General features: G+C 42.1%; 5 protein-coding genes, 1 long non-coding RNA gene, 1 other non-coding gene and 1 pseudogene across 9 annotated transcripts; 3 read left to right on the top strand and 5 right to left on the bottom strand.

Annotated features, from left to right (window-relative positions):
- Positions 1 to 65049: 65049 nt before the first annotated feature.
- On the bottom strand, positions 65050 to 160716 carry FUT10 (fucosyltransferase 10). 2 transcript variants are annotated; one of them, XM_023551121.2, is made up of 4 exons: positions 160519 to 160716; positions 155601 to 155895; positions 97091 to 97926; positions 65050 to 80802 (listed from the first exon to the last, which is right to left on the bottom strand). In XM_023551121.2, exons 1-4 carry the CDS (start codon positions 160597 to 160599, stop codon positions 80578 to 80580), a joined length of 1437 nt encoding a protein of 478 aa, XP_023406889.1. In that variant the 5' UTR covers positions 160600 to 160716; the 3' UTR covers positions 65050 to 80577. The 2 variants fall into 2 exon arrangements, with proteins under 2 accessions (XP_023406889.1, XP_064128893.1); XM_064272823.1 differs by lacking the exon at positions 160519 to 160716 and adding an exon at positions 155919 to 156621 and having other exon boundaries at positions 155601 to 155784.
- LOC111751293 (large ribosomal subunit protein uL13-like) lies at positions 100320 to 102006 on the top strand (annotated as a pseudogene).
- An 87-nt stretch (positions 160717 to 160803) lies between the features above and the next one.
- LOC135228257 (uncharacterized) lies at positions 160804 to 172467 on the bottom strand. Its single transcript, XR_010318655.1, has 4 exons — positions 172154 to 172467; positions 170745 to 170884; positions 169809 to 169899; positions 160804 to 160872 (listed from the first exon to the last, which is right to left on the bottom strand). It is a non-coding gene; the product is annotated as an uncharacterized LOC135228257 (long non-coding RNA).
- Positions 172468 to 179344: 6877 nt separating this feature from the next.
- MAK16 (MAK16 homolog) lies at positions 179345 to 191340 on the top strand. Its single transcript, XM_003412544.4, has 10 exons — positions 179345 to 179453; positions 182099 to 182148; positions 182243 to 182352; positions 182459 to 182523; positions 182720 to 182871; positions 183973 to 184027; positions 188246 to 188320; positions 189042 to 189155; positions 189909 to 189974; positions 190151 to 191340. The coding sequence occupies exons 1-10, from the start codon at positions 179439 to 179441 to the stop codon at positions 190343 to 190345; spliced, it is 897 nt and encodes a 298-aa protein (XP_003412592.1). The 5' UTR covers positions 179345 to 179438; the 3' UTR covers positions 190346 to 191340.
- TTI2 (TELO2 interacting protein 2) lies at positions 188768 to 202378 on the bottom strand. The gene is made up of 7 exons (XM_064272821.1): positions 200084 to 202378; positions 198633 to 198819; positions 195569 to 195661; positions 193711 to 193898; positions 193488 to 193631; positions 192164 to 192326; positions 188768 to 191011 (listed from the first exon to the last, which is right to left on the bottom strand). The coding sequence occupies exons 1-7, from the start codon at positions 200719 to 200721 to the stop codon at positions 190907 to 190909; spliced, it is 1518 nt and encodes a 505-aa protein (XP_064128891.1). The 5' UTR covers positions 200722 to 202378; the 3' UTR covers positions 188768 to 190906.
- On the top strand, positions 201656 to 201759 carry LOC111751321 (small nucleolar RNA U13). The gene has a single exon (XR_002786399.1). It is a non-coding gene; the product is annotated as a small nucleolar RNA U13 (small nucleolar RNA).
- Positions 202379 to 222696: 20318 nt separating the features above from the next.
- RNF122 (ring finger protein 122) lies at positions 222697 to 241444 on the bottom strand. Its single transcript, XM_003412543.4, has 6 exons — positions 241015 to 241444; positions 235275 to 235431; positions 225720 to 225765; positions 225343 to 225384; positions 224010 to 224092; positions 222697 to 223738 (listed from the first exon to the last, which is right to left on the bottom strand). Exons 1-6 carry the CDS (start codon positions 241037 to 241039, stop codon positions 223624 to 223626), a joined length of 468 nt encoding a protein of 155 aa, XP_003412591.1. The 5' UTR covers positions 241040 to 241444; the 3' UTR covers positions 222697 to 223623.
- Positions 241445 to 254049: 12605 nt separating this feature from the next.
- DUSP26 (dual specificity phosphatase 26) lies at positions 254050 to 262959 on the bottom strand. Of its 2 annotated transcripts, XM_023551119.2 has the most exons (4): positions 262652 to 262959; positions 260387 to 260683; positions 257449 to 257663; positions 254050 to 256537 (listed from the first exon to the last, which is right to left on the bottom strand). In XM_023551119.2, the coding sequence occupies exons 2-4, from the start codon at positions 260605 to 260607 to the stop codon at positions 256338 to 256340; spliced, it is 636 nt and encodes a 211-aa protein (XP_023406887.1). In that variant the 5' UTR covers positions 260608 to 260683; positions 262652 to 262959; the 3' UTR covers positions 254050 to 256337. The 2 variants fall into 2 exon arrangements, with proteins under 2 accessions (XP_023406887.1, XP_003412590.1); XM_003412542.3 differs by lacking the exon at positions 262652 to 262959 and having other exon boundaries at positions 260387 to 260877.
- Positions 262960 to 288358: the final 25399 nt, after the last annotated feature.

The raw sequence follows: 288358 nt of genomic DNA, 5'->3' as shown, positions 1-288358 counted from the left end.
AAACAGCCTGGCCAGTATGGAATCACTAATAAAAATATATAAATAAAAGAAAAAAGATTCATTTGACTTTGCTTCTTAATTAGTCCTTGGGGGTTCCTCAGGATGACCACTTTCTTTTCTTAGTATTGTAAATCATTTAGTTAATATCCTGTTGTCCACATTCTCTCCCTCATATAAGACTTCTAAAATCTTTTCTTCCTTTTGTTTTTCTTTGCCCTTCTAGCACATCTCCTGTCTTCCACGTTCCCTTAAAGATCACTAAAGGTGGTTTTATGGTCACAAAGTGAAGTCCTTTTGTTATATTTTTTATTATTTTTTAAACATTCAATCAACAAATGTTTAATCAACACTCTTAATTAACAAAACAAAACATGCTTTAGCTCATTTGGTAGAAAATTCATTAAAGGATATTTACCAATTGAATGGATGGCACAAACAATAAATGCTGACCACTAGTCGATAGGTTTGTGATTCAAACTCACCCAGAGGTACCTTGGAAGATGGGCCTGACAATCTGCCTCTGAAAGGTCACAGCCTTGAAAACCCTACGGAGCAGTTCTACTTTGTATACCTGGGGTCACACAGCAGCTAATGACAACAATTTATTAAAAAGAGCTTTTGGATCTCCATAAAGTCTAGGGAAATGAGCTTGGGAGCTAAGCAGCAGCAATGATATGCTAATAGAGAAATGGTGTTGGAATGGTTTTAAGTTATCTAACGACATCTCCTGCTACCCACTATAGGTCCTATTTCAATAACTATCCCGTGGCTGTTGAATTGATTCCGACTCGTAGTGACCCTAAAGAACAGTGTAGAACTGTCCCGTAGGGTTTCTGAGAAGCGGCTGGTGGATTCAAACTGCAAACTTTTGGGTTAGCATTCGAACATTTGACCACTGGTGCCATCGGGGCTCCCTTTCAATGACTAGAAACTTGAATCTTTTTTTATATATCTAGGTCCAACTTTTACCTTAGGAACTTTGCACTGTAGACATATATAGATATATTTTATACACAACATGTTAATATGTCTATCATGCATCTTATATTTATAAAAAAAAATCATGCATCTTATATTTATAGATAATATATTTTATATATAACCTATAACTTGTTTATTTATATACTGTATTCACTTATAACATATATCAATATGTCCATCATGCATCTTATCTTTATAGATAATAAGTGGAGAAGTGCAGCAGTTTGAAGTCGTTAACTATAGGTTTATTTAAGGCCAAAGCCAAGGAAGTTATTCCTTGCTGAGTTAATCAAATAGGCTGGCATAGAACAGGGACCCAGTACTGCTGGACTGGGTAGAGCCAAGCAACCAGGAAAGCCCAAGAGTAACAGTGTGGGCAATAGAAGGTAGAAGGAACCAGGACAGAACATACCTTAGATGTCTTCTAGTAGAGTCTCCAGGCCAACTTCTGTGAAGCCTCTGGAGACACCTTCAAGGTCACCCTCTTTTTATGCCTAAATAATGCAAGAAATTTATCCAAAACCTGGAACGAAGACAAAAAGGTGGGCAGAATGTCATTTCAATATCATATGGGGGCAAAGGACACCCAAAGGTTATCTAGGGGTATGTACTATTTAGTTTATCTCATTGTTTACTATAGGTTAAATTTTTCAGCCTTAATGAAATTATTTGCTAACTTGTAGGTTTCTGTTGGTTAGAAATGCAAATAATTTCTGCCTTACCAAACAGATAACACCAAAGATTTATGCCTTTCTGAACGTCAAACAGGTTTATATCTAAATGAGCAATCTTTAATTTTTGTTTGTTTGTTTGTTAAATTGTACATAAATAGTTTTTCAAATGCTCTCCAAAGAGATCATAATATCATACCGGCTCACTCACTGACGATTGAGTTATTTATTTTTAATAACAAAAGTCCAAGTCCTCCTCACCCAATTCCATTGGACCCAGTTCTTCCACCCCACATATATCTTGAAGCCCATATGGAATGCTTTAAAATTTTCCACAAGCAGATCCCATTTGTCTCCTGTTCACATGATCTGCCAAGTGGACCTTGTTCTCCATTGCATGCTTCTAAGGTTCACCGGTAGCCATTTCAGAACCAGCCTTCCCAAATGACTTTTGATCTCCCGTAATGCATTGCCCCAAGCATAGACGTGGTTCCAACCACTAATTTCCAAAACAGAGAGAATACCAGATTGTAACATACCATATAGTAAGCTTTCACTGAAAGCTGGGAGAAGGCAAAAGGGAATTACAACATTCACGCAGGTGTGGGCGCACACATCCAGAGTTACAGAACCACCTTTCTTTTCTGCTCCCACCTCCTGAGATGCCAGCACTAGGCAAGCAATACCTCCTCGTTGCAGATCTGGGTTCCACTGGCCCCTCCTCCCAACTCAGAGATCCCTCACCAGCCAACCAGTGCGCCTTCCTAAGAGTTCTGAGTTTTATCTCTGTGGAGCTTCTCCTCCAAAAATCCAAAGTTTAGCAGTTCCAACATCCTCCCTTTGTTTCCTTAGCCCTAGAAGTGGTAGCTGCCTCTTTCAGTTGCTACCTCTGTACACTTTTTGTTATCTAGTTAACAACTTTATACTTAATTATCAATCCTTTATATTAAATTCAGTTTGTGCAAGTAACTGGTTTCTGTCTCCTGACTAGGCCCTAACTGATAAAATGGCAGAGTTGAGATTCTAACCCTCTCAAGCTGGCTCCAGAATCTGGGACCCTAAACACTCCCTGGAGTCAGAAAAGGCAAAAACAAAGAGTAAAGCAAGTGTTTTCCTTCACGTGTCATCACAGGCTTGCCTCTCCTCACACATAATCTCAAAGATGCTATTTTACCCTTGAGGAAGACAACCTTTGACTTAACTATGTAGAGCAATTCAGCTTCTCATTGTCTTCTTTCCAGCCTAGGATCTGGACTTTAATTTTGCAAAGCCTATAGGGTGTTTTTCCAAAACAAAAGAGCTGTTGGCCCCCAAAAGTGCAATCAAGCCTCTAGCACCAGGAAACACTGACATGTTGAAAAGAAAGCTGTTGTTTTTCTTAGGTTTCACATATCTCGGGGCCAATTCCTTGAGGGAACTCAAGGTCAAAGTATCTTCTTCTCAAGAGCCTCTTCAAGGGAAACACACTTTTGAAGCTCTAGACCTAAGATAAGTGCCAGAGCCAAAAGTGGAGCAGCAGAAAGCCGAGTCTCCTACCTCACCCAACCAGACCCTCACTCCCAGTCAAGCAAACACCAGTAATTGTGGCATTTTTACCTGGAATATTTACTAAATTCATTAGGGCTTAAGCAAAAATATAAAATTGGTTATTTGAACTCAGTGATGTACCACAAAATCTAAGGGCAGATTCGAATACGGCCGGATTTAGGAAAGGATGAGAACTAGGAAGTAGGAAGGCACCTTGACTCTTTTTCCCTTGAGTATCTGCTCTTACTTTTACCTCTGTGTAATTCTGCTCTCTCAACTCACTAGCTTCTTTTGCTTTTTCAGCCCACCCCCAGTCTTGAATTAACATGAGCCAGCCTGACCCCTTGAAGAGACTAAATATCTCTCTCAGCCCCAATTCAGATACCCATTCTTGTTCACTCAGTTGGTTAGAGGCCAGGTTCATGTTTTACAAACTAGGGAACCAAGATCTGCATTTTGGAAAGCCATGAGCAGAGAAGGTGCAATCATTAATTCAGTTAGATCCCAGCCCCAATAAGGTTCCTACTACACTTAATATAAATATCTCAGTGACTCTCTCTTACTCATTTCTCTGCCAGATATTAATTTTTAGGGAAAAAAATACACTAAACTCATCAACTGTAATTTTTTGAATGTTTAAGGAAAATTCAGTTTCTAACTAATATTGAAGTCCTTGATACAGCCACCTTGGTTCAAAAATTAGGGGAGGACAAAAGAAAAAAGCATAATAGAAGAAGAAAGGTTTATCAAGGCATTATGCACACTATGGGCACAATAAACGTTAACCCAGATTGATTATTATTATAATATGTACATTAGCATAGTCTCTAAAGTAAAATACTCAATATGATTATAATGTTTATAGCATATAATACAGTAGAGAGATTTTGGTGAGGAGAAGGAGGAGACAGTGACAGTGACTGTGTCCTTGCTGAGAAACACTCTAGGGGCTCATGCATCTGCATGTGTTCTTCATGCCAATTCCATTCATTTTTAGCTTACAGCTCTCTGCCCCTGCCCTTCTCCCTGGGGACTAGTACACCCCAGCAGATAGCTGTTCCCTTGGGGCACTGTTTCATCATTGGGTGGTGATTTGGTCTACTCTAGTGAATCTGTCCTCCTTGCCACAAATGCAGCACCACCTCACAGAGGAAATCTGGCTGCCCTTCTCCGTGATCACAGGTACAGGTCAGAGCCATTTGCCTCAGATGCTATTCTATCCAAGCAGCAGCGTTTGAGGTCTCATCTCAGCTTTACCTCATTACTCACTTGGTCCACCCTGGATGAATATCTGAACTTGTTCCCTTCCTCTAGGTCTTTAGAAATGATGATACTGAGGCAAGTTAGACTGGGAGGACCCTCAAGTTCCTAAAGCCCTAGTGATTCATTTTTATTCCAAGTCAGGATTTCTCCAAGCTTATAGTAAAAGAGGCCATGCCCAGACTTATTACTACTAGGATAAAATCAGATAGATAGATAGATAGATGATAGATAGATAGATAGATAGATAGATAGATAGATAGATAGATAGATAGATAGATGATAGATAGATAGATAGATAGATAGATAGATAGATAGATAGATAGATAGATAGATAGATAGATAGATAGATGATAGATAGATAGACAGATAGATAGATAGATGACAGACAGACAGATAGATAGGTGATGGTTGGAGGATGGATGTTGTTGTTCATGGCTGTGGAGTCAGCTCTGACTTCTGGTGGCCCCATGTACAACCGAACAGAACTTTGCCCAGCCATCTTCATGATCATTGGTACACTTGAGTCCACTGTGGCAGTCACTCTGCACTTTGAGTGCTTTCCAACCTTGAGGGCTCATGTTTCAGCACTATATCAGATAAATATACCAGATAATATTCTGTAGGGAGCCACAGGGTTTTCACTGGCTAATTGTCAGAAGTCTATCACCAGGCCTTTCTTCCTAGTCTGTCTTAATTCGAAAGCTCTGCTGAAACCTGTTCACCCTGGGTGACCCTGGTAGTATTTGAAATACTGGTGGCATAGCTTCCATCATCATAGCCACACAAATGCCACAGCAGTATGACAAACTGATAGATGGGTTGATGGATAGATACATTGGCAGATTAATATATTGAAGAGGAAAATTAATAATAGGCATCTTACTTTGATTTTAAGGTTTTTCTTAATTGTATTCATGTGGAACCTGAACATACACCAAGAAGCAGTGGTTCAAACAGAGCAAGGGGATACTGCATGGTTTTAAATCAGGAAAGGTGTGTGTGTGCTGGACAAACAAGCCAAGAAGCTGGACTATTGAAGAAGAATGTGGCGTCAGAATTGAAGGAATAGTCATTAACAACCTGCGTTATGCAGATGACACAACCTTGCTTGCTGAAAGCAAAAAGGACTTGAAATACTTACTGATGAAGATCAAAGACCACAGCCTTCAGTATGAATTACAACTCAACATAAAGAAAACAAAAATCCTTATAACTGGACCAACAAGCAACATCATGATAAACAGAGAAAACATTGAAGTTGACAAGGATTTCATTTTACTTGGATCCACCATCAATGCCCATGAAAGCAGCAGTCAAGTCAAATTACATATTGCATTGGGCAAATCTGCTACAAAAGACCTCTTTAAAGTGTTAAAAAGCAAAGATGCCACTTTGAAGACTAAGATGTGCCTGACCCCAGCTATGGTATTTTCAATCACCTCATATGTGTACGAAAGCTGGATAATGAATAAGGAAGACTGAAGAATTGATGCCTTTGAATTATGGTGTTGGAGAAGAATATTGAATATGCCATGGACTGCCAGAAAGAACAAACAAATCTATCTTGAAAGACATACAGCCAGAATGCTCTTTAGAAGGGAGGATGGCAAGACTTTGCCTCACGTACTTTGGACATGTTATTAAGAGACCAGTCCTTGGAGAAGGACATCATCCTTGGTAAAGTAGAGGGTCAGCAAAAAAGAAGACTCTCGACGAGACACATTGACACAGTGGCTGTCATAACGGGCTCAAACATAGCAAGGGTTATGAGGATGGCACAGAACCAGGCAGTGTTTTGTTCTATTGTACGTAGGATTGCTATGAGTTGGAACCCACTCTACTGCACCTAACCACAACAACAAAATAAGACATTCCTTTGAGAACCCACTGGCTGCTCACACTCCAAAGTGCTCTATTTTACATGACTCCAGGGTCCTTGTTTTACAACATATTGGACCATTCTATTAAAAAGCTTAACTTTGTCTAAATATCAACTAACCTGGGTAAATATGAACAGGTGACAAAAAGGGAATCCTCTTAAACCCTCGAGAGCCAGATTTCCCGTCACACCATTAAAAAGAGAATGATGCTGGCCTTGTCTCTGGCCTTCGTGAGAAAGGTACAGACACAGTCTCAAAACTGTCAGCTAATAAGATACCTCAGTTACATTGGGGAATATCCACGGTTGCAATTTTGACGATTTTTCCGACAGTGTTCTTTCCTGCTTGCCTGTCTTATCATGTTTGCCAATTGCAGGGGAATAAACTCGTGACTTAATAGATCTTTTTAAAATTTCATTTAAAACTCTTCAGTTTGTCTTTCTTATCAAATTCGATGTCATTAGCAAATATATTTTATTAATGTTTTATTATGTCTATACTTACCCAGATTACAGTTTTTACAATACTGCCTAAGAAGCATCCTCATCTTTATTAAGAGGATACAAAATACAAACATGAAAACATTCATCATTTCAAAACATTTTATCACAGAGGATATAATAATCTCAGCTTCCTAGACTGTATGAAAAATTGCCCTTCTGTTCATTTCCTTTGTGACTTAAATGACACAATATGTTACTTTACTCCGAAAAATCATGAATGATAAAGAGCAAAGTGTGCCGATTAGCATACTTTTCTCCACCTATATTGCCCTGTTGGATTCTTTTCTTGAAGAATTGCATAGCCTGAGATGCATTCTTCTGTGAAGGGCTCATAAACAGAGCTATTTCCCAACAACACTGAACCGCCAAAGGGTGAAAATCTGATTATACTTTGATCGCAGAAAATAAGTAATGGTTCCTTTTCTGTAAGCGTATAGAGATAAAATGGTTAAAATGTAATCAGTCGGCTCTGATCTTTCTCGTTTCATGAAGCATTTATGAAGCAAAATGAGAAAGATCGGAGGATAACTGAGATTATGCCAGGAAGTGAGGATAGGATAAGGGCTTAAAGGAGGAAGAAACCCTAGAAAAATATATTATTACGGGGAAGTTAAGAAAACATACCTGAACATACACACCTATGTATACACACACACAAACTAATTTGTTTAAGTCATATACTAGTCAACATTTATGCCTAGAAATATGGTGATAACTAGAACCCAAACAAATATCATGGAATGGTTTTTAAAAAGAGAGAAAACTTGCTTAACACAGAATGAAGGAAAGAATACTTTTGGAAGGAAGAATAATAATAAACTACATTTATATAGTTTTTTTTTTTTTGGTAACTACTTTTTTTTATTGTGTTTTAGGTGAAAGTTTACAGCTCAAGTTAATTTCTCATTCAAAAACTTATACATATGTTATTTTGTGACATTGGTAGCAATCCCCACAATGTGACAGCACAATTCCCCTTTCTATCCCTGGTTCCTTCTGCCCATTCGTCTAGTTCCTGTTCCTCTCTGCCTTCTGGTCCTTCTTTTGGGCAGGAGCTGCCCATTTGGTCTCATATGTTTGATTGAACTAAGAAGAAAGTTCCTCCCCTGTGTTATTTTCTGTTTTATATGCCTATCTAATCTTCGTGTGAAAAATGGGCTTCAGGAATGGTTTTAGTTCTGGGTTAACAGAGTGTCTGGGGGCCATAGTCTCAGGGGTTCCTCCAGTCTCTGGCAGACCAGTAAATCTGGTCTTTTTTCATGAATTTGAATTCTGTTCTACACTCCCCCCCGCCCCCGATCTGTCCAGACTCTGTTGTGATCTCTGTCAGAACGGGTCATAGGTGGTAGCCAGGCGCCATCTTGTTCTTCTGGTCTCTGGCTGGTGGAGTCTCTGGTTTATATAGATTTTATTATTTCAAAAGTATTTTCATATTATCTTATTTATTCTCCAAAAGGGCTTATGAAACAGCAAGTTTGTTTATTCACTTGCCTTGTTAAAGCATAGAGTCCAGGGGCTTGGTATGGTATGCAAAGTATGAGGAGATAAAAAAAAAAAAAGTGGGACAAAGGAAGAAATAAAATAAGGATAGCTAATATGTGACGTGGAATAAAGCTAGTATCACTGCTCTGTTACCAAGGGCAAGGCCAAGTGGGTTCAAGGTCAACTGTAAAACGTGGTGGATCCTAGACTTAAGTCATTTAGTTGGTGTGGGTTTCCTAGTGCCACTGTAATGCAAATACCACAAGTGGGTGGCTTTAAAGAATATAAATTTATTTATTTTCTTATACTTCTGGAGGCTAAAAGTCCAAATCACAGGTCTCAGCTGTGTCATTCCCTCCTTGTTGGTAGCCCTAGGCATTCCTCGGTTCCTTGGTTTACAGATGATCTTCACTTGGCATCAATCTTTTCCAGTTTCTGCTTGCTTGTCTCTGTGTCTATGCGGTGCCTTCTAACTTGGAAGTGATTAGGTTTAGGACACACCCTACAATGATATGGCCTCATTAACATTACAAAGAAAACTCTATCCAAACAGGAGTACCTTGTTTTTACTCAAATAACACATCTGTGTTTGGTTGCTGACCAAGCCCTTCCCTCCTCCTCCTCCCCTTTCCCGTGAAGCACCCTCACAAGCATGGCCATGCTAATCCTCTTCTACATGTTGCAGTAAAAAATGAAAAGACCTTGTTGGGGGGCAGGGGGAAGGGTACAGCTGACAAACACAGAAGGTGTGCATTATTTGTGTAGAAATACAGCACATCTACAGGTATATAGCAATTAGAATTCCAACACATATTTTTATGGGACACAATTCAATCCATGCCAGCCAGTGATCATTCTCTTGAAATAATCAGCAATTACTAATGGGGGGAAGGCCCTAAAAGCATCTTATAAATAAAATAGTCTACAAGTTCTCTTAAAGAAATTTTGAATTTTTTGCCGATGTACTTTTGTACACTCTTTCTACAACTACTTGAATTATGAGTCAGCTCATGAAAGTTACTCTAAGTCAATCCAAGTTATCTAATGGGAGAGTCATGAGAAACTAGATCAGTCTATGGGGCCTTCATCTTTATTCTCATTCTTCTGTGAGTTCTTCCCTAGACCATAGATTTTTTCTGTGCTCTCTCATGGATACAGATAATTTTTATGATGTTCTATGGTGCTTTGGTAGCTTCTTGAAGTAATTAAACAGTAGTGCCCTTGGGATGCTGCTACTAGGCAGTGGTTGAGTAGATAGGATTGAGGATGGGGCTGGTGTTACTGCCAAGTTAACCTGTTAACCAGTTGCCACTGAGTTAACTCAGACTTATGATGAGCCCATGTGTGTTGGAGTAGAACTGTGAGCCACATGTTTTTCAATGGCTGATTTTTTGGAACTGGATTGCCAGACCTTTCTTTTGAGGTGTCTCTAGGTGGACTCAAACCTCCAACCTTTTGTTTAGCAGACGAGCACATTAACTGTTTTCAGGGGCTGATATTGCAAAGGAGAGGTATTAAATAACGGCACATAGATAGAGGGGTTAAAAGCCTGGAATTGGAATGCTTGACATGAAGCTAAGTCTGCCACTTAGTGTATGATCCTGGGCAAGTTACTTTTCCTCTCTGTTATTCCCCTTCATCATCTGTAAGACTGGGATAATAGCAATACCTACCTTACTCGGCAAATACGAGAATTAAAATAGATAAAGCATGAAAGCACTTAGAAGAGGCCTTGGTACATTGTGCCAGAAAAAACATTTTCTATTATTGTTTCACAAGTGCTGGAAGTGATTCTTTCTGACAAGGAGGCTTTATATTGCCTCCTTTGTTGCCTCAACCTGCTAAATTTCAGTATCAACGTGGAGACAGCACAGGCAGAGACACTCTATTCCTGGAGACTAGCAAAGCAGATGGACAGCATTTCTCAGAGAATTTTGGAAGAAAACAAAACCTTCCACAAAAAACAATTGATTTAAAGTCAGCACTTAAAGAGTCCACTTTAAACACATGTGAGAGCCAAACCCAAAAAGAATTGAGGCTGTATGATTTACCGTAACCCATAAAGAGGAGCAAAGAGATCGTTCAAAAAGATGACTTGGCCTGCCCAATATACTCTCTTCACAGGACGAGAGTTTACTCAAGAGACTCAAGCCCACACGCAACCCCATTCCCATTCCCGCTGATGAGAGCCGGCAAGCCTCCAATGCCATAACCACGAGATGGACCTTCCAGAACGAGCCTCAGGGTGCAAACATCCAGGAGCTGGAGAAGGAAGGTGTTTGATGATTCCTTTTCCCAGTTATAACCCCCCTCCCTTCCCTCCTCTTGCCTATAGATCTTCCCAGGAAATCGTCTCTGCCTGAAAGCTAAATGGAAATGATTATACAGTGTTCATTATTATTATTTTAAGAGCTATTTTTATTGTGATTTTGAGGTCTTTGGCATTCTCTTATCTAATCTGCCATCTTTAATTTAGCTGTATATTTAAATATATATTAATAAGGACTTTGAAAAATTCACCTACCACCAGGTGGATTTTTAGTACCCTAATCTTTTTCTCATAAATTCCTTACCATGAATTATTTAACCTCAAGAGTTTTCAGAATCTCAACTCTGAGGATTAGAGAAAGATTTCTGTACTTTAATATGTATTCCTTTCTCAGATGGGGCCCTGGTGGCACAGTGGTTAAGAGCTCAGCTGCTAATCAAGAGGTAGGCAGTTTGAGTCCACCAGCCACTCCTTGGAAACCCTATGGGGCAATTCTACTCTGTCCTATAGGCTCAGTATGAGCCATCGACTCCACAGCAATGGGTTTTTTGGTTTGTTTCTCTCAGATTGGGAGTGGAAGTGGGGGATGGGAGGAGCCTTGAAAGGCAATTATGTTGTAAACATCAAATTATATTATGCATCAATAAAGCTGTTAAAGGTTTTTCAGTGTTATAATTTACTAAAATTTGAGAGGTGAATGATACGACAGAACATTATTTCCAAATGCGAGGATTTATGGAAGCCTCGTGACATGTCCCTCTCCAATGTCAAGGGTTGTTGTCCTATCTCTTTACATGGTTGGGTGCTAAGGCTCCAAGAGGCTCCAAAGTGACATGCCTAAAGCCGGACAGTAAATTGTGAAGCCAGGCCTTGAACCTGGCACTGACTCCTCAGTCTCTAAGCCACTGCTCTTTACACAACGCCAAACTAAGCACCAAACATAGCTCGGACCATCCAAACAGTCTGTTAGGAAGCACTGTGCTGACTCGGGTCCAGAAGTAGCCCGAGGACAATTAAAAAGTTGATCTTTAGGACATATAAAATCATTCCACCCACACACATCTTCCACATGGCTGCTTCTGCATTACTTGTCTCTTTTCTAAACCTCAGGGCTGTAGGTGGTTACCCAAAACCCTCTGCTGTGATGTTTCACCTTTTTCAGCCTCTGTGTCCTGCAAAAAGACTTCCAGGCTTTGTGTCTCATTCTTTCATGATCTTTCTCTTTGCTTTCCAGAACAATAGCTAATTATCTGAGAGACTCATCTACTGCAAAGTCTAAGTAAAAATAGGGTTACTGTTGTCCCAAAGATATTTGCACTTTAAAGGGATTCATAGAACTGGTCTGACAGAGACTGGGGAAACCTCAAGAGTATGGCCCCTGGACACCCTTTTAACTCAGTACTAAAGTCACTCCTGAGGTTCACCCTTTAGTCAAAGATTAGATAGGCTCATAAAACAAAAGGAGACTAAATGGGCACACCAGCCCAGGGGCAAGGACTAGAAGGCAGGAGGGGATGGGAAAGCTGGTAAGGGGGAGCCCAAGGTCAAGAAGGGGAGCGTGTTGCTATATTGTGGGGTTGGCAACCAATGTCACAAAACAATATGTGTATTAATTGTTTAATAAGAAACTAATTTGCTCTGTAAGCCTTCATCTAAAAAAAATAAAGCATGATAAAAAAAAAGTAAGTACACTACCTCAGATAAGTGGGCTTTTTTTCTTAATAGTAAAAGTTTTAGCAACTGGGTAAGTCATTTGGGGAGTTTTTTTGTTTGTTTGTTTGTTTCTCATCTATTATGACCACTATTACTTTTATGGGTAGGATACCCTCATCGGTGTATGAATATCCATCTCCTCTCCAGCCCTGGAAGGCAATCCCCAAACCAAGTCATACCCAACTCCACCAAATGGATTGTCCTCTTTAGCATTTATCTAAGAGCCACATCATGGTGAAGAAATAGTATTTGGTACATAGTGGGTACTTGATAAATACCAGCTGAGTTGAAAAAATACAGTCAAGAAATTATGTCTCTCTCACTCTAATTTGAGTTTCTTCATAAAACACAACAGTATAATGAATGCTTAAAGAATAGAAAGTTCTTCTGGGTTATCCCCACTTCAGTGAGCTATTGAAAGGCACGGTGTGACAGGAAGTTCTAATGTGAGGTTACTAACACATTCCCAATGGTAGATATTCTATGCTCTAGATTACTTGATAGTACCCTTGTTTTTATTCAAAGCATGTAGACAACAGAGATGATGTCTGAACACTCCAGAGCTTGTACCTTTGTTCTGGAGGAATGAAAACCAGATGCTTTACTGATCAGTCAGAGTAAGTATAAAACTGACCCCTCCAAAGGATGTGAGCAAGTCTATCAGACCCTAGGTAAATGGTGTTACAGTCCAGTAGGTTGTCTTCCCCTGATCTTGGTCTAACACAAGAATTGAAGAGCAGGGGCAAAGAGACTGAAGAAATTTTTGTCCATAGCATCCATTTTCATTCATTTTACCAAAAGGGCTTTAAAAACTACGGAAGACTAAGTAAGGTGTGGGATATGTAATTATGCAGGCAGCCAGGCAAATGTGCTAAGGCCTTTACATAACAGCAGTCCAGAAAGATGATTTTACTGAGTCCCAGAAATAAAGGGAACTTGAGAATCATCCCTGTTTTCTTTAGAAAGAATTAGAGTGGCTTTCTCTTAGAGCATCCAGTCCTATACTATTACTTTACGTGTTGTATTCATAGTCAAGCCCTCTGGAAAGCATAATGGTGGAGTTCTAATTTTTCTGGTTTGCAGCCAAGCAAGGTAGACAATGAGCAACCATCCTATCTTCTTATCTACTGTCATCTCCATTTGTCACTCTGGCTGCCTTTTCTTTTGAATTTTTTTTTCTTTCCCTCTCATTTGGAGGCTATAGAGGTTCTAAACTAGGAAATAAAGTTTAATATAACAGACCTGCAGGCAGAAAATATGGGAAGTTATTTTATTTCATGCTGTGATTAGTTAGAGTGCTGTTCATCTATTTCTATAATCCACCAGGCCACAGCTAGGATTCTAAGTTCTGCAGAGTGACATCTGTCCAGGTCTACAAATTCTACTACTTATGGCCTTGTTTCATTATTTCTTATGTGCCTCTCTCTCTCTCTACCTTTCAAAGGCTGGTAGTATAATTAAAAAAAAAAATTGCCATCGAGTCGATTCTGACTCATAGCTACCCTATAGGAGATGAATTATCTGGCCATTTTAATCATTGATGCCCAGCTCTGGCTCAGCTTTTAAAAAGTTATCTTCTTCCTTCTCTTTTGCCAACATCTCCACCTAGACAGCATTTGACAAGTTTCAAAAAAGTAGTTGATAAATTTCATCCTATTTAAAAAATAGAGTAATAAAGAAGAAATAATCATTTTTTGTCCTTAGAGGTTGCTCCTTTGCTGCCTATGGGATCTCATTACTGTCTAGAATTCATTCACTCTCCATTTTCCTAGAAGATTACTTCAAACATCCTTACTTCTCAGGTTCTTGAAAAGTCCTTCACCATCTCACTGCCAACCGATGACGTTACTTCCTACTCCACTCAGAAAAGTGCAGTGCTCAGAAGAGACCTTCTGCAGACTTCCACGCCACATCTCCCGCCTTCCTGTCTGTTACACGTTCCTTCTAAACCCATGCCCTCCACTGAGCACCAGATCCCATCCTGTCTATCGGTTCCTGGGCTTCACTCCATAATTCTCCTTTCTCTCCTACATCATCTACTTTCCACTCTCCACTGAATCATTCCCATCAGCATACTAATAGGTCATTCTTTCTCTGGAAAGAAAAACTAAAATCTTCTCTTGACTCCTCTTTCCCCAGCAAATTACTCCTGATTTCTTTGTTCCCCTTTGTAGCAAATCTCTTTGAGTGATGTATACATTTGGTCTCCCATTTCTCTTCTCTCATTATCTCTTAAATCCACTCTGAACTAGGTCTACCCATCACTGACTCTACTGAGACTGTTCTTATCAAAGTTACCAATGACATCCAAGTTGTTAATTCCAATGGTCAGCCTGCAATCCTCATCTTACTTCACCTATTAGCAGCATTTCACCCAGCTGCTCACTGCTTCTTTCTTAATACATTCTCTTCTCTTGGTTTCCAGGACACTATACTCTCTTTGTTTTTCTTGTATGTCACCAGGGACTTCTCTGTCCCCTTTACTGGGTTTTGGTCTTCTGTATGACCCCATAATGTTGGAGTACCCCAGGGATCAATGCTTTTGTTCTTTTCTCCATTTACCTTCAATAACTTGATTATTTAATTAAGTCTCACGACTTTAAATGCCATCTAAATTTTGATAGTTTTCAAATGTATATGTCAAACCCAGGCCTTCTTCACAGACACCAAACTGTTATATCCAACTGCCTACTCAGCATGTCTACTTGAATGTCTACACTTATATCAAACTCAGCATGACCAAAACTGAACATGATCTTTCCTACACCCCATTATCTGTTCCACCTATAGCCTTCCTCATCTCTACCAGTGGTAACTTCATCCTATCAATTGCTCAGGCCAAAAACCTTGGAGTTATCTTTGATCTCATACTTTCTCTCACTCCATACTTCTAATCTGTGAGTAAATTCTTTGGTTCTAACTGTAATATATACCCAGAACTAACCACTTCTTCACCAACTCCAATCCTATCACTGATACAAATAACTATTACCTCTTGTTCAGACTATTGCAGTAGGCTACTAACAGGACTCCCTGCTTCCATGCTTGCCTTCTCAGTTTATTTGCAATCCAACAATCAGAATATTCTTTTTACTAAGTCAGATCATGTCACTTCTGTGCTAAAAACCTGTGATGACCCATATTTCAGTGGGGTAATCACCATAATCCTTACACAGGCCTTCAAACCATTACCTGATCCTGACTCCTGTTACTTTTCTGACCTCTTCCCCTCTCCTGACTGTGCTCCTTGTTCCTCAAGAATGCCAGGCTTAGGGACTTTGCTCTACCTGTACTATCTGCCCTAATGCTCTTCCTCCAGCTACCTGCTTCTTTAACTCTTTCTCCTCCTGTATGGCTTTGCACAAATCTCACCTTCTCAGTAAGGCTCAACCTAGTCACACTATGTAATGCTGCAAGCTGCTGCCCCAAACTAGCAACACTCCTGATCCCCTTCACCCTACTCTACTTTCTTTTCCATAGCTCTTATCATTTTCTACCAAACTTTAGACTTTATCTATTTATCATGATTACTAGTTATTTCTGTTTCCTTTAGCTAGAATGTAAGTTCCATGAGAACAGGGATCTTTTTTTTTTTATGGATGAATTCCCAGTGCCAAGAACAATGTGTAGCACATAAACCAAGAAACCAAACCCAGTGCCGTCGAGTCGATTCCGACTCATAGCGATAGCAGACAGTAAATATTTAGTGAATGAATGAATGAATGTAGATAAAGGCACTTAATGACATAGTAAATAAACCTTGCTATTATATCATCGGAGTCCCTGGCACAAATGGTTAAGCACTGAACTACTAACCACAAGGCCAGCAGTTTATGCTCACCCAGAGGCTCCTCAGAACTAAGGCCTGGCCATCTGCTTCTGAAACGTCACAGCCTTAAGAATCCTATGGAGCAGTTCTGCTCTGCACATATGGGGTCGCCATTGGTTGGAAGCAACTCAACAGCAATTAACAACAACAGCGTATCGTCATATGGGTCATATGACTTTGTAACATTGTCGTAGCAGCCAACTGATGATGGATGCCGTCCCCAAAACAGCTAAACATAGGGAAGGCTAGTGGCTTATGAGGGGGCCCTGTCTATGAGAACTAGCCTGTAATGGGGAGTGTCCAGTTCAGCTAATTCAGTTGCCTCTCATTTGCAAGTCAGAATACAAGCCTTACAGACAACAAAGATGTGTAGAAGTCAAATAAGAAGCATTCAAAAAGGGGCCCTTAGTAGACGTTTTAATAAAAGCATGAGGCAATAAGTAAGAGGCTAATTCTTGCATAGTAGAATTAGACGGAGGCAGAGAAAAGTGAAGACCAAAGAATGGTAGCCTGAGAGTTCTTTCTTACACTGGAATTGCCTCATGTTGAAATTGCTGAGATTCTTTGCTTATTTCTCCATCCTTATAGTGAATCCCCATCAAATCATGTAACCTAAGTGTGTCTGTTCCTTACAACCTAAAACTGCTTTCACAGAGTAATGACACGTGCTCTATTTAAAATAAAATCAAGAGAGATTTATTGGAAGGACAGGCAAGTCGAGCTGAGGCGGCACTGAATCTCACAAAGCGAAATCCAGCACACTCCGAGGAGTTACAGGCATCCAGGCAGTATTCGTATTGTTAAAGTAGAAACTAACAACATAATATTCTGATTGGGTTATTAATGATTAGTAAAAGTCAAAGGCAGGTTAGCAAAAGTGAGGGTTTTGCAGTGATTGGTGAACACACAACATATGTGGGTTTACATGATTGGTTTAAAGAGTCTTTGTTGATTAATTACTACTTGGTGATTTGTGTGCTTTGTTGATTAATGACTACTCAGTGTTATGTGTGTAATTACAGAGTTACATGCTTGTAAGTACCAAGATGGTCACAAAATGATTACATGATGGAGATTCTGAGAACAAATGGCTCTTTCAAGAACATCTTATAATGAGTTTTGGTAACCTCCCTTCTCCCACCTTTAGGGTTGCCGTGAGATATTCTTTAGCTTGGTTACAAAGAAAACCATTCCCCTATATACAAGATTAAGTCTGTACAAAGGTTTAACTACAGCTAAGGCAGAAGCAGGAGTCACTAAAAGGAAGTCAGGTCCAAAACCTGAACCGACCTTCTCAGATATGCCAGACATCTCTACTTCAAAAGCCCTTAACCTTACATACTGCTAACTCACATGTAAAAGCATCAAGTCCTTGTTGACCTCCTTAAACTTCCCTAGCTCTGTAAAAGGTGTTGAAGCACCTGGACACCCAGAGGTAGGGTGATGGGGTGGTGAAACGTGGACTCTGGAGCCTACTTGAATCTCTACTCCACCACTAACCAATCGTATGAGCTTGGACACGTACTTAATCCCTCTTTCCTTTATTTGTAAAAATGGGACTATACTAGTTTGTAGCTCTAAATTTGTTGTGTGGATTAAAATTAAAAGTTACATTTAAAGTGCGTAGAACAACGTCTGGAACACATTGGTTGCTCAGCATATGTTAGTTACTACTATTATCTAAAGAAATATAATTCCGTAGAAATACAATGAGAGCCACATATGTAATTGAAAATTTTCTAGTGAGCATGTTTTTTTTGAAAAGTAAATAAGAATAGGCAAAATTAATCTTAACAATGTATTTTACTGAACTCAATACATCCAAAACATTATTTCAACATATAATCAATGAAAAAGATTATTAATGAGATAATCCATATTCTTGTTTTTGCAGTGTATTCAAAATCCAGGGTATATTTTACATTTATAGCACACCTCCATTGAGATGAGTCACATATTAAAAGTTCAAGAGGCACATGTGGCTATCCTAGAGGAAACATACGTGGAAATGCCCCCCTTTGCCTTTCTAGAACCTAGATTCTAGGTTATAATGCCTCTTTACAATGCATGCCATTTTCATTCAAGCTAAGGTAGCGGTCTCAAGATTCAACACACCATCACATTATCGGTCTCAAAAAATTAATGGGGAACTTGGGTTTATAAAGTTCTACACCTAATCTCTCCAAGTAGACTAGGTTAATCCATCCTTTTCCTAAGACATCACCCATTTCTTCTTTCATTAGGCACATTGACACTGGCACTCTGCCATCATCCATTCTTCCCAAGCATTTCTCTGCTTCCATTTGATTCATGTTCTAATTCATATATTGATTTGTTCTTTCAGTCTTTTTCTCTTGCTTTTCTCGTCATCATCATTTTCTAGAAATAAGACGTGGAATCAGATGACAGCTGGGTAAGGGAGGGGTCAGGAAGGAGAACTAAAGGAACGATTTTCTATACCAAAATCAAGAACTAGATGAAATATCAGTAGCAGGCTGACATGGAGGATGGAGAAAAGTATGTAAAATTCATCAATTTCTCTCCATCTTCACTGCCACTCAGTTTATCAGGCCTCCACCTCTCTGTGCTGGACTACTGCAATAGCTTCTTGACTAGAGTGTTAGCAACACACAGGTTAGATTTTTCTCTCTCTTTTCCAGCACAGTATCTTCAGTGGCTAGAATAATATTGGCACCAAGTAAGTACAAGTGATAAAGGAAGGAGGGGGGGTGGGGAGTGAGCAAAGGAAGGAGAGAAGGAGGAAAGTTTTCATTTATTTGGCTGTTATGGGTTGAGTATCTAATAGGTACCAGGTACTGTATGGGTGTTGGTGTACATTGGTGAATGAAATAGTGCCTAGGCTCCATGGTGCCCAGCTTTCATGGAGCTCACTATGGAGTGGGTATGGAGAGTGGAGGAACAAAGCTAATACCTGAGTAAACGAATGCAAAAATACTTACAAAATGAGAATACGCTACAAAATGGACTAAAGCTTTCTCTTTAATCCATTCTCCATTTCCTTTATGTTAAAGTTCAAACTCAATATTATAGCCAAAAAGACCATGCTTGATCTTACTCCCTGCTCATGTCTCCTACCTGATTTTAATTTATCTTCCTCTGTCCTCTACTGGTTCTGGCCATTCTAACCAAACTCTTTTTAATTCTGTGTTCTAGCTGAGATAATTACCGCCTTAGAGCCTTCGTTTTTGCCATTCTCTTTGTTTAGAATGCTCTTCAATGACTGTCTCCTTCTTATCCTCTAAGTTGCACTTCAAATATCACAGGTTAAGACAAGGCTTTCTTATTTCCATTCCATTGTTTTCTACATCATTGTTTGTCTTCTTTGTAATATATTCACATTTTGTAAGTATGTAGTTTTGCGTTTGTTCACTCAAGTATTAGCTTAGTCCCTCCACTCCCCCACACCCACTCCATAGTGAGCTCCACGAAAGCTGGACACCACGGAGCCAAGGCGCTGTTTCATTCACCTGTACACCAACACCCATACAGTACCTGCTACATGTTAGATGTTGAAGCCATGATAGCTGAATAAATGGAACAACTCCTTGACATACAAATTACTTCTAGACTAACTTATCTTGTCATTTCCTTTAACTTTCAACCTGAACCACTCTGAAAATGTGGAACATATGCTACAGAAGGGGTGCCTGGACATCCTATTTGCCTGGAGGATGTTGGAAAACCTCCAGAGAGAATGATGGTTCAGCAAGGCAGAGTCTGACTCTGGCATGATGTTACAATAACTGGGGAAAAAATTTCCAGTGGCATCATTCAGTCCCCAAAACAGGGCACCTTGAGGACCAAACAGACATTACTCTGAAAGAATCTTGTTTTTAAAAGGAATCTTGAAATGACCGAGTCCTAGGATGAAAGCCACTACATGGAGATTTTAGCAAGGAGGCAGTGAAGGCTAGGAATATTAACACTCTTTTGGTCAATTACCACATATTTTGTCTTTAAGGGGTATAACAACACAAACAACTAATTTTCAAGTGCATTTGCAATGTCCCTAAACACTTTACATGCATAATCTCATTTAAACCTGATGACAATCCTATAAAGTTGGTATATTAATTATATCCACTTTACAGAAAAAGAAAAACTATGCACAGATTAGTTTGATAATTTGACCATGAACACTAGGCTGTTAAGTTGCAAGGCTAATATCTGAATGCAAATCTGTTGAACCCAGTGTTGGTGCTCTGTGCTTTCAGTCCAGCCGCTTGCAGTCTGTGATGACGGACAGGAAGTAGTAGCTGAAATACAGAAGGTAAGAAGTCTCCTTCAGCGGCAGAACTCATGCTGATCTCAAGTGCAGTGATACGACTGCTTGGGTAGTAGATGTTTGTGGATGTTAAGAACGTATGTTGCTCGCTCCCCAGAATAGGACAAGTTTTCTAGTAGAGAGCAGCAGGATCAGGAGCAGTAATGGCCTGAGAAGCTAGAGAAACACAGTTCAACAGCTAATGGTAGGACCTCTGCCAGAAAGTCTAATCTGTTAGTCCAGCAAGTTCTATGAAAATTCTGCAGCCATTTTCACAATGCCTTCTTTCTGTTCAGTTGTCCCTCTTTCCCCAGCTTAGTGACACTTACATTGAGGGCCAACTGGACAGCTGAGATGTTACCAAAGAAAATCAGAAATTAGCTCCACTACAGTAAAGCATCAGGGATTCCTTAAAACTCATCAAGCCAGGGAAGCAAGAGACTCCATCCTCTGGCCAAATTATTATTTTTATGTTATTTTCCTTCCTTTTTTTGCCATGACGATGATGATGATGACGACAACGATGATGAACATAGTATTTTCTCATGAACATGATTAAATAAAACAAGAAAATTAAAGTAATCTCCCCACAAATACACACAACCCTGTTCTTCCAATGCAACCATGTTAACAGTTGTGAGGAATGTTCTTTTTATAACCATCATTCTTCCCCATAACACTCATGAGAGAGGACAGCTATAATTCTCCTTTTTTTAGTTGGAGGAACAGAGTCCCAAAGAAGGGATGGAATTCTCTCAAGAAGTCTCAGTACAAGCAAGTGGGGAAAAGACTCCAAATCTCAATCTAAGAAGCCCTAAATGGAAACTCAGGCCAAATACAGCTATAGCCTATAGATCATTTTTTATTTACTATTATTTTCGAAAGGAGTCTATGGACGGTGCAAATGATTAAGGGCTCAACTACCAGCTAAAAGGTTGGCAGTTCAAACCCACCCAAAGGTGTCTCAGAAGACAAACCTGGCAATCTGTTTCCAAAAGGTCACAGACTTGGAAGCCTTATGGAGCAGTTCTACTCTGCACACATGGGGTCACCATGAGTCAGAATCGATTCAATGGAAACTAGTAACAACAATTATTTTTGAATAGGACATATATTCACATGGCTGCAAAGAGTGTAAAAAGGTAAACGTTGAGAAGTATTACTGCAGCTTCTGACTGCATCCACCTTGTTCCCCCATAGATAACGACTTTAATTAGTTTTTGACGTATTTTTTCCAGTATTTCTTTATGTAAATACAAACAGTATGAATACGTATTCTTATTTTTCTCCTCCAGATCTATTTTGAACTAAAGCATTATTCATAGTAATCATTGCTGATTCTTGACAAAGCATGAAGATGTCACCTAGACCAAACAAGTTTTCAAATTATCTCTAGTCCTTTTTGTCGTATTATCATTGGGACCACGATGTCGCTTTACAATTTCATGGGTATCAAACAACATATTTTCTGCAGAGTAATAAAATAATAAATACTCCAAACCTGTCATTCTTACTCAAATTTTTATCACTTTTTTTTTTGCATTTTAGACAAGTGAAAAGATCTAAAGTTTATAACTGTTTGAACCCTGTCACTCCTCCCCACAACATCCAAATTTCCAAATAACAGAGTGAAATATCAACCATTTAGGAAGAAATTATTTCCCTATTTAAAAAGAAATATCACATCGTAATATGAGGGCGCAGAGATCTGAACAATACAGTTGTGCAATTTAATGTGAAGATGAGAGAGCTGAGGTCCACATTCTATGCATCTCTGTGATATAACTTGATCTCTCGTTTGGCTCAATACGACCAATTTTGTGGGAAAGAAGTGCTTTGTACTGGTGTCTCAAAACTCGATGTCTACAGCGAGCATAATTTTTTGCTATATCCTCAGTCTTCACAATACTACAGCAATTACAACCCATTGCCACAGAGGCGGTAGATGAGCAGAACTCATGACTAATCCTATTCTAACAGTGTATCTTCTCTAAGTCAGAATAACCACAAAGACACACAGAATGATGACAATCTGTTGACGTTACTCTGCTTAGAGTCATTTTTGTGAATAAATTTCAGACTTAGTAGAAACTAGACATCTCCAGATTCATCTGCTTTGAATCTAATGCTTTTCATCAGAAATATCAATATCACCCCACAATTCCAGAAAAACCCATTTATAAAATTTTAACAAAGGGCAGTGGGTGGCGAGAACATTGCAAAGGGATCTCACATGTACCTCGCACTGTAATAGGGCCTGTCATAAACATAAACATCACGGCAGTTATTAACACAAAAGTCCTGTTACAGGTAGGGAATGTGAGAGTAAGAAGTATTTGCTAAGGAGAAAACACAGAATTAAACTCAGAATGCTCTAGCTCTAAAGCACATGCTCTTGGCAACCATTTAATGTCAAGATTTCCCAACTAGTGATTTGTTTTTGGCCTTTCCTTGTTTTCCCAGGAAGATCCTCTATGTCCTTTTATAAGAGAAGCAAACACACCTTCCCAAAGAGCTCTGAACAAGAAGGGATGCTAATAGAAGCCAGCACGAAACTTGAGGAGGTTGATTATCTCCAGGTCTGACCCCCGCTGTCTCCAGATCTATGACACAGTCTCTTAAAGAACAGTGCACTCTTCTTATGAAGGAAAAATGGTGATCTTTAATATCAAAGATGACACGAAAGGCCTATTGTCAATAAGATACATAGAGTTGTTTTTCTAAAATTGGTCAAGATTTGTGCAGTGTCCCTGTGCAATACCAATTGAGATGCTTCAATAAGCAGATGCAGCTCTGAAAGCCTCACTCATCTATATCAAGAAATTTGGAAGACAGTTACCTGCCCAACTAACAGGAAGGGATCCATATTTGTGTCTATTCCAAAGAAAGGTGATTCAACAGAATGCAGAAATTATCAAACGATATCATTAATATTACATGCAAGTAAAACTATAGAGAAGATCATTTTTTAAAAAATGGTTGCAGCAATACATCAACAGGAAACTGCCAGAAATTCAAGCCAGATTCAGAAGAGAATGTGGAATGAGGGATATCATTGCTGATGTCAGATGGATCTTGGCTGAAAGCAGAGAATACCAGAAAGATGTTTACCTGTGTTTTACTGACTATGCAAAGGCATTTGACTCTGTGGAGCATAACAAATTATGGAGAACATTTTGAAAAACTGGAATTCCAGAACACTTAACTGTGCTTGTGAGGAACCTGTACTTAGACCAAGAGGCAGACATTCAAACAGAACAAGGTATACTGCGTGGTTTAAAATCAGGAAAGGTATGTGTCAGAGTTATATCCTTTCACACACTCAATCTATACGCTAAGGAAATAATCCGAGAAGCTGGACTATATGAAGAAGAACATGACATCAGGGTTGTAGGAAGACTCAATAACAACCTGCAATATGCAGATGACACAACCTTGCTTGCTGAAAGTGAAGACAACTTGAAGTACTTACTCATGAAGATCAAAGATTACAGCCCATGGAAGCAGCAGTCAAGAAATTAAATGATGTGTTGGGCAAATCTGCTGCAAAAGATTTTTTCGAAGTGTTAAAAAAGCAAAGATGTCACCTTGAGGACTAAGGTGCACCTGACCCAAGCCATGGTGTTTTCAATCGCGTCAGATGCATGTGAAAGCTGGGCAGTGAATAAAGAAGACCAAAGAAGAATTGAATTATGGTGTTGGTGAAGAATATTGAATACACCATGGACTGCCAAAAGAACAAACAAATCTGTCTTGCAAGAAGTACAGCCAGAATGATCCTTAGAAGCCATGATGGCAAGACATCGTCCACTTACTTTGGACATGTTATCAGGAGGGATCAAACTGTGGAGAAATATATCATGTTTGGTAAAGCGTCAGTGAAAAAGGTCCTCAAGAGATTGACACAGTGGCTGCAACAATGGGCTTAAGCGTAATAACCATTGTGAGGATGGTGCAGTACCAGTCAGTGTTTCATTCTGTTGTACATTAGGTTCCTATGAGTCAGAATCAACTTGACAGCAACTAACAACAACCTATGGCTGACTGTACACCCTTGCAGGATGTCTGGTCAAAAAGAAGGGTGCACAGAACAACTCGTGTATGAACTATTGAATGGGAAACTAATTTGTTATGTAAACTTTCACCTAAAGCACAATAAAATGTTCAAAATAAAAGAAGGATGCAGTGTATGCCCATGGAAGTTTTTTTTTTTTTTTCCCCTGTACCGTGGTAATATTTGCTACCACTTATTTAAATCCTACTAGTTGCAGGGCTTTACCAAGCATTTTATTAAAGTTATCTTTAATTTAACCCTCAAAACAGCCCCCATGAAGTAGATATTATTATCCCCATTTTATAGTAGAGGAAACTGACACTCAGAGAATTTATGTAACTTGCCCCAAACCATATAGCTAGTAATTGGCAGAAGTGGGGTTTAACCCAGTGTCTTTGTTAACTATATGATACCACTAAATGGTTTTGTGAGGACACAGCCCAGGCACTTTTTAGTAGCACTTTGTATTTGTCCATTCAGATGTCCCACCAAGGTTTACAGCTCTACGCAACTTGAGTTTGGGCATTTTTATTTTACCATAAGATGCGCTTGGAAACGGTCTGCCACGACTTGGAAATAAACATCCAGGGAAACATTTCAAGATGGAGTAGACTAGAAAACATGAGGCTTTGAACAGACCTTCCAATAAACATGGTGACAGTTGCTATGGAGACTATGCCTGGGCAAGAGCAACAAACAGTATAATAGTCAGCAACTGAGAGTTCCTAATCCGGGTAGTAGGTCATTTCTGGCCTCTTGATCATCTCAGAGTCTTTTATTCAAGGCTTACACACCCCAGCTCTATCTTAGACTCCCTTTTGAGTATGAATATAAACATAACAAGCCCACCTATCTATATTAAAACCAACAAGAAACTTATTACATGTACAATAATGGGATGCAGTTATTCCAGGGATGCTGTAAACTGGGGCATTGCTACTGTCCTGGTGGCTCTACAGACAACACCACTCCATTCTATTTTTGCCTGCCTTTTTTTTTGCATAGCCATCCAAGGGCCTTTGTCCACCCTTTCTCCCAAGGGTACTGCCAGATAAGGGATCAGAGGCTGGGTCTCTGCTGACTGGGAACTTACTTATCAGCATTTCCTAAGTTGGAGACTCTGTAATTTTTTACAAGACCAATTCTATAGTTCCAATAGGACTGGGTGTTTCCATTCAAAATGGCCCTTGCTTCTCAGTCTTACCACTCACTACTAAACTCATTGACTCTCCTTACTTTAAAAAAAAAAAATAGGGACCTCTAAACTTCAAAGTGACACAGGGTTCGGTCCTTGAACCTCTCACCTTCACTGTGTATGCTCACTCCCTAAGTAATCTCATCCAGTCCTATGACTTTAATATTATCTCTATGCTGTGACACCTAAATTTATACCTCTAGCCCAAATGTATACTTCCATCCCAGGCTTCTCCAACTCTATTCAACTTCTCCATGCAGAAATAGACATCTAACATTTAAATGTTTGAAGCAAATTATTAAGTCCTCCTATCGTCCTCCACTCAGACCACTCTCCCCCCAGACTCCCCAGCTCCATTCTTCCAGCTGCTCGGTCCAAAATCTTTGGTGTTATTCTTAGCTCTTCTCTTTCTTTCATACAACAAAAACCAAGCCCATTGTCAATGAGTCGATTCTGACTCATAGAGACTCTATAGGACAGAGTAGAACTGCCCCATAGAATTTCCAAAGAGCAGCTGGTGGATTTGAACTGCCAACATTTGGTTAGTAGCCAAGCTCTTAACCATTGTGCCACCAAGGCTCCTTCTTTCATAGAGACACCAGCAAATCCAGTCATATCTACTTTCAAAACATATGAACAATCAAACAACTTCTCACCACTTCTATCACCACCACCGAGCTACCACCATCCATCACTTGAACTGTTGCAATAGCTTTCTGAGTGGTCTCTCAAATTCCACACTTACAATTTGTTATCCAAGGACAGACATCCTTTAAATGTCCAATGTTGTCACTCCTCTGCTCAAAACTCTCACTGGGTTGGCTTCTCATCTCCTTCAGAGTGATCCATATGGTCTTGCCCCCTGGCCACATCTCTTCCTTATCTACTATCATAAATACTTTCGTTCACTGCACACCAACCGCATCGATCTCCTTGATGTCCCCTAAACACATTAAGCCCACCCCTTTTAAGGACATTTTCACTTTCTGTCCCTTTGTCAAGTGTGCTCTTCCCCCAGGCATCACAGGCCATGTTTCTCTGGCTGTCACTTTATTCAGGTCACTGTTTAAATGCAGTCTTATTAGATAGGTTGTCCTTAATCACTCCATCTAATATTGTGTCTGGATCTAATACACACCCACACACAAACACTCCTGAACATGTGTGCACATACGTGCACATACATTCTCCCCTTCTGTAACCTTGTCCTCTTTTATTTTCCTATATCATATTGCTTTGGATCTGACATTTCAAACTTTCATTTATTTGTCATCTTCTCCTCCCTTTAGAATGTAAGCTCCATGAAAAAAAAAGGGACTCTATGTTGTTCATTTCTGTACGAAGAATGCTTCGAGTACATCAGGTACATAGTGAGTGCTCAATAGATATCTAAGAGAATGAATGAGTTAGTAAGTGAGTGAAAGGAAATGGCTCCAAACTCACTTCCATCTATTGCCTTCTCTGTCAAAGGATGGTGGTTATTATTCCAGTTGCTAACAAGGAGGTTTTAGTGAAATCTGCTACTGGATGAATTTCAGACAGGGTCAAGTGTTGGGACATGAAGGGAGGAGGGCTGGAGTCAGGGGTTGACGATTGCCAGAACAACAAGGAACCTCACAGAATTGAAAGAAATTAAATATACATCAGAGTAAAGCATAATACTGTATACATATGCGTGCATGGTCATGTGTTTGTGTGTGTATTTATATATACGTATACAGCATTAAAAAAATTTTTTTTTTTTTTTTACAGCATCTTGGTTAAATTGTGGCAGGCAGGCACAAAGCTGAACTGCCTTATGGGAGATGCTAAGAACACATATCTAGACAGCTGAGATATTTGGTACTGGGCAAGGGGTTTGGTGCACAAGCCACAATGGAAGTTTTTAAGAAAAAATATCACTTTAAATGGTGTGTGTGTGATACAGAAAAGGTGCTAGAAAAGGTCCCGCTAGCTACCATAAACAAAAAAAAAACATTGCCGTCAAGTTGGTTCCAACTCATAGCGACCCTATAGGACAGATTAGAACTGCCCCATAGGGTTTCCAAGGTGAATTAGAACTGCCGCCATTTTTGTTAATAGCCAAGCTCTTAACTACTGTGTCACCAGGGCTCCCTAACTACCATAAAGTGCCTGACAAATAGGCAGAGCTGAAAGTAGTTGATATATAGAAATCTAGGCATGTGAATACATGATTGAAAACCAGGAAAAACTGCCTGAAAGGGCCCATCCACTCTTCTAGAAGACTATGACCCAGTCCTGGGAGAACAGCAATACTAGATATGTTGTTGACAGAGGTGCTTGAGCACCAAAACCGGGGCACATAGTGGATCTGTGTCTCAGAAACAGAGTGAAAATATAGTTTGTCAACTTGAAGAACAAGCTCGGGGCAACCTAGAGCTCATTCGTTTCATAGTGTAGGCACAAGAGTCATAAGTTCTACAATTTTAAGGTCATAATTCATCCTAGAGACCACCTATGGCCATAGCTATAGAAAAAAGAATTGGAAAGGCTGGAAATCCGGCCCTGTCTAATACCATGTTTTTACGCATATAACACGCTCCTTCTATGTTTGTTTTGCCAACTGCGCCCTCCCTCACAGAGGTATTCTTATAAGCATGCTATGCTAATTTCTTACAATGTTATTTGTGTAAAAATACGGTATCTCAGAGTTCCACAGTAACACAGTTAAGCATCTTATATCTTTTTTTTAATTTTACTGGATATAAATTATGTACAAAAACTGACTATTGAGAATACATCAATAATGTATCAAGGTGAATTTGGGTATATGTTGCAGGAAAGACGAATCCAAATAGCAAAAGTATCTTTATTCAGGATGCTGAAAATAGCATCCTGATTACGTTTTCAGTGCCATGTTGAACATTACTGTAGAATATAACCATGTAATTACATACCCTAACCTAGATTACACCTACCATACAAATGTAGTGATACTTTTTAAAAAATTAAAGTAGTTAAACCTCTGTTTAGCATCACCACCTCCCCCCACAAAAAAAATGCATTGCTATTTTTTAAATAACATAAACAGGATAAGTTCAAAAGATAAAATTCCCACCAAAATGGAAGATACTTCTTATTTTATATACATTGTTGAGCCCCTTTCTCAACAACATATCTAGTATTGCTGTCCTCCCATGGCTGATAATTGTTTTTGAAATCTTTTTATCATAGCATTTTCCCCATTTCCTGCCGCCTTCCTTCAGGCAGAGTCAGCTTTCTCTACATTGCCTCACAGAAAGGAGGGCAGAGCAGGAAGTATAAATAGCCTGAAAAGCTCTGTATTCTGTGTTCCCAAAGCCCAAGCTCTTCAGGGAATTTAAAGGAGCCTCTTATAGAAAAAGCCCCAATACTCCCATTCCCATCCCAAATAAGAAAAAGACTTCTCCAAGGCTGAGGGAGTAAAAAGGGGGAAGGGGGGAGGGAGAAGAGAGAGAACGATGAAAGCCAGAAATCAGTGGGTTCCTGGATGAGGAACCATGTATCTCCTCCCCAGAAAAGACTTGTGGAGATGAACAGACCAGAGGAAGAGCTAGAATGGCTATATGGTGCTGGTTTCTCGGGAAAAATTGGACCAATGGTAGATTTCTGTTACCTAGAATACCCCAGAAGAAGCAAAGAGAGCTGCCCATGGAGACAAGGGATGTCTCAGCAACCGCCTGCATAAACCAGTGGTTGAAGACTAGATGGGCATCTGTAAGCCCATGCCTCAGCATTACATGAGATCTCCTGAGGCTTGATAAACCTCAAGGCTGGGGAAAAAATTCAAAATAATTTGAGGTAACATTGCTCACACAGGGCTGAGAAGAGTGTCTGTTCCTGTTAGCCAGACCGGAAAACCTGGGCATTGGGTGGAATATTCAGAATGGACTTGTCTTTGTAGTAGAAAATAATTATCCCTGAATTAAATACTGTTCTGGTCACACCTAAAAAATAAAAAACCTTGAAAGCAAGACATGCAAGAATTGAACTGTTCTCAGAAGGGAGCTCAAGAATATCTATGGGACAGTTCTCAGCCATTAGTACTTCAAATATTTCTTCTGCTCCATATTTTCTTTCTGGCATTTTAACTATGTGTCTTTTGGTGTTGTTCTAGAGTCCCTGGATGCTCTCTTCTGTTTGTTTGTTTTAACTCTTTTTGCATTTTAGTTTGTATTTCAGCTTGTTCTATCTTCAAGCTCACTGATTTCTTTCCTCGACTGAATTGAGTCTACTGTTGAGCCTATCAAACACATTCTTAATTTCTGTTAGTGTGTTCTTTATTTCTAGCATTCCTTTGATTCTATTGTATAGTTTACATGTCTCTGCTTACACTACCCATGTGTTCTTACATGTTGTCCACTTTTTTCATTAGAACCCTTAATATATTAATCATAGTTATTTTAAATCCCTTGTCTGATAATTCCAGTATCTGTGTCATATTTAAGTCTGGTTCTGATGATTGCTTTGTCTCTTCAGACTATTATTTTTCTTGCCTTTTCATGCCTTGTAATTTTTGTTGAAACCTGGTCATGATATGTCAGGTAATAGGAACTGAGGTAGATAGGCCTTAGGTGAAAATTTACATTAATCTGGCTAGGAATTCAACCGTGTTTAATATTTGCTAGCACTATAGTTGCCAAAGCCTTCTGTTTTGGTCACCTCTTGATTTTGAACTTCCTTAAAGCCTCCTCCTCAGAAAGGGTCTGCATCTTGCAGCTCTTTCAACTACAATACACTGTTCTTGTGCTGGATTTATGGTAATGTGATGATGAGGTATGCAATTAAATCTCAGTCTTTTAGTGGGCCTAAATCTCAAGGCTATGACCTTCACAAGTGTTTCTCCAGTAGTATGACTCCCCCCACCCATACTGCAACATTTCCAATCTATTTCCTTATAGCTATGATCTGTGTTTTTCCTCCTTAAGAGAGACAGAGAACCTAAAGGGAGCTGGAATGGGAAGAATTCCCCTCCTTCAGCTGGCATACAGCTTTGCCAGTCTTTTCCCTACAATGGAGTCCTTTGTTATGAAGAAGGCTTTAGGTATGTTTCACAGTGATTATTCTTCCCCTCCCTTCTGCCAGAGGATTGAAGAGATCTTTTTGGATCTTTCCCATGAGAACCTGATAGGGTTCCTGGAGTTAAAGTTTGGGGCCCTTCTAAAACTGTGGCCCCCAGGAGTTTCCCTCTCTCTCATCCTAGCCCATACTCATTCTCCAGCAATTCCTTAAAATTACCATGTAAGGGCTCCTACCAGTTTATGATTTCAGCAGCTCCTCCTACAAGGCTCCTAAGAGCCCTAACATCAAATGAGCATTTGATCTCTTAGCCAGAGTGTCACCTAGATATTAGAGAGGAAGTTGGTGAGGTGACAGAGAATGAGAGAAATTCACACTGGAAATTTCCTGTGGAAGGAAAATTGGTCTGAGAGTCAGGAGATCTGGAGTTAATTTTTTTCTACTACTGAGCAACCCAATGACTGCAGGTCTCTAGACTTCTGGTCTACATCTGTGAAGTGAGGTGGTTGATGAATCCACAGGACTTAGTCCCTTCTAACATTTCAATTTATGATTCCACGTTTTGCCCTCAATTGTTCCCAGTCCCTTAATCAGTACCCAGTAGAAATAAATTAAAATATGTTTCATGAATTCTATTCACTGTTTTGAAATTATACTATCCTTTAGGCAAATGTGGAAAACAAAATTTGGCCAAGACCTGGTCATAAAGGAAGCCAACCAGCTACTTGGCAGGGGAAAATTGAAGTATATGGCTGTCCAAGGCAATGCTTCCTTCTTTATGTCACCATGGTTACTCACAAACAAGTCTGACTATTGAAGGAAATTTTCATAACCCAGTTCTCCTACTTAATTGCCAGTCCCAACTCTGCATATGATGTATACGTCTATCATTAATGCCTTCTAAGTAAATTAAAAATACGAAGGGATAGGAGGAGCTTTCTTCAAAAGATACAATTCTATGACCACTTGATGTACTTCTACATGGGTATGTTGGTTGAGATTTAGTTTGTGTTCTACCTCTGACAAATAGACTCATAGAATGCTTGAGTTTGATGTCCATTGAGATAGCCCTTTTGTGTTGCTGACACATAGAGAAGAAGTCATAATTTCAGCAGCATTTAAATACCCCTAGAGGACTGGCCATATGCCTAATCATAAGCCCCCCAAGTGTTTTAAGAAAGTATTTTGGTAGAGAAGACATAGGGTAAAATCTGGAAAAACAAAAACAAAATCTGAAACAAGAAATAAGAAGAAAACACTGGTGAGAAGACAAACATAAGGATTTGAAAAAGAATAGATAGATGGATAGATATATAGGCAGACAGACAGACAGAGAGATGGATAGATAAATGGATAAAAGTAGGTCTAGGAGTTAGTTCTTTCTCTGTTACAAATGTTTAGTATATGGGAATTTGCTTCTATATACCTTTAGGCAATAGTGAAAATTGCAATATCAATTTAGTTGTATCTCTTAAAGTACATGCCATTTTTATTGGTGATACGTAGAAAAAGAAGGAATTAGGAGATGACAATTAAAAAGAGGAAGGAGGAAAAGCAGATGGCAGTAGACTAGAAATATTTGCAACTAAAAGTTGAGAAAATAAAGAAGATAAAACACATCCCAGTTCTAGAAGCACACTTTGGTGACAATGAGATAGTTATAAAAAAGGACAGATGAAGCCTGGGAAAGGAGGCAGAAGCTATCTTCTCAAGATATAAATTCTTAAAGAATTTAAATAATTTGATTGTAGGACCAAAAACACTCACACACATGCACACACAAACACACACACAGAGCTACCTTTTACCATACACGTTATCTGCCACAAAACAAATTTGCATACAATCTAAGTTAAATTGCTCGTAAGGGAAATCCTGAAAAGCACCCAGAGAACAAGGGATAATAAATGCATATTAATAGAAAAGTTCTTATTTTACTAACTTAACATGTATAAAATATAAGTAATATTCTTATTATTTAAGTTTTTGGTATACATAATGCAGATGCCAGTATTTCTCTGATATCAGAGGTGAATAATGCGTGTTGCTACGATTCTAAACAGATTTCAGTGGTGCTTCTTGACTAAGACCAACTAGGAAGAAAGGCCTGGCGACCTACTTCCAAATTTCAGCTGGTGAAATCCCTACGGATCACAATAGCCTGACCCGAAACTGATCAAGGGGATGGCACAGGACCAGGCAGGGTTTTGTTCAGTTGTGCATGAGGTTGCCATGAGTCAGGAGCCAACTCAACAGCAGCTAACAACAACAACAAAAATATTTGAGGGAAGGAGGGTTTCATTTCTTCTAAGTCAGTGCCACACTGCAGCTGCTTTTCCACAAAACCTCACTCCTTCATTGGTGTCCATGAGTAAATGACCATTTAAAGCTATTGATGATCAACCTCTCCTGGACTGATCAGCAATTCCTGGACTGCTAATTCTCCTACGTGGTGCCACCACCTGCTCATATGCACCAGTCAGTGATGAATGTGAGCAGGACAAAGTTTTCCTTATGGCCCCCCTCCTTTTACTCCCCTAGACTTCACTACACTGCTCAAGGCTGTTGGGATTTTATTAAGTTGAAGGTAACTACGAAGGATGACTATCTCTGGCATGCTCTTAAGCTTCTCGATGTTTTCAAAGTTTGACGGATTTCCTTTCCACAAAGTTGTGGGAAGTCCTGATGTCAGAGAACCAGAGAAAGGCTAGAGAGAGAACTTTTGAACATAGTCAAACAACTGCCTCATAAAAGATGTTGTTGTTGTTAGGTGCCGTCACGTTGGTTCCAACTCATAGCAACCCCATGTACAACAGAACAAAACACTGCCAAATCCTGCGCCATCCTCACATCATTATGCTTGAGCCCATTGTTGTAGCCACGTACCAACCCATCTCATCAAGGGTTTCCCTCTTTTTTACTGACCCTCTACTTTACCAAGCATGATGTCCTTCTCCAGAGATTGGTCCCTCCTGACAACATGTCCAAAGTAAGTGAAACGACGTCTCACCTTCATCATGTCTAAGAAGCATTCTGGCTGTAGTTCTTCCAAGACAAATTTGTTCATTATTCTGGCAGTCCACGGTATATTCAATATTCTTTGCTAACACCATACTTGAAACGCACCAATTCTTCTTTGGTCTTCCAGCTTTCCATTGTCCAGCTTCCCCATGCACGTGAGGTGATTAAAAATACCATGGCTTAAGTCAGGTGCACCTTAGTCCTTAAAGTCCCATCTTTGATTTTTAACACTTTAAAAAGGTCTTTCGCAGCAAAGTTGCCCAATTCAATACATTTGATTCCTTGACTTGATTCCATGGTCATTGATTGCGGATCCAAGTAAAAGGAAATCCTTGAAAGCTTCAATATTTTTTCCATTTATCATGATGTTGCTTGTTGGTCCAGTTGTGAGGATTTTTGCAACTTTTTTTTATGTTGAGGTGTGATCTGTACTGAAGGCTTAGTCTTTGATCTTCATCAGTAAGTACTGCAAGTCCTCTTCACTTTGAGCAAGGTTGTGTCATCTGCATATTGCAGGTCGTTAATGAGTCTTCCCCCAATCCTGTTGCCATGTCCTTCCTCATATAGTCCAGCTTTTTGCATTATTCCTCAGCATACAGATTGAATAAGTCTGTTGAAAGGATACAACCCTGATGCATACTTTTCTTGACTTTAAACCACACTGTATCTCCTTGTTCTATTCGAAAGACTGCCTCTTGGTCTGTGGAGAGGCTCTGCGTGAACTCAAGTGTTTTGGAATTTCTATTCTTTGCACCGTTAAACATAATCTGTTATGATCCCACAGTCGAATGCTTTTGCGTAGTCAATAAAATACAGGTAAACATGTTTCTGGTATTCTCTGCTTTCAGCAAGGATCCATCTGACATCAGCCATGATATTCCTCATCCTCTTCTGAATCCAGCTTGAACTTCTGGCAGTTCCCTGTCAATGTACTACTGCAACTGCCTTTGAACGATCTTCAGCAAAATTTTACTTGTGTGTGATATTAATGATATTGTTCGATAATTTCTGCATTCTGTTGGATCACCTTTCTTTGGAATGGGCACAAATATGGATCTCCTCCAGTCAATTGGCTTGGTGGCTGTCTTCCAAATTTCTTGACATAGCCAAGTGAGCTCCTCCTGTGAAACATCTCAATGATATTCCATCAATTCCTGGAGCCTTGTTTTTCGCCAATGCCTTCAGTGCTGCTTGAACTTCCTCCTTCAGTACCATCAATTTTTGATCATATGCTACCTCCTGAAATGGTTGAACATTGACCAGTTATTTTTGGTACAGTGACTCTGTGTATTCCTTCCATCTTCTTTTGATGCTTTGTGCATCATTTAATATTTTCCGCATAGAATCCTTCGCTATTGCAACTCGAGGCTTGAATTTTTGTTCAGTTCTTTCAGCTTGAGAAATGTCAAGCACGTTCTTCCCTTTTGATTTTCTATCTCCAGGTCTTTGCACATTTCATTATAATATTTTACTTTGTCTTCTCGAGCTGCCCTTTGAAATCTTCTGTTCAGCTCTTTCACTTCATCGTTTCTTCCTTTTGTTTTAGCTACTCGAAGTTCAAGAGCAAGTTTCAGAGTCTCACAAAAGACAGGAATGTATAAGTGTGTCCCCCTGGAAATCTGCCAGTCCATGATACACAGGAGCTATCATGGTGGGAAGCAAAGGGCCATGGGATGGAGCAATAGTCCACCTGACTACTGCACCCTCGCTGAAGCCAACCTCCTCCCCTCTGCACCATCCTCTCACTGGGTCAGTTCTCCTCAGCTGTGATGGGTTAGGGCTACTCATAAATACAGCTGTTTCATATTTCAAATAAAGTTTTTTAAATGTTCTCCAGATAACAAAAAAAAAAAACAAAGACCACCCAAAATGAAGGAAGTTCATAATAGCCTAGAGAGTTCCTTTTCCACCCAGATGGTTACCTCCTCCACAGATCAAAACTTTCATACCTCACTTTAGAGTTCATTTTGTCCAGTTTCTAGGAAATGTCATCTCCCCAGTGCCAAGGATCCACATCTTCTTTCCCATTTCTTTAGGGTGGCCTCTTTTCCATCCCTAACCCCATCCTGACCCCCGACCATTATCCTCCTTTTTCCTTGGGGCCTCCTGCCACAATGGTTGCAAGCATTCTGATGACTCTGCTGAGGCCACACTCTCTCTGTCCAAATGTGGTGCCCAGAACCGATACACTATTGAAGGTCTCAGTTGGGTTCTGACCAACCCAGGGTAAAGTAGGATAGTCCTTCTGACATTCCTTATTCCATGTCCTTTATTTTTGATGGTGCAAACATGATATGCCCATTTTTTTTTTTTAACTGTATTACTTCATATTGATGGCTAAAAATTTTTTTTTTACATCTCCCAACTCTTCAGCTCTTTTCACTCTGCAGCATCTCCTCCCTCTGAATTTCCTTTGCTTTGGGAGAAATGAAATGAGCTATGCCAGGAGCTGGGGCAGACAGGACACACAGCCACACACTGGCATCCTTTTTTGCTCCCTCTGGCTCTGCCTACTTCAGCCTAGACATTTGACTGACACCATCCCAATCTGCAAAGCTTTAAAATGCTGAGCTATCACCTGCCTATTTATTAATGTTTAAAAAGAAATCAATCGATGGCAGCTCATGTTTCTGTCCTTTGCGTCCCTTGCCAGAGGTGAATCCCACTGTTTCTGAGTGAGAGCAGGCTGTGTGCCTGCCCAGCAGGCTCTCCAGCTGAGGCTGAGGTCACAAAGAAGACTCATTCTCTTTTGATTGTCCTGCTCCCCCTAGTGAAAACTAAGCCATATGGAATAGAGGTTAAACCTCGCTGACATCCAAGATCAAAGTTTTTTTTTTTCCTTTATGTTCCAAAATCAAGGGGAACAAATCATCAGAAGAAGCACTGAGAGACAGTTGTTATGAGAGTTTTGACCCCCAATTACTAGCTGTGCAATCTTGGGCACGTTACTCCACTACCCTGTCACTCAGTTTCCCCTCTGCAAATGGAACTACTAACAGCAGCTACTTCCAAGGTAAAAAAAAAAAAAAAAAAGGTACACTGTAAGAATTAAATAAGTCTACGTGCATAAAGCACGTGGGACAGTAACTGGAGAATGCTGTTTTTGTTAGGTGCCATTGAGTCAGTTCTAACTCATAGCAACCCTATGTACAACAGAATGAAACACTGCCCTGTCCTGGGCCATCCTCACAATCATTGTTATACTTGAGCCCATTGTTGCAGCCACTGCATCAATCCATCTCGCCGAGGGTCTTCCTTTCTTTCCCTAACCCTCTACCAAGCACGATGTCCTTGTCCTTCTCCAGTGGTTGGTCCCTTCTGATAACATGTCCAAAGTATATGAGACAAAGTTTCACTATTCCTGCCTCTAAGTAGCATTCTGGCTGTACTTTCTTCCAAGACAGATTTGTTTCTTCTTCTAGCAGTCCATAGCATATTCAATATTCTACAGCAATACCATGATTCAAAGGCATTAATTCTTCAGTTTTCCATATTCCTTGCCCAGCTTTCACATGCATATGAGGCAACTGAAAACATCATGGTATGGGTCAGGAGCACCTTAGTCCTTAAAGTGATATTTTTGCTTTTTAACACTGTAAAGAGATCTTTTGCAGCCTATTTGCCCAATGCAATGCATCTTTTGATTTCTCGGCTGCTGCTTTCACGGGTGTTGATTGTGTATCCAAGTAAAATGAAATCCTTTAACTTCAATATTTTCTCTGCTTTTCACGATGTTGCTTATTGGATTTTTGTTTTATGTTGAGGTCTAATCCATACTGAAGGCTGTGGTCTTTGATCTTCTTTAGCAAGTGTTTCAAGCCCTCTTCCGTTTCAGCAAGCAAGGTTGTCTCTTCTGCATATTGCAGATTGTTAATGAGGCTTCTTCCAATCCTGATGAAGAGTTCTTCCTCATATAGTCCAGCTTCTTGGATTATTTGGTCAGCATACAGATTGAATAAGTATGGTAAAAGGATACAACCCTGACACACACCTTTCCTCATTTTAAACCATGCAGTGTCCCTTTGTTCTGTTCAAATGGCTACCTCTTCTTGGTCTAAGTACCAGTTCCTCATAAGCACAATTGTTGTGAAATTCCCATTCTTCAAAATTTTATCCATAATTTGTTATGATCCACACAGTCCAATGCCTTTGTTTAGCCAGTAAAACACAGGTAAGCATCTTTCTGGTATTCTTCACTTTCAGCCAAGAGTCATCTGACATCAGCAATCATATCCCTTGTTCCACATCCTCTTCTGAATCCGGCTTGAATTTTTTTGGCAGTTCCCTATTGATGTACTGCTGCAACCGCTTCTGAATTGTCTTCAGCAAAATTTTACTTGTGTGTGATACTAAAGATACTATTTGATAATTTCCGCATTCTACTAGGTCACCTTTCCCTGGAATGAGTACAAATATGGGTCTCTTCCAGGGAGCTGGCCAGGCAGCTGTTTTCCGTATTTCTTGGCACAGACAAGTGGGTGCTTCCAGTGCTGCATCCATTGGTTGAAACATTTCAGTTGGTATTCTGTCCATTCCTGGAGCCTTGTTTTTCACCCGTGCCTTCAGTGCAGCTTAGTGGAACATACTTGTTGCTGTAGAGTCAGTTCCAACTCATAGTGACACTATAGGTCAGAGTAGAAGTGGCCCTAAGGGTATCCCAGGAGTGGCTGGTGGATTTGAACTACCAATCTTTTTGGTTAGCAACTGTAGCTCTTAACCACTTTGCCACCAGGGCTCCTAGTGGAGCATAAAAGTTAGAACAAACAAACTCATTGCTGTCAAGTCAATTCCAACTCATAGCAACCCTATAGGACAGGGTACAACTGCCCCATAGGGTTTCTAAGGAAGCACTGGTAGATTCAAACTGCTGACCTTTCAGATAGCAGCCATAGCTCTTAACCACTGCACCACCAAGATCCAAGTGAAGCCTAGTGAGCACAATATAAGTGTTAGCTTCTTAGTTACCCAGTGTTGCTATAAATACTACAAATGGATGGCTTTAACAAACAGAAATTTATTCTTTCACAGTCTAGGAGGCTAGAAGCCAGAATTCAGGATGCCAGCTCCGGGGAAAGACTTTTTGCCTCTATTGGTTCTGAGGGAAGGTCCTTGTCATCAATCTTCCCCTCATCTAGGAGCTTCTCCATGCAGGGACCCCAAGTCCAAAGCATGTGCCCTGTTCCCAGCACTGTTTTCTTGGTGATAGGAGGTCCCTGTCTCTCTGCTCGCTTCTCTCTCCTTTTATCTCTTGTAAGACAAAAGGTGATGCAGGCCACACCGCAGGAAAAATTCTCCTTATATCAGGTCAGGGTTGTGGCCTGAGGAAGGGTGTTGCATCCTACCCTAACCTTCTTTAAGATAAACTAATCTTGCCTCTTCTTTTAGTACCACCTGTTCCTGATCATGTTACCTCCTGAAATGGTTGAACATTGACCAATTTGTTTTGGTATAGTGACTCTACGTATTTCTTCCACCTTCTTTCAATGCTTCCTATGTCATTTAATATTTTCCACATAGAATTCTTCAAATTGCAACTCCAGACTTGAGTATTTTCTCAGTGTAAGAAATGCCAGGCATGTTCTTTCCTTTTGGTATTCTAACTCCAGGTCTTTATAATATTTTACTTTGTCTTCTTGGGCCGCCCTTTGAAACCTTCTGTCCAGCTGTTTTACTTCATCGTTTCTTCCATTTGCTTTAGCTACTTGACTTTCAAGAGCAAGTTTCAGAGTCTCTTCTGACATCCGTTTTGTTTTTTTTTCTTTCTTTCCTGTCTTTTTAATATCCTCTTGCTTTCTGCATGTATAATGTCTTTCACGTCATTCCACAACTCACCTGGTCTTCAGTCATCAGTGTTCGATGCGTCAAATTTATTCTTGAGATGGTCTCCAAATTCAGGTGGGATATATTCAAGGTCATTCTTAGGCTCTAGTGCACTTGTTCTAATTTTCTTCAGCTTCAACTTGAACTTGCATATGAACAATTGATGGTCTGTTCCACAGTCGACCCCTGGCCTTGTTCTGACTGATGACATTAAGCTTTCCCATCTTCTCTTTCCACAGATGTAGTTGATTTGATCCCTGTGTATTACACCTGGCTGTTTACGTTGTTGAAAAAAAGGGATTCGCAAAGAGAAATTTATTCTCTCACAGCCTAGTATGCTAGAAGTTCAAATTCAGGGTGTCAGCTCCAGGGGAAGCCCTTCTCCCTCTGCTGGCTCTGGGGAAATATCCTTGTCATCAATCTTCACCTGGTCTAGGAGCTTCTCTGTGCAGGGACCAAAGGACGCACTGTGCTCCCAGGGCTGCTTTCTTGGTAGTATGAAGTCCCCCACTCTCCGTTTGCTTCCCTTTCCTTTTACTTCTTGTAAAATAAAAGGTGATGCAGGCCACACCCCAGGGAAACTCTGTTTACATTTGGATCAGGGATGTGACCTGAGTAAGAGCATTACATCCCACTCTAATCCTCTTTAACATAATCTAATCTTGCCTCATTAACCACAGGCAGAGATTAGGATTTAGAACATGGAGGAAATCCATCAGATGACAAAATGGTGGACTATCACACAATACTGGGAATCATGACCTACCCAAGTTGACAGATATTTTTGAGGGACACAATTCAATCCATGACAACATTCAAATCATGACAGCTTCTGACTTCCCTTTTCTAACAAGTAGCCATTTCTCTTGCCTTGGCAGTTCATATTTCACCATAAAACAGGCAGTGTGTTTCATTGTCCCCTGCTCCATGCTTCCCCTTCTAGCTTCACGAGCTTCTCAAGGCCCTATACTGCAATATCCTAACTCAAGTCAAGTCAGCTTCTTTGCCACTAGCCCATCTGTTATTCAGAACCTTTCTCCAAACCTAGCAGTCCATGAAATAAAAGTGTCCTGATGACTGCGGGTTAGGGATTAGCCCTTCCTTTTTGCTAGTAGTAAGGGCTTTCTAAGGACAGGATCTGTTGAAGAGCAGCACAGATGGTGGTCATATTGGGCACTGAGAAAATATTGGCAAGAGTGAGAAGTGTGGCAAGTGCCATCTAAGAAGCAACTATTGGTCTCTTCCCACCAGGTACAAAGGAGAATGAAGAAAACCTAAGACTCAGTGAAGCAATCCGTCCAAAGGACTAATGGTCCACATGAACCACAGTCTCCTCTAACCTGAGACCAGAAAAACTAGATGGTGCCCAGCTACACTACTAACCACTCTGACTGGGATCATAGTAGAAGATCCCGGATAGAATGGGTAAAAAATGTAGAACAAAATTCAAATTCAAAAAAAGACCAGACTTACTGGTCTGAAAGAGGCTGGAGGAACTCCCAAGACTATTGCCCTAAGACAACCTTCTAGACACTCCTGGAGGTCACTTTTCAGCCAAATAACAGACTGGGCTATAAAATAAACTACAGCATCCATGAAGTATGTACTTCTTAGAACAATCTAGTGTAAGAGACCAAAAAGGCAAGGAGGGACAGGGAAACCAGATGAACGGAAATGAGGAATCTCGAGAGGAAAAGGGGAGAGTGCTGACTCATTGCCGGGATTGCAACCAATGTCACAAAACAATTTGTGAAAGAATCATTGATTGGAAAACTAATTTACTGTGTAAACTTTCACCTAAAACACAATAAAATGTTAAAAAAAAAAAAAAGAATGAGATGTGTGGTATTTCACAGGCAGTTCCATCAGTCATCAAAGTAAATTACAGAATTCTTTGACGGCCTTAGAAAAATAGCATTACACAAGCACATCACATTTCTGACTGTATCAAATTTCCTCCAGATGCTTCAATGATAATAGGCTGCAGCTATAGTTGTAAAATGGCAGAGCTAGAAGTACCTTCAGGATGACTTATTCCATACCCCTCTTTTTGTACATAAATAAACTTAGAAGTGAAGTGACTTTTCCATGTTCACAAAGATAAGGAATGAGAGAGTCAAGTCTAGAATGCTGGACCCCAACTTGCAGTCCATTATTCTTTCTACGCTATCACGAAACATTATCATCTTGCTGAAACTTATGGTTAGATATCTGTACTGCAATTTCATGCATCAATTAGCCAAAATTTTTCTCTCATCTCATAATTTCAACCTTTATGTTATAATTATGTTATAATTAAAGAAGAGAATACTCATAAAGAGTACCTCTATGTGTAAAACCAAGGACAAAATGCTTCTAATAGCTAGCACAGAAGTTAATCTTGCCCAACAAATGCTTTCACTATACCTCCATCCTTGAATTACCCAGAAAGAATTTGTGCCCTTGTTCATCTAATTTTCCAACTAAATATCATCAGTTACCTTGAGGCAGGTCATTTCCTGCTGATAAACAGTCCTTGACATTGCTATAAGCAGTTGGTTTTTACCACCAGGTCATTAATCCCTAAAAATGCCCTATACCCAAAATTTTAATTGCTTAAACAAATGGTTTCCACGGGTGATTAAACATCAGAGTAAGAATTTACAGCACATGCTAATAGCAAAAGTAGCTCTTTGTGACGCAGCTCCCACACTTCTCCCCTCAATCCCAGGGAACACTGAGTGAGAGGCGGAGAGCACAAACAGTGACGGTCCATGAAGAAGAGGCCTGAAGATGGGTTGGGCTGTGTTCTCATTCATCCTCAGATGCCATTCTGCAAGCAGGTGAAACTACAAGTTGAGGGCTTATAGGAGCAAAAGTTTCATTGCTGAGAATTTAGGTAAAGTCTGAGTTATGATTAAACAAATATTTCTGCCAAGAAGACTTAGATAGGGGGGTACTTAAACAGAATTGGGGGCACCCAGTTCCCAGAGAAATAGTCTTGTAGAAGGCATGTTATGCCTACCCACTATTTTGGTCCGCCTTTCCATACCAGCCACATTGTTTGCCTGCCCAACTTCCTTGGTTTTTCTAGAGATTGTAACCTCCATCCCCTCACTTATACCCCATAGTCCCCATTCACATAGTTACCACAGGAGCAGCCCTTCTACACTATCTGACTCTCACCTGTGGTTACAGTTGTTTGGCCTAGCTTTGGCCTTTGATCTGAAGTAAGCCAATCAGAACTCCTTCCTACAATTTTTGGACTTGAGAGTGCTCTGAAACTCAGAGTACTCTGTGATAAGCTTCCTGCCTTGTCTACAGGAGAAATGGAGGCATCCAATCTGAAGAAAGTGAAAAATTGAAGATAAACTAAAAAAACAAAAAAGATAAACTGAGAGGAACAAATGAAAAATGAAGACAGAGATGGTTGTGATACACCTTAATGTTTGTTTCTGTTATTCCTGGGGCCATCTGAACTCCTGATCTTGGATTCCACGAGACACCCTGGTATCTGAAAATTAAGTTCTTTTTATCATTAAAGTTAGTTAAAGCTATGGGCTGGGAACTCAGCTGGGGCTTTAAACCAAAGCGCCCAACAGAAGATCACCATGAAGCTTGGGCTTCTTGTAGCATGGCTTCTGGGTTTCAAGGGGAAGTGTCCCCTGAGCAAACTTGCAAGGCTTTTAGCCTCGGATGTTATGTAGTGCCACTTTTGCCACATTTTATTGGTCAGTAACAAATCACAGGGCCAGCACAGGTTCAAAGGGAAAGGGCTAAACAAGGACATGAACATAGGTAGGCTTGGCTCATTGGAGGACCATCCTTACAGACTAGTCACCACAATCTGGCTTCTGGCCTCTAATGATTCACATCCCTCACATTTGCAAAATACACTCACTCCTCCCAAGACCCCTAACTCTCATCCCATTACGGCATCAGACTTGGGCTTAAAGCTCAGAGTCTCATCGTCTAAATCTGCTCTAGGTACAGATGAGGCTCCTCAAGTGCAGTTCATCGGGTACCAAGTCTCCAGTTGTACCAACTCTTTTCTAGTTAGCTATTACTGTCTAATAAGCCACTCCAAAATTTAGTGGCTTAATACAAACATTTCATTTTTCAAGTGAGAAATTCAGAAAAGATACAGCTGGACAGTTTGTGGGTGATCCACATTACATCATCTAGAACAGCTGGGCCTGGAAGATCACTCCCAAGATGGTTTCTTCACTCACATGCCTGGTGCCTTGGTGTTACCTATTCTCGTGCAGTCTCAGTCTCATCCTCTGTCCACATAGCACCTCACCCTCCAAGGTCTCTACACATAATGTGGTCTTCTCACAGGAATTGTTCTCAGATTATTTGGGTTTATTACTTGGTCACTGGCTTTTCCCAAAGATGTTCTTAGATACCCCAGAACATTACTTCTGCCACATTATATTGGTCAAGCAAGTCACCAAGACTAGCCCAGATTCAAAGGGAAGGAAATATACTTCATTTCTCAAAAGAAGAATGGCATGCATGTGCACAGAGGAAAGAGACTGATGGTGGCCATCTTGGAGACAAGCTACCAAATATTCATTATTGCCAACCAAAAACATAGAGCTCTCCTAGGAAAATAACTCTTCTTTGAATTGTTGTATTGGCAAAGAATATTGAATATACCATGGACTGCCAGAACGAACAAATCAGTCTTGGAGGAAGTATAGCCAGAATGCTCCTTCAAAGCAAGGATGGCAAAACTTCGTCTCACTTCAGACATGTTATTCGGAAGACCAATCACTGCAAAAGGACATCATGTTTGGTAAAGTAGAGGGTCAGAGTAAGCAAGGGAAACCCACCTTAGATGGATTGACACAGTGGCTGCAACAATGGGCTCGAACATGCCAAAGACTGTGAGGATGGCACAGGACTGCAATATTTTGTTTTGTTGTATATAAGGAGGCCATGAGTCAGGGGTGACTCGATGGCAACTAAAAACAACAACCTCTCTGCCAGATCTCCACTAAATGTCTCTTCCTAAAGGTGGCTTTCCTTGATCTCCCTACACCAAGTTAGATGCCCCTTGTAAATGGCTATATAATAAACACATGTAACACAGCAATGGAAACCCTGGTGGCATAGTGGTTAATAGCTACGGCTGTTAACCAAAGGCTCAGCAGTTCAAATCCCCCAGGCACACCGTGGAAACCCTATGGGGCAATTCTATTCTGTCCTATAGGATCTCTATGAGTTGGAATCGACTCAACGGCAGTGAGTTTTTTTTTAACACAGCAATTGCTATTCCCCTTCACTAAAATTACTTGCTTAACTATATGTTTCTTTGACTAGTTACTGCTGAGAGCATCTCTCTTGCCCACCACTTCATTGCCAACACCCAGCATAGTACACAACACATGATGGACCCTCAATAAATAAACCTGGCCAATAATGGAGGCTAACCGCCTCCAGCAAGCCTTGCCAGAGCTATCCTTTGGCTTCAAGGATTAGGAATGCATCCTTGGTCTTTGTCTTCCCCTTTTATTTTTTCCCCTTTAATTTTTTTTCCAAGCATACAAGAGCACCTATTTTCATGTTAATAATACCAGCAGGACTTGTCCAAAGCCAATTTTTTTCTGCTGCAGCTCCTGTAGGCTAGAGGAGTGATTATCATGCACAAGACAGAAGGGGCGGGGGCACTAGCTACTTCTGAAAATGAATCTACCAGGATGCACCAGCCAGGAGCTTAATAGGGAGCATGATCTCCAATTTGCTGAGTGTAGCTCAACAAGGAGCCCTGAGCTGGGCTTGTGACATGCCATTTCTCAAAGGATTTCAGCTGCTGCTGCTGCTACAGGGAAGAATCGATGACTCTGATAAGAGATTTGAACACAGTCCTCTTAGAAAACAGAAGGGGCTGGGGTCGCTGGGCTAATGAGGATTGCAGTCATGTGTATGTGTATGCTATGTGTAATAATGCATGCATACGGTATACATAGTATAAAAGGGTAGAATATTTGAGGATAAAGCAAAAACCAAAAGGACAAAGGCAACGGGCAATCTAATCCACTTAATGGGTCAAGGAGCTCGGAGCTGAGCTGCAAATGCATCATTTGATAACAGTAATGAAAAAGACAGCAATCTATATCTACAAATAGCATTACGGCAGATTTGGTTTAGAGGCCAAACTAAGTTGATATGAAATTTATGAGACTGGCTGTCTCTTAGATAGGCTTGATGGGGACCGTGAGTCCAATTCTTTCCTCTTTCAGGGCTCACTCTGAATTAGGTCTTGTTTCCAAGGTGGGCCTTCCTGATGTGTGGGGCTTTGTTTTATTTAAATGGCCATGAAGCCTCTTGCCATCTGAGCTTATCTTAATGCAGAGGATGTAAATTTTACAAGTGGGTGAGGACTATTTAATGGTCATTTTGGCATTTCATTTCCCTGTCCAATCTCTATGGGTCCCTTCTAGAGGAGATGCGCACACACACACAGTTAAAAGCTGCAGGTGGCTTGAGCTGGAATTTGCAGTAAGGTGCGTGTCTGAATCATCACTTACCAGCTGGTCCTCGAAAATATCTGAAATGTGTGTCTTGATAATTTGGACAGTGTGCTTCGTGTCTGCAAATCCCATTACAATATTTCTACACAAAATGCTATTGGAAAGGTGCTTCGTTTTCGACCAAAGCTCTAATACTTTCTGCTTGGTAATCACACTACATTGCATTGCAAAACGTGCAGAACGCATTAAGCGTTTTCCTTCTTATGATGGCTCCATCAATATCAGGTGGCACTCACAAAGGGGTAATGAAGTCTGCTTTCAGCAAAGCAATGTTCCTACAATTATGTGCTGATTGACCTTCACTTTGTGCTGTGCCTGCAAAGAAAGGGGACCCTGATATATTGTACAGAGCAGAGCATGTGCAAGTCAGATGCCTTGGAGGAGGCAATGAGCTGGTCCTTGCGGCCCATTATGGGAGGTTTCACTCTAGACTTGCTCCTGATTCAAGACTATATTACTACAGTTCAGATCAAAAGTTCGGGGAGGGATTTTGGGAGAACAGCAAAAAAAGAAAAAGAAAAAATTCATCCTAGTATACAGATCCTTCCCTCTTTTCCTCTTTTGGGAGGGACCTTGTAATAAGGGAAGCCACTTGATTGACTTATCCCACAAATCTAACCCAGGTATGTGCTTCCTTTGTGAAGGAAATATGAATTCTGTATAAGACGCAACTGCACAGTGTGCAAATAATTCTCGCCCCTGTTTAACATTTCCTAATGTTTTTTGTAGGTTCATTCTGCTTAGGTTAGGGCAGGTAACTGCCGGAACAAATAGACGCAGAAATATATAATGATTCAAATACAACAGACAGGTATTTCTTGCTTACCTAATAGCCCAGGGCAATTTCAAGCCTTAGGGTTGAGAGGTAGGGGGAGCGAGTGATACTCTGCCCTACGTGTAAGGCTCAAAGACTGACTGGCTGGCTTTGTCAACAACGTGTGACTCCATGGTCTTCTTCGAGGTTTCCATCCCAGGCAGCTGGAAGGGGAAAGGAGCATAGAAAAATCTGTGTGGAGGTTGTATGAATATGACCACATTGCTCCTGCTCACACATTTCTCTGGCTAGAAATTAGACCCAGCTAGCTGTAAGGAAAGTGTGTCAACTCACTGGGTACCCAGGAAGAAGAGAACATGAATTATGGTGAGCAGCTAGCAGTCTCTTCTCTACCCTTCCCTCCTTGTTCCTTGGGTTGACTTCCCAGTTTGGCCGTGTCTACCTCAGTGTTGTAAGAGTACATGGTCTCCTTAGACACTTTTAGGGTACAAAGATTACCTATATAAAAAATATTCTCCAATGTACACCCAAAACTCACCTCCTAAATTCAAGACTGCGATTTCCAAAACCTACTGTACATCGGCTCGGCAGTTCGAATCCACCAGGCTCTCCTTGGAAACTCTATGGGGCAGTTCTACTCTGTCCTATAGGGTCACTATGAGTCGGAATCGACTCGATGGCATTGGGTTTTTTTTTTTTTTTTTTTTTGGTACTGTACATCTATCTGATTATCCAATTAAAAAAAAAAACTGTTGCCATCAAGTCAATTCCGACTCATAGGGACTCTATAGGGACCCAATAGACACCTCAAATTTATCACATATTAAAGGAAATTTATCTAACCTCATTGTAAAATGGAGATATTAATAGTACCTACTCATAGGTTTCTGGTGAAGATTAAATGTGTCAATTCATATAGAATACATATAAAAGCACCTGGCACATTTAAAAAAAAAAAAAAAACCCCATTGCCATTGAGTTGATTCCGACTCATAGCGACTCTATAGGACAGAGTAGATCTGTCCCCGTAGGGTTTCCAAGAAGCAGCTGGTGGATTTGAACTGCTGAGTTTTTGGTTAGCAGCCACATTCCTGACCACTGCACAGCCAGGCCTGGCACATCATAGTAGATGCTTAATAAACTTTGGCTATTATTATTATCCTTCTCTTCTTCTTCTCCCACAAATCTCTTTCCCTTCCCCGTGCTTCATAGCATTATCACCTATTTCATAGACAAGCCGAAAGTCATATTTGACTATTCTTCTTGCCAGTTCTTACCCTACCCAGTCTCTTTCAGACAACACTCAAAGCTGCTGCCTGATCTTCATTCTCACTGTCACATTCTGGCTCAGACACGCATGACTTCTCAACGGAATGATTGCAAAATGCTGCTAAAAGGCCATGCTTTCTCTGGTCTCTTCCTCCTTTAAGGCCCCCTCAACAGTATTGCCTGAGTAATATCTTTAAAATATGCTAAAATATGTTCTCAAACACGTTCAACAGTTTCCTGTTGTCTATGAGTATAAACTCCACAATCCTTAAAGCTGGAAGAGTAGGTCAAGGCTGACGATGAAGGTCTTGAATCCTACCCAAGCTCCCACTACCATCACAGACTACTCACACTTCTCAGTCTCTATGGTGTTAATTTTTGTCCTTGTACCCAGAAAGCCCACTCTTTTTTCCTTCTCTCAAATCCATCTCATCAGCAGAGCACTCTACTTCCAATCATAATTCATCTGGTCTGCCTCTATTTTCCTCTAGCATTTTATCCTTACCTCTATTGTCCTAGAGTTAATTGAGACTCTCTCCTCTCTTTGACTATGAGTTCTTGAGTGCTCTCAGAGTTAGTCATCACCACCATTATGCTACATTAAGGTGTTTTTTTTTTTTTTTCTTTTCTCAGATCACTACGGTATAAATATGGAATTACTTTATTTTTACCCCAGGAACTACCTTCAACTGGTCTGTGCTGAGTTCCTCTTTCCCACTGAGCATATTCACAGACTCGATACACTTCCAGTACCTGTTGGGTGTCAGAAAGTCTTATGATCTGGACCTAAGACACTTGCTCCTTTTTCTAGCCTTAAGTTCCTCAAGTGTTGGGAAGGAGACGAGCTAAGGGAGGGAGAGGTCTCCTTATGTGGTAGAGGCTCTTCATGGAGTATCTAGCTCAGGTCTAGTTTTATCTACTGCTGGTGGCTTCCAAGTAAGGGGTATGAATGATATTCTTGGAAAAGTATTGGGTTTAGCATAGCACCCTCCATAACTGAGGACCTCTTTTTAAGGGTACCACCATCTGTACATACCTCAGCTACATCTCCAGGTTGAGCACTGTGTTGCTCGGCACAGTAGCTGCCTAGGTAGATACACAGCTGCTGCTTCTCAGTTAAGCCTGGTGCTCTTCACACGGAGTCACAGGCACTGTTGGAGTCCTCTTCTGTGCCCTCTAAGGCCTATGAAAGCCTGGCATGAGGTGGAAGTTAGTCCCATCTTTTCCCCCAAACACTTTATACCACCATCCATTCAAGTTCAGAAATCTTTAAATCTGAACTCTCTTGGTTCAATTATCTTTCCAAACTTCAGGGCACCCATGAGAGTCTAAGAATAAAAAGGACAATGTAGGCTCTGCCCTAGGCTTCCAATATGCTTCTCTAATAACTTTTACGATACTCTACTCAGGAATGGAAGGTTGATGGGTCAGCATGAATCCAGTCAAGAACTGAGATGCCAGTCTCACACCTGGAAATTATCTTCAGTATTTGCAAGAGGTTCCCTTAGAACCTCCCGTGGCCTCAGACATGGGAGGCAATAGCCCCTCACTTGGAACGCTGAGCTGCTCACACAGTCAAGAGTGCCCTACCGTGCCTTCCACCTCTCCTAACAGGTGGTGGAGTGATGGGTGGAGGTAGGGCCGGTAGTCCTCTGGCCCCTCCCAAATAAGCCCTGGGGAGGAATGGTGGCCTTATTTACTGAAGACCCTCTTTGGAAGGCGCTGTATAGAGTGCCTTTTTTCTTCAGCTTTGGGCCGTGGCTACAATTCTGGGACAAGGAAAAACCCATTTAACACACTAATGCCTTCAGTGTAGATGCACACTTCGGTTGACCTTACCACTGTTCTTATTTTTTTCCACACATGTGTCTTCCTGAAAACACTGGAAACTCTTCTTCACCTTGTATCTCTATTCCTTAGCACGGCACTGAACACTTTGTAAGTGCTCAATAAACGTTTGATTTTTTTTCTTAATGCCCCCAAAAAAGGTAAAGCCACAGGATCGTGAGATGCCCAACTAGGTCTAGGAAGATGAAGTCACTCCTCTACGGGCACACAGTTAGTTGGGATTCCATTTCACGTAGAAATTCATACAATTAATGGTGCAGCGGAATACTAAGTGAGCCAAGCTTGTGTGATGACTGGCCTTTGGAGAAAAGAAAGTGGGTAATGGAAAACACTGCACGAATTCTAAAAACTAATTTTTGCAGATGAAGCACATTTTTTAGTCCCTGACTTGGTAGGGTTTGCCAGTCTGTGCCATGACTAATCCCACTGGCCAGCCTAGACTTTTTGTTCTCCGGGCGGCATGACAGATTTGTTGGTACAATTTGGCCTTAATTCATTTTAGGCCGATCCTGGAAACCAGAGGCTCTGTCATGTCTTCATTGCAATATTAACTCCACTTTACTGCCTTCCTTCCTTCTACTAACAATCTGAGGCCACTCAATAGGGCAATCTTAACTGCCTGCTGAAGGTGACAGCCAGAAGTATAAATAATTCTTCTCATTTAACCTTTTTAGTCTTTGCTGGGAAAAGTGGAGCTTTTGCTCTCTTATCTCACAAGTGGATCCAGAGCTGATAAGCTCATTCAAGACAGCATAATAAACGTTTTTTAGGGAAACCCAATTTCCAGGACAGGCTGCCCAGGAAAGGGCAACTCGTTCAGTGCCATCCTGTGAACTCAGTTATTTCAGGGCCGATACACGATTTCCTCTGGGTCCCAGTTGCTTCCACACTGAACTCCATCTATGAAAGAGTGGTGTGGTTGGAACCTGCAATGTCATCCAGTGGTGTTTTTCTTCTGCTTTGTCTGCAAATGCGAAAAAAGTAGCTCACTTATTCAGAATTCTCAGAATAGGGCTAGAAAGGAAGATAGGTGGAAAGCAGCTGTGCCCAGACTTCTCCATGCATGGGCGGTTCCATTGGAGGACTCTAGAAAATACGTGGTGGACAGGGGTGTCTGGGCACAGATCCTCTGTCAGCGGGAGTACATGAGTCAACAGCCTTTTGGCAAAGGCACCTGTCTATATAGTTGACCTTCATGAATTAAGGAAAGCCTGATCTAAAACCTACTCTGAGTCTAAAGCCTTCCTTGGCAAAGAACTAGAAGCCACAATGCTTTGTTTCCTGGTGAGTCCTGTCCCCAGCCATGAACCAATCACCATGGCTAGGGTGACCTGACACTGATTGGCCAGACTGTGTCATGTATCCACACTCAAATCTGTGAAGAGAAAAGGAGAATCCAGGTAATGGTAGAGGGGGCATCTACAAAGACATGAGTAGCAAGGGAGAAGGCATTCTCCCAAGGAAGGAAAGCTGGGCAGACATCTATTCACTTTTTAAGCAGTTAAAGCAATTGCTAACCAAAAGGTCAGCATTTCAAAACTACCAGTGGCTCCATGGGAGAAATATACGGCAGTCTGCTTCTGTGGAGATTTACAGCCCCGGAGACCTTATGGGTCGCTATGACTCAGAGTCAACACAACAGCAACGGGGTTTTTTTGTTTTTTTTTAATGCTCTTTTTAATTTATATTTCACACTTAAAAATTAAAACCTTTATTTTTCATTCATTTACATATTATGTAAGATAATTTTGATACTACCTGTAGCATTTGGGTATTTTAGAGTCCCTGGGTGGTGCAAAGAGTTAACACTCTCAGCTACCAACAAAAAGTTGGCAGTTCCAGCTCACCCAGAGGCTACTCAGAAGAAAGGCTTCACGATCTACTTCTAAAAGATCAGCCCTTGAAAGCCCTAGGGAGTGCAGTTCTACTCTGACACACGTGGGGTCACCATGAGTCAGAATCGACTCAGTGGCAAGTGGTGGCAGTAGTGGTTAGGTAGTTTACGGAGTGCCTAACCAATCTATTGGACAGACTATTAAAGCACCACGTTTTCCCAAGGATTGTTAGGCACCTTATAAAATACCCGGGAATTGCCCACATGGCCTGGCTTCTATGCTTTTCCAGTAACGTACCGCAGGTCAAACTGCTGCCTCAAGTGTCCTGCCTTTCCCAGTCAATTTCCTTCCTTCGTCACGTGGAAATTTTTAGAAATCAACAAGTACTTGAGAACAGAAAAGAAGACGATGATGTATCGCCATTGATTGGTCCTACTTATCTCTGGGACAATTTGAAATATAGTAGAACACAGAGTGCCTAATAACTGATTCTTTTCAATTATGTTTTCAAAAAGCAAATACAGTAGCAGAATATTCTTAGACGAAACCTAATTCTCGTAAGGTCTATTAAAGGAGAGGCTGTTGTCTTTATGTCAGAGCTGGAAACAGGGAATTTTATTTTTCTTAATACTTCCCCTTATACTCATTCTCAGACTACTGGGCCCATAACCATTATTTCTGTGACGCAATCTCTTGATATTGCAAAGGGAAAGCCAGGGTGATTACCCACATCCATCATGGAAGCAACTTGGATTCCCCAGGGCTACAAGCAACACCAGAGAGAATGAGGAGATGGCTGCCCTCCTTTTCATTTCACTCTTAAGTCAATGTGGGCGGCCAAGAATTATGAGTTTTCAAAATGAAGTGATCCTGTAAAACTTAATATGTTTCTAGCCTCCCATCAATATACCACTAAGCTTTGGGTATGTCTTGTAAATGAATCTTTCCTCTTCAAAGAACATTTCAGTTGCTTTCCATCCAAGGATTCACTTAAGCAAAAGCATAACCTAAAGGAGAATAAAAGAATAACAATCGCCTTTACCTTCCAAATTTCCTCAGCCAATAGCTATGTAACACTAACGGGAAGAGATGACAAGATGCTGGGGTTCTGGGATCAGCCAAAAGGAGCACTAAATCCTTACAGACAGAGAGGTCGCTTTAAGTAAGGAAAAAATGTGAGAATGGAAAAGGAACTGTAATTCTTTAAATGCCTGTTTCATCCCAAGCACTCTTCTAGATACAAGGCTGACAAAGATGGATATAAAAAACCTTTCCATCCTGCAAAGAAATCACAATCTAGTAGGGAAGAGAGACAGGCACGTTAACGAGAAAAGCGTCTCATTCGTAGAAAACCCATTAAATCTTTGCTGGCCTGACGATTTACATATAATAAAATTCAAATCCCCACACCGTACCACACCTGGGTTAAATTCTGGCTCTACCACCAACAAATCTGTCATAGAAGAAGTACAATCGGAACATTCCTTAGAAGCAAGGATGGCAAGACTGTGTCTTACATACTTTGGACATGCTGTCAGGAGGGATCAGTCCCTGGAGAAGGACACCACCCTTGGCAGAGTACAGGGTCAGCAGAAAAGAGGAAGACCCTCAACAAGGTGGATTGACACAGTGGCTTCAACAATGAGCTCAAGCATAACAACAATTGTAAGGATGGCTCAGGACCGGGCAGTGTACCTAACAACAACAACCACTAACAAGCTGTGTGGTTTTCGACAGTTTATTCAGTGTCTCCGTGCATTGTGAACTACTTTGCCCAGTGTCTGGGGCGTAAGTGTAGTAGTGGTTAATATTAAAATAGCTGCAAACAATGGGCTCAACCATACTAACAGTCATGCGGATGGCGAAGGACCAGGCAATGTTTTTTCCTGTTATACGTAAGGTCACCATGAGTGGGAGTCAACTTGATGACAACTAACAACAACAGTTAATATTATTATTGTTGCTGCCTACCTCTCCCCTCATCTCCGCCATGCTCCAACTCCCTGCTTTCCTTAAAACCTATATTCCAGTCATACCAAGACAGGGGCTGCTTCCCAGACACATGTTGACAACTCGCATCTCTCAGTCTGTGATTCTTGTTTTATTTTGTCCACCTAGAGTTGGCTTGAGACCCTGGTGGCTCAATGGTTAAGAGCTATGGCTGCTCACCAAAAGGTTGGCAGTTGAAATCCACGAGCCGCTCCTTCAAAACCCTATGGGGCAATTCTACTCTTTCCTGTAGGGTCACTATGAGTAAGAATTGACTCAACAGCAACAGGTTTGGTTTTGTTTGGGTTTTTAGAGTTGGCTTCCCAACCAGTTTGAACCCTTTAGGAGGACATCCTATGGCTTTTCACGTTTATAATCCCAACACCAAGCACATTTCCTGGAACAGTATAGATGCTCAGCAAATATTTGTTCAATCGAATTAACTACGTGCTATACTGGAGCCCTGGTGTCACAGTGGGAAAGAGCTCAGCTGATAACCAAAAGGTCAGCAGTGTGAATCCACCAGCTACTCCTCGGAAACCGTACGAGGCAGTACTACTCTGTCCTATAGGGTCACTATGAGTTGGAATTGATGGCAACAGGTTTGATTTGTTTGTTGTTGTTCTGTGTACTAAGTAGTGTGAATAAAATAATTTACTATCAAATGAAGAGTGAGGAAGTCTTCACTGGTAGTGAATTATGGAAGGATTCCCATAGGAGTAGACAGTTTAACTTGGAAGCTTTGAAGGATGAATTCATCAAGGGGCCAAAGTTTGGTGTGCGTAAGTGTTGTAGTTGGCTCAAGAAAAATACAAGCGTGGTCCCAAACACAGGACATTGCAGAGAGGGAGTGCTCTATGAGCAATGAACTGAATGAAGGAAAGAACAGAGACACACATTTGTTCTCTAATCAACCACTTTCTTCACGCTAAGAAAAAACACAGCTTGGATAATTTGGCTTCATTTTAGCTTCTCCCCTACATCAATAATATTATTTTTGTAAACCCATGAGCAACGAGGAAGGAAGGGGCCTTAGCCATTTCTCAGACTCTAATAGATAGGCCAAAAAATAACTGTTTCCATACAGCCATTTAGCTGACCCAACAACTCTCACTACCATTAATTAGTTGCCATCAGGTCAACCCCAACTTATGGTGACCCCATGTGTGTCAGACTAGAATTGTCCCCTATAGGGTTTCCAGTGGCTGATTTTTTGGAAGTCGATGGCCAGGTCTTTCTTCTGGGGTGCCTCTGGGAGGACTTGAACCTCCAACCTTTCAGTTAGCACTTCAGTCTTTGCACCACCCAGGATCTACCTCACTACCATTAAAGCCCATTGCCATTGAGTCAATTCTGAACCATGGTGACTCTATGGAGCGTTACACACAGTAGAACTGCCCCATAGGGTTTTCTCGGCTGTAATGTTTATGGAAGCAGATTACCTAGACTTTCTTCGGTGGCACCATCGAGTGGATTTGAACTGCCAATCTTGAGGTAAGTAGTTGAGCATGAACCATTTACACCACCCAGGGGCTCCCTCTTCCCCCCCACCATTTTCTAAAGTCTCATGTGCCACAGGCCATTACTTCTCAAAATCAACAGTGACATCTTCCCTAGCCATCAAAAACCTGCACATATGTCTTCTGCTGTGCCTTCAAGTCTGAGTTTGTACAGAAGCGAGCTTTGGCAACCTGATGTCTAGGGGGAAGAGAATTTTGCCCAGACATCTGTAAAATGTCCACAAAACAGAGATCAGTTACTTTCTATTTATCAGTGGGCAACAAGATATGCAGAACAAGATCAAATCCTAGCTTTCAACTCTACAAAGGCAAATCACTCAGCTTCCCTTTAGGTCTGCCACTAGAAGTATGGTCAGGAGGTTGGGCCAGAAGACTCAAAGGCCTGAAGGAAGTGAGGAAGGAGCCCAAGCAGAGGCATCAGGAGGTCCCTAGTGTGTTGGAGGAACAGCAAGAAGAACAGGGCTAAGGGAAGGGGCTGAGGGTGAAGGTGGCTAGAGATGGCGTGAGCAGAGAGATCTAGAGCTAGTTGGGGGAGTGGAGAATGAGACCAGGGAGGGTACTGAAGGCCATGGTAGAGTCTCCAAATGAACAAGACAAACACAATCCCTCCTTTATAGAGAAATTGTCTACCGTGAAAAAGAATAATGACAAGCATGAGAAGTGCTATGAAATGAAGATGTAAGTATTAGAGAATCATATAATGGACGGCTTTAATATATTCTAAGGGATTCGGGATGTCACTCTGAGAACTGAGCTATGCCTGACCCAAGCTATGATATTTTCAATGTGTGTGAAAGCTGGACAATGAATAAGGAAGACTGAAGAACTGATGCCTTTGAATTATGGTGTTGGTAAAGAATATTGAATATACCATGGACTACCAGAAAAATGAATGAGTCTGTCTTAGAGGAAGTACAGCCAGAGTGTTCCTTGTAAGCAAGGATGGCAAGATTCGTCTCATGTACTTCGAACATGTTATCAGGAGGGACTAGTCCCTGGAGAAGTATATCGTGCCTGGTAAGGTAGAGGGTCAGTGAAAGAGAGGAAGACCCTCAAAGAGACAGACAGACGCAGTGGCTACAACAATGGGCTCAAACGTAGATAACAACTATTGTGAGGATGGCCCAGGACCAGGCAGTATTTCATTCTTTTGTACATAGGATCGCTTTGAGTTGGAATCACTCAACAGCACCTAACAACAACAAGGGGTTCAGGGAAGGTTTCCCTGGGTCTTTCAAGAAAGTACCAGTGTGACAACAGAAGAGTTAGGGCAGTGGGTACAGCATTCCAAGCAGAGAAGGCAGAATAAGCAAAGGCCCCAAATCAAGAGGAGAATGGAGCACATGGGGGTAGGAAGCCCTGTGCTGAGCACTGAGAGAAAGGAAGAGAGCGGTACTGGGGTGTGAGTCAAGAAAGCAAAATGGGGCTGGATCTTAAAAGCCCTGTAAAGCGTGGCATGGATTTTGGTTATACCCCAAGAGCAAGGAGAATATATTTCAAGCACTTTAAACAATGGAGTGACGTAATCAGACTGGAATTAAAAAAAATCACATTAACAAATAATTTAGCATGGATACTAAAACATAGAGGTAAAAGGGAGGTGGCAAGAGGTAACACCAGAGAAGGCAGCTGGGCCAGGTGGTGTGAGAAAAAATCCAGAGAGGTTCTTCTCCCCAGAATTTAAAAAAAAAAGGGGGGGGTAGGCAACTCAGCATGCACTAAGGGGAAACAGCAGACACCTCGAACCCCCCTTTCTCACGAACTTCATTCTCTAAATCATTTTTTCCACCTCATTCTTAGCCTCACAGTAACTGCCAACATGTGGTTCACTTCTACTAATGCTTCTCACACCTAAAATGTGCACAAGAATCCCCTGGCAGTCTTATTAAAGTGCAGAATTATATTTAGCATAGCAGTCCCTGGCTGTCACAAACCGTTAAGCGATCAACTACTAACCAAAAGGTCGGCAGTTCAAACCCACCCAGAGGTGCCTCAGAAGACAGTCTTGCTGATCTACTGCCGAAAGGTCACAGCCTTGAAAACCTGCTCTGCACAATGGAGGTCACCATGAGTCAGGATCGACTCAGGGGCAACTGGTGGGGGCAGGGGGCAGGGCCTGAGATTCTGCATTTCTACCATGCTCCCAAGTAATGTCCACGATGCTAGTTCATGGACCACACTTGGAATACAGGGCCATACACAATGCTAGAGCGAATCAGGAAAGTATTCTTGGCTTTCTGCCCATACACATAATAACAGAGGAAAAAATACAAAACAAACAGAACCAGCAGACTATGTTTCTGTCACTATGCTGCCTGTTTTCAGGGAACCTCCAAAGAGATTTTGGAGACGTCCAATGTGTAACTTAATTGGAAGCAATTCAACTCAAACCACGCTCCACTGGGACGTTCAAGTCTGGAGTCCTTCTGACTGTGACCCTACACCACAGTGACACCTGCTGGTCAATTGATGGATTACATCTTTAAAGCATATTTCCATTAGGAGGCTTTGAGAATAATTGAGTGAACTGTTTTACACTTCTGGAAAATTTGCCTAAAAATGCATCTTCTGGTTGTGAGAAGTACTTTTAAAAGTTACATGTCTACAATACCTTGATAAGAATTGGGCTCTGAGCAGTGGTGTACTGATAAATGTCTAATAACCAGCTCTCTGGGGAAAACAATTTATGGGTAAACACACAAACATATACACCTTTATCACAAAGTTGACTGATATAAAGAATTGTAGCACATTATTTAAAAACAATTATGAGATATGCCACACATTTTATGGTAAATTCTATGTAGAAATTGATTCTTGCAGTACGCTTTTGTTCCTTTTGGCTTTCATTTTTGTACTGGTTACTAACCTATGATTGCAAAGTATTCGTGACTTGGCAACATCAGATGATGAATAAATGTTTGATTAGAATGCAGCTTAGCAAAAAAGCCACTCATGTCATTGATGAACGTGTGTAGGTCTGACATGAATGTGGGCTTATATTTTTGTTTACGTTCATGAATAAGACAACAGTGAAGCTATAGACATATGCTGGCACTTTGGTCATTCGTTAGTGACATGGGTGACTCCTTTGCTGAATGGGGTAATAGTTTTGAATACTATAAGATTATTTCCTCAATTTTTTTTTGTTATTCATAAAGCAACAGGTACAGACACAATACAATTTTAAGCGTAATCTGCCTTTTTAACATTGTCTTAAGTCTAAGCAGTCAACAAAACAATAACCCAGTCCCAGTTTGTAGCATTTTCTAATTTCTGTTGGGTAAGTACCAGCTAATCATGGCCAGTTTCAAACTTCACTAAACATGAAGTTGGGAGATAGGTGCAGTGGGGCGCCATTCATTACCTCCTGTTTCTACTGTACAGACCCAGTAGGCACAAATAATCTCGAGAGTACAGGTAATGGTCAAACACAGTAAAATAACCAGGAAGTAATAAATTTTGGGTACTTTTTACCTTTTTTTTTTTAAATGTAATTTAGTTAAGGAGCCCTAGTGGCACAGTGGTTATGCACTGGGCTGTTAACCAAAAGGTCAGTGATTCAAACCCATCAGCCACTTGTAAGTTCATATAACTTAATTTTTTTAATTGGCTGTGCTTAACCATAAAAAAAAAAAAAATTTTTTTTAAACAAAAAAAAAAAAACCATAGGCTTGCAAAATTCCTAAAACCTTGACAATTGGCCTTCATGAGTTGATACGAGCCAACTCCAACACAACACTGGATCTGAGAGATGGGGAAGGTTGAGAATAACACAGAGAGGATTTCAGGAGCCTAGGGGTCTGTTCTAGGGATTTAGTCCTAAATAGGTCTAGGCAGGGCCCTGGTGGCACAGGGGTTAAGCTGCTCACCGAAATGTTGGTGGTTTGAACCCACCAGCTGCTCCGTGGGAGGAAGATGTGGCAGTCTGTTTCCGTAAAGATTATAGCATTGGAAACCTCATGGGGCATTTCCACTCTGTCCTATGGGTTCGATATGAGTCTGAATCAATTTAACGGCAATGGGGGTAGGCCTAGGCCAGCTCTTGATCAATTTGACCAAAAAATGGTAGATGGAATTGTCACATCACAGTGGAATATAAGAGATCTGTTTCTGATGGAAGAACAGGTAAGAAGTAAAACAAGTTGACCTACCTGAGAGTTAATATCAGTGGGTACTCCGAATCAAAGGAACAAAGTAGGAAGCTTGGGACAATGACAAGATTGCCACAAGGGGAAGGAGCGGTGGGAAGGAGCAACTCCGGATGCTAGCACTTTCTCCAGAACATCCTATATCACTGACCCAAAGGAGAAAATGGCTGTGTTTGTTTAATTAGGACTGGTCATTTTAAAACCAGAAAATCCATAGATCATAGGACTGAGAAGTGATTTTAGAGATTATCTAGTCCAGTCCCCACATTTCATGAGTAACCATAGAAATTAATTGAAACTTCTGCTTCCAGGAAGATGGAATAGACCTACATTTCTCTATCCCTCCTAAACAGTACAACCAAAAGCCCTTGAAATTATTTATAAAACAAACATAAGAAGACTCTGAAAGATGGAGAGAAGAAGGTAGACTATCTAGGGAACTAGGGACACAAGGAACAACAAGGTGGTGAGTTTCTTAGGTTTTCTTTTTGCCTTATATATATCAGACTTGGAGCTGAAGAAGAAGACAACCAGGAAATGCCAACTGGTGCAGACAGGAAAAAAAAGACAAAATTTTGCTCTATCTAGATGAAGGACCAGGAAAGGGTAGCCTAGTAAGAAAGAAAACTTTTACACAATAACCACTCCACTCTTGTCAGAAAAAACAACTCATCCCCACTCATGCCAGAAAAGAAGGAGTGGGAAGCCTAGACTTCCAACCTCCCAAGGTTGCAATGAGGGGCGCCAACATCCCTGCTAGAGTGTTCTCGGAGAAGATCAAATAGGAAGCAGAAACTTGTGTAGTGATTGGTGAGAAACAAGACCCACCTTCCCACGGTGTCAGTGGAGACCACATGGAGAGCCTGGGCTTCTACCCCATGCAGCAAAAATGAGACTCCCGTCCCCTCTTCCTGCTGTGGTTGTACCAAAGAAGGCCTGGGGAAGAGTCATGACATTCACCATTGGCCAGCAGTAATGAAGCCAGCCCAATTGCAGTGTCAGCGGAGACCACATGGAAAGCTGGAAATCCCAGCCCTGCCCATCAATAACAAGGAGCTCTCCATCAGATATCAGCAGAGGTTGAGTGAGATACCTGGATTTCTACCTCCACCTGCCAGTACTGAAGCACCTCCCCCTCTCCCCCAGCTGAAGAATGGTTAGAGAAAGTCAGCTAAAACAGATGGTTTACACAAGATCTGGAGTCCCATAACACCAAAATGTGCAGGCTTCAATGCAAATACAAAGATAACATGGATGTTAGAATTATCTGACAGATTTTGAAGTAGCCATGATAAAAATATTTCAACAAGCAATATGAACATACTTGAAATAAAAAAAGAAAAAAGAAATCATTTGCAAAAAGATGCAAAGTATCAGCAAACAATTAGAAGATATAAAGAAAAACCAAACAGACATTTTAGAACTGAAAAATACAGTAACCAAGATAAAAAGCTCAGTGGATAGGCTGAACATAAAATAAGAATGAAAGAGAGGAAAGAATCGGTGAGTGGAATATAGAACAACAGAAACAAATTAGACTGTGAAGAAAAAACGAAGAGAATCTCAGAGACCTGCAGGACTATAACAAAAGAGCTAGTACGTGTGTCCTTAAAGTCCTGGAAGGAGAGGAGAAAGGAGGAAAAGATATCCCAAGAAATAATGACTGAAATCTTCACTAGTTTTGCAAGAAAAATAAACCTACAGATTGAAGAAACTGAAAGAAACCCACACAGGATAAACTCAAAGGAAAGAACTCCAAAAAGAAAGAAAATGATAAAAGAAAGATAACTGGAAAATCAGGAAAGAAGAACACTGCAAGCAAAGTTTCGTTCTGTTGAATATAGGGTTGGTATGAATCGGAACTGACTCAATGGCACCTAACAACAACAACAAATTAAAATATGCTGCCTCATCCATCATAGAATACTCAAACCACAATAGGTATTAGTAATTGCCAAGTATATAATCCCTTCATTTTGCTTATGAAGAAACCAAAGAAGTAAAATAGGAGAGAGACAGACCCCAATTTGATTTCTGTTTCACCAATCCTCCCTTGCTCTTAGAAGCAATTGACTAGATATTTCAGGTCAATGACTTTTTTCTTTGTGTGGAAAAGAATATACTTACACAGTTATTTCTCACAAAGAACTTTCTGATGTTGGATTTGTCCTAGAAAAAACAAAGGGGCACCAAAATAGGAACTGAAGGAAAATTCCTCAACATTATAAAGGGCATCTATACAAAGCCAACAGCCAACATCACTCTAAATGGAGACAGCCTGAAAGCATTTCCCTTGAGAACGGGAACCAGAAAGGGATGCCCTTTATCACCGCTCTTATTCAACATTGTGCTAGAAGTCCTAGCCAGAGCAATTAGGCTAGACAAAGAAATAAAGGGCATCCGGATTGGCAAGGAGGAAGTAAAATTATCTCTATTTGCAGATGACATGATCTTATACACAGAAAACCCTAAGGAATCCTCCAGAAAACTACTGAAACTAATAGAAGAGTTTGGCAGAGTCTCAGGTTATAAGATAAACATACAAAAATCACTTGGATTCCTCTACATCAACAAAAAGAACATGGAAGAGGAAATAACCAAATCAATACCATTCACAGTAGCCCCCAAGAAGATAAAATACTTAGGAATAACTCTTACCAAAGATGTAAAAGACCTATACAAAGAAAACTACAAAGCACTACTACAAGAAATTAAAAAGGACATACTTAAGTGGAAAAACATACCTTGCTCATGGATAGGAAGACTTAACATAGTAAAAATGTCTATTCTACCAAAAGCCATCTATACATACAATGCACCTCCGATCCAAATTCCAATGACATTTTTTAATGTGATAGAGAAACAAATCACCAACTTCATATGGAAGGGAAAGAAGCCTCGGATAAGCAAAGCATTACTGAAAAAGAAGAAGAAAATGGAAGGCCTCACTCTACCTGATTTCAGAACATATTATACAGCCACAGTAGTCAAAACAGCCTGGTACTGGTACAACAACAGGCACATAGACCAATGGAACAGAATTGAGAACCCACATATAAATCCATCCACATATGAGCAGCTGATATTTGACAAAGGCCCAGTGTCAGTTAACTGGGGAAAAGATAGTCTTTTTAACAAATGGTGCTGGCATAACTAGATATCCATTTGCCAAAAAAATGAAACAGGACCCAAACCTCACACCATGCACAAAAACTAACTCCAAGTGGATCAAAGACCTAAACATAAAGACTAAAACGATAAAGGTCATGGAAGAAAAAATAGGGACAACCTTAGGAGCCCTAATACAAGGCATAAACAGAATACAAAATATTACCGAAAATGACGAAGAGAAACCAGATAACTGGGAGCTCCTAAAAATCAAACACCTATGCTCATCTAAAGACTTCACCAAAAGAGTAGAAAGACCACCTACAGACTGGGAAAGAATTTTCAGCTATGACATCTCCGACCAGCGCCTGATCTCTAAAATCTATATGATTCTGTCAAAACTCAACCACAAAAAGACAAACAACCCAATCAAGAAGTGGGCAAAGGATATGAACACACACTTCACTAAAGAAGATATTCAGGCAGCTAACAGATACATGAGAAAATGCTCTCGATCATTAGCCATTAGAGAAATGCAAATTAAAACTACGATGAGATTCCATCTCGCTCCAACAAGGCTGGCATTAATCCAAAAAACACAAAATAATAAATATTGGAGAGGCTGCGGAGAGATTGGAACTCTTATACACTGCTGGTGGGAATGTAAAATGGTACAACCACTTTGGAAATCTATCTGGTGTTATCTTAAACAGTTAGAAATAGAACTACCATACAACCCAGAAATCCCACTCCTCGGAATATACCCTAGAGAAATAAAAGCCTTCACACAAACAGATATATGCACACCCATGTTTATTGCAGCTCTGTTTACAATAGCAAAAAGCTGGAAGCAACCAAGGCGTCCATCAACGGATGAATGGCTAAATAAATTGTGGTATATTCACACAATGGAATACTACGCATCGATAAAGAACAGTGACGAATCTGTGAAACATTTCATAACATGGAGGAACCTGGAAGACATTATGCTGAGCGAAATTAGTCAGAGGCAAAAGGACAAATATTGTATAAGACCACTACTATAAGATCTTGAGAAATAGTAAAAACTGAGAAGAACACATACTTTTGTGGTTACGAGGGCGGGAGGGAGGGAGGGAGAAGGTTTTTTACTGATTAATTAGTAGACAAGAACTGCTTTAGGTGAAGGGAAGGACAATACCAAATACATGGAAGGTCAGCTCAACTGGACTGGACCAAAAGCAAAGAAGTTTCCGGGATAAACTGAATGCTTCAAAGGTCAGCGGAGCAAGGGTGCGGGTTTGGGGACTATGGCTTAAGGGGACTTCTAAGTCAATTGGCAAAATAATTCTATTATGAAAACATTCTGCATCCCACTTTGAAATGTGGCATCTGGGGTCTTAAATGCTAACAAGCTGCCATCTAAGATGCATCAATTGGTCTCAACCCACCTGGATCAAAGGAGAATGAAGAACGCCAAGGTCACACGATAACTAAGAGCCCAAGAGACAGAAAGGGCCACATGAACTAGAGACTTTCATCATCCTGAGACCAGAAGAACTAGATGGTGCCCGGCTACAACCGATGACTGCCCTGGCAGGCAGCACAAGAGAGAACCCCTGAGGGAGCAGGAGATCAGTGGGATGCAGACCCCGAATTCTCACAAAAAGACCTTACTTAATGGTCTGACTGAGACTAGAGGAATCCCGGCGGTCATGGTCCCCAAACCTTCTGTTGGCCCAGGACAGGAACCATTCCCGAAGACAACTCAGGAGCCATGAAAGGGACTGGACAGTGGGTAGGAGAGAGACGCTGATGAAGAGCGAGCTAATGATATCAGGTGGACACTTGAGACTGTGTTGGCATCTCCTGTCTCGAGGGGGAATGGGAGGATAGAGAGAGTTGGAAGCTGGCAAAATTGTCACGAAAGGAGAGACTGGAAGGGCTGACTCATTAGGGGGAGAGCAAGTGGGAGAACGGAGCAAGGTGTATATAAACTTACATGTGACAGTCTGACTTGATTTGTAAACGTTCACTTGAAGCTCAATAAAAGTTTATTAAAAAAAACAAAGCGGGGGTGGGGGGATGATCATTCTAGAAGAGAAAGTGTCCAAATCCAAAATTTGGAGCAGAAATCTTTTCGCATTCATCATCTTGAAAGTGAGGATGAAGTTTACTGAAAAGATCTGGCCTTATTTTAAGAAGTACATGTGTTCTTCATTCATATTGCAGGCATTTGGCTGCTAACAGAAAGGTCTGCAGCTGGAAGCCACCAGCTTCTCCATGGGAGAAAGATGTGGCAGCTTGCTTCTGTAAAGACTGAACTCACAGCGACCTTATAGGACAGAGTAGAACTGCCTCATAGGGTTTCCAAGGAGTGGCTGGTGGATTTGAACTACCAACCTTTTGGTAAGCATCTGTAGCTTGCCGTAGCTCTTAACCACTGTGCCACCAGGGCAGACGACAGTCTTGGGAACCCCCTAGGGTCAGCTCTACTCTGTCCTATTGGGTTGCTATGAGTCAGAATCAACTTGATGGCAATAGGGTTTAGGCCCTCTAGGAGTCCCCGGGGGGATGCAAATGGTTAAGTGCTAGACTACTAACCAAAAGGTTGGAGGTTCAAACTCACTCAAAGGTGCCTAAGGAGAAGGGCCTGGCTAGCTGCTTCTGAAAGGTCACAGCCCTGAAAACTCTAAGGAGCACAGTTCTATTCTGCACACATGGAGTTGCCGTAAGTCAGGATCTACTCGACAGCAACTGGCTTAGTTTTTGATTTAGGCTCTCCAAGATTTCCCTTCCTTATTACTCTTTTACCTGTGCAAATCTTCACCCCACTGTACTGAGAATTTACAAGAGTCTTTTCAGGCTTGCAGAATAGATAGGTTCCCTTTGCCAGCTAGTTCTTTTGCCCTGCTAATACCACGGCAATAAATGAATAAATGGAGTCAAATGAAAATTTGTAGATCTTGATTTCCATGGTTTTAAAAGAGGGTAAGAAGGCCAGAGCTGCTTAAATCTTTCACCCATGAGAACCTGCTGTGCTAAAAGATTTGAATTCACTGCTGGCTACTTTGGTTGCTTGGCCCTTGAGACCCTACAGAACCTCTGTCTGAAGTCTCACTGTGAGTAACCACACAAGGATGATTGATAAATACACAAGGATTTAAAGGAGCAGACCAGGGTGAGCAGGTCTGACACTTGATCTTTTGAGTGACACCCATGGTGACAGTTCACAGTGTGCCCTCTAAAAGCTCTCTGTGGCCCTTGCTTCTGCAACCCCCACCTTATTGGCAGGCACCAAAAGCTTCAAATTACAGCAGCTAATTGGATGAAAATGGAAATGCATCCTTCTAACGGAGTGAGAGGTTAATGCCCTGATCTTTTTCCTTCACTTGCGGAGACAAAACAAAAAACACAGATGAAGGTTGTGGTGCAGAAAAGCAAATTAGCTCTGCTTCAGACCCACAGAGTGGATGCTCCGGCTAAAATTTAAGATGTCTTAGAGACTACAGAACTCGTATAGACACGTATCAAAAGGACAGAAAGCAATCCAAGGCAGCAGTTGCCAAATTATCCAACAGGCAACCTGAAAAATCCTTTGCTCAGTAAAAGTTAGCAGTAAAATTTACCATGGCACGTGGACAAGTTACTTTGTACCTAAAGGTAATTTCATTTATAGCTTAATTTTATCACTTTTTTATAACTGTGACACCCTATATGGGCTCAAGGAATAAATAGAGCCGAATAAGAAGAAGCGTCAAAATAAAGATTAAATGTGAAATTGTCTAATGCAATTAGGACTCGTGATATAGCCAACAGGGCATAGTTTTCATGAGCGTTCTGTTGCTCCCATGGATTCCTTATGGGCTAATATAGTTTGTATTAAAAACAATTTTGCATTTGATTCAGGAGAGAAGACTCCTCTGACATCAACCTATTTTCTCTAAAGCGATGCAATTAAAAATGTATATGGAGTAATTTCATCTTTTTATTAAATTACCCGGAAGAAAGCAATGTTACCATCCGGTGATTGAGACATTAAAAACCAAACGAGCTTGAAAGTGAGATAAATTGAATTTACACCATTTAAAAGATAGGTCTGAGATCAAGGCCCTGGGTGTTTTTCTTCTAACAATTAATCACCACGTGTGGTGTGTTTTAATGAGTGGGATTATTTTATATTCCATATTCGGAGGATAAAATTTGGGAGTGGCTTCAAGAGACAGCATCGTGATGGTGGGCGGAGAGTGGGGAATGAAAATAGGAGCATAAGAGTAATGAGGCCATTACAAAATTTGGTATTTATTACATTTTTAAATAATAGCCTACTGAGTAGCACAGGGGAGAGGAAAAAGAAGTTTCTGTGAGAGATACTCCAATTGCCTAATTATGCACTAAATTTCCTTTTTGGAGTACTTACCTGACTGCTTTGGATAAACTTCTACATCAATGGATGCTCAACATCTCTGCTGGGCATTGCTTCACACTGTCAGCAAACTAACCATCTCTATTAAGCACCGACTAGAAGCAGTGCCTTGGATTACATACTCCACGAATGGCCAATGTGAAATAGACATGATGGCAAATGACATGACAACCCAAATTTCCATTAATTTCCTTTGAAATAATTCTATTTTTTAAAAGTATATTACAAAATGATCGTGGACTCCAATCTGAATCTGAACTCTGCCACTCACTTGCTGTGCAAATTTGGATACAGTACTTGACCCTCAGCATTTGTTTTCCCTTCTGCAAAAATCAGAATAATAATATTTTTGCTTTTCAAAGTTGTTTTGAGGATCGAATCACATTGTAAAAATGTTTGGAGCATAGTGGGTATATACTAAACTACAGAGAATGCAAAGAAACCCCTAGGACAAGATAATCTAGTAGATAAAATACAACTGGGGGATATCCTAAAGTATTATATAAACATACATAATATAAACATAGGGAAAACCCACATGGACATTATAGTTATTCAAAGCAAGAAAAGGGTCATCGTGGGGTAGGTTCATCAGAGAAAATTGCCTAGAGAATTTAAACCCTGAAGGGAGTGTGATCTGAAATTGTAGTAGACTATTAGTGTTTCCAAAGATCCCTGGATGGAGCAAGTAGCTGGCAATCGGCTGCTAACGTAAAAGTTGGTGATTGATTCGAACCCATGCACCAGCGCTGCCCAAGAAAGCCCTTGTGATCTGCTTCTGTAAAGAGCACAGTCATGAAAACCCTATGGTGCAGTTCTACTCTGTAACACATGGGGTCACCATGAGTCAGAATCAACTCAACCGCAACGGGTTTCGTTTGGCTATTAGCATTTCCAAGGCATATATACCTTGAAAAGGACTTCAGAGAGTCTTACACAACCCGCTAACATTTAGCAATACAACCCGTTCTTTGATAAACATTTATTAAGAGCCTCTGAGTTCCAGGTGTTTCTTCTCCAGGGTCTGTTACCAGCTGGACAGCAACAAGAAACTCCCATTCAAGGCTTTTCCACCCCCTGAGGAAAACAAACAGCCCCACCTTGATCTCTGCAATCAGCACTCTGTCCTGACAATTTGCTTCCCTTTTGGAAAGTGCTAAAGAAAAAAAGCATACATTGTTGGTTGCATTTTCTCTGATACTTTATTTTTCTCCCTTTTTAATATATCATTGGCTCCGCAAATATTGCTGTGTTCCTATATGTCTATATGGCCTCTACCACAATAAAACTTGGCAAATTAATTAATCAGTTTTGGCTTTTAATGCATAATGCAATGAATTCATGTCTAGCACATGAAAGCATAGCCTCTGCCTGTTGCTAAGTTTAAATGGGAAGAAAAATTAATTCAAAAGTATTTATAAATATTCAAACACATTTTCATATGCTCATGAGCAGGTTTTTAATTAAGTCAGACATGCCACCAGGGCGCCACTTAATATGATACCTCAGTGAGGTTCATTTTTTTAAGTGTTTTGAGTCATAAGTGTATTAATGGTAATGTGCGGTGGACAAGATAGATGAGGGAGGTTATAGAGCGAGATAAGAAGAAAACTAAGGCTAAAATGTAGGGTATAGCAATATGTAAGGGGTAGACAGAGGAAAACTAGAAAAATGGTTAGCAAAATGGTGTATAAACATAAAACAGAATCATATCATTTTAAAGCTCTTTGGGAGCTTAGGTGTTATCTAGTTTGCACTTCACTTTACATATGAGGAAATTGGAGTTAATCTGAGGTAAAATGATTTGCTCAATGTCAGAAAGGTATTGAGCAGCAAAAACAAAACTAGACACAAACCAGGTCTCCCAGCTCCCAGGCCTGAGATGGCTCTGTCTTGGGCTGTTCCATCAGTTGGTTGAATTATGAAAGGACATCCCACAGGGCAAAAAAAATCCCCACTGGGGGTCCCACTGGAGTGCAGTCATATTATTTTTCTCTTACTGCTCATCCTCAGGAGGGACCAGTCCCTGGAAAAGGACATCATGCTTGGTAAAGTAGAGGGTCAGTGAAAAAGAGAAAGACCCTCAACGAGATGGACTGACCCAGTGGCTGCAACAATAAGCTCAAACATAGCAACGATTGTGGGGATGGCAAAGGACCAGGCAGTGTTTCATCCTGTTGTGCACAGGGTTGCTACAAATCAGAACCAACTCTACAGCACCCATCCACAACGGTGTTCATCCAATGGCCATGTGACCTACCAGCCCCTAAAAGGCCTGAGAGGCAAATCCACCTTACAGAGGCACAGAGGTGCTCTAGCTGCCACTATGAGATTTTAGAATTAGAAAGGGGAAAAAAAATTAGATTTAGATCCACACCACTAGGACACTTTCTCTGTGACACAAATATGTGCCTACGAAAAAGCAAAAACCAAACCCACTGGCATCGAGTCAATTCTGACTCATAGTCACCCTACAGGACAGAATAGAACTGCCCCATAAGGTTTCCTAGGAGCGGCTGGTGGATTCGAACTACCGACGTTTTGGTTAGCAGTTGTAGCTCTTAACCATTACGCCACCAGGGTTTCCATACCTACAAAAAAAAAAAAAATTTTTTTTTTTTTAAGCACGGCTTTATTTTTCCCTGTGGTGCTACATCTCTGTGCACTGCACGGGCACCTTCTGACAAACCAAATAAATGAACTTGTTAAGCCAGTGGAAATAAAGAAAGAGGAAGTGTGGAGAGGGTATTTAAGAACTTATAAAATCAAGCACTGCATTTTAATTTATTTCCTTTTATTAAAAAAAAAATGAGGTTGGACAACATGACGAACATAATGAATGTCACTGAATCGGACATGTAAAAGATGTTGAAGTGGCAAACGTTGTGTTGCGTGTATATTTACCACAATAAAAAAAGAAACGAGCTCACATAAATGTACTTCCACTCATAATGAGAACAGAGATGAAAAGTTGACTTCATCCAGCGAATATCTAACAGATGGAACCAAAAACATCTAGGGGAGAGGAAATACAGGCAAATATGGTTGTCATGGTTTCTTTGAGATACAGTAAACAAAGGGACCCAAATGGACAATGAAATCCCCCATTGGGAAAAGCCACATGCAGTTCCTTTCTTTCTTAGATAATTACCAAGCTCAATTTGAAAGTCTGGAGTCAGTGGGAAATGAGAGAGCAGCCATACTGTCACTCACCCCTGGCTATTCTCAAATTAGATCTACCAGGGGGAACATCCTATTCTCCTATATAGACATTAGACAATAAATGACTACCTTGGATTAATCAATTATCCCAGTGGGCAGTGCCCTGAGGAAATATATGACCCAAGTAAACATGAAGGAACCTGTGAACAGCCTGTGGCCAAGTCCTCTGTTTAATTTGGGAAGCAGCAAACACATAGGAGGAAAACAACATTTTAAGATTTGTGAATTCTGGTGGATACGTTCAGGTTACCAGCCTCTAGTGTCACTTCCCAGTCATGCCCAAATTAATCTATACTCAACTTCACGTTATTCCAGGTAACATGTGACGAGCACAATAGATAGATATCTGCATTGTCAAATGTTTACCTCATAGTTTTAAGGAGGTGAGGGGCAGGTTGTGTTGGAAAAGGAGGGAGTGGGGTTCAGAGGCGTCCCTTCACAGCAGCTTCTGTGAGAGGAAAGCTGAAAGCCCCGTGAAGACTCTGCCTCTATGATGTCAAGCAGGCAAATGTTGGAAACATCCAAATTGCCTGGCTGGGTTCGCGTGTTTTGTCTGGAGGTTCTGATCAAGTTGACACAGACTAAAAGGCTTTTCTAAGGTCATCCCAGATGCTGCCAGAGCTGAGATCAGATGGTTTAAACCCCTGAGGTCCACAGCAGTCCCCCTCCCCAGTACTGCCCAAGCAGATTCTTTCTATTCCACACAAGATTAAGGGTTGTTTTCTGTGACCTTCATGAATGAACCTCCAGTTTGCTAAAGGATTGGGAAATGTTAGCAGAGGTCCTGTGAAGACGTGGGGAATGTGGCTGTGTCTATGAAACACTGGTTCTGGGGTGATGGGTGGGTAAGCTCCTTGGCACCTGAGCCAACTGCAGACAGAGGGAGGAAGGGTGGCTTTACCTTGGCTCAGTTGCATGTCCTCAGGAGCCAAGAACTCACTGAGCAATTTGTAGGTTGCTGAAATTTATCTCTCTCATGAGTCTGTCCCCAAAGCCCAAAGCTTGCAACATCTTATTTCCTGTTTGGGGATTTCCTGAAACCGAAACGAAGTCTTTGGCCTCTGTAAAGAAACCCATAGAAAGCCTTTTTCTCCGGAACTACGACCGCGTGCATCAGTCTCACCATGTAATTCTGCCACATCAACTGGATGCAATTTTAAAATTTCCCCAGAAAGTCCATTTTTCCCACTCATTTCTTCATTGTCCATACTCCTCTGTTCCTTGTCATTATGTCATTTTCACCTGATTTTTTGAAAATCTAAAAGCCTCTTATTAAAATAAAACAAAAAAGTTTACCTGGGGCATTATTTTACTTTCAATAGGGCGGAATATGAATTTTGGAGAGTCATATTGTTATGGATTGAACTGTGTCCACCCAAAAAATATATATATTGAAGTTCTAACCCCTGGTACCTGTGAACCACGACCTTGTTTGGAGAGAGAGTCTTTGAAGGTGTTATCAGTTAACATGAGGTCATGCTGGTGTAGAGTCCAAATCCAGCTAAGTGGTGTCCTACAAAGGAGGAGAGGAGACACAGAGCCAGACAAAGGAAAGACAGCCACATAAAGATGAATCTACAAGCCAGGAAATGTCTGGGGCTAACAGAAGCTGGAAGAGCCAAGAAAGGACCTTCCCCTAGAGCCTTTGGAGGGAGCATGACCCTGCCAATATGTTGACTTGGACTAACAACCTGACTGGGAGACAATACATTTCTGTTCTTCTAAGTCACCCAGTTTGTAGTATTTTGTTGTGGCAGCCCTAGGAAATTAATACATGTTATCTTCTATAATTTCAAAAATAAGAGGAAATTTTGGACAACAAATTAGAGAATCACAGAGTTGATTAACGGTATCTTTGTTTCTTGCATACCGGACTTGTTGTTAGGTGCCATCCAGTCAGTTCCGACTCATAGTGACCCTATGTACCACAGAAGGAGACTCTGCCCAGTCCTGCACCATGCTCATAATTGTTATGCTTAAGCCCACTGTAGCAGCCACTGTGTCAATCTATCTCATTGTGAGTCTTCTTCTTTTTCGCTGACCCTCTACTTTACCAAGCATGATGCCCTTCTCTAGGGACTGATCCTTCCTGATAACATGTCCAAACTATGTAAGACATAGTCTCACCATCCTTGCATCTAAGGAGCATTCTGGTTTACTTCTTCCAAGACGGATTTGTTCGTCCTTTTGGCAGTCCGTGGTATATTCAATATTCTTCACCAACATCATAGTACAAAGGCATCAATTCTTCTTTGGTTTTCCTTATTCATTGTTATGATGTGACTGAAAATACCATGGCTTCGGTCAGGTGCACTGAGTCTTCCAGCTGATATCTTTGCTTTTCAACACTTTAAAGAGGTCTTTTGCAGCAGATTTGCCCAATGCAATGTACCTTTTGATTTCCTGACTGCTGCTTCCATGGGTGTTGACTGCGTATCCACGTAAAATGAAATCCTTGACAACTTCATCAAGGAGCAGCTGGTGGGTTTGAACTGCCAACCTTTTGGCTAGCAGCCAACCTCTTAACCACTATGCCACCAGAGCTCCATTGGACTTGTAGGGGAATTGAAATGGGCAAAATGAGTATAGCATAGTGTTATATATGGAAATCCTGGCTCCTACACCCCTATATGGGTAACCCAGTGGCACAGTGGGTTAAACGCTTGGCTGGTAATGGAAAGTTCAGCAGTTCGAACCCACCAACTGCTCCATGGGAGAAAGACGTAGCAGCCTGCTTATGGGGCAGTTCTACTCTGTCCTATAGTGTTGCTATGAGGTTTTTTTGGTTATGCCTGTAAATAATGATCCTGCTTGGAAACAGCGTGTTCTTTGCTTGTTAATTATATCATAACCTGAGTAGGGTGGGTTCTAATCATTTCTGAGCTATAAAAAAAGCAGAATGGACACAGAGACACACACAGGTGGGGGGGGAGAGTGCGGACACCACAGGAGGTTTATCTACAAGCCAAGGAACACTAAGGAACCAAGGAATGCCCGGGGGGCTAACACACAAGAGAAATGACATCATAGGCTATTTTTCTTTGAATTTCAAAGCTGGTTTTCCATAACTGTAATCTTGGTTTACCATACTGTCACTTCCAAGATCCCAATATCATTTTTTCTGAGATATTGTTGTTCACAGAAATGCATGCTCATTACTTCACAGTCCTTTGTGAGCTTTGCCCTGCCAGTGTTCATGATGGGGAAGTAGAAGTCTTAGTGTATACAGCATTACACAAGCACCCTGCAAACAAATCAGCTGAGAAACCGCCAAATCTAAGACTTCCCACTCAAGGGAGTTATCTTTTATAGCTAATACAGCTGCCATGGGCTTTCTCAATTGTTTATTTAATACGTTCAAACCAAATTATAATTCCAGTGTCACATGAGAGTTCACGTAGAAGAAACAGAGTGACCTATAAGCTATGACACCAGCTCCCTTCCATTCATAAAGAATTTCATATATATTTTAGAGGTTATCAGGATAGAACTAGATTTTTCCATATCAGTGGGAAAATGAAAGGATATATTTATTTTTTCAGCAGTGCTGCAACTAATCTCACTAACTTCCAGCTCTCCCCATGGGAGAGAGTGGGATATGGCACAAAGAAAACACACATACAATCTTGGGTTTTAAATTTGGATCTGCCATTTATGAGGTTTTTTATGACACTGTATAAGTTATATATACAATTGATGTGTCCTGTTTCACCATTTTGGGTAATAAAATAAAGTCACATCTCTTTTAATATGAGCTTCCATCTTGCTCATATTAAACAAGGTTTTTATCTAATTCTTATAATAAATTCAAGAACTTTAGGGGACTATCACTCTAAAGAGTTGTTGAATTGTCTTACAGAGAGAAAACTGGGGTGGGGGGGCTAATTTGTACACTGGTAGGCCCCATTCTCTGCCATCATTACTACTCTTGCTACCACATATATTTCTCTCCTTATTTAACTCTTTAGTTTTGTTTTTCTTCTCCCTCCTCTTTTTTGTTTTTTTCCTTCCTTTCCTTCTTCTCCTCATTGTCTCAATTTCCAACATGCATCACACACACACACTCTTTAGTTTTGTTTTTCTTCCCCCTCCTCCTTTTCATCTTTCCCCTTCCTTTCCTTCTTCTCCTCATTGTCTCAATTTTCAGCATTCATCATACACACACACACAGCTCACTACATAAACTAACCAACCTCTAGACCCTGGGGCAGAGAAGAGTCACCACTCCAGTCTCCTCCCATATAGTGAGTTTCCACTCAGGGGCCACTGGAATCTTCTTTGACACCTCAGTTAGGGTCTCTTCGGTCTATCACAGTTGTCCTAATAATATTTAACCTTAACAGAGAAGGGATCCATTAATCTAATCTTGAGGAAACAATCGGATAAATCTGTTGTTGTTGATGTTAGGTGCCATCAAATGGGTTCCGATTCACAGCGACCCCACGTACGACAGAAAGAAACACTGCCCGGTCCTTCGCCATCCTCTTGATTGTTGTTAAACTTGAGCCCATTGTTCCAGCCACTATGTCAATCCAGTTCATTGAGAGGCTTCCTCTTTTTCACTGACCCTCTACTTTACCAAGCATTATGTCCTTCTCTGGGGACTGGTCCCTCATAATAACATGTCCAAAGTATGTAGATTATGGCATATTCTACAAGAAAATGGTCTTGGCTCTTCAAAAATAGTGTCATAAAAGACCAGAAACAAAGGAAAACAAAACGATTCTAGATTAAAAGAGATTAAAGATATAAAAAAAAATAATGCTATTGAAAATGAAAAAAAAAACAGCTATTATAATCTTTACTGGTGCAACATTATTGGGACCATGTATAAGTGGACTGTGTGCCAAATAATATTATTCTATTAGTGTTTAATTTCTTGGGTGTGATAATAATGGTTTTGTGATTATTTAGAAGAATGTTCTTGCACAGAAGATGGAAGAAGGAAGTATCATGATATCCGCGACTTACTTTAACTCGGCTAAAAACAGCAAAAGACAAAGCAAATGTGGCAAAATATTACTAATTGGTGAATCTAGCTGAAGAACACACAGGTGTTAATTGCATTATTCCATTTGCTGTTGTTGTTCTGAACTTTGAAATTCAATATTTTTAGGGAAAACAGATTCTGTAGAGTGAGGAGGAAGGTTTTTTAAGTCTCACTTATCTTTCTCCCAAGAGGGTCAATGGCACATATCCTATTCAAATTTCCACTTCCTCCTATGACTGGAAGGAGCCCTGGTGGCGACAGCTCTGATTACATTTATCAGTTCCCAATGCTTAAATAATATTTTTTACCTCCCATTGAAACTTTCATTTTCACTTATGGAATGCTTCAATTTAAAAAAATTTTTTTAATATAAATTCATTAACCCAATATATATATACCCGCCAAACCAAATCCCCCGCCGTCGAGTTGGCTCCGACTCATAGCGACCCTACAGGGCAGGGTAGAACTGCCCCATACAGTTTCCAAGGAGAGCCTGGTGGATTCAAACTGCTGACCTTTTGGTTAGCACCCGTTGCATATAACCACTACGCCACCAGGGTTTTTATATATACATATATATATTTTTTTAAATTAAAAAAAATTTTCTCTCCAGTATATAACACTAGCTCTTCCTTCTTTAGAATTATTTTTAAAAAATAAACAAACAAATACGCCCTGACACATCATCATCTCTGTTTCATTCAAGGTCAAAAGTAACTTTTGTTAATATCGTCACCAATCTCATCAGGGAAGTCTTTAAGTATTGGGAAGCTGTCAAGCTCAAAGAGTTGGATATTCGTTTTCCAAAATTCTACTTTTCACCTGAGAGCTGAAATGTGATCCTTGGCAACAAATTCTATCAGCTATTTCTCTTAAAGTGACAGTGTCACTTTGTTCATTTTCAAGAAAATGACTGATAAAAACCCAAATCTGAATATCAGGCCAGTTTGCCAGACATTCTTTCAAGTAACTGGTGTTCCATGGAAAAAACAGCTAAATCAGCTCACAACTCAAAAAATCATACAAGTTCTATACATACTGAGTTCTTTCTATCATTTGTAATATACAAAGTGTGACTCTGAAGGAATGTTCACTTTGGCTTATGTCTTTTATTTCTGAGTATGCACAAAATATAGTATGCTACTATTACTACTACTACTAATGGCTTCAACTGATAAAGCCAGTAACTAGGATCTAGTCCTTAACAACAACAGATAAACCAGTCGGTGTTCAGGCTCTGAAATATCCTACTTTCTATGGGATCGAGAGGTCACAGTGCCTCCGCTTTCAGACTGAAGAAGTGAAGACTACTGATTGGCATTCCAAAACCAAAAAACTCTTTGCTGTCGAGTCGAGGGGTAGGACAGAGCAGAACTGCTCCAAAGGGTTTCCAAGGATCAGCTGGTGGATTCGAATTGACAACCTTTTAGTTAGCAGCCACAGCTCTCAACCACTGCGCCACCAGGGCTCCTGACTGGCATTAGTAGTCATTTTTTCCAACATTTCTGGAAAGGTTTCCATCCACCTTGTCATATCACTTTGCCAATGAGTCCTTGAGAATAATCAAAAAGGTAAAGTGTACTGAAGCACTAAACAGAACGTTGCATTGCAAAGTCCTTCTGTCATTCCTCACAGCAGTCCTGTGAGGTAAGTTGCTCACTTACTCTCATTTGACAAGAGAGACAGTCAGGTAAGGAAGAAGGTGTGGCATGATGGGATCAGCATACAGAGACCTGTACTAAGGGGCCTTAGATGGAACTCAAAAAGCAGAGCTCTCATTTTACAGGTAATAATCAGGCTACAGGGGAGACTCACCTCCCATTCCATAACAGCAATCGTCAGAGACACAAGAACTTCATCTTACAACTGAAAACTCTATTACAAAGAAGAAATATTGCTGACTATTAAAAAAAAGTCTCAAATCTGTGAGTTCTCAAAGACTCCCAAAGCACCCCGATTTACTCTTTGAAACACACTGTATTTTTAATCCCACAAAATTCTGTCTTCCCCATCCCTCATCACATTTTTAGGCCACATTAAACGATGAGTGATTTCATTGCAGTGAAGTTGGTCAGAGTTCCATATTTCAGAGTAGTTCAGGGAGCATTCTATCTACAGACTCTTGATGAAGAACAAAGATAGAACACTGAAATGTTGAGGTTTAAGATAAACAGGCAGCATATAAGCACCTGACTGCTTTAAGGCATTCACAGAGGAACATCTGGCCAGAGGGTGAGATAATCTCCAAGGCTCTCTTCTAAGGGCACACACACAAAAAAAACTCATTTAGTACACAATTTTAAATTTGGCCTTTAACAAACAATCCCTCTTTCCAACCCTTTCTCCTTTGATACCATCAGATAAAATCGTAGAGAGAAAAATTAATTCCCTGCACTCCAATACTACACGATAAGTAGGCTCCTTCCTCCACAGAAGAGCCTGCTACCCTCGAATAACACTCCAAAAAACAAACAAACAAACCCACTGCCATCGAGTCAAATTCTGACTCACAGCAACCCTACAGGACAGAGTAGAACTGCCCTATAAGGTTTCCAAGGCTGTAAGTGTTTATGGAAGTAGATTACCACATTTTCTCCCAAGAAGCTGCTGACCTTTTGGTTAGCAGGGGAATGCCTACCCACTGCGCCACCAGGACTACTTTGACTAACACACAAAACCAAAAACAAAACCCATTGCTGCGTCAAGTTGCATCCTACTCATCTCGACCCTACAGGACGGTACAGAACTGCTCCATAGGCTTCCCAAGACTGTAATCTCTACAGACTGCAACATCTTTCTGCCAAGGAGAAGTTGATAGGTTTGAACTGCCAACGTTTTGGTTAGCAGCCAGGCGCTTAACCACTGCACCACCAGGGCTCCCTGAATAACACACAGTGACTCTAAAATAGTTTGTTACTATCTTAGTTAAAACACTTACAAAATTAAACTACTTAAAATTTGATATACAAATTAAAAACTGTTACACAGGAAATGTAATAATATAGCTCAACTATACGAAGTAACATGATTGGAGGAAGATTCATTAATAACCTGCAATATGCAGATGACACAATCTTGCTTGCTGAAAGCAAAAAAGACTTGAAGCACTTACTGATGAAATCAAAGACTACAGCCTTCAGTATGGATTACACCTCAACATAAAGAAAACAAAAAATCCACACAACTGGACCTATAAGCAATATCATGATAAACGAAGAAAAGGTTGAAGTCATCGAGGATTTCATTTTACTTGCATTGGGCAACTCTGCTACAGAAGGCCTCTTTAAAGTGTTAAAAAGCAAAGACGTGACTTTGAGGACTGGGGTGCGCCTGACCCAAGCCATGATATTTTCAATCACCTCATACGCATATGCATGGGAAAGCTAGACAATGGAGTAAGGAAGACCAGAGAAGAATTGACACCTTTGAATTATGATGTTGGCAAAGAATACTGAATATACGGTGGACTACCATGAACAAATCTGTCTTGGAGGAAGTACAGCCAGAATGCTCATTAGAAGCAAGGATGGCGAGACTTAGTCTTACATACTTTGGACATGTTATCGGGAGGGATCAGGCCCTGGAGAAAGACATCATGCTTGGTAAAGTAGAGGGTCAGTGAAAAAGAGCAAGACTCTCAACAAGATGGACTGATACAGTGGCTGCAATGATGGACTCAAGCATAGCAACAATTGTGAGGATGGTGCAGGACCTGACAGTGTTTCGTTCTGTTATATGTGGGGCTACTATGAGTTGGAACCAACTGAACATCACCTAGCAACAACACAGCAAAGGACATCAACACCAGGCCAATCACTTCTTTTTAGATACAAAAACTTAGGCCAGGGAGGTTAAGCAAATGCTCCAAGATCATGTTTAACTAGTGGCAGAGCAGGGATTAGAAATAATCTCATTATAGAAACACCTTCTCCCACTGAACATGACTCTCCTGCTTCTAAAGGAAATGTCCTGTTCTCAGTTCTCATCCCTCCCATGCTGGGTGGCAGGGCCAGAGGGAGAACTACACAGGGAAAGGCGAGGATTGTTCACCGCCAGGCACACACAGGGTACCGGCTGTGATAACAGGACCTGGTGCCATGGGAGCTCTCCTAAGTTTTCCCCTATGCCACGCCAGACTCTTCCCACCAGCCTCTCCCCATCCTCTGGATGGCCTAGGTGCTTATGCCTTTCCATAATAAAGAATACCGAAGACACTCTGTTTCCAGGATGAAAAAGTTTTGGAAATAGATAGTGGTGATGGTTGTACAACACTGCTAGTGTGATTAATGCCACTGAATTGTACACTTAACAATGGATCTGATGTCACTTTATGTTATATGTACTTTTCCACAATAAAAAATAAAACAGAACACCGAAGCCATGCCACATCTGGGTGGCAACAGTGTTCGGTAACATCTAGAAGACTCCTCACTCTCACATGGGAAGAAAATGTGAGCCAATGTTTCTCCTTGTCTTCCATGGAGCTCACAGTAGATGCTCCAGACAGGAGAGCTAGGCCTTCTCTGGGACAGGATCAGAAACGACAGGGAATGGTCACAGTCCGAACGTCTGCGGCTGCCTCCCACTGTGGGCTGTACATCATCCTAAGGAATACAAATCGGCTTCAACCCAACGGGAGTTCCTGGAGGCATTCGGTTCCACTCTCACACTGAACAAAATGTACAGGCTATCTTGCCCGAATAGTAAAATTCTTGTTTTTTTCTACTCAACAGTATAAGGGATCATCGGGACCATCTCACCCATCAAAACACACAAGGAAGAATCGTGTCTTTATAAGACATTCTGCTTTGGAGGTGGGGGGCGGGGGCAGAGGGAAAGATAAAAATAACCAAAGGCTAGAGAGATGGGTGAGGGAAAGGAGAAGAAGTTAGAGACATGCATCTGTTCTTTTGACTTGAAGAACAGAGACTGGATAAACTACACAGCTTTGGTTACTCATGAAACATCCCTGGAAGCCAACAGATGGAATCTCTCATTGCCAAGTTCTAATGCATTTCATGTTCACACTCAGCATCAGGTCACAGGGCTTGCCAAGGACCAGTAAACGGTGACAGTGCCAATCACTAGTCCACAGCAGAGCCTCTGCCTCCCAGCAGCAAGGAAAGCACTCTATAGTAAGAGAATATCCACAAAAGCCAGCAGGTACGTGAATCTAGACACAAAAACTAAAGGGGACCAATGTCTGTAAGAAATATTTACTTTTTTAGTATAAAAAATATAAAGATGACCCCTAAGGATCATTCGTATTTATTACCTGATACGGCTCATTATGAGTACTACAGCAGCTAACTCTTATCCTAAAGGATAGTTAAAACGATAACTATTATATTCAATATTATATTCAAGTATTTAGGCAACCTAGAAAATGAACCTCTAGAAGGCTTTAGTCTATGTCATTCTGATACTTTCTGAAATTAGTCTTTGAATACAAGGGCCCAAAACTCTTGAGCTGAAAAGTTCTGGTTCCTATCCACCAGCCACCTTAGTGCCTGGGCTTCTTTCTTGGATTGCTGGAAGCTTGGTACCCACATCTCTCGCAAAGAGCTCCAACGTGGAGCCAGAGGTGAGAAAGCAAACACTGTAGGCTCCGGGCAACTCAGGTGGGTAACTTCTGCCTTCCACCTTTTGGGTGGTAAGCCCTGCGGTGAGAGAAGGAAAATAAGAATTAAGAACATATGATAAGGAAGCACAATTCCTGGGTCCCCGCCTCACAATAACACAGCCTAGCACACTCATTTCCTAAAGCAAGTATCTTCACTGCATAGAATTTCAGTAGTTATAATGTTGAATACCTGAAGGTGAAAACCAAAAAACCAAACCCACTGCCATCGAGTTGATTCTGACTCACAGAAAGTAAGCATATACCATTTATTGAGAATATTCTATGTAGTAGAAACTCTGGAAGGCACTTAGATTGTCTCATTTAATTCTTGTGGCAAGCATATTAAACAGGTACTACTATTCCATTTTAGGAGGTGGGAACTAAGGTTCAAAGAAGTTAAGTAAATTATGATGTCTATACCCGTTCTCTCTAGATTCAAAAGCTTTTCCTCCCTCTTGTTATTTGTTTATTGATTCACTTATTGATCACTTATTTATTTCCCTTTCCCCTATATCCCACTGCCAATACCCTCCTCCCCACAGGCAAACATCTTTTTTTTTTTTCCATTGAGGCATTTTACTTGACGTACGTATTACATTCCTAGAAAAAAAATGCTGGGATTTTCCCTCCTGCGTGTTTTCGTCTTGCTTCTTTGTGGTTCATGACGCCAGCTGAGGTCATCAGTACAATGAAACCAAACTGACCAGATGGGAGTAGATTATTCTGCCACTTTTCTTGATCTTTGAGTTGCACATCAAATCTGGGGCTGATCACACTTGTTTAACCTGCCTGTGAGGTTCACAACAATTTTCCTAGCTCTGTGATCATCAATGATTTCAAATTCCCCAATGCAGCCCTCCTTCTCCGTCACAGTCAGAAACCCAGCAATGACTTTGGAGCACAGCCTGATAAGAATCTTGCGTCTGCCTCTCCCCTCGGCATTATCAACGCTCTAAGAGCGCCGGCCTAGACGTCATATGCACCATTATGGTGGCACGGAACGATGGCAGAAAGAGCTTAATTTCTTTAATACAGTTCTTTGTATTTAAAAGCCTTTTTGCAAAATGTATTCTGCTTTTCTGTGTATGTATTTTTGATTTATTTATATGTTATTATATATATATGTCTCATTCTATTTGTTACTTTTTTCACCAAGCCTTGTTTTTACATCTATCCATGTTGTCATATGAACATCTAATCCCTTGGTTCTAATGTATTTCCACTCAGCTGTGCCTACACTACGATGTTTCTGTCAAACCTCATTCTTTCACGATGATTTTACAAGGACCACTACTTCTACTAGCCTGGTCCAAACTCTATCCTGACTTATTTCAATAATCTCCTAATTGGTCTACCTGCTTCCACCCTTGATCTACTTCAGGCTATACTCAACAGCCAGAGTGATCCATTAAAAGGTAAGTCAGATCCAGTCACTACTCTGGTCAATGTCCCCCAGTGGCTTCCCTTCTGCTTTTGAAAGAGGGCACAAGAGTAATAATGTCAGTAGCCAAAGCCTTGCGAGCGGGGCAGGAAAATAAAATGTCCTTCTGTGGGGAATATGTCCAGGAAAACATATCTCAGGTATTCCCTAAGGAAACCTAGCCAGATCACCCTACAACAAAGCTTGCAGTCAACAAGCCCCACTCATGCTCAGAGCTTCCAATTAAAACACCTGAATATGAGTAGGTAACCAAGTATGATGATTTATTTTATGTGTCAACTTGTCTAGGCTATGATTCTCAGTGGTTTAACAGGCACTGGGTTGGTTGCTGATCCATAATGTAATGCAATGTAATCGCCTTCTGTGATGTGATCTGATGGGATCTAACAATCAGCTGAAAGGGGAGTATACTTGTGGGTGTGGTCTACCTCCAGAATATAAATGGATGTTCTGGCAGTGCTTCATTTCTGTTTGGACCCGGCAATCTTTTCATCACCTGACCTGTGGATCTTGGGATGTAAGCCTGCAGAAATCTCCAGCCACGCTGTCTGACCTGTGGATTTTGGACCTGCCATCCCCACAACTGCATGAGCCAATCCCCTGAAATCTCAATCTCTCTCTCTCAGAAACAGCAAAGCAGATGGAAGAGTAGTAAGTAGCTTTTTTTTTCCCCCTAGAAAATCTAAACTAAGACACAAAGATTAAATAACAACTGAGGAAAGTTGCCAACATCAAGTATGGAGGAAATAGAAGCAAGGCAAAGAGAAGAAATTTTAGAAAACTTCAAAGAAAAAAAAAATTGCACAGTATCCTCAAAAAGATAAAAGAAAATATTTTATCAATGAAAAAAATAGATGCCATAAAAGAAATACTCCGAGAAGAAAATGAAATCTTAGAAACTAAATATATAATAGAAATCAAACAACCAATAGAAGGGCTGAAGTAGAAGAAAAAGATAAAGAAATGGAAAAAGTATTTGAATATTGGATCCCCTGGACTTGTTCTTTAACATTAGAGGACCAGTCCTAGAGGCCCAATATACAAGTATTAAGACTTCCAGGAAAGAAAGGGGGAAGAGAAGAAATATTGAAGAAAGTAAACTTAGATCTTCCAATTTTGCAAACCTTTCCCAAACCTGAAAGATCTAAGTTTCAAACAGAAAGAACCCACTGAGGGCCCAGCAAGATGAACGCGAACAGTCCCTTGCCAAGGTACATTATGATGAAAATTCAGAACACAGGAAGAAAGAAGAGATTCTACAAGCTCTCTGAGAGCCAAAGTCACATTCTGAGAATAAGAAATTAGAATGGCTTTGGATTTCTTAAAGGAGCCCTAATGGCACAGTGGTTAAGCACTCAGCTGCTAACTAAAAGGTCGAGGGTTTGAACTCACAAGGTGCTCCTCAGGAGAAAGATGTGGCAGTCTGTTTCTATAAAGATTTACAGCCTTGGAAATCTGTGGAGCAGCTGCGCTTTGGCCTACAGGATCGCTATAAGTCAGAATCGACTCAACGGCAACGGGTTTTGGATTTCTTGACAGCAATAGTGGAAGTTAAAAGGCAATGCTAAGATTCACTGATGAATGATAACGTTAGTGGGTAAAACATTTAAGGAGAAACAAGATATCTGCAGAGCCTCAAAGTAACTCTCCCAAAATATTTGTTAATTATTGTGGTGATTTTAACGTCTGTCTACACATTATTTGATATTCCTCCCTCTATTTTTTTTTTTTTTTTTTTAGGAGGTGAAGTTTCATTCCCTTCCCCTTGGGTGTGGGCTGGACTTAGTGACTCGCTTAGTAACTAGTAACTGCACAGTGGAAAAACCTGGCAGATACCACCTTAAAAAGGTGATCAGAGTTAACATCACTAGTAATATGTCATGTTGATACCACACATTCCCTGATATGATACAAGAAGAGTACATCATCTCTGAGGTACGATTCCCAAAAATCTACAACCCAAATTTTAACATGAGAAAACATCAGACAAACCCCTATGGTGGGACAATCTATAAAATACTGATCAGCACTCTTCAAAAGTATCGAGGTCATTAAAAACAAGAAAATCGCGAACTCCTCACAGATAGAAGAAAACTAAGGAAACATGATGACTAATTACAACCTGCTGTCCTGAACCAGATCCTGGGACAGACAAAGGATATTAGTCAAAATATTGGTGAAATATTAATAAAGTCTGCAGTTTATAAACTCTAGTTTATAACAGCATACCAATATTAATTTTTTGTTTGGATAAATTTAGCATGGCTGCGTAAAATATACTAGAACTCTCTGTATTATCTTTGCAACTCTTTTGTAAATCTAAAATTATTTCAAAATTAAGAGTTTTTTAAAAAGGCAATCATGAACTTTCAAAATTCTGAATAAAAGTGTTGTCTAATTGTTGTCTAACACATAGCTAAACTGTTGCTTAAATATTAGAGCAATGAAGACATTTTCAGACATTCTCCCATGCACCACTTCTTAGAAAGCTACTGGAGAGTATAATCAACCAAAACAAAGGAGTAAACTATGAATAATGGAGACAAAGAATACAAGAAACAGAGGCTCTAACACAAGAGGGCAAGGAAAAAGAGAAAAATAAAGGTAAATTCCCAGGGAGGTCCCAGGCTGATGCTCTGCACTAAGCGTAGAGGGCTCTGTGCAAATTGTAGCAGGTCAGAAGGCTCCAGGAAAGGTTTCATCAAGATGAAATGAAATGGCTGCCTAGACTGGGATTCTTTCCCAAGACAACAGTGAGCACAGAGAACCAGAATGCAACTCCGAATTGTAGACCACTAAGAAACGCTATGCCTTAAAATCTATGAAGCCTAAATACAAAGTTCAAAGGACCAGAGGTAGGTCTCAAAATTGGGATTACTTACCCAGAGTTCACTGTTGGGTGGAAATTGTATTCGGAGCAAGAACAGAAAAGATACAAGCAAGGAGGGACAAAGGTGATTACCACAAAACAACTTTTGGGAGGTTATCACTTAGTTTTATCAGCTTGTAGGTACAAAATACAAGGCTATATCCCACTGAAGAATCAGAAGCAGATATCTAAGAATGGACTACAGTAGGGAAGTTTTGGTTCAATTTAAAGAATAATATAACTGTCAAAACTAACAAAAAAATAGAGTACTTATAAAAAATAATGATATCTCTAGCACTGGAAACGTTCTGGCACAAATTAGCAGACAATTTGTTCATGATAGTTGAATCACCAGCTCAGCTGGTAGTTGTACGAGCCACATATCCTTTAACGGTCCTTCCAACCCTAGCCTTGAATGACTGTTTATATGAGAAAGTCAGTAATAAGACTTTATCCTTTGCCTTCTCACTCAAGAGAAGAATCCATTCAAGAGTACAGGTAAAGTTACATCTGAAGGTGACATCACAAAGGAAAGAATCTTATGAAATGGGCCCTTTTCCCACTCCTGTGCTCTTCCAGAAATCTCTCATAGCATGATCTTAAGGAAGTGCGGCTGATGAAATAGTTATGACATTTTTAGAAGGAGCTAAGTTTCAGAATCCCAAATTGCCTTTCCAGCTGAGGTCTTGGGCAGAAAAACAAGTTGTTTCTAATGTGTGAGTAAGAAAAGTTTCTACTTCCACTTAGGATGTAGAAAACTAGAACAGGGCTCTACTCTAATAATGAGAAAACGTCAGACACCTACAGATGCATAAATTTTCTGGAGCCTATCAGGAAAGTGAGATCACACAGCAATCAAGTAACTAAACACCAAAGAGTGACAAGCCACTCCAAGGAGAGATGAGATATATAACCTGTTTCATCTTTGGCAGAGAATGGCAGAAAGAGGTGGCCACCAAAGAAGTTAGTAACAAGAAATCAGTTACAATTTTAACAAATTTATAAAGATGAAGTACTGACTAGCACGCCAGTTTGAAAGAGTTGGGAGTCCCACACACAAAAGAGGAATTTAAACTCACTCAAAAGCTTTTTTCCATGGATCTCCAACAGGCGCTCAGGAAAAAATGAATGGGAGCAGGATAGGAGTCCAGAAAGAGCCCCCCCTCGCTAGCAGGGGGTGATTAGTTGCTACAGAGGGACATGCAAGAACCCCATCCCATGTCACCAGATATTTCCTTCATAAAAAGAAAAAGCCTTAACCACTGGGGAAGGGGAAGTAAACCCTCCCACCCGTAGGTCTCAGGTGAAAACCCACTGCTTCTAAAGAAGGAGTAGAAGCAAAACCCATCTGTCTCTGTGAGAGAGGGAAGCTGGAAACTGTCTTGGGCCTAGGATTCTACAATACCAAGCAGAGGCTGCCTGCTATTGGGGAAGAGCACAAACCCCTCCCCCATCCAAATCCAACCACAGATACAAGGCAGAGTTTGACTGCCATAGGGAAGAGTGGCAAAAACAACTCCGCCCCTGAGGCCCAGGAATGCAAGGCCTAGCTAACGCTAAAGCTGGATCAAGAGAGCAAAGTACCCACCCTGCGCCCACTATGAGCCTAGTGATAGAAGTTTACTGCTGGAAGAGGATCAAGAGCATGGATCTGTGGCACAGCCATGCAGAAACTGCTAAAAGCTGAAAGAAGAGCAGGGATACTAAGAAAAACTCTTTATCATGCCACTCTAAGCACAGGTAACGGCACAGGTAACAGCTAAACCAGTGAAATAACCTGAAGTCTATGGGGCACTAACGGTAATAATAAAAAAATATTATTACCATTATCAACCACAAAACCCAGATACAGCTCAACTTCTAACTAGACTAACTTATCCTCCCACACTAAGAGCCTGACAGAAGAGACATGGCCATGTTCAAGTGTAAGTGCTATTTACCTCAGTCTTTACTGTTCTTCTGTACATGATGTCTAGCAATCAATCAATAATAATGAGAGACAAAAATTAAAAAAAAAAAAACCCGCTGATTGTCAAGAGATAAATCAATCAACAGAACCAGACTCAGAGATGACTCAGATAGTGGATCCATTGGGCAGAACTTTGATATAACTACCATTAATATGCTAAAGAACATAATGGGAAAGGTAGATAACATGCACGGACAGAGGGGGAATTTCAGCAAAGAGATGTAATAAAACAAGGGTCAAATGGAAATGCTAGGATTCAGCAACTGATGAGATGCTAAATTAGGTGACATCTAAGCTACTTCCAACTTTGACATTCAATGATTCCAAGACCACCATTTCAAGCAGGCGAGAGGAAAAAAACAAAATAGGTAAATGGATGGCTTCCATGTAGAAAACATGAGGTAATTGATAATCTCCCATTTGAAATTGTTCCCTGACATCTTCAATTTAAAATGTAAAAAGCAATGAGAAATTTCTACAGGCACCTCTGGTTAGAAAGGAAATTCTATTAACCTAAAGACAGACTTGTTCAGTTTATATACAAATGGGAACTCATCTCCAAATCGTCTTGTCTACTAGAATCATGGCATACTGAATCTTTTTCCTAGAAATCATCCCCATTTCCGTACCTTATTTATAATTCTGACTTCAAAAGATCATCCAAACGATTTGCAACATCTTGTCTAATCTCAAAGGAGAAAACTTCTGAATCAAGCTATGTCTACTGGATGACTTTTGACTTTTAATAGCTGACATCTGTGATACAGAAAGCATAAGGTCTTACACTGAGTATATATTAGATAACAGTCTTTCAAATAAACGAAATATAAACCAGCTCATCTTATACTGACAAGTGTCCATTTGATGACTTACGGTTATTACTTCTAACAGTGGTTTAGTACCAAAGGGTACATGGCTCCAGAAAGCTTTCAAATGAGGACAGTGCACTTACATTCATCTTTTGTTTCTAGACTTCATCATCTTAGCCTGGTAGTTAATGGAAACACTGTAATATCTGTAGTCCTGAGCACTGTGGCAGTAGTACTAACAACTGATTGCCAGCAATTAGGACAGCCCCTTGGAAGATTCATGCAGAAGAGTCTGAATTTACCAGAAGTATGCTGATCTCCCATTTTAGAGAACCTTTCCTTCATAGTCCACATCAAAGTTTATCTCTATGATTATTAATGATGTCTATCTAAACTGTTAAAAAAAAATTTTTTTTTTCTTCTATCTAAACTGTAATCCCAATGTCAGGGACCATACCTTTTATTCATTACCACTGTCTAACATAATAGAAACAGAGTGCACCCACAATAAATATTTTTTAAAGAAATTTGTTCAATAAATGAAATGAGTGGAGACTTGCAGAAAAAAAATGGCTGACTAAACATAACACACACTTTTAATTTCATTCCCTCTTGAACCCCAGTAAGATGACAGGAAATTTTTTATATATATATAACGGCATAGATTTACAAAAACCAAATGGTGGAGACAATAGCAACAAAATTTGAGAAGCTGCTAAGTTAATGGCAAATGACTTGGTTAAACTGAGAAAACTGAATTCTTAGAGGGAAAAGCAGAAAAGCAACTCAGTTTACACTACGGAATCCTCAAGATATTTAGGAATTTTGTGACATCATGTCTCTGGAGGTGGATGTAAAGATGGGGCTAAAAACAGAAGAAGTGGTTGTCATTCTGGTCAGAAGCACTTAGAGCCCCTAGATAGTCATTCTGTACAGCCAGGTAACTGACATGCTCTCACCCCAGCAAAAATTGAGGTGTGTCCTCCAGAGAGAATGAAACAATGGGTCTCTGGACTAAAGGCATAAATGAAGGTAAGAATGCTATACTCTAGCAGATACCTTTTATGTACCTGAACCTCTCAGCCTAACCTATCTCTTGTCCCAGCCATGCATGAGCTCTAACCAATGCCATACCTCAACTCCTCCTATGTGGCTCTCATTACCTGCCCTGTGAGTTAACTGCTGACATCATTATGGAGCTCTACTCAGCACTCACACCACACATGTGCAACCCGAGAGTGAGGGGGGGGAAATTTTGATCAGAGGGACATTGAAGCCACTGGATAAATTCTTCCCCCCTTTTAACTCTGAAGGAATGGTTCTGATATTCAGTACATGCTTCTCAGTGGTGAGGTCCCAAGGATTAAGCAATCAGTTCCACTTAGAAGTACTCAGCTCAACGATACACCCTCACATTGGCTCTTCTTCCTTCACTGCCTCACTCAGCTGTTCTCACTCCTCTGCTCTATGATTACACCCCCTAAAAAAATAATAATACATATGCCTCTGCTTCCATTTCTGTCTTCAGGGAGCCCTGGTGGCGCAGTGGTTAAGAGTTCGGCTGCTAACCAAAAGGCTGGCAGTTCGAATCCACCAACCATTCCTTGGAAATCCTTGGGGCAGTTCTACTCTGTCCTATAGAATCGCTATGAGTCAGAATCAACTCAACAGCAATGGGTTTTTCAGGTTTTAAGCTAAGAGAGTCGGTACCAGAAGTATATGCAGAAAGCATTACTCACCTGATGGCAATAAAGGCTCTGGGAGGAAATAGCTTACAGGTACTGGAAAGAACTGGGAAGGAATATGTAGAAGTTTTTCTTGAGGGATTTGGACAAAGGCAGGAGGAACAGAAGGCTAAATAGGAAAGATTTTATTGGAGGAACTCATTTATGATATGGAATTCAACATTCTGCCAAGAACACCTGAAGCTTGTTGTTGAATGACTCCTTGAAACTTAGATGTGATGACAGCGGACAGTAAAAGAGATAGAGATAGCAGAGCTTCTTTGGCATAATATTAAGAAAAGAGGACAGAAGGATCAGGGAGTTGGGAACATTACAGTGGATTTACCACGTAAGATCAGAGAACTAACCACCTGATTATGTTCCCTGAGAGGGCCAAGAGGACACTCCTTCACTAAATCAATATGGAAAACACTGGTGAGGGAAGGACTGGCATTTTTTAGATCAATTGGGACTATCTTCTGTAGGCTGGATAAGATGGCCCTACGGAACTAGGGTCCCTAGTATCAACAGGGATTCCAGAATGGGTGAAGGCCAGATATCAGCAGATAACCATCGGAGGCAAGGAGGAAGTAATTACCATAATACCAACTCTCAAGGATCATGGCATTTACAAAAGTGAGATAGATGGTCAGGGTGACTAGAGTGTTGCTAATACAAGGTCCCTCACTCTATTTCAAAATCTAAGTCAGTTCACAGACCAGCGCCCATTGATTCAAAAACAGACTGGGTCCCTTTAGGAACGACCCAACAATGCCCCTGCAAGAGACCTGTGGCCATTTGCCATGGTAACTGTTCATTAGGGACAGAACACAGAATATTCAGATTTTCAAAGTCTGCTGGATATGGAGTCTGAGTTGACATCATTACCAGATGACTCAAAATTCTATCATGGTCCTCTGGTTGGAATATGGGCTTATGGCAGCCAGGTGATAAATAAATATTTTACCTATGTCCACCTCAAAGCAGCTTCAGTGGGTCTGCAAATCCGCCTTGTATTTATCTCCTTGGTTCCGACTGAATACCTGGAATATTTGTACTCAGCAGCTGGCAGAAACCTCACATGGATTCCCTGAACTGTGATGTAAGGAACATTATGGTAAAAAAAGGATTACGTAGAAGCCCTTAAAACTGCCAACTCAGCCAAGAGAGTAAATTAGAAGCAGTGACATATCCTGAGAAAAACTGCAGAGATTGGCATCACCATCGGACTCCGGGCTTGTGGTCCCCACTATCGTTGTTGTTAGTTGCTGTCTAGTCCATTCAGATTCATGGCAACCCCATGTGTTACTGAGTAAAACTGTTCCATAGCTCTTTCTTAGCTGCAATTTTAATGGAAGCAGATTACCAGGCCTTTCCTTCTATGGTACTGCTGAGTGAATTGGAACTCCCAACCTTTAGGCTAGCAGTTGAGCCCAAACTGTTTGTGCCAGCTAGGGACCTTGGTCCCCATCATATATTCCAGTATAGTCCCCACTTAACTCACCATTCCAATCCCCTAACAAAAACAAGATAAATCATGGCAGACGATGAAGGATTACCATTGTCTCAACCTTACAGCAGACACATCGCAGCTGCCTTACTGAATGTGGTATCTACATAGGAGCATATTAACACTGCTCCCATCAACATCTCACACTAACGCCCACCGAGAAACATCCACTGAAAGGAGGCCTGCAACAAGCAGGTGGATAGTATGGCTTGTCTTTGGATGTCAGTCAGTCTCTCTCCTCTACCACCCCAATAAAGAGAGTAAACATCATGGCAATTATAGCAGCTACGCATAGGCCCACAAGTACTGGCTCCCACTTATCAAGACAGAACTCATTAACTACCACTGGTGAACACGTCACCTACTAGCAGCAATGATCAATGTTGAGCCTTTGATATCGTTATATTATGATTAAATTCCTGGAGGAGGCCATCTAGCCACTTGATGACACATTGAATATATTAGCCTCTTTCCCCTAAAAGAGTGAGCAATTTGTCCTTACTGAAATTGACATTTACTTAGATACAGGTTTGACTTCCTCGTCACTCATCCAGAGCTTACAGAAGACCTGGTTTAGCACCATGGTACCTCACACAACACTGACTCGGACCTAGGAACCCATTCACTGTATGGTGAGAGAGGTATGGCAAAGGAACTAGTCCCTGGGTCTAGGACTGTATTAGACACCTTTTATGTATTGTTTCAGATCTCTCAGCATAAGTTACCTCTTGTTCTAGCTCTACAAGGGCTCTGACAGACTTCACATAGACACAACCTGATAGAGTATCGCCTGTTTACACTGACGCTTTTCACCTCTTGCCCTAGGGCTTCCCTACTGAAGCTGCTTTAAGACTCCACCGGAAACTGACAAGCACACATGCACATCCTACAAGTGCGGGGAAGTTAACACCTTATGGGACACACCTTTGACCAGCAGAAGACAGGAAACAGTAGGGTAAATTTTTCCCCCTTTCTTCTTACTAAGAAAATGACATCGAAAAATTTATGTAGCTTTTTGGGAGTGCAATGCCTTAGATAAAGCAATGGTCAGCACATAATACATCCTCGTGTTTTCTTTTCCTCTCCTTCTCTGCTTCACTCACCTTGTCCCTCACTCACCTTGTTCACTAACTCTTGCTCCCTGGGATTGTACTCTCCAATAAAATAATAGTACATGACCTTCTGCTCAAGTTCTGATTTTGGAGGGAATTCTGGCTAATACATACCCTGAAAATGGAGATTACATGCAAATTTCAACACCGAATGCTAAAAGACTCATGTTTTTTTTCTTCCACTCAACAACCAGAAGTTTTGCAACCAAGCTAGCCTCTTCCATGTGGAAGACTAAATGAAAAAAAAAAAAAAAACCCCACTGCCATCGAGTCAATTCCGACTCATAGCGATCCTATAGGTCAGAGTAGAACTGCCCCCATAGAGTTTTCAAGGGGTGCCTGGTGGATTCTAACTGCCGACCTGGTTAGCAGCCATATAGCACTTAAGCACTATGCCACCAGGGTTTCCATGTGGGAGACTAGAAGAGGAAAACGATAAATAGATAAATTCATCTAAAAAGCATGGCAATACTAAATACTTCTATATATTAAAACAAAGCTTGAAAATATTTGAAGTACCGATAGAACTGAAACAAGAAATAGACAAAACTACAATTATAGTTGGAGGTTTCAACACTCCTCTCAATAAATGTTCTTTGACTGACTAAAATCAATTCCTGGGGTAGCCTCTTCAGCAGTAAAAAACACATTTCCCTACATAATTAAAGTACATAATATAAAGAATAAGCCTACTCAGATTCACTAGGTGTGGCAGACAGACTCAATGTGGCCTCCATAATCCCCGCCTCCTGGTATTCAAGCCCTTGTGATATCCTTTCCCTTTGAATGTGGGTGTTATTCAGGACTTGCTTGGAAGTAAAAGAATAGGGCAAAGGTAAGAAGAAATACGTGATTACAGGTACATGATTATGTTATGTAAGATGGTAGCATCCAAACTGCTGAAGTCTTGCTCACTTCCTTGCAAGCTCTAAGCAGCCATGGTGAGGAAGCCTACATGGCAAAGAACTATGGGTGGTGTGATCATTAAGGTTGTGTGTCAACTTGGCTGGCCCATGATTCTCAGTGGTTTGTCAGTTATGATGTAGTTTGGCAGTCCCATAATGATGCAATCACTTCCACGATGAGATCTGACATACTGTGATCACCTCCGTGATGGGATCTGCTGTGTAAGTAGTCAATCAGTTCACAGGGAGTTTCCGTGGGGGTGTGGCTCACATCCAATATAGGTGGACTTTCTGGTATGGCTTGCGGGCTTTTGCTTTTTCTGGATCCTGCAGCTGGCTCCTGTTCATCTGACCTCTGGTTCTTGGGACTTGAAATGGCAGTTTACTTACCATCTTGCCTGCCGATCTTGAGATTCGTTGGTCTCTGTAGCCCGTGAGCCAGAGGCCTGCTGTCTGACCTGCCAATCTTGGGGTTCCCCAGTCCCTGCAGCTACGTGAGTCAGGGACATCTCCAGTCTGACCCACAGACTTAAGACTCCTCAGCTTTTACAACCGTGTGAGCCATTTCCTTGATAATAAATCCCGATACATATATATATATTCATACTTTCCCCTGGCTTTGCTTCTCTAGAGAACCCAGCCTAAGACAGGTACTTCTATGAGCTGAGAGCAGCTTCCAGCCTGCAGGCCAGCAAAAAACTAAAGCACTCAGTTCTACAATTGCAAGGAACTGAATTCTGCCAACAAACTTGAGTTTGGAAGCAAACTTTTCCCCAGTTGAGCATCTAGATGAGAACCCAGCCCTGGATGACACGTTGATTGCAGCCTTGCAGAGGACTTATCTAAGCCATGCCCAGGCTCTTGACCTACAGAAACTATGAGATAATCAGTGTATGTTGTTTTAAGGCACTGACTTTGTGGGAATATTGTTACACAGCAATAGATAACTAATACACTAGTCTATATGTTTATGAGAGAGAGAGGAGGGGAGAAGCAGACCAGAGAGGGAAGAAATGCAGGTGACATTCTAATGGTATTTTTGAAACCCAAATATAATAAATTAAACTACTTTCAGTTGTAAGATAAAAAATAATCAGAGTTAGAGGAAGTCAAATTATTTCAGCCTTTCCCTAGCTGAAAGAAAGTGAAAGAAACCAAAGCATAAGTAGCTTACTTTAAGGCATACCATACATAAGCACCTATGAACACAACATGAGGATTGGAAGAAGACTCATTAACAACCCGAAATATGCACATGACACATCTTGCTTGCTGAAAGTGAAGAGGGCTTGAAGCACTTACTGATGAAGATCAAAGACTAAAGCCTTCAGTATGGATTTCACCTCAACATAAAGAAAACAAAAATCCTTACAATTGGACCAATAAGTGACATCACGATAAACAGAGAAAAGATTGAAGTTGTCAAGGATTTCATTTTACTTGGATCCACAATCAATGCCCATGGAAGCAGGAGTCAAGAAATCAAATGACATATTGCATTGGGAAAATCTGCTGCAAAGATCTCATTAAAGTGTCAAAAAGCAAAGCTGTCACTTTGATGGCTAAGGTACACCTAACCAAGCCATGGTATTTTCAATTGCCTCGTATGCATGCAAAAGCTATACAATGAATAAGGAAGACTGAAGAATAACTGATGCATTTGAATTATGGTGGTGGTGAAGAATATTGAATATACCATGAACTGCCAGAAGAATAAACGAATCTGTCTTGCAAAAAGTACAGCCAAGATGCTCTTTAGAAGCAAGGACGGCGAAACTTTGTCTCATGGACTTTGGACATGTTATAAGGAGCGACCAATCCCTGGATAAAGACATCCATGCTTGGTAAATTAGAGGGTTAGTGAAAAAGAGGAAGATTCTCAATTAGATGGATCAACACAATGGCTGCAACAATGGGCTCAAACAGCAATGACTGTGAGGACAGCGTATGATTGAGCAACATTTCATTCTGTTATACAAAAGGCTGCTACGAGTTGGAACTGACTCAAGGGCACCTAAAAACAACAACATAATTAAGCTGTAAGAAAACTTGTAAGATAAATGCAAAAGAAAACCACTTCTCTCTAAATATCCTTTAATTTACTCTCATGGTATGTTTTGTTCTGTTGTTCAATAGTGTACACATTAGCATTTTAGAATTTTAACTAGTTCATTGAAATGCAAAAATGTCTCCTAACAATCCTCACTGTGTTTTATTTTTTGCTATAATGAAGCCCTATATATTAGTTAATAAAGGAAGTCACTGGAAATCATAATGTATTTTCTGGTAAGAAGGATGTAATATTTATTGTCTCTGTTCCTGACCAAGACCAGATAAGAGTTTAAACTTCCTTAAACTGTTAGAATTAGGAAAATGTTTCAAATATTTTAAATTTGACTGTATGTGTATATATTTCAAAATAATTCCACACACTGATTAGGTTTATGCTTAATCTGAAGTTAATATGCTAGCAAAACAAACATTTAAATATGTAATAAAAATTGTTCACCTTCTGAGAATTTAGATAGAACACTGTGCGTATAAGACAAGCAGACAAGGGGTTGGTGGGTGATAGGCAAGTGATACGTATGGGCCGCTTCATTTTAAAAAACCTTCAAGGGAAGTTGAAACTAATCATTTTCTTTTAATAAATCTCCCATTAAAAAATTCATAAAAGTAAACAAATAAACACATATTAAGAGCATCTGGAAATGTGAAGATATTACTAAGAACTTTAATTACAATAATTTAAGAAAAAGAAGTCTTTTAAGGATTAATAAGTAAGCAGAAGATTAAGCATGTAGATAAAGAGCAAGAATAAGAGAGGAAAAGAAAGACAGACAGACAGACATTGACTGGTTGTATACGTGAAATAAAAATAAGTTTCAAAACAGCAGCCTGTGGGGAATAAGAGTAAGGGGTCCGGCAGCAGTCATCAAACTCCTTTGCCATAGTATTGTGATAAAACCGGGCCTAAAATCAATGACATCTGGAGCCCTGGTGGCACAGTAGTTTAAAGGCTCTGCTGCTAACCAAAAGGTCAGCAGTTCGAAGTCACCAGCTGCTCGTTGGAAACCCTATGGGGCAGTTCTATTCTCTCCCATACAGTTGCTATGAGTCGGAATCGACTTAACAATGGGTTTGGTATTACGTGCTGCCTTGACATCTGGTAACTTCATGTGAACTTCAAATGACCTAACCACAAGTTCCCCTTCCCACACTGCTCCTGCAGATAAGGTCCCCTAGCCAAACAGCCCTCTTCGCCAAAATAACCAGGTGTAGCTCCTGCTTATCCCTGAGTAGCAGGTTTCAGTCCCCCGGCAGCTTGCAGAATTATTCAGAAAAGCCAATCACGTCCTCCCACAGGAACCAGGGGGCACCCCACCCTCTAGATACTACAAAGCCTCCCTTCCAAAGCCCTTGGTTGTTCACTCCGATCCTAAATGCAACCCTCACATGGCCCTGTGTGGTATGTAGTACCCTCCTCCCCTGGGCTGTATGTGACTAATGAACGGCTGTCGATCCCATCTGTCCAGTGATAGGTGGTGAGTGTCTGGCCATCCCCATAATCCTAGGACAGAAATCCCTCCCTCACCAAGTGGGTAAAGAAAGGTGATTAAAACAGTATTGATGGAGTGGTTAAAGGACTGGCTATGTGGATGAGATTCAGAACTTTTCAAGGTTTTTTTTTTCCCCCCTTCTTCCCTCATCCTCCAGCCTACTTATGTCACTGCCCTGCACCCATTGCATGGTTGCTCTCTGGAAGAAGCAATAAACAGAGAATTCAATGCCTTAAGGAAGAAGCTCATGACTGGTAAACTTGAAGACAGCCCTCGAAATAGCCTTCATGCAGACCTTGGTCTCTCTCTAACACCAATGAAGAGCAGGGATAAAATGGCGGCAACAGAAGGAAGTGCAAGCACCCATGCAGAATGGCAGATCATCAAGACCACCAGCACCTCTTTGCCAAACCTTGATTTGCTTACCATTTCCTGAAGCCTAAGATTATCCCACACCTTGTTGCACACCATACACTCAAATGCATCGATGTAATTGTCCTGGTTGATATCCTGTACTCCCCATTTCCGTTCCCTGAGAGCCGTGAGAAGTCGCTGGTTAGAGATCTCACCATTCAGCTTCCATTCTATGTAGGCCTCATACAGTCTGTCATCATCATCTAGTTGTCTGATATAACTTGCCAGATCTCTGGGGTGAGAAAACTCTGATACAAGAATAGCACTTCTGTTACTTGGAAGCCAGTCTGTGATGCTGGGAGATCCATAATACACAGGGACCACTCCTAGCTTCAATGGTCTCCAGAACTTCTCTGTGATGTAGTCATCACAAACCGCATTCTCAAAAGCCAGGATAAACTTATACTGTGCAATGATCCTATAAAAGCCATCGGTGTCCATGGAGGCTGGAGTTTTCAGTGGCTGGGGGAGATCTTTGTTTCGTAAACACTCACCATAGGAATCAATCTCGATGTAAGTCATCAGCTCCCGAACATAGCTGTCTCTGTCTGATGGTGGATCACAGTCTGACTGTATATACACCAGTGGAGCAAGCCTCTGTCGGAGGTTGTTTTTGGACTGCAAAGGAACCAGGTATCGCAGTGATTTCAAGACTTCTACGCCCTCCAAGAACTGGGTCGTTAGTGGCAAATGGGAATGCCTGCTGAACGTAGCTGTGTGGTTAAACAAGGTGATGACCGGCTTGTGAAAGAGCTTATAATTGTTTTTTGGAGACTCTTCATGAAAAAGGGCCCAGTCGTGATGGGATTTTCGAGGCAGGGGTAAGCTATCTATGTTAAAGTCAGTACCTAGGAAAAGAAAAAACAAAAAAATATATTAGGACATCCAGAAGAATTTTGGCATCTCAGTTTGAGTCCACTTGGTGAGATTAGAATACGGAGAAGTTTCGGACTATAAAGAAGAGGTGCATTACAGTGTCCCAGCTAAAGCCTAGCTGTCAATGGTAAGTTTTCACCCCAGAACCTGCTCAGAGAACGTATAGCTAAGTAGAGTGACTATTTTTCTCATTTTATGAAAAAGAAAATGAGAGCAGTGTCTGGCTAGGCTCTGAAAAAAAATTTTATTCCACTGCCTCTTCCAGTTGGCTTTTCTTCCTGGAGGTGTTGTCTAAGAGAAGACAGGAGAAATAAAGAGATAAACACCTCTGAAGAAAGAAAAGAGCATGGGAAAGGAAGCCAAAAAAGGAAAAAGCAACCAGGCTGCCAGGTTGATTAACTGGGGGAAAAAAAAGTGAAATCATGAAAAAGTACCAGAAGAAATAAACAGGATAGATTTTTTTTTAACCCAAAATGACTGATTTCCACAAACAGCAGTTAATCAATCTTAGTCAAAATGGTAGACCAGAGAGCTGGTAATAGCACTATGCTATAGACCTTGACAGGATGGACAGGAATTAACAAACACATCAAGAAATACAGAAGGTGTCACATGATTGTAATTATGAGGGATTTTTAGCCTACAGGGGGTTAACTGGGAGACCTTTGAGACACGATAATGTGCAGACAGAAACGATGGATGTGGTGAGCAATCGTTTCCTGTTCGTGAAGGTAGAGATCCAATTAGGAAGAACTTACTTCTATAACCGAGAAAAAAGAATTACAACAATATCACAGTACATAATGCAGAATTTCTAAAGTGGTCCTGACATTGATGATTTTGTGGCTCTTTATTTGAATTTTTTTTTAATAATGTAATGAAATTGGGGGAAAAAAATCTATCTATCTTCCAGCATGCATTGAAAAAAGAGCATCAAAAAAAAAAAAAACAAGAACAAAAGAAAGAAAACATGGTTCCAACTAAAGAAAACATACTCTCTAGTAAAGTTCATAAAAATTATTTAATGCCAGTACACATTCCGTCAAGTCAACATAAACTCTTTGGTACCAACAGAACACCAACGAGAAATCAATTAATCAAGGGAGGTTTTTAAACAATTAAAGATCAGATAATACCATACTGGAGAGCATACACTGTGCACTGAGAAATTGCTGAAGTGTCTCCCTCTGTCTTAATAACAGGCTGTCATTCTCAATATCAGCAATGAGTGACTAACATAAAAATGCATATATACTTGTTTACCCTGGTGGCGCGGTGGTTAAGTGCTACGGCTGCTAACCAAGAGGTCGGCAGTTCGAATCCGCCAGGTGCTCCTTGGAAACTCTATGGTGCTGTTCCACTCTGTCCTACAGGGTCCCTATGAGTCGGAATCGACTCGACAGCAGTGGGTTTACTTGGCATTTGCTATTTTGACCTCTAGCATCAAAAAAACACTCACCTACTTACCTGAAATTTAACGACATATATGGTTGGGTGGTTGCCAAAGGTTAATAATCATTAAGATAGAGAAACATAAGGACGTGAAAGAGAAGAGAATTTGAGAAGAAAGGCAATCCATTGCATTGAAGTAGTCGCTCCTCAAAAAACGGTCTAGGCTGGCCAGGCGAATAATGATAGGAATTGAAATCTAAGAAATATAAAGTTTCTGCCTAAGGTATAACAGAAAATCAAGGCCATTTACCAGCAAGAGCAAGTACTAGAGATCAGAGTTGTACAACTAGAGACTGAAGGAAATTACATTAAAACAAATTAGGTCCAAAATCAACTGGGGAGATCAGACACAGGGGTCTTGAGTGGGTGACTCAAACACCAGTGGCAGTGGACTGCTAATTGTTACATGGCACATGGGTGATTCTTAATCTGGCTTACCCTGAGTGTGCCACAGCAAAGATCCAAAATACAAGCAGGAAAGCAGAAAGACAACAAAGCCTGTCTGTGGTACCTTAGAGAATGGAGAAGAATTGAGTTTCATCTCTTCCTGTCTACATCAGTGAAGCGTAGAAGGGATTAAAATGATTTCATCTCGACTCTTCTGTGGCCACTGTCTAGGTCCATTTGGGTAGTGTTGGTAATGGAGAACGAAACTTGAAACCAGTGCCAGTTATAATGAGCATTTCACTCATTATAACTAGGAGATGAGGGCTTATAGGCTCATTATACCTCCTACAGCTGCAACCTCTGCCAAGTTGCAACTGGAACCTTGATGTTGGAAGGCAAGGGAGAAGCGCAGGAGGGTCCTAACACATGCAACCGAAGTAGCAAAAAAAGTCTACAGAATCTAAGCAAGAAACATTTATATTCATGTATTAAAAAGCAACACACTTGAGTGTGAGGATCTGATACATTCACTTGAATTTTGTTTCATTTGCTGGGGTAAGGTTATCTTTAATAATTGGGGGATGCTTTTTTTAATAGAGAGGAAGGTGAAAGGAGTCTATTTCTCCAGAAACATTTCCCATTATTTGCCACTTAAAACACCATGTCCACTTTTTCCCCCGTAGGCTGCCAAAGATGGCTAAGGGGCAGGTCCTGAAGCTCAATGGTGAGGCCATCTCCTGAGCCACCTGGCAGCCATCTGGCCAAGCAAGGACTCTGGGAGGGAAGGCAGTGATCGTGTACTGTGAGGGCATCAACACTTCCAGCAACTTTTACAGAAACCAAGTTGAAGTACCTGGCCTCCCCCCTCAAGTGCATGAACACCAACTCACCCCATGGGCTCCTACCACTTCCAGGTGCCGAGTCACGTCTTTTGGCTGACCATGTGATGCATGCTGCCCCAAAAGGCGAAATGTGACCAGACCACCCTGGGTCACCTCAAGGAGTTCATTGGAATCCCCTCTTGGATAAGAAAAAGCAGATGGCGGTTCCTGCTGCCCTCAAGGTTATGAATCTGAAGCCCACTTGCAAGTTTATCTGCCTGGGGTGCCTGGCTGGGAAGGTTCCCCGGAGAAGAGGAAGAAAAAGGCCAAGATCATTACAAGAAGTAGCTCAAACAGCTGTGGAAACAGGCCATGAAGAATGCGGAGAAGGCAATCAACAAATACACGAGGTCCTCAAGACCCATGGACTCCTTGGTCCAGGTCCAATAAAGACTGTTAGTTCCTCAACGGCCTGGCCGGCCTTTTCTCTACTGCCATCCTGAGACGTAGGGGGCGTAAGGGGGGCATTCTCTGTCTAGCCTCCACAGGCAGCCTGGGGCTTGGGAGGCTGGGGGTACACAAAAAGGGCCTCAGTCCGGTTCTGAGTTCATGACCCCTGCTCCTCTTTCAGAAAGACCTGGCTTTAAAGGGTTTACGACCGCTAACCACCGCACAGGAATATCACCTACTTGCTGCTCGTGTGAGAAGTTTACAGAAACGGATTGTAGTAATAGCTGGTTTCAATAATTGTACAACAGTGAGCTAGAGAGCCAATTGCAAGGAACCTTAAATTATAAATGGGGCATTTGTTAAAAACACTCCCCATGGTTATACATTATACCCCGCAAGTGCAAGAATGTTACAACATGTTGTGCATACAGTGTGATCCTGGTGTTGTACAAAGGGTATTCACAAATGTGAAGACTAGGAAGGCATGCAACCAAGGGCACAAAATACAGGTACTTCCCTGTATTTGGTGATCAGAAACAAATAAGTTATACATAAAGAAAAGGAGGAAAAAAAGCATTTTCTAGTTGCTTCTCTGAGTCACACACCCAAGATCACATTAAAATAGGTTTCTGTTAGCTTCTTCCCAACTAAAACCCCCTGATTCTCTGGGGAAGATTAAAAAATATGTCATTTTGCCTGGTAAGCTTCTCTCCTAAGCCTAGAGCTTCAAAAAGCACTCAAGAATACTGAAATTAGAACCGTGACAGACTGAAAGCACTTCTCTGGGGATATCATGGCCTAGAAGATGAGTGTCAACACTGAGCAATTTTTAAAAAGGAACTGGATGTGGCTCAGGAAACAACCAAGTTATTTAGCTCTCATTGACTCTGGGGCATTGCCAATTATGACAAGAATTGGAATTGGGGTCTTTAAAGAAATGAAAATCAATTAACCTATGATAAATCCATAAAAAATGCGATTACCTTGCATGTGACGGGTGTGCTAATTTTATACGGTCCTCTTCACTAGCTTTTACATTTCATTTAACCCACCCAGTGCCGTAGAACATTTCACTTAGAAGGGTAAAAACTATACATCCAAACTTCCATGTCTCTGGGATTTTGTGTTTACTGAATACGGACAAATTCATTTGTTCTTTCAATAACAGCTGACAAAAAGCTCTTATGCACTAAAGTGCATTGTAAAGGAAATTATAACTTGGAATACAAATGAAATATACTTAATTCTGGCAAATGATACCAGATTGCTGACTGTGGAGGCCAAATCTGAAATTCCAGACAAGCAGAAAGCGATGACACCTTATGGTTTGTAATTAGCTTGGTCCTTCTGCAGTGGCATATATTCTTCTTTTATTACTTCCACACAAACTGGTGAAAAGAGAAGCCAGCATGTATTATTCACCCCGCCTTACTACCAAAGTTTGAATCACTTACCTAGAGCTAAAAGCCCCAGGTGACTGAAGGAGACTAGAACTTTCAGATTTGCTTACAGACCAGAGAGACGGCTGGCCCCGCCACGATGCTGATTCTGTTGAGTGACTTACTCTTGGAGCTCTCAAGTACACCCACAAAAATACTGCCCAGCTTTAGGACAGTAACATTGTGAAAACCAAGTCTGCTCAGGAAAATGGCATGTCTTAATTTGGAAGAGACAAGTGCTTCCATAAAATATTCTCCAAAGGTTAGTTTCTGCTTTTGAAAAGAACCTCTACCATAGAACAGATGAAGTGGCGCCATAAAATACAAAAAAAAACTCAAGAGAGATAACTAAAATTTTTCAGGAAAAAAATAATTTAGGCCAAAGGGCTGCCTTGTATTTTACCATTTAGCATTTGCATATATAGTTTGGAAACCCTGGTGACAGTTCTTAAGGGTTCGGCTGCTAACCAAAAGGTCAGCAGTTCGAATCTACCAGGCACTCCTTGGAAACCCTATGTGGCAGTTCTATTCTGTCCTATAGGGTCGCTATGAGTCAGAATCGACTCAGCAGCAATGGGTTTTTTTTTTTAATATATAGTTCATTGCTATTTTTAAAGCTTTTTCACGTGAATTTTCTCAAATTATCCACACAACCCCAATAGGTTATGTATTTGCTCCAAGACTCTGAGGGTTAATTTAAAAAAAAAGAATAGTGCTGGTACTCAGAAAGGCTCTTATTACCTCAGGCTAAATTCTGACCACAGGCACTATACCCATGTTCCACTGAAGATATGCTGGCTTTAGCCTATTCAGAAGGACCTGTTCTCATACTAACTTCTGGATCCATATTCTTCCCTCTTCTCCCATCATCTCTCTTCCTGAGTCCTTTCGAAAAAAAAAAAAAAAAACTTAAATCATTTTCCCTCGTGTAGCTCTCTCTCTCAATTATACACGCTCAGTTAGGTATCTGTCTATTCTTCTACCCCTGGGCATAGAAATTTCTCAAGCTCCCCTATTGAGCCTGTGCTGTGGGCCCATCAATAACTTCACAGTCCTCTTCCTCCTGTCAGGCCTGCCCCTAACATGTGCAGAGCCTGAGGCAAGGGTTCACATAAAGTCCCATATGCCATATGCCTAAATATTTGAAAAATTATAAATCATTTTAAGGAGCTGTTAAATGTTTTGTCCTTCTACCTTAACATATATAAACCAAAAAAAAAAAAAAAAACCTTTGCCACTAAGTTGATTCTGACTCATGGCAACCCCGTATGTTACAGGGTAAACTGTTCCATAGGGTTTTCTTGGCTGTAATCTTTATGGAAGCAGATCACCAAGCCTTTCTTCCGCAGAGCCTCTGGGTGAGTTCGAACTGCCAACCTTTAAGTTAGTAGACGAGCCAAACCCTCCGCAGCACCCAGAGGCCTTCATGATAAATATATATATATATATATATATATACACACACACACGTGTGTGTGTGTGTGTGTGTGTGTGTGTGTGTGTGTGTAAAGCAATATTTAGCACCAAACGATTGCATCAGATGGCACATATTCAAAACCAGCATCATTTTTTTCCGAAGATTATGATTCTCTTTGGGGCCTGGCATGGAGACAGGATAGGATTTCTCTCTTTGCTGGGTCAACCTCACCTGCTCCCTCAAGCCTTCTCTTCCATTCACTCGGGATCACCATGGACAGAACACGCATTTTCTCTGCCTCTTTGGAGTGTGGGTGGAGTCCACGCATGTTAAACTGTCCCAGGCTCTTGCCACTCCCCCACCTCCACTGTCCAGGTACCTCCTGAAGCACCTGAGTGTTCTGTCTCTGAGGTTTCTCCTCAGCCCGAAGAGTCCCTGCCAGATAGCATCATCCTTTCAAGTTTTTCAAAGGAACCTGAGGCTGGAAGGCCAGGGTGAAATTCATAATTCTCAGATCTCTCAGTTCCAATCAGAATGTGGTGATGTCTTCCCCCCCTTCCTTCCATCCCTGGCCCCATCTCACGCTGCGAGGGACCCCGGAAGTGGGTTCTCTGGGACAGAAAATTCTGGGGTCCTGTTGCCTGAAGTGTGGTATATTGTTGTTGTTGTTAGGTGCCATCAAGTTGGTTCCAACTCACAAAGACCCTATAGGGAAGAGCAGAACTGCCCCATAGGGTTTCCAAGGAGTGCTAGTGGATTTGAACTGCTGATCTTTTGGTTAGCAACCAAGCTCTTAACCACTGTACCACCAGGGCTCTGTGTGGTATATTAGGGGGAGGCATAAGCTCTCTTGGCATGGGTGGACTCCTTGCCCTAAGTGAAGGGGATGGCTGGAGGAAGGCCAGGTCACAGCCCTCTTGCCTGAGACTAAGGGTCCCACTGTCCAAATTTAAGTTCCAATCATCTTCCCAAGCATGGTTACTTGACAGCTAAAATTCAAGCTCTGAAGTGATCAGAAGCCTGATGTACACTCTGTAATTCCTCAAACCAAGAAGACAAATTGAGAATTAAAATCTCTGAGCAACTACAACCAGTATGGCTAGACAGGGAGAAGGCAGGAGGGATAATCACTTCCCTTTAATACATTCTCCCAAAGTGACACCTTTTCAGCGATTTATTCAAAAGCAATATGCTGACATGACGCTGTTCCACCCCACTCAGGTTTTAAGTAAACCTAGTTACAGGTAGATCCTGAATTTCTATTTCATCCTGACCATTCCCCTGAGCTTCAACCAGATAGCTAATAGCCTGCTAGAAGTCTCCACCTGGACATCCCATAAACACCATAACCAAACCCAAGTCGATTCTGGCTCATAGCAACTCTCCAGGACAGAGTAGAGCTGCCCTATAGGGTTTCCATGGCTGCAATCTTTATGAAACAGACTGCCACATTTTTGCCCCATGGAGCAGCTGGTGGGTTCAATCCACTGACCTTTTGGTTAGCAGCCGAGGGCTTAACCACTCTCCACCAGGGCTCCTTGGATATCCCATGTTATGTGCTGCCACATCAGTTACAACTCATAGCTACCCTACAGGACAGAGTAGAACTGCCCCATAGGGTTTCCAAGGAGCAGCTGGTAGATTTGAACTGCCGACCTTTTGGTTAGCACCCAAGCTCTTAACCACTACATCACATGGACAACTACAAATTATCATGCCCCAACTAAACTAGTCTTCTTCCAAAATCCAATCCTTTTCCTGTCTTCTTTTTCTCAGTTGATAATACGACCAAAGTTGTTTTGAACCACTTAGAGTAAGTTAGGTGCTCTACCTTTGAGTATAACTCTTCCCGGTTTTATTTTTCTTAATAGATCTCAGCTGCACAGAATAAGGGTAATCATAATCCTTGGTATGACATACTCACTGCAATGAACCAGGTATAAACTTATAGAAACTCTTGTCACGTACCTCTTTCAACTCCAACACATGACTCCAGAATGTATACTGGAGTCACTGCTCAAAGCACAGAGCTCTGGATAGTTCCTACCCCTTCACATGTTAGACTAACAATAAATGCAGTTAAATAAAGCCACTTCTTATGGTCACCTTTTTCCTGGAATGACTTTAAATATACCAATTCTGAATTCCAACGAGGAACAAAACCTCATGCACATGAAAGATTTTGTTCCTCCATCCCTTTTTTCAAAGAATTTCCACCAAAATGAATCAATGGGCCAATGTTTTATATAAAGTGATCATCAGAGCAGAGAATTTAAAGCAGAAAATTCCTTTCTAGTGGAGACTAATGTATTCCAGATACAACAACGTCCCCGGCAGACTACACTTTCCTTTGGGATTTCAAACACTAAACTTAGCATTATAAATGTCTTCTGCCTAAGACTACAGTACTTTTAGCTAAACTTGGGTTCATTAAAGACCACAGAGTGACCTTAGCTCTTTTTCCTAAAAGAAGGTTGTGTTAGTCACTGGTTTGTTTATTTCTCAGCTCCATTCCCAGCCTTCTATGCTGAGCTCTGAATTCTAAGGGCCAAGACCCTGCACATTTTATTTCCAGGGTCCCTTGACAATGGACTTGCCACTAGGATCTAAGAACAGGAGCACTGTAGGAGACTGGGAGGTACGAGAGAATAAACTGCCTTCCTGAAGGTTTCTCGTGTAACACAGAAAGTAGCAGCAGCATGGTGACAGTACTGACTGCAGGGGTGAGCGCAGTGGTAGTTGTAGCAGCGACAGCAGTAATAGTGACACTGGCAGTGTTGACATTGGTGACAGCCACAGCAGCAGTAGCAATGACCTGGGAATCCTGGCTCGTGGGTGCCCGTTCAAACAGTTCACCTCTGACCACAGAGCCTCAAAGACACAGCAGTTCTGCACTCTGGATGAAGCTATTTCCCCTTTTGCTTCTCCATTCTAGAGGTGGCAGTGGGTTCCTGCAGTTCCTGACTTTGCATAGCCTTCTGTTCCCTTCTTTTGCTCCACTAGCCCTTCCCCACCTTTATAACCAGTTTTTGTAATAAACTCCCTCTGTTTGAAATACCTAGAATAATTCCTGTTTTCCTATCTGTAATGGCTAATTTGATACATCGACTTGGCTAGGTTATGATTCCCTGTTGTTTAGCCAAACACTAGTCTGGGTGCTGTCACGGAGTACTACTTAAAAACTGAATCTGTAGCCATCGAGTCAACTTCAACTCATACGACCCTATAGGACAGGGCAGCACTGCCCCATAGGGTTTCCAAGGAGTGGCTGGTGGATTTGAACTGCCGACCTTTTGGTTAGCAGCCTGAGCTCTTAACCATGCGTCACCAGGGCTCTGAAGTACTACTTACATGTGACTAAATTAGTTGGCCTTGGCTAGAGCAGATTATCTTCCATAATATAATCTAATATAACGTAATTACTTTACAAAAACCAAAAACCAAATCTACTGCCGTTGAGTCGATTCCAACTCATAGCGACCCTATAGGGCAGAGCAGAACTGCCCAATAGAGTTTCCAAGGAGTGCCTGGTGGATTCAAACTGCTGACCTCTTGGTTAGCAGCCATAGCACTTAACCACTACTCCACCAGGGTTTCCAATTACTTCACAGGTAATGTAATACAATGTAATCATCTTCCATAATGCAACCAAATGTAATTAATCAATCAATCAGTTGAGGTCATACCAGTTTAGGGTGGATCCAAAATCTAACCACTTCTGAGTTATAAAAAGACCAGAATAGACACAGAGACACACACACAACAGAGAAGATATACAACATATAAGGACCCATTTACTAGCAAAAGGACACCAAGGACTGCCAAAAGACCCCAGAAACTAGAAGAGAGATGCACAGAAGCAATCAACATAGCCAAGACCCTGATTTTAGCTTCCAGAAAAAAAGAGCTGTGAGAAAATACATTTCTGTTTGTTAAAGCCACGTAGTTGTGGTATTTCTGTTACAGCAGCACTAGGTGACTGAGACACTATCAGGTTCCGAGTAATACAGTTGCCAATTTCAAAAGCATTACCTAGGAACTTCATCAGTGGTGTTGGCAAAGAATATTGAATATATCATGGACTGCCAAAGGAACAAACATATCAGTCTTAAAAGAAACATAACCAGAATGTTCCCTAGAAGCAAGGATGGCAAGACTTCAACTCACTTACTTTGGACATATCCTCAGGAAAGACCAATCACTAGAAAAGGACATCATGTTCAGTAAAGTACAGAGCCAATGAAAATGAGGTAAACCTTCAGTGGGATGGATTGACACAATAGCCATAACAATGGACTCACTTACCAACGATCACGAAGATGGCGCAGGGCAGGGAGGCCGCCATGAGTTGGAGCCAACTTGAGGGCACTAACAACAACCATCTGATTGCAACTTATTATTCCAAGTTTCATGACAAGTTTTCTCTTGCTCTCTTGCTCCTTGGTTTTTCATAAATACTGCTTCTTCACAATTCTACCCCTTGTTACCACCAGCCCAGGCTTTTGTTTTCCTCTCAGAGAATCATCTTTCTACTTATTTCTGTCTTAGTCCATCTGGTCATCATGTGGCGCCAGAATAACACAAGACTCCTAATTAAGAAGGGAAAATGTAAAACCAAACAATGAGACTCCCTTTTAGAAAACAGCAGGCAAATTACCTGAAACTAAAAAGGCATTTCTCATTCAAATGCTGTGTTATAAATCCCTCCTCTGAGTTGCTACATAAAATACACCAAATATTGATGACCCAGGTAGCTACAAAGACTAATCAGGAAGAGGTGAAGGTCTCAAGTAAAATTGTATTTGACCACATTCAAAGTTTTATCACAAATTACATACAAATCCTCTCCACTGTGCTCCTTAACATTCAATTTAAAAAAAAAAAAAAAAAACTCTTGTTGCTAAAATATTTTACTACAAAGGCTTTTACGTTACTCATCTGAAATAAAAACCTTACGGCCAAAAGATGGCAAAGCTCGTGACACAAGTTTTAGATAACTGGCAAAACATGACTATTGTAGGAAAGAGCAATGGTTCCTAAATTACGCCGATTGTTCATCACCTCAGATGCAACCAAACTCACATGACCTCACTGAGCTTTTCTCCTCATTTCCTGCCTTGGATTTAATTGATTGTTTCACAAAGCTTTGAGCAGCTCCTAGTGTTGGAAGTAACTATGCTACCTCCCTGCTACAGCTATCTACAATAAACTTTAATCAAATTAAAGTATGCCTGACAGTTTCTTCATCTAAGCTCAAAATAAAAATTCAGTTCCTTCCACTGTAATAATTAGAAAAAGTGAGAATGAGGTGTTGTAAAGACAAAAGGCAAAATGACCTGAAAACAGAGCAGGAGTCATAGTCGGCAGAGGAGCTGAAGGCACTGCTGCCAGGAGGGGAGACAGGAGCTGAGATGTCATCAAAAGGTTGGCGAAGCCACCTCAGAGCATCCTATAATCTCCTGAACTGCAATATGAAACTCATGGCAAGGCTACAAGACCCTGTATTAGGGCTCGTGTATATCTCTCAAGGCATGTGAAGAATTTATTCTTAGTCATTAAAAGCCGCATTAGAGATAGTGAGAGAGGTAGGTAGGTAGATAGACAGACATACAGACAGACAGATAGATACTGTCAAATCAACTCCAACTCACAGTGACCTTAGGTACAACAGAGTGAAGTGCTGCCCCATCCCGCATCACCTTCGTGATCACTAGCATATTCAAGTCCATCCTGGAAGCTATTGTACCAATCCAGCTTACTAAGGGTATCCCTTGCCCTTATTGGCCCTCTACATGATGTCCTCCTCTAGAACTGATCCCTCCTGATAACACGCCCAAAGCAAGCAAGTCAATGTTCTGTTGTGATCCATAAGGTATACAAAAGTCACATTAAAAGTCTCAGATTTCACGTTCCAGCTACTCTCTATTGGAGCTAAAATACCTGGCAACAGGAGACACCACCACTAACTCAGGAAAGCATAAAACCAAAAACAAAACAAACCTAGTGCCGTCGAGTTGATTCCAACTCATAGTGACCCTATAGGACAGAGTAGAACTGCCCACACAGAGTTTCCAAGGAGCGCCTGGTGGATTCAAACTGCCGACCCTTTGGTTAGCAGTCATAGCACTTAACCACTACGCCACCAGGGAAGCAGAGCTATTCCTAAAATGCAAGTTTTTACTAAGGTTTACTATGAGTCGGAATCGACTCAACGGCAGTGGGTTTGGGTTTTTTTGGTACTGTTCATAGGGAGCCCTGGTGGCGTAGTGGTTAAGTGCTATGGCTGCTAATCAAAAGGTTAGCTGTTCAAATCCACCAGGCGCTCCTTGGAAGCCCTACGGGGCAGTTCTACTCTGTCCTATGGGGTCACTATGAGTCAGAATCGACTTGACGGCAATGGATTGTTTTTGGTTTTACTATTCATAAGGTTGCTTTGAGTCAGAATCAGCTTGACGACAAAGGGTTTGTTTTTTTTTTACTATTTGGAAAACATTAAGCTGGGAAAGAATTAAGCTGGGGCCTCAGTGATGAACAAAACAAGCCCCAAAGAATCTTATGTTTATTATCGTAAATGCTGAACAATTAGCTGAAATTCAAAGTAGAATAACATAAATGCAAATAGCCATGGCAGGAGGGAAAAAAAAAAAAAAGGAGTAATTATTTCTGACCAGCCAAAGAGTTTGAGGCTGAATTACTGATAAGGACATACAAAGCAAGCAATTAAAAAAAAAGGAAATAAGATCCTATTATTAGCTGAGGGCAAACAAAAAGGCTGAGGAGGAAAAGTAATTAGTGTACTATCTGGCTCATCTATGGACGTCATTTGTATAGTCATAATAACGTAAATGGTGAATACTGAGTATCCATGATGCTAACGTAACTATAAATGGATAGCAGGGACACAGGAGGGGTGAGTGTGTGTGTTGAGCTTGAGAGAGTAAAAGTGAATCATCATCTTCCAAGATAATGTCTAACACTGGAAAAATCACGACGTAGAAATATCAGCATGTTATTTAGAGATGTGGCAAAAGAGTCATACAAAAGTCTTGAAAGTGGTCACGACTCCAGAAGAGAATTATTTGCTCTTTAAACCTAGAGTATGTACAACTCTGATAAAAATAAGAAATAAAACAAACAAAAAAGATTATATCAGAAGAGCAAGTCTGCCTTCCCTCCCTCTATGCTCCAGTCTCCCAGTCCTCTCCCCCCTTCTACTGTCAGTTTACCATATGTCCTACATTTTTTAAAAACGGATACATGGATGGATGGACGGAAGGATGGACAGATGGACGGACGGACAGATGGACGGATGGATCAGAGAGTGAGAAAGAACAAATTTCATTGGTTATATGAATTATGGAAACCCTGGTGGCGTAGTGGTTAAGTGCTATGGCGGCTAACCAAAGGGTCGGCAATTCGAATCCACCAGGCACTCCTTGGAAACTCTATGGGGCAGTTCTACTCTGTCCTATAGGGTTGCTGTGAGTCGGAATCGACTCGACGGCATGGGTTTTTTTTTTTTTTTTCTGGAATAGGAATTACAAATTTCTAATAATGTACCATTATTCTAGTCACTAACTATTACCAATTAAACTATGTCATAGCAGCTTTCTGATCACTTAGAATTTTTATTTTTATACTTATTGAAGGAGCTCTTTTACATTTACTTAGACAGATTTTTACCATTTGTCAGTCTTGTGAATACTTACAAAAGAAAATATGTTACTGGTAAAAAAAAAAATCTAAAATTTCACAACTCTTCTGAATCACTTTTCGACTCAGAGTCTCCAATGTCTGTGTTTTCCTACAGAATATTGTGCTCCGTGCCATTAAGATGGTTAGCAACACAACACTGCTTAAAAGGGTGCTCCACTACAGTCTCTGGGATTTTCTTCCAAACTCCTGAGGCTCACTCCCAAGTTTTCATATTGATGTTTTCTTGACATTACCAGAAGGTTTCAGAGAACATTTTCAGACATCATATTCTTTCCTCAAATGGTTCTTAAATGGCTTGTTAATGGAAACCTCAAAAGGTTGCAGTTTTCCCATCATGCCAGATGGAAGAACAACTTAGCTCATACCCACGCAGGCACTGGCAACTCCATTATTGCTGCCACCTGGCTGACAATGACTAAAGGGATGCTATCAACAGAATGGGCCTGATGGCACACAACAACATCAACTGTAAGGAGTCCCTGGGTGGTGAAAACGATTAAAGCTCTCAGCTACTAACCAAAAGGTTGGAGGTTCAATCCACCAAAGGCACCTCAGAAAAATCACTGGTGATCTACTTCCAAAAAATCAGCCACTGAAAACCCTATGGACAATGCTTAGGGATCATCGAGCTTCTGTTAAGGGCAGGGCTTCGAACCAGTTCAAACCAGTCTGGTCACATCCGATAAAGCAAAACCCGGAACAAACACAAATTTTTACCATTTGGGAGCTCTAGAACACTTATCGGAAAGGGAAAAATTACAGGTAAAGCCCTGGGATGGGAGACTCGGAAGAGGTATAGTGAGCCCTTTTAGGAGCCCGAAGACTGAGAATGGATTATTGGCAGGACTGTGGAGAGCAACACATACTCAAAGCGGCACAGTCAGCCACCATCTTTGAGTGGGACACCACTGTTCCTGACACTTTTCAAAATCCAGCAGGCAAGAGATTTGGTTGCTATGCAACACATATGTTTCCCTTGTTTTCTAAGAAGGAGATCAGGTTTCTAGCAGGGCTTCAACCCGGTTCCAGTTATTCCTGTTCCTGTTCACTCAAATATTAAAAATTCAGGAGTGTTCCGATTTTGTTTCCATGGCCATATCTGAACCAGGAAAAACCAATTTGAAGCCCTGGTTAAGGGTGATGGTGTAATTTGGGGGCACATAAGGGTAATGGTTAAATAACATAATAAACATAATGTCGCGGAACTGTGCACACGACGATTGTCAAAATCAAATACTTTGTTACGTATACATCAACCACAATTTAAAAACAGAGAAAGAAGCAACCATATGGAGCACAGTCCTACTCTGACACACATGGGGTTGTCATGAGTTGGAATTTACTCAATGGCAACTAGTTTTATCAATTGTAAAACATGTACTGATTTCAGAGATGTTAAAACTTGAAAAAAATGCTTTTTAGAATTAAGAAAATATTGTGCATTTTTGTTTTTATTTTTCCACACAAATGGAGACACACTATAAACACTGTTGTGAACCTGGCATTTTCCATTTAACCATGGAGATACTTCCATCTCAGTGCAAACAGAGCTGCCCTATTCTTTTTCATGATCACATGGTATCTTAGTTATCTAATGCTGCTACAAGAGAAATACCACAGGTGGGTGCTTTAACGAACAGAAACTTATTTTCTCACAGTTTGGGAGGCTAAAAGTCCAAATTCAGGGTGCTGGCTCTAGGGGAAGGCTTTCTCTCTCTGTCAGTTCTGGAGGAAGGTCCTTGTCTCTTTTCAACTTCTGTTCCTTGGCTTCTTGGTGATCTTCATGTGGCGTGGCATCTGTCTTCCTCCATCTTTGCTTCCTTGCTTGCCAGCTTAATTGCTCTTTTATATCTCGAAAGAGATTGACTTAAAACATACACTAAACTAATACTGCCTCATTAATATCACAAAGAAACCCTCCATTTCCCAAATGAGATTATAACCACGGGTATAGCACGATTTACAACACATATTTTGGGGGTACATAATTCATTCCACAGTACATGGCATTATTCCATTGTGTATATCTTAAGGTAACTGGATTCACTTCAGTAGTCTCCCAATTTTCCCACTTTGTGGGGTAAAATTCAAACTATGAAAGTAGGTCAAGGAACAGCTATTTTTAAGTTAGGTGCTGTTGGGAGACAGCTCCAGCAAGGAAAGACCCTCACTGCGCGTACTGGCAGACAATCTGAAGAACTACCACATAGTCCTTTCCAGATTCATGAGTTTATTCAGGGAAACTTACTGACACAGGCAAGCAGCTGCTCTCCAGTGGTGGCCGGCTAGAGTAAAAATCCCCACATAGACTGTTATCATGACAAGGACCCTAACAAGCAAGATGCTTTGCAGTGTGGATCAATGTATCCTTGTCCTCTAAAGCCACAGCACATGTGAAGAGACAGCCAACAAGTGACCAGGTGCAGGGTGGCAGAAGTACAAGACATGAGGGTGCTCAGGAAAGGGGTCACTGTACAACATTTGGGGGCTGTTGGATGTGCTTGGATTTTGTGAGGGCACTGAGCTGTCAGCTGCTACAGCTGCTCTATGACAATGTGAAGAAAACTCAGGCTGTCTAGCCCAGACTTCTGGCCATTCTAATAAATGTCGTTAGCTGCTGCGGAGCCGGCCCCAACTCATGGCGACCCCGTGCATAACGGAACGAAACGCTGCCTGATCCTTCAACACGCAAACCACCACTAACAGATGGGTGGCTGCTACGCTGAGGCATCAGCTGACCAGGAATCAATCTCACAAACCCAAGGTCCTACATGGAAGGCAAGAATTCTACCACTGAACCGCCAATGACCACATTTGCTAAGCCACTTTTGGTCAGGTTTCTGATACTTACAGCCTGACACATTTGACTGACGATGGCATTCGTCTGTGCCCTGATGCTGGGGAAGTCTGCAAGTTCAGGGTCCTAGATGAGACCTTCCTTGCTTTTTCTGAAACAGGCTAAATTGCTACGGCAAATGAGACTCTAGGAGGTGAATACTTTTCAAGGATGGGTTTCCAGAGATGCCCAGGTCCTCGTGTTGTTTCAGATATCTGAAGCCCTTTTCAGTTATCTCCTGGCTTTTTGTATAGACTGGAACTACAGCACTGACTTTACTCAACTGCCAACTATGTGTGCACCTGTCCAGCTCCCCACTAGACAGCAAGCCCCTCAAGGACCCATGTCTTGTTAATCTTTGTTCCCAGAATACAACATAGAGCCTAGAACATAGAGGGTACCCAAAAATATGGGGAGAATGACTGCATACAGTTATAGATCTTCTTTTACCAAGCTGGAGCCCTGGTAGTGACTCGTTAAGCGTTTGGCTGCTAACCTAACCAAAAAGTCGGCAGTTCGAATCCACCAGGCGCTCCTTGGAAACCCTACTGGGCAGTTCTACTCTGTCCTATAGGGTCGCTATGAGTTGGAATCGACTCGGCAATGGGTTTACAAAAGTCAGGCCTTAGGTTATTCTGGCAATAAGAGGTAGAGAGAGAGCAAGAAGTAAAAGGAAAAGTTGTGTGCTAACAGCAAGTTATCTGCTGGGGGACAGAGCCCAAACGTGGAACCACTGGGAATTCTAAAGAAATCTGAAAATTAAGTCAAAGCATTGAAATATGGGACAGCCTCCAGAAAAGTGCCATCTGAAAATTGTATCAGTCCCATCACAAGCAAATAGGGATTGCAAGGCATGTTCCTAGCTGTTTGGTGTCATGCCAATGAGTTCAATGGCTTTCTATGAACCTAAAAGGATATATTAAGTTAGGGAGAAACAGGTGGAATGAATTCATAGGAAAAGCACTGCATCGCCTTAGAAACTTTTTCTCCTGCCTCATTTACTCTGACAAGTATAAACCAAAACCAAACCTACTGTCGAAGAGTCGATTCCAACTCACAGCAACCTTACAGGACAGCGTAAAACTGCCCCATAGGGCTTTCAAAGCTGTAATCTTTATGGAAGCAGTTTGCCACATCTTTTTCTCACAGAACAGTTAGCAGGTTCGAACCGCCAACCTTTTGGTTAGCAGCCAGACACTTAACCACTACACCACCACGGCTCCTTTCTGACAAGCATAGCAGTTCTGTTTTGATTACTTATGATATTACTTCCTGGTAGACTAGTAAATGATACTACTGCCTCACAAAAACTAATGAAGTCTTTGCAACACTTTGGCATCCAGTTATTAATTCTTTGCACACAGGCAAAAAAAAAAATTGATGGAGTTAACGATTTCAGAAAGAATTAGTGAGTTAGAAGAATCGAAAATGAAATATTAAAGAAATGCTAAAGAATTAGACTTTTAATCTGAGTTTTGGCATGGCAGATCTTATAGCTGGAGGTAATTTTTGGATATTCCCCGCTGACCACACTTTAAGTAATGTTTATTATATGCAGGGACACATTAACCAGTAAGCAAGGTACACACGGGCTTACTTGTGCTGACTCACTGATCTGTAATGCATGATTTCACACGATGAGTCCAATTCTGAGCTCATGTGAAATCCATAAAATTAAAATTGGTAAATAAATCAACAAGCCAAGTGTCTTAATTGTTTCTAAGAAATCTTATACAAATCAAATGCAGATTCCCAATTTTCTCTTTGAGCTTGCAAAATTTAATTACCCATTTTTATTTTGTTTCAAGCTTTTTGCGTGTTAAAAACAAATTCAGACTTGGAGTTGAAATTGGCACTATTTGGAAACCTTGGTGGAGTAGTGGTTAACTGCTATGGCTGCTAAGCACGGGGTCGGCAGTTTGAATCCTCCAGGCGCTCCTTGGAAACTCTATGGGGCAGTTCTACTCTGTCCTATAGGGTTGTTATGAGTCGGAATCGACTCGACAGCACTGGGTTTGGTTTTTGGGGTACCAAATTAAAATAAATCTTGGTACATATCATTGGCAGAGTAACTCAATTCTCACCTATCTAGAAAAACAATAGGTGGGCAAAGAGATATATAAAAGTTATGTTCCCGAAACATAACAACAAATCAGAAATAACCTCAGTAACCACTGAAATAGAATCAATGTACCTTTTAAAAATAACTAAGTAAATTGATATATTCTAACATGAAAAAGGAGCCCCTGTGGTGCAGTGGTTAAGAGCTTGGCTGCTAACCAAAAGGTCAGCAGTTCAAAGCCACTAGCCAACTGATCCTTAGAAATCCTATGGGGAAGTTCCCTTCTGTCCCATAGGGTCAAAAAGTCTTTAAAACATATTCTGAAGTTAAAAAAAAAAAAAATCAAGTGGAAAATATATTTATGGTGTGATTTGGTTTAAGAAAAAAAGACAAAATCACAAGCTGTAATCAATTATACATAAAAATTCTAGAAGGATATTCATTAATCTGACTAGGTCAGGGCTTGAGAAAGTGAAGATGAAATTTTTGTTTTTTGCTTGGTAGATTTCTTTATCGTTTAAAATTTTACCTTAGTGATACATTTGTATAATATGTAAGAGCTCACAGATACTCTCCCAAACTGCCATACCTTCCCCAGTGCTACTTAAGAAAGAGGGTCCTTGGAATCCAGCTGGCTTATATGGGTATCGTATTTCAGAATTTATGTGGAAAATTATCTGGCACAATAAAACTGCCAGAGACTTCACCCCAAAAGGCAGAGTACAAGTTACTTAACCGTCAACAGGTGAATGCGTTCTGCTAACATCTTGGTAACGAATTATTTCAAAGGTAGATGAGAGATTAGCACATGTCCTAATAGCAATCATGTTAAACAGGGCCTTATAATTCAGCTGAGAAGTTGGCTGAATTTCAAAAATTAAACTGATGTAAAAAATAATCAAGCTGGAATCCATCAAACCAAACACCTTGGAATAATAATAATTATTAACTTAGTTCGTTAATCTTAGTGCTTTCAAATATAGGCTTCATAATCTTTGATTACTTTTAAAAACATTAAATGTTGGCAATGTTAGAGCTCTTAAGATAGGATTCTGGAAGGCAGAAAAGTAATAAAACAGAATATGTCTTTAATAAAACAGGAAACCAAAATATAAAGAACATAAAGAAACTCAGCTGAAATCAGGTAAGTGACAAGCCCTCACTCAGCAAGTCCTTCAGGAGGAAACGGCTTCTGGAAGGATCCTCCCAAAGTTGGGTCCCTTGTATCTGAGGGTCTCAAAGCCAAGAAACATAAAATGCTCATTTTTCTTGCCCTTTCCCTATTGCTCAGAAGCTCATACCCCTGGTGCCCTAACAGTACCTATCAGACGAGGCTAGGGTAACCAAGTCCCTGGGGTGCTCAGCTGCTAACTGAAAAGCCTGGAGGTTCGAGTCCACCCAGAGGTGCCTGGGAAGAAATGTCTGGTAATCTGCTTCCGAAAGGTCACAGCTTTGAAAGCCCTATGGTGCAGTTCTGCTCTGACACGTGAGGTCACCATGAGTGGGAATCGACTCAGCCACAACTGGTTTTAGAGGGACCAACTCATCCAATTTGCCTGGGACTTGTCCAGTTTTAGCACTGAAAATCCCAATACGAGGAAACTCCTGCGTTCCGGGCAACAAGAGGACAGTGTGATAGGCTACACTCCTACAAGGAAAACAAATGCCCACGTCCTTCAGTAGCCTCAGTGTGGGCAGAAGAGGTAAGCAATTACGCTCACTCAAATCTTCTCCCTTGTCGTATACGTTATAGGCTGAAAATCGAGCTTAATCTCTTCTTAGTTGGAAAACAAAGGAAGCTCTAAAACGTTATGCTGTACGAAAGAAGCCAGACACAAAAGTAGGCAGTGTACAAGTCAACTTATATCAAGTCCCTGAACGGGCAAAACTAACCTGTAGTGACAGAGATCAGATCAGTAGTTGTCTGGGGCAGAGGATGGGAGTAGTGCAAGACTGACTATAAAGGGGCACAAGAGAACTTTCTGGAGTGAGAGAAACGCTCTGTATCTTGACAGGGATGGTGATTAATCAAAGCCATTTGCCAAAACTCCTCAAACTGCAGACTTAAAAATGTATGCATTTATTATATGTAATATTTACCTTTAAAGAGTTGATTTTACAAGGAGTCGTGAGATCTTCCATCGCCAAAAAGATTCAGGACAGACTGCAGCAATATCTTTGAGCGAAGCCATAGAAGGGATTACTGAGTTAGTCAGGGCCTTGGGGCAGATCAAAGAACTATACTCACTTTCAACTCTACGTTTCTAAGATTCTAAGGGGGCAACACATTACCCCAGTCCCTTATCTAAAAGAAATTCAGTGTTGACTTAGGATTTGTACAATCCTCAGGAAATTGTACAGATTCCTTCTCTGGAAATATCTAAAGAAAAGCATAACTAATGTCCTACCATCTTGTGTTGTTTTGTTATAACTGTCATCTCATCAGAAGCCTAGAAGACCAGGGACACAACAGACAGGGAGGTGGGGTAATTTCAGTGCCTCTGAAAAATGCAACGGAGCAGCCCAACATAAACAGCTTCCAGTATGGAGATAACCCCAGCTGGGAGAACCTAATCTAATACAAACGTGTGGCGTGGCTTTGGTTCAGGAGGTGGTCTCCGTTCTGATCTTGATGCCCTATTTACTTACTTCAAGGAAATGTCTGAGAGTTGGCTAGACATTAGGGAATGGAGACGGATCGAAATACCCAGGGGGAACAAGAAAACTCAAACATACAGCCTTCGGTGAATCACTAAGTGACCTTTTCCATAAGGAAACAGATCTTGAATATTTGATTTTTAGTGTTATCTTGCTCTGATCCAAGGAAATTTTTTGGTTCCCTGCCCCTTCTGTGATTCTAACGTGGCCCAGGGGATTGACACACATGGCAAACAGTTGGTATCTGAGGCAGGAACTGAAGCAACAAAGCCCTGGGAGAGGAGGGCAGCACCAGGAGGGGTGGGCAGCAGGCTGCCTACTGGTGGTGGCTGTTCAAGAGGAAAGCAGCCCAACCTTTCATCAGTCCAGAGGGACGCATCCATGAACTTGCATAGAGAAATTCTCAGCTGAAAAGCCAGAAGACTCCCACCTGATACATATCTGGCAAGGGATAAGACTCATGAGCCTTTGGGTATATGCAAGCGTGCATATTCCATGTGCCAAATGTCTGCTGATTCCTGTTAGCCAGCAAAGCAACGGTTTGCACTGCACCAATACAGCCAAACACCTTCTTGGGATTATTTCCTGGTTGGGAAATGGAAAGTTATTGGGTTGACTCTCCCATTAGATGGTATGTAATGGAGTCTAATACACAGCTGAGCTCCTGGCCCAAAGAAAGAGCAGAGCCGATTCTTTCCTCTGCAACCCGAGAGTGGAGCTGGCACACAGGGTTCCCAATACAAGGCCGTCCACCCAGGCCAGAGCCTCAAACGAGAGGCCTGTTACTGATGGCCACCCCAAGAGCCAGCTCACTCAGGTTTCCTACCAGATCATTAAGTCCCCCCATCTAATAACAAACAGCGGTTAGCAGCTGGGTGCTATGGTCCGGGCCATTACGATGCCAAACCTTGAAAATAAATCCTCCCCCAGTAACCTGGAACTAGTGCTCCGGAAAAATAATGGCACCACAGAGATATCTTTGAGCTTGCATAAAAGGAATCAGAGGATTAGAACTGGTGAATGACGTTATGAGAAAAACAGCACATTCACCGATCCAAGGTACATAAGAAAATGAAGACAGAATAACACTAAACCAGGATGAAGGGGGGAGACAGGGAAGCACTCAAGTCGTTCTAATCTTCAGCACAGCTGGGACCAGGCCAAAATGAACCATGGAGTAATATTTTTTATTTTCTATTCATCTATTCCCTAGCAGATATGCTGAAGAGGGTGTGCTGGCTTCAACTTTACAATGGCTCTGTCTCAAAAGGATACATCACATAGTACTGTTAGTAAGAAAAACGAAAACATGATTTTTTTTAAATCTTCATTTTTGGATTTAAAACAGCGGTATGCCGAACTAAGGGGGAGTGATCTGGAATGCTCTGAAGACCAACTCTAAAGAAAGCGCTCATGAGTTTCACTGGTCAGCGCTAGAAAGCTCTGAAACCCATAAACTCTTAATGGTACCTGCCAAGGCATTTGTTATTAGTAGCTCGGAACAGGCATTTAACGACCTCCAAGTTCTCATTTACAGGCTTTACCTTGGACATCAGCAGTCACATCTCCTGTGGATCAAGCAGTAACAGAAACCACTTTGACAGAGTTAACATAGGAGCATTGATTCAAGGACAATACACTGTCTTTAAAACCCATCCTTACTGAATACACATTTTCTCCGTCTTTAGTCTAAAGAACTGGGGCCATAAAATGCTCATTATTAATAAAACTGACAGCCTTTGAAATCAACATTATTACCAAAGTACTTTTTTGCATAAGGCCTCAAAATGTCCTCAAAGACATTAAATACAGAGCCAAAGGAAACGAAAGCGAAGCACTGGGAATTATCCAGTGGTGAAAACTAAAAAAGCCTTCAAATGCTGACACTTGGCAATGACTATCCAACTTGAACTGCAATTTGGTCCATTCAGTTCATTCCTCAACTGCAGAGCCATGAGAGAAGGCAAGAATCTGAAAATATGGTCTCAGGGGACATCTAGCTCAAATGGCCTAACATTGTTCATAAAGAAAATGTTCTACATCCTACTTTGGTGAGTAGCATCTGGGGTCTTAAAAGCTTGTGAGTGGCCATCTAAGATCCTCCACTGGTCCTGCCCCATCTGGAGCAAGAGAGAATGAAGAAAACCAAAGACACAAGGGAAACATTAGTCCAAAGGACTAACAGACCACAACTACCACAGCCTCCACCAGACTAAGTCTAGCACAACTAGATGGTGCCCAGCTACCACCACCGACTGCTCTGACAGGGACGAAAATAGAGGGTCCTGGACACAGCTGGAAAAAAAAATGTAGAGCAAAATTCAAACTCACAAAAAAGAACCAGACTTACTAGTTTGACAGAGAATAAAGAAACCCTGAGAGTATGGCACCTGGACACCCTTTTAACTCAATACTGAGGTCACTCCTGAGATTCACCTTTCAGCCAAAGATTAGACAGGCCCACAAAACAGACAATAATACATGAAGTTCAACCATGTATACAAGACTAAATAGGCTCACCAGCCCAGGGGCAAGAACAAGAAGGCAGGAGGCGACAGGAAAGCTGGATGAATGGAAACAGGGAACCAAGGTGAAGAAGCGAAGAGTGTTGACAGGTCACAGGGTTGGCAACCAATGTCACAAAACAATATGTTTAATGAGAAACTAAAGCACACTTTAAAAAATAATTTAAAAATGATAATTTAAAGAGATAATTGTGATGACTACGATGTGTCACGAGAGTATTTATGACCAAAAAGAAAAAAAAATTTGAAAATATAGGCCCTATCATTCACAGGGTAGTATAAACAGTTAACACGCATGCTGCTAACCAACAGGATGGCAGTTCAAGTCTGCCCAGAGACAACTTGGAAAAAAGGACTGCTGATCTACTTCCCTGAAATCAGCCAGTAAAAACCCTATGGAGCACAGTTCTACTATGACACACATGGGGTCGCCATGAGTGGGAATCGACTTGACGATAGCTGGGTGGTTAGCACGCACAGGGCAATGGCTGCAGTAACATGGCACGGGTGCTGCTCAGGCCTGGGCTATGGTTTCTGCTCTGAGTCTAAACAGATGCTCTGACCTGAAGCCTGACAAGCTAACCCCTGGAAGTACTTTTATTCAAGTGAACACCTCTCTTATATCACTTACCATATCACTGTTTTCCCATCTTAAGAGGCCCTGGGCCCCGGGACCTTGGCTCATGTGTAGGTGATGAAAAGGTACAAAATGAAAAACATTTCACTTCCTTGATATAAAAGACCGCTATAGTATTGTGTGTTTGTTTGTTTGTTGGAAAAAAAAAAAATGCTAGCCATTCATATACTGAAAAATTACCAGATGTCTTTCTTATCTTCCTCTACCATCTCCGCCCTGCTCGTCTAAATAAATCAGTAAGAATTTAAGTGAATAACGTGTCAATGATGCTATATAAAGGTCCTAGTGCACTCTGCCAGAATAGCCCATCAAAATAAAGGACATTCTAATACAAGTGTATTTATACCATAGGTTTATCTCACCTTCTAAAATGAGCTAAACAGTTGTTGTTAGTTGTTGTTGTTAGGTGCCCTTGAGTCGCTTCTGACTCAAAGCGACCCTACGTGCTGTGTCAATCCATCTCATTGAAGGTCTTCCTCTTTTTCACTAATCCTCTACTTTGCCAGGCATAATGTCCTTCTCCACCTGTACTTTTTTGACTACACGAAGGCATTCGACTGTGTGGATCATAACAAATTATTGTTAACATTGTATAGAATGGGAGCTAAATAGAGAGACTTGATATAAAGATTAACTCACTTCCCATTTATTATTTAGTAATCACCTTTCCCTCAAAGAACAAATTTGCCTTGGAAGAAGTACAACCAGGAATGCTCCTTAGAAGCAAGGAGGGTGAGACTGCGTCTTACATACTTCGGACACGTTGTCAGGAGGGACCAGTCCCTGAAGAAGGACATCACGCTTGGTAGAGGGTCAGCCAAAAAGAGGAAAAGACCATCAATGGGAAGGATGGACACAGTGGCTACAACAATGGGTTCAAGCATAGCAATAACTGTGAGGATGGCACAGGACCAGGCAGTGTTTTGCTCTGTTGTACTGACTCGACAGCACCTAACAACAACTTTCCCTTCAAAGAGCGTAAACTTTTCCTTCAAAGTCCATAAACATCTGTAGTTATTAACCAAAACCTAACATCTCCTTTTTAATTTAGCTATTCCCTTCCTTCTTTCATTCCCAAACCATATGTTATTGTGTTTCTTTCTTTTTATTTATTTAAAAATTAAAAAATCACCAAAAATTGCCTTGGGCATCTAAACCTCAGGCGGGGTGAGTAAAGCACAGAACTTGGTGCCTGCCTTGCCACATTAAGCACCTTAGATCTCCCAGTACAACAAGTCTACCATCTCCCCTTCCCCCTCCCCCAAGTTGTTGTTTGGGTGGTGCGCCAAATCACAGTAATGGGGGAGGAAAAAAAAGATACAAACCTATGAAGACAAAGAACTAGAGAAAAGGCTGAACCCAACAAGAGACTTAAGTGCATCTTTGAGGGATGCAAAGTAGAGTGTGGCCGCCGGTGGACCCAGCAGAGGGAGCTGCGTTGGAAAAGGAGGAGCCAGTGGAGCCCAGGGAATGCCTGAACCCACGAGACCGGGAAGTGAGAGGGTCTGCAGAGGGCAGGGATAAAAGGATTTGGATTAATGAAAAATCTATTTCTGGAGCAGTACAATGCCAGGTCCTCTCCCTCTTACATGGAGCTTGTGACAAACATACTCCCAGCCAGGAGACTGGAAATTTATTCTCTCAACATTTTTGAAATGGGAGTCTCCAGACTTGCTAGCATCAGTTACAATAAAGGGCAGGGTGAGATCCAGAGCTATTACCGGGGTTGGAGGGGCGGTGGGAGAGGAGGAGATTAAGGGAAACCAGGGGCGTTAAAGCCCTAGTACCTATCCCATGGATAGGAAGCCCTGGTGGCTCAGCTGCTAATCGAAAGGTCTATGGTTCAAGGTTCAGGAGGAAGATGTGGCAGTCTGCTCCTGCAAAGATTACAGCCTTGGAAATCCTATGGGGCAGTTCTACTCTGTCCTACAGGGTTGCCATGAACTGCAATAGACTTGACACCAATGGGTTTTCTGATTTTCACCTGTTTCACCAGCTGTCAGAATGCTGATATCCAAATACTGAAGGGTCTCTTCTATTGAAAAACTGAGCTGCCCGAGAGCAACGACTTACATTTACTTTACTAATATTTAGGGGTCACCCCAGGAGAAGAGCAGGTTCAATCAGCCTGCTACCAAAGCCCCAGCTCGAAAAGCATCTCGTTCTCAAAGTTTCCAATCAGCTTCTTAATGCTTTACCCTAAAATAAACACAATCAAAGATTAGATAATGTAAGACAAGCCTTCAACACAAACTAGTGAGAATTAGACAAAAACCGAACCTAAAAAAATAGGGAATACAGAAAATAGAAGAAAAAAATGTTTTATAATTTATGTCATCAATAAGATGTTACATTACTGCATCCACAAAACAAAAACAGTCAAAGAAAAAACTGAAATTAAAAACAGTATAACAAAAATTCTAAGTGTAAGAGAAGAGTTGGGAAAAAAAAAAAAAACAAAGAAAGAAATCTCCTAGAAAGCAGAATAAAATGACAAGACGAGAAAAAAAAAAGTTATAATGTAGAGAATGAATCCAGAAGACCCAGTAGTAATTTTAGAAATACGAGATCAGAGAAGACATGACTAAGAAAACAGTACGAGATAAATTTTCGGAGCTGAATGGCACAGGTCTCCAGATTGAAAAGGTTTACTAAGTGTTGAGCTCAATGATAGAAAAAGGCCCAGACTCAAGGCATGTTATCACTGATTTTCAGAAAACTGGTCATCTACATAGGCATGGGAGACAAGACAACCCAGATACAAAGAGTAATCACCTGATATAAAGATTAACCCAACTCCAGATACCAGCATTATATAGTAAGTATGTACAGCACCTTTCCTTCAAAAAAGCGTAAAGCTGTAGAGTTATGGACCAAAACCAACAATCTAATGTCCCTTAATTAAATGGGCCTGGGTGGCATACTGGTCACAAAGTTCACTCACAAAGGAAAAGGAATTCAGAATGACATCAGATTTCTAGGAGACAATGGAGCAAAGCCTTCAAAATTCAAAGGGAAGATGGTGTTCAGCCTCGAAACCCAAACTTTCCTTACCTCTTTTAGGAAACAATTAGAAGGTGGGCTTCAGTAACTCAAGGGAGTAAAACAAGAAAGCAGAAAATACGGGACCTAGGAAATAGGGAATTGATCACAACGCAGTAAAAACAAAAACCTTAGAAAATCTTCAAGAAGACAGTGAAGTCCCAGGCTGGGTGCCGTCGGGCAGGGTTAGAGAGCAACAAGGCCCATTCAAAACAGGAGGGTGGGGGCTGCAGGACAAAACCACAATGAGATACCATTTAACTCCCACTAGGATGGCTATAAGTCAGAATCAACTCGATGGCAGTGGGTTAGGATGGCTAAGGTAAAGAAAAACAGAAAATAACAAATGTTAGCAGAATGTGGGGAAACTGAAACCCTAATCCACTACTGATGGGAATGCAAAATGGTACAGCCGTTGTGCAAAACAGTGTGGTGGTTCCTCAAAAAACTAAAACTACCATATGACCCAGTAATTCCTCTCCTAGGTATATACCAAAAGACTTGAAAAAAGAAACTCAGAGATTTGTACAACAATGTTCATTGCAGCACTATGCACAAATAGCCAAAAGGTGGGAAAAAACCCGCAATGCCCATCATCAGATGAATGGATAAACAAAACATGGTACATGTATCCAGTGGAATACTACTCAGCCAGTAGGAGAAATGAAGTCTTGATACACGCTAAAATATGGATGGAGCTTGAAGACATTATGCTGACCGAAATAAGTCAATCACAAAAGGACAATTACTACATAGAGACCAAAGTTTATTAGTGTTTACCAGGGGCAGGAGGGAGAGGAAAGAGTAGGTGTAGTTATTGCTTATGGGGTACTGAGTTTCGGTTTGCAGTGATGGAAAAATGACATTGATTAAGGGTAGAGTTGCACAGCCAATTATTGTAAGCGCTGTCAATAAGATGCACACCTACAAAAGGATGAATTGGCAAAAGTTGTGTGATAAATATATTTACAATGACAAAAAAAAAATAAAAAGAGTAGCTACTGAGGCTGCTTAAGCTGTTTATGGACAACCAAATACCTAATGGGATTTGGTTCCTTGGTTTGGAGGTTTAGGGTCATGGTTTCATGGGACGTTCCAGTTAACTGGCCTAATAATGTGTTTAGTGCTTCTGTTCTACCCCCCAGTTCATTTCAGAGTGCCTGGGATATTAAACGCTTGCAAGCGGCCATCCAAGCCGCAATAATTGGCCTCTATTTGCCTGGGGCAACAGAGGAAGGAGAGTCAGGAAATGGAATGTGTGGCTAATTGCCTCCATGAGCAACTGCCTCCGTTGCCATGAGAACAGAACTGGATGGTGCCTGGCTACCATTACTCAACACTTTGATCAAAGATTCCATAGTAGAATCCTGATCAAAAGGGGGGAAATGCAGAACGAAATTTCAAAATCTCATGGACTCCAGACTTTCTGGAACCATGGAGACTGGAGGAACTGCCAAAACTATTGCCCTGAGATAATTTTTAAATTTTAAACCAAAAATATTCCCTAAAGTCATCTTAAACAGATCAATAGCTTAACTGGTTAAAAAAAAAAAGTCCATCTTGAGCATTATGCTTTTATGAGAACTTTTTATCTATGTGGGATCAAAATGACAATGGCAACGTGAAAGATTAGATAGGAACCATAGGGAGGTAGTGAGTTTATGTTAATGGGGGAGAAACTACTCAGAAAAGGAGGGTGAAAATGGTTGTATAACTCAAAGAACTTAATCCATGTCACTGAATTACACATATAATTAGTTTATGTTTTGCTGTGTATATTCTCAACAACAACTAGATAAATAAAACTAATAAGCTGGTTGCCACTGAGTTAATTCCAACTCTGGGTGACCCCATGTGTGCAGAGCTGAACTGGTCCATAGGGTTTTCAAGGCTGTTACCTTTCGGAAGTCAATCACCAGGTCTTTCCTCCAAGGTGCCTCTGGGTGGGTTTGAGCCACTAACCTCTCAGTTTGTAGCTGAGAGCTTAATCATTTTAGCTACCCAACCAAAAACCAAACCTAACTCGCTGCTGTCAAGTTGATTCTGACTCACAGCAACCCTATAGGACAGAGCAGAACTGTCCCATAGGGTGTCCAAGGAATAGCTGGTGGATTTGAACTGCCAACCTTTTGGTTAGCAGTCATCGCTCTTAGGAGACTCCTAAAATTAATGATTTTGTCGTCGAGTTGATTCCAACTCATAGTAACCCTACAGGACGGAGTAGAACTGCCCCACGGGGTTTCCTAGGCTGTAATCTTGATGGGAGCAGATCACCAGGTCTTTTCTCCCACAGAGTAGCTGGTGGGCTCAGACCACCAACCTTTTGGTTAGCAGCCAGCTCTTAACCATTGAGCCACTATCGATCCTAAATTAATGATAAGTAATTAATAAAAACTAAGTAATTTCTAAAAGACAGTTACTAATGCTAAGTAAATGAAATATACAAAAAAAAAGTAATCACTGGGTCTATGTTGAGCAATATTTTCATAGTTATGCTGGTGAAATGGCATGAAGCTTAGGATTTGCTTAAACTAATTCGGAGGGAAGCAGGTATTCAGGGATAATCCAACAAGAGAAAATTGATGATTGTTGAAGCTGGGAGAAGAGTATATGTGAGTTCCTTATACCATTCTCTCTGCTCTTGTTGGCATATGACAAATGCCATTATAAAAAGTTTAAATTATAGCAATCCTATTGTAAGCAATGACTGCTGATGTAATAAAGTCTGACTATACTACACAGATTGGGGAACAGAAATACATGTGTAGGAGGTATTCATTACAAACTAGATAATCAATTGTCTCCAGGAGTACAAGTATGCATATGTTATTTAGAAATGTGAACATAAATTCCAGAAGAAATTATAGTAAGAGGAGTATGAAGGAAAAGGAAAGGTAACTTTTTTTTTTTTTAATCAAACACCTTTCGATACTATTTTATTTCTTTAAACCAAGTTTAGGTATCGCTTCAATAAAATCAAATTAACAAAGTTCTTCATCCTCTTAAGATACTTTTGTTATGGTGGCATATAGTTTCAATGATACTTTCCTTTTATTTATGTAATAAAATGAAAATAATTAAGCAGTGATCTCAAAACATAAAAAAAAGCATAATTCAAAAAGGTTAGAATTCAGCAGCCTGCTTAGTTAGGAGGTTTTACTGTACACACTGCCCTCTAGTGTCGGCTCATGGGAAGCCATCTCCTTGGATTTTCTGTCCTTGCCATGTCCCGGCCTGTTTCTGGGACCCTGAATTCAGACTGGCACTATTAGTTCTATAGTACAGCTTTGTATGGACTCAAAAGGTTTTGATGGGAGGGCCTTGGAACCTGATGGCCATTAAAGAGGAAATGTGTTCTGAGTTCTACAACGGCTGCTTATTCATTTGAGGAAAACAGCCCATCTGTTCGCTGTTCCCCCAGCGCCTTGACGAATATGCATACAGAATCCAACACAGTGCTGGACAGAAGTGTGGCTCGTGGCGGATGCTCAAAGAATAGGAAGTGATTTCAGACCTCATTTTGCTATGTGTAGGCAATCTGAAGTATTTTTTTAAGTGATAATTGCTATCTTTAATAACCAAATTATGTAATGACTATGGACAAGGTTGGAAGCCCTGGTGGTACAGTGGTTAAGAGTTCAACTTGTAACCAAAAGGTCGGCAGTTCGAATCCACCAGGCGCTCCTTGGAAACCCTACGGGGCAGTTCTACTCTGTCCTATAGGGTCGCTATGAATCGGAATCGACTCCACAGCCGTGGGTTTGCTTGGTTTTACAGACAAGGTAACACAGATGATATCCAAATCTGTACTGGAGGAGAAAATGGAGAAATTAAATGAAAGGTCTACCTTGATGCATTCCATTCTCTCATGAAGGAAAAATAAAAAACTCACTTTTCACTGTACTCATTTCTTTGTAATGAGAAGAATGTACTTTCTACCTATATCACTTCCTCGCATTATTTACTATTTGATAGAATCATATTTCTCCCTGCCAAAACTTTGACCACACTTTCCGTTTTCAGCTTTCTTCCCTCTGCTATGAGATAACAGAGGGGGAGAGCTCTCTGTGCCCCTTGACTTAAACAGCTTCGGAGTCCAGAGTTGTTGCCCCTTCACACTGAGGCCAGAGACTCCACCTCACACCTGCTTTGCTAATCCCAGAAATGGGCTTGGATGGAGGTGTCACGTTAAGAGTCAATAACTAGAATAGGGGTGGATTTGTTTTCTAATGAAAAGTAGCTCTCTTCAACGGTTCCGCAAGAATGTTCCTTCCTGGTAGTTACACGCACTTCCAGAAATTCCCTAACTAGCTCTAAAGTAATTTTAATTTTGGCTCAGGATCTGGGAGCAGATGTCTGGTTACCAGCATTAGTATTCACCTGATTCACACATCAACCAAGACAACTTTCCAATACGGTCTTATCCTCCTTGATAAAAGGATGGGTACAAATTCTCAGTTATAAAAAGACAGGTTTTTGTTTTTGTTTTTTACCGTTCTATTTTTGACACGATCACACCATACAGAATTTGGCCATTTCAGGGTAGGAGTCTTCGTTGGCAAGCAGAGATTATAGATTTTCAGCCTAAAATGCATTTTTTTACAGTTATGGTAGACCTAAATTTCCCAAGAGCTGGAAAGGCTATGAAGAGGGGAAATAGTTTCTAGTATAAATTTTGTATCTGCTAAGATGATACATAATTGAAAAGGGTATATTTCACTTTAGGCACAGCAAATAAAAACAGCTATTACCATAATGTTTCAGAAGTCACCAGGGCTTGGGGAGAGAACAGCAATTTTTGAGCCAAGGGAGTTGGGGCTGAAAACTCAGTTCAGCCATATGACTATGATTTAGAGCCAGGGCTTCCAGCCTGCTCATTTCTGTTTGAACCCCTGCTGAGAATTTGCATTTCTAACAAGTTCTACGTAAGAATCATCTGGGAATTTTATTAAACTGTAGAGTCTGACTCAGTATACCTGGGGTGGAAATGCACATTCTCAGCAGGGGTTCCTACCAAACCTGTCTGAATCCCAGCTTAGAGCATATTATTTTAATTCTTTTTTAGCCATAGCACTCTCATTTTTCAAATGAGGAAAATATTTACTTTATCGGACTGTTCAGTGCCTGTAACACAGACCAAAAAAAAAAATACCCCACTGCCATCGAGTTGATTCTGACTCATAGCAACCCTATAGGACAGGGTAGAACTGCCCCCATAGGATTTCCAAGGAGCGGCTGGTGGATTTGAACGGCTGACCTTTTGGTTAGCAGCCAAGCTCTTAACCACTGTGCCACCAAAGCTCTGTAACACAGATGGTGCTTAGTAAATGTTGGTTCCTTATGCCCTCTTCTTCCACGTGTCCCACGGCCCACCCTATTAGTGCTGTATCCTGTGTGAGGGCTATAAAAAAAAAAAATAACTACCACTATATGCCTGCCCTGAGCATCTGAGCTTCAAACCAATGCTACTGCCAGAAATCTGTTCTCCCCTTACTTCACTACCCTTGTCTCCATCATTATGGCTTTCAAACATACTGGGGCAGGGCTCTTTCCAACGCCAGGAAGGCTAGTTTGCTGGTCCACAAACTGCTGGCACCGCTCACATCGGAGATCTCTTTCCAGACTCTTCCCCCTAACTTCAGCTAAAAGTTCCTCACTCTGACTCAACTGTTCTTCTAGATAATTGATCATTTTGCTCCTCAGTTTCCATTTGGACATTTCTTCTCCTCTTCCCCATTCCTAAGAAACAGCCTGGCCAACTGGATTCACCAACTCCTAAGCCAGAGGCCTCTACTTTGGCAGCTCTCTGCTGCCCCCTCTTGTCACCAAGTGGAACAGGTACTGCTTTGGCCTCAACAATTTCATTTCAGGCCTAGAGAGCCCTCGACATTTTTTCCTCCCCTAAATTTTATTTATTTTGTCGTTGCTGTTTGAGAATATACACAGCAAAACATACGCCAGTTCAACAGTTTCTACATGTACCATTTGGTGACACTGATTACATTCTTCAAGTTGTGCAACCCTTTTCACCTTCCTTTTCTGAGTTGTTCCTCCCCCATTAACATACACTCACTGTCTTCTGCGGTTCCTGTCTAATCTTTCAAGCTGCTGTTCTCAATTGATCCCATATATATAGTTCTTAAAAGAGCATAATGCTCAAAGCAGACATTGTTAACTAGTTAAGCTACACTATTGTTTCATTTTAAGATGACTTCAGGGGATATTTTCGGTCTAAGGTTTAAATTATCTCAGGGTTATAGTTTTAGGGGTTCATCCACCCCCATGGCTCCAGAAAGTCTGGAGTCCCTGAGAACTTGAAACTCAGTTCTGCATTTCTCCCCTTTTGATCAGGGTTCTTCTATGGAATCTTTGATGAAAAGGTTCAGTAATGGTAGCCAGGCAAATGAGGCAGTTGTTCATGGGGGCAATTAACCACACATGCCTTATCCTCGTCTGTTCCTGACTCTTTCGTCCTCTGTTGCTTCAGGTGAATACAGACCAAGTGTCAGCCTTCGATGGCCGCTTGCAAGCTTTTAGACCCCAGGCACTACACGCAAACTAGGAGGTAGAACAGAAGCACTAAACACGTTATTAGGCCAGTTAACCCAGATCTCCTGAAACCACGACCCTAAACCTCCAAACCAGGGAACCAAATCCCATGAGATGTTTGGTTGTACACAAGCAGCCTTAGCAGATACTCTTTTTTTTTTTTTCTGTCATTGTTGTAAATGTGTCTATCACACAACTTTCGCCAGTTTCACTTTTTACAGGTGTACAACTTATCGAAACAAATTACAATAATCAGCTGTGCAACCCTACACTTAATGCAATTTTTCCATCACCATTAACCCTCCCCTTCCCCGCCATCCCTGGTAAGCACTAATAAACTTTGATCTCTATACACTTGGCTTTTCTTGTCTTTTTATATAAGTGAGGTCATACAATATTTGTCCTTTTGTAATTGGCTTATTTCACTCAGCATTACGTCTTCAAGCTCCACCCATGCTGCAGCATGTATCAAGACTTCATTTCTCCTATGAGCAGAGTACTATCTCAGCATTTCTTGAGAGTGAACTGTGTGCCAGGCACAGTGCTAGGTGCTGGAGATACAACAGTGAGCAAAGTTCGAAAATGACTCTGCTGTCATGGAGCTACCAGTAGAGTGGAAAAAGAAGACATCAATCAAAATCACAGAAGCAAAAGCAATGCTACAATTCTAACATGTGTTATGAAATGCTACGAAGGCCTATAAAGGGGGTTTAATTTTGTCAGAGTCCCAATACAGCTTCGTTGAGGGAGCTTCAGGGGCTGAGGTCTGAAGGATGAATGCAACAAACATAGTGAAGAGGGAGGAAGAACATTCTGGGGGAAGAGCGTCATGTGTTATAAAGGCTCTGTGGTAAGAGGGTAGGAGGCCTGATGGCGCAAAGGTTAAGCGCTCAGATGCTAACCTAAAGTTTGGTGGTTCAAACCCACCCAGCTGCCCCACGGGAGGAAAGACCTAGTGGTCTGCTTCCACAAAGGTTATAGCCTAGGAATCCCTATAGGGCAGTTCTACTCTGTCACATGGAGTTGCTATGAGTCGCAACTGACTTGATGGCACCTAACAACCACCACAGCATGGGATGAGAAAGCACGGTAACTAGGAGGGGGTGAAAGAAAGTCAGCGTAGCAAGAGACAAGAGGAGAGGGGGAGCGGCTGTGGGAAAAGGGGTTGCCCGTGGCTGAGTGGGCGCAGGTGGGTGAGTCAGAGGCTACTCAGTCGTCCAGCTAAGAGGTTATGGCAGTTTAAAAGATAATACGGTAGAAATTTCGATAGGTGAACAGATTTAAAGACAGCATTTAGAAAATATTTTTAGTGCTTAGGAAATAAAATCAAAGAAATTTTATGATGGTTTAGATACCACCCAGGGTACGGGAGAGGAAGGCACAAGGATGGTGAAGCCTAGGTTCCTGGCTTGCTTAACAAGAAGGATGGTGCGGCCATTACCTGAGTATCAAGGTGCCTAGAGACCCATAAAGGGAGACGCCGAGCAGACAAATGGGTCTTCAGATACGGGGCTTGGAAGAAAGGTCTAGGGCGAAGACGAGTGTGTGCCTTATTTATCTGCACATGGCCTACAGCCGAAGCTTTGGTCACAGAGGGGTCTGCCTAGGGCAGTAGCTCTCAACACACAACTTGGGAGTACGAGCCCCTATGGGGCTTTTTTGGAATTTTTCCGGGGTGGGGAGGTGGAGGTGGGTGTCTAACGGTGATCCAGGGCAGCTATTGCCATGCAGGAGGGAGCGACCAGAGATGCTAGACATCTAGCACAACTGGCGGAGTAGAAATGCCCCAGGCCCCACGTGCTATGCAAGTTAAAAACCTGCTTTTAATTATGTGAGCCAGGACTCTAAGTTCATTTTACATACAAACACCCAGGCTTGTGTTTGTTGCCAAATTTCAATTTAACTGAATTTTCCAGGAATGGAAGAGCCACGCAGATTAAGGGAAGAGTGGGCTGTTGTTTAGAATTCACCAAGAGCTGCTCAGCATTTCAGAGAATCACATCACTGCTCATGGTAACTGTGTGCCAGTACAACATGCCCCTATCAGTCTACAGAGTAAGACGCTACATAAATAGCCCCCACGCTCACAACCGATGATTATACATGGAGGTACAAGCATTCGGCACTTCACCATGACCTTCATATGCCAAAGCACATACATACTGAAATATGTATTATAGATTGCTTTCCTTCATCTTACAGATATATGTATGTATATATATATATTCTTTTTTTTTAATTACAAATTGTTATAAGAAGTGAACATTTAGGTTGACAGCACTGTGAACCACCGCCCCAGGGAGACAGTACACAGTGAGAAACAGAAGGCCTCAGAATGAGTCTTGACAAATTCCAACATTTGACAGCCAGCTAGAGAGAGGCTACCTTGCAAGGGCAGGCATGCAAGGAAAAAACCCAGAGATGCTGGGTTGGAGAAGCAAAGAAAGGGGATATTTCAGGAAGGAAGCATGGTTAACAACTCGAATGTTGCTGAGAAGTCAAATAGGATGAGGGCTGAAAATTGCCCTCATCTCATTAATCAATATGGAGGACTTAGCAACAGGGTTGTCACTGATAATTTATGAAGAGCTGTTTCAGCAGGTTGATGGGGCCAGAGCCAGAATGGAGAGCTGAGAAGTGAATGAGGAGTGGGGGAGGGAGAAGACGGAGCTGGCTATGACATGCTTCCAGGAGAACTGAGTACAACATACAGGGAGGAAGGATGGAAGGCAATGAGAAGGTGAGTAGTGTTTAAGGGAAAGGTTTGTCTACATGTGTTTGCTTATATGATCTTTGTCTCTCCAGTGGAAACTGATGACCTGGGCTCCCTCCACTAGGGGGAGTTTAGGTTGGTTGAAATTGGCAAGAGAAGAAGAGGAAGATGTTAGAATCATGGGTGGTGCCTGGAGCTGGAGCATGGGTCCCCCCTCACAGTATGCAAGATTTTAGAGAATCCATGATATTAAGCTTGTTGAATTAAGTACCCAACCCTGTGAGCCCTGAATTAACGCCTCACATTCTAGCTTCCTATCAGCAGCTGAGCAGGTGAGGGAGTAGCAGGGAGCTGCCCTGCACTTACCCTGTTGTCTAAAACATAGAGAAAGTTGTTAAAAAAGAAAAAAACACTACATAAAAATTCATTGAGCCATACACTTAAGATTAGTAAAATTTATGTATGCTAAACTACAATAAAATTTAAGAAAAAAAAAAAAAACCTGGACACCCTTTTAACTCAGTGCTGATGCCACCCCCAAAGTTCACCCTTCAGCCAAAGGTTAGACAGCTCTATAAAACAAACAACAACACGTGTAAGGAACGTGCTTCTTAGTTCAATCCTGTACACAAGACCCAAAGGGCAACACCTGCCCAAAAGCAATGACAAGAAGACAGGAAGGGACAGGAAAAATGATCGGACGGAGACGAGGAACTGGGGTGTGGAAGGGGAGAATGCTGACACATCAAGGGGATTGTAACCAATGTCAAGAAACGATTTGTATGTAAATTGTTGAATGAGAAACTAATTTTCTCTGTAAACGTTCACCTAAAGCACAACAAAATAAAAAATAAAGAAAAAAAAACACTATAAGCATTCCCCAGTTTTCAATACAATGTGTCTCTGGAGATCACTTCTTAAAGAAGACTGCAAATATAAGGTCAATTCTTTACCATATATGAAGTATCATAAATGAAGTACTACCTGTGTCTGTGGATGGTATTGAATGAATTACAAAATACAATGCAGTGAAAATCAGACTCTCTTTATCCCATTTTGGTGCTAAATATTTTTTTAAAGTATCAACCACCAGCTATGAGGCTTACAATGTTCTTGTCTAAACAGCTTGAGCGAGCTTGGGAAAGAAAGCATAGCAAAAATGCAAAGAAGCTGTAGGGAGGGGCGATGGATTCAGTTGCCCGGTTGTAAAATTTGCTCACATAGTAAAACTCAGCTGCTGCAGAGGAATGGAAGTGTGTTTCCTGTATAACTAATCCAGTCTTTCTCCGAAGTCCCATCCACTGGGCATAATGGAAAAACAACAGATTTAGTTCAATATAATTGAAAACCTTAAAATAGTACTCTTAGGTAATCATTTTACTCCAGCTAAAAAGGCTCTGTCTTTCAGATTTTCAAACTGTATCCTCCTCCCCAGCTCTTCTCTATGACCGTGTCTGGCAGTGGAAAAGAGGGTCCTGAAACTGTGTGGGGCCCGATGACTCCTCTGGCCTCAGGGTGGACAGCCTGCTGCACGTGCAGCTGAAGTCGGCACCAGTGTAACTTCTGCTCTGGCCTCCAGGGGCTCTGCCATACTCAGTGACACTCCATGGATGACTGCACATCCCTCAGAAGGCCCCCTGAGGAGGATAACCATATCATTGATGGCACAAACTGAGACAGTCCTAAGAGTGACAGAGGGCACTAATGGGAGAGGATGCAGGGACTGAAGGTGAACACAGGGACTGTCCTGGGCACACTGAGGGACATAGCTACCTCCATCGGAGTCTCTGCCACGCACTCTACCCAGGCCTTTGCTGTGGTCACCTTGCCCCTTCCCTTCAGCATACATCCAACAGGACAATGCAGAGGCTGGGAGGGCAGACTAGAAGCCCCCTGCCTGGCCATGCCAATCTGCCCAGTTAACTATGCTGGGCTCCACATTTTAGCTCAGAACCTACCAGTCTTTAGTGTTTCCTCAACTTATCAAGATATTTCTAAGGCCCTCTCTTCAAAATTTGACCCCAAGGCAGGATCTGGGGTTGATGAAGGCAAATATAATAGCGCTGGCCCCTACCTTCCTCCTCTTCTCTCTCTCGGTTCTTCTTCCCACCAACACTTGGAACTACGAAGCACGGGGTTTTCTCCCCTTCCTTCTACCATGGAGTGACAAGACTTGTGACCACGCTGTCTCAGGTGGAAGGAGTATCTTCTCAGCAGGAGAAATCAATCAGCTGAGTACTCTAGTCTCAGTTCTTGCTATGTTAAAGGGGGAACTAAAGAAAGTCAGAAAATATCCTAAAGAGAACAGTCTGAGTTTCAAGACTATTATTTTACTGGAAATATCCTATTATGAAGGTCAAAGTTGAATATTAACTCCTAGTTTCACTCTTCTGTAAAAATCTTATTCTCTCCCAAAAAGATAGAGGCTTTGAACCAATAAGGCAGAAGGTAACCTACTCAAAAGGAAAAACAAATCTTATTTCCTCCCTAAATCATCCTTATTACAGTTTAGCTTTTAAATATATTATAATCCTATTATCATTGCTCTTTAATTTACAGTCGCTCATCTGGGCATAAACAGGATGTTAACTCTCAGTATACAATGTATTGAACATCTACCACACTCCAGGCAAAATACTGTGTACTTTATATGAATTGTCTTTAAACCTCACAAAAACACTAAAAATTGGGGTTAACAGTGCTGGAAAATCGCACTGATTAACAGAAGCGTTGCAGAGTCAATTATTGTAATTGCTGCCAGTAAGGTATACACCTATAAATGTTGAATTGGCAAAAGTTGTGTGATAGGTATATTTACAACAATGGCAAAAAAAAAAGTAGCTGCTGATCAGAGACTACATCAGCCTGAGACCAGAAGAACTAGATGGTGCCCGGCTACAACCAATGACTGCCCTGACAGTGAACATAACAGAGAAGCCCTGATGGAGCATGAGAGCAGTAGGATGCAGACCTCAAATTCTCGTAAAAAGACCAGAATTACTGGTCTGACTGAGACGAGAAGGACTCCAGAGGTCATGGTCCCCAGACCTTCTGTTAGCCCAAGACTAGAACCATTCCCAAAGCCAACTCTTCAGACAGGGGTTAAACTGGACAATAAGATAGAAAATGATACTGGAGAGGAGTGAGCTTCTTGGCTTAAGTAGACACATGAGACTACGTGGGCAGCTCCTGTCTGGAGAAGAGATGAGAGGGCAGAGGGGGACAGGAGCTGGCTGAATGGACACAGGGAATACAGGGTGACGAGAAGGAGTGCACTGTCTCGTTAGGGGGAAAGCAGCTAGGAGTACACAGAAATATGTAGATAAGTTTTTGCATGAGAGACTGACTTGATTTGTAAACTTTCACTTAAAGCACAATAAAAATAAAATAAAATAAATTATGTTAAAAAAAAGTAGCTGCTGAGGCTGCTTATGTACAACCAAACACCTCATGAGACTTGGTTCCTTGGTTTGTTGGTTTAGGGGCATGGTTTCATGGAACATCCTAGTTAACCGGCCAATAATGTGTTTCGTGTTTCTGTTTTACCTCCTTGTTCGTTGTGTAGTGCCTGGGGTCTTAAAAGCTTGCAAGGGGCCATCCAATACATGACGCTTGGTCTCTATCACATCTATTCACCTGAAGCAACGAAGGAAGAAAGAGAGTCAGGAATAGGAGATGTCTGTTTGCTGAAGTGCCAAGAGGTGGCTGCCCCTGCACTGTGGCTTGTGCGGTTCCTGTCACTGGAAATCATTTTCCCAGCAGCTGCCCACAGAGACCCAACACCACAACCCAAAGTGCAGGTGGCAAACTCTGACCAGTAAGACAAGAAGGAGACAGGAAGGGGTCAGCAGAAAAAAAAATCTTTTCTACCGTCTTCCTCCCAGTTCCAAGGCATATATTTCCATATGGCCTCTCCAGAGACTTCCCATAGCTGTGTTGTTTTGTTTTGGTGAAATTACAGCATCTTGTATTTGGTTTTCTTCCTTCTCAGTATTGCTTCCTTTTTCTCTCACTCTTGCTTCCCTGGGACTGTATCCCCAATAAAGGCCGAGCTCTAGGGAACCCAGGCTAAGACAAAGAGTGAACTGAAGTATATCACTCACATACCAGACAGTAAGGATATTCAATTAAAAAAAAAAAAAAAAAAAAAACAGGATTGCTTGCTTTCAAAACACTCTAACAACACTGGATGATTTCCTCCTAGCTTCACTGACTAAACGCCAATAGTTTCCTCAATAAACTAACAAGGCTGAAGGAATTTATATTTCCATTTTAGATATTAAAAGTTTTGGCAGTGAATTATATGAAACTGCCTGCCATTTGCACACTTAGATTTGAATGGCTGCTCCTCACATGCATCTCAAATACATGGTTACCAATGGTTTGGATGACAAATTGAGATGCCCGTACTCAGGAAAGTAAAATATGAAGATATCAATAGCCTTAAGGATTAAATATTTACGAGGCTGCGGAGGCAAAATATTTAGTGATCAATAATTTACTGACATACTTTTTTCACCTGTCAGGGAAGAAATGAATAGCTGCGTTTAGTCTTTTATGCGTCACAGTTGTGATAAGCTGATAACTAAAGTTGAACAAAGTGCCTGAGAGGCCAAGTGAGTTACATGAACATACACAGTTCATTTTTCACTCTGGACACCTGCATCTCTGAAAATAGATACCACTAAGCCATTAGCAAGACAATGGACTCTATCTTTAAATCATATCTATCTCAAATCTATCCATTTCTTTCTCTCCCACTGCCTCCAACCCTGACTCAGGGCACCATCATTTCCACTTTAACAGAACCTGCGTCTTGCTTCTATTTTCACACTCCAATCCATTCTCCATGGAGAAGCCAGAGGGATCTTTTAAGAACATAAATCACAACAAAACAAAAAGATCATATTGCTCCCTACTTAAAGCTTGCTGATATTTTCCTATGGCACTTAGAATATGTCCAAATTCCTTACCCTGTATTATGAAGCCCATTATAACACGGCCCCAGTCTCCCATTCAAACCTCATCTCACCCTACCTCCTGCTCTCTGTGTCCCTGACCTTCTTTCAGACCTTCCAACACATCAACTCCTTCCCACTTTAGGGCACTTGCCTCAGCTGCTCCCTGTGCCTGGAATGCGCTTCCTGTATCTTCACAGGGCTGTCCCCCCCCTCATTATTGAAATTTCAGTTCCCTGATCACTCTGTGTGAAGAAATCTATAAACTTATCCCTACCTGATAGCATCTTATCTACATATTTCCATAAGCTCCGTGGGACACAGACTGGTTTGTTTACCACTATAGTCCCAGGAGGAGCCCTGGTGATGCAGTGGTTAAGAGCTCAGCTGCTAACCAAAAATCCAGCTGTTGGAATCTACTAGCTGCTACTTGGAAACCCTATGGAGGGCAGTTCTACTCTGTCCTACACGGTCACTATGAGTCGGAATAGACTCGACTGCAACATGTGGGTTGGTTTTAGTTAATAATCCCAGGACCAAGCACCAGGCTACACATATCATAAATGTTTGTTAGATGTCAGGTGTATATATCCAAATGAAGAAGGTTAGTAACGGATACATGAAGTATTCTCAAACTCTCTCAAATCACAGATATTATAGCATACAATTTTCCCCAAAACAAGGAGTTTGCGGACTATACCACACAGATCCAAACCCTCAGTTTGTTCCATGTTCTGCTTTTTAATCTATTTAAATTGCTATCTTCAGCCCAGTAGTGATTGCTTTCTTCAAACACTTCACTTTGTCTTCATTTCCAGTTGACTTCCTTCAGAGGGGTTATTTTTTCACTAATAACCAAAACTTATCATTTCAAAAGAGTCCCAGCATATAGAACAAGCCAGTGGAGAGACGGATACTGGCTGATCTTGTCCAGTAGGCACGGGCCTCTCCCTAGCACGCCTGTCCCTCAAAGCCCAGGAGGCTCAAATCTGTGCCCTAGGACAATCTAAACGCCACGGATCAAACTGTGAATTTCAAAAGGTAAAAGCAAACGGTCTGCTTTGGGGTCTGCAAAGGGGACAGTCCTGTGAAGATACTGAAGATATCCTTCAGTTTAGAGCTTTTTTTTAAAAAAACATATTTTAATATTTAAGAACAAAAATGAGGTGCGGGAATGGAAGTTGCCTGGTTTTCTGTAGCGTGCCTGTGAGAGATATATATCTGTCCCTAAAATGTGGCTGTCTGCTCTGAAGCATGGAGCTGCCAGCTTGTCTCTGAGGGTTACTGGGTGTCAGAATCTGCCTGCGACTGGGTCGGTGCCAGCATGTCCATCGGCCCCAACTGCTGAAACAGCGGTAATGAAATCTGCGACTGCCAACTGCCACCTGACGCAGCCAGAAGGAAAGTGGCTCCAGTCACTTCTGTGCTTCCTCTCAGAGTTTTACGGTTAACCTGAGAAATGCTTTCAGGTTGTCAGCCACTTTTGCTCTTCTCTTGCTCTTTTTATTATCACATCCTATACAAGAAGAGAAAGGGTTAAAAAAAAAAAAAAAGGAAGGGGGGTTTGGGGGCTAGGTCTAAAGCAAGAGAATTTCTAGTCCTGACTCAACCACTCTGAACACCAAACATTATGAGGCTCACTAAAGTCTTTGCCCTTATAACAAACTAACTCTAACAAATCTCAGTTGCTTTATTTTTTAGCTGGGAAGATTGAAAATCGAGTAATATTTGTAAAATAGTATTTCACAAATGTTGCCTTGACCCAGATTTGAGGCTCTGGCTAGAGGCTGGTCCGTGTAATTCACTCTACGACCCTTCCCCCTATCGGGCTCTCACGTCCAAGCCATCACTCACTGTCCTAATAGCCCCATGGCCAGATACCAATGACTAAGGACAGCTCTTGTGCCCCAGAGCCTACAGAATTACTTAAGCCCTCGAAACCTAGCTAACCCCACACTGCTTGCCATACATAAGCCGTATCCTACAATTCCAGCTTTTGTTACCCTGTCTCCTGGTGCAAGCCCCCCGTGTGCCCCATATCACGTTGAGCTGTGAACACCAGGGACCATGAGTATAACAAATCTTTAAACGTTTCCAGCCACCTTCTCTTGATTTGCCTTCAACCTTAGCATACTTCAAACATGACTCTCAGATCCAGTTAAAACAATATGGAAATGTAATATTTTCGAGGAAGAAAATGAGTATCTTATGGCTGTAAGAAATATTAATGTCTTTGCATAATTAGCAATCTCCCCAAAAGGGATCTTGATAAATCCAAAAAGCCTAGGAATTGGCTCGTTTATTAACAACTGTCCTCAGTGTCTTTGTGCTCAGCTATCCACTGAGACAAAATGTCTTTTTTAAGAAAATTATCATTGTTGTTAGTTGACATCAAGTCAATTCTGACTCAGGTTCACCCCACGTGTGCAGAGGAGAACTGCTCCATAGGGTTTTCATGGTTGTGGCCTTTCAGAAGCAAAGCACCAGGCCTTTCTTCCAAGGCATCTCCGGGTGGGTCTGAACCACCAACATGTCAACTGGTAGTCGAGCACTTAACCATTGGCAACATGCAGGGACATAATTAAATGATTATTTATATGAAAGTATAACCTGCACATGCCTTTAAATGTGGAACTGTACTAAAAAGTTTAATGACACAGGTCGTGCCCCCTCCCCCATTTCCACACGCCAGAGGTCACCACTTCCAATTCTTTCAGGTGTTTCTTCTGCATTTACTTCAAAAATATCTAAATAACCTGCTCACCATGCTATTTCTTGGTTTTTCTCATTTTAGATAGTATCTATTTTCTTGATGTTATAGAAGATGTGGGTTTAACTCTCCTATATCACCCTATATCACCCTTTCCCCATACGTTTTTGTCCCCCTCATCCATTTTTGATTATGTCTATATTCAGCATTTTCATTATTACAACTACAATATTGTTTATTGCTGAGCCAGGCCAACGCATTATGGTTACACTTCCTCTCTTGAAAATTTGTTTTGTTTTCAAATCTCTGACTAACTCTTCCCACACCTTCCAAAAAAGCTCTGCAAAATAGTTCTCAAGTTGACAGATACCTCAACTCTGCCCCAGAGATTCTGAATGAGTAATTCTGGCATGAGGCCCAGGGAGTCAGAATTTTTTTTTTAAATCTATGATCTTAAGATGAAGTAGGTTTGGGAACCACTTATCTAGAGCAAAACAGCTGACCTCATTAACTCTTAAGTTGTAGAATCCTAACTGACAGAGAATTAGGGTTCAGCTCTTCACCATTCCAACATTATTTGCAGGAACTTCCTGGAGATGGAAATGAATTTGACACAAATTGGAGGAATTACATGGTTAAGAAACTCCTCACGACTTCCATTAAAAGGGCCAAAGTTTTGGCTGAGGTTTTATTTTTTCACTTTCTCACTAAGTATCATGACACCTGAGCGGATACTGTTTGCATCTGCTTCTTGTTCCACATGTACAGAGAGATCAGATGCCTCTATTCTCAGGACAGCCATTTCCTCCTGTTATTAACCTTGGCTGCCAGCTCTTATCTGGTTCAAGTGATAATCACAACCAACTGATATGATGAAGGCCACAACACAACTGTCCCCAGGATGGCCACAACGCCTTTCTGCAGCACACTGCCGGGTGTGTGGCATCCAGGCTTTGGGTGGCAGGCAGCTGCGTGCATTTTCTTTCTCCTTTTTACAAGACCTCGAGAGTCGGTTGCACATCCTCGGCTCCGTTCTTTGTCAGACAAATCATGAATAAACATAGGTTTGGAGTTGAAGATGGCAGATTGACTGTCCACTAAAATGACAGTGAAGAGTTTTTTGTTTTTTGTTTTTTTTTTAAGGGCATAGCTCCCCAAGCACAAAGAGAATAAAACAGCAATCAGTATGGGAAGCATACTGATGGGATAACTGACTTAGCCAACTCAAGAGACATAAATCCAAAGCCCACAGTGGGGAAGGCCAAGGGGAAGTTTAATTTACTCACCAAAACAAAAACCAAACCCTTTGCCGTCGAGTCAGTTCTGACTCATAGCCCCCATAAGACAGAGCAGAGCTGCCCCACAGGGTTTCCAAGGAGCAGCTGGTGGATTCAAACCGCCAACCTTTTGGTTAGCAGCCAAGCTCTTAGCCACTGAGCCACCAGGGCTCCTTTCATAGAATATGTAATATTTTATGACAGCATTGGTACATAGACAATATCATATATTTAAACATTTTACTTGACCTAAAAGTTCATTTTTCTCCTGATTTTAAAAGAAAACATTTTTGTAGGCCGGTAGAATTATTGCAGACTGGTGGCACTGTGCCTACTATGCCTAAAAGACCCAGTGTTCCTGGAAAAATCAAGATAAAAATACCAACTTCTGCTTTTCTCCCTAACTCTATGTCAGAATCAGGTCCAGTTCACTTATTCATTCATTCATCCCATGATATTCACTGAAAAGTGCTAAATGCCAGGCGTTGTTCTAAGTCCTGGGCCTACAGCAGTGAACCAAGTCCCCGGTCTTCCCATATTTAGATACCAGTGTGGGGAGACAACTGATAAACTAGTCAACGAATGACTAAGAGAATTTCAGGTGATGATAACTGCTATGAAAAAAATAATAATAAAGTAAGATTGACAGATTGAATTTGGCCCCAGAAAGGTAAGCTGAAGTCTTAACCCCACTACCTGTGAACGTGACCTTGTTTGGAAACAGGGTCTTTGAGGATGTTATCTGTTAACGTGAGGTCATCCTGGCGTAGGGTGGGTCCCAATTCAATAGGAGTGGTGTCTTAATAAAAAAGAGATACAGGCACACACAGACGGAAGACACCCATGTGAAGATAGGGGCGGAGATTAGCGTGATGCACCTAGAAAGCAAGGAACACCAAGCATCGCTGGCCGTCACCAGAAACTGGGAGAGAGGCTTGGAACAGATGCTCCCTCAGAGCGTTCTGGAGCTGTCAACACACCAGATACCCTGACTTCAGATTCCTAGCCTCCAGAACTGTGAGACAATAAATTTCTGTCCTGATAAGCCCTCGCTTTGTTACAGCAGCTCTAGAAAGCAAATACAGCAGTTAAGGGTTTGTGCCGTCAGAGAATGGTGTGGGTTTTTAGTTTAGAAAGATGAAGAAAGAAGCCTGAGAAAACGTCGCCTGGGCAAGAGCTCTGGCTGGTGTGAGGAACAAGCCAGGGGACAACGGCAAGCGTGATGGCTCTGAGGCTGGAATAAGCGTTCCACGTTCGAGGGGCAAGGGAGGATGACAGACAGATGTACCTGAAGGACAGCGTTTGGGCAAACAAGGCAGAGTTCTGTAGGCCGCAGTAATGACTTGGAATTTTAACACGATGGGAAGTCACTGGAGGAATCTGAGCAGAGTTTTGGGACTGGATTTACCTTCTATAAACAGTCTGTAAAGAATTATACAAACAATGATTTGTTTCAGTAACAATGAAATGTCCCTTTTTATTAAAAGGAGATTGATTACAGCAAAGGAATATAGATGTGTGTGTGTGTGTGTGTGTGTGTGTGTGTGTGTGTGTGTATAAAAGCAAAATGTTTGGAGCCCTGGTGGCGCAGTGGTTAAATTCTTGGCTGCTAACCAAAAGGTGGGCAGTTCAAATCCATCAGCCGCTTGGAAACCCTATGGGGCAGTTCTGCTCTGTCCTATAGGGTCACTATGAATCAGAATTGACTTGACAGCAATGGGAGTTTTTATATATGTGCATATATATTATAATATTATATATAAAATCTATCATACTGTTATGATCTTCCTTTTCATGTTCAACTTTTGTTACTGCTTAAACATTCCAATTACATCCATTTCTTTCCCGCCTCCCAAGTAAGTCTGAACAAATCGGACACGCTGTTAACAATTACCTTAACACGTTACCAGCTGCCGTTGAGTCAATTCTGACTGACTCATGGCAACCCTGCATGTGTCAGAGTAGCACTGTGCTCCATAGGGTTTTCAATGGTGGATTCGGATATAGATCACCAGGCCTTTCTTCCGAGGTGTCTCTGGGTGGATTTAAATTGCCAACCTTTCAGTTAACAGCCAACTCTTTAAGTGTTTACACCACCCAGGGTGTCTTCGTTATCTAGTGCTGCTGTAACAGAAATACCACAAGTGGATGGCTTTAACAAAGAGAAATTTATTTCTTCATAGTAAAGTAAGCTAAAAGTCCAAATTCATGGCATCACCTCCAGGGGAAGGCTTTCTCTCTCTGTCAGCCTTCTCATCAATCTCATCAACCTTCCCCTGGACTAGGAACTTCGCCACACAGGGACTCCAGGTCCAAAGGATGCGCTCTGCTCCTGGCACTGCTTTCTTGGTGGTATGAGGTACCCCCCTCCCTGCTCCCTTCCCTTTCAACTCTTGTAAGATAAAAGGTGGTGCAGGCATACCCAGGGAAACTCCCTTTACATTGGAACAGGGATGTGACCTTAGTAAGGGTGTTACAATCCCACCCTAATCCTCTTTAAAATAAAATTACAGTCACAGAATGGAGGACAACCACACAATACTGGGAATCATGGCCCAACCAAATTGATACACATACTTTTGGGGGGACATAATTCAATCCATGACACAAGGACTCCATTGAATGCATGGGGCCTGTGATAACATCAGCCTCTGGAGAGAAAAACAAGCAAGGATGAGCACACAATGGTGGAGACCAGCAGAAATCTCTCCCCGAGAATGGTTCTTAGGGAAGTCACTCATGAAGTGACACAACGCACAAAGGATGGCAGTATAAGCAAGTCTACCAATGTAGCTAGGAATCAACTGTGATATAATCGTGTCAAATTGAACTTGTTTGTTTTCTCTGCTTCTCCTGCACTGGGCAAGGGGCCTGGCAAATGATGACTCCACAGGGACAGGGAATTAATGGATGTTGGAATGGAACTGATAAGGCAGACAGCAAGATACCAATGTGACTGTGACGCGGAAACCCCCACTGCCCCCACTGGCAGAACTTACAGAGGGAATGGAGGGGAACCTACTCTCCCATTCTCGGTTCCTTAACAAGGAAACTTTAGAAAGGGGTGAGAGAGAAGAGTGCGAGAAAAGGTTTCTCTGGAGGGCACTGTGGGGCTGCTGAATTCCCTATTTCAAGGGTCCGACTTAGAGAACTTTAAATACGTTCCTGACAATTTAGAGACAATGAGGACTAGCACCTACCTCATGCCTGAGGAAGCCAAGGAGGGTTGTGGGCCGGGGTCCGACTCCCGCCACCCACCTCACCAGGAACATTTAGATGGTGAAGGAAGGGGGCCCTACCTGTAAGCTAGCCAGAGCTTCCCGCAGACAAATACGAGCACGTGGGTCCTGCTAAGAGAGTCCCAGGAGGGACAAAGAGGCCCTCGTGGAAAGAAGCCGGGTACGTTCTCCAGGGTGCCAGGAGCTGAGAAAGCTGCCCGACATGACTAACCAGAACAGAGATGCGTTCTCCAGGGTGCCAGGAGCTGAGAAAGCTGCCCCACATGACTAACCAGAACAGAGATGCGGCTTCCGGGGAAGGAAAACAACAGAAGGAGTCCAGCAGGGAAACACCAAAGACCATGAAAATGCCCAGAAGAGAAAAAATACACTTGTCTTCTAGGCCCACCCAAAGCCACCAGCTTTAACCATCTGTCCGGTCCAGAAGACATGAGGTCACTGGGCCAAGTAAGAAATGTCTTGTCTCCTTAATTCTCCTCATTGTGACTGTGGCTGGGCCAGAAAAGCATCTACTGAGGGAGGGAGAAGGGAAGCAAGGGGAGTGAATAAGGCAGCAAGACCCCAAAGCCCCTTCTCCACAGCAGCCTTCCAGTGTCAAACAGGTCCACGCTGGGGAATGTAAAAAGATAAAACAATAGACGTGTTCAGAGTTAATTTGAAACTGTGTTTGGAACTTAAATTGGCCATAGCTGATGTCCAGATTCTTTTTCCCTTCCCTAAAAAAAAAATTTTTTTTTTTAGGAGTGAGCCCCAAAGCACAGCATCTGGAAGATCCAGAGTCTTCCATTAGTGGATAATTCAGCCCCTAAATAAGGTGTGTCTGGTATCATTTGTTCTAAACGTATTTATTTCATTACAGCTCTTCAAGAACTAAAAAAAACGAAACAAACCCGCTGCTGTAGAGTTGATTCCAGCTCATAGCGACCCTGTAGGACAGAGGAGAACTGCCCCATAGGGTTTCCAAGGAGCAGCTGATGGATTCGAACTGCCGACCTTTTGATTAGCAGCCGTAGCACTTAACAACTTTGCCAGCAGGGCTCCCTTCAAGAACTAATAATCCCTAAAAAAACAAACAAAAAAAAAAACACTGCTGTGGAGTTGATTTAATACCGACTCATGGTGACCCATGTGTTCCAGAGTAGAACTGCTCCATAGAGTTTTCTTGGCCGTAATCTTTAACGAAGCAGATTGCCAGGCGTTTCTTTTGCAGCACCGCTGAGTGGGTACAAACCGCCAACTTTTCAGTGAGTCATCGAGCGCAAACCATTTCTGTCACTCAGAGACTTCACAGAACGTGTATATAACATGTAGAGACCATTTATCACTCAGAAGACCTTTTCAACCAGAACACCCAATATGCCAGGTCACAGAATAAAAAAAAAAATTTTTTTTTTTTTTTCAGTCACAGAGTTTAGTTAAATGTTGACTTCTGTTGCTTTGCTCATAATAACTTCTGTGGCTGAGTCTCTCTATACACTCTCCTCGTGTCCAGATTTTCTTTAAAAAAAAAAAAAAACCTCCTCACAGACAAAACAATATGTGCATTAACTGTTTAAGGAGAAGTTAGTTTGTTCTGTAAACCTTCATCTAAAGTACAATTTAAAAAAAAAAAACCTTTTTCACAACTCAAGTCCTTCAAGAAGCCTTCCTGAACGATGCTACCCAAGTCTGATTATTCTTTTACCTAAGTCCTCTCCAAGGTTAAAAATATAATTTAGACTATTTCCATTAGAAGAGAGTTCTAGTTCCTACCACCCACATAAGCAACCTAGGATATGCCCCTTAACTGTGCCTTAGTTTCCTCTTCGTTAAAACAGATACAGTAAGTCCTACCTGTGAGGCTGCTTGGAAACCCTGGTGGCGTAGTGGTTAAGTGCTATGGCTGCTAACCAAAGGGTTGGCAGTTCAAATCCGCCAGGCGCTCTTTGGAAACTCTACGGGGCAGTTCTACTCTGTCCTACAGGGTCGTTATGAGTCGGAATCGACTGGACAGCAGTGGGCTTGGCTTTCGGTTTGGGATCCTCACTCTCGCCAAGGGCACTAACCCCTGCTTTGCCAAGGACACTCTTCAAAAGAACTGTTTGAAAACACAGACTTATGTTGTGAAGTTGCTATGGTGACAGTTTCTACAGCCGTTTCGTAAGTTTCTAACTTCAGTAACTCTATGGAGCATTGGTTTAAAGAAGAAAAAAAAACTGATTTATTCACTTGTGACTGCTAGTTTCTGGTTCAGGGAATTGTTAACGTAGCTACATCCTTGCAGTTCTCAAACGGCTCAACCGAGACACCATTCATTAAAATCACTTGGGAAAGTTTCTATTACCTCCAGAAACGTGTATATATGAAGTTTATATTAAGCAAACGAATCATTTCTAGGAAGAAGAAAAAGAAAATGGGCTACAAAAGTATCAGACAAATCCGAAACTGTTCTGGTTTACAAAAGCTTCATGGTCCCATAATCTTTCACTTCTGGTGTTCCCTTAATTAGGCCAGCTTTTGATTCCTCAATCAGTCTTTCTGCCTTTTCTTTCAATCCTGCGGCACCAGAGCCACCCTTGCAGTTTTAAGTGACCTACTTAATTAGAATGTGAAACCCTCAGACAGAAAAGTACATTGTCTTCTTTCTACTTTGCTCAACAGACCTTAGTAATGAGCTGAATTTCTAATTCAGTTTGTTGAAAACCAGAAACCCTTAGTGGCATAGTCGTTAAGTGAGAGCCAAAAGGTCGGCAGTTCAAATCTACTAGGCGCTCCTTGGAAACTCTGTGGGGCGGTTCTACTTTGTCCTATAGGGTCCCTACGAGTCAGAATCAGCTCGACGGCAGTGGGTTTGTTTGTTTGTTTGTTTGTTTGTTTGTTTGTTTGTTTGTTTGTTTGTTTGTTTGTTTGTTTTTCTGGTATACACCTTAAGCCACTCAGACACCAAATGCTGCTGTTCTTAGCTTCCGTCGAGTCAGACGCTGATTCGTGATGACCCCATGAGCAAGGGATAGGACCGTTGAGTTCCACAGGGTTTCACTGGCTGGTTTTGGGAAATGGATCAGCAGGACTTTCTTCCCAGAGCATCTTAGTCTAGAAGCTCCCTGAAGCCTGTTCAGCATCATAGCTACATGAAAGCCTTCACTGACAAACTGGTGGTGGCTGAGCACAAGATGCACTGGCCAGGAATTGAACCAGGGTCTTCCACGTGGAAGGCGGGAACCACCTGAACTGAACCACTGAACCACTATTGCCCTTAAAAACCAAATATTCAGATTTAATTAAACTCATGAGTGGACATTCAAATACGGCATAGTCCAAAGAGCACTGGATCAGGTGTCAGGAAATATTTCTTTTTCCGAACTGTGCTGCTGACCTCTGCGTAATCTTGGCACCTCTCTTGACCTGTCTGAGCCTCAGTCTTCTCATCTGTACAAAGAGGAGATTAGACTCTGAGGTCTTTTACCTCTCTCAGTCTCTATGAATATTTTCTGAGCACCTACTATGTACAAGGCACTGTGCTCAGTAGGGGGTGAGGAGGGAAAAAGACGAATTGATGTTGCCCTGACATCAAAAAATTTTATACTGTACTAGGGGAGAGACGACCATATAGCACAAGGCTCACTCAATTCCATAGTTACCTTATTTATCTTCTTTATTCCTCAGGATTGGCATTGTGCCTGGCATATAGTAGAGGCTCAATTAAATGACATAAAAGAGATAGAAAATGCCCTATGGGCATTTAGAGAAGAGAGGTTACATCTGATTGAGGGGATCAGGACTGATTATTCGAGCTGGTTTTTAAAAGGCCATTCAACTTTCAGTGGCTCCCCAACACTATCTTTTAATTTGATACAAAACCTTAAGCCAGTGTTCAAGGTTCTTCATGTTCTGGTCCTAATATATCCTTCAATCCTTATCAAGGATTGGATTTACACAGATCAATGCTATAGCCAAACAATAAAAAAAAAAAATCCTTACTATATCTCAGATATTACCCATAATTTTCTACCTCCATGTCCTATTTGTGCTGTTCCTCATACGGAGATGTCTTCCAATCCCAATATATTCCGATTCCATCATCCTTTAAGGCTCACTTCAAATTTCTCCTCCTTTATGAGGGAGGTTTTATGAAGCCTTTCCCGACTCCTCCAAACACGTGTGCTTTCTTCCTTCTTTAAACTCCCATAAGATTGTTTTACATTTTCTTATAGTATATATGACGTTGGAGTCCCTGGGTGGTACAAACAGCTAATAGGCTTGGCTGCTAACTGAAAGGTTGGAGGTTTGAGTCCACCTAGAGGTGCCTGGGAAGAAAGGCCTGGCCATTTACTTCTAGGAAATTAGCCATTGAAAACCCTGTGGAGCACAGTTCTACTCTGACACACATGGGGTCACCGTGAATCAGAATTAACTCACCAGCAACTGGTTATATATGACATTTAGCCCTGGATGATAGTTGGGTAATATCTTAGTCTCAGGATAATAATCTTTGATGTCAGAATGTATATGATTCACCCACATTGCCAAACAAATGGTAGTTACTTGTAGATTCTTTCGACAGGACACATATAAAAAAGGATATTCTAGGACACAAATTGCGTAACAATGACGCTGACTTAGGAACACTTGTGGCTTATGCCTGAAACGATGACTATTCCAGTTTCACTTCTGAACGTAAAGTTCAGGTGGTAGGGTCACAGAGGTTAAGCTTGGAAGGCGAGTTGGAGTCCGATCACAGAGAGCCTTGGAATAACATGAGGTAATAAAAATGGCATACACCCGTTCTCAGTGGGAGTCACCGATAGTCTCAGAAGCTGGAGAGCAACCAGATCTGAGGTATGGTTTATGAAGGTCAAACCAGAAGCATTCTGGTTGCCATATCAGTTTCCTAGGAATCTGGTTGGAAGTGAATCCATCCCTGAGAAAGATTCTAAGTGTGCTGACAAAAAGAAGTATCTGAGCCTGTAGAGTAGTAAGTCCTAGAAAATTCACCCAGCTAAATATCGCCCTATAGACTTCCTGGCCAATGGACACTTGAGTCCCTATCTCAATAAAAAAAAATAGGTCCACAGCAAGCCAGTCATTACTAAATTTTTCAAAAGAGAAGATTCTACATGTTTCCAGACAAGAGGAAGGGGGGTGGGAAAGCACGCTTCACACAAAGGATGGGGAATCAGAACGGCTTTGTTTTCCTCAGCAGGAACCCAAGAAGTCAGAAGATGGGGGGAAATGCCTCTAAACATCTCAAAGAAAACAATGTCTAATGTAAAATTCTATACGAAGCCAAAGTATCAATCAAGTTTCACACATGCAAAGTCTCTAAACTCGTACCTTCCATGAGCCTTTCCCAGGAAATACCAAAGTAAAGACAGAAATCAAGAAAGAGGAAAACAAGGTATGAAAAAAAAAACACCACTAGTGGACTATAATCCCTTATCCAAAACCCTAGAGCTAGATGTGTTTCAGACTTCAGAACTTTTTGGATTTTAAAAAGGCATTATGATACATACAGTACCATATATTACATTATATCTTCAGTAGGATCCAAAATCAAATGACATTCACAATAAGTGCTTGGTGCCTTTCAGGTTGTCATTCTCCTTTCAAGACAAATGAGCTTCCCGTCTGGCCCTGTACAAACAGCCTCTCCTCCTCAAACCTATCCTGATTCACTTTCAAGGGCAGAGCTGACAACCAAGTCCATGAGGACATCACAGCCCTCAGGGGCAACTCAGCCAGGGTCTGCACTTCATTAGGTCTGGATTTATAGGTACCTGGGATTTCTCTGGCTCCTTACCTATACCAGGGCACTAGTGCTCACTGTTCTGTAGCCCAAACCAACTAACGGGGCACATTTACTAATTCATTTCCTGCTGGGCCCACTTTATTCAATTTATTATTAGGTAGAATACTGAGAAGGACCCAGCTCTATATCCCAGTTTCCACTCTGCCTCTCCAAAGCCACCACTAGACAGAGATACACATACACACATACAAATATATATGTGTGTAAATACATACCAAGGAGCCTTGGTGGAGCAATGGTTAAGCATTCAGCTGCTAACCAAAAGGTCAACAGTCCGAACCCACCAGCTGCTCCTCTGGAAAAAGATGTAGCAGTCTGCTTCGGTAAAGATTACAGCCTTGGAAACTGTCTTAGGCTGGGTTCTCTAAGAGAACCAAAACCAGTAAAATATGTCAGTATATATAACAAAACAAAAAACCCAGTGCTGTTGAGTCAATTCCGACTCATAGCAACCCTATAGGACAGAGTAGAACTGCCCCACAGGGTTTCCAAGGAGCATCTGGTGGATTCGAACTGCCGACCCTTTGGTTAGTAGCCGTAGCACTTAACCACTATGCCACCAGTATATCAGTATATAGAGAGAGATTTAAATCAAGGAAATGGCTCACATGGTTGTAGAGGCTAGAATATCCCAAGTTCATGGGTCAAGATAGAGGCTTCTCTTGATTCACATAACCGCAGGGGCTGGCAAGCCCAAAATCAGCAGGGCAGAGAGCAGGGCTCTTGCTCCCAGGCTGCAAACATCAATAAATCCCAAGATCGGCAGGCAAGACCGAAGGTAAGCTGCCAGATCAAGTCCCAAATACCTGAGATCAGATGAACAGGAGCCAACTGCAAGATCCAGATTGAGCAAAAGCCCACAGCCTTGCCAGAATGTCCACTTACATTCGATGCAAGCCACAGGCCCAAGGAAAATCCCTTTCCAACGACTGGCTCCTCACAGCAGATCCCATCATGGAGGTGATCCCATTATATCAAATCTCATCATGGAAGTGACCACACCATCATAAAACTGCCAAACCACTGAGAATCATGGCCCAACCAAGTAGACACACAACCTTAACCATCACAGAAACCTGAGGGAGCAGTTCTACTCTGTCCTACAGGATCACTGAGAGTCGGAATTGACTTGATGGCACGGGATTTTGGGTTTTGTTTATATACATATACATATATATATATATATATATATATACACAAACGCATATACAGATAGTCCCTGCCTTCAGACAGGGTACCATTTGGACCACTCCTCTGTCGTAAGTCAGTTCTGACATAAGTTGATTTGACTCATAGTGACCCTATAGGGCAGAGTAGAACTGTCCCATAGGGTTTCCAAGGAGCAGCTGGTGGATTCGAACTCCCAGCATTTTGGTTAGCATCCAAACGCTTAACCATTGTGCCACTAGGGCCCGCAATTACAAACAATAAGATGTACAAAAAAAAAGACAGTCATAAGTGCAGCCCGTTGTAACTAGAGTATGTTGTAAGTCGGGGGCTACCTGTTTGTGTGTGTATATACATATATGGATATGTGTGTGTGTATACCACATATGTTATTGTTAGGTGCTGTGAAGTCAATTCTGACTCATAACAGCCCCATGTGACAGAGCAGAACTGTCCATTAGGGTTTTCTAGATGGTAACCGTTACATGAACAGATCACCAGGTCTTTCTTGCACAGGACTGCTGCACTGAGTGGGTTCAAAGTGCCAATGTTTCAGTTAGCAGCTGAGCACTTAACCATTGTGCCTTCAGGGCTCTTTCATACATATCTATTCTTACACACATACATATTCATATCCAACCCTAAAGCAGACTTCCTCTCATTGACTTCCTAGCGTAACTGATTAACCTTGCCTATATTTGGTCTCATTTGCTAATCTATATTTCCACCCCCACCACTCATCACCTAGGAGCCCCGTATTTCTAACTTTGCTGCTGGCGTCCTGCTAACTCCACCTACCCCTGGGTATGGTTGCCCTTCAATCCCAGTGTGATATATAATCACCCTCAAGAAGGGATAAATGCCAATTTGCTCCAGAAAGCTGATGCTAAAAAATCTTTTTTATTTTAATTTCTGGTTAATCTGACACTAATGAAATGCAGAACGTTGTGCTTTGCTTACGTCCAACTAAACATCTGCTGTGGGAATCAAAATCTCCTGGCTATTATCACAAGTGACGTTCAGAATTGATGTCAACAGCATAATCAAGACCCAACTCACTATGTATCCAATGCAGTGAGCACAGCACCTAACTGGGAAAAGGTGAGAAAAAAATCTCTCTTCTCTCCATAAACACCAAGAGGCCCAGCCCACCACCTCTGTGTTCATCAGGTTCATTTATTTGATGTACTTACCAAATGCTCATGCCTTCTATGGAGCAAATATAAAGGAAATCAGACCTGGCAGAGTGTTCTCAAGGGGAGCTCCACCAACTCTTCCTTGGGAGGTGTTATGGGTTGATTTGTGTCCTCCAAAAAGATACATTCAAGCCCTAACCTCCAGTACTTGTGACTGTGACCTTACCTGGAAATAGCGTGTCTGCAGATATTAGTGAAGGTGGCATGAATTCATACTGGATGAAGTAGGGTGGGCCCTAGTCCAGCATGACTGGTGTCCTTCCAAGATAAGGAGAAGAGACATGGAGACAGACACAGAAGAAAGACGGTCACGTGAAGACAGGGGCAGAGACTGGAGTGACGCATCTGTAAGCCACGACACACCTGGGGCTACCAGAAACTGGAAGAGACGAGGAAGGATCTTTCCCAAGAGCAGCCCTGCTGACACCCTGAATTCTGACTTCTAGCCTCCAGAACTGTGAGAGGATAGATTTCTGTTGTTTAAACTACCCAGTGAGTGGTACTTTGTCACAGCAGCCCTGGGAAATGAACACAGGAGGAAAGCAGGAACTCAGCTTTGGAGTAAGATGACAGCAAGCAAAGGGAGGAAGGCCAAAGCCTTACTCACCATAGAAAAGGAACGCCTTGGTCATGTGGTGATGCAGGTACGTCCGGTTGATGGTGAAGAAGCAAGCATCTGCCCCACACTGGCCTAGCCTTCCCGTTTCCCCCGTCAGTGGGGACCACCAGAGCATAATGGGGTAGCTGTCAGTGTCAGATGTTTTTTTCCCATTCGGGGTCCATGCTTCTCTCTTAAGGAATGAGTACAGATATTTAGGCACTCCCTCCACTTTTGGGTGTCCATTTTGCAAATTGGAATTCTTAAACTTCCTCCTTTCAAATTGTCCCAGCTCAACAACTACCTAAAAGAGAAGACAAATATTACCAGAGTAAGAATACTTCATTTCCTTTTCCACATCTTCCGTTCATCTTGATGATTTCGCTTCCACATTGGTCTCCTATTGTTGCTGTAACAAATTACCAAAAACTTAGTGGCTTCAAACAAGATACATTTAGTCTCCCACAGTTCTGTAAGTTAGAAGTGCAACACAGGTCTCACTGAGATAAAACCAAGGCATCAACAGGGCTACGTTCTTTCCGAAAGCTCTAGGGGACAATTCAGTTCCTTGCCGTTTCCAGCTTCTAGAGCCCACCTGCATTCCTTGGTCCCCTCCCTCCATCTTCAAAGAATACAACTTCGCATCCCTCTGACCCTTCTCCATCATCAGATCCCTCTGTGACCACGGCCGCAAAAGATTTTGGCTTTAAGGACTCATTTGATTCAGCTAAGCTACCTCGATAATTCAGGATACTCTCCCCATCTCAAGATCCATAACCTTAATCTCATCTGCAAAGTCCCTTTTGCCAATAAAGGAACATATTCCAGAGATAAGGACATGGGTATTTTGGGGAGGGTCATTAATCTTGCCTCCCAAATCCTCCAAGCATCTACCAACAAGGATGCTTAATAATTCTGCCAAACACTTAAAAGAGATGTATTTCTTCTCCATTTCATTAAAAAAACCCAGTGCCATCGAGTTGATTCCGACTCATAGCGACCCTATAGGACAGAGTAGAACTGCCCCATAGAGTTTCCAAGGAGCACCTGGTGGATTCGAACTGCCGACCCTTTGGTTAGCAGCCATAGCACTTAACCACTATGCCACCAGGGTTTCCTCTCCATTTCATAGGCACATATAATATTCAGAAATAGTTTTATCTTTTAAGGAAACCCATGATGAACAGGGTTATGACCAGACTATTACTAGAGATTGGAGCCCTGGTGGCACACTGGTTAAGAGCTCGGCTGCTAACCAAAAGGTTGGCAGTTTGAATCCACCAGCCATTCCTTGGAAACCCTATGGGGCAGTTCTACTCTGTCCAATGGGGTCACTATGAGTTGCAGTCGACTCAACGGCAACTTTTTTTTTTCCCCTAGCGATTACACTCTGGAGAAACCAAAACCAAATTAAACCCATTGCCATCGAGTCGATTCCAACTTACAGCGACTCTAGGGAACATGAGTTATAAATCAACAACTGGTATCTTTTTAGAACAATTAAAGGAGTCATAACGTGGGTATGCATTATGCTTCTAATTCCATAGAATAGAGACAGTAAAGTATTATCTAACTCAAAAATTCCTTAGAGTCTATATGGCCAACATCATAGAACATGTGTACTGGGCTCTCACTTAAAACCACATTTTTTTATTTGTTTAGGATACTCAAAATCTGGGTCACTGGACAGCGAGGCGGACAGTAGCAGTCATCTGAAGGGTGGGGTGTGCGTAGAAAGAGAGTGCTGCCTTTATGTCAAACTGTAAGATAATATGTTGACAGGACATAATAAAAATATTAAGGAAAGCAGTGTAAAGAGGGGGCTGGTCTGTTTAATGTGTAACTGAAACTTCAGTAGTCACACTATAAGACAAACAAAGCAGCTAAAGAAATGCACATTTTAATGTATAAACTCCTCTATTGGTCAACCACAGGGACAGTCCCTGGGGTGGCCCTCTGGCCCCCTTCCAACAGCCAAGAGTGTTGCCTCATTTACGTGCTTGCACCCCTAGAAAAAGGCCACTGACCGAGGATGAGGTCCACGGCGTCTGAGCTCCCTGGGAAGGGTATATAGCTTTCACTGGACTCTCAGAGTGGTCCCAGACCCAAAGAATATTAAGAACCACTAAGTGAAAGTCACATAGTACTTGAAAAGGAATAAGGAATTATATCCACTTTTTAAAATCACGTACAATATCATCTGTGATATCAAATTCAGCATTAAAACAGCAAAGTAATCTCTGAAAACTGAGGTCTAGCCCTTGACAACAGCTTTCTCGGCATTTTTATGATAGATATTCCCTAGCAGCTTGAAGGAATGGGTTGACTGGTAGCCACAAACTATCTTTTCATCTCACCTTCCTCTCCAATGTACAACCAACAACTTGAAAGAAAGGCTTCTGGGGAGCCATGGAATATAACTTCCAAGGTAAATGTCTGCTCTACATTTCTAATCAATGTCTACTTTGCAAGGTACCTGTCCACCTCCAAATAACAGACATGTTTCTGCCAAGCAGTTTTATAAAAAAATATTTTGCCACAGATATTGCTACCAGGTGGTAAGAAATATGGGGGATCAAGGAACATACTGAACAAAAGCAGAAGGATGAAATCAGCCAAAGCCAAAATCTGGAAATTTAAAAGGACAAAGGACCCAGTTCTTCAACAAATCCATGACATGGAATAAAGGGCGGGCAAAAAAAAAAAAATTGAGACTCACCAAATAATTACGACACGTAGGCTTCTTTCAATCCAGATTCAAACCAACCAATTATAAAATGGCCCTTTTGGGAAAACTGAGGAAAATTTAACTTGGCCTCGGAATGAGATGATATGGGGTAATTGTTGTTCATTTTGTTGGGCGTTACAATAATATTATGGTTATATTAAATCTTTAAAGCTCCTATCTGGTGGCGCTGTGATTAAGCATTTGGCTGCTAACCAAAAGGTTGGCGGTTCGAATCTACCAGCCGTCCCATGGAAACACTATGGGGCAGTTCTACTCTGTCCTATAGGGTCGCTATAGGGTTTTTTATCTGGTATAAAATCACACTAAAGTATATCCAGGTGAAATGACACGATGTCCGGGATTCGTTTTAAAATATTCCATGTGTATTCATGAATTATCTGTGCAATTAAAAGTAAGCAAAATTCAAACGTAAATAAAGATAAGTGTATCCCTCAAAAACTTAACAAACAGTATATACAAAATATAGTTAAATATAAGCAGGATAAAACCAGGTCTAAGCTGAAGAATTTTCCTCCAGAGAACTACAATGGTTAGCTTAATTGGGGGTAAGCACAGTTTCATATTTTGATTGTAATTACTAAATTATTTCTATTACAGAATCCATAACAGGGTTTTTAAATTTATCCTTCTTTTACCTAACTCATGGGGCAAATTATTTCATCTGCCCAGCCTACAAACCAGTAAAAAAAGGAAAAGTCATGTATGCATAGGCATCTTTTTTTTTTTTTTTTTCATTTTTAGTGTTAAAAAAATAGAATTGCCGCACCTCTGAACAACGAATCAGTCAACGTACCAGCTAGGATTAGCAAATAGCCCAAAACACAACCTCGGTGGCCAAACTGAAAGTGAGATCCAAGGAAGGTTTAACTCCAGTCATCAGGCCACCTCTCTCATGCCCTGGAAGCCTGGAAATTACACAAATACCCAAAACGTGGCAATTCATTCTCACATCAAAAGCAAAGCCCAGAGCTTAGATACACGCATTCTTCATGACTGGACAAAGTGCCAAGGTGAGCGTCTAATAGGATCAAAGGCCTCTCATAACTTCGCATAGAAACAAACAGAAAACTCCAGTCGCCCCTGCACAAGTGGGGCTTGGATACCTCCGAGATGGAGGAGAGTCAAGGTGTTTCCTCTGACCAGGATCCCAATCTGGCAGCAGAAGAAGCGAAAGGCCAGATTGTCTGCCAACCTGCTTTTATAAGCACGACTTCCTTCAATCCTAATCAAGGAGAAGGGATATCCTATAGGGTAAAAAAGCCCAGACAACACCTTAGTGTCCACAGACCTTACAGCTGAACTACTCACATCCACAAATAATCTTTAAAAGTCCTTTTGATTTTGAGATGGGCAGCTAGTCCTTCGAAAAAAAAAAAAAAAAACACCGTTGCTGTTGAGTTGATTCTGACTCACAGTGACCCTATAGGACAGGGCAGAACTGGCCCATACAGTTTCCAAGGAGTGGCTGGTGGATTCCAACTGCCAACCTTTTGATTAGCAGCCAAGCTCTTAACCACTATGCCACCAGGGCCTGGCTTGTATTTCAATGGGTACAAAATATACCTGAATTTATATCTATATTTTTGCTTTCACTGTGTAATTTTTACCTGATTTGAAATAAGCAAAAGAAATCCAGAATAAGCCGGAAGACTAAAGAATTGTTCATCTCCTTAATCCTAACATAGTCTTTGGTCTGGTAGCATACGCCAAGAATGACAAATTCATTAACGTGTATGTTTGTTCTCTGCACTTACCACAAGATACAGACTAATCTTGTTCTCAGAAAAGTTCTTGCTTTTTCAAGAATGCCACCTTTCTGATGTGACAACTTAGGAGACTTTGAGGAAGCCACCCAACTTCAACCCAAGACAGACAGACTGAAGGAATTGTACTTTTCTGTTCCTCTGGGATTCTAGGATCCTCTAGAATTCCTCTGAGATTCTACACGAGTGACAAACTGAGCCCCTATCTCACTGACTGGTTGCTGATTTATCTCACTAAACCTGTCTTATATGTTTAAAAAAAGAAAAGTACTTTCTCTGCCTTAGACAGTTAGAAAACCCAAGCTTCTGAGAGGTGAGGTAAAAAGCAAAGTACATGAAGTTGAGAGAACAGGGCGGGTGTGGGGAGGTGGCAAAGACCCAGGAATCAACACCACGCAACCTAAATGCTTGGTACCTGGAGTGTGACAAGGAGAAAAATCGTGGCTGTGATGCACAGGCAAGATGCCAAAAGCGTCCTCCTCCGAATGTACGCCATGCTGCCCTGCCCCGGATGACTGACAGAGGGCAAGCCTGGCTACCAGGTGTTCTGGCGTCGGCCCGTATCCTGAGACAACTTCACGTGGAGGAACCATCTGAGTGCCGATTTCCTCCACTGCCATTCCTGCTGGGACCTGGTCTCCATGAAGGATTGAATTCCGAGGTTCTGAGTGGGCCTGGCTGGGCATCTAGAGGGAACAGCATGCGGTCTTCTTTTAAGCTATCATCAGAGCAGCTTGAGGTTCTTGACGGCAGGAGGCATCAACACATTCTGTAACAAAGGAATAATCTTTTAGCCAGATTGCAGATTTAATAAATGTAGTCTTGCAGGATTATCATATAGAAACCCAAAACTTAAAAACTAAAAGATCATGTAATCCTAATGCCTTGCTCACAGATAAGGAAACCATGCTGAGACGTGAAATGACTTGCTCAAAGCCACACAGCACATTAGAGGAGAGTGCCAGGTATACAACCGGGTCCTGAGTCTACCAGTTGTTTCTACTTAATTTCCTCTGCCATCAGAATGCTGCATTCCATAAGCCGCTGTTTTACATGTAGTCACGTCTTTAGTCTTTGTTTTCAAAAGAGGGGAGATATAAGAGTGGAAATTACCAGGACTATCCACCCACTCCCATAATAATTGGAAGGCAAAGAAAAGGGGGGCTGGAGGGCTCAGGCCCTGATCAAAAATGGATAAAAATCAAATGGTCCCAACCCCCTACCTGAAAGAAAACCACTTCAGCCACAATGTAAGGAATTCTGATCACTGATTTGTGTGTTCAGTCTTTCATGACAAGTGTATTAAAACAGTGTTTGTTGAACAGTGAGTCTCTGGAAGTTTCGAAATAAGATTTTCATCTGAAATGGGTGTGATGTTTTTGAAAACATTTTAAAAAATGAACTAAGTGTCCCCATACCAAAATCAAATGAAACCAGTTGCCTTGAAGTCAGTTCTGACTCATGGCAACCCATGAACCATGTGTTTCGGAGTGGAACTGTGCGCCATACTTTTCATGGCTGTGACCTTCAGATGCAGATAGCCAGGCCTTTCTTCCAAGGCAACTCTGGATGCGTTCGAACCTCCAACCTTCCAGTTAGTAGCCCATCACTTAACTATTTGTGCCACCTAGGGAGTAGTGTCTCCACAGAGTGCCTTTTATCCCTAAGGTGAAATGTCTTGTGCAAGTGGCACCATGGAATTCCGGGTGGGGCAAGAATCAGGATTCCAGAGGGAGGACACTGTTGCTGTACAGTACTCCAAAGACCTGATCCTAAATCTCTGTGTAGCTCTGGGATATACAATTAAAGATATAGTTAGAAATATAAAATTAAAATTAGAAATAACAAAAATGATGTGGAAGGCTGGTAAAAAAAAAAAAAAAAAATCTTCACCAGTCAAGATCTATCTTGATGTACTTCTAAGTCCATGATATTGTTTTTCCTCAGTGGCAAAATGACTCTTGATCTCAGAAACCACCAAAAGTACATTTTTCTTCTTTCATCCAAGGAATTCTCACAATCTACCACAGTTAAAAGAATAAGCTCCAAAGCCAGTTGGCTGGGATTCGAATCTCAACTTCCCAGCTGGCTGAACTTACCCTCTCCAGAATTCAACTTCCAAAATGTACATAATAATAGCGCCCATATAAAGAGTGATTGCGAAAATTATATGAGGTAAGCCAAACCCTTATTTCAGGGCCTGACACATAATAAATGTTCAGGAAACTTTTGCTATTCTTAATTTTATTATTATTGTAATTCTTATTATCCCTTTAAGTGGAAAATAGTCATATTCATTTTAAAAAAATATACTGCTTTCCAATTAATATCAAAAAACCAAACCCACTGCTGTCGAGTCGATTTCCGACTCACAGCGACCCTATAGGACAGAGTAGAACTGCCCCGTTGAGTTTCCAAGGAGCGCCTGGTGGATTCGAACTGCCGACCCTTTGGTTAGCAGCCGCAGCACTTAACCACTATGCCGCCAGGGTTTCCTTCCAATTAACAGGAATTTCAAAAGCAAAAATAGTCACTTTGCCAAAGAAAGAAGGCTACTAATATTTATTGAGTGGCCTCTGGCATAGTGGTTAAGTGCTACGGCTGCTAACTAAAGGGTCAGCAGTTCGAATCTGCCAGGCGCTCCTTGGAAACTCTATGGGGCAGTTCTACTCTGTCCTATAGGGTCACTATGAGTTGGAATCGACTCGACAGCACTGGGTTACTGGTCTCATGAGCAAGGCCTTCTCTAAATACTTAGCGTGCATGAGCTCACAACTACATGAGGGAGCAATTACAATCCTCACTTTTATGGGTGAGGCACCTCACTGAGAGATACCTCAGAAGAAAGGCCTGGCAATCTGCTTCCAAAAGGTCACAGCCATGAAAACCAAGATTACAATCCTGATAAGTACAACAACCAGAAACTCATCTGGCTCTGAAATTCATTCATCCCTTTATTTTATTTTATTTCATTTTTACTAAAACTATAAAGTCCTCACTGGATAGTACTAACACTCACAGGATGTTTGCCTGAGCCACAGAACAAACCTGTAGATAACAGCTCTCTGTCCTCTCTGTCAGCTGGTATACCAGAGAAAAAAGCAAAAACCTACTAAAAAAAAAAAAAAAAAAACCCGTTGCTGTCAAGTCAATTCCGGCTTGTAGCAACTCTGTAGGGCAGAGTAGAACTGCCCCATAGTTTCCAAGGAGCGCCTAGTGGATTCCAACTGCCAACCTTTTGGTAACCTCTATACCACCAGGGTTTCCAAAAACCTACTAAGAACCTTTAAAAATCTGTTCTACTCTGTTGATGCTACTAATTATTAACTACATAAAATGTAGAGCCAGCACTCAGGGTTCCAATCATGGCTCCGGCACTTATACATGATATAAATTTGGACAAGCTGCTAAATCTTTCTAGGCTGCAATTTCTTCATAGGAAATAATTGTTAACTATCAGTAGTTCTTCTCTACCCAGCATAACAGAAAGATTCATCAAATGATCGTTTTATGTGCAAACGCAATTTATTCTACCATTATCTTATAGGGTCGCTAGGAGTTGGAATCGACTCCATGGCAACAGGTTTTGGTTTTTTTTATATATAATTAATGTGGAGCCCTGGTGTTGCAGTGGTTAAGAGCTTGGCTGCTAACCAAAAGGTCAGTAGTTTGAATCCATCAGCTACTCCTTGGAAACCCTATGCAAGCAGTTCTACTTGACGGCAAGGTGTTAGTGGGTTTGTATTAATGTAGCCCAGATTAGGAAATGCAATAAAACTACCACCTGAAATATGTATAAAACTATAACTTTCAAAAGATATATATACACACACATAATACATACATAACATAAACACACTGGCATATATGTACACATACATACCTACATATATCAGTCTACTCAATCTTATTCATGTATTCATAATCATTTTGCAAAAGTAGGTATTATTATCCCCAATGCCCACATATAAGAAAACTGAGCCTCAGTAAGTTTAAGTGATTTGCCCAGATTGCATTACTTCAAGGTTAAAAGCAAGTCTAGAAATCAGGTCACCTGACTCCAAGCTCAGTATAAAGCAATGAGAGGGGGAAACAGCGACAGGTTATCAAGAGTACAAAGATTCAGGAATTAAGGAAGATAAAAGATGGAGAGAAATCTGGGGACACAGATTTGGGGTTTTGACAGCTACCATAGAGCTCGGGCCTGTCCTGGGGCCTTCTTAAGACCTTCACATGGCTGTATGAACTATAACAGAAGAATTTAAGGTTGCAAATTACAAAGCTTCCAAAGAGTCTCCACTTAGGTTATATCCCCAAACCCAGGGAGGTAATGAGATCTCCAGGACCAAAGTGTGGTTAAACGCCCACCACTAAAGGACAGAGATGAGCCAGGCAAATGTTATGTTGATTTACAGCATGCACCAATCAATCAACCAGGCCCCGGGCACACTTACAACAGTAACAGTCAATCTAACCTATGGTATTAACTACCCAGGACCTTGTCACCAAGTCAGCCGTCCCCCCAACTGGTAGGACAGATGGGCTTGCAGAGGGCACTTTGAAGGCCAACAACCCCCAATTCGGCGGGACTCCACGAGGAAAACACCATTTTGTTTCATCATTGCTGCAGAGTGTATCTCAGAGTCCTCAGAACACTCCTTTCTGGGACGGAACAATTTGCTTGTTCAGACAACCACAGCAGACATTGGACGTGAACTCTCACTAACCACCCTCTTGATCCTAGGAGCTGGGCTTCTGAAATGCATTGTACAGATGCATTAAACAGTTGGGTCCACCACTCGGTTGGCCATCTGCTGCCCAGAGGAAGATACGGACCTGAGAATGGCTACCTCACACTTCTGCAATGCCTAATCCATCCAAACGAATACCATCTTCATCCTACCTACTGTACTTCAAATCTCTCCACTTATTTTGAATGCACATACTGCATTCAAAATGATACCTAATGATCCTAAATCCTTGATTTATACTGAATATCTTAAAGTGAATTCACAGTCTGAGAGGCTAGCTTCAAATTTCGGCCTTGCAGGGTCAGTCTATGGTGTAGGCTAAGTCTCTCAGAAATGGCACCAAGGTATGATTTCTGCCCTATAACCTCTTTAACTGGGAAAGGAGTGAACAACGAGGTGATTCACAGAGCTTTCCAACCCTGACAATATGTGGGTCCCCTTTTTTTTCCTCAGACTGGCGGCAGAAGAAGGCGAGGAGCTCTGGGAAGGCACTTCTGCTCTGGGAAGTCTCTCCTTAGTAACAAGGGGTCAAGTGGGTTAATAAGCCACTACCTTAGCTAAGGAAACCCTCGTGGTGTAGTGGTTAAAAGCTATGGCTGCAAACCAAAATGTCAGCAGTTCGAATCCACGAGGCGCTCCTTGGAAACCCTATGGACTGGGAATTAACTCTACGGTAAGGGTTTTGGCATCTTAACTGAGGAGCCCTGGTGGCTCAGGGGTTAAGAAAGGCCCACAGTTCAAACCCACCAGCTGCTCCACAGGAAAAAGATGTGGCAGTCTGCTTCTATAAAGATTACAACGTTGGAAACCCTTTGGGGAAGTTCTACTTGTACTGTTGGGTCACTATAAGCAGGAATCCACTCAACGGCAATGGGTTTGTTTTTGGTTATCTTAACTGAGCTAAAGGTTACATCTGGGAGAGTTTTTAGAAGAATGTGTCTAATTAAATATAAATTATCCACACTAAGATGTAATGTTTTCATTTTATAACATACCAATCTCCAGAACACCCCTAGGGGCTGGCTGTCCTGGGAAACACTGAGGACCTTTGGACAACTCTTCAGGCACTTTTCACTGCCCCTGTTCAACTTCAGTGGGCCTCATCAACACTCCTCATTAACTGCTTTTTCCAAAAGTCCCTTCACTGGTGCTCCTACCCATTCTGAGTCCCTTGCATTCTTCTGCTCAGCTGTAAAGAGATGTTTCTAGAATGTATATTGGATTATATTTCCCCTCTAATTAAAATCCTTCAGTATCTCCCCAAAGATTTCAAGATAAAGATCAAACTCCTTAGCTTAGTAAAGAAGACTCTATGGACTCCATCTGCTTTTCCAGTTTCCCCTTCTGCCCCTCCCCCACATAGACCCTAGGCTCCTGCTACTCCTAGAATGCTGTATCAGCCCGTTCAATCACCTACCCACCCCACCCCGACTTAACACGGGCTATTGTCCCTGCCTGGAACATTCATACTTCTCTTGCTGTCCTAGCCATTGCCCAAGATGTTTCTCCAGGCTATACCCTCTGCCGTGGAGTCAGTGCTGACTCATGGCAACCCCGTGTGTGTCAGGGCAGAACTGTACTCCATAGGGTTTTTAATGACTGGTTTTTCAGAAGCAGACTGCCAGGTTTTTCTTCTGAGGTGCCCTTGGGCAGATGCAAACCTTTCAGTTAGCAGCCAATTGCTTAACTGTTTGCACCATCCAGGGACTCCCTGGAAAGCCTTACCCCTCTCCAACCCCAACTCAATTTTACATGACCATATCATCCTGTGCTTGTTTTTAGCATAATAGTGGAAGGAGTGCAGGACACTTGGGAATTTTAAGCTTTCTAAAGCTGGTTCATTGGAGCTATAAGATTAAACAACAATTGCCCATTAAAAAGTTGACATATCTGGGGTCTTAAATGCTAACAAGCGGCCATCTAAGATGCATCAATTGATCTCAACCCACCTGGATCAAAGGAGAATGAAAGACACCAAGGTCACAAGGTAATTATGAGCCCAAGAGACAGACAGGGCCACATAAAGTAGAGACTACATCATCCTGAGACCAGAAGAAATAGATGGTGCCCGGCCACAACCAATGACTACCCTGACAGGGAGCACACAGAGAACTCCTGAGGGAGCGGGAGAACAGCGGGATGCAGACCCTAAATTCTCATAAAAAGACCAGACTTAATGGTCTGATTAAGACTAGAAGAATCCCGGCGGTCATGGTCCCCAAACCTTCTGTTGGCCCAGGACAGGAACCATTTCCAAAGCCAACTCAGCAGACATGGATTGGACCGGACAATGGCTTGGAGAGAGATGCTGACGAGGAGTGAGCTACTTGCATCAGGTGGACACTTGAGACTATGTTGGCATCTCCTGTCTGGAGGGGAGATGGGAGGGTAGAGAGGGTTAGAAACTGGCAAAACCGTCACGAAAGGAGAGACTGGAAGGAGGGAGCGGGCTGACTCATTAGTAGGAGAATAAGTGGGAGTATGTAGTAAGGTGTATATAAGCTTATATGTGAGAGACTGACTTGATTTGTAAACTTTCACTTAAAGCACAATAAAAATTATTTAAAAAAAAAGTTGACATATTTTGTTAGTGGCTGTGACTGTCCCTTAGGCACTTGATAAACATGATGTGATGATTCCATTTTTACTCAATTTTCTTTATTAATATTTGTGTTAATGTTCCTCCCTCTTTTAATTTTTAATGGACTTGGTATTTTGCTGAGAGTTTATTTCTATGTAAAGGGTGCTTTGGTTTGCAGATCTCTATTTGGGAAGGTCATCATCTTCAGCCAAACATACATTTCAGAAGAGACCAACAGAGAACAGTGAGGGAGAGAGGAGACACTGGCAGGCCATGTGAGTCAAGACTGGAGATTTATGGGGGGACAGAAGTGCTAGCCAGAGGACCTACACGTTCCCATTACAGAAGCGAAGATAATGCTATTATTGTTTGTTTGTTTTGGCTGTGGCTGTTTTAGGTAAAATCACATAACATAAAATTAGATGCCATTCTTAAACTCCAGACACATACTGAAGTATGCAAATAATGCAGCATTAATAAGATGACAAAATAAGTAATCCGAGAAGCTGGATTATGTGAAGAATTGGAGAAAGACGCATTAACAACCCGCGAGATGCAGATGACACAACCTTGCTTGCTGAAAGTGAAGAGGACTTGAAGCACTTACTGATGAAGATCAAAGACCACAACCTTCAGTATGGATCACACCTCAACATAAAGAAAACAAAAATCCTCACAACTGGACAAATAAGCAACATCAGGATAAACGGAGAAATTGCTGAAGTTGTCAGGAATTTCATTTTACTTGGATTCACAATCAACGGTCATGGAAGCAGCAGTCAAGAAATCAAACGACATATTGCATTGGGCAATTCTGCTGCAAAAGACCTCCTTAAAGTGTTAAAAGCAAAGATGTCACCTTGAAGACTAATGTGCACCTAACCAAGCCACGGTATTTTCAATCACTTCATATGCATGCAAAAGCTGGACAATGAATAAGGAAGGCTGACGAACTGATGCCTTGGAATTATGGTGCTGGTGAAGAATACTGAATATACCATGGACTGCCAGAAGAACAAACAAATCCATCTCGGAAAAAGTACAGCCAGAATGCTCCTTAGAATTGAAAATGGCAAGACTTTGTCTCATACTGTGGACATGTTATCAGGAGAGACCAATCCCTGGAGAAGGACATCATGTTTGGTGTGATGGTTAAGGATGTGTGTCAACTTGGCTGGGCCATGATTCTCAGTGGTTTGGCAGTTACTAATGCAGTTTGGTAGTTCTATGATGTGATCACTTCCATGATGAGATTTGATATAATGTGATCACTTCCATGATGGGATCTGCTGTGGGTAGCCAATCAGTTGAAAGGGATTTTCCATGGGCATGTGGCCTGTATCGAATATAAGTGGACATTCTGGCAAGGCTTGTGGGCTTTTTGCTCACTCTGGATCCCGCAGCTGACTCCTGTTCGGCTGACCTCCAGTACTTGGGACTTGAGCTAGTGGCTTACCTGCAGTCCTGCCTGTCGATCTTGGGATTCATCTATCTTCCCAGCCTGTGAGCAAGAGCCCTGCTCTCTGGCCTGCCAATCTTGGGTTCAACAGTCCCTGCAGCTATGAGAATCAGGAGAAGCCTCTATCCTGACCCACGGACTTGGGATGTTCCAGCCTCTACAACCTCGTGAGCCATTTCCTTGATATAAATCTCTCTATACACATATATTTATACACTTCATTGATTTTGCTTCTCTAGAGAACCCAGTCTGAGACACTTGGTAAGGTAGAGGGTGAGCAAAAAAGAGCAAGACCCTCGATGAGATGGATTGACACAGTTGCTGCAACAATGGGCTCAAACATAGCAACAACAATGAGGATGGCGCAGGACCAGGCAGTGTTTTGTTCTGTTCTACACGGGATTGCTATGAGTCAGAACCAACTCAACGGCACCTAACAACAACAATGGCAAATGACATAAATGTATACTTATTGTTGTGTGCCTTTGAGTTTATTCTAACTCATAGCAGGTCTATTTAATGTGGAAACTAAATAAAAACATACCCAGATCAAAAAAGCAAGAGTGATATAAAGCCTTAATCACTACACGAGTAAGTCTGCATTAGAAGCATTCAGAAAGAATAGATTTTAAAAGGGATAAGGAGGGACAAGACTGTGAAGATTATGTCTCATACCAAGAACTGATATGGTAAAGACAGCTCAAGGGCAGGGGCTGCATATTTTTCACGTTTGCTTTTCCTTGTTTGGTCTTCTAAACAGCCATTCTTTCCCCAAGAAGGGCTTACAGGGTGCTTTGTGACAATTTTACTACCAGACAGAAGATCTGAACTAAAATCCTTCATCTACTTTTATCATCTCTGTAATCGCAAATGAGGAAGCAGCTGACAGTGGCAAAATGTGGCTAACATCTCACCTCCCTAAAGGGCTGTAACAGGTGATCTTCTGAGATTTCACCCCAAAATAAAACTCTCTGATCCCACGAACAGTGTCCAGGAGCAAAAACTCTGCATGGAAGAAAAGATTAAGCAAATAAAGAGATAATAAAAGCAACTGGAGCCATCCTAGACTAAGCTTTCTGGGGATATAAAACAGAAATGATGTTTGGACATAACAAGTTTCGGATTAAATACTCTTCCTTCATTCTCTTTTCTAATAATTCAACATGACCAAAAACAAACCCAGTGCCGAGGAGTCGATACCGACTCATAGCAACCCTATAGGACAGAGTAGAACTGCCCCATAGAGTTTCCAGGGAGCACCTGGCAGATTCGAACGGCCGACCCTTTTGGTTCGCAGCCGTAGCACTAAACCACTACCCCACCAGGGTTTCCTAATTCAACATTCATAAATTAGCTTTTGAAAACTCAAATTTTATTCACGAAGAGAAAAAGGTAGATGAAAAACATGAATATAAACTTTAAACATTTTTTTAAACCTATTCTCAGGAACACTTATAATGTTTACTGTAGCATGCTGGTAACTGAATTTATTGCATGTCTTGCTAAAATCAGTTCTTTCCATTCCAAATTTAGAAAGCATTTAGGTATGTGTGGGGAATGTCTGCATAGAGATACAACATTGTTTCCCCAAATCATGTTCTTTCTTTTTATTTCCTAAATATAATCCTAGTTTCAATTGTTTTTCAAAATTTTTCATTTGTACGATATGACCCGAATATTTGCTACTTTTTTTTTTCTTATTGAAGAATAAAAGATGAGCAATAAGAGCCCGACGGTTCAGACTGTGTATTTAATTCACTGTTAAACACTGCCATCTAGCAGGAAGCAAGCCAGTGAAGAGTTACCAGAAGCAGGGAACGTCAAAACGAGAGCAGATCTAAAAGAGTCACCTGATGCCACAAAACTGCCTCTGGACTTGAGGCAGGGGAAGGACAAACTTCTAAAATGGAGACTTGGGCAGCTCTTCCATTTAATGTGCTAATGTCTGGACTGTTTATTTCCAGTTAAAATGCAGGTTTTCAGGCTCCTCCTAAAATTAAAAAAAAAAAAAAACAACCTGAATCTACCATCTGAGACCCTGGTGGACCCCGGAGAAACACTGCCGTAGTCGTAGCCTGACGCCTCTAGCAAGCCCGAGACTGGCCCTAAGTCCCTAGGGTGCTTTGTCTTGAGAGAAGGGAGGCTGCACAAGGGGGATGCAGTTCTGAAGACCGAGCTGCCTGACTCAAAACTCCACCCCGTCACAGCGCATGTGTCATTGCCCCCAATGAAATTCATAATCCAAGTCACGTCACGCCTAACATTCTATCCAACTATTTCACCGAACTGTGGCAGTGAGGAGGGGGCGGCCTAACGAAGCTCTAGGGTTAAGAAAAACAGTAATTTTGCCTTACATTTGCTGTATATACAAGAATCATTAGAAGATCCCCGAGAAAATGCCTTAAAAGTCACAGCGATGTTGTTTTTATCTTACACACAGTGAGTTCTACTCTGAGGGTACTAAAACAAGGCAAACCCTTTGTCGTGGAGTGGATTCCGACTCCTAGCGATCCTATAGGACAGAGTAGACATGCCCCACAGGGTTTCCAAGGAGCGGCTGGTGGATCCGAACTGCCAACCTTTTGGTTAGCAGCCGAACTCTTAATCACTGCGGCAACAAGCCTCCCTGGAGGTACTAACTGGGTACTAAACGACCCAAGAAGCGGTTTTCATATTGATAACCAATGCCTGCTGTCCCTGAGGCTCTTGGGGGCGTTTTTTTTCCAGGACATACACAACGCTCTCCACAGCTGGAAAGGCAGAACTGCTCGGACTTCAAAACATCATTTTAGCAACAAGTAAGTCTCAGGGAAAACATGGGGAAAAGAAGTGATTCACGATGCACAAAGGCAGAGGTTAGGGTCCTGGAAGCGGCGAGACTTGGGGGCAGATCGTGCAATGGGAAGGGCGGGGAGAACCGGGGCTCCCCGGGGCCGCGCGCCGCCCCCCAGGGCTCCAGCGGACGCTCCTGCGCGCCACCGGCCTCCCACCTGGGATTTTTCAGCAGCCTGACAGCTTGAAATTTCAGGGTGCCTATGTTCCCCCAACACCCTTGGATTCTTTTGCAGCACACAACGCTGTGCGTCTCGTACACACACGCCCTCGCTGCGCAGGGGACGTTTCCTTCGGCTGTGATTCCGCCGGCGGCTTCCGAGCTTCCATGGACACCAGGAATGTCTCTTCTTGTTCCTCGGCATCAAGACCCGGCCCCCACCAAGCTATGACCCGAGCCAGAAAAGACCCAGCGATTCACACTCACCTCGCCTCGGGGAAGGGGGCTCACCGTGCTGGTTGTAACCCGGCCGTTTCCCACTTTCGGTTTGCGCCCCGGGCCGAGCTCGGGGGAAGACCTGGAATGGCAAGATGGAAATGGCGACAACGGTGAGCTCGGGCGGCTTTGTACGCGTCCAGGCCGAGGAATCCTCGATCCAGGTTTTCAATAGTGTCCCGTTTGAACGACAGGGGGACCCCCGTTCAGGCGAGGACCAGCCAGGCCCTCCCCACAGTCTTCCACTAGGACTGGAGCGCACCCGGAGGCGCGTGTTGGGCTCTCCTGCATCACTCTTCAGGAAAATTGAGAACTCTTTAAGTCAAGCCCAAGGAGCCCTGGTGGCGCAATGGTTAAAGCGCTTGGTTGTTAACGGAAAGGTCGAGGTTCGAACCCAGCAGCTGCTCTACAGAAGAAAGACGCAGGCAGTCTGCTTCCATAAAGATTACTGGCCTCTGGGGCAGTTCTACTGTGTCCGGTAGGGTCTCTATGAGTCGGAATGGCCTGGACTGCAGGGGGGGTTGATTTTTGGTTTCAACTAAAGCCGGAGCCTGGGCCCCCTTAAATCATCCTCCTCATAGTGTTTGTTGGGTAAACCAAGCAGGATTATCATTTAGGTCGATTTTACTGGTAAAAGAAAACTGACTTCAAGCAATTCACTGCCATATTCAGATGACCCAATTAAAATCCTTTGGCTCTAGTCTAGGACAGTGGTGTCACTCTTGGACCGCACAGGGTGACACGTCTGAGGAGGTGACACCAAATGACTGTCTCTAAAAATTTTATGCCGTGTTTCAGCTGAAATTTTTTATTAAAATATCCCTGTAGTTGGTTTTAACAATAAACCCCTAGCGACCCTGCCCTAGCTAGCAGCGCCCCCACCTCATTCATTTGCCCCCAAGGGGCTGGAGAGGGAGTGCGCACCGCCACGTACACGCTCAGCTGCTCCAGGGCTCCCACTGCCGCTGCCGGTGCGCAAAGGTCCAGCCGCCTTCCGCGATTCAGGCGGCCTTCCCCCGGCCCAGCGGCTCAGTGCCCACAGAACTGCCACGTTCCCAATTGCGCGCGCACCGCGCACCAAACTTGCAGCACTTTCTCCCAGCCCCACCCGTTGTCACCCTCCCTCCACTAGCCAGGCCAGGTTGCCATAACAACGGGTAGGACTGCTCCAGCACTGGCAAAGCCAGCCCAGTGAGGAAGGCACGCAGCTCCTCGCCTGCGGGCGCCCTCCTGGTCGCAGGGCAGGCTCCCTCCGAAGTGGCTTCCGGGAGGGGAACACTGTATGCTTGGACCTGAGTTTCTTTCATGTGCTTCTAGGAAAAGGCAGCAAGTTTGAGCAACCGTGTGGAGAGTACTGATAGGTCCCCTAGCAGAAGCATTTTTCGTTTTGCCAGAGGTTTTCCTTAAATTTCCAAAAGATGGCTTTACATTGAGATTGCAGGGCTCTCTTGTCGGGAAGTTTGGTTTAAAACACTTAGCAGCGTCCTCAGAGCAGACATAGAATCACTGGATATTCTTCACCCAGGAGTGACTAACCAAACAGCACTGCATTGAATTAGAATTTACAAGTAACGTTAGTACAAAAAAAATTACTAAGGATTCTGTATGGTCTGGTGCGGGAGGAGGTTTTGGTACGGGAGGAGGTTTTGGTACGGAAGGAGGTTTTGGGGGGCAGAGGGTGGGAAGGAGGTGAGGATGTGACACAATGAGTTATTGCGCTGGGTGACATCAAGCCTAGTGACACCACTGGTCTAGGAGGTGACAGACCTGGGGAGGTAATTCAAGACCTAGGGAGGAAAGGGACTATGTTGAGATGAGCGACGTTCCTAGGATACGCTATCCTGTCCCTGAGAGTGGCAGCTGCTACCCTAGGAACCTCAGTGCCCTTATCTAGTCCTGGCCTTCAGACCTCCACTGCAGAGTGCCTCAAGTTCCTTCTCTGTAAAAACAGGTTGGTAATAGTAAAACCAATACCAGACTAAACCTGCTGCGGTCCACTCGATTCTGACTCATAGCGAACCTATAGGACAGAGTAGAACCGCCCCATAGGGTTTCCAAAGAGTGCCTGGTGGATTCCAACTGTGGACCTTTGGGTTAGCAGCCTTAGCACTTAACCACTATGCCACCAGAGTTTCCCAGTAATAATAATAAAAACTCCTTAAAAAACACCAAATACAAAGGAAAAGATTGAAAATGTGGATGTCATTAAAAGAATTTCTGTTCATCAAAAGGCACCATTAAAAGGATGAAAAAGCAATCCACATTGTACACCAATGCTCATTGCAGCATTATCCACAATAGCCAAAAGGTGGAAACAGCCTAAATGTCCATCGACAGATGAATGGATAAATAAAATGTGCTATATACATACAACAGAATATTACTCAGCTATACAGAGATATACAGAGAAGTCCTGACACACGCTATGACGTGATGAATCTTGAAAACATTATGCTGAGTGAAATAAGTCACTCACAAAAAGAAAAATATTCTATGATCTCAATTATATAAAATATCTAGAAGAGGCAAGTGCATAGAGACCAGAGTTTTATTAGCGGTTACCAACAGTGGGCAAGAAGGAGAGGGAAAAGGAAGACACGATGCTTAGGGAACACTAAGTTTCTGTTAAGCGTGTTAGAAAAATTTGGGAACGGTTAATGGTGATGGTTCAACAACACAATGAACGTAATGTCACAGAACTGTACATGTGAAAATTGTAGAAATGCAAATATTCTGTTACCTATATACTTATCAAAACGAACAAAAAAAGTAACAACAACAAAAGCAGCTGTCTCAGTCATCTGGTGCTGCCATAACAGACATACCACAAGTGGATGCCTTTAACAAAGAGAAAATTATGTTCTCACAGTCTAGTAGGTTACAAGTCCAAATTCAGGGGGTCAGCTCTTGGGGAAGGCTTTCTCTGTCGGCTCTGGAGGAAGGTCCTTGTCCTCAATCATCCCCTGGTTGAGGAGCTTCTCAGGCGCAGGGACCCCGTGTCCAAAGGACGCGCTGTGCTCCTGGTGCTGCTTTCTTGCTGGTATGAGGTCCCCAACTCTCTGCTTGCTTCCCTTTCCTTTTCATCTCTTGAGAGATAAAAGGTGATGCAGGCCACACCCCAGGGAAACTCCCTCTACATTGGATCATGGATCTGACCAAGGTAAGGGTGGTGTTACAATCCCACCCTAATCCTTTTAACATAAAAATACAATCACAAAATGGAGGACAACCACAGAATACTGGAAATCATGGCCTAACCAAGTTGATATACGCATTTTGGGGGGGACATAATTCAATCATGACAGCAACTCCATAGTGGAAGAAGATACTTGCCATAGATTTATCTAACAAAGAATTCATATCTAGAATATATAAAGAACTCCTACAACTCAACAAGAGAAAGATAAACAACACAATTTTAAAAAGAAGAGAGCAGGGCAAAAGACCTATACAGCGCTTTTCCAAAGAGGAATTCAAATAGTCAGAAAGTATGTGAAAAGGTGCTTAACTTCTTTAGTCATCAGGAAAATGCAGATTATCACAACAATAATATACTACTACCAAACCAAAAAAATTAATTAAAAAAAAAAAAAAACCAAGCCCCTGTTGCCATGAAGTCAATTCCAACTCATAGAGACCCTATAGGACAGAGTAGAACTGCCCCATAGGGTTTCCAAGGAGCAGCTGGTGGATGTGAACTGCTGAATTCTTGGTTAGTATCCTGAGCTCTTAACCATTGTGCCACCAAAACAAACAAACCAAACTCGTTCCAACTCATAGCAACTCTATAGAACAGAATACTGCTCCATACGGTTTCCAAGAAGCAGCTGGTGGATTCGAACCGCCAACCTTCTGGTTAGCAGCTGAACGCTTAACCACTGCACCACCAAGGCTCCATGATCCTATACTACTACACATCCACCAAAATGGTTACAAATTTAAAAACTAATACTACCAAAGTGAAGGCAAAGCTGTGGAGCACCTGGAAAGCTTATGCACTGTTGGTGGGCATGTCATTATTACAGCCATTTTGGAAAACTGCCTATCAGTTGACATTGAGAGTCAAGATACAGAACATTTCCATCATCACGAGGATCCCTCGTGTTGCCCTTTTACAGCTATATCCACTTCCCTCCCAACCCCTCTTTAACCCTGGCAACCATTCATCTGTTCTCCATTTCTATAATTTTGTGATTTCAAGGATGTTATATAAATGGAATCATACAGTATATAACCTTTTGACATTGACTTTTTTCACTCACCCTAATTCTCTGGTGATTTATCAAGAGTTTGCTCATTTTTATTGCTAGGTAGTATTCCCTGATAAGGATGTACCACTGTTTGTTTAACCATTCATCTGCTGAAAACATCTGGATTGTTTCCAGTTTTTTTTTAATATAACAACTTTGCTGAGCTATAAATCTCATACTGCACAATTCACCACATAAAGTGTATAAATGTAATGGTCTTTACACTTTAAAACCTTTTCAACACCCTAACAAGAAACCCCATAACCGTTAGCAGCAGCCACTCCCCATTTGCCCTTAGCCTTGCCTCCACCCAAACTCTAGGCAACCACTAATCTACTTCATGTCTCTCTCTCTCTCTCTCTCACTCGCTCGCTCGCTCTCTCGCCTATTCTGCCCAATTTCATGTAAATGAAATATGTGGTCTTTTGTGACCGGCTTCTATCATGTACCATAATGCTTTCAAGGTTTATCTATGTTGTACCACATATCAATGCTTTACTTATTTTTATTGTGTAAATATACTACATTTTATTTGTACATTCATCAGTTGATAGACATTTGGGTTTTTACACTTTTTTGGCTCTTATGAATAATGCTGCTATAAACATTTGTGTACAAATTTTTGTTTGAACACATATTTTCATTTCTCTTGGGTACAATTTTGGAATTGTATGAGTGACCAGTGCAATTGTTGAGTCGTACAGGGTTGCCATGAGTCGGAATCGACTCGACGGCAGTGGGTGGGTATGGTAGCTCTACGGTTAACCACTTGACAAAGTACCAGACTGTTTAACACAGTGGCTGCAGCATTTTACATTCCCACCAGCTGTGTTATGAGGGTTCCAATTTCTCCATATTCTCACCAACAGTTGTTATTATCTGACTTTTTGATTCTAGCCATCCTAGTGGGTATGAAGTAATACCTCATCGTGGTTTTGATTTATTTGCACTTCCCCTTTTTAAAGCAATTCACTTAGTGGGAGTTTGCAGGTGGTGGGTGTTGCCCAGCCTTTGATTTCTTCCACATGGTTTTTAACTGGGTTTTACTGTCATAAAAGGGTATGTGTACGCATGGTAATGTGACTTCCCTGTACTCTAAACCAGTCTTTTATAGGTGAGAAATCTAACGAAAACAGTAACAACTACTTTTTATGAAACTATTTAAACTATGCATTTAGATAGCTGCCATTCAGTCAGCTCCAACTCATACCAACCTTATGAACAACAAAATGAAACATTACCTACTCCTGCATCATCCTCACAACTGATTAAATCCTTCCTTGTGGCTATTGTGCCAATCCATTTCATGAAGGGTCTCCCTCACCCTCGCTGGCCCTCTGCTTCACCAAACACAATGCGCTCCTCCAATGATTGACCCCTCCTGATAACCTGTCCAAAGCAAGCAAGTTGGTCAATGTTCAGTTGTGATCCATTAGGTTTTCACTGATTAATTATCAGAAGTAGATCACCAGGCATGTCTTCCAAGTCTGTCTTACTCTGAAAACTCTGCCGAACCCTGTGCACCATGGGTGACCCTGATGGTATTTGAAATACAGATGGCATAGCTTCCAGCATCACAGCCACACACAAGCCACAATATGGCAAACCAACGAATGGATGGTATAAATGTACATTTGATATACTGCTAATTGTCCCATATCCCCATTTTTTCAAACGGAGTAACAGGTTGATAAAGGTTAACTGACTTGCCCCATGATTTTAGTAAATGACAATCGGTTTTTATAACCTACGTTTAGCTCAAAAAATGAATGCTAAAGCACTGCTTTCTAACAGGGTAGTTCTCATTTGTGGTTTTCATTTACATGCAGCAAATTTTAAATATTTATTATACAATGAATTATTTCATAATGTGCTATGCATTCAAATAAAGGATTCATTCTTATTCTGAGATTGTGACTTTCTTACTCTTTTAGTATTAAAAATGTTCTTTTATAAAATGGTATGAGTTATTAAGGGTTTTCTTTTTCCCCTAGCAAAAATGAAAAGCAGAAAAGGGCTGTTAGTCCTCCAAGTTTGTTTTTTGAAGTATTATCTGGTCCATCAATTTCAAAGCTTGGGACCCACTGCAGGACAAACGTGAGTGTCCAGCTGGAGTAAGTGAGACAGGTATTAGTGAGGGAGGGCAAGTCTTAGGTTAAAAGTAGGGCTTCAAACTGTTTAATTCCCATTCGAATCCCTGCTGAGAATTTGCATTTCCACCTCCCAGATATATTGAATCAGAATCTGTATTTCAGATCACCTGGGGCTCTTATTGAAACATCCCCAGGCAATTCTTATGTAAAACCCACTGCCATGGAGTCCATTCCGACTCACAGTGACCCGTTTCTTAGGAGGCTGGTGGGTTCCAACTGCAGACCTTTTGGTTAGCAGCCACAGTTCTTAACCACTACACCACCAGGGTTTCCAATTTTTATGTATCCTATTAAAAATGTAGATTTTGATTCAGTATATCTGGGGTGGAAAGGCAAATTCTCAGCAGGAGTTCCAACCAGAATTAACCGGTTTGAAGCCCTGGTTAGAAAGGTCGATCCTAGCTCACGAGTGAGCGCTGCACGGACTTGGAGAAGGAGTATGAACAACACGCCCTGAACCGCCCGGCGCTGAGGTACAGCCTCAGCTTCCTTGCTCTCCGTCGGTCACTCTGCGGGTAGGCGCCGGTCCGCACCTTTCCCGAGGGCAGAACCGGGCAGACGGGCCGGAGGGGGTCAGGCAGCCACTACTCCGAGGCGGTCTCAAGCTGCACGTCGGGGAAGGGTGCGCCAGCGCCGGGTTCGGGACTCTGCCCACTGCTTGCGTTCGTCCTCCGTGGCCCGTACCCGGGTTTACTTTCCGGGACGGGGGCCGGGCCGCGGAGGCGCGCACAGGTGTTCGACCGTCAGGGGGCGCTGTGCACCGCCGAGAGTCTCGGAGTCTCTCGCGATAGCCGAGACTAGAGTTTCCGGACGTGAAGCCCCGGAAGAAGCGTGGTTACTGCCCGGACCTGGCTACGCTGAGACGCCGACAGCATGCAGTCGGACGATGTGAGTCTCCTTCCGTTCTTTGGTCACTCGGGGTTTACGTAGTAGTAGGGTACTTCGCCCCTTTTAGGAGACGCGAGGTTTCCAGACCCCCGATTTTCGACCGTGGGGCTCTCACGTGTCCACAGGGGACCCCAGCCAGCTGCCCAGGGCGTGGAGGCTGCCACCCGAATCCACAGGGTCGGCGTATCCAGTCCTAAATGCCTAGCAAAGAAAGACTGTGCATGCTGTGGTCCCACGAGGCTTGGGGGGGCGAAGGGCCGGGGGTGTTCGGCGGAGCGTTTAAGACCTCAAATTTAAGGCTCTCGACAGCCTCACGCATAGTTACTTTTCAGTCTGTTTTTCCTGTGTTATGTTTTTTTGTTCTGTTTTACATTTGTCCCACTCTGCCCAAATCTTAATTTTGGGAGCCTCCTCAATTCATTCATTTAGTTGTTGAAGAAATGTTTAGTAAGTGCTTACAGTGTGCTAGGCAATCACTGGAGATTGCCAGTGGCAAGCCCCTGCCTTCCTGGAGCACTCTGGTGGGGGAGACAGATAATAAACAAGTGAACAGATAAAATTATTGCACTGGGTAGTGAGTACTATGAAAGAAAGACCATGGGTGATGAAGTAGAGCATAAGTGGGAGAAACCACTTCAGATAGGGCTGGTCAAGGAAGGTTTCTCTGAAGAAGTGACATTTGAGCTGAGACCTAAAAGATGAGACTGAACCAGCCACTAAGGAGGCAGTGGAACAATGAAGTACCTTGATCTGAAGGTCTGAGAGAAGGAATGGAAAGGACACCGAAGTGACCAGGTTACAGGATCAAGAGGAAGATGGATAATGAAATTGGACATGTTCCTCAGAGCAAGATCATGTATTTAGGAAGCGTTTTTTAGGTTTCTGATAGGGAATACAATCTGATTTACGTAGTGAAAAATTAGGTGCTTTGTGAGACTTCTGGAAGAGAGCAAGACTGAAAGACTGTGGTATGGTGGAAGGTAGCTTTGTCTAAGGCAGTAATAGTGGGGATGATGAAAAATGGATGAATTTGCCGTGTTTTTTCGGTATAACCAACAAGACTTGATGAAATAAGTGAAGCAGAAAAGGGAGAAATCAAGGGATTTGGGATTTGAACAAATAATTAAGTGGTGGTTTTATTTACTGAGATGGTGAAGACTGAAGAAGGAACAGGGTATTCTTTTTGAGGCGTGTGGACTTGAGAGCTCCATTTGGACATGCTAAGGTTTAAGAGATCCAAGTGGAGATGTCAAATAGGCAGCTGGGTGTATATACAAGCCTGATGATGCTCAGGAGAGAAATCTACCCAAGAGATGACAATTTGGGAGTCATCAGCTTAGAGATGATATTTAAAGCCACATGCCTGAATAAGTCCCTTAGGAAGAGTCTAGAGAGAAAAGATGCCCGGCTCAAACCCTGAGACATTCCAGCATTTAGAATTCAAGCAAGAGAAGAAGCCAGCAAAGGAGAATGGGAAGGAGCAGCCAGTGGGCAGGACAAAAAAAAAACAGAAGCTACAGGGTGGTCAACCTTCTCAAATTCTGTGAAGATGCTGAATAAAATTAGTACTGAAAAATCATCCTTCCGATTTAGCAATATGGAGACAAAAGTGACTATTATAAGCAGTTTCAGTTAGTGTAATGGTGAACTGCTCCATAGGGTTTTCAATCAGAAGCAGATAGCTAAGTCTGACTTCCAAAGCACCTGTGGGTGGGTTTGTGCCACCCAGGGACCATCTCCTCAGCATACATGATTCTAACTATCTGGCTTCAACTTTCCCAGTTTCATTTCCTCTTACCTATTCCCTACCATCTCCAGCAAACACATCCTGTAAGATTCCTAAAATGTGTTCTACTCTTTTAATCTGTGTTTTTCCCTTTAGCTGCTTTAAAGCCTTTCCTAGTTCTTCAAAGCAGCTCACTCAAAAACCCTCCTGTTCTTATATACCTCTATGGTAGCATTTTTGGATGGTAGCATTTAGACTATGATTCTTTGTTTGCATATCTCTTTTCCTAAGTAGGCAGATAAACCTCCTTGAGGACTACACCTTTCTCCATCAGCAAATACTTGAGTGCCTACTGTGTCAGGACTCGAAGATGCCAGTGCTTACATAAATCAAGTACACAATAAATGCTGAATGAATAAAAAGCACATTGGTCAGTGGAGGACAGCAATAGGTGATTTTCCTTGCCCTAAATAAAATCAAATTATGGTATGTATATCCAGAAATCTAATACCTTGCAGCCTTTAAAAAATGGATAATGTACATATCAAATAAAAAAGTTACCAAATACATACAATACAATACAGTGAAATTATTGTTAAAAATATACATGTAGGGATACTGTTGCTGGTGGAATAGACATAGGTGTAGACAAAATGGGAAAATAACTGACAAGCTTTTATCTCTGGGTAATGAGGTTATGATTATTGTTAATTTGTATTTTTAATTTTCTGCAAGAATTTGTCACTTGTGTAAAGAAAACAAGTCAGACTAGTTTACAGAGTTTCTTTCTTCCACTTATTCCTCTAAAGCCCCTTTATTCAGTAAAGTGGGGCACTGCCCTGGGGCATTGTTCTCTTGGGTCAGTATGCCACCTGTTGGATCAGAACAATTGAAATGGGTTCTTACTTTGTCTTTGCAGGTTATCTGGGATACACTAGGAAACAAACAATTTTGTTCCTTCAAAATAAGGTGAGTCTGGATTTACAACTCAGAGCTTCCTTTAGTTGTCCTCTTGGTAACTAACCCATTTTATATAATCTTTGCTTCTTTCCTCCCATTCCAGAACCAAGACTCAGAGCTTCTGCAGAAATGAGTACAGCCTGACTGGACTGTGTAATCGGTCATCCTGCCCCCTGGCAAACAGTCAGTATGCCACAATCAAAGAAGAGAAAGGTAACTCCCCAGCTTTAACTGCCATGAGAATTACTCACCAGCTTTTGAAAGGTTGTGCTTTCATCTCTGCGTTCGTGATATTAAAGGCATTTACTTTCTCCCGCAGGACAGTGCTACTTGTATATGAAGGTCATAGAACGCGCAGCTTTTCCCCGGCGTCTCTGGGAACGGGTAAGACTTAGGACATAAAATTACAGTGGCCTTAGATCAAGGGCAAAAATTCCACATGCTGTTTTCTCTCCCTTAATCATATTCAGATTAACTTCCGGAGCCGTCCTCATCAGGCTCCTGGTCAGGTGTCGCTGCCAGTGAAGACCTGGCGGATCATTTACTCTTGCCCTTCCAACTTCCTTTTTGTGTCTGATAGGTCAGACTCAGTAAAAACTATGAGAAAGCACTGGAGCAAATAGATGAAAATCTCATTTACTGGCCTCGTTTTATTCGACACAAATGCAAGCAGAGATTCACCAAGATCACCCAGTACCTAATTCGAATTCGAAAACTCACCCTAAAGCGACAGTAAGTATTCAGATGGTTTGTGTTATTCCATGATTATTCAGTCTGTCTGCCCAAGAAGTATGTTATGAAGCTGATTTGTGAAACCTCAATAATGCTTTCTGTTAAAATCACCTTTGTATAATATTTTATGACGTGCTAAGAAAAAGGAGGAGGCAGTGGTAATTCAGTGGTAGAATATTCTCCTTCCACGTGAGAGACCGGTTTAGATTCCCAGCCAGTGCACCTCATGTGGGGCCACCACTCATCTGTCATTGGAGGTTTGCGTGTTGCTTTGATGCTAAACAAGGTTCAGCGGAGTTTCCAGACTTAAGTCGGACTAGGAAAAAAGGCCTGGTGACCTACTTCTGAAAAATCAGCCACTGAAAACCCTGTGGGTTACAGCAGCCCGAACCACAACTGATCATGGGGATGGCACAGGACTGGGCAGCATCCTGTTCCGTCGTGCCTGGGTTGCCATACGTTGGGGGCTGATTCAACATCAGCTAACAAGAAGAAACTTCACCTCAGATGAAAATAGCACCCTCTGGTTTTGCAGGATTTTTAAAATAATATAGTACAACTCAATTATATCCTCCCTGCCTGAAAATCAGCTTCAGAAATTTTGTTTATAACCCCTGAGGAAATCTAAATATTAGGGATGTAAAAATTATTTAAAAAGATGTGAATAAACAGTAATCTAAGAACCGTACTCTGGGTTCATTGAAAACAAATTTTAAAAAGTAATATAAAATCTACAGAATTAGTTAAGTACCTTTTTGAGAGTTAGGCCCTAACACTTTTTCATTGTGTCCTTCAGAGAATGCTAAGATTTCAGTCTTCTAGAGAAAACTTCTTTTTCTTAGTTCACTGAAGCATTAATCTCAGGATAGTAAATGAACTCAGAAGTCTCAGAATGCCTAAATAAAACAAAAAAAGAGCTACATTAAAATATATGTAAGATGTCAGGCTTTGAGTATTACGAGAAAATTTTAAATAGTATAATCTTGCCATGTTGAGGTGAACCCTACAAAACAATTCTAATCCTTTTTTCTTCTCATCTTTTAAAAGGAACACATAGCACATGTACTTGGATTTTCTGATAATGTATTTTATTTCCCATAGGAGGAAACTTGTTCCTTTGAGTAAGAAGGTGGAGCGGAGGGAAAAAAGAAGAGAGGTAACTTAATTCTGATATCCACAGCTTCCGTATTTTCATGGGGGAGAGTCCTGCCAGCAGGTCTCTGGATAAAGATTAAGTCACCGTTGTCTGTAGACTGTTCGGGCCCTGGCACAAGGCCAGGCAGTGTTTCCTTCTGTTACACATAAGGTTACCATGAGTCTGAGCAGACTTGACAGCAGCAGTAGAGGTTAATGGTATTAATTGCATAAGACATCCGATTTTCCATATAAGAGTCTAACTTTTGGTGCAAGTTAAAATATGGGTGCTTTGGGAATATATGCGGTGGGAGAACAGAAAGGAAATCTTGAGAGATCCAGTACCCCTCATCTGAAATTCTTGAGGTCAAGTGTTTCACAATTCAGAATTTTGCTGTTGCCTCTCTTGTATGTTACATATTACCCCCTGCAGGATCTGTGCACTCTAATCCAACACACTAGTATTCCTGCAGTGAAATATAAGAATGTTCACACTAGATGGGATTTTTAAAAGTCTTTACATAGGCTTGCGTCATTTCCAATCATATTTTGCCACTAAATTGAGTTTTTTGGATTTTAAAATTGCTGGTAAGGATATGAAGATTCTACTTTCATCTGGAAATTTTTATTCTTGAAGTCAACTGGGAAGTTTTTATTACTAGAAATGAATAGTGAAGGTAATTGTGTTATTCACGGAAATTTTTTTCTGCTCAGGAATCTCTGGTCTTTGTCCCAGACAGCACTTTGCCTATTGGACAATTACACCTGGGTATCTCACTGATGTTGGAGCCCTGGTGGTCCAGCAGTTAAGCGCTCAGCTGCTAACCCAAAGGTCGGCAGTTCAAACCTACCAGCTACTTCATGGGGAGAAAGATGTGGCGGTCTGCTTCTGTAAAGATTACAGCCTTGGAAACCCTATGGAGCAGTTCTGCTGTGTCCTGTAGGGTCGCTAATGAGTCAGGGTCGCTAATGAGTCGGCGTCGACTCAACGGCAACGAATTTTATTTCACAGGTAGTTGATTCAAGTTGAGTGAATTTTCTCATGCTTCAAGCCAACTGGTAAGTCTTGAAAAAAAAAAAAAATTTTTTTTTTTTTTTTTTTCAAGACTTACCAGTTGGCTCTTCCTGTTAAGTTCAGATTTTCATTCTTGATATTTGCTTTGCTTACCTCCCTTCTAGCATCAGACATTTGCCTGATCATTTGTCATATCCTATCAAGAATTAAAAAAAAAAAAAAATTTTTTTTTTTTTTTTTATCAAAAATTAGAGTTAGTAACTTGATGCTTTTGTTCCCATTAATCAATTAGAGTTCTTTATCTCAAATCCGTTATATCAGTGGTCTCCAAACTTTTTTGGTCACCCACCCTATCGATAAAGTTTTTTAATATGTACTCCCCAGTATGAATACTACCTGTGTAACTGTTACTATGTATGTACAGAGCTCGGTGGCGTGTGGTTAAGAGCTCAGCTGCTAACCAAAAGGTCAGTAGTTCGAATCTACCAGCCGCTCCTTGGAAACCTTGTGGGGCAGTTCTCCTCCGCCCTATAGGGTTGCTATGAGTCAGAACCAACTTGACGGCACCTAACATATATGTTGATGTGTACATTATAATCTTTTGTGATGCAGTGAAACAAAGATCTGGTTCTTAGCCAAGTATAAATTGTCTCGAAGGACCATCGTAACTGATTAAAAAAAAAAACCTGTTGCTGTCGAGTCAATTCCGACTCATAGTGGCCTTACAGGACAGAGTAGTACTGCCCCATAGAGTTTACAAGGAACACCTGGTGGATTTGAACTGCCAACCTTTTGGTTAGCAGCCATAGCACTTAACCAGGGTTTTCATCGTAACTGATAGGTTTCTCAAAGATACGTAGGGAAGTACATTGTTGATTGTTTGTATTAAGTACTTGCTCTACATTTTTTCATTCTCCCCTGCCAGTAATGCAGAGATTTTGGTTCAAATCCAGCCAGTGAGTTTTCACCTTCCTTCATTGTCGAACAGGTTTCTTGCACACCTCCCAGAAGAAATGAAGTTGTTCTGTTTTTAGCAAATGCATCTGAAGCCCTCTGAAAAATCTAGATTTGGAAGATTTTCAGATGGGCTGGAATGTTCTGTTTCCAAATTTTTAAAGTGTGTAATTGTAGTTTTTATAGGAGACACGTGTTGTTTTCAGGAACAGGGCCACATAGCTGTTATCACATCCAAACATCTTTACAAAATGTTCTGTCCGTAGAACAAGTTCTTTAGAAAGAAGTTTCTTCAAACTCACTGTTAAAACATTGCCTTTCTGTTAAAGGAATAGAGTGTTATTTCTTAAAACTTGTTAGGTTAGATACTATGTACAGGCATTTGCCATCGCAGCAAAGGATGGTCAATATGGAACATTTTTCTTTTTGTTAAAAATCCATGACTCACCTTTAAGTTGTACAACTTTAAGGACTACGCCATTTGAAAGAATGGAGATTTGAGTCCACCCAGCGCCACCTCAGGGAAAGGCCCTGGCGGTCTACTTCCAAAAGGTCAGCTGTTGAAAACCCTGTGAAGTACAGTTCTGCTGACACACGTGGGGTCGCCATGAGTCGAGATTGACTCGACGGTGACTAGTTTTGGCATTGGATAACCAGCACACCTTTATGACTTTTACCAATTTTATTGCAAACTATTCAATATCTGTATATCCATTTAACTAAGCAAATATGAACAGCTAAATGTTGAAATACTCTGAATAAGGGAGCGAGGCCACCACTTCCACACTGTGCAACAGAATGTCCTTCACTCAGGATGTCTTACTGTATCTGACACAACTATCTGGTTTATGGAGAGAACCAGCGCACCAGAAGTCTTCATGATAAATATTGTAACATTCAAAAAAAATTATATGCAGAAGTTTGGAATATTTTCTTCTTACACCTCAGTGAATCACCCTGAGGTGTGAGCACCTCACTTTAGCAGTGGTATCACTAGGGGGGTACGGACCGCACCGGTGACTGTCAGGGTGACACCAACATGACTGTCTATAAAATTTTTTACAGTGTTTCAGAACTATTTTTTATAAAAAATTTTTTTTATAACATGTATCAATATACCTACAAGGCTAAAACTCTATGTGCATATACTTTTCGAACCTTCTAGTACATTCCAGTCAGAGCTGTCATTATTACCCAGTGACAAAGATGCTTTGAATCACATGGTCTCGTCTGCCACAAACATGTTGTTGTTTTCATTGCTGACAGTGTTTTTATAGTTGCTGCTTTCGTCAGATTTTCTGGGGCTGTAGGTGCAGTACTGTAGTAATTAGCATGTAAACCTGTATTAGTAACTTTTTTGAGAATGAAGTAGTAATCAAAGGAGAAGGAGAAAAACCAAAGTTTCCGCTCAGTTACTAACAACGTAGCTGATAATGCTGTAGTTCAGTGTAGAAAAGGTTTATAAAACAATGTTGTTCGTATTCATATAATCTAAGAAATACTACATGTAAGCAATCTGTAGCTGTATTTATCACATTATTCTATGATTGAAATTGATAGTAAACATTAGGAGTCTATACAGTCTGGTGTGGGAGGGGTGACATCAACCTTAGTGACGCCACTGCACTTAGATACCGACCCACTTGCCTCCAAATCTTTCCGCCTTGTGATTTACCCCACACGGTTTAATTATTCTAACGTAGCTTCTCTGTGCAGTGCTTAAAACCCTCTATGGCTTTCTCTGTCCAGTTAACACACAATCTTAGGCTCGAACAGTAGGCTGAGGTCGGATTTTTATCTTTTGGCTGGGGGTGGCTAGGTTGGTGCCAGGCTATCTTTTTCTATGAGAGACCCTTAGAGGAAGAGATTTTTTTCTTCCTATTTATCACAGGGAGTGTAACACGGTTTTAGAAAATATAAATGGGTAAAGGTCTCTCTTCCCTTTTCTCAGCTTTTACTAAGTCTGGCTTCTGGGTTGCTCATTTTTTCAAGACACTTAAATGTATGTAGACCTACATGCTTTGTAGATCTATCAAAAGTTTTGTTAGAATTTAACTTAGAATGCAATTTACAAAACCCCAGGAATTTTAAGTTGAAAGGTTCCCAAGAAGGTTTGAGAGGGAAGAAAAAAGCTATCTCGTTGGAGTGACAAAAGCCCTCATAATAGCAAGAGGGAAAAAAAGGTTACATCTTTCTTACGCAAACTTGGTAGTCTCTTCTCTTTTCACTTCTACAGGCTGAAAAATGAGGTTTTTCTCTTTTATCTTACAGGAAAAGGCATTAATAGCTGCTCAGCTGGACAATGCCATCGAAAAGGAATTACTGGAGAGACTGAAACAAGATACGGTGAGAAAGTTAGGTGCTTTGGGGTACAAATTTTATTTTTTAGGTATTAGTATCATGCTAGGAAATATTTGGAAATTATTTTCTTTTAAAAAAGATGTTGGAAAGGTCTCCACTCTGATTTTATCCCTGGAATAAAATGAATTATCATTTAGGCCTCAGCTTCCTCATGTTAGTTCACTGATACAGGCATATAAAGTGCTTTGGTTACCCTTGATACACCCTCCGTTCAGCGTAAGAGACCTTGACCTTTCTGCCGTTCTTCCCAACCTCTGCTCCTAGATGCATCAATTCCAGAGCTCTGTATAAAAGCTGTGGTTTTCCCCTTCCTACATATAACCCTAGTCTGTTTAAAAATTAGTGTCACTTATGGACACAACATGAATAAAACTTATTTTTTCTTTATTATTCCCCCTTCATCAGTAAAATTACCTTTGTCCCAATTCGTGGGTTTTATAAAAAAAAAAAATTTTTTTTTTTTTTTAAGTGATTTGGTTCCATTCTCATAGTAGTTACCTATTTGATACTAATCAGTGATAATTTAAATGTCAAAACGGGCCTTTTAAGACACTGACAACTCTAGGCTTAAAAATAATACTGAAATGTTACTCTCCAGATTAAGTATTTTCAGCTTCAACACTGGGGGTAAAAAAATAAGTCAGACAGTGGAACCTCAAGTGTAATACCCAAATTTAGTTAAAGCCCATCTGTGTCTGTTATCCAGTATGGCGACATCTACAACTTCCCCATTCACGCCTTCGACAAGGCCCTGGAACAGCAGGAGGCAGAGAGTGACCCTTCAGATGCTGAGGAAAAAGACGAAGATGATGATGAAGAGGTAAGCCTTGTCCAGTTGTGTCTAGCAGAAACCTATGTAGGACTAGGTCTGGGTTATGTGATTGAGGGACAGACTAGCAGCTTCATTCCCCTAAGCAAATACAATCACCTGGTCATTTTGTTCTGTCAGGAGACTAATTTTGGTTCATCAGTGGCTGCTTTCTTCTCGAGGCTCAGCTAACAGACTATTTATGCATTGACAACTTCAATCTTACTTATTGGCTTCTAAAGCTATTCCTGCCAGGTAACAAAAATCCCATCAGCTGAGAAGTGTACCACTAGGGAGCCTGCTGAAATTTACACAGGGTTTAATCTTACTAGTAAATAGGAGACGTATTTGAATGGGCAGTATTTTTAGGAAAAAGGCTAATTTAGCAAGTACATCTTTAATCATATGGGACACTCAGGCTATTACCTACTGATAAAGCATTTTTATGGTATTTGAACTCCTAGTTTTAGTTGAATGTACCCAGAATTATTTGTAAAGCCCTTCCTACGTACCGATTTTAGTCAATTCAAATGAGGACATTTTACCTCCAGTGATTGAAATCAAACATGAGAATTATTTGATATCTCTATAGAAATTTCTTAATTCAGAAGTATTAGATTTTGGAATAGGTAGATACTGGTTGCAGAGTAAGTAGACTCTGATTCTAATTGTCTGTCATGTACTTATTTATCAAAGAAGAAAACTAGATGTGTAAACTGAGTTTTCATTATGTATTTTGAACCTAACAGTTATGTTCTACTTTAGGATGTGGGAAAAAGAGAATTTGTGGAAGATGATGAGGGAGATGAGAGTGACATAAGTGACTTCGAGGTGAGCTTTATGTGTCAAAGATCCTTTGGCCTTCAGCAAAAAACAGGGAAGGTTTCTCAACATGCAGAGAAGCAAATAAATTCTCCGATTTGTTCTAAACTGTGAGAACAACGAAGGGAGTTTGGGGGAACTAACCTAGCCTCTTCCCTCCTCTATTTTTTCTGTCCCCACACTAGGATATGGATAAACTGGATGCCAGCAGTGATGAAGATCAGGACGATAAATCTTCCAGTGAGGAAGAGGAGAAGGCACTTAATGCTAAACACAAAGGCAAAACCCCCTTGAAAGGACCTTTGCAGAGAAAACGTGCCTACGTGGAGATAGAATATGAACAGGAGACAGAGCTCACGGCCAAAGCCCAGACCACGTGATTTCTCTTCATTTATAAACAGGACTGGATATTTTTTAACTTCCTTCTTTTTTGTATCTTAAACACATACACACCTCAAGTCTTTGCTCTTTTGTGTTGTTTTTAACACAGTATTTGTATTCTCAATATTTGTCACTTTTGTGGGGCAAGAAATCTGGGAAGGAAGTGGAGGAAAGTCTTAAATTGTAAACAGTGTATTTTTGTAGTACTTTTGGCATATGTGTTATAGTAACAGCTTGAATCCAAGAAGCTTAACAGATGAGTTCTTGAGGCTGGAATGAGATTGTGGGTGTAAACATTTCTAAATTTGAAATGTAACCCACCCTTGTTTCCTTTGCGTGTCTCCCTCCCTCTGCAACAAACTTTCATTTAGAAATTGCAGGCCCTAAATCTTTCCTCCTCTTTCTTTCCCCACTCCATGGGGGAAAAAGGAAATTTTTAAAAAAGGAAGCTATAACTTAACAATGTTTGGTGTAAAAATACCTTTTTCCATAAATAGCACCATTCATACAATCTGAAATAGAAAGGAAATCCTTTCATCTTTGGGTAAATAACACAAATCTTAAGTTCCATGGTAGTGACCGCCTTCAGAAGCCTGCTGCACTTTTCTGATACAGTTCAACACCTTGCCATCTTCACAGCTTTGGGGAATCTTGGCCAGGAGACTCTGAAACATGAAGCCAAACAGGCTTTGTTTTGTTTTTTAATTATTTATTTTTCCCCCTTCTACCTTGGTTTTTCATTTTTGGTACCATACTCAAGAAGGAAAGAATGGATGACACTGGGGCCAGTTCACAGAATACTAGTCAGGAGGTGCTACTTTAGGACCTGCACTGGCACGCTTAGAAATGTCCTGCTGGCTCATGCAGAAGCAGCTTAATATGAGCCAAGAGCAAAGTAAGTTGGATCTAGGGCTTGAAACTGCCTGAGATTAAAGAGCTGACATGAAGTAAGTTTAATAAACTAATAAAACAATATACTACTGTATTCTAAAAATTTTTAGGATATGAATTTCTTTTCATTCTGCCTTTAGAACTTGCAATGAAAGATTTCTAAATGGGGTAAGAAGTGAGGCAACAGCTTATTAAATATAAGCTAGTGTATGCTATGGAGCCCTGGTGGCACAGTGGTTAAGAGCTACGGGTGCTAACCAGAAGGGTCGGCAGTTCAAGTCCACCACCAGCTCCTTGGAAAGCCTATGGGCAGTTCTGCTCTGTCCTATACGGTTGCTTTGAGTCAGAATCGACTCGATGGCAATAGGTTTGTTTTTTTAGAATGTATGCTATGGCTTTGAGAAGTTAACTCTTGTGTAATATGGGAACAAAGGAAGAATTTCCGTATAGATAAATAGGTAAGAGTATGGAAAAGCATCTGCCTAAGAGATGGTTGCTCCCAGAAAAACTGGAAACATTTCTGATACTGGGACTACAGTTCAATGTTACTGAATTACTCTATCAGTATTATTACTCCTTGGTGGCTTAAGGCCCATTATTTCATTTTCTTATATTCAGAAGACTAGAACAGAACTTAAATTTTATAAACTTAAATCATGATGCTTCTGCCCATTCTCTTGTCCTAGCCCCAGAAACATCTGGTGATTCTCTTGGCTGTTTAAACTGTTTCGAATAGCTTTAAAGAAAGAATAAGGGATTGGTTAAACTCTGCTGAAGGCTAAGGGCTCAGAGGTGGAGACCTCAAACCCTCCATGTCCATTTCCAGATGTGGTCAGGCATGTAAATAATAAATTATAATCAATCATAGGAATTACCTAAGGGTAATGAGTCCCAGCTGAAACAGAGTTGAGGCCTCTCTCCCTTACCTTCACCCGTCCTTCTGAGCAGTGGTCCAAGAGAATAAGGCAGTCTGTGGCCTCCTGTAACAAGGCAGTCTTCACAGGCTCAGGTGTCAGACTTGAGTCCCTTGCTACATCACAGATCAGTTTCAGGAGAGCCTTCAATAAGACCACAACTCTGCAGGAAACCCTGGAATCAAGAAGAAAAACTGTAAATCATCTAAATCATAAGATATTAAAACTGGAAGGGTCTTCACAGACCTGTGCAGTGCAAAGCTCTCATGTAGTAACTGGAGTTGAAGTCAAAGTTAAATGACTTAAAGACCACAGAACTGGGGGCAGAGCTAAGGACCAGACTTCAGCTTTCTTATCCTCAAGCCCGTGCTCTTTCTACACCATGCTGTGCACACGCATGCACGCACACACACGCACGCACACTGGTTGCCCAAGCGAACTATCCAGAAGCTTGGTTATATCTGCTGTGAGGAAACAGCCCCTTCCCTAAGGGCTGGAAAGGAGGAACCACGTTCTCCCCTTACCAAGGACCTGTACTTTTGGCCAGAGAAGAGGTAGCCCATGATCCATTAGTTTTTATGCCATCTTAGGCCTGGAAGTTAAGTTACAAAATGAGGGAAATAAGCTTGGCTTCTAGGACTTAAGTATCAACTTGAATTTTCTCTCATTTCAGATGTGCTAGCTTATTCATCACCTAAGCCAGGTCTATTCTACTTATTAATTCTTCCAAAAGTTTTCAACCCTTATCTTCATCAAATATTCAGTAGTTTCTTATGGCTTTTACATCCTTCAGCCCTCCATCTCTTACCATTCAATATCTGTTCTAGATAAACTTTCCTGCTCTATTCTTCACTCCATGTACCCACCTCCTCCACACATACTAAAGCCAGTGCTGTTCAGTCAATTCCAACTCACAGCAGCCCTGCAGTACAGAGCTGAACTGCCCTATAGTGTTTCCAAGGCTGTAATATTTACAGAGAAAGAATTTTTTTCTTTTTATGAAACATCGAACAGTACCTGGATGGGTACTCTTAGAACACCAAGCTAAGCCATTCTTAGGATACACTTGAGTTTAAAGAGAAGTGATTTAATACTGTCAGAATCTGGAACTGATGCCTGCTGAAAGGATCAAAACTATGAGCACTCGAACTACAGATTTATCTTTTCAATGCCAGTTTCTCAGTTCAAAATCCTATAGGTGTGTGAAAATGAGAGGTTTTCAAATACACAGCTTGTCCTTAATTCTTTGTACTGCATGTACATCTGGGCACCTTTTGAACAGAAAATCAGCTGAGTTTTGCCCTTTTTAGCACACCTGCCTACTTGGCTGCTATACCTGGGCCAAGTATGCTGGATAAGAAGTTTTAGGGTCTCCAATATCTTCAATCTCGCCTCCTCCTCTGGTCCGTCATAAACCTCCAGATAACTGATGATGACTCGCTCCAGCCTCTTCAAGTGGCGGACAGTTAGGATCCCCAATCTAATGATGAAAGAAAAAACTGTGATGCCCAAGAACTGAAGTCGGGGAGCGTGTCCAGACGAGCAGCCCAGGGCCTCACCTCTTCACGAAGGCTGGTAGGTTTCTTGCATAGGTCCTGCGTAAGAGAAGGCGGTGCTCTGGCTCCATGTGGGTCAGGATCAGTTGCAGGACCTCTTCGCACTGCGTGGTGGGCCGAGCCGCATCTCCCTTCCACTGCATGGCTTTCTCCAGGATGGGGAATAAATCCAGCAGACACAGAAGTACAGCCTGGGAGCGAGGGAGGGGAAGGAACCCTGTGGTTTACGCACTTTCCATTTACTACCCTCACTGATTTTTCTAGGAACTTCATTAATCAGCTGTCCCTGGGGATCTGTGTCAGGATTCTAAAAGATACTAAAAAGAATACATTAAATATTCATTACTTTATATTTTACAAACTCTTTATCTACATATGGCAGTCTCAAATAAGTTAATACCTTCCCCTCAGCACTATTCTGTGCTCAACTGTAAAATGGGAAGATGTGACATGGGCACATGGCAGACCCCAGAGTACCAGAGCTGAGATTTTAACCTAGATTTTAGGAATCTAAAGTTAGTGATATTTACATGAACTTAACAGTAAAACTGTTCCTAAACAGAATCTAAGATGGTCCTAATTTGTGTCAAATTTGACCACTTTATCTGAAGTTTCAGTGTAGGCTCTACAGGGCATTTGGTTTTTCTCTTAGTTGTTTTAAATCTCTTTTCTCCACCATCTCAAGAGCCCCAAATTTTTTGGCTATTACTACCTGCATTCTCAATGCCCAAAAGAATATTTCCCAAAAAAGGGGTGGGGGGGAGTAATAATAAACAGTTGTTTCCACCTCTAATTTTACTTAAATTGTTTCTTCTGTCCTTAGAATGTTCTTCCCTTTAAGAAACTCATCCTTCCTAATCAAGTATCACCTCCTTCCTGAAGCTTCCTAAACGCCCCCCCCCCCGCCCCCCCGGCCAACAGCACCAAACCTGGTTAGGTCACTACTGCTGGAAACCCCTGCACTTTACTCAAACCTCTTTTATTATACTTACCACTCTCTACTGTAGATATATGTATACATATTTATATAAATGTCTCTCCAAAGGATTTTTACAAGCCAGAAACAATGGAACCATTGGGATCTATAATGGTTCCTGACATACCCGTAACCAAAAAACCAAACCCATTGCCATCAAGTTGATTCCGACTCACAGCAACCCTATAGGACTGAGTAGAACTGCCCCACAGGGCTTCCAAGGAGCAGCTGGTGGATTCAAACTACCGACCTTTTGGTTAGCAGCCACAGCTCTTAGCCACTGTGCCACCAGGGCTCCACCTGACATATCAAAGAAAAACCCATTACCATGGAGTCGATTTCAACTCACAGCAACCCTACAGAACAGAGAACTGCCCCACAGAGTTTCCAAGGAGCACCTAGTGGATTCAAACTGCCTTTTGGTTAGCAGCCATAGCTCTTAACCACTATGCCACCAGGGTTCCCACCTGATGTACAGTAGGTGCTTAATTAATGTCTGTTGGATAAATAAATAAATGACATTCTAAAATATCCAACCCACAAGTAGTTTCCAGTGTATGTGTTAATATAAAGCAACACAAAAGAAATAACAATAAAAATAGAGCTTTTTCAGACAAAGCTGCCCCCAAGTGATAAATAATTGACCTAAATGAGCAAAAGAACTGGTTTTTCTGTGGTGACTCAGAAACGTGGATGCCTGCTTGGTGTTGAAGTATTTTCACTAGTCATTTGCTACCTACGTATTTTCACCTTGGCAACAGCTTTTATTATCCTTACTTTCCAAGGGAGGAAAACGTCTCCCAACTATTCCTACTCACGTAATGCTATCTTCTACTCAAATTTAAAGAACCCAGACTCACAGCTATGAACAAATCTTACAGTTACCTGAATGAGGTGGTGCTCCGGTATGTACAGGTGGTTGAAAATGGCATGGTATAGGACCTGGGCCCTGTTGTACTGGAGCAAATCAGCAGCTGGCTGCAATTGGACAAATTACCCAATTAAAAAAAAAAAAACAGTTTCCCAAGATTGGCAAAATGTTTGCAATTTTAAAAAAGTTGGATGATGGGTACATGGAGGTTAATCATACCACTCTCTGTACTTTCATGTGTATTTCAAAAGCTCCATAATACAAAGTCTTAAAAAAAAGTTTCCTTGACTCTTCCACATTTGGGTATAATCCCTTTCAGGTTTTTATGTTTTTGTTCCCTGAAACAGTCAACTGTTAATTATTCAAGGTCTGGTTATATACTTTGATAATGACCTATGCCTTCCCATTTCTTCTGTAATTATCCTGGTAGTTATTACGTCACCTACGGCATATAACTGCTAGGTTGGCAGGGGGAAAGTATAAGGAGAGCAAATATGAACAAGTTAATTTGGCTACTTAGCAACTTCAACAGAAAACAAGTTAATAAAAGATACCCAACTTAACAACAAAAAGACAACCCAATGATTAAATGAGCAAAGGGCTTGAAAAGATACTTCACCCAAGAGGACATTCAAATGACCACCAAACACATGAAAAGATCCTCAGCGTCATTAGCCATCAGACAGATGCAAATCAAAACCATAGGGAAATACCATTTCACTCCCACTAGGATGGCTAAGATACGGAAAAAAATAACAAATGTTGGCAAGGATGTGGGGGGATTTGAATCCTTACACATTGCTAGTGAGAATGCAAAATGATACAGCCACTGTGGAAAACAGTGTAGCAGTTCCTCAAAAAACTAAAAACAGGACTACCGTATTTTAAAAAAAAAAAACTTGTCATTGAGTCGATTTTGACCCATAGCGACCCTCCAGAACAGGTAATACTGCCTCATAGGGTTGCCAACGTGTGGCTGGTGAGTCGAACTGTCGACCTTTTGGTTTGCAGCCAAGCTCTTAACCACTGTACCACCAGGGCTCCAGAACTACCATGTGACCCAGCAATCCCCCTCCTAGGTACACACCCAACAGACTTGAGAGCAGAGGCTCAAACATAGACTTGTATACCAACATTCATTGCAGCACTATTCACAAAAACCAAAAGGTGGAAACAACCTACATGCCCATCAACAGATGAATGGAACTACCAAAGCCTCTACCAGACTGAGTCCAACACAACTAGATGGTGCCCAGCCACCACCACCAAGGATCCTGGACAGAGCTGGAGAAAAATACAGAACAAAATTCAAAATCATTAAAAAAAAAAAAAAAAAAGACCAGACTTACTGGTCTGACAGAAACTGGAGAAACCCCAAGAATATGGCCCCCGGAAACCCTTTTAACTCAGTACTGAAGTTACTCCAGAGGTTCAGCCTTCAGCCAAAGATTAGACAGGCCTACAAAAGAAATACCACCACACTTAGGTCAACCATGTATCCAAGGCTAAATGAGCACAGCAGCCCAGGGGCAAGGCCAAGAAGGTAGGAGGGGACAGGAAAGCTGGATGAATGGAAATGGGGAACTCGAGGTTAAGGAGAGAGTGCTGACACATCGTGGGGCTGGCAACCAATGTCAACAAAACAGTATGTGTATTAATTGTTTAATGAGAAACTGATTAGATCTGTAAATTTTCACCTAAAGCACAATTGGGAAAAAAAAAAAAAGAGATAAATGGATAAACAAAATGTGGTACACACACACAATGGAATAGTACTCAGCCAGCAGGAGAAATGAAGTCTTCATACGTGCTACAATATGGATGGAGCTTGAAGACATCATGAGGAATAAAATAAACCAATCACAAAAGGACAAATACTGTATGATCTCGCTTATACAAAAAGACAAGTAAAGGCAAATGTATGAAAACCGAAGTTTACTAGTGCTTACCAGGGGCTGGAAGAGAGGGAGAAAGACGGGGTTATTGCTTACGGAGTACTGAGTCGCAGTTTACAGAGATGGAAAAATCTCATTAAGGGTAGGGCTGTACAGCCAGTGACTATAACTGCTGTCAGTAAGTTGTACACCTATAAAAAGTGAACTGGCAAAAGTTGTGTGGTAGAGATATTTACAACACTGACCAAAAAAAAAAACAGTAGGTGCTGAGACTGCTTATGTACAACCAAACACCTTGTGAGATTTGGTTCCTTGGTTTGGAGGTTTTAGGGTCATGGTTTCACGGGATAGCCCAGCTAATTGCCCTAATATCATGTTTAGTGTTTGTTCTACCTCCTAGTTCCTTGCATAGAGCTTGGGGTCTTAAAAGCTTGCCAACAGTCATCCAAGGCGTAACAATTGGTGTCTATTCACCTGGAGCAACAAAGGAAGGAGAGTCAGGAATAGGAGGAGGAAATGGAATGTGTGGCTAATTGTCTCCATGAAAACTGCCTCCTTTGCCGTGAGACCAGAAGAACTGGATGGTGCCCAGCTACCATTACTGAACATTGTGATCAAAGATACCATAGAAGAATCCTGATCAAAAGGGAGAAAACGCAAAACCGAACTTCAAATTCACATGGACTCCAGACTTTCTAGAGCCATGGAGGCTGGATGAACCCTTGATACTACTGCCCTGAGATAATCTTTAACCCTTAAACCGAAAATATTCCCTGAAGTCTTCTTAAAACCAAACGACAGTTTAGCTTAACTAGTAAAGAACGTCTGCCTTGAGCATCGTGCTCTTTTAAACAGTATCTATATGGGATCAAAATGACAACAGCAATTTGAGAGATTAGAGAGGAAGCTTAGGAGGCAGTAACAACTCAGAAAAGGAGGGTGAGAATGGCTGCACAACTTGAAGAATGTAATCAATGTCACTGAATTGTACATATGGAAACTTGATTTGGTGTATACTTTGCTGTGTATGTTCTCAACAACCACCACCAAATAAATAAATTACAAAAATAAATACAGACATAGATGGGCGACAATAAAACAGTGCTACCATGAATGAGGAACAGCCACGGATGACCTAGTTTGCCTCAGCAACACAGGTGACAAGGGAGCAGAGGTTTCTTACCACATTAAGCACAGTATGATGGAGGCAGCGGATGCCCAGGATTTTGTTCTCAGTTTGATAGTCATCTGAGATGAGCAATGACGGGGGAAGTATCCTTTCCAGGTGTTGGCTCAGCCATGGCCGAGTCACCTGTTGCAGAGTCCATGAGAAAACATGTTTGGTGGCAGGGTTATTTTTCCAGGATTCCCTAAATGGAGACATGAAACCACATTAGTGATGTGGCGTTAGCCAGCAATGGAAATTAAGCAGTTCAAGCTAAACAGAGTATTTTCTTGACCTTGAAAACACACATCCCACACAAAAAAAACTCTTTATAACATACAAGATATGGATCCAAATAACTTACATAACTTACACTGAATACATTTAACAATCATCCAGGGCTGTGAGTCTAAAGCTTATCCAATGAGAAGTAGCCATTTATAACCACAGCTTTCTGAAGGACCTGTGGGGATGGTGGTGGTGGTTACAGAGAACATGTGTGTATTGAGAACAGAGAGAGAAATTAATGATCTCTTATATTATTTACTGTTGTAAGGGGAAAAAATCAATCAACATTTTAACAAAACTTATAGTTTATAAAGTGAGTTTACACACGTTACACAATTAATCCTAAAACACCTGTGTAATATAAGTAATCCTATTTTTATATTACAAATAATGAAGCTGAGATCCAGAGAGGCTCTCTGACCTGGTCCTACACAGAAGTAGTTAAAAAAAAGCACAGACTCAAAACCAAGCTTTTTAACTCCAAGTTCCTGGTAAAATGACAGTTATGAACACATTCTTTTCTCATCACTCCAGCACTACAAATACTTACAAAGTAGCAAATGGAAACTCACAGAAGGTACTTTAGCTACCAGTAATCTCAAGGGTTTTTATTTCTTCATCCTAAGCATTGCTTTCCTATCTAATAACTATACCTATCTAACAGCTAGCAATGAGTTCCAAGATCCCTAAGTTTAAATCCTCTCCAAACCCCCATCCCTACCTAACTTAAGAAACTTTAACAGCAAGCAAGTGGGACAGAATTTGAAATGTATCCAGAACAGTTGTCATCAGGACCGGAAAGAGCACTGAAAAATGGACAACTGGAAGACCTGGGTTTTAATCTCAAATTTGGCACTATCTAGTTATGTCATTTATAGCAAACAACAACCTTTATTGCAACACCCTTATTTTACAGATGGGGTCAATGAGTGATGCAAAGAGTTAATGCACTCTGCCACTAACTAAAAGGTTGGAGGTTAGAGTCCACCCAGAGATGTTAGAAAGGCTTGGTCATCTACTTCGAAAAAATCAGCCACTGAAAATCCTATGAAGCACAGTTCTACTCAGACACCCATAAGTCAAAATCCACTCCATGGCTAGTTTTGATTTTACTGATGAAGAAAACTCCAACATTCGAAAACATTAAGCTGAAGCCCAGAAGTTTGGGCAGGAGTACTCACTTATTCAAATCAGGTTTGAGAAGTCCCATTATCACAGTAAATCTCCCTTTCTCCTCTTCATTTTCTCCGCGAAGGAATCCTGCCACAGAACCACAGTCAGAAACCTGAAGCAGTAAGGAGAGCGCCTCTCCAGCAATGTCCTGAGATCTTGGGCTGGTCCATGGTTGCTCCAAGCTGTGTGTGATGGCAAAAACATAGATGGGTCCTGCCAAGTGACGTAGGCCTCTCTGCCACGCAGGGCAGACCAGGGACTTCTTGGCAGTTTCAACCTGCCGGAGTAGCTTGAGAAATACTAATCCAACTTCTACGGCTTTCTCAGCCACCCCAGAGTGACCAGCACCTCTAACCCCCTCTTCCGCGGGTGGGGCAGCATAGGTCCCCAGGGCTTTTGCCACCTCCCCCAGCATCTCGTGGATTGCTGTGCCACTTTCCTCAAATAATCTGCCACATTCTGTAGCTTCTATGAGAGCACTGAGGTCCTGAAAAATTGCATCTCTGCCGTTACCCCGTCGGGCCTCCTGGCGGGTAAGACGGTGCAATATCTGGGAGAAGGCCTGTCGGAGAGCGGCGGAAGATGGCCCTCCAGCCAAGGAAGAGCTCTCCGGGGGCGAGTTCTCCAGAGCGCTGTCAAGCTCCATTCTTCAGACTGGGGAGGAGGTAGAGGGGGTCGAGGACGGAGACAGGGAGGGACCTACTAAGGAGGGAAGGCAGAATCACCCGGAGTCTGGAGTTCTCTCAAAAAACAGACTAAAATCTAATAAAATAAAACTCCAAGATGTCCTGGAGGAGGGAGGGGGAGTCCAGTCAGGATAAGAATAATGTGGATGAGGGGTGCAGTATTTAAGCGCTAGGCTGATAACCCAAAGGTAGGCGGTTCGAACCCACCGGCTGCTCCACGGAAGAAGAGCTGGCAGTCCAGAAAAATTTAAGCTTGGAAACCCTATGGGGTATTTCAACTGTCCTGTGGGGTCAGGAATCGGAATCGGCTCCACCGCAACGGGTCTGGTTTCGGATTTGGAAAGCCAGGGACATGGCAAAGTAAAAAGGGTCTCCCTGGTAGTAACAGAGCCTCAGACTCCCCAGAGTGAGTGGGTAAATTACTCTGGCCTTTTTGAAAACGCAAAGGAAAACAAACAAAAAACAAAACGAAAGAGGTTAAGGAATAAACTCCAGACGCACTACAACAAACCCGCCTGCAACTCTTCCCAGGTTCCTGACCAAGCTACATGCTGCCGCAAAGCACAAAGTTTGACTTCCGCCAATACTGTCGCAATGCACTGCCGGTTCACGACTTGTGGTCGTAAAGCAAGAGAAACCCAGGTTCAGAGAAGGGAAGAAAGGCGGAGCTCTGGTGGATATATTTGCATAGACAATCTTTCGCGAGCTAATTTTATTTCTGTTTTCGTTTATTAACTTGGAAACAAACAAACAAAAAACTCAGCATATCAGTGTAGTTTTTTAAATGTACAGGATTTCCTATGCCACTACTGCATCTATCTGCACTACGTTTGTCACCCTTTCTTTAAAGACAGTAGCACATCCTCGGGACTCCGCAACCAAAAATGTCGCCTGATCCTTTTTCGGTTCATAAGCGTGATGATTGGGTTTTCATACGTCTGTGTGATATGTGCCTCCCCCAAACCTTGTTACGACGTCGGCACATTACCCGTCTGACGTGAACTGGGAGGATCTTTTTAAAATTTTATGTTATAGAAACATGGCTTTTTTTGCTTCCTGTTTTGATGTTATTTTTTAGTGTCTGGGGAGGGTTGAGTAAATCGTGTTTGTTTTGACGTCCTTGTTGAGTTTTGTGATGGTGACGGAGTGCTTAAGAGTTCGGTTAGTAGTCAAAATGTTGGCAGTTCGAATTCCCTAGCAGCTGCTTGGAAGCCTTATGGGGCAGGTCTGCTCTGTTCTACAAGCTTGCTATGAGTCGGAGTCTGCTGGACTGCAGACGCGTTTTGTCTAGTTTTGGGATTCTGTTTCATTCTTACCGAGTTCCACAAAGTGCGTTGTTAGTTGCAGTAGAGTTGGTTCCCGCTCATGGCGATCCCAAGTGTCATAGCGGACTTGTTCTGTATAGGGTTTTAAAGGCTATGATCACTCCGGAGCAAATCACCAGGCGTATCTTCCGACGCACCTCTGGGCCCCTAGGTGGATTCGAACCTCACCTCCTTTAGTAGTCCAGCGCTTAACTATTTAGCCTTTTAAAAATCTAACACTAGTGTTAGGGGGTGAGTTATAAACTACTCTGCAGTGGCCTCCATGATCCCCCCGGGCGCCGGGAGAAGTGGGTCTCCAGGACCGCCCAGTCCGGCTCCGGTCCCGCCCAGCGGTGAGAGCGCCAGGTGCTCCCGGGAAGCCGCTCGCAGTACTGGGACTGGGCGGCAGGCGGCGGCGCCTGGGATAAGCCCGGAGCTTGGGGGCGCCTAGATCTTTCAGGCTCGGCGGGGTTCCGGGAACTAGCAGTCTTCGGTGGGGTGGTTCCAAGGCGGGGAGCCACGGCCCCGTGAGATCCCTCTGTCCTAACCAGTCTCGCACCGCGTGGGCATTGCTTGTCCCTGAGGATAGAATTTGTGTTCAATTCACTTTCATTTCCCCAGGGGCCGGTCACAGAGAACTGCACTGTGTGCACGTTCGGTGGTTTATTCAGCCAGCCCTCTGCGGATGGACGTGTGGGATCAACACGCATTTATTGCAGGACTAAATTGTGCCAGGCACTGCAGATAAAGGCACGGTCTCTGGCGAACCTTGGGAGTTCGTCCGTGACGTTCCTATAACTTCCACGAGGAAGGAAACTTTGTATTTGCCAAGGCGTGAACGCAAGTGCAGGCACCTGGGCCTCAGACACCTCGGGGAAGAGGGGGATCCCTCCCGCCTCCAGGGAAGCAGGTGCTAAGTGCAGTGGAAGCTGCCCCCCAAGAGTCCAGAGACAACACTGCGGGGTCTTCCAATCGTGGAGTGGGGTAGGGGTGGGTATGCGTGTGTGAGGTGGTGGGTGGGTGGGAGTGTCAACAGTCCATTGTCCTCCCGAGAAGGTGGCTCTGCTTTAGGGGACATAAAGTACCTGCCTCCCGCCTTGGAGTGGGAACGCCCTTCTTGGTACACTGTTTGCAAATAGACTAGCCGAGATTTCTTTCCTTCCTGCTTCTCTCCATTTCTTTCTTTTTCGCAGTACGTGACCTTGGGCAAAAGTTAGGTAACTCTCTGTGCCTTAATTTCTTTATTGGTAAGGTGTGAGTAAAAATAGTCCCTACCTGTTACGGTTGTTATGAAAATAAAGGAGTTAATTATGTGTAAACAATGGCCCATGGTCAGGTCTGTATAGGTGTCCTTGTTAAACCACAGCTCGCATATTACATTTCCTCGTTCTGGGGGGAATTCTGTGGTCAGGACCCTCCTCTGCCTCTTTCATTTGGTCGTCCCTTCTCTGACCAATTGGTGGCACTCATGATTTTCTGAGCAATTTCAACTACTGAAAAACCTTTCCCTCTCAAAGAAAAAAAAAAAAAAAAAAGAGACTCTCCTATATACAGGCCCTCATTTGGATATGGGAGCAAGATCCCAAACAGCAAACAGTTATTGTATCCCTCCTGTGTGCTAGAATCCCTTCAAGCTCCACACACGCCCTGTGCACAGTGGATCCAAGCTCTTACTTGGTTATGAGGAAAGTACTTGTATTGTAGAGGCCTCCCCCTCACACACTGAGTTTCCTGAGGCCGGAGACCGTGCCTTTATCCCCAGTGCCTGGCACAATTTAGTCATGCAATAAAAGCTTGTTGAACCCACATGTCCGTCGCAGAGGACTGGCTGAGTGAACCACGGTCTGTGCACACAATGCAGTTCTGTGCAGCTATACAAAGGAATGAGGAACTACCTCTGTGGACCTCCATGGGACTCCAGGATCCATTGTTAAGAGAAGAACAGGGAGGCAGATGCTATGTATATGTTGCCTTTGTGTGAGAAAGACAGGAGAAATGGGAATAATGATGCATGCATTTGCTTACATGTTAAAAAAGAAGCAATGGAAATATAAATTTAAAGCTAATAAAAATGGCTACATCTTGGAAGGAACAGAGTGAAGGAAATATGGATGAAAACTGGACTTCCCTGCATATACTGCTATTTGTAGTTTTGACTTTGGAATCATGTAAACGTTTTACATAGTTATTAAAAAAAAAAGCCATTAAAAAATACTCATTAACCTAAGAATATATCAAGTTACTGGCATAACCACATGGAAAAACAAGAAACTGACTTTAAACCCGACTCGTTGCTGTGAAATGGATTCCGACCCATAAAGACACTATAGGAGAGTAGAACTGCCCCTTAAGGGTTCCAGGGCTGTAATGTTACAGAGGAAACCCTGGTGGCTTAATGGTTAAGAGCTATGTCTACTAACCAAAAGGTCAGCAGTTCAAATGCACCAGGTGCTCTTTGAAAACTCTGTGGGGCAGTTCTACTCTGCCCTATGTGGTCAACTACGAGTCAGAGCCAGCTTGATGGCAATGGGTGTGGGTAATCTTATGGAAGCAGACTGCCACATCTTTCTCCAGCAGAGCTGGCAAACTTTGAGTTAGTAGCTGAGCGCTTTAACCACTGCACCACCAGGGCTCCTTATACTGACTTTAAAGCTCATTATTTCGACTGTATATCCTTAGTGTGATATATCCTAAAGACAAAAAAGAATGACAAAATAATCAAACTGCATTAAGTAATTATTGCTAGTAATAATGTCAGTATGATATGGTTACTGTTCTGTATGTTATATATATTTTACATATATGTGTGTAAATGAAATAGCAAATAAGTAATCCTCTAAGTATTGTCGGAAACCAAGGTTTCTAGTTAAAGATAAAAGAAGTACAAGTATTAAATCAATGAAATAAGTTCTAAATTCTGTAACCGGAAATTTGAATTGGCAAAGTCAGTATGAATCCATGATGAATTTTCCTCTTTCTACAAAATACATATATTCCTTGCTTTGGCCATTGAAAAGGCCAAGAAACAATGACAGACCAATGGCTATGAGAACCCCAGTGTTCAGATTCATCATCTTAACTGCCCTTTTCCGCTCAGAGGGACCAGGACTCTTTGAGAAATGGCTGAGTTCAGACCTGGGACAGGATTGCACAAGATAAACAAGGTAGCTATCAGATTCTACTGAGGTCATATAAAATGAACCCATGAACCAAGCTGAAGGGGCACCCTTTGGCTAAAGACGGAACAATTTGAACATCAAAATGAATAATGACTGCAATGGATTGAAACATGTCAAATGTGTACAAATCCATTAATTCATAAGATAATAATTAAAAAAAAAAATCCCTCACTGTTCACCTTTGGATCACCTAAGGAGTCAACTCTTCTATTTTGAAAATTGGTAAATAAGGGGGAAATAACCAAACGTACACCCTGCAGTATTTCAGGGTACCACAATAGTTAGTGAAGGTAATAAATGCAACAGGTCATTTATTAGTCATGCAACTAATGACTCATAAATGACTGGTAGAACGAGAAAGCCACCATTCACAATTCCTAATGAAGTGCTGGGACAAGGCAACGATCATCCACAGCTGTTAAGACCCTGAGGTGAAAGGTTGATGGAAAGTTTCATGTCTGAATCAGGCTGACAAGACCTGAGCCCAGTGCTTTATCATAACATCACTGAAAGCGAAAACAACCAGGTACTATGAACCTCCTGCTACAATGCAATAGGAAGTACAGGATATTAAAAAAAAATCAGGATATACCACCTATAAAATATTCCTACACAAAAAAATTGAGGCAAAATCTAATCAAGCTTCTAGATCCAACTAACAAAAGACAAGAAAAAAGGAGGGTCAAGGAACGACTTAAAAGACATCAAAATAGAATTATCAGTCAAGCTCAGGATGTGGGACATTCTACAAACTATCCGGTTTCTTCATTAATTAACAAGCTTGAACGAAATGTGATAGGGGAGGAGCTGATATAGATTAAAAGCCTGAAAAGACATATGAAAAAAGAAAATGTTGGATCTTGGTTTGAATAAACATATCATAAAAAGATATTTTTTGGATAGCCAGGGAAATTTGAACATAAGTTGGTTTTTGGATAAAGTTTCATATAATTTATCATCTAGGCACAACGTATTGAAAGTTAAAGGGGGCACAATTAATAATTATTCTAGTAAATTGAGTCTGTCCCAGGTAACTTGGTAACCCTGGTATTAGGCAATTTTGTAGAATTATTGTTAATTTTTTAAATTGATAAAGTTATTATCTTTGTTTTTAAATGATTTGTTAGAAAAGTCATTCTTAAATTTTTTAGTCTCAAGACCCTTCATACTCTTAAATTATTGAGTCATGCCAAGTAGGATGGCTAGAATGAAAAAAAAAACATGGAAAGTAACGAGCTTTGGTGAAGATCTGGAGAAACTGGAAACTTCATACATTTCTGGTGGAAATATAAAATGATGCAGCTGCTGTGAAAAACAGTTTCTCAAAAAGTTAAACACAAAGTTACTATAAGACCCAGAAATTCCACTCCTAGGATATACCCAAAGAGGACTGAAAACGTAAGTTCTTGCAAAAACTTGTACACCAATGTTCCTAGCAGAATTATTCATAGTTGCCAAAACAACTCAAATGGCCATCACTGAGGAAAAGATAAACAAAATGTGGTATATCCATACAATAGAATATTATTTGGCCATAAAAAGAATTGAAATACTAATATAGGTTACAACACAGATAAACTTTGAAAGCATTATGCTAAGTGAAAGAAGCCAGTCACCGAAGGCCACGTCTGGTATGATGCTAGTTATTAGAATGTCCATAATAGACAAATCCAGACATAAAATAGGTCAGTGGTTGCAAGGGCACAGAGAGAGGGGGGAACTGAGAGTGACTGCTAACTAGTATGGACTTACTTTTGGGGTTAATGAGAAAGTTCTGGATTTAGACAGCAGTCGTAGTTGTACCTTATGAATATACCAAAACTGGCTGAATTGTACATTACAAAATGTTGTATTTTTGGTTGGTGTTGTTAGGTGCTATTGAGTTGGTTCCCATTCACAGCGACCTTATGTACATAGGGTGCTCACAATTGTTCCTATTTGAGCCCACTGTTGTAACCACTCTATCAATCCATCTTATTGAGGGTCTTTCTCTTTTTACTGACCCTCTACCAAGCATGATGTCCTTCTCCAGGGACTGGTCCCTCCTGATAATATGTTCAAAGTACATGAGATGAAGTCTCACCATCCTTGCTTCCAAGGGGCATTCTGATTATATTTCTTCCAAAACAGATTTATTTGTTCTTCCAGCAGTCCGTGGTATATTCAATATTCTCCACCGACGCCATAATTCAAGTGCATCAATTCTTCAGTCTTCCTTATTCATTGTCCAGCTTTCACGTTGCATAGGAGGTGATTGAAAATACCTTGGCTTGGGTCAGGCGCACCTTAGTTCTCAAAGTGACGTCTTTGCTTTTGAACACTTAAAGAGGTCTTCTGCAGCAGATTTCCTGATACAATGAGTCTTTTGATTTCTTGACTGCTGCTCCCCTATGTTGTTGTTGTCGTTATTTAGGTGCCGTCGAGTCAGTTCCAACTCACAGCAACCCTATGTACAAAAGGACAAAACACTGTCTGGTCCTGCGCCATCCTCACAATTGTTATGCTTGAGCCCACTGTCGCAGCCACCGTGTCAATCCATCTCCTTGAGGGTCTTCCTCGTTTTCTATTACCCTCCACTTTACCAAGCATGTTGTCCTTCTCCAGGGTTTAGTCCCTTCAGATAACGTGTCCTTGATTCTAAGGAGAATTCTGGCTGTACTTCTTCCAAGACAGATTTGTTTATTCTTCTGGCAGCCCATGGTTGTTCAATATTCTTTACCAACACCATAATTCAAAGGCATCAGTTTTTCTTTGGTCTTCTTTATTCATTGCCCAGCTTTTGCATGCATATGGAGCGACTGAAAACTCCATGGCTTGGGTCAGGTGCACCTTAGTCCTTAAAGTGACTTTTCCTTTGCTTCCATATATGAGATTGTGTTTATGTGTTTTTGTAAAATTATAAATGAACGTGGTTAGATATAGAGATTACATTTTAAAATATTTTCTTCTTCAAGGAGAAATGGAAGAATGTAGTAAATTCCAGGGGTTTGGTGGCTAAACATTAAGCAATGCCTCTCACTTCTCCACGGATCATATGATTAACTGTTTGGGATGAAAACCTCTCCAGAAGTGAGAGAAAACAAAAATGACGTGTACTAAGAGTAACAACTGTTATGTTTACAGCATGGCAGCATTCCAGCTCTGTCTTTTAAGGTTCAGATGGTCCAAACATGGTTAATAATAGGATTTTGCAGCAGACTGTAAGATAATTACTGCTTGCAACAGAGCTACTTTTCTGATTACAGACCAAATGGAAAAATAATAGTGTGATATTTATAGCCTTTGAATGCCTGTAGAGAACGAGGTAACAATTATATCCTCTACAAAAATTTTAATATTGATTATGAAGGCTAGTTTGGGCTAAGAAACCAAAAAGCCAAACCTGTTGCTGTAAAGTCAATTCCAACTCATAGCGACCCTATAGGACGGAGTAGAGCTGCCCCATGTTTCCAAGGAGCTGGTGGATTCGAACTGCCGACCTTTTGGTTAGCAGCCGAGCTCTTAACCACTACGCCACCAGGGGCTAAAGAGTATAGTAATAGTTTTGAAAGCTTACATGCTTATAAAATTTGTAGTACAAGTTCAAGTACCAAATGACGTTTTAATGAACATGAAATCCTTTGGAATAGTGAAGGAGGGCTATAAACAGAATAACCTAGAAATAGCCAATAAAATAACCAAAGTCATACTGTGCTGAAAATTTGGCTAAACAAGTCTGCCTTCACCGTATGTAAGTCCAGATCCTCCCCAGGATGCCTTCCTCACCTTTTGAAATTGTAGGATTTTTTAGCTTCATTTTCACGTCTGTGCTGTCAGTTTGATACTTCTACACATATTTTTACTAAGATATTATATGATCTAAGAACATCTTACCCAAGGCTGTGGGTCCTGCTCACACCTTGGCTCTTGAAGATCTCATCCCAATGGTATTATCCTTTCCCTCCTGCGTCTCATTTTCTGCTCTCTACTTCATTCCTGCTGAAACCGAAACACCAAACCTGTTTCCGTCAAGTCAATTCTAACTCATGGCAACCTCATGTGTTACCAAGTAGAACTGCTCCATTGGGTTTTCATGGCTGTAATCTTTACCAAAGCAGATCACCAGGTTTTTCTTCCAAGGTATTGCTAGGTAGGTTTAAACTGCCAACCTTTAGGTTAGTAGCCAATGGCAAAGTGCTTGTGCCACCCAGGGACCTTATCGTTACTATTAGCACTCCAAAAATGCTCACTGTATTTCATCTTTTTTTTTTAATTGTGTTTTAGGTGAAAGTTTATAGCTCAAGTTAATTTCTCATACAAAAATTTATACACATATTGTTATGTGACATTAGTTGCAATCCCTAAAATGTGATGCGCACACTCTCCCTTTCCACCCCGGGTTTCTTGCACCCATTCAACCAGTTCCTGTCCCTTCCTGCCTTCTCATCCTGCCTCTGAACAGGAGCCACCCATTTGGTCTCATGTATCTGCTTAAACTAAGAAGCACACTCCTCATGAGTATTATTTTTTGTTCTATAGTCCAGTCTAATCTTAGTCTGAAGAATGGGCTTCAGGAATGCTTTCTTTTAGCTCTGGGTTAACAGAACGTCCAGGGACCATAGTTTCAGGGGTTCCCCCAGTCTCTGTCAGACCATTAAGTCTGGTCTTTTATTTCATCTTGAAAATGTTCTCCCTGCTTACGTATTCCTGTCCAGCAACTGCCCTATTTCTTTGCTCTGTAAAATGTCTTAAAATAACACAACACAAAACAAACCCGCACATACTGTCTCCAATTCCTCATCTATTATTCACTTAAAATATTTTCTGTCTTATGAAAGGTTTGCACTTGCTCGATATGTCTCCTAAGTCTTTTTAAAATTTGTCATAGCCCCCCTCCCTTTTTAAAATGCCACTTATTTGTTGAAGAAACAGGGCAAGTTGTCCTGTAAAGGGTCTGAAATTTTGGATTTGTTGGATCGTTTCCTCATGGTGTCATTGAATAGTTCCTCTCTCTCTCCCATTTCCTGCAAAGAGGTAGTTAGATTTAAAGGCAGGGTTAAATTCAGGGTCAGTTTTGGGGGGTAGTCTGCGGACTTCTTACTGTGTCACAGGAGGCACGTGATGTCTCGTTGTCCCACTTGTACTGCTGATAAAAAAAATAGATCTACAGGACTGTTATAAAGGTCCTCATCAATCTCCCCCCTAGTGGTTTTAGCAGCCATTGGTGATCATTACTTAATTCCATTACTTCGTTCCCCCCCCAAAAAAACCTGTTGAATCAACTCTGACTCATAGTGACCCTACAGGATTTCCAAGGAGCAACTGGTGGATTCGAACTGTCAACCTTTTGGTTGGCAGCTGAGCTCTTAACCACTGCACCACCAGGGCCCCAATACTTCATTAGGGTTACAAAAAGACAATTGTCGAATTCTATTTTTGTTTTTTGCATTTATTACCTGGAATTCTCCTTTAAAACTTTCCCTCAACAAATAGTTATTTGACCACCTTGAAATATAGTTTGTGCAGCAAAAGCAGAATTAATGCTTGATTCTTCCTCTTTATTACTGGTTTTCAGAATAATGAGTCAGTGCCCTACGATCTCCAATGGACTTCTTGACATTTTGCTATTAACTTTCATGAGATGTTACAGAATTTTACAGATTTGATGAGTTTTATTAACTGTCCAGCCTTCACATGCATATGATGTGATTGAAAATACCATGGCTTGGGTCAGGCGTACCTTAGTCTTCAGGGTGACATCTTTGCTCTTCAACACTTTGAAGAGGTCCTTTGCAGCAGATTTGCCCAATGCAGTGCATCTTTTGATGTCTTGACTGCTGCTTCCATGGCTGTTGATTGTGGCTCCAGGTAAAACGAAATCCTTGACAACTTCAATTTTTTCTCTGTTTATCATGATGTTGCTCATTGGTCAAGGTGTAAGGATTTTCGTTTCCTTTATGTTGAGGTGCAATCCATACTGAAGGCTGTGGTCTTTGATCTTCATTAGTAAGTGTTTCAAGTCCTTTTCACTTTCAGCAAGTAAGGTTGTGTCATCTGCATAACGCAGGTTGTTAATGAGGCTTCCTCCAATCCTGATGCCCCATTCTTCTTCATATAGTCCAGCTTCTTGTATTGTTTGTTCAGCGTACGGATTGAATAGGTATGGTGAAAGAATACAACCCTGACGCACACCTTTCCCGACTTTAAACCAATCAGTATCCCGTTGTTCTGTCCAAACAACTGCCTCTTGATCTATGTAAAGGTTCCGCATGAGCACAATTAAGTGTTCTGGAATTCCCATTTTTAGCAAGGTTATCCATAATTCGTTATGATCTACACAGTTGAATGCCTTAAGCTGGACAGCAAATAAGAAAGACTGAAGAAGAATTGACACCTTTGAATTGTGGTGTTGGTGAAGAATATTGAATATACCATGAGCTGCCAAAAGAACGAACAAATCTGTCTTAGAAGAAGTACAGCCAGAATGCTCCTTAGAAGCAAGGATGGTGAGACTGCGTCTTACATACTTTGGACATGTTGTCAGGAAGGATCAGTCCTTGGAGAAGGACATCATGCTTGGCAGAGTACAGGGTCAGCGGAAAAGAGGGAGACCCTCAACGAGGTGGATTGACATAGTGGCTGCAACAGTGAGCTCGAGCATAACAACGATTGTAAGGATGGCTCAGGACCGGGCAGTGTTTCGTTCTGTTGTGCATGGTGTCGCTATGAGTCAGAACCGACTCAACGGCACCTAACAACAAGAACAATTTCATTGTTGCTTGTTCTTTGACATGCTCAAATTGTCCCATCTTTTGCCAATAGGAGTCTTTCCATTTTGGCTCCTGTGTCCTGTTTACATAACCCTATAGTCTTACATCACTTCCTTGCTTTCTGGTGTGGCAAGATTGAATCAAACATTTCTCGAAAGAGCCCTGGTTCCTTCTAAAAGGAAATGCTATTTAAAGGCTACCATCTGAACACTAGATTGCCATTTCTCCCGAACTTTTATTGGATTTAGGCTTCTAGGCCTCAATGGACACACCTAGGAAATATGTGCTCTTTAGAAAGAGAAAATAAGTCATAATTCACACTGATATTTCCAACTCAAATTTAAGATTACAGGCTTATATCTCTTTAATATGAGACTATTATCTCTCTTCTCTTTCACTGTAAATATTAGTTCCTAAGAATATTAACATTAACCTAAGTATTGATTTGCTTTGTGCTAGTAGTATTAAAATGGCAATAAGGTTATTACTAAACATAAGACTATTAAACACAATTTAAGATTTCTTTTTGACTTTAGGATGTACTTGGAAGATAAATTACAATCAAATACTAGATTTCAAGTCACATGAAATAAGTGTTTCCTATACTTGACCAACTGGATGTATGTTTAGATGTACTTTTTGTTGTTGTGTTGTTTCTTTTCAGTTTTTTAGGGACAGCTTCTTTTTTCTTATCACTTTTCAGCCCACTTAATTCTGTGTCCATCTCTCCAATTAGCCAATACTGCTCCAGCTCAGGCCACAATAGCCTCTTCATTGCCCTATTCAGGGATTTTATGTCCCTCATATGTGATCCTTCAGCAACATTTCAGCCTTCTCTCTTTAAAACCTTCTCTTATTTGTTAGGATCCTGCCCCTCCTGGTTCTCCTTCTACCCTTCTGTCTACTCCTTATCCTTTCTCAGCTCCTTTGCTTTGAAAGGTTGTAGCTACCAAGGGCTTTGTCTTGGATCCACTTCTCATCTTTCAAACTTCCCTCCTGAGATGATCTCTTGCTTCCTAGGGCCTTCAATATCATCTAGATAGTCAACCCCCGACTGTGGACCTCAGCCCACACCCATCACTGAGCTGCACAATCAGACATTCAAATTCCTACCTGGTAGCTCCTACTGGGAGCGCTAGTGGCACAGTGGTTAAGAGCTATGGCTGCTACCTAAAAGGTCAGCAGGTCAAATCTACCAGCTGCTCCTTGGAAACCCAATAAGGCAGTCCTACTCTGTTCTGTAAAAGTCACTATGAATCAGAATCAACCGGACGGCAACAGTTTTTTTGTTTGTTTCTTCTTTTTTTTTTTTTTTTTAATCTCCTATTGTGTGCTTCATGGGTAAACTTAATAGTTATAAACTAAAATTTGAATCTTCTCCCTCCAAAACTTTTTCTCCTATATCTTCTCATTCTTATTGAATAATCCTTCCATCCACCTAGATATTTAAGCCAGAAGCCTGGGTTATTCTTTCTAATTTCTTATCTCCCTCCTCATATGCAATCTACTAGCAGATCCTATTGATTTTAGTATCAAAATATATCTTAATTCATACATTTGTCTTTACTGCTACTACCACCATCTCAGTCCAAATCACCACCACCTTCCCTGAAACACTCAAGTAGTCCTCTAATTGTCTTCTTGCTTTCATTCTTGTCCCCCATTCCACCACCATTAAAAACTTAGCTTAAAAACTTCTTTGCTTAAATCTTATCATCATAAATTCAAACTTATTACTATAGCTACAGGGCCCTATGTGGTCTCATCCTGTGTTCCTTCAACCTTACTTTATACCACTCTACCCCCTTCTCACTAAGCTCCAATCATGTTAGCCTTCTTTAGTTTCTCCAACAATCCAAGTTCTATTCTGCCTTGAAGTTCTCAAGTATGCTCTTCCTTCTGTCTGCACTTGACTTTCCCCAACTTTTGTCATCCTAACAGCTCAATGCCCCTTGCTCAGAAATGCTTTCTCTGTCCTGCATTTAATTTAGGCAGAGCCTTATCATGGTTGGTATAGATACGCATGTGTATATATCTGGTATCTATCTCTCCCATTAGACTGTAAACATCTTGGGAGTAGGGATCATTGTGTTGTGTTCACCCATGAGCACCCAGAGCCTGTCCATGGTAGACATTCAATAAATGCATGCTGGGTATTGAATAAATTTTATGAAATATAAATATTTTCGAATAAGTATATAAGTATTCAGGCATAAGTATAATGATACACCTCAGACTGCATTGCAAACAGCACATTAAATGAATATTGGCTATGCCTGATTATTACTCAGTTTTAGCTGAAGTAAAGCAAATCCTGAACGTAGTACCTATGACATAGTATTTGCTCAGTAAAGAACAGCTGTATTTACTAGGATGATTGGGGGAAATATACAAGCTATCTTATTTTTTTTTTTTACAGACTTTCTGCTTATACCCCTTGCTCAGTTGCATAGCACCCTGACTTTAGATACGAAAATAATTCATATTTGAATACAACTTTAAGTCTTTCATATGCATTTTTTATGTACTTTTCTTAACCGTACCCTGAGGCAGTTACTATTATCTCCATTTTACAGTAGAAAAAAATGAAGCTTAGAGAATTCAGGAACCAGGCCAGTGTCTCTCAGCTAATTGGAGGAAGAGCTGGGCTCAAATCCCACTCTCTGGGTTCCAATTCTAGTTTCACCTAATCAATCCACCACACAAATTAATCTCCTAACGAGGGAAAGTACCCATGATTTCCTAAAACACAGCCACATTTTATTGATGAGAATTGCCAGTGAACTTCTTGTTTCTCAAATGCTGAGCCCTCCCCCTTAAAAAAAAAAAACTATAAACAAAAATCATTCATTCAAAAGTGTTCTTTCTTCATGTCATGCATTTCTCTTTGTAAACATGACTTCTAAAAAATTACTTTTAATTGTCTTGTTAATACAGGCATGTCTCGCTTGTAGAAAAATATTCTTTTATGAGGAATTTTAGTGTTTCAAAAAATTATAAATTAAGAAATGAAAAAAAATCTTTAAATCCTATTCTAAATAATTTTGGGGTCTTAAAAGGAACCAACATAGAATTCTTTTAAATAATGACGTCTACCTGGCATGCTTATGGCAATTATTCAATTCAATGTACACATAAAGCAAGGACACTTGTAATGCACTGCCTGGCAGCAAAGCCTCCATTTTTCAATCTGGATATGTAAATTTTTAATCTTACAAATCTCTAATGCAGTTGCTGGATTACTATCTTTGCTGTATCTTCAGCATATAATAAAAGAGGCGTCTGCTTCTTTGCAGAATAATTAAGTTGAAGATGTTGCATTCGAACTATGAGGAAATGCAGATTTCTCCCTGGTTGTAATTCTTTTCAGAAAGGTGGCTTAGAGTGGTGCTTAAAAGATAATTCCAGCTTGCTAAATTTAGGGTATGGAAAAAGTCCAAAACAAGAATATTCCATGGGTAATTGTGCAAGAAATCTTAGCATGTGCAGCAAGGCAGTTAGTTTGTGCCACAGTCTTCATGAATCTCTCTCTGTCTCTTTCTGCCTTTCTCTGTCTTTCTCTTTTCTTTTTTCTCTTGCTCTCCCTCTCTTTTTGGCTTGACAAACAACATGTAATTTAGCAAGGTTGAAGGTTAACTACAGCAATGAATAACTCTTTACCACCAGCACCATGCATTAATTATAAAACAAGTTTCCATCTGAGTTATTTCTAAAACCACCCTCCTGTCAGAGCTACTCTGGGAAATTTATCAGTAATTTACCAGGACAGGCTTATCTTCTTCATCCTCAAGGCCGATTTCTAGTCATTCTCAGTTCATTGAGAAAAGAGCAACTAGTTGTAAAAGTTAATATGAGGAAACATACTGGCGGCTGAAACTTGCTTTGAAATGCCTTGAAAAAAGATACATTTGTTATGGATACCCAATGGATACAGAGGATATATAGATAGGTGATTAAGCAAATGTTGCAAAAAGCTCATTGTAGAAGCCAGGTGGTGAGTTCACGGGTGTTCACCCTACAACTCTTTCACTTGGAAAGGATGAAGGTGGCAGGTCCCAAGGTTAGTGGGGACCCACACTTTGGCTCCCAGTTAGCATCCCTGGGGTGGGAGGGTGCCAGACCTCCTTGCAGTCAGCTGTGTGGAGCCTGGGCTGGCTGGGCCCCAGAAATATCAGCAAGCTTCCCACACCACAAACCTGGTACCAAAGATGGTAGATTCCAGGCCTTTGAGGCTCAGAAAACAGACACCTGTTGCTGTCCAGTAGGTGGTTAATTAGAGTATTCAGGCATCCCCGCGCTTTGATGGTTCGCTTTATGCTACTTCGCTTTTACAAAAGATCTATGTTAGTACCTGTTTTCCATAATGGACAGAAATTCAAAGAGGATTGTCCCTTTTACAAAAAAAGACGAAAAGCAGAAATAGCATTCAGCGTTAGCAAGCTATTAAAGAGGCGGCCTGCACCCTGAGCAGCGAGAGTGGCATCGCCAAGCTCCTTCCCAGGGAACTACACTCAGCATCTCAGCATCAAGCCACCATAGCTTTGAACTGGGTCTGTGAGCATCTGCGTTTTGGCTGGATTTAGTCTGTGCATCCGTTAGCAAGATGTGTCCTAACATATCAGAAAAGCCTGAGAGCTCGTAAGGGTGTAAAGTTTAACAGAAAATTGGAAGTATTTAAGCATTTCCATCCTGGCGAATGAAATAAAGGCATTGTGCATGTGTTGAACTTGGTATGATTTGGTAGGTTATTTTTTGGGCCTGGGAACTCTCAAAAATGTTTCCCATATAAATTAATGGTAATTGCTTCTTACTTTAGGCAATATTGGCTTACCAAATGTTTCATATGAACTTCTACTTTCTGATAGCTGGGAAAACCTATACAGAGGATGGAAGGGTTTTGATCTGTGTAGCACTCTAAGACCTGTGTATATCCAGGGAGGAAAGATAGCATTCCAGACTGGGTATAGATTTTCTATTACCTGAGAAGGTTGGTGGCTCAGGGTCAAAGGCATTTTAAAGGGAAGAAAACTATTTCTAGAATGTCTGGGTTTGTGACTGAGATTCATTCTCACAACCGAATATTGAAGACTTCCCACCCCTAAGTTGCTTGCCTCTTGGTCTTTTTTTTCCCTCCAGATTTAAAATACTCCAATTTCTTCCTCATAGGGTTTTTTACAGTTTACCAGTTTTTCTGCAGACATACAATCTGCATAAAATAATCCAATGGAGATTTTGACGATGCCGAGTAAGGCAGAGAAGGCCAGTTCCTGGCTCATTATAGTCAGCTATTGCATTTTTTTATTTGTTTTGATTTTTTATGACTTATGCCCAATTTGATATCCCTTGTGTTTTCCACAAAATTTCTCTCACATTTAAGCAAATCTACTTTTTCCTTTATTCAGGTTTAGGTTTATTGACCTCCCTCACAATGCATCATTTCTTCAACGTATTCCTGTTTTCGAGAATATCAACCACCTTGATGCAGTGGTTACGAGATCGGCCGTTAACCAAAAACTCAGCAGTTCGAATCCACCAGTGACTCCTTGGAAGCCCTATAGGGCAGTTCTACTCTGCCCTGTAGTGTTGCTATAAGTCGGAATTGACTTGATGGCAATGGGTTCTTGAGACTCTGGCCATATCTAAAATTAAATGCCTAGAAACTTAAAGCTGGCTCCTGTGGGATCTTACCCCCTCATTTGGGTGTAAATCCTTTGTAATTTGTGTATCATTTGAACCATTCATGAGAGTTAAGTCCCATCAGGAGGGTTCTGCAATGGCTTCGGTGGCATCAACAGTATTAGCGAATAGGCTGGGATGAAGAATAATGGGGTAAAGGAAGGAAGTGGGGAGAAGGAATGGGAGAGAAGAAAACTGGATTAAGAAAATGTGCTGCTGTATAGCATAGTTCTTTCTTACACTATTGCACCAGTGGAGTGGTGATGAAGGCTGAAGAGTTCTCAGGAGCCATCAGAAACATTTTCTTGTGCCTTTTGGTGCTGCTAAAAGGAGCCCTGGTGGCATGTGGTTAAGCACTCAGCTACTAACCAAAACTTGGTGGTTCAAATCCACCAGCTGCTCCACAGGAGAAAGATGTGGCAGTCCACTTCCATAAAGATTAAACCACTGAGGCAACCTGGCCTCCCATGCCACAGCTAGAAGAGCAGATGTTGTGTTGTTAATGCCCCCAGGTGCATTCAGATCTTGCACCTGTGCCCTCTAACTTTGCTCTGTCAATGTCACAGTGGGGTGCAGAATTAATATTGAGTATGCAAAATGGATCGGAAGTGTTGGGAACAATTGTCTTGGGCCATTTCATGAGCATGGAGCAACTGGGTGGTGGCTGTCCATTGCTTGGTGAAACGGCAATATCAACAGCCATCCCAAGGGCAAGTTCTGGGTGCTGTGCACAGGAGAAGCATTTGCTGAGTAGGTCGGTGTGGTGGCGGGTCACAGATGTGGAGAGAGATGCCCATGCATCCAGAGAGGCCAGGTCCTGGGAGTGTGATGCCCTCCTACACCCACGATCGAGTGAGGGAAGCTATCCACACAGTAAGGGCTCTTAGTGGGCAGCCCTGAGTGCAGCTGGGGCACCTGACAACCCTAGTGAAGTCATCAGCACCTGTCTTGCTGGAGTGCCTTGTCCAACTCATCCTGTTCTTGCCAGCTCCTTCCCCCTCACACCGCCTTGGCTGCTGGCTTCTGAGTAGCTCCTGCTCCTTAAAGACCCCATCCCTGGGTGCCGCTGCCAACCCTAGGGGGCCTGCTTTTTTCTTCACTGGGGATGCTGCTGCTGCTTCCTCCAGCACTGTCAGCTTGCTTTAGTGGAGAATAAATGTATTCCCTAAAAAATAAAGAACCTACCCTCAAGCTGTGCCAGGGCCTCATGGTGGACGCATTGCTGGGATGAGGTGGGGTAAACGTGTCATCTGTGAGGCTGACTTCTCCATCACCCTCATCACCTCCCCTGCCTCTTAAGGAAAATCCATCAGTGTTGGCATAATTCTGATGAAATGTTGGCCCTAAAATGTCTGTGGTCACACACTTGAATATCAATGTCCTGAGGTCTAAATGACAGGGTAGAAATGCCTTGTACTCTTTTCAGTGTCGCCGGGTTAAACTGTGCTAGGGAGTACAGAGAAGGGAACACTTAGCATTTTTAGCCTGTCAGAGATGGATCTGCCACCGCTGAGCACAAAGTTAAACAATCACTTGTCCCAAGTTCATTGTCACCAGTGTGGCCTTGCTACTCAATTTAATGTCTCTGGGGCACTTCTATGCGTGCCAGGCACTAAAAGATGAGGACACCTCTCGCACTGGGAAACCAAGTATTTTGGGTGAGCAAGTCTCTGCAACAGAGGACTTAGCTCAACTGGCATGGTGGTGAGAGCAAGGGTGCCGCAGGAAGATGATACCTAAGTCGTGTGTTGAAAAAGAGTAACATGGGCACACGCACTGAAGTATTAAACAGCATGTTGGGTACTGGAGAGTACAAACAACTTGGTATGAAGCTGATGTGGGGATAAGCTGGGGGGCGGGGGTGAGTAGTGAGATTAGTCCTGCACGGCACCAGGAACATGGGATTGGATATAGTAAGAATCCTGACATTTCCTTACCAGTACCAGTTACCATCCAGTTGGTTCTGACTCATGGCAGCCCCATGTGTGTCATAGTAGAACTGTGTTCCATAGGATTTCCAGTGGCTGATATTTAGGAAGTAGATGGCCAGGCCTCACTGCTGAGGCACCACCAGGTGGGCTCAAACTGCCAACCTTTTGGTTAGTAGCTGAGTGCATTAATCATTTGCACAACCCAGGGACTTGTGAAATTTCTTTAGATAGGGCTTTTTAAGAAAAAAAAAATCTGGGGAACTATTAGAAAGCTGAGCCAACTGTTTTCTCCTCTGTACACAAAATATGGGCAGCTGCAGTGTGTTTAGCACTGTTCTCATCAGTGAAGGAAAAAAATGTGTACCGAACCGAAGGAAGCTAGTGATAACCATTCATCACCAGGATCCCAGCTTCTGTGATGACACCTTGCCAACAAACACCCATTTGGTCCATCGAAAGACCCACCACCATGTTCTTTCACGAAATACATTCTGCTTTCCTTTCTCTACAGCCTCCTCTGAGTTATGGATCAGGAAAAGAATCTTAAGAAAAGCTAAATGGCTTACCAATAATTACACAGATGATAAGCATCAGGACTAAGGCCCAAATTCAGATCGTGGGGATCTTAAATTCAGGGCTGATTAGCCCTGGTGATGCAGTGGTTAAGTGCTCAGCTGCTAACCAAAAGGTCGGTGGTTCAAACCCACCAGCCACTCCATGGGAGAAAGATGTGGCAGTCTGCTTCTGTAAAGATTTACAGCCTTAGAAACCCTATGGGACCATTCTACTTCTGTCCTACAGGGTCACTACGAGTTGGAATCAACTCAGTGGCAATGGGTTTGGTCTGGGTTTGGTTAAATTCAGGGCTGGCTTCTCGGCCCCACATAGCTTCAGAAGCAGATTGAGCTCCATGATGAGACTCAAGATAGTAGTGCCTGCCAGCTACCAGCTACCAGCTACCAGCTCCTGGCTAAGGAGTCATGGAGTGCAAAAGCCCCAGGTAATGGTCCAATGATTTGTGTACATATCATTATCTAGGACTATGGATTTATATTTTAACTCCACAGTGGATTACTTTTAAAGAAATCTTATGTGGAATCCCATTTATGAAATTATGAGATGGATAACTGAAGAGAGGATAAGAAACTCAGAACTCCTACCAGGCAGAAATCAAAAATCACTAAATTTGATATTTTGGAACAATGGATACCTTGAGGAATTGGGCCCTTCTGTTTGCCCTTCTCTCCCATCAATTCTTCCATCCCCACTCATAGTTCACCCCTCCCCCAGGGCTTTCTCATTCTCACTAGGCCTCATACCTCCCAGTTTTGCAATGTTTTTCCTCTATGCTAAGTAAGACCTTACCTCTGCTTTTTCATTCTACCACTCTTTTGTCTCTCTGGGTAACACCTTGGGTGCCCCTGACCATATCACTCACACACATGTGAATCTTTTGTTGAAGTCATATTCACAGAATCAGAGGGTCCCATGTGATCAAATTGCAGACAAGAAGGACAAACTGACAGCCAGTAATGTGGGGCTTGTAGAACAATGCCACTCATGGAAAAAAAACCAAGCCATTTACTATACCTCAGACAATCAACAGCATTGGGTTCCTACTGATCCTATATAAAAAAAAAAAATCCTACCCATTTAATTCCTTCAATCACAAAGTGACTGACTGTAGACAGCCATGACTGATGCCATGTTTTGACATGGCTTCCGATTCTGGGCCTGTGTGATAGCCTCAACAGCAAACTAGGGCATGTGCTCTAGAGATGAAGGGGAAACTTCAGCACAGTACCAGAAAACCCTTGGTGTTGAGTGGATTCCCACTTATAGCAACTCTGTAGGATAGGGTACAATTGTCTCATGAGGTTTCCAAGGCTGTAATCCAGGAGGAGGCCCAGTGGCAATGTGGTTAAGCAATCAGCTGATAACTAACCAAAAGGTCAGCAGTTCAAACCCACCGGCCACTTTGTGGGAGAAAAACTTGGTGACCTGCTCCTGTCAAAAGTACAGCCTTGGAAGCCCTATGAAGCAGTTCTACTCTGTTGTTGTATTGAAACGGACTCATGGTGACCCTATAGGACAGAAATAAATCCACACATCTATGGTCAATAGATTTTTGACAAGTGTGCTAAGTCCATTTGATGGGAAAAGAAGAGTCTCTTCAATAAATGGTGCTGGGAAAATTGGATGTCCACATGCCAAAAAATGAAGACAGGATACATGCTTCACACTATACACAAAAACAAATTCAAAATGGATGAAGGACAAGCAGGGGCCATGCTGTCAATCCTAGCTTCCAACAATGGATTATCTAATATAATAACAAAAGCACGAACAGAAAAAACAAAATAAATGGGAATTCACCAAATTTTGTATGCCGTCGAGTCGACTCTGACTCTTAGCGACCCTGTAGGACAGAGTAGAACTGCCCCACAGGGTTTCCTAGGCTGCAATCTTTACGAGAGCAGATCACCAGGTCTTTTCTCCCACAGAGCGGCTGGTGGGTTCAAACCGCCGATCTTTCAGTTAGCAGCTGAGCACTTACAACCATCGTGCCACCAGGGCTCCTGACTGTCAGCTAGTAGGTAAGAAAAAAGTGTAATAAGGGAAGAGACCAAGCTGCCATGGTGGCAACCTGGACATTTTTAGTGGTGGTAAGGGCACCAACAATTGCTTGAATTACAAGTACAATTCTATTAATTTCATGTCTTAGTCAAACCAAGTGTGTGGTTGAAAACATCAACTTTCTTTAAAAAAAAGAAATGAACCTGGCTTAGTCAGGCCTAATGTACCTCGGTATCAGTCTTAACCTATTTTATACAGGCGCTGATCGGATATCAATTTTTCTTCTTAAGGATTAGGAGCGTTTCCGTTTATGTACACTTGTTTTGGGTGGGCAGTGAGAAGAAGCAGACAGAATTTTTTTCCCCTCTACTGACAGAAAAGACCCAACAGGCAGAGGCCACAACCACAGGCACAAGGAGGTTAGAGAAACTTGTTATTAAATTTAATTTTCTTTAAATACATACCCTTTTCCCATCCTCACCCACTCTGGGGAGGAACAGAAGACCCCCCCAACCCCCCACCCCGACCCCCTTTTTATTCTGGGGATTCCATGTATAAGGCCTGAGATGGTGAGGATGACATATAAAAATACTATTTACAAAGGAGAAGGAGGTTTCTGTTCTTTACCTTAACTTTCAGACACCCTCATTCCCAGGCCCCTTTTGCTTCTTTAGGGGAAAAAACCCTGGGAATCAATCTGAGTGTAAAACAAGCCCCTGCTTCTGAGGGGCACTCAAACCCCACTATGTAATAGGAAGCTCTGAGAGTAACTAAGGAAAAGAGAGACTGGATAGCACCTCAGATGCTAACTGGGGGGAGGGTTTGCCCCCTATTACCCTGTAGTCAGCCAGCCATGCGGCTGGCCAGCCAGCCTTTGTTTCAACAGGTCCCATGTAAACATTGACTTTTTCCTTTCCTATGTCCCTGCACTTCCCTGCTTCACCCAGAGGCTCCCTCACCTCCACTGGAGGCATCTGGCTCCTTGATCTTTCCCTTCCTTCCCGCCTAACCTCCCTTTGCAAAGAGAAGAGGAGGGGAAGTTACAGGTGGGCAGAGCCCAGGTCATCCGTTTTTCTAAATAAGGCTGGCTTGTCCTCCTAAGGAGAACCTAGAAGTGGAGTGCTCCAAGTTCTTGGCCAGAGAGGGGCATATTTCTTTTCCCAGAGCAGGGACAAGGTAGGTAGATAGTCCGGTACCAGGATGCAGTGGTCTTGACAGGTGATGCCATCAGTACTGAGTAGCAGGGAAGGTGGCTTCAGGAGGCAGAAAGGTGGGGCAAGTTGGCACTGGTGTCACCCTGTGGCAAAGACCAGCCCTACACCATCTTCCCCTTCAGGGTGAGCATGATTATCACCATCCAACTGTCTTGTTCACTGTAGCTGTGCAAAGGGACCAGGCATCCAAAAGGCAAGAGGTCTCCGCCAGGTCTTGGTGTAGAGGCAGCATTCACACTAGCTCATCCAATAGGATCCCAATGCTCTGAGTGGCCTCTGAGGGACCAGCAATGGGCTTGTTACACATAGGGCAGACACAGCGTACTTCTAGCCACTTCACCAGACACCTGTGGGCAAAAAAGACCTATTATTCTCTAAGATGATACATCTCACCACGCTCTACCTATCTCTCATCCTTAGAGCCCAGCTGCTTCTCTATGCCTTCCTCAATCTAACCCCTCTGCTTGCTTGGTGTGCCCAGACCAGACAGGATCTCGGGCTTCACTGGCAAAGGGGTAGTTGGGAGCTGGTAAGGACTGAGAGATACTTAGAAGGTGCTCTCTGCTTATATCTCTTTCAAGAGGCTCCCCTCAACACACATCCTCAATGGATACTCACTTCCGGTGAAAGGCATGTTGGCATGGGAGCATACCTAGCTCGTCCTTCCCCTTGAAGTCTTCCAGACAGACTGCACAGGTCTGCTGTGGAGAGAAAGGCGGAAGTGTAAGAGATCAGAGGAAGAACCTCACTCATCCGTCCTGAATATCCATGATCTTAATCCTGTTTGAGAAAATTAAGCTGTATATAGCCCACCCAGTCTCTTCTTTCAGCCAGAGAAGCCTTAGTCATATTTTATAAAACTATACTGATAATATGGTAGCCACTAGTCACATATGGCTGTTTACATTTAAATGAACCCAAATAAGATGAAATTAAAAATGTATTTGAGGAGCCACACTAGCTACGTTTCAAGTGCTCAACAGCCACATGTGGCTAGTGGCTACCATATTGGATGGAGCAGATATAGAACATTTCCGTCATCACAGAAAGTTCCATTGGAAAGTGCTGATCTAGAAGAATGGGTTTTAATCCTTAGCAGCCTAGTACATTTGGTGAGAGGGCACTTAGCAATAACTGGAGGTAAGGTTGGGGGTGTGGATAACATAAGTGGTCAGTTACATTCTTTAAATCCAGCCTTATTTCCCTATATGTTAATCCCTTAATTTTACCTTAACACTGTTCTAGAAGAAGATTTACTTGAAACATCTGAACTTTTGAGATGTAATAGCGGACATCAAAAGAGGAATGGAATGAGGCCACGTCTAGGCAGTCTCACGATTAGCGATACCTATGATCTTCCCCTCTCCCAGACAACCACAAGCAGAGTCTGTATAGCATAGGTGTGTCTGTGGTTATGGAAGGATGCCTTGGGGAATGAGTTAAGTAGCCTCAAAGGCATGGCTGGGAACAGAATAGGAAATGACCTGTTCCTTAAAGAGTCAGAGTTGAGGGGATCTAAGGAATGAGGGCTGTGCAGGGGAATGGGAGAGAAGTAGGGAAAAACATAGGAACGCCTACCGAGTCAGAGTCGCAGTCTGTTCAGACAGGATATGAGGCCTTTATTTTCTTTAGTGAAGAATCAGGACATGGGGTCTGAAACCCGTGTCTTCCATGGGAGTGGCGTAATCATCCCCCCTTAACAATTATGCCTGCCTTTCTATACTTATACAAGCCCATTTAGGATCTCTTTGTTTTCTGCCTGTGTCATTTCCAGAGAGAATGAATTCCATATATTGATCACCTGCTGGGATGAGTCCCTTTTATTTAGCCAAAGGAGATAGGAAGGCAGGGACTGAAAAGATTCCTGAAAGCACCCAGGCCGAGAGCTGGAGTAAGGTGCCATTTGCCTTACCTGCTGGGGACCTCCCGCATGCTGCCTTAGGACACTCACCCCATATAATTGTAACTTCTTGACATCACCTTTAAGCACCACCTGGGAAGCCAAAGGAGAAAAGAGGAGGTATGAAGTCAGAAGAAACCAACCACAGGAGGCCTCAAAGGGCTAGGGTAGAACCAACCAGTGAAGGGGCTCTTGGCCCCTCAAAGGGAAGCCTTCTCCCACCCTGTGAAGGGGAAGTTTTGGGGCACTGCCTGGGGCAAACCAGACTCAAAGACAGGAAGTGGAGGAGTTTGCCTAAGGGAAGGCCAGAGGGGAAGCCCAGGGGTATCCCAGGCCAGAAGAGATTGAACTTGCTCTCCTCCCCTCCCCCATCAAGGCAAGCAGTAGACACAGAAAGCTAGGAAAAGTGAAAGCTTTAGGTATTTTACCTCCTTATATCCATATCGCTCGCTCTGTGCCTGGTTCCGGAGTTTGCTGAGGGAGAGGGAAAAAAGCAAGAGAGCACGTTACTACACCGTTGCATAAACCCAGTGATGATATCAAAGTAGGAGAGGCTGGCTGGCTGCTTGGGCATTCTTTGGGGGTTGGGGTTGTCCCATAGACACCATGCAGCAGGATTGAACTTAGCAGGTCACTCAGTTGATTAATGACTAAAAATTTCTCCAGGGTCAATAGTCTCACACTTTCCTGCCTGGTTGCACAGACAGGAGGCATCTCCAGCAGAGCACCCCACATAATTCATTCACTCTCCCTGCCCTTTCCCAACAGATGAATTCCTTCAGGCATCCAAACTATATAGATAAAAATGTGCTTACTGAGGGTACAGAAGGAGTTGTTGTTACTGTGTACCAAGTTGATTATGACTCGTAGTGGACCCTAGAGGACAGAATAGAACTGCCCCATTGGGTTTCTTAGGCTATCATCTTTACAGGGGCAGATCACCAGGTCTTTTCCCCCATGGATTAGCTGGTGGGTTCGAACAGCCGACCTTTTGGTTAGCAGTTGAGCATTTAACCCTTGCACCACCAGGGCTCCATACAGAAGGAGTTAAATGTTCTTAAAAGGAATATTTCCATTAAGCCAGGGTAGCAGGACAAATAGTCTCTGTTGACCCTGGAGAATTTTCCACCCACAGAGTATAAGTGATCTGGAACCAAGGGACACTTTTCCCTTCATGCTGCGAGATAAAACACACATGGTCCCTTCTTTGTTTTCCTCATTTCCTTTTAGGCTGGTGGCCCGCATAAAGCTTTAACTCTCAATAACCAAAATACAGCATGTGGTTATTAACAGCAAGACCGGAACCGTTACTGAGTACTTGCTTGCTATGTATCAATCTCTGTACTACCACATTCATATTTTCATTGAATCCAAATGATCTTAAGAGGGAGCTGATTTCTTTTTTTTTTTTCCTAAATTCTATTTATTTTGCTGTTGTTGAGAATATTCACAGCAAAACATACACCAATTCAACAGTTTCTACATGTATCATTTAGTGACACTGATTACATTCTTCAAGTTGTGCAACCATTCTCATCTTCGTTTTCTGAGTTGTTGCTCCCATGTTAACATAAACTCACTGCCCTCTAAGGTTCCTACCTAACTTTCAAGTTGCTGTTGTCAGTTTGATCCCATACATATAGTTCTTAAAAGAGCATAATGCCCAAAGCTGACATTGTTTACTAGTTAAAGTAAACTATTGTTTCATTTTTGAATTGAAGTTGTCAATTGAATTGATAGAAGTTGTCAAAGATTTCATTTTACTTGGATCCACAATCAACAGCCATGGAAACAGCAGTCAAGAAATCAAAAGACGCATTGCATTGGGTAAATCTGCTGCAAAGGACCTCTTTAAAGTGTTGAAAAGCAAAGATGTCACCTTGAAGACTAAGTTGCGCCTGACCCGAGCCATGGTATTTTCAATCGCATCATATGCATGTGAAAGCTGGACAGTGAATAAGGAAGACTGAAGAAGAGTTGACGCCTTTGAATTGTGGTGCTGGTGAAGAATATTGAATATACCATGGACTGCCAAAAGAATGAACAAGTCTGTCTTGAAAGTACAGCCAGAATGCTCCTTACAGGCAAGGATGGCGAGACTGCGTCTTACATACTTTGGACATGTTGTCAGGAGGGATCAGACCCTGGAGAAGGACATCATGCTTGGCAGAGTACAGGGTCAGCAGAAAAGAGGAAGACCCTCAACGAGGTGGACTGACACAGTGGCTGCAACAATGAGCTCAAGCATAACAACGATTGTAAGGATGGCGCGAGACTGGGCAGTGTTTCGTTCTGTTGTGCTTAGGGTTGCTATGAGTCAGAACCAACTCGAGCGCAACTAACAACAACAACAACATTGTTTCATTTTAAGAAGACTTCAGGGGATATTTTGGGTTTAAGGTTTAAAGATCAACTCAGGGCAATAGTTTTGGGGTTCATCCAGCCTCCACGGCTCCAGAAAATCTGGAGTTCATGAGCATTTTAAATTCTACATTTTCCCCTTCTTGATCAGGATTCTTCTGTGGAATCTTCGAAAATGTTCAATAATGGCAGCCAGGCACCATCCAGTTCTTCTTCTGGTCTAATGGCAAAGCAGGCAGTTGTTCCTGGAGGCAATTAGCCACAGATTCCATTTCCTCCTCCTATTCCTGACTCTCCTTCTTCTGTTATTCTAGGTGAATGAAAACCAATAGTCGAGCCTTGGATGGCTGCTTGCAAGCTTTCAAGAACCCAGGCACTATGCAATGAAACTAAGATATAGAAGAAAACCACTAAACACATTATTAGGCCAATTAATTGGGATATTCCATGAAACCATGACCCTAAACCTCCAAACCAAGTAATGAAATCCCATAAGCTGTTTGTTTATACATAAGCAGCCTTAGCAGTTACTCTATTTTTTTTCTTTTTTGTTCATTGTGGTAAATATATCACACAGCTTTTGCCAATTCAACTTTTTACAGGTGTATAACTTATCGTCAGCAATTACAATACTTGGCTATACAATCCTACACTTAATCGTTATGATCTTTCCATCATCATTAACCTGCCATTTTCCCCTCCTTCCCATCCCTGGTAACCACTAATGAACTTTGGTCTCTGTACATTTGCCTTTTCGTATCTAAGTAAGGTCATACGATATTTGTCCTTTTGTGACTGGGCTATTTTGCTCAGCATAATGTCTTCAAGCTCCATCCACACTGTAGGGTATATCAAGGCTTCATTCCTCCTACTAGCTGAGTACCGTATTTTGTACCACATTTTATTTGTCCATTCACTCATCTGTTGATGGGCATTTCAGTTGTGTGCGTGTATCCCGTTTTCATTTTTCTGCATGTGGAAATCCAGTTTTCCTAGCACCACTTATTGAAAAGACTCTTCTTGCCCCATTGAATGGGATTAGTATCCCTACCAAAAATCTGTTGATCATAGACATGTGGGTTTAATTCTGGACTCTCAGTTCTATACCATTGGTCTATGTGTCTGCTGTTATTCCAGTTCCTGGCTGTTTTGATCACTGTAGCTGTATAGTATGTTTTAAAACCAGAAGTGTGAATCCTCCTACTTTGTTCTTCTCTTTCAACACTGTTTCAGCTATTTGGGGCCTCTTGCTGTTCCATATAAAGTTGAGGACTAGTTTTTCTATTTCTATAAAGAAGGCTGTAGGAATTTTGATTGGGATTGCATTGAATCTATAGATCGCTTTGGGTAGTATTGACACCTTAACAATATTACGTCTTCCAATCCATGAACATGAAACATCTTTCCATTTATTTAAGTCTTCTTTAATCTCTTCCAGCAGTATTTTATAGTTTTCATTGTATAAGTCCTTCACATCTCTGGTTAGTTTTAATCCTGTGAGTCAGAATCAACTCCATGGCAACAGGTATTTACTCTCTTAGCTGCTATTGTAAATGGAAACGGTTCCCTAATTTCCTTCTCAGGTTTCTCATTGCTGGTGTATAACAATGCAACTGATATTTGTTTATAGACCCTGTACTCTGTAAGTTTGTTAAATTCCTCTATTAGCTCTGGAAGTTTTCTTGTGGACTCTTTGGAATTTTCTATATATAGGATTGTATTATCTGCAAATAGAGATAATTTTACTTCTTTTCCAGTCTGGATGCTTTTTATTTCTTTTTCTTATTGCTTGAGCTAGCACTTCTAATACAATATTGAATAGACATGGTGACAGCACTCTTGTCTTGTTCCCAATTTCAAGGTGGAAGCTGTCAGCCTTTCTCCATTAAGTATAATATTGGCTATTGGCTTTTCATATATGCCCTGGACCATATTGAGGGATTTCCCTTCTATTCCAATCTTCTTTAGGGTTTTCATCAAGAAATGATGTTGGATTTTATCAAATACTTTTTCTGCATAGAGATGATCACGTGGTTCTTTTCCTTTGTTCTATCAACGTGGTTTATTGCATTGATTGATTGTCCAATGTCAAACCATCCCTGCATTCCTGAAATAAAAACACCTGGTCATGGTGTATGACTCTTTTAATATGTTGTTGGGTCCAGTTCTACAGTATTTTGTTGAGGAGTTTTGCATCTACATTCATAAGAGATACCGGCCTGTAGTTTTCTTTTCTTGTCGTCTTTGGTTTTTAACAGAAGAGGAAAATGAAGCCCAGAAGTATCTTGCCCAAACTTCACAGAGCTAGTTGGCAACAGAGTCCAGATTTAACTCGGTCTATCTGATGACAGATCCTATGTTCCTGACCACACAATATGGCCTGCTCCACCAATTTGTTTATAGCCTTCCTTAAGAATATAATCTGGTCTTGGGAAATACTCCCCACTTTTTATCAAGTCTACAGCTCTGAGTAGCTTCCTATGCAAATAGTCAGGACCACAATTATACATTGAGTTTTTGCTATTTTATTTCCAGTGGGGGAAACTTTCAATCTAAAATTGGCAGGTAGCTTATATGACCTCCTATACATGGGCTATAATAGGTCCCCAGTGGCACAAACTTTTGGGCTCAACTACTAACTGAAAGGAAATGCTGGTGGCGTAGTGCTTAAGAGCTACGGCTGCTAACCAAAGGGTTGGCAGTTCGAATCTATCAGGCGCTCCTTGGAAACTCTATGGGGCAGTTCTACTCTGTCCTATGGGGTTGCTATGAGTCGGAATTGACTCAACAGCACTGGGTTTGGTTTTCAGTAACTGAAAGGTTGGCAATTTGAACCCATCCAGCAGTGCTGTGGAAGAAAGTCCTGGCAATCTGCTTCCATAAAAAGATTACATTCAAGAAAACCTTACGAAGCAGTTCTACTGGGTTTAACACATGGGGTCCCCATGAACTGGAATTGACCAATGACAACTGTTTTTTTTAATGTACATGGGCTATAATAGGGAGCCAGATGGTGTTCTATCTTCCACTTATTTCTACCATAGGCTGGAGTTACTAGAAGAAATCAGCAGAAACTCACCAAGTTAGAACAGGGGCTGGCAACTATGGCTCGAGGGCCAAATCCAGCTCACTGCTTATTTTTGTAAGGCCCACTAGATTAGATGGATTTTTATTGTTAAATGGTTGGAAAAAAAAAAAGAATAGCATTTCATAATGTGTGAAAATTGTATGAAATTCATACTTGAGTGTCCATAAAAATTTAATGGAATACAACCATGCTCTTTCATCTGTGTATTGTCTATGGCTGCTTTTGTACCCTAACAGTAGAGTTGAAGAGTTGTGATAGAGGCTGTATTTCTTGTAAAGTCTACAATATTTATGATCTGGCAAAAGACTGCTGAGCTGAGTTAGAGAAAAAGGACTTCAAATCATGGAAAGCCCCAAGCAAGGCGGGTGAGATAAGATGCTCCATAGACAGAACCAAAGACGCCGAAACTGCTACCAGAGCCAAGTGGTGGAAGAGGCAGAAGGTGGGAGCAGATCCCATGCCCAAAGCACAGTCCAGGAAGCGATCAGGCTGCCAGTCAGCTCAGTTGTCCCTGATAGGAAGTCAGGAGACCTGGCAAGGTCCTACGTTCCTGGAGTCTCTCAAGAACTCCAGTCCAAGTGGACTCCTGCCATGGTGTTGGGGGCTGGGCACCATAGTTGGCTCTCTTGGTGGAGGCATTGTGTGATGTGCTGCACACTCATGCCCGCCCCCAACCCTTGCTCTCCTCTAGGTCCTTCCCACCCATTCAACGGTTGGGCTGAAGACCTAATTAGTGCTCCCACTGTCCTACATCCCTAACTTTGCCGAGAACTTTTTGGTCCAGAAAAGGTGTATATACACATGTATTTTATCTCACCATTGTTCCAAACTCCAAATGAGAAGGCAGGGCAGAATGCATCCAATGCCTAAATGAGCAACTATCATCTACCTGACACTGAGTTAGGCTGGGGACGGAAGAGAGTGTTCTTGTTGTCAGAAAGCTCACAACCACCTTCTGAAGGAGAAAGACACTATTGCTCTATTATGAGGTATGTACAGAGCCCATAAAGAAGTGGTGAACTAGAGAATGTCCCACATCTTTTTTGAGCCTCAATTGCCTCATCTACAACATGGCTATAATTAGGTAGTATGCTGTGTCTTTCTGCTTGCTGTAACCACTGCCTAGGTCTCAATTTTCCCCTGCCCCCTTCATTCCTCTTATCTGCTGGGCTCCCCCTTTAGTGGTCTTACCCAAGAATACCCCAGAAGCCTTGATTCTCACAGCTCAGGTCTCAGAACAGGGAAGGATTCAGAGCTGTATCTCCAGCCTGCATACAGATTCCCAGCTCAGGGAGGTAGAGATTGTGAAGAAAACAGGGCCAAAAAGGTAGCAAGGGAAACAGAGCCAAAAGCAAAGACCAGGGGCCCTCCAGCTGGGGAGGCAGTGCCAACAGCTTGGGACAGGTGGCCTTCTCAGCTGTTGGATGAGCAAAGCAACTAAAAATACCCAATTTCAATGAGACCATTTCCAGCCACTGCCAGTGGGCTCTGCCTTGTCTCTTTTCCCTTCTGAAGCACACAATGCTGCAGGTCCTGAAAATAATCGTTCCCTTCCTGCCAATTCCTACTTCACTGTCCCCTCCATCCTGTGTAGGGCAGAGGTCCACTCTGAGAAAAGGGGAAAGAATGGGGCCGGGGGAGCTGGGAGCGGAGACTTGCCTTGGCTGATGAGCTCACCAGGTCGGAGGCTGTGGTCATGGGCCAATTTTGGCTGGGGAGGAAACTGAGAAGCAGGGAGAGGAAGTGGCTTCTGTGCTTGTGTATCTTTCTATATATAGTCACACACAGGCTGTCATATACCAGCGGGTCTCTGGAACCCTGCAACTCCAGAGTCAACTGGCTGGAGAGCACCGAGGGCAGGGTGATGAGGAGATTACTGCAGAAGAGAGAGGTGGTGCCGGACACTGCCTCGCTGGGGATAGTTTTGAGTATCATGTGGTTACCGGTCTGTTCTTTTACTCCAGCCAAAGAGAAATATTAAATTAGCAATGCACAGATCCCCAACCTGCTCTTCTTCTGAACCCCAATGTCCAGTTGTAAGGGGTGGCCACAAATGCCACAGTTGCTCTCTTCACCTCCCATTCAAAGAGTAAGAATCATGGAAGGCAAAGACATGGAAGGTGCCTGAAAGATGGAGTGTTACCAGGTCAGCCCACCTCTAAGTCTTCCTCGCTCTATTGGATCTGGTGCATGTTTTTAGCTGTCTGAGCATGAACTTCCAGATCTATAAAGTGGGCAAATACCTAAATTGGACAGTTGTTTTGAGAATTAAATGAGCTAACTGTTTTGCGAAATGTTGACCACCACGCCTGGTATGCAGAAGGCGTTTGATACAAAGTAGATAAAAACCTAAGGTCACACCTCTTAGCAGCAGAATTATGAAATGAACCCCAGTTACTTGCTTCCTGGACCAGAGCCATTTCCTCTCAGTTTTGCTCTCATGGCCACCTTTGTAGCTTGGCATGCATGTGCCTGTGTGTGAGGAGCAGGGAGAGAGCAAACAGAGCTGGTTTTTACAGATTCCTCCCAGCCTCGTCACAAACACCTCTCTGCTGTGTCTCCATCTTCAGTCTCTGGGCAACTGCAAGAATTGCTTGACTGAGGGGAGGGGGGAGGTGGAGGGCCAGGAAGACAGAAGAATTTGAGAAAGAAAACTCAGGTCTGGGGAAGGGGGATGGGGTAGTGGGGGAGAGATTAAACCAGAAATTGATCCTCGCCTCCACTAAATAAATTCGTTACCATCAAGTCGATTCCGACTCATAGCGACCCTAGAGGACAGAGTAGAACTGCCCCATAGGGTTTCCAAGGAACGCCTGGTGGATTCAAACTGCCAACCTTTTGGTTAGCAGCCAAGCTCTTAACCACTGCGCCACCAGGGCCCCATCTACTAAATAGTTAGATGCAAATTTCAGACTCAGCTGTGCAAGAGGGAAAAAAAACCACAATCTTCTGCATAGACACTTAAGTGGAAAATTCCAGTCCTACAGACCATTTGAAAAGTTCTGAGGGCGAAGAGGTCAAAGATAGTTGACTTAGGCTTCCTGGTTGGTGACTATTCATGGAGAGCATGCCCCTCAACTGGATAAGAAAGCTCTGCGCTGTGATCCCTCCCAGACCTCACTATGCATCTCTTCATTTGTATCCTTTCTGGTCACAATAGAGCTGTAGCCGTAAGTATGATGCACTCTCGGTTAAGTCTGTGAGTCATTCTGTAAGCGAATTATTGAACCCACTGGGGCAGTGAGGGCCAGCAGAGGCTGCTGTCTGCCTATCTGGCAGTTTGAAAGAAGGTGTCCTTCTAACCTGTGAGCTCTGACCCAGCCCTGGGAGGCTAGGATCGGGGAGAGTGTGCCATGTTAGTGGCTGGTGGGAGGATGGAGAAGTGGAAAGGTGAGAACCAGATCCATATCCACATTTTGAAAATTGGATTCATGCTGATCTTTACTACGCAATTAGCAGTGAAAATAGGTTTGCCTGCTGTGCCTCTTGCTTAGTCCAGGACTACTAGCATATTCCAATGGTCGAGGATGTTTAATACTCGATGGATATACAGGAACAAAAAAACTCACTGCTGTCTCATTTCCAACTCATAGCCACTCTGTAGGACAGGGGAGAACTGCCCCGTGGGGTTTCCAAGGCTGTAAATCTTTCCAGAAGCAGACTGCCACATCCGTGCTGCTTCTTGCACAGAGCAGCTGGTGGGTTTAAACCACCAACCTTTTGGTTAGCAGCCAAATGTTTCAACCACTGTGCCACCAGGGCTCCTCTTGAGGGACAGGACAGTCTCATACCATGAAGAATTGCCAACACCAAAAGCACTCGCCAGTAGGAAACACTATTTTGATTTTTACCCGAACTACCAGTTGTACCCAAAATCTTCTGTAGAAAGCAGCCATCGGTTCCCATGTCCTTCAACAGGAGGTGAAGAAACAGTCCCTGGAGCTTGGCTAGCTCTGCCAACCTCATATCCTTTCCTGGATCTCTAAGCAGTTAAGATTAAGTGACGTTTTAATTTTTTTTTCACTACGAAAAATAGCTTACAAGGCAGGATCCACAAGTGGCTCTCCAGACATCAGTTTGCTAATATTACCATCGGGAGGGTTGACAACAGGATTTCCCAGGAGGGCAATGGAAGATGCCACTGGTGTAGCTGATATCCACCTGTCTGTCCCTGGCCACCCAGGGGGTATGAGCAGGAAGGAGTAAAAGGCAGTTAAGTGACCACCAACTGTGTTACAACGAGCCTCTGGCAGACAGTAGTTCTAGGCAACCTTAGAATAACTGGCCAAGAGGCAGGATGCAGCCAAACACATGGTGAACTTATATGCTCTGGGACAACTTGACAGGCTGATGTAAATAGAAACACCAGGCCTCAGGGGCCCAGAGAAGGGCAGGTTAAGCCATGTCCTCAAAGCAGCAGCCCCAGTAGTAACTAAGAGAGGAACTCCACGGTGGACACCTCGTTCAACTGACCCTACCCCTGGCTTCTTCCTTCTTGGCTCCCCCACCCCAGATCGGCTAGCGATCCACCCACCTGATAAAATAGCAGCAGAAGATGAGGCTGAGCATGAAGACAAAGATGCCTGTGCCAAAGATGACCATGTAGATGTTGAGAGGAAGGTCTTGGAAGCTGATGGGTGGCATCGAGCAGGACTTGTTGGTGCTAACCAGTCCCAGGCCGCAGAAACACCCTGCAAAAGGGGGAGGAAAAAAATCATATTAGTTGGAAATTTAGCACTGGGGCTGATGTTACTCTTGGTTAACAAGGATGGAAAGATAAGTGGTAGAATCTCTGTCCCTATGTCTCTGATTCAATGGCTCTGGATTTATATCTAGCTATGTGATCTTGGGCAAGTCATCTAACCAATCTGTGAAATGGGCTAGTACACAATGCACTTAGAACAGCACCTCCATCCAGGGGACTGTGGATTCAGGGCAGAAAATGGAAAACTCAGTTCCAGAGAAGATGATACACAGCAGCAAAATGAAGAGGCCTAGTTGAGAAAAAACCTGTATTTGATTTCCAACTTCGTCTCTCCCTAGCTAGCTATGTGACCTTTAAGAGGTTACCTCTCTAAGCTTTGCTTTGTCATATGAAAATGAGGAAAATACGTAAAGAAAACAAAAATCAATGGTGTAAGAAATAATATGCTTTGTAAACTGAAAGGTCATTTGTCATTACGGCAGCTGCTCCAGAAAATAGGTGGTAGGCGCTGAGATTAGAACAGTGTTCCAGAAAGTGGCGGAGGAGGTGTTCCAGCTTACCTTTCTGGTCACTTTACCCCATTCTACTTGAAGCTTCAACATACAGTTCCACAGCAGCAGTGGCCTCCCCTGGGAGCTTGTTAGAAATACAGAATCTCAGGCCCACCCCACACTAACTGAATCAGAATCTATATTCTAACAAGATGCCCACGTGATTCCTATGCACATTCAGTATGAGAAGCGCTGGCTACCCAATGGATAATTCCGTTTCTTACATGACTCAGGGATAAATACTGATTGGTCTGCCATGCCTGGTGGTCACCTCCCCCTTGCCCATGTTTGGTGTTGAGGTGAGGTAACTATGTGACCAGGTTCTGGCCAAGTAAACAGGTGAGAAGTTTTGCTGGAGAAGAAAAGACTCTGGAAAAGGAAAGGATTTCTCACTCCTAAGACAAATGGGTGTTGTCATGTCTTCCTGAAACGCCTGGAATGGGGGCAGCCAACTTGTGGCTGTAAAGAGAGCAGCCAACCTCAAGCCTCCAGCTGAGAATGGCAGAAAAGAAAGGGGAAAGGAACTTGGGAGTCCTTGATTATGTCAGCCGAGTTGCCAAATTAACCAACCCTGGAGCCACTCTATCTTGGGACTTCTGGCTCCAAGCGTTAGTAACGTCTATGTAATGTTTAACCATAAAGAAAAGCACACACACACACACAAAACAATAAGCCGGTCGAGTGTGTTTTGTGTTTTTTCTGCTTGCAAAAATAACGTAGAGATTTAAAAGATAAGCATAAAATTCTTGAGTTTGAGAAAGCGGTGAGACGATAAAACTAGAATTCGCCATGTGCCTGCCACATTTCAAGCACGTTCCCATAATTCTAATTTAATTCTTTTAATGCCACAGTAAAATGTTACTTTCCCCACAAATGGGAAAAAAAGACTCATTAAATAACTTGTCCTCCTGCAAACTGCTAAGAAGGTCTGGCTCCAGAGGCCTCTCAGTACTTGGGCCCTCAACATAGCTTTTGGATATTTTCTAGACATCTGCATTAGTAGCCAGGACTCATTAATATACCCATTAATAAAACCATGTGATAGTTACCAGTGTTACCATAACTCAGGAGAAGGCTGGCTTGAAATACTGGGAGCAAACACTGCACATCTTGTCTTCATTCTGTATACTTGAGTTGGTGACCATGTAATGAGGCCTCCTTCAAACTTCTGTTAGATTTCATGTCTAATTCTATTCCATGTCCCTGTTCCAAACACATTACTCACCACAGTCTCCTACCTAATTGATGTCATCCCTGTTTCTAGTCTCACAGTTCTCTAATTAAGCCCACATGCCTGACACATCCTCCCACTAAGTTTTTATTATGTAGTTCTGAAACTCATAAATAACTTCGTGTCCTCTTAACCAGTCTCTCAACTTCATCTCAGTTCTCCACCACTACCCTCCGCGGTCCAATCTACTATTTCTTGGCCAACCTTGTCCTCACCTGTTTCCACACCTTTGTTGATGAGGCCTCCCCTTCCAGAAGTCCACCAGTCCTAGTCTTCCATACTCCAGTGACCCCTCTCTTCCTTGAATTCTATAGTGTTCACCGTTCTGAAACTTGGTTACTCAGTAATTACCTTACATTGCCCAACTGTTTCTAGCATCAATTTGATTAAACTCAAACATGCTGTAAACATTGGTTATATGACAAACACTGTAGTAGACATTGAAGATAAAAGGACAGAAGAATGATTGGGTGATCTGACAATCTAGGGAGGAAGACAGACACAAAGAATTTCACTACACAAAGCGGGGTAGCACAGAAGACGTGTGTCTATAATCCTGAAAATAAAAACAGAGGCACTGAGTATATACGATTCTTGTAACAAGCTGGAACCCCCCTAGGTCTGAGGACAGCAACTTGGACCTCTGTTGTATATTCTCCAGATCCTAGCCTAGCGTTTTGGCACTGTATTTGCAATAACTTGTTAATAGATAATTTAAAAAACGTAAGCATGACAAAAAGCTCGAGTTCTCACAACTGCTCATATAATATCGTACCTTCTTTATGGGTTACTATTTCCTTATAAAGTCTTTCCCTAAGCTTCCCATTGTTTTCATTCTATTTCTGCCTCATTTCCTCAGAACAACCTGGTACCCTTGGCAAAAACTCCCACTTCAAAATGAGAAGGCTGATGACTGGGAAAATTGCCCTCTGCTAATGGATCACCAGTCAACCAACAAGTATTGTTGAGGGCTTGCTTGCTTTATGCACTGGCCTAGACACTGTGGGGAACAACACGTGAAAGAACTAGTTCTTGTCCCGAAGGATTTTTTGATGAAGTTGAAAACATTAAAAAAAATAACTGGGTAGTAAACATTGAGTGCCCAGTGAGAAGCCTCTTGCTGCTTATGCTCCAGCAGGGATGAGAAAGAAAGTAGCTCACACCTCCTCTACTCAAACATTTGCCTTCTACATAAGCCAAAGGATCGAATTTCCATGAACCAGCATAGTGGATAGCTGGAGAGGGACAACCTTCAGTCCACTCCAGAGTAGGGCCTCGGGTTCTCCCTTCCAGGGAGCTATCATCAATGCCAATGAGTTCTTCCTCCCCAGGAGGCTCGTATCCCCACCGCCTGCCTCAGCAATATGTGATGCTATATGAAGAGGCTCTAATCCCCTAAGCGCCTTGGCCTCTCCATACACCATTTTATGAGCTGGACTTAGGGTCCCAAAGATCCTCAGCTGGGTTTCTGTTCTGGGAACATGCAGAGCAGTGGCAGCGCCTGCTGCAGAGGGTACGGGTATGTATGTATGCTCCGCAGATACTTTGGCCCTGGCAGTCCTCTGCTCAGTCCATCTCTATCTCATCTTATCCAGTCTGCTATTTTTTTTTTTTATAGGCTTCCCCTGGGGCTCCAGGGAGTCCAGGTGGTGCAAACGATCAATGTGCTCAGCTACTAACTAAAAGGTTGGAAGTTTGAGTTCGCCCAAAGTTTGAGTCCACCCAAAGTTTGAGTCCACCCAAAGTTTGAGCCCACCCAAAGTCTGAGCCCACCCAAAGTCTGAGTCCACCCAAAGTTTGAGTCCACCCAAAGTTTGAGTTCACCCAAAGTTTGAGTTCACCCAAAGTTTGAGTTCACCTTGGAAGAAAGGCCTGGCAATCAACTTTTTAAAAAAGATCATCCATCGAAAACTCTGTGGAGCACAGTTCTACTCTGACACACATGGGGTCACCATGATTCAGAGTCTGCTCAATGGCAACTGGTTTCTGGGGCTCCAGGAGTGAGCTGGCCAGCTTGGGACTGCCATGATAGAGAGGTGGGTAGGAAGAGCTTCATAGCCAAGAGGATGGGGACCCTTTGCTTGTACAACTTACTAAAAAGAAAGAAACAAAAGAGTTTTTCCTCTAACACTTATAAGAAGTACAGTGAGTACCAGCTTCAGGAAAAGAGGGGCTCCTGATATTTTCCACAAAGGGGTGAAGGGGATTGCTTCCTCTCTGGAGTGGAAGAACAAGATCTCTGTCACTTTAAGAAATGAAAAGAAAGCAGCAAGTCTCTGGGTGGGTCTAAAAACCTCACTCCTGTGAGGGTGATGCCCATAAAAAGTGAGGGCGGTGTAACCCACGGTGTGGGTTCTTCGCCTAGGCCTCTGTTTCATTGTCTCCGCCGACCTATGAAAGCTTGGACACCAGAGTGTCTCATCCCAGCGCGGAGGCTGGGAGCGGGAATGACGTCAAGAAGAGGGCTAGCCAAGAAAAGACCAGTGATCTGGGAACTGCTACTCCTACCCCGCCAACGGGAATTTTTCCCAGATGCCGGGATGCACCAGTCCTTCCTCAACCCCCGCCCTCCGGCCCCCTCTCCCATAACACGCCCCCTCTCCCATAACACCCGCCTATCACACACAGCTTGGTTCATTTTCAGGAAATTAGATCCGACCAGCCAAAAGGAAGAGGGGGATGGGGGACACTCGTACACATGCTGCCCAAACGCTGCCTTAAAACAAAAGCCTCTTGAAATATAATTAATCCAAGATCTGGCAGGAGTCTGCTCTCATGAATGGATTTTTTTTTTCCCCTCGTTAGTCAGTCAGCCATACTCAGAGATAAGGCCAGCTGCTTTATTCTTATTGTAATTATTTTTTTCCTTCCCCAGAAACTCTCTAAGCTTCAGAACAATCCGGTCAAGACCCTAGCACCATTGGAAGGTGTTGGGTTTCGGGGTTTTGAACTGACTCGCTCAGAAAGATCCTCCTCTCAGGTTAACCTGACTCAGGAATCAGAGCCAGAGCCCAATCCGTGTCACCTGAACCGCCAAAAAGCCTCGGATGAGATGAACTCAGTGGCAGCAGCATCCCCCAGGCGAGGTGTCAGGAGGTGCGGCCACCACCAAAGCTCGGGGGCAGGCACCGCCGTCTGGCCTGGGAGCTGCGGAGCACAGCTCGCACCAGGCCGGGACGCCAGCCCCGCACCTCCAGGATGGTGGGGCACCGAGACAGCTGCAAGGTTTAATCAATTCAATAAAGCCACACTCTTTAATCAGGCGTCTTCCAGAGGCACAAAAGCCACCCTAGCAGCCAGTGGGAAGCCAACAAAGACAGAGAGGAAGCCGCCCCGCGCCCCGTCCCGCACGCTGCATTGTATACATATTTAAAATAGCCTGCAAAGTTTCAGGCAGGGGAACTTGAGCTCCCTCTAGGAGATCCCAGTCCGAGCGCGGATGCCATTCTCCTCCGACCACCGCAAACAAAGAACGGAATTGGAGCGCACAAAGGCTGGGGAAGGGGAGAGCAGAGCGAAGCAGCCACACAAAGGCCGCGAACCCCTCGGCTCCCACGGCCCCGGCCCGCCACCTGCTCAGAAACGCCACGAGCCTCCCCAGCCCTGGAGTCAGAGCCGGAGTTTCTCCAGTGCCGCGCTGCGCCCAGCGGAGTCGGGCGCGGGGACGCCGGCTGGCGCGTCGCATTTGGTGGGAAACTTAGCTGGAGAGGGCGAAGGAGCCCTCCGTTCCATCTTCAACCTGGGGCCCCCTCCGTGTCTCGGGTCCGCTCCCCGCCCGGGGACTCACCGTTACACCACTGGAATGGGTGCATCAATGAGCTTCTCGGCTGGCTTCCTGGGGCGAAGGAACCGAGGCGGCGGGCAAGGCAGGCGGGGGACACTGGAGGGGTCGCTGCGGCCCGCGGCAACCGCCTGTCTCGGGAAGTGCAACTCCCTTCCAAGTGAGGGGTTTTGCAAGACAGGTTTTCAGAGTAACAAAGAGGAAAGAGATGGAAACAAACAGAAAGTCGCCCGGAGCGCAGCACCTCGGAGGAAACGCGCGCGCGGCCCCGAGGCCGGGGGGATGGCGAGAGGGCCGGGCCGGGGCAGGGTGGGGGCGCCCGGCGGCTGGAGCTCTCGGCCCACACAGGGAACGAGCCTTAGCTGGAGGGCCCACCACACTAGGGTGAGGAGGCAGGGACTCCGAAACTGACACCCGGGTGTTGGCACCCCCGCCTTTGACTCCCCAGCCGAGAAACCCCGCCCCTGCCGTCACCCGCCCTCCTGCCAATGGGAGCCTTCCTCCTGCCCCCCGGCCCTTATTTGAAGCCCCGTCCCCTTTCGGGGGGAGGGGGGCCTTCGCAGGGTGGGCGCCTGCCCCCTCCACCTTCCCCGACCTGGGAAAACTCGAGTCCGCAGAGTCCCGCGCCGCGCCCAGCCTGCCTGGAGGGAGGACGCGGGGCCGGTCTCCTCCACCTCGGACCTGGAGGAAAAGGAGCGATTAGTGCCACGTTGTTTTCCGCCACTAAATCGGTTACTGTTGAGGATTTCCAGAGCTCTTGGAGAAGCCAGTTCTGGGGAGTGGTTACCCTTCTGTTCCGCGGGCCAAAAACCTGGGCCAGGTGGCGGCCAGCACGTTCCTGTGCTCACAGCAAAAGCCGGAGCTGAAGCCAAAGGGCAAAGCACAAGAATTACAAAGTGAAATCGTGGCGGCGGGGGAGGGGCTTGAAGGGTCATCTCACTTTTGATGAGATTTTCATCTCATTTTTGACCAGCGCCACATTTTACAAAGTAGGAACTAAGGCCTGAAGCGTGAGGTAGATGACTTGTTCGGGTTCCACGCCTCTGGAGTAGCAGAATCAAAACCAGAACCGACAATGTCAATACCTGGAGGGCAGGTATCCTTAGCATCTAGCACGCGCTGTTGAGTAAATAGCAGTTGAAAGAACGAAGGAATCTCTTCATGACGTTACATGATTTCCTTCCGTCTTTTTGTTTTTGGCTTTCTGTCTTTCCTTCAGAAAGTATTCACTGTGCGCCTACTGTGTGCACTGTCCAGCGCGCTGGAGACTCATCAACGTCGCCGGTTTGCAAGGTGATTTACAGCCCGTGAGGAGACAGACAAGAAACAAGCAAACAAGAAAGTCTCGATCTTCCTGTTAAACATCTCTCTCCCCATTAAACATAATACGTTGAATGAAAGTGACAGATACTTCAACTCACAGAAATTTGATTATGCATATGAAGTGCTTTGTCATTTAAAAACACTGGCTTTAAGGTATCAAAGGACTTGTCCAAGATGGCCTAGCAGTCTGAAACAAATAGTTTAGCACTTAATTACTTAATTGACTTAAAACAGTTGTTTTTCTTCATCAGCTTGCCTGAAGGGGCATCACTTACTGACCCAGTTCTTTTTATCTCTTGATTGGACAATTGCAAAAGCTCCCTAGCCAGTGGTAACAAATAATCAAAACTCACGGGAATTTGGACAGAAAGTTTATTCTGAGCACTTATCCTATATGTATAAAAAAATCCAAACCCATTGCCATGGAGTTGATTCCGACTCATAGCGACCATATAGGGCAGAGTACAACTTCCCCATAGAGCTTCCAAGGAGCCCCTGATGGATTCCAACCGTCAATCTTTTGGTTAGTAGCTGTAGCTCTTAGCCACTACGCCACCTGGGTTTCCTCTACAGGGAGACTATTTTGCTTCCAGAAAAAGCAAATGGCTGAAGAAGCTAGGTACAATGGGACTTATAAAGAGAAGAGGAAGAGAGAGAAATACAGAAGACCAGCCTTTGGCGGATCTTTGCATGATTAATTGAACCCTGCCTTCCCACCTGTATTGAGATCAACTGATATCAGGTTACTCCTGGCCTGACTGCTAATCACTTGGTCCTCCACCTACCTGCAGCTAAAAGACTTTTGGAAATTTAAATTAGGAGCTAATGGCTTGTTGACTATCCTTTCGAGCAGGATAAGACAAATTTACCTTGCCGTGGAGCAGTTTCTGGCAGGCTTTTTATATTTGGTTTGTTGGATAAGAAAAACCAAAACCTTGCAGTCAAAGTAAGATGTCTGTTATTAATTTTCCTCTTCAGCATGGCCTCTTTGACTCTGCTATCTGCTCAGACTTCAGAACCCATAAAACCACTTCTGTGTTAGAGATGTCGCATAAGCAGATTCTCAGGCCTGGAGCCCAGCGATACTGATTCATTAAAGACTAGATCCCAGAAATCTTCGTTTTCATATGTCTTGCCCTTCTCCTCAAATTCTCATGCAGTTAGGCTGAGAGAAATAATGCTCTAACCTTAAACTGAAATCCATCCTCTGTGCTGACCCCACCCAGAGTTATCTTTCTAAAAGATGAAACTGATCATTTATTTCCCTTGCTTAATAACTTTTATTGGTCTCTTGGTGTTTATAAGACAAAATCCAAACTCTCAAGGGTGGCCTCTAAAGCGTTTCAGTCTGGCCCCTGCCGGTCTTCCCCGCACACTAGTCATCAACCATGAACCATTTCTTTGTTGTTGTGCCCCAAACATGGTATATTCTTTCTTGACTGTGACTTTGAACATGCCATTGCTTCTATCTGGAATGTGCTTTTTCCTTCTGTGCCTGACATTTTGTACGTATGACTCAGCTAAGAAGTTGAGAAGATAGCCTTTTCTGTGGCTTACCATTGTCACTCTTCCCCACTCTGTATGTCTTTTAACACTTTGCATGTAGAGTGTAGTATAAGATTATAAAGATAATTATTTGATTTCTTGGGTTTGATCCCATCACGAGCCTTCTCAGGCTTGGATCCCTTTTGTGGTCTCAGTGTCTGGTTTAATAAGTGTGGAACGAACATATATATATGTATACGTGGAAACCCTGGTGGTGTAGTGGTTAAGTGCTACGGCTGCTAACCGTCAGCAGCTCAAATCTGCCAGGCGCTCCTTGGAAACTCTATGGGGCAGTTCTACTCTGTCCTATAGGGTCGCTGTGAGTCGGAATCAACTCGATGGCACTGGGTTTGGTTTTTGGTTTTTATGTATACGTGTATAAAAGAATAAACCAAGCCCATTGTGGTTAAGTTGGTTTCAACTCATAGTCATACCAAGCTGATAGGACAGAGTAGAACTGCCCCACAGGGTTTCCAAGGAGTGGCTGGTGGATTCAAACTGCCAACCTTTTGGTTAACAGCTGAGCTCTTAACCACTGTACCAACAGGGCTCCTATAAATGAATAAAACCATATAATTTAAGGCATGTTCTAGGTACAGTGTAAACCAAAACCTGTGGCTATCGAGTCAATTCCAACTCTTAACAACCCTATAGGACAGAGTAGAACTGCCCCATAGAGTTTCCAAGGAGTGCCTGGTGGATTCAAACTGCCAACCTTTTGATTAGCAACTCTAGCTTTTAACCACCATACCACCAGGGTTTCCAGGTACAATGTAGAGATTTTAAAACACTAAGTTTGTTTGCCCTCAAACTAAATTAAAAAATAAACACTAGATAATCTTCTAAAACTAAAAACAAAAAATTCAATGGTGATTAGCCAGATTTTTTCTATTCGTTGACTCAAAGGAAAGGTGTGATGAGTTAGCATAATCTCATTAAGGAGCTCAAGGTCAGTGCCTCTAAGGCAAATCCTTGAGAGAGAAAGTCTTTGAAGGGAAAATTGACAGGAAGGAAGGATTAATTACCTTTCTTCCCCCACCCTTAGATGAATAAGAGTCATCCCATGGGAAGATACTTTAAAGACAGCAACAGTGAAAGTTCTCACGGAGACCGAGTGGTCAGTCAGGACAGTGAACACTTCAACTCATACCAACATGGACCATTACTGCAGTCACCAGCAGGGTGTCCTATAACAATGTATTTTGTATTTTAAGGCTGACATTTTAAGACATTCAGTAAGGTGTCCTTTTTTGTCAATAGAGGACTCCAATTTAGAAAAAAAAAAAAAAAGTGATATAGATAGAACCTTTGATACTATCTCTTCCCAACCTCCCACCTTTATCCCTCTGGCCATAGGTCAAAGCCGCAGATGATGGCTCAGATTGAGAGATTAGGGTGAAGGAAGGGCTTTGATTTGGGGCATTCTTGAAAAGGTTGGTCCAGTCCCAGTATTTTCTTGGACTAAAGGGAGCTATCAAAGACAAGTTGATTTCTCACAAGGCCTCAATCCAATATAGACATGTTGCCCCCTTCCCGCAACCAGATGATAGTTCATACCCCCAACTTCTTGTGAGTCAGGAAAAAAAAAAATCTAGTTATTTTACTGAGTAAGAAGCCAAAATAGTAAAGAAGTTAATGAGTTACATATTCAAAGCCATTTGAGAAGTCTAAAGTAGAATTAAGTTTCTAAATCCACCAAGAGAAAAAAGGAAAAGTAATACTGAGACTGTAGAAAACAACTTCTAAAGGGGCATGGGATTCTCCTCATTCTCCCTGCTTCACCCCCACATCTTCTTGTAAGCCCCATGAGCTCCCCTCATTTTAAGGTCTTCCAAGAACTAGAGGAACCTATTGGGAGAGACAGCCAATTCCACGCAGTAGAACGGAAACAGAAGCTTTTACTACTTCATCTCACCTTTTGTCAGGAAATTTTCTCTTCCACGAGCATCCAAATCAAGCCCTAAAATATGGAAGAGAGTGCTAACCATGGTTGGTTGGAAAAAGTGATAAGTAACCTCAAGTAAACTTGTTATACTCAAAAATCAGGAACAATTTCACCATAGTTCTCCAAGCTTTTTCGTTTTTTAAGAGAAGAATGTCCACGAGAGGAACAAGTAATTTTTTAAAGAGATTGAGAGTTACTCATTGTTGCTTTGTGTAAATGAGGACCTTTACTCTTTAATTCTTAAAAGTTCTGGGCTTCCTCTAGTACTAGCAGGATTCTCTTAAGGGATTGATGCGGCTCTTGGCCAAAAGTGTTCAAAATCTACCCAGCAATGCCCCAAGTCCTGTCTGTGATTCTCCAAGAAAGTGAAGCAACAATTTCCTCCCCCTTCCCCCAGATTCTAACCCGCATGGGAAGTTCAGTAGGCTGCGTCAGCTCTGGAATGATGCCAGGGGCTTTCTCCTAAGCAACTCTGAAGCATCCAATGATGCTTTTCCTAAGTATCAGGAGAGGCTAGGAGGGAACAGAAGCTGTTGGGGCCAGGCTAACCTGGTTTCCTAGGAATTCTAGAGAGTCCTGTGATGTCTTTGGATTTCTGGAATGACTCCAATACTCTAGGCCAGAGCTAGACCAGATCTGAACCATCTCATGTGTGAGAGCGGAAATCAGAGAGTAAAGGGAAAGAGGAATGAGGACCAGCTTTTCTTGAATACTCACTGCGTGCAAAGCCTTGTGCTCAGTGCTTCACGTACTTTCATGGATTCCTCACCACAACACACAAGTTATTATTATTTTCTATTTTCCTATATGGTAAAATTGAAACTGAGCAAATTGTTTGCTGAGCCAATAATCCAAGAAGCTGGACAATATGAGGAAGAACGTAGGGTCAGGATTGGAGGAAGGCTCAGTAACAACCTGCTGTGATATGCAGATGTTACAACCTTGTTTGCTTTAAGTGAAGAGGACTTAGAGCACTTACTGATGAAGACCAAAGACTACAGCCTTCAGTATGGATTGTACCTCATCATAAAGAAAACAAAAATCCTCACAATCAGCAGCATCATGATAAATGGAGAAAAGATTGAAGTTGACATGAATTTCATTTTAGTTGGATCCATAGTCAATACCCATGGAAGCAGCAGTCAAGAAATCGAAGTATTGCATTGGGGAAATTTGCCGCAAAAGACCTCTTTGAAGTGTTAAAAACCAAACATGTCACCTGAGGACTAAGGTATGTCTGACCCAAGCCATGTGTCTTAGGCTGGATTCTCTAGAGAAGGGAAACCAGGAAAGCGTATAAATATATATACATAGAGAGAGAGATTTCTTTCAAGGAAATGGCTCATGTGGTTGTAGAGGCTGGGATGTCCCAAGTCTGTGGGTCAGGATAGAGGCGGGTTCACATAGATGCAGGGGCTGGCGAACCCAAGCTTGGCAGGTCAGAGAGCAGGGCTCTTGCTCACAGGCTGCAAAGATCGATGAAGACCAAGATCAGCAGGCAAGACAGCAAGCAAGCTGCTAGCTCAAATCCCAAGAACCAGATGAACAGGAGCCAGCTGCAGGATCCACCATGAGCAAAAAGCCCCAAGCCTTGCCAGACTATCCACTTATATTCAATGCAGGACACAAACCCAAGGGCACTCCCTTTCAACTGATTGGCTACTCATAGCAGATTCTATCATGGAGGTGATCACATAATATCAAATCTCATCGTGGAAGTGGTCACAACATCATATGACTGCCAAACCACTGAGAATCATGGCCTAGCCAAGCTGACACACAACCTTAACAATCACACCATGGTATTTTCAATTACCTCATATGCATGCGAAAACTGAGCAATGAGTAAGGAGGACCAAAGAAGAATTGATGCCTTTGAATCATGGTGTTGGCAAAAAATATTGAATATACCATGAATGGACAGAAGAACGAACAAATCTGTGTTGGAAGAAGTCCAGCCAGAATGCTCCTTAGAAATGAGGATGGTGAGACTTCATCTCATGTACTTTGGACATGTTATCAGGAGGGACCAGTCCCTGGAGAAGGACATCATGCTAGGTATGGTAAAAGGTCAAAGAGAGAGAGAAAGAGAGGAAGACCCTCAATGAGATGGATTGACACAGTGGCTGCAAAAATGAGCTCAAGAATAACAATGATTGTGAGAATGGTGTAGGACTGGGCAGTGTTTCATTCTGTTGTAGGTAGAGTCACTGAGTCAGAACCCACTCGGCAGCACCTAACAACAGCAAAAACAAAGTTGTAACTGTTACTGCCCTAGTAAACCCCATAATCGTCAGTATGGTCCCTGAGTTCTGTGTGGCCATTGCAATGAATTATCGAACCCAGTAGAGAGTGCTATGGGAGGGAAGGTTGGTGTCAGAACTGGTAAAGATGGCAGAGAGGAGGCTTGTCTGGCTTCCACATCATGATAGTTAGCCTTGTGCTTTTGATCTTGGTTCTCCCTTGGAGGGTTGGAGGAGGTCAGACATTGCTCTCACGTCTATTTATTTATTTATTTATACAAACTCTTACGTGTGAGAGCCGACATCCCAACCAAACTTGATCTCTCTCCACAATCTATGCTCTTTCCCCAGAACTAGAATAGTGGTTAAGAGTAAAGGCTCTGGAATTTAGTATGGTATCTTACTATGCAGAGCCTTGGTTTACTCACCTGGAACATTAGGGCCAGTAGTAGAATCTACCACAGAGCATTGTATGAACGCCAAAATCTTTGAAAAGTGCTTGGCATGTGCCTAGCATATAAAATGGGAGTCAGGCCCATAATAAATATTAGCAATTAGTATTATCCTTGAACTTTATCATGAGACATCATGGTTCAGAAGAAGCACTGAAGTAGGAGTTAGTATATGTAAGTGTATTAATGAAGGTATAGGGTAAGCTACCGTGATGAATTTAAAAAATGTCCACATATTATTTGATATTTCTCCTTTCAAGAGGTAGAGCCTAGTTCCCATCCCCTCGGTGACTCTTCTAACAAATAAAATAAACTGGAAATGGCAGTGCTAAGTGTTGGAGATTGGCTTTTAAAAAGGCCCTGTGGTTTTCTTCTTGGCCACTCTGCCTGGGATCATGTGCTCTGGAGGAAGCCAACAGCCATGTCACAAAGACGCTCGCCTGTGAAGAAGCCACATGGTAAGGAACTGAGGCCGTTGACAACAACCACGTGAGTGAGCTTGGTAGTGAATATTCTAGCCCTAATCAAGCCTTCAGATGACTGCAGCCCCTGCCAACACCCTTACTGCCACCTCCCTAGAGATCCTGAGACAGAAACCCCTAGTTAAATTGCTCCTGAATTCTTGACCCACAGAAACTATGAGAGAGTAAACGTTTGTAGTTTTAAGCCACTCAGTTATGAGGTAATTTGTTATAGCAATAGATAAATAATATAGCCACTGTAACAAAGAGAATGATATACAGAGGCTCAAACAATCTAGTTTATCTCTCTCATAAACATTACAAAGGAAGCAGGAGATTCAAGGGTTCTGCTTCTTGAAATTTTCTGGAGACACAGGTTCCTTTCTCTTTCTGCTTGGCTATGTCTTAAGATGTGTGCCTTGTTCATATGGTAGAAGCTGACTGACCAGTTCCACGTCTTACATTTCAACCCAAAGAACGGGTATGAAAGAGAGGAGTAACAAAATGTTTTTCTTTTAAGAATTAGAGAATTCCTTTTGTTCACTGTCCATTGGTTAGAAGTTAGTCACATGGTCACACTCATCTGCAAAGGATGTTGGGAAATGTAGTCTGTCTTTGGGCAGCCATGTGTCTGGCTAAAGTTCAGGCAGTTCTCTTACAAAAAGGAAGAAGAGAATTGAACCTATCAGATGCTTAGCAACCTCTTTCCATCAGAGTCCTGTTTTTGGCATTCTCTCTGTGAGTTCCAGACATTCACCTCTTTAACTCTCAGTTTTCTCATTTATAAAGTGGAGAGCTTGGACAAGATTGGCGATCTATAACTTTTTTTAGTAGTAGAATCTTTTTTTTTGGTAAATTTTTAAAAAAGGAAACTTCATGTATAAAAGAAATAAAAATAGAGGGGCGTACTCGAATCCCAGTGGGGACCGTCTCCCTGTCCACCCTCCACATCACTGGCTTCCTTGAAAGTGATCTGAAACACTAGGGTTCCGGGAAGCACAGTCAGAAAATTGCTAAATGAGTTCTCTTGGACTCCTTCCAGTTCTGGTATTTTTGCGATTGTGGCCATTGAGCTCTGTCTGTGTCCTGAGCCGGGCTGGATCACAGCCTCATCTGGCTTGGTAGTTGGGAGGTTTTGTGCCTGGCAAGTACTGGCAAAGGAAAATGGCAGAGTGTTGTGGTCTGCCTCTGGTTTCCAACGGGGACTTAAGGAGCCTTGAGGAGCAGACTCTGTCTCCCTCCCCAGGTTAACATTTTTACTAGCCCTCTGGCCTTCCTCTCACCAGCCTGCCACTGGCCTCAGCTGGGATTAGGATCACAGGCTCTGTCAGGGTTGTGGACGGAGAATATGGATTTGCTCAGCCCTTTTTTTTTTGAACCCAGTTTGTGAATGAACTCCACGGACAAGAAGAAAAAACAAAAAACCAAACAAACCTGTTGCTGGCGAGTAGACTCTGACTCATAGTGACGAGAGGGGAGAATTAATCTCAGGATCTCTCAGGAATTCATATTACCTCAGGGAAAGTTACCTGAAAAAAAAGTGGGGGAGGGAAGGGGCAATGCATGGAAGACTGGTGCTGGGGTAGGGATGGTCATGGCGGGGGGTCATTCAGAAGCTGGCTTGTGGCTTTGGTAAACACATTCCGCTCCCTGCTTCCTAAGGCCAGGGCTTGGCCTCTTTCCACTTGCTTCCAAGGTTCCTTCCTGAGAGACTGGCTGCGCCAACTACCCTCTCCCAGGCCTGCTCTGGATGCAGAACAGGAATTTGGTTGGACTTAAGAGTCTGCCAAACCAAGGGAACAATTCTAGGCTTCTTTGAAGGCCAGTGACCACTGCCCACAAGCTAAGAACATTCCAAAATTGGCTGGGGGAGGGGTGAGGATTGGGGGAAGATGAGGGACAATGACCAAGCCTGGGCTTGTTAGAATGTGGACTATCTTTCTTACATTTCTGGCTAAGACATAGTGGTGGGGTTGCAGGCAAAGGTCTTAAGGAGCACAGCAGGCCCAGTGTGAGAAAGTAGGTCCTGACGGGAAGTGGTGGACTGGAGAGCAAGCACTTATCTGTCTAAATGGGACAGCCCTGACTCAGATTATTGTCATGTGTGAACGCAGGCTCATTGCTCTTTTCAACTTGGTAAGAGAAACTGAAAATCCGAATTTTATAAAAAGTTTTCTGGTTCCTGAAACACTGCACAAAACAAAGGCCCTTCTGCTGGTGGGTTTTGCCCTCAGGCATTTTGCAACCCCTGATTTAAAGCCCTTGCAAAGGTGTCCTCTTCGTGTACTTTTCTGTCACTAGCCCTCCCTTCTCAATTTGGAAAACCACGTTAGAAATTAGTCCAGGTGCTCTTGACCAGTGGCTAGATGTCTATGGGGCTTCTTCGAGAGTCAAGGGGCTTCCATTAGTTTCCTATGCTGCTGTAATAAAACCCACTGCCATCAAATCGATTCTGACTCATAGTGACCCTTCAGGACAAAGTAGAACCGCTCCATAGGGTTTCCAAGGAGCAGCTGGTAGATTTGAACTGCCGACATTTTGGTTAGCAGCTGTAGCACATAGCACACTGTAGCTCTTAACCACTGCGCTATAATGGCTTGGGCACTCAAATTCAGTCTCTTACAGTTCTGTAGGTCAGTTTTGACATGGATGTCACTGGGCTACAATCAAGGTGTCAAGTCGATTTCAACTCACAGTGACCCTATAGGACAGAGGAGAACTGCCCCCTAGGGTTTCCAAGGAGCAGCTGGTGGATTCGAACTGCAGACCTTTTGGTTAGCAGCCAGAGCTTTTAACTACTGTGCCACCAGGGCTCCTATTAAGGTGTCCATAGGGTTATATTACTCTGTGGAGGCTCTAGAGAAAAATCTGTCTCCTTGCCTTTTCCCACTTCTAGAGGCCACCTGCATTCCTTGGGTTCATGGCTCTTATTACATCTTCAAAGCCAGAAATGGAGTTAGAGTCCTCAAGTCAAATATCTTTTACAGCCAGAAAAGTTCCTCTCCTTTAAAGGATTCATGTGACTAGATCAGGTCCATCCAAGTAATCTGGGATAATTGCCCCATCTCAAGGTCTATAATTTTAATGACTTCTGAAAAGTCCCTTTTCATGGGTTCCAGGGATGAGGGTTGTTGACTAGGCTCCTCCCTGAAGTTTTGGATTTTTGGCTCCCTCCTCCAGCCTCCCATAAGAAGTCCTGAGGGGAGACGTTAATGATAAACAGTTGATCTTTCCTTATAACCTGGCCTGTTCTCCCTCTATTCGTATCTTTTCTCTACAGTATCTGTTTCTAGCAAGGCCCGTCAGGGCAGCAATGCCCAGTTCTCCGAGCCAACCTAAGTCTTGGCTGTCTACCTGTCTGGTTACAGCACCATCTGCTACCCTGGGGCTCAAAAGCGGCAGTTTTCTCTTAGCAGCCTCTCCCTATGGAATTTCCCAACTGGGATTAGCTATAGGAGAGAAAGACTGGCAAACATTCCTTCCCCTCCCCAGGGACAGCAAAGGCTCCTGGGCCAGCCTCAAGAGCGTGAGTCAACATCACAATATCTGAGGCATGAAGGGAAGGGATGGGATGGCAAGACTGACTTGGAACTCAGCTCCACAGGGTTTAGGCTTAGCTAGCTGGAAGCACAGGACGAATTTAACAAGAACACATTTATTCCTGTTAACTTCCTAGTCTTTTACTTGGGTTCAAGGAGTCAACTGCCTAAGAATAGGATGGGGGAGGCTTTGACTTTTAACCTCAGTTTTGGTAGGTGGGAGGGAGACCCACCTGTGACATGTGTCACCCTAGCAACCTTGGAGGGTAGGGACTGGTTCTACTTGCGTGGTGACCAAGCTGTTGTCCCCATCTTTTCTCCCTTAAACCATATTGATCCCTCTAGAAGACTAGATTTGAAAAGATAGGGCAATCTTCACTCAATTGATATCTCTGAAAATAATAATCAAAACAAATAACAGTGCAGCTGCCCAGTCTGAAGGTTTTGCAGGGGATTGGGGTGCATTGCTCGGCAGCAAATCCTGTACCTCTTCCTGCCCCAGCACACACACACACACACACACACACACACACACACACACTCTCACACACACACTTAACTACAACCTTAAGTCATGGAGTTAGAGGAAGGCAAGTCATGGGAACATGATGGTGGTGCACAGAATACCCAGGTTTGAATCGTGCCTCTTCCATTCACTATGTGTGTCTTTGGGAAAATAACTTCATTTTCTCTTGTCCTAAACAATGATAGATCCCTGGTGGCACAGTGGTTAGGAGCTACGGCTGCTAACCAAAAGGTTGGCAGTTTGAATCCACCAGCTGCTCCTTGGAAATCCTATGAGAGTGGTTCTACTCTGTCCTATAGGGTGACCATGAGTCAGAATCAACTTGACTGCAATGGGTTTGGTTTTCTGCTTGTTTGTTTGTTTAAGCAATGATAATTACACCTACTTCACAGGGTTATTATAAGAATTAATATCTGTAAAGACAGAATAGTACCTGGGCATAGCTATAGCATGGCATAATATGCTAAATAATAAAAATATGAGTCCGTTATACTAAGTAGCTATATTTTTCTGCTAGAAGATAGAATTAAATTTTCAAGTTATTCACTATGATAAAAAGATCTAGGGGATTTAATTAAGGCACAGTCAGATTGAACAGATATAATAAAGGCTGTTGTTTACATTAGTAATGATATACTTTCCTGTTTTTAATTGCTATTAAGCAGATCCCAAGTCATAGCGATCCCGTGTATGCAGAGCGTATAGTTTCTAGGCTAGAACAAAGGAGGTGACGGTTCATACCATACCTAGAGTTGGTCCCCTTAAGAGCCTGAGCTCTTCTTGTGTTCTTTTTGGTTATATTTAAGGCCTCTCGCCTGGTGGTTTTATAAGGAATCAATGCATTTTATTTAGAACCAACATTTGTAAGGGAGGTCTCATCCTGCCCCTTAGATAAATTGATCTCTTAACGGTAACCAGAATTCGAGATGCCAGCCAATATGTCACGGTGGTTTTCTATCTCTTAGGTCTCAGCTTGGAACATCAAGACCAGTTCTGGCTGCCACAGTTAGGTAGGGATAGCAAGGCTGATGGGAGAACTTGAAACGGGACAAATGTGGTCTGTTGGAAAGAACCTCAGATGTTAGGCTGGGATGGCAGGACACAGGAGCCATGATAGTTGGTGTCACACGATGTAAGGGGCTGTCACCAAAGAAAGAACATATACCAAACACTGTTCTCAGGACTTTATTATCTGATTAAATTATCATAACCAACCTGTGGAAGTAGGCAAACTATGGCCAGTAGATAGACAGAGAAGAGGAAAGGGGTCTTGCCCAAATTCCATAATCCGTGGGTGTTACATCCAAGTCAGGGATTCTAAGCTGCCCAATACTAAAGGCCAAGGTCTTTCAGCTGCATCTCACTACCACAGTAACATTACATGTCTGTAAGGCAGAGCTTTCCCCCCATATTTACAGCTGTGTAAAACGGTGTGGGAATTCTGCAGCCGTGCACAGTCTTCAAAGATGCTGAAACGAACACTTGACGACTACCGTCGATGATATTAAAAAGGCAATTTATTCACGTTCCTGGGTGGTGCACGTGGTTAACATACCCAGCTGCTAACTGAAAGGTTGGAGGTTCGAGTCCACCCAGAAGCACCTTGGGAGAATATCCTGATGATCTACTTCTGAAAAACCAGCCACTGAAAACCTGTGGAGCACAGTTCTACTCTGACACACATAGGGTTGCCATGAGTCTGAACTGACTCCACAGCATTTTTTTTTTTTTTTTTTTTGGTAAATCACTCATGCCTTTTTAAAGCAGACATGTATAATCAATGAAGCGACTGTTCAACTTAAGGATACTGAGTTTCTATACTTTTGCGTTGGGTATACACTCTAGATAGTGATCCTCCTGGTTTTTTTTTTTTCACTTCCATATCCATTCCACCTCCCTGTCTCAAGCAAGCAGATAGCCTGTTCTGGGAACAAGCCTACAGAGCGGGGTATGGTGGCAGTTTGGATAACAGAAATAGCCAGCTACTCTCTCTGGCTGCTGAGTCTAATTTTTGACTAAGTTTACTAGGGAGATTTTGGTACATTCCTCTCAGGCAAACCTGTAAAGATTAGGAGAGGAAGCAATTATCCCATTTTTTCTGCCCTAACCCTCCATACCTTGCCACCAGGAAAACCCAACCCCCTGAAAGGAGTGTAGATTTAGAACTAATATCCCACCAGAATGGGGGCTTGATATAGAAATCTGGCTGAGTTTTCAAAAATAAATTTACACTTCTTACACACCTGAGCATATGAAAAAAATTTTTTTTTTTTTTTTTTTTAAGGGAGACTATTTTAAGCTTGGGAGGTGGAGGGTGTGGCCTCTGAGCAACAAGTCACCTAAACGTTTGCCAACCTGAAGTTCTCTGTCCTCTGCTGCCCCTATGTGGACATGGATGGAAATAACATCTCAAGGACTAGCCTGCTGCGGGAGCATGAAATTGAATTTAGGAGAAGCGGCGCCTCAGTAAGAACTGGTGGAGGGAGGCTTAAAGGCTGGTGGAAGCTTATTACCCATTCGAGGGAGTCAGGAATTGTTGTCATCCTCAGCAAGCCTGGTGCTCCCAGGGGAGAAGTGCAGAACTCTTTCAAACAGTCAATCACTTCAAGAGGCTCTGTTCGTGTCCACCATCTTTATTTTTCCTGGAGACACCTGGAGCCGGTAAGCAAGTAATCATCTAAATGATCTCCATCTGCACCTCTGTATTTCTTGGCCACTAGCAGCACCCACAGGCACGATGCCAACCCTCCTAATCCTACTCTGTCTATGCTTGGAGTAACAAGACCGTGTGTGGGTTTCTCCCTCTGGTTTCACAGCTTTTAACACCATCTCTTCACCGTCTGTCTCTACACTACTGTCTCCACAGGGTGCTACACCATCACAGCCATGCTTGCTGCACCCCAGCTGCACAGACACAGGACAGTGACGGCCCTTCTGTTTTAATAAGCAAGGAGGGAGGGAAACACTTGGGCACAAAGAGGGGAAGGGACTTTGAATTGCTGGGTGTACCCTGGGTGGAATCCAGGGGTGTTCGAATCCCAGAACCATCTTCCACCTGCAGACTAGCTGCTTCCTTCCCTGGTCAACCCCCTCCTGAGCCCCCACCACACTGCTCAGCTTCACTCCCCATCCCCTCCCAACCAAGAGGAAGAGTGGCTGAGCCCCAGCCTCTCTTGCTCCTGCCCACAGGAGAGGATGGGTTCTCTGGGCTGCCTGCTACCTACCACCTGGGCCTCATCTCTCCAGCTGGGAGCCAGGGACCCACAGGCCTGGTATGACCTCCTCCTCCCTCCCCTCATGCCTCCAGACCCTGCCGCAGCCTGCGGTCCAGGGCCAGGAGCTGCCTCAAGAAGCCCCGGTTGGGGATGATGCCTCGGTGGTCCTTGACTTTCTTGATGGCCTCCACAAGGGTGAGGTGGTGGTACAGCATGAGGTAGGCCAGCACCAGGGTAGCGGACCGGCTGACTCCCACAGCACAGTGCACCAGGATCTTCCCTGTAGGAATAGACACACGAGACAGGTGTGAGAGCACTGGTGGTGGCCTGGAGGAGGTGGGGACAGGGCTGCATGGACAGGTGATGAGGAAAACAGGTGAGCAGAGGTGCCTGTAGACAGGATGAAGGTAAATGGGGAGAGGCCTAGGCAGAATGAGGTGAAGAACCTGCAGTAGCTGAGTGTCTGCAAATCTGAAAAGGGCTCAGAGGTGGAGATACATCACTGTTCTAAACCAGCATTGCACAGAGTAGGCATTCAGTGCACAGTTGTTGAGTGGATCAATAGAAAATACGCTTGAATCTAACCTGACCCCTTTTCTGTCTCCCTCACCTTTGCATCCAGTTGTTTCTCTCAACCATTTATTTTGGGGGCGTTCAATATATTTTTACTGATATTTTTCCTGACCACTAAAATAGGACACGCTTAAGGTAAAAATGGGAGTCCTGGTGGCGTAGTGGTTAAGAGCTTGGCTGCTAACCAAAAGGTTCGTAGTTCAAATCCACCAGCTGCTCCTTAGAAACCCTCTGAGGCAGTTCTACTCTGTCCTATAGGGTCGCTATGAGTCAAAATTGACTCGATGGTACCTAACAACACCAGCACAGTAAAAATAATGGGAAAGTAGAGAAATATGTAAAGAAGCAAGAAATTAAAAAAAAAAAAAAATCACCCATAATTTCACTTCCCAAAAGTGACCTGCCATTCTTAAGATTTTGGATAATTTCCTTCTAGTCTTTTTGTGTATTGACTTGAAAAACAAAACACATGGTTGAGAGAATACTATAGAAACAAGTTAACACTATATACTGAGCATCTTCTCCAGTCATTAAAATCTCTCTCCATCCTTCAACCCTTGGGCTTTTCCCTAACTCAGTGTCCATTGTTCTTTCCCCCTTCTTGGTTTCCCCACCTACCTCCTGGCTGGCTCAGTGCCCGATGGATGAAGTCGGCAGCTGTCTGGAAGTGGATGCTCATGTCAAAGGCTGGCGAGTCATGGGCCTCGACGCCCAGGTAGCGGATACCCAGCCCCTCATAGGCCTCAGGTGTGCCTCGCCACTTGCTGTGTGAGGCGTTGAGGACGTGGGTGATGCCCAGACGACGAAGCTCCCGACGGTTGTTAGCTATGTCCCTGCATTGAGTGGAAACGTTAGAGGGAGGGTGGGAAGAGTCCTTGTCCACACCCTGTCAACTCCCTAGATAATACCATTGGCTCCAGGCCTTTAACTGAGGAGTAATGACCTCATGTACAACCCGTACATACACTAAGAGGCAGTTATTCGAACAGAACAAGGGGATACTGCATGGTTTAAAATCAGGAAATGTGTGTGTAAGGGTTGCATCCTTTTACCATACTTATTCCATCTGTATGCTGATCAAATAATCCAAGAAGCTGAACTATATGAAGAAGAATACGACGTCAGAATTGGAGGAAGACTCATTAACAACCTGCATTATGCACATGACACAACCTTGTTTGCTAAAAGTGAAGAGGACTTGAAGCATTTACTGATGAAGATCAAAGACTACAACCTTCAGGGTGGACTACACCTTAACATAAAGAAAACAAAAATTCTCACAACTGGGCCAATAAGTAACATCATGATAAATGGAGAAAAGATTGAAGTTGTCAAGGATTTCATTTTACTTGGATCTACAATCAATGGTCATGGAAGCAGCAGTCAATAAATCAAGTGACATATTGTATTTGGCAAATCCGCTGCAAAAGGCCTCTTTAAAGTATTAAAAAGAAGTCACCTAGAGGACTAAGGTGCACCTAGCCAGGCCATGGTGTTTTCAATCAACTCATATGCATGGAAAGGCTGGACAATGAATAAAGAAGACCGAAGAATTGATGCTTTTGAATTATGGTTTTGGCTATGAATATTGAACGTACCACGGACTGCCAGAAGAATGAACAGATCCATCTTGGAAGAAGTACAGCCAGAATGCTCCTTAGAAGTGAGGATGGTGAGACTTTGTCTCATGTACTTTGGACATGCTATCAGGAGGGACCAGTCCCTGGAGAAGGACACCATGCTTGGTAGAGTAGAGGGTCAGTGAAAAAGAGGAAACCCTTCTATGAGATGGATTGAAACAGTGGCTGCAACAATGGAGTCAGGTGAGGATGGCACAGGACCTGGCAGGGTTTTGTTCTCTTGTACATAGGGTCACTGTGAGTCAGAACTGACTCAATGGCACCTAACAACAACAACAATGGCCCAGAATGAAGGAACCAAGATGGGCAATGACCTGAAGTCTTGTCCTGTGAGGAATGATTGGGAGTATTGGGGATTTTTACCTGGAGAAGAGAAAACTATTGGGGTGAGCAATAGCCATAAGAAAATCTCAAAAGATGCTCTGAGGAAGTGGGACTTTACTTGATCTGTAGGCTTCTAAAGGGTACGAGTAGGGTCAAAGGATTGACACTCCAGGGAAACAGATTTCCGTACCATGTAGAAAAATGTGTTCCAACAGTGAAATCTCCCTGAAGAAAGATGAGACTGCCTTGGGATAGAGTAATTCTCCTGTCACCAGCATATTTAGACAGAGAGGAGAGGGAATCAGCATTCAGGAATGGCTGTTGCAGAGGGGATCTGAACATGCTGGTGAGCTGTTGGATCAGCTCACACTTAATATCCCTGCAAACCTTAGGATTCTATGCTTGTGGCACTTGCTCCCACACCTAGCTCCCCCATTACTTCATCCTGCCTTTGATACCCAGAATCCTTGTATGTTGTACTAGTTATTCCATGTCTCACATCTACCCTGTCGTATGATGTCACCTTCAGGTGTTTGACTCATACGCTTCAGCTTAGTAGTACACACCTGTCAGGCAACGTGGTCATATCTCAGAGCAAACACCGTGTCCCATGCAAACTGCCTAAGTAGAAAGACCACTGAACTTGAACTTCCAAGTTCTGGCTCTGCTCCTTACAACCCATGTGACCTTGGGCCAGTCACAACTTCTCTGAGCTTCAGTTTCCTCATCTGAAACCTCCGGATAGTGCTACCTACCTCACAAGGCTGTTGTGAAGGTTAAGGGAGGGAATGCATGTGAAAAACTCCTTGTGAACTATAAAGCCCTTGAGAGAGAGAAGTGTGGACTACTCTTCTTTGGATGTTCTCTCCACAGCCACATCTTTTTTTTTTTTAATTTATTGTGCTTTAGGTGAAAGTTTATAGCTCAAGTTAATTTCTCATACAAACATTATATACATATTGTTATATGACCCTAGTTGCAATCCCTATAATGTGACAGTACACTCCTCCCTTCTACCCTGAGTTTCCTGTGTCTATTCAACCAGCTCGTATCCCTTTCTGCCTTCTCATCCTGCCTTCTCATCCTGCCTCTGGACAGGAGCCGCCCATTTAGTCTCGACCACAGCCCCGCCTTGCAGAATCTTTGCACACACTACAGTTTCACTTGGTCTCCAGAAGAACCCCTTCAGTTTACTACCCACTCACCCTGGCTCCCATTTATTGCCTCTTTCTAAAACCTTAGCACAATACTTGGAAGGTCAGAGAAATCATCTCTTGTGCCTGACACATAGCATTAACACTCAACAAATATTTTCTAACTTAGTGAGATTATTACTTGAACAGAGTCTTTCTGTCCAGAGTTAGATATATCAATAATCCTGCCCAAACTCCCCCAAACCCTCCAGGCTCTACTTCTTGCCCAAATACCTCCCCTTCTCAATCCTCAACCTGGAGCCAAAGACACAACTCAGTGCCTTTCTGCCATCCATCTCCTTTCATCTTGTGCACGTACACACACACACACACACACACACACACACACACATACATGCACACAGGCTCAGCTGTGGCACCAGCCTGCCAGGTACATACTGGTCTCCGAGGTAGAGGCCTGGCCAGACCTCATCAGCGTGGTTACAGGCTGTCTTCCCTGTGTAGAGGAGTCTCTCCAATTCAAAGACATTGAGGAAGGGATGTTGAACAGCTGGCATCTCCTCCAGGGCCCCTCTAGTGCGAACAGGAGACCTTGAGCTACTCCGGGAGAAGCGGGCCATAAAAGTCATGGAAGCCCAGAGCCAGTTACCAGGGCACATCTTAGAGGCAGCAGAAACAGTGGCAGCTGCAGGGGCTGCTGTGGTCGTGATGGGGTTGGTCACCAGGTAGCTGTTGCTGGAAGAGGAAAGAATGTGAGACACACCTGCATGAGTCCAGAGCAGCTGCTTTCTTTCCTACCAGGTGGGCTGGTCCCTGGGGAGGAGATTCTCAAGGGAAGGAAGGTAAGCCTGGCCCCATGGGGCCTCCAGGGTTGCCCTTCCTTTCCAGCTGAGAGCTGCGGTGGTTCCTTTAGCACTGCTCTTTGGCTGTGTCACGCAAGGAGGTGGGAGAGTCACATGTCCTTGTTTACGGGGAGAGGGAGCTACCCAGCTGCTGGGTTTTTGCTCTACTCCCTCCCCACCCCTCCTCCCAATACACAGACATAAACATGCACACAAACATTTGGTATTTGGGTGCAGCGCCTACTGCTGGGGCTCTTGCCAACTCGATTCTGGGTCTCATCTGCTTGGGGCTACAGGCAGAGAGCCTAGGGAGCTGGGATGGGGCTGGGGTAATTTTGGACTCATCCAGAGAGAATTAGCAGGTAGACAACAGCAGCTGAGGCCATGACATAGGCCAGGCCTGCCTCCTCAGTGCCAGCAAGGTGGGCTGCCTCAACCTGTGCCCGCTTGCTGCTGCCTCAGAGGTCAGCCAGGCATGGCGAGTGTGTGGTGGGGGATGGGGCAACCGGGGAGGGGACAGCAATTAAGAAGAAAAGTAAGCTGCTGAAAACTACTTGCTGAATGCATGAGTGAATGGAAGGAGGTGCCAAACTCGGTGCACAACCGGGCAAACCAGCCTCCTTTGATCAGCATAAGGACGCTAATGATCAAACCTCATCTCTAATATGAGAATTTCTGAGTCTACTAAGCAGGGTTGGAGTGACATGTGCATGTGTGTGTGTCGGGGGGGGGGCAGGACAGGAGGGGGCTGGGAGGAGAAGGAAACAGAAGAATGAGGGATCTTGCTAGACCCAGGGTCTCAGAGGGTCAGAATTACCATTTGTATTGCTGTTGGCATCAAGTGACCCTGCGTGGAACTCTGGGTTGGCAACCAGGGGCTTAGCTGGTATGCTTCAGACTCCCTGCTGGCAGCTGGCCCTTCAGAAAGCGGATCAAGCTTGGGCTACAGGGCTGAGCCTGCAAAGGTCCAGCCTTTGAGACTTGCGCTGGGACCTTTGGACAGAGAGGCGACTGTGGCAGGGCCGACACCCAGCCTCCTTGGGCACCTATGGTCCTGCCTGCTTAAAAGGCTGAGCTTGTCGGCAGGATTCCCCCCTCCCTCTCTTCCCTGCCTTCTGGCTTAGGGGACCTCAGACCACTGTCCAGCAGTGAGAGGCCATCTTTGTCCATGCCCACACCCTGCCTCCCCATGGCACCCTCACCCAGGGCCCAGCTCTCCCTTTCCCCAAGAGCCAGGAGACAGCAAGCACTTAACAGGGCATAAGAAGCAGGGACGTTAGGATGAGGACTGGTGAGGGGAGGCTGGATCTTAGGGTGTTTAGGGAGAGAGATTTTTTTCAATGGCTGGGTCAGAGGGAGCACAGCAATATAGCCCTGTGGCCATCACCACTGCCAGGACCACCATCATCATCACCATCATCACCTTTTCTCTGCAGGTCTAAAGACCTCGACCTTTCACCCCCAAACAGATCCTTCTGCCTCTGAGATGAGGAATGTAAGAGGAAGCAGGAAGGAGGCCAGGTCCAGGAAGGAGCTTCACGGGACTCCTTTTCCTTGGAGCTGGTGAAGGCCCGTTAGGTCCCGGGATACACCCTTCAGCGTTCTCCAATCCCATCAGCCGCCTTTCAGGGGCCCTGTCTGCCACCCCTCCCTCCGTCTGCTGTCTCGGTAGTAACAGGTTCATGGCGTCGCCCCAGCCCTTGCCAAGGCAGCCAGCGCAGCGCTGAGGGTGCAGGGCGACAGCCCAGCAGAGCAGGCTCGCTGGCTCGGCCCCATGCTCCCTTCCCTGTCCCCACCTCGCCGCAGCCTCCCCCGGCCTCGCAGGCCAGCCGGGGGGCACCAGCCCGCCGTGGCCCCCTACCTTTCGGGAGCGGCGCGCGGGGTCTCAGTGGCGAAGGTGGCTCGCAGGCGCAGGCAGCCCCACCGCCATGACTCTCTCCCGCGGTTCCCGCAGCTGCCCCCACCCCGTCGCCGCCGCCACCGCCGAGGCTGCCACTGCCAGGGACCGGGTGATGGATTAGCATCTATTTTTAAGCCATGACATGCACGTCGAAGCAGGTTTCACATCACCGTGTGTGTTGGTGACACGCAGCGACACAGTCCCCTCCCAGTGGTCCGAGTCGACACGTAGCGTGGGCTCCTTTACGGCCCCTCCCCATCAGCCCGCGCGTGTTTACAGAACAGAGCCCCACACGGCTGGAGCAGCACCACCACGCACACAGATAGGGGTGTGCGTGTGTGTGTGTGTGTGTGTGTGCTTTCTGTAGCTGTTCCAATGACAAAGCTGATTGCCTAAAGATTACATTATGCAAGTCTTACACACACACAGTATCTTACACACACACGCACACCTCTCCCAGACAAAATTAATTACATAGAAATGATTATGCAAGCTCACATGTAGGCTCCTCACCCTCAGGAAATTCATGTCCTAAATAACAATATTTAGTAACCCTTACTAAGCACTTAATATATCCCTTTGTGCAGGGGGGCTGAGGGCACCCATCCTAGGCAGCTAACAACAACAACGGCAGTAACAATACTCTAGGTGCTTCATGGTATCCTAACTCATTTATCCTCACCTCAGGTCTATGAGGTGGTGGTGGTTAGTTCCCATCGAATTGATCCTGACTTACCATGATCCCCTGTGCTCAGAGAACTGTTCCACAGAAATTTCAAAGCATCAGACAGGTGTTATTATTACCCACATTTTAGGGAGGGGGACATGAGGCACAGAGTGGCTAAGTAATTTACCTGGGTCACCCAGCTACTTGCTGGGAGAGCTGAATTTCATACCCTGGCACTCCTGTAAACCGGTGTTCCTGATGTGGGCCTCACACACAACAGAACATGCAGGATGGACTTCATTCAGAAAGACTTTTCCACCAGCTCGGCTTGTAGTGACCCTGACTTTCCCCCAACTCCTGAAGAAATTAAAGCCTAGGGTCATGTACTGCCTTGTGATGATATTTGTCTTCACTTGCTTTTCTATTCCAACTAAAATCACCTTGAAGGCAGGCACTGTGTTGCTTCCCCAGTGCCAAGTGCATTGTGTGATTTGGGAGGCTGGGGGAGAGGGGTCTCAATGTCTATTATTAGCTGGTGCTGTTGAGAACCAGGAGGACTCAGACTGTCTCGCTGGAGTAAGGCAGGAGGTGGATAATGTCAGGCTGGACCTGGACTAGGATGTAAAGATGGTATCCACTGTAGCTGATATCAGGATTGACCACATTCCTGGCAGGGGTGACAGATTAAGCTTTGATCTTTGGGTCACAGAAAATACCAGCCAAAAGGACGCAATCCCTGGGTCAGTCCTGCGGGAAAGAAAAGATTCCAGCACAGGCTGCCATCTAAGATTAACTGACCTCCCGGCCTTTTATTGTATTGAGAAGCAAGCTCAGGTGCTTCACGTCTACCTGTGCCTTCCTGGAGTGGCAGTCTCCATGAAGAAATGAAAACTTTATCATTTTCAACAGATACTTGACCTGGGAAGTTTGAAATTTTAATTTGTAGTATCCAGGGCAACCCAGTTAAAAAAATCATCACCATCAAATTGTGAAAGAGAACGTATTATTAAAATAAACTCATTTTAAGTGACAAAGTGTTTCAGGTAGGTAGGTTAAGAGGATATTATAAATGAACTTGATCTGAATATTTAGCAAGACTTCTATTTCAACCCTGTGTTGCATTTATTATTATTATTATTTTTTTTTTTTTGGCAGAAAGCTGGAAAATATTTAAAGCACGTGTGGACAATATGGACAAATGTTTACAGACAACCAAGGAGATGCCCATGATCCCCATCTCCATGGCAAGCTTTTCCAGGGGTCAGCCTACAGCCCAAGTGGCCTATTATTTTTCTCAGTAACTAGGAGGTTTGTTTTGTTTCCACCAGACTGACCCCATGTGTGCGGAGTAGTACTGCTCCGCAGGGTTTTCAAGACTGTGACCTTTCGGAAGCAAATCATAAGGCCTGTCTTCTGAGGTGCCTCTGGGTGGGTTTGAACTGCCAACCTTTCAGCTAGTAGTTCAGTGCTTAACTGTTTACACATGTTTACATGGAACCTCAAGTCTGGCTGAAAAGGAGAAAGGAGAATGGAGGAATGAGCTAGCAGGGAGGAGGTAGCGGAGAAGGCAAGACAGAAAAGGGGAGGAAGGAAAAAGAAATAGCAGGTATTGACAATTTTTTGCCTGCTAATTCCTTGTGTTTCACATATATCATCTAATTTAATCCCACCAGCTTCTTCCTGTCCCATTGCTATTGAGTCAATTTTGAACCATAGAGACCCTATAGGACAGGGTAGAACTGTCCCATATGGTTTCCAAGGTTGTAATTTTTACAAAAGCAGACTGTTACCTCTTACTCCATGGAGCAGTTGCTGGGTTGGAACCACCAACCTTTTGGTGAGCACTTAACCACTATGCTACGAGGGCTCTTACCAGCTTCTTAGGGGGTATTATATATATTAAAAAAACAAAACCCAGTGCTGTCAAGTTGATTCCGACTCATAGTGACCCTATAGGACAATTATATATATATATACAGAGAGAGAGAGAGAGGCATGACTAGATACACTACACTGAGATGAATAGACCAGAGATGGAAAAATGAGACCACTGAAAGATGTGAATAGATTTCAAAATGATCTTCAAAGAAATGATCCTTTCCCTCACCAAATAATTAAATAAACATAGAGGGAAGGACAAGTTCAGTAAGAGTAGAGTGAAAAAACAAAACAAACAAACCTAAAATGAAAATGAGGAAGAAAACCAGTAAATATACGTTAAATGGTAATTCTAAGTGCTATCATTTAACTATGGGCCGACAGGGTACTGTGCTAAATGCTTTACTACTTTAGCTAATTTAGTCCCATACCAGTTTAGCCCTCCAGTCAACTTCATTCAGATTCATAGTGACCCTATACTGACACTATAGGACAGAATAAAACTGCCCCATAGGGTTTTCAAGGAGGGCTGGTGGATTTGAACTGCCGACCTTTTGGTTAGCAGCTGAACGCTTAACCACTGCACCACTAGGGCTCCAATTTAATTCCCATAAAGTAAAAAACAAAAACAAAAGCAAACCCATTGCCCTCGAGTTGATTCCTACTCACAGCGACCCTATGGGACAGGGTGGAACTGCCCTGTAGGGTTTCCAAGGAGCACCTGGTGGATTTGAACCGCTGACTTTTTGGTTAGCAGACGTAGCACACTACACCACCAGGGTTTCCAATCCCATAAAGCAGGCATTATTAATTCAATTTTGCTGTTGAGGAAACAGATTTAGAGTGGTGGTAAATCCACTCCACAGCTGCCAAATAGCTAGGAAGTAGAAGTTGAGCTTGGATTTAAACCTAGGACTATTTTAAAGGGAAGCTGGTGCATCAGCTGCTGTAGTACGCTTACGAAAAAAAAAGTTAAAATGTATTGCGCACTACTGTGTACCAGGCATTTACTAGAAATTGTGTCTAAAGGAGATGGACTGACACAGTGGCTGCAAGAATGGGCTCAATCTAAGTAACCATTGTGAGGATGGCAAAGGATCCCCAGGTGTTTAGTTCTGTTGTACAGAGGGTCACTAGGAGTTGGAATCCACTCTACGGCATCTAACAAGAACAACAACGTATGAATGGGGAGGTACTGCAGAAGAAAAGGCCTGCAGAGCTGCTTTTGTTAAGATTGCAGCCAAGAAAACCCTATGGGCAGTTCTACTCTGCGACGCATGGGGTCTCCACGAATCAGAATCGGCTGGAAGGCAACAGGCAACAACATGAATGGAGAAGTAGGCTAGGCATTCTTATGCCTCTGCTCCTTGTCCTTTAGGGGACGTGGTTCTCCAGTTATAGGATTGGGGCGGGGGTGCGGCAGGGTGCTGGGGATTAGGAGAAGTGGTCTTTCAGGCCTTTCAGTCCCTCTGCGTTGAGCTGTTATCTGTCTTAACACCTCACTGTATTCCTCTCCCCTACAGAGTGATTCATAATGAGAACCATGCTCCTCCTAGCCCCACCCCAAGTACCACCTCGCCCTTCTTTCCAAGGCTGGTCCACCCTGATCTCTGCGGCAGGTTTAAATAGTACCCTGGGGTGCAGTGGTTAAGTGTTTGGCTGCTAACAAAAAGGTCAGCAATTCGAATCTACCAGCTGCTTTTTGGAAACCCTATGGGGCAATTCTACTCTGTCCTATAGGGTCACTATAGTCAGAATCAACTCGAGAGCAACCTGCTTTACTTAAAGGTTCAATCAGCTATCCAGAGCAAAAGCCTATGGTTGTGGCTTTGTTTAGTGATGGAAGTGGGGTGAGAGGAGGAAGGGCAAAGCTGTCCGTTGAGGGGTGCCATGTTGATACTGTCTTATTCTTCTAAATCTCCACCCTCTCAGTCCTATTCCTTCTTCAGCCCCACATTTAGCACCCTGCCTTTCCCAGACCTCTTGACTGTGATCTGTGTATCTGTCCTCTCAGGTGAAGGAGCCCTGATGGTACAGTGGTTAAGTGTACTTGGTTGCTAACCAAAAGGTCCATAATCCAGCAGAGAAAGATGTGATAGTCTCCTTCCCTAAAGATTTACAGCCTTGGAAACCCTATGGGGCAGTTCTTCTGAAATCGACTAGAGGGCAATGGGTTTGGTTTTTGGGTCTTTTCAGGTATCAGCCAGGTGTTAATGGGGATTTTCTCTGCTGGCTCTGAATGGGTCGAGAAGGCAGGTTGGTCCTATGGATACAGTGAGAGTCTTTGCTTCCACTCCACTTCTCTGCTCCTCCAGCAACGCACACTGTGGCCACTTTTCTCCTGCTTTACCTGGGAGGGGAACACAGTTTACCACGTCAACGCGAATTTTCTCCTCAGGACCACACATTATCACAAGGAGCATAGGTTCTTCACGTTAAGCATGACTTTGTAATGAAAAGAAGCTGTAGGGAGGGCTAGTGTTGTTCCTACGGAATAAAAAAAGACAGGATTATGATCTTGCAAGTATTGGGTCAAAAGGCCTCCTTCATTAACTGAGGATGCGTCTGGATCATCAGAGAAGGAAGACCCAGCCTAAATCATTTCTTTCTGACCCCCTGCCTTGAGGAGGGAGGAGTCTCTACTTAATAGCTTCATCTGGCTGAACTGAGGTTCTGAGAAGTTGGCTATGCTAAAGGAGATTATCTAATTTTTAAATAAAAGAAACACAGATTTAGGAACTGAAGGTATCTATCGGTTTAACCTAAATTGGTCACATATATCTGAACTTTGAAAAGCATACGTAATGTGTTTATGTTCTCTCGGAGGGTAATGTTAAGGAGATAATCAGAGATACACAAAAAATATGTCAAAAATATATATTGTAGCATTTAAAAAATGTAACGTAGAAAACAACCTAAATATTTACTATATGGCGAAGAATATTGAATATACCATAGACTACCAGAAGAATGAATGAATTTGTCTTGAAAGAAGTACAGCAAGAACGGTCCTTAGAAGCAAGGATGGCATCACTGCATCCCACATACTTTGGACATGTTGTCAGGAGGGACCAGTCCCTGGAGAAGGACATCATGCTTGGTAAAGTAGAGGGTCAGCAAAAAAGAGGAAGACCTTCGACAATATGGATTGACACAGTGGCTGCAACAATGGGCTCAAACATAGCAACGATTGTGAAGACGGAGCAGAACCAAGCAACATTTCATTCTACTATATGACAGCACCTAACAACAACAACAACAATTTACTAAGAAAGGATTGGTTAAATACGTTGTAGAACATTCATTCATAAAATGGAATTTTAAGGAATATTTCATTAAATGCTCAAATGCTTATTAAATAATATTAAGTGAACAAAAAAGAATATAAAGGGAATATGCAGTTAAATCTTACTATTACCAAAAAGTACACATTTTTAAAAAGACCAATAGAAAATATGTCAAATATTAAGAGGCCAGCTGTACCCAGAGTAGGATTACAGATAATTTTTATCTTGTCCTCTATATTGTCTGCAGTTTCCAAATTTTCTACAATCTGTATGAATTAATTTTAAATGTCAGTTCTTGGGGTTAGTTGATGTTACCAAACAAAACCAAAATTACTGCTGTGGAGTCTATTTGGACTCATAGCGACCCTATAGGACAGAGTAGAACTGCCCTATAGGGTTTCCAGTGCTGTAAATCTTAATGGAAACAGACTGTCTGTCACATCTCTCTCCTATGAAGCAGCCAGTGCATTTGAACCACCAACCTATTGGTTAGTGTAGGATCTCTTAACCACTACGCCACCAGGGCTCCTTTAGTTGACCTTAGGGGCTTAATATGTAGCCGGTTATAGTCCTACACACGCTTGAAAAGAATATACAGTCTCTGTTTGGGGATGCAAATTTCTATCTGTCTCTCCCTTCTATGTAAAGTTTGCAAATATTCTGTACCCTTTATTTTTGGATTCTGTTTGAACAATTTTGGGAAAGGTATTAAAATCTCCCACATGTTGGTGAGCTTGTTAATTTCTCCTTCTAATTCTGTCAATTTTTGTTTGGGATAATTCCATACTATGTTATTAAGAAAAAAAGATACATAAAATTCACAAGTATTTTGTTTTTTTCATTGGTAGGCAGTCTTTATAACTAAATACTTTGTCAGTTATATTTTGTTCGATATTAGGGTTACACGTACTGCTTTTTGTTGGTGGTATTTGTCACAACTTTTTTTTTTTAACCTATCTTTGATTATTGTATCTTTTTTTTTCATTCCTGTATTTTAAGTGTAACTCTTACAAACTGTTTCTAGATGGATTGTAAAAATTTTAATAGCACATCTATCTTTTATGTTATATAATGTACATAGCTTAAACAATCAATGTGTGGTGCAATGAATTGCTTAATATGGCCCTTCTAGCTGTAGTCTTTGTAACTCCCACAAATGATTGGTTGGACCATGCTAATAAGGCATTTGGAACCCGAATGAGGGGATTGGTCAGTTTTACCATCCTGCTAGGCTTAAAACGAGCCATCCCATAGACAAGAGGAGAGGATCTCAGCACCATCAAGGAAGAGCCAGGAGTAGAATACATTCTTTGGACCCAGGATCCCTGTGCCGAGAAACTCCTTGAACGGGGAAAATTAATGACAAGGACCTTACTCCAGAGCCAGCAGAGAAAGAAAACCTTCCTCTGGAGCTAGCACCCTGAATTCAGACTTCTAGCCTCCTAGGCTGTGAGAGAATAAGCTTCTGTTTGTGAAAGCCATCCACTTGTGAAATTTGTTACAGCAGCACTACATAAGTAAGATGGTGAGTATGGTCTGTGAATTCTGTGTGGCCATTGCAAAGAATTATTTATTTCAGCAGAGAAGTAGAGAATGCTGTAGGAGGATTGGGTTGGTGTCAAAACTGGTAAAGATGGTGGAGAGAGGAAGCATGTCTGACCTCTGGCTCATAGGAATTAGCCTTAGGCTGTTGATATTAATTCTCCTTCCCCCTTGTGAAGTCAGAGGAGGTCAGGTGGTGCTGCCACACCATTGTTACACAATGTATTCTTAATAGTTACAGAAAAATAGAAAACCCCTGCCTGTTGTTCCTCCTCCCTGGTTCCCACTGCCTGGACGCTAACGTACTGAACCATTTCAGGCATTTCTTTTAGTATTTATTTAACCTTTTATCTCTTAATAATATGTTTATATTGCTCTTTCTTGATTTTTCAGTTTTAGGTATTATCTATTAATTTCTCACCATCAAAGTTAAAGATTTCATTCTCTTTATTTCACCTTCAGCAAAGTATAGACGGACATCCCTTCTCTACCCACTTTTCTTCATGTAGCTATATTATTATTTGGGTTATATAAATATTAAGCATTTGGGATATTAAAACTATGTACATAATGTTATTCATAGTTGAACAACATTGTGTATGATTACTTTTGCTTTCTTGCATAACTTTCTCTTCTTCCTTCAGCTAACAATTATCTTTTGTTTGTCTGTTTGCTTATTTAATTTTCAATGAATACGTCACTAATTCAGTCCCATCTAAAAAACAGAAAACATTGATTCCAATTCCTAGTGACCCTGCCTGCCCCTCCCAGGTCTCCTTTACTCTTATTCTGGGAATTCTTTTTGTCTCTGGTTGGCCTGTTTCCTGGATCTCAGAATTTGAATATGTATGTTTTCATTTAATTCCTGTTTTTAGCATGATGGTAATGGGGGAAGAACATTGAACATACCATGGATTGCCAGAAGAACAAACAAAATCTGTCTTGGAAGAAGTACAGCCAGAATGCTCCTTTGTAGGGAGGATGGCGAGACTTTGTCTCATGTACTTTGGACATGTTATCAGAAAGGACCTCTCCCTGGAGACCGACATCACGCTTGGTAAAGTAGAGGGTCAGCGAAAAAGAGGAAGACCTTCAATGAGATGGATTGCTGACACAGTGGCTGCAACAATGGACCCAAACATAACAATGATTGTGAGGATGGCACAGGATGGGGCAGTGTTTCGTTCTGTTGTACACAGGGTTGCTATGAGTCACAAATGACTTGATGGCATCTAACAACAAGAACCATGCTGAGCTATGCCTGGTGTCCTTCCAATAAAGGTACCTTCTGTTTTACTTCTTCAGAGAAGTGCAGTTCCCTAACTGCGTGCAGTGATAGAGGATCTGGAAGGTTTAACTTCTTAAACAGACCTCCAAGTAAGTCTATGTTTTTAGTCCATCTTCACGCTTAATTCCAGAGGTGCATAATGTTACCAGTTCCCTAGCCTTTTGGAGGCACTGGGTCTGGGTAGTATAAATCAGATTGATTTTCAAACTTCCCTAAATGCTTCATCATTCTGTTTTTTAGCTTCCAACATTTTGTTGCTCTTAAAATATTTTTTTGTTTTTCTTCATTCTGGTGGGTTTTACTTTTTTAAAAAGTCTTTCTACTGTTATTTTTGTGGAGTTTCATGAAAAAGCAGAATTAAATGCTTGTTTTTAATATGCTATCTTTAACTGTGAGTGCCAGCTGGTTTTTGAAAACATGAAAAATGATTGACGTTCTGTTTTTTTTTTAACATTCAATATTTATTTTGACTTACCAGCATGTTTTACCAAGTCTTTTGCGTACCATTGCTCTTTTTATCCTGTTTATTCTTTCTGGGTTCATTTTTTCTTATTTAGTAAGTCTTTTTGTAAGGGACTATGAGTATTAAAATTTCTATGTGCTTGAATGCCTAAAAATTTCAAATTTTCCCTGACTTGTAAATTATATTTTGCCTGAGTTTTAAAATCTAGGTTCCCAATTATGTCTCCTCAGCACATGGAAGATGTTACTCCATTGTCTTCCAGCATTTATTTTTGCTAATAAGACTTCTCCTCCCCTGCCCTGCAATGTTCTTCCCATTGTGTTACTGTAATTTGCCTTTTCTTTCTGGTGGCTTTAGAATTCCTCTTTGTCTGTGGAGGCTGGCTCCTCAAATATCACCAGAATAGCCTCTTAACAAGACAAAGCTGAGTTTATCGCTTACTACAGTGAGGAAGATGCTAACTCAACAGGCCTCATCTCTGAGAAGGAACTGCAAGGTCTGATTTATTGAGATTTTGAAGTTTGGTTTCAGGAGGACCTTTCAATGCAAGGGCTTGCTTAAAAAGGAGTGGGTAATTATGATGATAAGGTGCCCTTATGGTGCAGTGGCTTGGTATTGGCCGATAACTGAAAGGTCAGCAGCTCAAATCCACCAACTGCTCCAAGGGAGAAGGATGTGGCAGTCTGCTTTTGTAAAGATTACAGCATTGGAAACCCTATGGGGCAGTTCTACTCTGTGCTTCAGGGTGGCTCTGAGTTGGAATCAATTTGATGGCAACTTTTTTTTTTTAATTATTGTGACATAGTAGGTTAGGATTTGTGGAAATAGCAAGGTGTGGATTTTGAGATGAGGAGGTCAAAGGTTCTGGGACACAAACTGTTTGTTGATGCTTTCTACAGTTGCTGAGTCTTTTTATAAGTTCATGATGAGCCCTGGTTGTGCAGTGGTTAAAGTGTTCTACTGCTAACCGAAAGGTTGGTGGTTTGAAACCACCAGTGGCTCTGTGAGAGAAAGATGTGGCAGTCTGCTTCTATAGAGATTTACAGCCTTGGAAACCCTATGGGGTTGCTACGAGTTGGAATTGACTTGATGACAGTGGGTTTGAATTTTTGGTTACGATGAACAATGAAGCTATTTGCAAATTTTACCTTCTTGGATAAGAGTCTCCTGGAATGGCAAAATGATGCTAATGAAGATAACTGAAAGTTGTTCTTATTAGGTGTCATCAAGTCAGTTCTGACTCATAGCAACCCAATGTGCAACAGAACGAAACACTGCCCAGTCCTTCGCCATCCTCACAGTTGTTACTCTGTTTGAGCCCTTTTTCTCTGACCTTCTATTTTACCAAGCATGATGTTCTTCTGTAGGGATTATTGCAATTGCTGCCAGCATATTGTACACCTGTAAAATGTTGAATTGGCAAAAGTTGTGTGACAGGTGTACTTACAACAATGACAAAAAAAAAAAAAAAAGAAAGAAAGAGTAGCTGCTGTGGCTGCTCATGTATAATCAACTTGATGGCAAAATTATTAATTTTAGGGGTCTCTGGGTGGCTAAAATGGTTAGTAGTTCAAAACCTCCCACAGGCACCTCAGAAAAAAGGCCTGGCAATCTACTTCTGAAAGGTCACAGTCTTGAAAACAAAAACCCTATGGAATAGTTCAACTCTGCACACATGGGATCTCCATGAGTTGGAGTCTACTGGATGGCAGCTGGTTTATTGTTTTATTTTTTATTTATTGTATTGTTCTTGAGCATATGCACAGCAAAACATGCATGAATTCAACAGTTTCTACATGAACAATTCAGTAGCACTGATTACACTCTTCGCGTTTTGCAACCATTCTTGTCCTCCTTTTATGAGTTGTTCCTCCGCCATTAACATAAACTCACTGCCCCTTAAGGTTCCTATCTAATCTTTCGAGTTGCCGTTGTCGATTTTATCCCACATAGACAGATCTTGAAATAGCACAATGCTCAATGCAGACATTCTTTACTAGTTAAGCTAAATTATAGTGTGGTTTTAAGAAAACTTTAGGGGATAATTTTGGTTTAACATTTAAAGCTTATCTCAGGGCAATAGCTTCAGGGGTTGATCCAGCGTCTATGGCTCCAGAAAGCCTGGAGTCCATGAGAATTTGAAATTCTGTTCTTCATTTTCCCCTCTTTGATCAGGATTCTTCTACAGAATCTTTGATCAAAAGGTTCAGTAATGGTAGCTGGGCACCATCCAGTTCTTCTGGTCTCATGGCAAAGAAGGGAGTTGTTCATGGAGGCAATTAACTACACATTCCATATTCTCCTCCTGTTTCTGACTCCCTCCTCTCTTGCTGCAGGTAAATAGGGACCAATTGTTGTGCCTTGGTTGGCTGCTTGCAAGCCTTTAAGACCCCAGGCAGTATGCAACAAACTAGGGGGTAAAACAAGTATTAAACAGAGTATTAGGACAATTAACTGGGATGTCCCATGAAACCATGACACTAAATCTTCAAACCAAGAAATGAAATCCTATGAGGTTTTTGTGCATAAGCAGCTTTAGCAGCTACTGTTTTGTTGTTGTTGTTGGTCATTGTTTTAAATATATGTATCACACAATTTTTGCCAATTCAATTTTTACAGGTGTACAACTTTTTGAAAGCAATTGCAATAATCAGTTGTGCAATTCTACCCTTAATGAATGTGAGTTTTTCATCACTGTTAACCTCCCCTTCTCCCCTCCCTTGCACCCCTGGTAGCCACAAATAAACTTTGGTCTCTGTATGTTTGCCGTCTCTTGTCTTTTTATACAGTATTTGTCTTTTGTGACTGGCTTATTTTACTCAGCATAATGTCTTCAAAGTCATTCCATATTGTAGCATGTATCAAGACTTCTTTTCTCCTAATGGATGAGTAGTATTCCCCTGTATGTATGTATCATATTTTGTTTATCCATTCCTCTGTTGATGGGCACTTAGGTTGTTTCCACCTTTTGGCTATTGTGCATAGTGCTGCAACAAACATTGTCGTGCAAGTTTCTGTTTGAGTCTCTTCTTTCAAGTCTTTTGGGTATATCCCTAGGAGCAGAATTCCTGGATCATATGGTAGTTCTATTTTTAGTTTTTTGAGAAACCACTAGATTGTTTTCCACAGTGGCTGCACCATTTTGCATTCCCACCAGCAATGGGTAAGTGTTCCAATTTCCTTACATCCTCACCAATGTTTATTATTTTCTGTTATTTTTTATCTTAGCCAACCTAGTGGGACTGAAATGGTATCTCTCTGATGGCTAATGACATTGAGCGTCTTTTCATGCGTTTGGTGGCCATTTGAATAGCCTACTTTTTTTTTTTTTTTAATCATTTGATTGGACAAGTGTTGCGCCTCAGCACTTAAGATTCTGGAGATCGTCCATCTGAACACTGCAACACAGACAGGGACTAAGACAGGGAGCGCGTTCCAAGTCTGTAGTGCACTTCTCAGTTAGGGTTGAGAGTGCCCAAATTAAATCAGAGACTAGGTCTAATTTGGAGATACCACCAAATCAGAGTTTGTGTTATTAGCTAAATTACCTACTTTATGATTTTTTAATTTGCTTCCCATATTTTTTAAGTAATATTAAAAAACCCAGAGAGGTCTTGACTGGGGCTGGAGGATCTGCTTCCAACTCATTCAAGAAGTTGCTATCAGGCTTCACTTCCTTATGGGCTTGTGAGATATACATAATTTGGCATTTATCCTTGATTCCTGAGAGATAACTCTAAAACCTTGGACTATAAATGTCCTTCATAAGGACTCCAGGCCATACCTAATTAACAGTTTAGGTGAGGCAGTTAGGTGTCTCCAGAGTGGGTGCTGGCCAGGCCAAAAAGACCCACCAGATAGTATCTCATGATTACCTTGTAGTATCAACTGACCTCAGGGAAGAGGGGCTCATCAGATCAAAAAGACCACCTTATGATATCAGCAGACCTCAGGGGAAGGGGGCTGGAGCTTGCATTATGTAATGAGACTTCCAATAAAAACTCTGAACATGGAAGCTCCATTGGCTTTCTGGTTAGTGAAAGACATTGATGCAAGTGAGGGAGTGGGGCGTCCCTTGGGACATGGAAGCTCTATGTGAGGAAGCTTTCCAGACCTGGCCCTATGTGTTTCTTCATTTATATCCTTTTTCCCTACATTAAAGACGTGTTTGTAAGTATAGCTTTTTCTGTAAATTGTTCCAGCAGATTCTTTTTTTTTTTTAAATAATTTTTATTGAGCTTTAAGTGAATGTTTACAAATCAAGTCAGTCTGTCACATATAAGCTTATATACACCTTACTCCATACTCCCACTTACTCTCCCCCTAACGAGTCAGCCCTTCCAGTCTCTCCTTTTGTGACAGTTTTGCAGTTTCTAACCCTCTCTACCCTCCTATCTCCCCTCCAGACAGGAGATGCCAACACAGTCTCAAGTGTCCACCTGATACAAGTAGCTCACTCTTCATCAGCATCTCTCTCCTACCCATTGTCCAGTCCCTTTCATGTCTGATGAGTTGTCTTCGGGAATGGTTCCTGTCCTGGGCCAACAGAAGGTTTGGGGACCATGACCGCCAGGATTCCTCTAGTCTCAGTCAAATCATTAAGTCTGGTCTTTTTATGAGAATTTGGGGTCTGCATCCCACTGATCTCCTGCTCCCTCAGGGGTTCTCTGTTGTGCTCCCTGTCAGGGCAGTCATCGGTTGTGGCCAGGCACCATCTAGTTCTTCTGGTCTCAGGATGATGTAAGTCTCTGGTTCATGTGGCCCTTTCTGTCTCTTGGGCTCATAGTTATTGTGTGACCTTGGTGTTCTTCATTCTCCTTTGATCCAGGTGGGTTGAGACCAATTGATGCATCTTAGATGGCCGCTTGTTAGCATTTAAGACCCCAGACGCCACATTTCAAAGTGGGATGCAGAATGTTTTCATAATAGAATTATTTTGCCAATTGACTTAGAAGTCCCCTTAAGCCATAGTCCCCCGACCCCCACCCTTGCTCCGCTGACCTTTGAAGCATTCAGTTTATCCTGGAAACTTCTTTGCTTTTGGTCCAGTCCAGTTGAGCTGACCTTTTGTGTATTGAGTATTGTCCTTCCCTTCACCTAAAGTAGTTCTTATCTACTAACTAATCAGTAAATAACCCTCTCCCACCCTCCCTCTCTCCCCCGCCGTCGTGACCACAAAAGTATGTGTTCTTCTGTTTATACTATTTCTCAAGATCTTGTAATAGTAGTCTTATACAATATTTGTCCTTTTGCCTCTGATTAATTTCGCTCAGCATAATGTCTTCCAGGTTCCTCCATGTTATGAAATGTTTCACAGGTTCGTCACTGTTCTTTATCGATGCGTAGTATTCCATTGTGTGAATATACCACAATTTATTTAACCATTCATCCGTTGATGGACACCTTGGTTGCTTCCAGCTTTTTGCTATTGTAAACAGAGCTGCAATAAACATGGGTGTGCATATATCTGTTTGTGTGAAGGCTCTTATTTCTCCAGGGTATATTCCGAGGAGTGGGATTTCTGGGTTGTATGGTAGTTCTATTTCTAACTTTTTAAGAAAACGCCAGATAGATTTCCAAAATGGTTGTACCATTTTACATTCCCACCAGCAGTGTATAAGAGTTCCAATCTCTCCGCAACCTCTCCAATATTTATTATTTTGTGTGTTTTGGATTAATGCTAGCCTTGTTGGAGCGAGATGGAATCTCATCGTAGTTTTAATTTGCATTTCTCTAATGGCTAATGATCGAGAGCATTTTCTCATGTATCTGTTAGCTGCCTGAATATCTTCTTTAGTGAAATGTGTGTTCATATCCTTTGCCCACTTCTTGATTGGGTTGTTTGTCTTTTTGTGGTTGAGTTTTAACAGAATCATATAGATTTTAGAGATCAGGCGCTGGTCGGAGATGTCATAGCTGAAAATTCTTTCCCAGTCTGTAGGTGGTCTTTTTACTCTTTTGGTGAAGTCTTTAGATGAGCATAGGTGTTTGATTTTTAGGAGCTCCCAGTTATTTGGTTTCTCTTTGTCATTTTTGGTAATGTTTTGTATTCTGTTTATGCCTTGTATTAGGGCTCCTAATGTTGTCCCTATTTTTTCTTCCATGATCTTTATTGTTTTAGTCTTTATGTTTAGGTCTTTGATCCACTTGGAGTTAGTTTTTGTGCATAGTGTGAGGTATGGGTCCTGTTTCATTTTTTTGCAAATGGATATCCAGTTATGCCAGAACCATTTGTTAAAAAGACTATCTTTCCCCCCAATTAACTGACAGTGGGCCTTTGTCAAATATCAGCTTCTCATATGTGGATGGATTTATATCTGGGTTCTCAATTCTGTTCCATTGGTCTATGTGCCTGTTGTTGTACCAGTACCAGGCTGTTTTGACTACTGTGGCTGTATAATAGGTTCTGAAATCAGGTAGAGTGAGGCCTCCCTCTTTCTTCTTCTTTTTCAGTGATGCTTTACTTATCCGAGGCTTCTTTCCCTTCCATATGAAGTTGGTGATTTGTTTCTCCATCACATTAAAAAATGTCATTGGAATTTGGATCGGAAGTGCATTGTATGTATAGATGGCTTTTGGTAGAATAGACATTTTTACTATGTTAAGTCTTCCTATCCATGAGCAAGGTATGTTTTTCCACTTAAGTAGGTCCTTTTTAGTTCCTTGTAGTAGTACTTTGTAGTTTTCTTTATATAGGTCTTTTACATCTTTGGTAAGATTTATTCCTAAGTATTTCATCTTCTTGGGGGCTACTGTGAATGATATTGATTTGGTTATTTCCTCTTCAATGTTCTTTTTGTTGATGTAGAGGAATCCAAGTGATTTTTGTATGTTTATCTTATCACCTGAGACTCTGCTAAACTCTTCTATTAGTTTCAGTAGTTTTCTGGAGAATTCCTTAGGATTTTCTGTGTATAAGATCATGTCATCTGCAAATAGAGATAATTTTACTTCCGGGTGCCCTTTATTTCTTTGTCTAGCCTAATTGCCCTGGCTAGGACTTCCAGCACGATGTTGAATAAGAGCGGTGATAAAGGGCATCCTTGTCTGGTTCCCGTTCTCAAGGGAAATGCTTTCAGGTTCTCTCCATTTAGAGTGATATTGGCTGTTGGCTTTGCATAGATGCCCTTTATTATGTTGAGGAATTTTCCTTCAATTCCTATTTTGGTAAGAGTTTTTATCATAAATGGGTGTTGAACTTTGTCAAATGCCTTTTCTGCATCAATTGATAAGATCATGTGGTTTTTATCTTTTGTTTTATTTACGTGATGGATTACATTAATGGTTTTTCTGATATTAAACCAGCCTTACATACCTGGTATAAATCCCACTTGATCAGGGAGAATTATTTTTTTGATGTGTTGTTGGATTCTATTGGCTAGAATTTTGTTGAGGATTTTTGCATCTATGTTCATGAGGGATATAGGTCTGTAATTTTCTTTTTTTGTGATGTCTTTACCTGGTTTTGGTATCAGGGATATGGTGGCTTCACAGAATGAGTTAGGCAGTATTCCGTCATTTTCTATGCTTTGAAATACCTTTAGTAGTAGTGGTGTTAACTCTTCTCTGAAAGTTTGGTAGAACTCTGCAGTAAAGCCGTCCGGGCCAGGGCTTTTTTTTGTTGGGAGTTTTTTGATTACTGTTTCAATCTCTTTTTTTGTTATGGGTCTATTTAGTTGTTCTACTTCTGAATGTGTTAGTTTAGGTAGGTAGTGTTTTTCCAGGAATTCATCCATTTCTTCTAGGTTTGCAAATTTGTTAGAGTATAATTTTTCATAATAATCTGATATGATTCTTTTAATTTCATTTGGTTCTGTTGTGATGTGGCCCATCCTCGTTTCTTATTCGGGGTTATTTGTTTCCTTTCCTGTATTTCTTTAGTCAGTCTGGCCAATGGTTTATTAATTTTGTTAATTTTTTCAAAGAACCAGCTTTTGGCTTTGTTAATTCTTTCAATTGTGTTTCTATTCTCTAATTCATTTAGTTCAGCTCTAATCTTTATTATTTGTTTTCTTCTGGTGCCTGATGGATTCTTTTGTTGCTCACTTTCTATTTGTTCACGTTGTAGGGACAGTTCTTTGATTTGGGCTCTTTCTTCTTTTTGTATGTGTGCATTTGTCGATATAAATTGGCCTCTGAGCACTGCTTTTGTTGTGTCCCAGAGGTTTTGATAGGAAGTATTTTCATTCTCGTTGCAGTCTATGAATTTCTTTATTCCCTCCTTAATGTCTTCTATAACCCAGTCTTTTTTCAGGAGGGTATTGTTCAGTTTTCAAGTATTGGATTTCTTTTCCCTAATTTTTCTGTTATTGATTTCCACTTTTATGGCCTTGTGGTCTGAGAAGATGCTTTGTAATATTTCGATGTTTTGGATTCTGCAAAGGTTTGTTTTATGACCTAACATGTGGTCTATTCTGGAGAATGTTCCATGTGCGCTAGAAAAAAAAGTATATTTTGCAGCAGTTGGGTGGAGTGTTCTGTATAAGTCTATGAGGTCAAGTTGGTTGATTGTAGCAATTAGGTCTTCTGTGTCTCTATTGAGCTTCTTACTGGATGTCCTGTCCTCCGAAAGTGGTGTGTTGAAGTGTCCTACTATAATTGTGGAGGTGTCTATCTCACTTTTCAGTTCTGTTAAAATTTGTTTTATGTATCTTACAGCCCTGTCATTGGGTGCATAAATATTTAATATGGTTATATCTTCCGGGTCAATTGTCCCTTTTTATCATTATGTAGTGTCCTTCTTTATCCTTTGTGGTGGATTTAACTTTAAAGTCTATTTTGTCAGAAATTAATATTGCTACTCTTCTTTTTTGCTTATTGTTTGCTTGATATATTTTTTTCATCCTTTGAGTTTTAGTTTGTTTGTATCTCTAAGTCTAAGGTGTGTCTCTTGTAGGCAGCATATAGACGGATCATGTTTCTTTATCCAGTCTGAGCCTCTCTGTCTCTTTATTGGTGCATTTAGTCCATTTACATTCAGTGTAATTATAGATAAGTATGTGTTTAAAAAAAAATTTTTTTTTATGTGTTTAGTGCCGACAATTTGATGCCTTTTTATGTGTGTTGTTGATAATTTCATTTTTCCACTTACTTTTTTGTGCTGAGACATTTTTCTTTGTAAATTGTGTGTTCCTCATTTTCATAGTATTTGACTTTATGTTTGCTGAGTCGTTATGTTTTTCTTGGTTTTTATTTTGAGTTATGGAGTTGTTACACCTCTTTGTGGTTACCTTAATATTTACCCCTATTTTTCTAAGTAAAAAACCTAACTTGTATTGTCCTGTATCACCTTGTATCCCTCTCCATATGGCAGTTCTATGCCACCTGTATTTAGTCCCTCTTTTTGATTATTGTGATCTTTTACTCATTGACTTCAATGATTCCCAGTTTTGAGCTTTTTTTTTTTTAATTAATCTTAATTTGTTTTTGTGATTTCCCTATTTGAGTTGATATCAGGATGTTTTGTTCTGTGACCTTGTGTTGTGCTGGTATCTGATATTATTGGTTTTCTGACCAAACAATTTTCTTTAGTAGTTCTTGTAGCTTTGGTTTGTTTTTTGCAAATTCTCTAAGCTTGTGTTTCTCTGTAAATGTCTTAATTTTGCCTTCATATTTCAGAGACAGTTTTGCTGGACATATGATCCTTGGCTGGCAGTTTTTCTCCTTCAGTGCTCTGTATATGTCATCCCATTGCCTTCTTGCCTGCATGGTTTCTGCTGAGTAGTCTGAACTTATTCTTATTGATTCTCCATTGTAGGAGACCTTTCTTTTCTCCTTGGCTGCTTTTAAAATTTTCTGTTTATCTTTGGTTTTGGCAAGTTTGATGATAATATGTCTTGGTGATTTTCTTTTTGGATCAATCTTAAATGGGGTTCGATGAGCATCTTGGATAGATATCCTTTTGTCTTTCACGATGTCAGGGAAGTTTTCTTCCAGCAGATTCTTGAACCCAAAGGAGGAGTGGGAACCATCAGGTCAGAAGTGAGGGGGCTGAGAGCCCTTGAGCTTAGAGTTGATATGCTCAGGGGGTAAAGGGAACCTCCAAATTTGTAGCCAGCAGGCCAGAAGTAAGGGAGCCCAGGGGAACTACCAAACATGCAGCTGGCAGCTGCCTATTTGGCAGTCTGAAGGACCGTGACCCTTTTAACTTGTGAACCCTGACCTAGCTTCTCGTGGCTACTGTCAGTCAGAGAAAGAAAGGCTGCTTTGGCAGCTGGTGTCAGAGAAGTGAAAACGTGGGAATTTGGATTTAGATTGATTATTATTTTTATAGGGCTATTGGTCTGAGGGTCTCAATTTCTTACCACATAGGCTTTCCACCACAGGGCTGTCTGAGTGTCCTCAAGATGTGACGACTGGCTTCCCTTAGAGCAAGGACAAAGGGAGGGGAATTAAGTTGCATCTCTTGAAGGGAGGGGTATCAGAGAATCTATGGACATATTTTTAAAAATGCTACATTCAGGGAAGTCTTGCTTCTCTCCTCATTGTTACCTGAGTTTTGTCTTCTTCCCACTATGCATAACAAAATAAAACAAAAATATATATAGTTTATATTTCCAATATAAGAAAAATATGGAAACCCTGGTGGCATAGTGGTTAAGGGTTCTGGTGCTAACCAAAAGGTGGGCAGTTTGAATCCAAAAGATGCTCCTTGGAAACCCTATGGGGGCAGTTCTGTTTTGTCCTATAGGGTCGCTATGAGTCTGAATGGACTCAACAGCAATAGGTTATGGGTTAAGAAAAACATATTTAAATATTCCACCTTTTTCTTTGATAAATTGTAGGTTATTATTTACAGTTTTCTTTAATTTTTTTAACTTAACATATCCTGAAGATCACTTGTTATCAGAATAATAATAATAATAAAAACTCCTCATTCCTTTGTATAGTGATACCATGCTATGAGTTGCAATCAACTCGACAGCACTGGGTAACTGGGTTTTACCATGGTATATTCAACAAATATCCCATTGGTGGGCACATGCTTTGTTTTTAATCTCTTGCTATTACAAACAGTGCTGCCATGAATGTTCTTCCTGTTAGGGTTAAGAATTCTGGAGGCTAGGTTTCAGTTCATGGGATTATGGAGGGTTCCCTTTGTGTAATTTTGCTAAGGTTCTATCTCAGGGTTTTTGTTCTCAGGAGACAATTCACATCTGTGTCCAGGACCAAGTTGTTGTGAAAGCTCACGGTTCTGAGCTTGCACGAGTTGAGGTCAACATCCAGGGTGAATGATTCCCTCTGCCTTCAAATATGAGGTGGCTGGCTCTGTCCATAGGCAAGGAGCTTGTGCCCAGCTCCTGGCTCTATACCATTTCTCACAGAAGCTGATGTATCTGCAGTCCCAGCTCTTGACTCTGCTCAGATATTGAAAGCTGAGCCTATAACATCTATATCTGGTTTTGGTCCTACTGTGGGCCCTTTGGCTTTGGCTCCGTCTTACCACTCTTCTAGTTTCTAGCACTTAGAGTTTTCCATTACTGAGAGCTACACATTTTTTTTCCCTTTTTTTTTTTTAAATTGAACTTTAGATGAAGGTTTACAAAACAAGCTAGTTTCTCATCAAATAGCTAGTACACACATTATTGTATGACTTTGGTTAACAACTCAGCAACATGTCAACACTCTCCCTACTTAACCCTGGGTTCTCTGTTACCAGCTTTCCTGTTCCCTCTTGCCTTCCAGTCCCTGCCCCGGTGCTGGTGAGCCTCTTTAGTCTTTTTTTTCCCCCCCATGGGTCTGTTCAATCTTTGGCTGAAGGGTGAACCTCAGGAATGACCTCATTACTGAGCTGGAAATGTGTCTGGGGTCCATACCCTCAGGGTTTCTCCAGTCTCTCAGTCCTTAAGTCTAGTCTTTCTTTTTGAGTTAGAATTTTGTTCCACATTTTTCTCCGGCTCGGTCCAGGACAGCCTCTTGTGATCCCTGTCAGAGCGAAAGCTACACATTTTTCCCGTCAACGTTTTATGCTATAAAATTTCCAACTTAAAGAAAAGTTGAAAGTATAATACAATGAATATCTATATATTCACCCAAACCAAAAAAACTAAACCCACTGCCACTGAGTTGATTCTGACTCACTGTGACCCTATAGGACAGAGTAGAACTGCCCCATAGGGTTTCCAAGGAGGTAAGTCTTTACGGAAGCAGATTGACACATCTTTCTCTCTTAATATATTTACCACTTAAAAAGCCAATTAGCTTTAATAGTTGTTAACATTTTGCTACATTTACTATCTTTCTGTTTTTGTGTGTGTATGTATATATACAAATAAAACTAGTTGCCGTTGAGTCAGTTCCGACTCATGGCAGCCCCATGTGTGTCAAAGTAGAATGTGCTTTATAGGGCTTTGAGTGGTTAGCTTTTCCTAAATAGATCACCAACCTTTTCTTCCATACATATATATGGAGCCCTGGTTCCACAGTGGTTAAGAGCTGGGCTGCTAACCAAAAGATCAGCAGTTTGAATCCACCAGCTGCTCCTTGGAAACCCTATGGGACACTTCAGCTCTGTCCTACAGGGCCCTTATGAGTCAGAATCAACTCAAGGGCAACGGGCATACATACATATAGCCCTGGCGGTACAGTGATTAAGTGCTTAGCTGGTCACTGAAAGGTCCATTGTTCAAACCCACCAGCTGCTCCTTGGGAGAAAGATGTAACAGTCTGCTTCCATGAATATTTACAGCCTTGGAAACCCTATGGGGCAGTTCTACTCTGTGCTATAGGATGCTATGAGTTGGAATCGGGAGTGCACACACACAAACACACATTTATGTATATAATTTGCAGACCACAAAATATTTTCACCCCAAATACCTTAGCGTACACCTCCAAAAAATAAGCACTTTCTCACATATAACCATAATGCCAAAGGAATTTATAATATGTAAGCAAATTTATAATAATTCCCTATTATCTTTTGATACCCAGCCCACATTCAATTTTCTCCAAATGTTCCCCCAAATTTGTATAGCTTAACTTTTTAAGCAATGATCCAATAAAGGTTGACGAATTACATTTGGTTGCTATACTTTTTGAACTTAAGAGTCTCTCCACCTTGTTTTTCCCCTGGTTATAATAGCTTATGAGTGATACCAGACCAGTTGTCTTAAAGAATATACCACCTACTGGGTTTTTTGGACCACTTCATCACAGCATTTTTAGATCATTCTTCTACCTCTATATTTCCTGTAAACTCAGAGTTATGTCTGAGTAGTGATTATATTTAACACTTTGGACAAAAATATTTTCTTAACTGATGCTGTGTACCTCATATTGTAACACATTGAGAATGGCTATATATTTTAAAAATCTAATTTCGATAGGAGTCGGAATCGACTCGACGGCACTGGGTTTTAATTTGTATTTTATGAGGCCTTTGAGCTGGGTAGGAGTGGTGAGATTTCATTATGTGCTCTAATCATTATCCTGTCGTTGCAAAACAATTTTTTTTTAGAAGAAAATTTTGTTTGTTTAAAGAAAAAAAAATACAGCCTGGGGTCATAAATATTAAATCAGTGAATACATGAATAAAAATTTAAATTATATGCCCAGTGTTGGGCCGCAGGAAGGGCACGTGGTACAGAGACACCATAGGAAGATCACCTTGGTGATTTTCTCACCAGTGGTCAAATTCCCTTATGAGAGCTGGTATTATTCCATTCGGCGTTGACTTAAACGCTGTGTCTGGCACATAACAGACTTTCTTTCTTTTTTCCATAGTATTTTATCGAGTTTTTGGTGAAAGTTTACACAGCAAAAGGAGCCCTGGTGGTGCAGTTGTTAAGAGCTTGGCTGCTAAATGGAAGACTGGCAGTTCAAACCCACCAGCTGCTCCTTAGAAGAAAGACGTGACAATCTGCTTCCGTAAAGACTACAGCCTTGGAAATTCTATGGGGCAGCTCTACATTGTCCTTTAGGTTTGCTATGAGTTGTAATCAACTCGATGGCAATGGGTTTTTGGTTTTTACACAGCAAGTTAGGTTCTCATTTGACAATTTGCCACAAGTTGTTCAGTGATGTTAGTTACATTTATCACAATGTGTCAACATTCCTTTTATTTGTGTTCTGTTTGTTTCCTTTCCAGTAGGCTAGTTTCCCTGGCCCCTTACTTTCTCATCTTTGCTTTTGAGTAATTGTTGACCTTTTGATCTGACATAGATGAAATTTTCTGGCTTGCTTGTCAGGCTTTTTAAAATCCATTTTAGCAACAAAAATACCAGAGATTAGAAAATATGATTATTGAAAAAAAAGTTAAGTGTCCCATAATTACTCTCAATGGAAAGGGTAGATTAGAGAGAAATGAAGAGAATCTTTGTTTGTTTATCAGATGATGAGGTCAGATGTGTTTTCCTATTAGAGTGTCCAAACCAAACCAAACCCAGTGCCATCGAGTCAATTCTGACACATACAGACTCTATAGGACAGAGTAGAACTGCCCCACAGAGTTTCCAAGGAGCGCCTGGTGGATTCTAACTGCCGACCCTTTGGTTAGCAGCCGTAGCACTTTACCACTACGCCATCAGGGTTTCCAAATCTTCATGGAAGCAGACGGCCACATCTTTCTCCCATGGAGCAGTTGATGGGTTTGAACGGCTGACCTCTTGGTTAGCAGCCAAGCGCTTTAACCACTACTCCACCAGGGTAGAAATAGATAAAAAGGACTTCTGTAGTGTTGTATCTGTTACAAAATATCCCTAGCAATACGTGTTCGTAATGAATAAATAAATTACTATAGCTCCAGGGCAGGAAATTTTCTTCAACGTGAAATGGTTTAAGCTAACTTCTGTTGTACATTAGGTTGATGGTCTCAGTGATATCTCTAGCGCTTTCCTAGACTTCTGATTCCAGGTTCAAACAAGGTGAACAAAAATTAATTCAGCCAAATCTTAATTATCCATGGGGGAGGAAAAGTTTGGAGATTAAACCTATGCCTGACTAAAAGATCCTTATAATGGCCACATTCTTTACCAGTGGTCCTCAGAAATTATATCCCATGAACTTCAATGAGACACTTTTGACTAGGGTCCATGAATGGCTGGTACGGTGTATATGGCAGTTTCTGTACTGTTCTTGCAACTTTTCTGTAAGTTTGAAATTGTTTCAACATAAAAAGTTAAAGATAAAGATTCTAGTGTCTAAAGTGAATGAAATAGATAAGTTGTACTCTGTATAGCATTTCTATTTGCATAGTGCACATACATTTTTGTTAATATACTTTACTTTTAAGCCCTTATCAGAGCATATTTATCTTTTTTTGTTCTCTGGCTTGTCCCTTGAAAGCAAAAAATCAGAAATCTGGAGTAGTGATAACCCTATTAGCAATGGAAGGTACAGGGAAACTGAAAGACCCCAGAGTTCAGAAGTGTGGAGGTATATAGCCCCAGCTACTTCAATAGCCTCTAGGACATTGTTGTTTTATTTGCAAAATAATTGAGTGAATGTGTTAGTACTAATGAATTCATATACGTAAAGCATTTAAACAGTGTCTGGCACATGGTAAGCACTAACAAGGTATTAGCTGTTATTAGGTTAATCCTGGTAATCTTGTGCTCTCACATATAGGGTAAATTCAGCTCTTTGTATCTAGAAATGCAAGAAATTTTGCAATATTTTGTGCTGGTTTAACTGCTGAAGGAGATAATGAAACCTCAGTGTCTCCCCTGTGCTCATGAGAAAGGTAGCCCAACTTTCTTCCTCTTTGCTATTGCTTCTGTAGTGTGTTCTGCTGGGGAGCTGCCCCAGTGGCTATAATAACCATGTGGATAGGGTGGGGGCTGTGACTTACAGTGGAAGGCAGCCATGATGGACTATCTCAAGTGGTTTAAAAGCAATTGAAGTGGACAGAAGAAAGGAAGAAGGATAAAGGAAGGAGTTGGAATGGGTGGTGGGAAGCCACACCCTTAGCTTTCCAGAAAACTCAGCTATCTGCAATAAGTCATGTCTTTAAAGTTCATTTGGTATCTAGGACTTCTTTCTAATGGTGAAGTGAAGGGTATTGTCTTATAGCAGGGAATTTCAGAGTCTTTTTCACTACTCGGTGGCAAATCAATCTCTTTGAGCCTTATTTCCTCACCTGTGAATGAGGGATTAACATCCCTACCAGGCCTTGTTGACCTCATTGGGCTGTTGTGAGGCTCATAGAACACACACACACACACACACACACACACATCTATAAAGTGTTATGCATTGAAGAAGGGGTTATTTTGAAGTTAAGAGGTGGAGCTCCTCTAAGATCACCTCACAAGGGCAGTAAAACCTGTTTACGAAGAGCATGAAATTTGGAATCAGATGCCTGGGTGTGCATCTTGGCTCTCCAACTAAGTAACCTGGATAATTTACTTAAAATCTTTAAATCTCAATTTCCTCCTCCTTATTGTGATTTGATTTGCCTTGAAGATTATAATAAAAAAAAAAATTTTTTTTTTTTGAAGATTATACGAGACCAAAATATGCAAATTACTTCGCACAGCACCTGGTTCATAGTAAGCTCTCAGCAAATGGCTATTAGGTCGCCTCCACTGTGTGTCAAGCATGG

The sequence above is a fragment of the Loxodonta africana genome, chromosome 19 (genome assembly GCF_030014295.1).
Source record: "Loxodonta africana isolate mLoxAfr1 chromosome 19, mLoxAfr1.hap2, whole genome shotgun sequence".
In the NCBI taxonomy this organism is placed as follows: domain Eukaryota; kingdom Metazoa; phylum Chordata; class Mammalia; order Proboscidea; family Elephantidae; genus Loxodonta; species Loxodonta africana.
The sequence above is the reverse complement of the archived record's forward strand: the minus strand, read 5'-3'. Positions and strand labels throughout refer to the sequence as shown.

Excerpts from the sequence above, each read along its gene's own strand:
- FUT10 (XM_023551121.2), bottom strand. The coding sequence starts at position 160,599 with ATGGCGTACATTCGGAGGAGGACGCTTTTGGCATCTTGCCTGTGCATC. Across the intron at positions 97,927-155,600 it reads CAAGGCGTTCCTTTTCTATG|GTACTGACTTTAACATAGAT; the intron begins GTGAGTAAGGCT and ends TTCTTTTCCTAG. Across the intron at positions 80,803-97,090 it reads ATCTTAGGCTTCAGGAAATG|GGCTTACCACCCAAAAGGTG; the intron begins GTAAGCAAATCA and ends CTCTCACCGCAG.
- MAK16 (XM_003412544.4), top strand. Across the intron at positions 182,872-183,972 it reads AAACTCACCCTAAAGCGACA|GAGGAAACTTGTTCCTTTGA; the intron begins GTAAGTATTCAG and ends TATTTCCCATAG. Across the intron at positions 189,156-189,908 it reads ACGAAGATGATGATGAAGAG|GATGTGGGAAAAAGAGAATT; the intron begins GTAAGCCTTGTC and ends GTTCTACTTTAG.
- TTI2 (XM_064272821.1), bottom strand. The coding sequence starts at position 200,721 with ATGGAGCTTGACAGCGCTCTGGAGAACTCGCCCCCGGAGAGCTCTTCC. Across the intron at positions 193,899-195,568 it reads CGGAGCACCACCTCATTCAG|GCTGTACTTCTGTGTCTGCT; the intron begins GTAACTGTAAGA and ends CCTCGCTCCCAG. Across the intron at positions 192,327-193,487 it reads ATCCAGCATACTTGGCCCAG|GGTTTCCTGCAGAGTTGTGG; the intron begins GTATAGCAGCCA and ends TCTTGATTCCAG.
- RNF122 (XM_003412543.4), bottom strand. The coding sequence starts at position 241,039 with ATGCACCCATTCCAGTGGTGTAACG. Across the intron at positions 235,432-241,014 it reads CCCATTCCAGTGGTGTAACG|GGTGTTTCTGCGGCCTGGGA; the intron begins GTGAGTCCCCGG and ends CCCCTTTTGCAG. Across the intron at positions 223,739-224,009 it reads CAACATGCCTTTCACCGGAA|GTGTCTGGTGAAGTGGCTAG; the intron begins GTGAGTATCCAT and ends TTTTGCCCACAG.
- DUSP26 (XM_023551119.2), bottom strand. The coding sequence starts at position 260,607 with ATGTGCCCTGGTAACTGGCTCTGGGCTTCCATGACTTTTATGGCCCGC. Across the intron at positions 257,664-260,386 it reads GGCCTCTACCTCGGAGACCA|GGACATAGCTAACAACCGTC; the intron begins GTATGTACCTGG and ends CACTCAATGCAG. Across the intron at positions 256,538-257,448 it reads GGCACTGAGCCAGCCAGGAG|GGAAGATCCTGGTGCACTGT; the intron begins GTAGGTGGGGAA and ends CTATTCCTACAG.